The 288,358-nt window shown below is 41.8% G+C and overlaps 1 protein-coding gene and 1 long non-coding RNA gene across 6 annotated transcripts; one reads left to right on the top strand and one right to left on the bottom strand.

Annotated features, from left to right (window-relative positions):
- Nucleotides 1–60,582: 60,582 nt before the first annotated feature.
- mdga2a (MAM domain containing glycosylphosphatidylinositol anchor 2a) lies at nt 60,583–257,393 on the bottom strand. Of its 4 annotated transcripts, none has more exons than XM_072699311.1 (17): nt 256,887–257,393; nt 194,099–194,238; nt 182,039–182,213; nt 164,065–164,261; nt 161,762–161,894; nt 159,752–160,021; nt 146,872–147,201; nt 141,588–141,908; nt 125,808–126,077; nt 117,251–117,399; nt 85,350–85,527; nt 76,978–76,998; nt 75,868–76,023; nt 73,009–73,167; nt 66,223–66,353; nt 64,556–64,655; nt 60,583–64,373 (listed from the first exon to the last, which is right to left on the bottom strand). In XM_072699311.1, the coding sequence occupies exons 1-17, from the start codon at nt 256,957–256,959 to the stop codon at nt 64,285–64,287; spliced, it is 2,892 nt and encodes a 963-aa protein (XP_072555412.1). In that variant the 5' UTR covers nt 256,960–257,393; the 3' UTR covers nt 60,583–64,284. The 4 variants fall into 4 exon arrangements, with proteins under 4 accessions (XP_072555412.1, XP_072555414.1, XP_072555411.1 ...); XM_072699313.1 differs by having other exon boundaries at nt 141,588–141,881; XM_072699310.1 differs by having other exon boundaries at nt 161,762–161,898; nt 164,066–164,261.
- Nucleotides 257,394–257,607: 214 nt separating this feature from the next.
- LOC111852478 (uncharacterized) lies at nt 257,608–266,762 on the top strand. Of its 2 annotated transcripts, none has more exons than XR_002840233.2 (3): nt 257,608–257,745; nt 257,915–258,042; nt 260,170–266,762. It is a non-coding gene; the product is annotated as an uncharacterized lncRNA (long non-coding RNA). The 2 variants fall into 2 exon arrangements; XR_002840232.2 differs by having other exon boundaries at nt 257,915–258,102.
- Nucleotides 266,763–288,358: the final 21,596 nt, after the last annotated feature.

Below are 288,358 nucleotides of genomic sequence, written 5' to 3'. Positions count from 1 at the left end.
AGCGCCGGTAACTGAGTATAATTCATAACCATGGCAATAGGCTGAAGAGCAGGGAACGCCCTGCATATTAAGGGAAATTAGTTATGCGTATCTTGTCCAGATTCCTCTCCAAGCTGATAACCCCTTGTTCCGGTTTCTTATATATCAGTTTAAAATATGCACAGTGCACTCCGGAGCTAAGAATGGGATTCTCGTAGGGTGGAGAAGGGCAAAGACAGGCTGAATCTCTAAATTACTGCCTTCCTTTTCATTAGGCTGTTTAGGAACTGCACAGAATTGCTTTGCCAAATGAGAGACAAATAACAAGTACATTGACGCATAACGATCTGAGTCTGTATCCATAGAAATAACACTTTAAAAAGCACTCACATACTCATATGATTTTTGTGTTATGTTTTTCATGTATCCTGACCCAGAGGCTGCAGCTGATGTGGAAATGAAACCAATGGAAACAACAAAAATGGGGTTTTTAACCCCATAAAGGGGATTTAGTGAACTACAGACTGCGGATAAGAAAAAAATGTTGACATTGAGAAAAATGGAAAACAATATGCTCCCAGATCTATCCTTCACCATCCATCCATTTTCTATACCAGCTTGTCCTATGCAGGGTCACAGGGCCTATCTCGGAGGTTTCGGGTGCAAGAAAGGAATAACCCAGGACAGGATACTAACCCATCGCAGAGTCCTCAACATACACTCAACAAATGAAAATCAAGTTTCTCCTCTGTCCCAAACGACTCATCGGAAACATGTCCAGAGCTAGGACAGAATAATTTGTGTTTAAAAAAATTTGCCGCTGCTCAATGCAACACACTCTGGTGCACAATGCATTCTCTCTCTCTTTCTCTCTCACTAAAGGTCATTTCAAGGGTTAATTTTCCCAGAACTTCAAGATGAACTGATCTATTTTCCAAACACACAATTATACATGGAGCAGAATATGAGAAATATTAAATATGACCTTACTTTATCCTGTAGATAAGATTATCTATTAATGGGTATTTGCTGGTCTGAATAAAACATTTTAAGCCAAAGACAACTGTCTCCTCTTTTTATCAGTTGACTTAGCAAACTAGTGAAAAAATAGGCATACATGCAAATATGAAAATGATGAATTTATATATACTTATTTAGATCTAACATACAGAAATTTGCATTGATTGTTCTGGAAATATTCACAACAATACAGTATCTGACAACTATACCGGATGTTGACCTTTTTTTTTTGGAATTTCACTTTGAAAATTGTCACACACTGTCCCATAAAACAATCCCGCCAGCACTATCTGCAGTTGCATAGATCTAATGACACTCTTGTTTTTGCATGCTGGTTTCTCAAAGTCCTCCCCATCACCTCACATTCCAGACTTTGTGCAGCTCGCCGACAGCCATTGTTCCCAACGTCTGGAAGCACAGTGGGTCCGTTTTCCTTCAAAACCAAAAGGATACGTCCTACTGCAGAGAGCAAAGCAATGATTTCCCAAAATACCAGCACCTGATCTAATTTGGGCAAAGTTTTTTTTGTTCTTTTGAAAGCCTAATCTGCCTTACTTTTTTTATCCATCCTTTTTTTCAGTGCCAGAGAAGGGATTTGTATAATTACTCTACAAGGCAAGGCAAGAGAAGCTTCCCAAAGGAAGGCCATAGTTTAATTTGAGAAGGAATAAATCTAAACTGATCAAATTAAAGAGAAAAGCCCTCGCAGCCCAACAGAGGACGGAGAGGTTGGATGAGCTCTGCTTCTGGTTTAATGCGGCGGGGCCCTTATGGAACCAGAAGAATTACAGGCCATTTCAGACCCATTAACAAAGTTTCTGCACACGCAGTTTTAATCCTGTAACTGATGCTTATCTCCATTTATTCAATAATTAAGGAGAGGAAGAAAGTGTGCGTTTTAATGGAATGTGCTCTGGGTATAGTACCGTAACACATGATAACATACAATCATTTTGCAAATGAAAGTAAGATCATGTATGTATCCCACGAACAAGCTGGGAATAGAGTAGAACAAGATAATTTATCAGTGTGGTATAATTAGACCTGCAAAGTATTCAGTGAAAAGGTATATAAGAGGATGTTATGTAATACCATGCCAAAAAGCCACGAATATAATAATAATAATAATAACAATAATAATAATAATAATTGACACCCAAAGCAACACAGCCATCATTGTTTATGCACATTCTTGGGGGGGGGGGGGGGTTAGGTCACTGGGTTAGGATGTTTTGGGTGTGACTGGAAGGTTGTTAGTTTAAATCCCAGGCCTGGAGCAGCAAGATCTAGGCTCCAGGTTTTGTTTTACATATGGAGAAATTATATGTTAGAACCATCCGAGCTCGATGGGCCGAATGGCCTCCTCTCGTTTGTATAGTTCTTATGTTCTTATGTTCATCCCATTTGGGCACCACCAAGATCAGATGCTTGAATAGCCTTATCACTTTATTTAGTATTTATTTATTTATGAACTTGTTTACATTATTTGGGACACAGATAGTAGTTTATTAAAAAATGGTTTTATTGGAGCCTTACGTTACAATACAATTTCCTTTTCCGAAGCAGAGGGAAAAAAATGGGAGGACATTTTTATGGTACAAATGTTTTACTTATGCAGTGGGCTTTACAGAATCAGTGCTCTACATTAGTAGCCCTGTTACCTACATGCTTTTTGGCTGGAAACAAACCGAGAAGAAGCCAGGCTTATACAGAGGTAAGAATTACAGTAGGTCTCCCTGAGCACCATCTGCCGACATGAAGCTAATACTTCCTGGCAAGCCAATGCTCATCCTGTCTCCCTGGGGGACACATCAGCCCTCAGAGATTCCACTTCACAATTATGCAACTCTCCCCATGTATTTCAATATAATACTACTGGGGGGGCGGGGGGGGCATATGCTTATCTATCGAAGGAGCTACTTTCCCAGACTGCAGTTAGGCGCAGTGAACAGGCTCCTGGTCTCACTGGTTAACACACTGTGGACAACCGAGGGTTAAACCAAGACTGCTAAAGGGCTGAAGCTTCATGTATATGAATGTTTCCCAATCCGGTCCTTGGGGACCCTCAGACAGTCCACGTTTTTGCTCCATTCCAGCTCCAGTTATATGTGACATACTGTAGTGATGCTTTGGCCAAAACATATTTTGTATTAATGGTAAAACCACAGAATATCTACTTGAACTGTAAAGAATCACAAAGGAACAGAGCTCCATGCTCATCTCACCAGGAAGAATAACTGTCGTTTATTCCATTCTTTATTAAATCCCAGCGCTGCAAAGTTTTCATTTACTGTTGTGAGGCAGATGGAATCCACTTATCCATTGTGTTAGGTATAGTCTTTCTTGCTGAAGGTCCTGTCCGTTTTCAAGTGTTCATGACTGAATTACAGGTACCATGGGAAACACACAATGTCGAGCTTTCAAAATCTCTTGTATTCATTCACTGAACCAAAGAGAATATTATGCTTTTTTTCCCATTTCGCATTGTATGCTATGCGTTTCTTTTATACATGGATGAAGCAGGTTACATAAACTATAGGACTATTAAATGTATCAAATGTTCAGCAGAAACAGTAGCTTTGAGTAAGTGCTATGTGGAATAAACCTCTTGTTCTCAGACATTATGATGACACAATTTCTTTTTCAAGATGCTGCTAAAAGCCCCTGAAGTAGTCTCGTTTAAAATGAACTTTGACGTTTGTGAGTATGCACTGATCTTTGCTGTTTCTCTCATAACGTTGACTGGTCCAGATATGTTCACGTTTAGGTAATAAAATATGGAAATGCAATTCAGTCATGATATTATGCTATAAGACGCAAGGGGGGGGGATTTTTTTTCGCAGCACCAAATGCATTACTCTGGAGAAAAGATGAAAACCATAAAGCGCAGAGGAGTTGGGGGAGGGGGTGTTCACGAAGGCCAACCAGTGATCCAGGACACTGAGCAGTAATAGTAGCTGACCTCACTTCCACACCCGATGTTAGCATGACAGTATTACTGAGATTGTGGCAATGACTCATTCATTGGATTCAAGCGGAAGGAATTCAAAGAAGAAAAAAAGCCCCCAGCCCTAAAGAATCGATCACTTTATGTAAATCACCCTGAAAAGTTTAAACAAGGACAAAATGTATGCAGCAGTCTTACATTGAAATACGTGTCCTTTTTCTAAAAAATGTCTTTCAGAATTGTCTGTAGGTGCACATCTTCGTGCAGAGATTTCCAGACAAGAATTGCGGAACAGCACCAGTCACTGGAATAACTTATAATGAGATATGATGTGTTCCGTGGAGCTCTGGTCAAAACGTCAAAGGACTAACTGACTGAATTCATGTCTGCTATAGCAGTGACGCTAATAGGATTGCAAGAAAAGGCTTATTTCAGCAGTTTTTAGGCTATGCTGCGGTCCTGGTTCATTGTTTGTTAGAAATGTCCATTGGATAACATGTTTCTCAGTTTGACTGTTGAACCGTGGTAGTTGGAACTTTTAAAGAAAAAAAAGCTATGTAAGTGAAGTGCATTGGTGAAAGAAACGGCTACAAATGGCAGAGTTTGCTTTGTGTTAAATCTTGGCGGGTCTCATTTGATCTTGTTGTCCTGTTGAGGAACGTGTTCCGGTGAAGCTGGATGGTATTGGTGAGCAGTGTAGCCTGACACCCCTGAGTTCCTGCCCCCCCCCCCCAGCTCTGTGCCTCAGTAGATTGCCTAAATTCCTCCTCTTTCAGGATTGCAGGAACTCTGGTTTCCGCTCACCTTCAAAAAAACATGCGGCCAGGTGACCTTTCCACTTCTCGGTTGCCCATAGCATGCAAGCATGTGCTCTGCTATGGACCAGCATCCCTCCGAGATGTTCCCCTGCCTCATGACCCGTTCTTGGAATATGTTCCAGGTTCACCATAACTAAGTACGTACTAACTGTACTTAATAATGGATGATGTTAAATGGTAGGTGAAGTCAGATCCAATCTGATTTTCCATTTTGATCCGCTTCATGTCATAAATACATACATAGCCAAATCCATATTCCATATTCTCTCCACAGTTGAAGGTGTCCTGCTCTCTGAGGCAGTCCTTCCATTCAGTTTCTTGTTCTTTAATGGATATTAACAAACAATGTTAATACTATTTAGGTGGCTCTCATGCGCTTACACAAGCTACGGTCCTTTCCATTCCAGCAGACTACCTCTCATTGTTCTACCCGGCCATGCATAGGGCTCCAGCCATCTTGCAGTGTCTTGTTGGATTTAGATGGAAAATCCTTCCCTGTGTGGGATTTTAGAGCCCAGTTGACAGCAACCTTTCAGCTAATAGAATCCATTACCCGGTTGTTTGCTGCAAACTGTTTGCTGTAATTCTTTCTTGGCTAAGGGGTGGGACAATCTACAGGCAGTCTGCAGTCTCCATTGTGAGTTTGTTGCCCAACAGCTCAAGTATTATGATGCGTGTGAATACTGCTTTTTCCCTTAATAGTGGCTGCATTTCGTAGGGAGCAGGCTAACCCAGACTTTCCCCACATTGATTGGGCCTGACCCATCTTCAATCTTGAGCGACAATTGAAGTCTAAATGTTACCCCTTTTCCATGAGCACACGAACTCACAAAACAACAGGGCCACACAGACTAGGCCATTCACTAATATGTATGTAGCTCTATCAAGCTGGAGGTGCATTGCAGTCCATAGCACACATATAGTCCCTCAGTATTGCAGCATATTAACCTGTGTTCTGAGCCTGTTGCTTATACTATCTACAGGTTCTACAGACTGATTATCATCCTTTTGAGAAGGTGCTTTACCAACTAATTGAAAACAACAATAAATAACAAGCAGAAACATAGATTCCAATACAACTTAACCCTTTAATCCTTTCCACTTGTCTGCCAAAACTATTGCAGGCTTTTAATTTCAAAAATCTAAATTGCCTGTCATTGAACACGGATTCATTCCAGCTCTGGTTTTCTGGTCCATCTCTTTTGATATTTGACAGGGACAAAAATACAAGTTTTACAAAGCAGTGACCTTATCACCCTCTCCTTATTAATACGCAGAGATTTGTGTGCAAAACATCTAACTGCCTTCTTCTGTGTCATTTTTTAACACCAGCTTGGATGTGATAGTGACCAGCTGTCACTTTTGCACATCTCCACGTAGCTAACAAATCCTCTTTCACTGTCTGTCAAGTGCATAATTGTCAGCATGTCTGTTAGGTGGTAGACGTGTATTCGACAGATGATGACTGCATAACCAGACACCGTATTCACGCTCCCACATCTGAAGCCACCTTGCTCCAAAGGCAGAGACAAAATTATGATTGAAATAAATGTGAGAGAACATTTGTGAGTCATAATCCTCTCCCGGCTTTGACTAATGGTGCGGGTTGAGGGCAGCATGAGTTGTTCACAAAAAGCAGAATTCCAGTGGAATGTATAAATCAGTAGGAGGCTTGTAGTTACACAGATCTGGGAGGTGTGCATGCAGTGGATGCAGAGCAACTCTCATAAGTACAACAAAGACCTTGAAAATGACGGCTGAAACCCCAGAGAAAACAATGCAAATAAACACATCTGTAACTCAAAAAGGTATATGCGTTGTGTCACATGGTCACCTTGACATGAGATTTTAAATTGGTTGCATTCCAACTTCCTTTCAGAAGCTTTCCCCAATTTCTACTAAACCACAAAAAATATGTTACAAGAGGGATCAGACTGCACAATGAGCTGCTGTCCTGATTCCATTTACCAGACCACAAACTGTCTGTACTATCTAATGTCTAAATCTATCTAATGTCTGTCTGTCTGTCTAACTGTCTGCCGGTCTAATATCTAATAAGCTGGGCACAGGTTTCTGGAAAATCTCCCTATTAATCCAAAGCAATTCCTCTTGGCAAAATGAAATGCAGTGGGATTTTTATTACGACATAAAATACTTTTTTCAAAGATATGCAGGAATCATCTACAAACGCATTAACTAGACATGAGTGTTTGCACATACATTGTTTTATGTAGATCAAACTGATCGACATCTGTTGTTATGTAATATCCATATTTTTCTTGGTTTTTGTGTGCTTTCATTTGTTATATAACTATCACATAATACATTTATACAGCGGAATATCTCACAGATGCAGTTTGAGTTTCACTTTAAAACAAGATACACGTCAAAAACCTGAATTTGAATTAGCAACCTTTCAATCATATACTTCCTACAGCCCTTTAACAGGCTCATATTGTACACAGGCTCATATTGAAAACAGGCTTACGTTGTACAAAGGCTCATATTGTACACAGGGTCATATTGTACACAAGTTTATACTGAAAACAGGCTTACATTGTACACAGGCTCATACAGTATTGTACACAGGGCCATATTGTAAACAGGCTCATACTGTACACTGGCTCATATTGTACAGAAGCCCATATTGTAAACAGGGTGATTTTGTACACAGGCTTATATTGTAAATAGTAGGCATGTAACGATGAATCGTGAATCGGTTAAAAATCGATGTAAATGTATGACGATTTAAACCGGCTGATGTGGAAAATGAATCGCTACTTTAGGAGTACTTCACTAGTGTGATATTACATTTGCTTTCACGACGTCAGTTCGACGTCAGATCTCACTGCGTATTCACGTCGATGTCGTACGTTAGTTTTTGGTTTACCGAACGCGAGATGGCGAGCGAATTTGAAATTGAGGATACACCCCCTGATCTTAAATTGGCGGTGTAGCAGCGTTTTAGCTTTCCGATAATCACAAACGAAAACGGTGAGAAAAGCACAGACAAGACAAAAACAGCGTGCAAACATTGTAAAAGGTTGATAACGTATACAAATAGCACAACGAACATGCTTCAACATGTCCACCGGCACCACAGTGAGCTCAATTCACCACCGCCAGAGCGAAGATTATTAAAAGAACAAACCGCGCTAAAAAGCTGCTCATGCAAGCCTTAGTTCATTTGGTAACCATACCTGTCAAGTTTTGGATTTGAAAATAAGGGAAATTTTCCGGCACCCACCGCGAGCCATCCCACCACCCCAACCAAGCTCCAGTATCCCTTACATTTTAAGACAGGTGTACAAGAAATCTAAAATAAGATATCATTTTATTTTCATTACACATTTTCTTTTAATTTCTCATGTTCACTCATGTGGCTCTCTGGCATTCACTGATGACTTATTATACAGATTTGTTGCAGACTTTGTATCCTTCTTGAAGTCGTCACAGAAGGTGAAAGAAACGTACGTTGTTTTTGGCACACAGCATTGCCATTTATGACCTGGTTAATGTTGTAAATGACCTGCAGACTACTGCAGGTGGCAGTTCTCGCGAGGCTACTGGCAGTTCAGTTTGGAGAGGCAGATGATTTTTTTTAAAATGATATTATAATACGGGAAATTTACGGGAAAATACTAATACGGGAGGACGGCGGGAAAGAAGGGTAAAATACGGTAGTTTCCCGGCCAAAACGGGAGACTTGACAGCTATGTTGGTAACGCTTTATATTAAGTGCACCTTCATAATGCATTCATTATGCATTTATAGAACATTCAGTGCACCTTCATAATGCATTCATAGAACATTCATAAGCAGCATGCAAGTACACTTTAACATCCTAACATCCCTTAACAGCTTTACTATACATTAATAACAAACATTATATGATTATATAATTATAATGTTTGTTATTATTATATAACGTTTGTTATTAATGTATATTACAGCTGTTAAGGGATATTAGGATGTAAAGGTATACATGCATGATGTTTATGAATGGTTTCTGAATACATTATGAAGGTGTATATTGTAAACATGCTCATAATGTAAACAGGCTCATATTATAAACAGACTCATATTGGACACAGGCTTACAGTATATTGTAAACAGGCTCATATTGTACTCAGGCTTATACTGTAAACAGGCTCAAATTCTACACAGGCTTATATTGTACACAGGATCATATTGTACATAAGCACATATTGTAAACAGGCTCATATTGTACACAGGCTTTCATTTCTCCAAGCTGCTGCCTGAAGGCCGGGATGACATAACGGATTGCGTGTGTCTGAGGCCTCTCATTTCTCTGGGGAGAGTGATCAATCACTTCTAGCGCCCACATTTTGTATAAATCAATATGCTCCAAGTCTTGCTTTTATTGATGTTTTTTTTAATTAACAGACATAATAAGATGCCGGTTTAGTGAACTCCACCAGTGAGTTGGAGGCCAATTCAAGCGCTTCCGTTTTCCTTTAAGGCTTCTGTCTATCACTACCCGTAAAGAGCTCTCCATGTGACTCAACTGCAAATCTGGCAAACTTATGTTATCTAGCAACTTTTAAATATAAACTACTGAAAACATCCAAATGTGGCAGTAACACACATGCTGTGAATGACTGTAGTGTCATACATGTTAATTCAACTTGTTTACGTGACCCTCCTTGAGCAGCTTTCTGCAGACTGCTCAGCATTGTCTTGGATGAGATTCTGCAGATATCTGGTTGTTTGAGCGAACAGTCACTGGAAAAGGTGCTGGACCTATTTAAGTACTACAATTGTATGAAGACAGATCTCACAGGTACTCAGTGGGAAGAATAACAGAGTGTTAGGGTCAGCACCTGGTTTGTCCCAGTCTTTCCTGTCTTCCCTCGTTGTCCAAGTCTTTAGTGTTTCCCCTGCTCTCTGTCAGCCTCATGTGGCTCCCTGTCTTGTGCTTGAATCCTGCCTCCTCTTTTTTTGTATTTTGTTCCTACTGTTTCATTTATATCAGTTTAGTCCTGTGATTTGTATTCAGATTTGGCTTCTTGCTTTGTACCCTTAGTTGTGTTTTACCGGTCTTTGTTATTCCCAGTGTTAGATTCTGTTTTCCTTGTTTCTTAGTTTTTAGTTTCCCTGTTTAACTCCTTGAGTGTCACCTGTTACCTGTTTTACTAGTCCTTGTGAATTGTTTTCACCTGTCCTGCATTATGCTTGTTAGCCTGTTGTGTTTAAGTTCCTGATGCCGTTCTGTTCCTTCTGGAGTCATTAATGTATGTATGATGTTGTTTGAATGTTCTGTTATTTGTTGCCTGCCCCTTGTTTTTCCTGCCCCATTTGTAGTTAGTCTTTGTTTTTCCCTTTTACTTTTGAGCCCTCATGGTCCTTTTTGTTTTTGTAGTATTCCTAGTGTTTTCAGTTTGTTAATGAACCCCTGTTTCCCTGCAAGCTGCCAGTGGGTCGTCCACATTCCCTTCCTGCCTGCACCATGCCTCATCCTCGCGTCCCGAACCACCCGAGTTTGTGATACAGAGTAACAGGAGAACGCACTGACTAAAAAGATAATTCCCTGTTTAATTGGATAATTCAGTGGGGTAATTCCAGCAATTTCTGTGAAGGTTAGAAGTTTTACACTGGACATTGATTCTTAATATGGACACTTTGACACTTCTGTATGTACTAGAATGTGCTGGGAGCCTCAACCCAACCAACAGGGACTTGTTATGCTGAGAAGGAGGTGGGAATGTGGAAATTATGCAGCAATGAGGAGACCACGAGGCTCCACAAGGTTTCACCTTCAATCAAACAAGCAAATTTCATTTAATGCTGCACATTTGTAGGAACAAATTGTCACAATGTGTGTTACAGCAGATTTTCCAGAGAATAAAAAACGAAAAAACCAAGCTTCCCAGTATGAAGAAAAGTGAAAATCGTTTTTTTCGGCCCTTTGAAGAAAGCAATCAAGTAATATTCCTGGAAGGGGGTGTCTATAAATATACACACCACACACCAGAAATGCAATTACAGGCAACATGTGAGAGTTTCTTGATCATGTCTAACAGAAAATTTATCTCGAAAACCAGTCCTGCCCGATGCCTCCCGCATGCACAGGGATGGGTGATAAACTCCAATTTTGGTTGTAACTTCAATGGAATGTTAAAAAAAAAACATCAATTTGCTTGCTTTTTTAATTTTAAATTTTATGTTTTTAATCTACCCCTCCCCACTTTTTCCTTCCACCAGCTTTTTTTTTCCCACCTGTGTCTGACTGATAAGATCCCCAAAAGTCAAAATATTATGGACGTTGTGAAGTAGAATCAAGAAGCCTGGTTCCTGCATACATAACTTACTGTATATTTATTTAATATCACTGACATTTTAAACCAAATCAGATTATTGTTTTGAGGGCTCCACCTGGCTTTGAATTGCTGGTCAATCACTTCCATCATTAGCGAAGAACTAATGAAAAATAAATAAACGAAATGAGTTCTGATGAACGTAACAGCCAAACAACTTCAAGCCAAGTAGAGCTGCATACCTCACAAAAATTCAACTATAAACTAACAAAAATTTTATTTAAAACTACTGATATCATGTATGCTTACTTGGTTTGATGTCCGTGTGTCTGTTACTGATGCTGGTCATGGTATTTGCTCCTTTGCGTCAAAGGCTTTGAAGGATGCTTTTGCTCTCATTTGAAAAGTACAGAACAGTTGTAAATAATGTAGCTGATGGGAAGCTATAATCACTTACTTCAACATGCCAATCATGAATCACTATTGAATTTTAGGCAATGGAATTACCACATGTCTGATTGATGAAACGCTTTCTTTTATATCAGTATTTCCCAACCAAGTCCTCAGGGACTTCCAGACAGTCCACGTTTTTGTTCTGGAGCTTGGGAGAGAGCAAAAATGTGGACCGTCTGGGGATCCTCAAGAACTGGGTTGGGAAACAGTGCTTTATACCTGTATCGTGTCTTGGGTTGAATGAATTCAAATAACTCAAAGGATAGGTCCAAGAGCCTGTCAGTGCAGTATTTCATTGTTTTATGGTTGCCTTAAATGGTCTGTGGATTTGTTCCATGGTTCCTGTGCTTCCACATAAATTCTGAGCTCTCTACACAATTATATGTGAAGTAGGTAAGACAGATTGTGCTATTTGCCATTTATTTTGCTACGGCATTGCCTTTTGGTGTGGGGAAAAGGTATTCAGTTGACCATATACTTCTCATGTCTGCATGTGTATGTCTGCATTTTGTCAGGATCTGATTGGTCAAGCAGGTTCGCACATGCAGTGATTTTCATGGGATGCACACAAATATACAAATTATTTACAGGAATAAATCACATGGGACTTTAAATGGCTTAGGCTGTGACTTGGTGCTCTGTCAGAAATTGGTACCCTGTCCAACATGACCATTACTTTATGCATGTGTTTCCTGTGATGGGACTATACTTACAATACAACTTGCCAAATGGAATGTCTCGCTGAATGGCAAGTTTAAAAAGGGTATGAATCCACAGTTAAAGTTATAAGTGCTTTTATCATTAAGGTAGCCTAAGAATTTACAAATATTGTTTAACGTTTTTTAAAAACATAGTTGCTCTCCGTTACATTTAGACTGCACCCCACCTCACAAAGCTACTAAGCCCATTTTAGGGAAATAATAAAATACAAGATCCTTAATAAGTCAATAATTTAACATATTTAGAAACGTTTAGACGATTTTGAAAAGTTCCTAAATCAAGGTGGTAATATGCTCTCTGAGAATATGCCAGTTTTCCACAACAAGCAGTCAGAGAGGTCAGCTTGTTGTAAATGCGAAATTGACACATTATTATTTTTGTGATTGTTGTTGGTTCAGAGGCCCATTAGTGCATTGTGACATCATCATTGTGGGATATGCTGTGGTTCTGGATATTAGCACTGGGAGAACATTATGGTACAGTGTGAGTAGCAGTGAGGTATTCTGGTCTTGGTATGATAGATCAGGACCCGTAAAAATCCTACCCCCCACAGCAGAGTTCACTGCAGCATTTTGATATAATCCAGAATAAATAATTATAATGTAAATAAGGTTGTAAACTGTATAGGTAATTGTACATAGCTCTTGCCATGTTATTGTGCTTCCAGGGGTTTCTGTAACTGATCTAATAAAATGTACACAGAGAATATGAGAATCTTTCACACTCCCACAGGAAAAAGATGGCTAAACCTCTAGAGAACCCATTCATTTTACACCATGCTTTTGCATTGGCTTTATGGCTCTTTCTACTCAGCTCCAACATTAAGACTTTTAATGGGATTCCTCTGTAGATTATTGAAGCGCAAGAACCCAGATCAAAAATGAAGTTTTCTGAAGGCAAAAGAAGCCTCTTTCACAGTACATTCTGCTACTGATTTATTAAAGACAGTGAACTTTTATAAAAGTTGTACTTACAGACGCTCCTCTACTTATGAACGAGATACGTTCTGAACGGCCATTTGTAATTTGAAATGTTTGCAAGTTGTAATTCAACAACATTTTAAGGGTATATGCAAGTACAAAGAACTAGGATGCTGGGAGTATGCACGCTACGCTACTGCACGGTGGGAGTAGAGGCCAGAAGTTGTGCTAGGGAGCCCAACAAACATAATTTGGACTTACAGTCCTCTTCGTTCGTTTGTCTGAAAGTTCGTAAGTTGAAAGTTTGTAAGTAGAGGAGCGTCTGTACTGATTCAAGTTAAGCCATAAATAATATTTGAAGATGGCTTTCTACTGTAAACTAATTTATGCTAAAATAAACCCTTGCACATATATATTTTTTTTTTGCAAACATAAACTCTCCAAGTTGTTTTCACGTGTCCTGAAGTAAATAGCTTAGATTCTTCCTTGCCAATCTTGGCACAAGAAAGTATTTATTCATAAATTTGATTTGGCCATGTGTGAATGGCCATGAAATGCCCTTAGAAATAATTAGTATGGTGGTAAAATGAAACTTCAGCAAATGAATTGGATCTGCTTCTGTCTGTGATGAAATAATTATGGTTCTTCACAATCAATTAATCCTGAAAATCGCAAGGCTTTTATGCAATTAATCAACATTTTAAATCCACTTTTGAAGTGGCAATGATGATATTATTCCAACAGACATGCAACAGACAGTGTATTACAGCTACAAAAACATGAAGACAATATTAATCAATAAGCTAGAATTGACCATAGAACCACAGACATTCTGCATGGCTTGAAATGGTAATTTCCATAAAATTTCCACATTTTACCAAAGCTTAAACATATAGTAACTAAGCAGCCAATGTATCATGATGATAATGTTTGCATGTATATGACATCATTATGTGTGTAGAATTTGGCTAAATCCAGAAGCAGTTTGTTGTGGCACTCAGTACAAAACGAAAATCCAGAACTGAAAGGAAGACTTTTGAATTGAATTGAATACAAATTGCTAAAGGAGGCAGATACAGGCAGTTGTAGTGTCTGAATTATAAACCTGGCCTGAGACCAGTTTTGAGTAGCCCTTTCCCCTCAGCTCTGACAGTAGACCTGATGATGGTTTTCAGAGCATGAGACCCGGCACCTCTCCAGAGGGGCGGCGAAGCTCAGCAGACTGGGGACGTCCCTCATGAGCTCTGCTGTCTAAATTTCACTCCTGCTAGCCTGAATAGTCACCCATATGTTCTTCCCCTGCCTTTTGCATACAGTGCCACGCCATGCTTGTAAGGTCCCTGTCTGCAGAATGAAGCTATCAGTTAAAAGAAATGTGTTCCTTGAAATATATTAGTTCTGAAACTAAGTGCAAACTACACCATATGCATAGCTTGAGGAAGCCCTGTCTATTATGTCAATTAGTAATGTAAATGTCTTCTATTTCTACTCCTGAGCTTTGAACCCATAATCTCATGCGCTAATTTGTGAGTGACACATTGTGAACCTTGCAATAAAGTGCTACATTTACTAATTACCTGTGACTTTAATTGATCAACATGCAGTACCCTAACGAGAGGCAGTTCCGCCTCTGACGACTGCAAGCATGAGGTGAAGCTGCTGCTGTAATTGATATCCCTAATGATATATAAATGACATATATGAATGAATAAAATAAATCAGATATGTAACTAGTGCCTTTAAGGATTATTCACTTGCTATATACAGCTCTGGAAAAAATTAAGAGACCAATCTGCATTTTTAAATCCTGGTTTAATCTGGTTCTGCTGGTATTATGCTACACTGTGAGGCAGGCTGCTTCCAGGCTGAAAGTTTCTATGACAGCAGGACACAAGAACAAGGTGAAGCAGGAGCAGGGCTGGATGTGAGGGATGGCCGTGGGTGGCCTTGTTGCCACCCCACATTAAAATAATAAAACTTGTTATTTTCAAGTCGTAATCATAGAATAGACATGGTATGGTGTGACCACCCCAAAAGATATAACAGATCCATGATGGCCACCCCAATCAAAATTTTCTGCGGGCGCCACTGAGCAGGAGACACAGGCAATAACCTAAAGCCAGCCAAATGGAGGGCAGAAGCAACTTTCTAATGCCAGAGATGACTGTCAACTTATCCGGCAGTGCCTCATAAATCAGAGGATGACAACAAATGATCTTCAAAAAGAGTGGTGTGAAGTGCACTCCCAGGACGGACTGTTAGTTCGGACTGTTAGTACTCCTAGAAGCCCTCGAAGACCCATAAAGCAAGGAAGATGCCCTTCATCAGTGAGAAGCAGAGAAGAGTTAGGCTGGAGGTTTCAAATGAAGGTATATTTTATACAGGTGCATGCTTATGCGATTGAGAAATCACTGAAACTGAAAATTCTGCTGTGGCCTCCTAGTTTTTTTCGAGAGCTGTAGTCATAAAGTCATGAGCTGGATGCACGGACGTCATTGGTAGAGGCGACGTCACATGTTGCAGGGTGTGCTGGGCATCTTGATAGATTGAGGGCTCCAGGCAGCACCACCCAGGAGAAGTAGGGGAAATAAAATATGCAATTAGTCAAAGTAGGGGAGACTATAGGCAGTGCTAAAAGTTAGATGAGTGCAATATGAAGTGCAATGTGCAAGCTCCGGCAGATATGGCTATGGCAGCATAAGTAGGAGGGAGAGGCAGGTGGGAATGCAGGCATGGGGAGTCCCTGAAATGTCAGCACTCCAATCCCACAAGCGATTGTGAAGCTAGAGTGACAGCACTGTCAATTCAGTTTATCCAAAGCCAATGGCACCGATCCCCACCCAGCTCTACACCTCACACTATAGGTCTAACTGGGAGTGAGGAGTTAGCTAGAGCTAGAACTAGTGTCCCTATAAGCTAAACTAAACAGGTGTGTTTTTAGTCTAGACTTGAATATTGAGAGTGAGCCTGAAACCCGCACATCCGGTGGAAGACCATTCCACAGCTGAGGAGCTCTATAGGAGAAAGCTCTGCAGCCTGCCGTAGATCTTTCTACCCTAGGTACTAACAGATATCCCGCGCCTTGAGAACGAAGCAATGTGTGTATGTGTGTGTGTGTGTGTGTGTGTGTGTGTGTATACATACATACCGTGATGCCCAGCAGACCCAGGCCCTGGAGAGGCACATCTTCACAGCTGATTTATTTACTCAGCCCTTAAAAAGACTCAAAAACCACAGGTTACAGCCACAGAATGGTTTTGTACATGTACACCAATCTGTTCAGTACTGTGAATGTGACTCTTTATATTGAATTAGTCGGTTTACACGTGTACATACAATTACATTTCATGTCTATAAATCAAAATAAATAAAGCACATTTATGTCACAGTGAGTCCCTGAAATAGGTAACTGTGCACATATTTTAATTGTCTGTTTGTTAGAACTAGATCAGGAAAACTGGACGATGCATTGTTTCAACCATCAGACCAAAATCTAGCTTCTTGGAGTCAATAAATCACCAGACTGTGGGGTTAACTTGGCAGTTAAATATGTTAAATATGGCGGTCATATTTGCGTCATACACATCTCCTTATGCCCTCTATGCCTGATCTATTTTTTACAGTGAATCATTTAATGTTTAAAAGCAATAGTCACGCACAAGTAAGCTTTTACTAAGATATGGAATTAGTTCTGAGAATTATCTCGGAATTAGATTTTTTGTGACAATATGAATGGATACTGATGTCTAGTCAGGTCTCCCTTCTGATATGAACTCATTAGAAAATTCCTCATATTCTTTCAGCGTGGAGAAAAGTCATTTTCATACATGTACACATTTGTGGCAAATTGGTCAGTTCAATTTAATTCCTATAATTAAAGATGAACTCTTTGTAAAACAAGGAATTATCACTCTGAAGGCATTTTCTGTGAAATCAGAGCAGTTTCACAGCTCAAGTGAAATAAGAAATACTTCAGAAGAACTGCAGAAATTCCGGATTTTCTCATTATTTAATAAAAGCGGTCATTGAGGAATGAGGGCAGTGGGCTGTAGGTTACCTCACTGTCTGGCGATAAATGGACTGCAGAATCTCATGTCATTTCAAGAGTAACAAATCATTAAATTGTCTGCAGGTTTCTCTACATCTACATATAACAAATTAGCAACAGCATTTCATATTTTAATAGAATAATATTAAGAAAGTTGGTTGTTTTTATGTTATCGTATGTCATATATGAATTTTAGGAAAAGCCTCTCAGACAAAAATAAATGTACAAATGCAGAAGCAGATGTGAGTTACACCTATAAATCCACAGGCCTGTTAAGCTAAGAATGATGGCTGTATCACAGGTGCACGACACCATAAAGCGTAATATGATTCAGCATTACTACTGAAAAAGTCCCAGAAAAGCACATCACCCAGTGATTTCACCTGCATTCTCACCTAATTTAATTTATAATGGTGAAATACCACCACTCGAGTGATGTTGTTAATTGCATCAATAAGGATATCCCCTTATAGAATATGATTCTTATTAGAAATAAAACCTATTCAATTTTCAATTAACCATGATAAAAGAAGGTTGTCCTGCAGAATACTGCAATCAAAATATCACATTGTAATTTAGTTCAATCATGATACAGGACATGAACAAATTCCTTTTTAATATTTTCTTTTTATTAACAAGCTGACCAATGAGAAATGCAAAGCAACTTTCTTTTGGGTTAGACTCTCCCAATTAAAAACAGAATTCTTCTGCCAACTGATCAAAGAAATCAAATACAAGCAAACAAAGGTCTGTATTGATCACATTGGGTAATTTTAATAACCTAGTCTAGGGTGACCAGGTAATCCATGTCAGGGAGGACACTTTGAGCTACTTCGGGTTTTACAAACTACTTTCAAATTTTAAGGCTCCTGTGCTCGGCTAAATAGTTCAGCTCTTCTTGTGCTTTGACTAGTTTGTTTCCTTAACTGAAAGACTCATCCAGCTGTTTCACATTAGCATTAGTGACACATGCATGATTATAGGAGACTGACCAATCAGCACACAGCAAGAACTCAGTGCTGAAGTGAAATCCAGGTCCGTTTAATTGAAATGGTAATTTACAATTCCTGTCCTAGCTCAGAGTGTCCTCCCTGACATGGATTATCTGGTCACCCTAACCTAGTCATATATGTATTCCATATGCATGGCGTACATTACGTTTATTTTATTGTTACGTTCTGTATCAACTTCGCCTGAGTAATCCAGTACGCCGCTAATTTGGTCAGTTGCCGTGCACTTTTACGGGCTCCCCAAAATGTAACCAAGTGTGTAATATATTCATAGGATCCTGAATAGAGAAAGAGGGAGCCTGTCCTCTCCAAAAGTACCCGTAATGAAACGGTGATTCCAGGTGCCTCAAACTATTTTGCAAATATGATATCACTACATGGAAATCAAATCCTCTTCCAGTGAAACAATCTGTCATGGATTCCTCAGCCCTTCCCTAGCTGCTGTGATAGGAATTCAGTGATTTTAATGTCTGTTCTTACCTTAAAAACTAGTATTAAAACTAATGGAAATGAAGCAGGTTAAAACAAAGGCCATGTGTTGGTTTCTCCGATTGTCAATTACAGTCGTCTCTTTTTGGGGCAGTGCAGAACTGCTAATTCTTTGAGCAGCTGGCTGATTGCACTTCAATGGAGTCTTTGAGCGACCACTGGCTTAAGGTCCAGTATAGCAGGGTATAGGAGTATAGGATATTTAGATGAAATGTACAGATTATACACACCATTTATCATTTGTAGACAGTGTGTATAATCTGTAAACAAGATCTACTCATCCCTTATTGCGTCCTTAGTTGTGTTTTTGCCATTTCTGTTTATTTCATTTACTTGCTTACATTACTAATGATGGGACATGCTGAATCAGATCAGTGCAGGGCTTGGGCGAAACAGCAGGTGTTAGGTTCATACCTTCATTCATCTTTTGTATTATTAGTCCTGTACAGGGTTGTTGCCGTCTTGAGTCTTTCCCAGGAACAATGAGCCCTAAGCAGGCCAACCCAACACAAGGCACACACACCATTCAGCAGCTCCGATTCAGCATGCAGGGTATTGGACTTCAGACAGAGAAACAAGAAGCCGGAGAAAATCCCACAGCAGTGTGGGAAGAATATCCAAACTCCATATATAGAGCTGGGAGTCAAACCTGGGTCCCCAGAGGTGTGACATCACTCTGCTGCTCACAAGGTGCTGCATTATTATTGCACTGTTATTATTAATTAAATGCAAACACAAATACATTTTGTGTTGGAATAATATGTTTCTCGTAAATGTTTCATAAACAATGTGTTATCACTTCTGTTCATTTCGGACATTTGGCTTAGGATATAGAATAGTGGTTATGGGGTTCATTTTGTGCCAAAAGTGTTAAACAAAATGTTGAAAACCACATGCAAATTGTTAAGTATCAGAATTAAATCATACATTACAAATATATATATATATATATATATATATAAATCTTTTTTCTTCTCTTTTTTTTTGCTTCTGACTTTCGGCACGTCTATTGGTCAGCTGGAATATGGAGCGTACACTCCTTTAAGCATCTGAGCACGCCCACTGCACGCCGCTCCAGAGAATCGCAGCATGGCAGAATGGTCTGACGCCAGATTTTAGCCGGTAATGCCGACATGGAATTGCATCCTTGCAGTTCCATAATATTGTAGCCCAGCACTACAATATTGTACTTTTTTTTAGAAATCAGTGAATAAAACACATGTATGCCATTCTATCAATCTGCTGGCCTTAACCAGATTATCAGACAGCCATCTAAATTATTTAACAGGTAACATTATGGCTATAGAAGTCTAATGCTACACAAAATACATGATTCAATTCAAACTTAGGTTTTGGGGTCATGGTTCAGTGTGGTTTTGGTACAGCAGGGAAAACCCAATTTATTTTTAAATTATTATTAAAACTGCTAACGCAAGCACAATTAGGAATTGTTAAAATAGGCAATGCATCAGACTGAATAACAAACCAAAGAGACACTTCTTTGCAAATTTTAAAAATAAATATATAAGATAAATATAAACGTCAAAAATAGAACAATAATAATGCACTAAATCCCTTGTTGTGTAAGTATATTCGCATTTCTGTAGCAATGAGCACCTCTATAGCCCTTGTTATTTTTTAGCCTGGCATAAGCTTCTTAAATGTCACAGGGAGACTAACCTGCAGTTTCGGCCTCGCACCGGTCATGCACACTTGGATGTCGTCTCAAAGTTAGCATGTCGAATGTGTTTCCAGCAACAGTATAACAGAACATGTTCTTATGTAACAGTCTTGGTTGTTCTCTCCATTACTGGTGTCCTTTACTGAGAAACGAAAATGTTCCCAAACCATTGATTATGACTGACTGTAACCAGCATTAGCCATGTCTCAGCTACAATGAGCATAATATTTTTCAAGTTAAACATCTGCTTGGATTCCACATAAATATATTCATTTGTTTCAGTGTGTACACTAACGTATTGATGTACCATACACAATGAGTATCTGCACCGTTGCAGTCCTATAGTCCAAATGAGTCCATATCCATAATTACTATAGAATTTGCTACCTGTGTTGGAGTTCATTGCATTAGTTATGTTGTGTTGGCTACATTAAAGTGTCAGGATTATTATAGAACTGCATCAATGACAGTGGTACCGGCTGAAAACCGGCTCCGGAGCTTTCTGCCATATTGCGGTTCTCTGAAGCATCATGGAGTTGGAGTGCTCAGATGGTTAAAGGAGTTTTCACCCTAAATTCCGGCTGACAAATAGACGGGGAAGGTGTACACCCTCTAACCCCTTCTAAGGCCCGCCCACCTGTTACGAAAGTGCCAAAAGTCAGAAGCGAAAAAACATTCCAGAAGCAAAAAAAAAAATTCTATTTAATAATTCTATTTTTTAAACCGTTGCAATGTATATTTTAATTCTGATGCTTGTTTAATACTTTGGCACAATGTTAACTTCGCAAGTGGCTCAGTCATAGCCCTCTGCCCTTGTACCAGTAGGATATTAGGTTCAGTTCCTGCCCCCAGCTCTGTGCATGTGCCATTTGCATGTCCTGTCACCTTCATATGAGTTACCTTCTGGTAATCTAGATTATTCCTCTAGTCAAAATACTAGTCAGGTAAACTGATGACTTAAATTGCTGATAGCATATGAGAGTACGCTCAGTAATGACTGGGGTCCTTGCATGAAAAGTTTTTGTTGTTGTTGGGGGGGGGGGAAACACTGGGAAAGACTTTGGGAGAGCAGGTGAGACATGCGTGTGGCACAAAAAAAACTTAAGATAGACTGTTACGAAGTTACTGAAAAGGTCAACAACATGATATGCTGGATAATGCCCATTTCGCACGGAGGCTCGACCTTTCCAGGTTGGTTCATCGTTGACCTCCTTCCCCCTCCCCATCAAAAAACATTCAGGAGCATGGGGATGCTGTCCTGAGATTTTGGCTGAATTACCATAATGCCTGATTGAAAGTGCTTGACAAAAGGTTACAAGAGAATGATGCTCCAAAACATTTTGATAGTTGATAGTGTCAGAAAAATAATTTCTAATACTTTCTACAAAAATGCCAAAAGTTGTTTATGATATAGGGTTAGTCATAAAAAAATATATTAATAAAAACTGAAATTGACGCTACATTCCGGAATGTATTTAACTGCTGGATGCGTTGATTTCTTTCATTGTTCATTTAAAAACTCTGGATAAAGACTTTTGATGTTCTTATAACTATATCGCTTGTTTTGTTATTCATTATACTAAATATAAATTTGCATGCTCAGATCGAGACAGTCCCCAAATGTGTGCTGTGGATTTGACCTGAAGAGACGCCACGCAGGAAGGAGTTGCAGAGTTACGTGACGACAGGATAATGATCCCTTCCGTATTTCTTCAGATTGGAAGCGAAACCCTGATTGCAGGTGTCTGTGACTGTAACTGCTTGCATTCTGTATGTTTACTGGATGGTGATGTTTCAGGTGGTGAGATAAGTTCACGGTATTTCCAATTTTAATTGGCACGAGCTTTTGGCAGCGATTACAGTACACAGCACCAGTCTGCTGCATGTTGAAGTTTAAATTGCCAAAGTACCATCACACCACTGACTCCTTTTTACCTTGTTTATCCACAATCTCCATTTTCAAAAGATGATGTCGCTGCTGAGCTGCTCCTTTCTTTGCTGACACACAATTTCCTCTGAGGGGATGCTCATCTCCTGCATGATATTACCAAAACAATCGACAACTGCGGTGTACTTTTAGACTGCCCAATCTTAAAAGACTACAATTTGATAGGTTGGAATTGCGTTTTTGATGTGATAGGCTGATGTGTGCTATCAAGCAATGTTTCTTATCAAAAGTTTATCAAAGTTCATCTTTTTCCCAATATAATTTTTTTCTAAGATGATATGTTGAGATATTGCCCAGCCTGTGGTGGCATGGTGGCGCAGTGATTAGCACTGTTGTCTCACACCTTTGGGACCAGCGTTTGCGTTGCGGCCATGGCTCCAGGCGGCATGCCCTCCCTGTGTCATCGTGGGGATTCCTCTGGGTATTCCCCCACAGTCCAAAAACATGCTAGGCTTAACTAGCGTTACCAAATTGTGATGGGTTGGTGCCCCATCCTGGGTTGTTCCCTGCCTTGGGCCGATAAGGTCCACCACTCTGAAAACGATAAGTGGTCACAAAGAAAGGATGGACTGGCCGACCCTTATTATGGCAAAAAAAAGAGTGGCAGCATTAACGTGAACACATAACCTGTCCAGTAGGTGTTGCTATCGTGCCAAAGTCCTAGCATGCAAATGATTTTCTCAGTGTTTTATGACACTTTTTCACAACTCCTTTAACCCCCCCCCCCCCCCCCCCCCCCCAAGAATTACATTGCGTCCCCCAGGTTAAAGAGCCATGTATTTAACGGAAACCTATCAACCACTAGTCATAGTTGATAAACTGAATGCAGAAGAAATGGGCAGAGATAATGATCTGAGTGATTATGATAAGGGTCGAATCATTACGGTCAGACGACTGCATCACAGCATCTCCGGAACAGCGAGGCTTCTGGGGTGCTCATGGTCAGCTGTGGTGAGCACCTGCGGATACTTAAAAAACCATGAAACACCGTTAAGGTGTTGGGCAGTTGGGTCTCATCGATGCAGGATGTGAAGGAAGGCTAACACGCCTTGAATAAACCAACGGAAGGGTTACTGTGGCACAAATTGCAAATAATTTTGATGATGCTCACAGAAATACTATTTCAGAAGACCAGTGCATTAAGCCCTGCAGCATATGGGCCTGCTCAGCCGCAGGCCAGTCAGAGTGCCCACGCTGACCCCAGTCTACCATTAGCAGCACCTACACTGGGCATGTGAGCATCAGGACTGGACCTTGGAGCAGTGGAAAAGGTCACCAGGTTCTATGAATCCTGTTTTTTATTGCATCATGTGCACAGCTAGGTAAGTATCAAGCATCTGTGGGATGAGTTGGACCAAAAAGTCTGATCTGTGGCTCCAGAGTCCCATATGCAGCAGGGCTTGATGCCCTGTGTATCCTGGCACAGAACTCTGGTAACCATCATTAAATTATCTACAGTTTGTGCCACATTAGCCCTTCTGTCGGTACTTGCCAGACGTCTCACATTGACAAATCTTGGCCGTTTAACAACTTGCCGGTGTTTCATGGTTTTTCACTCTCAGTAGGTGATCACCATAGCTGACCGTGAGCTCCCCGCAGGCCTTGCCGTTTCAGAGATGCTCTCACCCAGTTGTCTCACCATAATGATAAGGACCTGGTCAAAGGCACTCAGATCTTTAGGCCTGTCCTTTTCTTCTACTTTCAACATATTGACTACAAGTACGAGATGTTGACTTACCAGATAATATATCCCAGACCTTGACATGACCATTTTCACTTGATAGTCAGCATTATTCACGTTACCCAGGGGTGGTCATAATGTTTTGGCAGTGTGTATGTAACAACATCAACATCCGTACCACCTTTATATACAGCTTTGTCCTCATTTTGAGTAAAGAAAAAAATCAGGTTAATTACCTGCTACATTTATTTCATTAGAATTGCACAACATTGTAACATCTTCAAAAAACCTGTCAGATCGCCGCTTTTAATTTACCTCCATTTCATAAGCACATGTCATTTTATATGACATGTAACCTTGTTACATCTATAGCCTTTTCATGCTTTGGTTTTTATGTTCAAGGAAGTCAGATGGCAATAAAATGCAAACTGAAAGATACTGCTGCTACTAGCAAGTAAGTACTTTTAATACTATTCTTAAACAGCACATTAGGTTTATTCTATTCTATTAAGTTTTCATTAAAACTGATCACTTACTTCCACATAGACTATGCATGCTGTGGAAGGTGGACATTTTGCATACAGTATTTGTGATGAGCTTCAAAAATGCCCGAAAGGCTTCTTGTGGACCCTTGGCAGGCTTTATGAAGTTGCGCACTGCAGGGGCAGAGGAGGGAGAAATCCTAGCAGATCCTGCCCCCTCCCTGGATGGAATAAAGCCAATTTATTTGGCCTTCACTGGTTCCTGGTAAAGATGACTGAACAGCGCCAAGTTTCCAGTGCTGATCTGGGCTAAAGAGATTCACAGGGAAGAGCCTTAGGCCACGGAACCCAATGGTAACCTCCTCCCTCTATTCTGAGCAAAGTTACAAGATAAAAAAGAAGACAAAGGGAGTGAGGAAAAGCGTTTATCCATACAAACAAAAGCCCCCTTGGTAACAATCAAGTCAGTACAGCACAAGGTGAAAGGTCAAACAATTTTTATAATAAAAGGTCACTCTGCTGCCTTGTGAAATCACTATTCACAACTAACTCTACTTGAATGCAGACGTAAAACACGCACCTCTCTGACGTGTCACCAACAGATGAGGGCATTTCCTTTTACAAGAAAGCAAAACTGAATGTAATTGGTATTTTGAGCTGATCTGGATTTTTGTTACAATGGTGAATGATTTTTTTCATAAAGCCATTAACATGTTTGTTTTTATTTGTCAAGTAATGCATAAAGAAAAGAATTAGGAAATAATATTGTTTCAATACATATTTTATGCTATTTGTGCAAAGATTACATTGTTACTATCAGGCATGTAGGAATTGTGGGTAAAAGGGTTGATGAAGGATTCTCAAGCTCAGTCCCCTAGTTCTTAAATGACTGTTATGCCATCAGCCGTATCTTGTGCCTCCATCTATTGCCAGTAGATGAGACTTGGGTGGTCGCTAAGTTAGACCCAGGAGGAGTGCAGAGATAGAGCTGCGATCAGAGCAGAACACACTGCTGACAGAGAGGATGAGGCGAACAAGCAGCACTGGTGGTCAGGAGAGCAGCGCTGGGTTTGGGAGCAGGCAGATGGGAGGGAGGGCTGGGGTGGAGTTGGAGTGGGTATACAGAGTTTGTAGAACCAGAATTAGTCAAGCAGAAGAATGTGTGTGGCAAAGGCTGGACAGAATTGGTCAGGCAGAGAGTCAAAACCAGCAAGGCAGGAGATCTGATGAGCAAAGCTAAAAACAACAGCCAATAATTGGTACCTGTACAATGTTGTTTGTAGTGTGGATTTCCATCCAACATGTAGGCACATACATCTTCAATTACCACAATGGTTACCCCCAAAACACTGGCAAAATCTAGGGTGAACTGAGGGTCCAGGATTTTGCCAAGAGTACACTGGCCTGTAGCAACTGCAAGGAATCGAGTCCTATATATGGATGTTTTACTTCATTAAACACACACACACACAGACACACATATACATATACATATATATATATATATATATATATATATATATATACATATATATATATATCTCCTATCCAAAGAATCCTTTGTCAGTGTGTCAGTTGTCAGTGTGACCCTGTACTGAGTAAATGGTTAATGGAAGATGGATGTTTTTATGTGTATTTGTTAAATAAAAAAATTTATGTAGCTGAAATGCTCTTCACTATGTAGTTGTATAAATGGCTTTTGGCTTTTGTTGTACAAAAATGGTCCTGGAGATTTCAGAATGACTTAAATCTGCCGCACTTCTGACATTTGAGTCATTGTAATTAAATACTGTCATTTAGACTCCTGCTTCCAGGAATTTCGGATTACAAGCTCGCCGGAGTTTTTTTGGCCAGACTGGACATGGGCCGAGGTTCAGTTAGCAACAAAGACATACCTGTAGCCACAAATTTTATGATTCGATTATTTACGGTATAAACAAGCACATTTTTTTTTTAAAAAAAGCACCTATAGAAGCTGCTCTTCTGACTTGTATGACCGTCACTGATGACTGTTCGTAAGCATCGCTGGAGACAGATTGATAGAACGCCCCGGGATTTATCCTGGAAGTGGTCAGATGCCGTTATCGGTCCTGCTGGCACTGTCGTCTCTCTTCAGCAGTGCTATCTTTAATCCAGCTGGTAGAGCTGATTGGACTACACCCCTTCCTGGACCTCCAGCAGGAAGTCAGCCAGAGCTTGTGTCATTAGGGACCGACTTATTAGGGCTCGTCCAGCATGCGACTGCCAGCGCCATGGATGCGCGCATCTGCTTGCTGCTCTGCAGGATGCGGTATAGACAGATCCTCCCTGGATGGCAGTGGGGGTAGCAGGGATGGGGCGAGGTAAGATCGATCCCCCCGGCATTTGTGCGTGCCTGGCCGAGTTTGGAGGGAAGTATGAAAGGGTGAATCTGTGATTCGTCATGCTTTTCGTTGTTCCTGGCACAAATCTGCTTATCATCGAGGAAAAAGAGAAATCCATTCAACAAAATTTGTCAGTTTTTCCATGTGTCTTTCTTTGCCATCTGCAACATGGAAGAATGAGAAAAAAAAATATTAGATTATTTCTCATATACGGATTCACCACATGGCACCCGTGCAATATTTCACACTTCTTTGCAAGAGGGTGGAGTGCGTTGGGTTACCATTCCCAGAAATTCAGATTGAAAACTTAAATTTATTCTGTTTTATTTGCATTTGGTCCACAGTCTTGTTCCTACAGCAGCTGAACTGGCTGTTATCCTCAAAACAAAGTGGGAACATCAGCACAGACCGAGGCAGCCGAGGGCTGCGGCAAATACAATGTGAGACCGCCGAAAATAGAACCAAGCTGGAGGGCCGATGCGTGCTTCTGAGTACGTGTATGTGTATGCTTCTGAGACCCTGTGATGTTGCTGCCAGCAGTGGTTTGGCTCAGATGAAGATCTGAATGATGTCAGTAGCGGCTTCAAAATCCCAAGCTGGCAAATGACAGGTTGTGAGGACCTGGTGACACAGGCCCTAAATTTCACACCCTCATTGGTCACCTGGGTCCTCCTTCAATGTGACCTGCCGATCACAGACAGATAGATAGATAGATAGATAGATAGATAGATAGATAGATAGATAGATAGATAGATGATAGGCTTTATTCTTTCATTTGCATTTTATGGTTTTTGTTTCAAGCTCATATTCAGACACTCTGGTCTACACCTGGACATCATGCTGTGGGCTTCAGCATATTGTAGTTGCAGTAGATACTGGGGAAAAATAACGGCTACGGACTGATACTGCAGGATTGGGAACCTCTAGGTCAATATTTCTCATGCTGGTTCTTGGGGACCCCCAGACAGTTCACGTTTTTGCTCCCTCCCAGTTCCCCGCCAGACGGCCCACATTTTTGCTCCTTCCCAGCTCCCTACCAATGGGTGAATGTGTGGAAGGTTTGCTGGATGATATGTTGAACATCTTGAAATTTTAGTTGAGGTATTTGTGTGATGGATTCTATTTTTAGTTTGTCAACGTCAGTGTAATATCCAAATGGTGATTTAGGGTCAATAATGACTAGACCGAATACTCAGGATTATAATGTGTTCCTGTATCATTCATTTTCCTTTTCAGACACAACTGACTCAGAAAATGTCTTTTTTTCCCTGTTTTTCAGCGCTCCACAAGCAATTCCAGACCTCGCCTTCAACTGCACATTTCATAAACAGTTGTTTGTGTCAGATCGTGTTCCATCATTAAAATTCAATTTCTCGCCAGAAAATATTCGGCTACAGGCAATCAGAATGCAGCAGAGACGCTTACCGCAATGTAGTGGGAATGAAAGTGATCCCAGGCTCTGGAACAGTGATTTGGGTATCGCGGCTGTTCATGGAGACGGTAATCTGCAGCTATCGAGGTTCCTTGCTTTAGCCCATTGCCTTGTGCCATGCATGTAAAATGTCTCCTTCCTTCTGACGATCACAAGCCCCATGAAGCGTCTGAAGCATCGCCATCATGGGCCGGAGTGTGTTGTGATGCTTGGCGAGTTTCTGTCGGATTAACCTGTCAGGATCGTCTATCCATCCATCTCCTAACCACTTATCCGGCAGTGGAGCATAGGAGTCTAGTGAATTGGCTCGTAGTAAGTAGCAGTAAGCATCTAATAAGAATAATTAACCATTTTCTAAAACACAATATTATTTTTCATATAATAAAATCCACATTCCATTGTATGAGGTATTGATTTCACGAATATTGTTGACACTGCACTCTGTCGAGTAACCAAATCTGCAACATAACTGAAACTGCCAGATCTAATAGGTACAGAAGATGGTCAGGAGTCCACTTGGTCAGGGGGTAACAAGTGAGGTATTGTAGCAGAGAATGAGTTGGTTTCTGCAGGTTTCAGAAGATACACTGCAAGATAAACCATTGAATTTCAGATTATTTCATTTTAAAACTAGTCATTAGACTTAGCCTGACACTTTTTAATTAATAAACTGTAATTGTTAGTTATTTTACCCCTGAGGGGTATCATTTAATGAATAGGTAATGCTTATCTTCCAAATTATTCTTCAGATCAATTAATAACAGCATGTCTCAAAGCATTAAATTCAGCGGAATGACATCTTAAACAGCTGTTTCGGTCTTGCTGCAACATTGCAACATGGTTTAGTTTTAGAACTCTAACATCTACCAAATAAGACAAATTTCGGTTTTGAAGCCCAAAAGTAACCTGTGTGCTGGACACATGCCACGTCCTGAGCCTGGTGCTGGGGAATTGTGGGAAACAAATAAGCAGGCCTAGTGCCCAGGTAGAGGACAAACCATGACAGGAAGAGATTCCAGGGGGACCAATCTGGGAATGCGAAAGGGCCCAGCCTGACCTACAGCAGTGCTTACATTTACATTTTTACCTTACGGTGGGTCACACCCCAGACATCCTTAGCCAGGGTGACACAAAGCACACAGACAGCATGAACCAAAAAAGGGCATAATTTACAGTACATGCAGGAATTGAAATACTACACATTACAGATTCACACCTAAATACATATGCTATAAATTAACAGTTCTTTGTATTTTGGGAATGCTCACATTTCGCTGATTGGGTGTCAATGTCACATGACCCAAAACATTTTAAATTGCTCTGGGAAATGATTAATCATGGTATGTTTTACATAGCAGTTTTAATTGGGATTTAGCCTTTTGAATCCAACATAAATGCAGGGAATGCTTTTCTTCCAGGTCTTAGGTCCTTCATGTCCCTGTATCCCACTCTTTCAGTGTTGTTCAGTTACACTCATGCATCTGAATCTGATTTATATATATTAGCAGTTTGCCTCAAAGGTTCCTCTGCGTCTTATTTAAACGCTTCCTACTGGGTCAATAACAAAGGGTGGCTCAGTGCACCATGTCAGTACTAAGGCTTTCTTCTCAAGGACTAGGAGAAAAGAGCTCGTAACCGTTCTAATGGCTCACAGCTGATCCCAATCCCCCAGCCAGTCAGGCTGAGGGATTTCCAAAAAGAGGAGCTTGGATGGAATACGGCACAAACAAGCACAAACAATGCAGGGTAGTTTGCGTGAAGAGCTCAGAAGGATTTCTGTAACAGTTCAGTGTGCGACTGAAGCCCGGCGTGGAGACTGAGACTGAAAACGGAGGCCCAGGTAACAGAGCTCAGTGTTAAAGCACCTGCAAGGCAGTCTGTTCCATGTGAGCAAGGGGGTCAACCCAAGCGATGACGGCCTTCAGCAAATCAGGGCTAGAGAAGACAGCAGCAGCAGATGTCTGAAATAAGCCGAGACACAACTTGTCAACAATGCCCAACTTACTGCATTAGTTTTGTACTGTGACCTAGTTGTAAATGCTCAGTTTGTAATTCAGATGACTTAAGACTTGATAAATTACATACCTGTACCCCAGTCATTAAATATTAATATCTCTGTTGTTGTGAAACGCGGGCTTCTGCATTTTTCTGTGCTCAGTTTACTTTTCTTTGCATTTGGGAAGCTCAGCATGGTAATTAGTAGACATTTGTAATTGATAGATATTCTGCATGCTGTTGCTGTATGAGTGTTTTAAGATACAAGCGTCTGACCCTCCGCCTGTAATCTTGTAGAAAAGTAGCCATGTGTGACTGCCAACTCTCCATCCATTCTCCAGCCTGGAGGCCGTCCCAGGAAGTAGCGGTCAGGGGGACACCCTGCATGGGATGCCAGTCTATCACAGGGCACACACAGTCACAGACTCAGAGAGAATTAGAGACACCAGTTTCTCTAATCAGGGTGAACATTCAAGATCCACACATGCAAAGCTTGGGATGTGCCTATGGTCATAACCAATAAGCCAATAGCAAACTATGTTGTTTATAACTACCAAAGCAATAAGGAGTATTGTGCTTTAGTACTGATGTTTGAATATTAGAGGTGTCAGAACGTCTGAGGTGGCTTTACAACCAAAACCGCATTATTGCCTTTTTAAAAGGGACTCAACATGAGCTAAATCCTATTTTGCAGAAAAAAATCAGGCCAAGACTTTGGATATTAATTTGTTTTATTGACTACAAAACTACATTCAGCCATTTTCAACAGTCCAGTTTCATAAATATGTAACCTTGCGACTCTGGAGAACTTTTGGCAGTTGTAGAACACAGATTGTTATTTGATGACATTGTTATAAGATGATATAATAAAGGCATAACCTGGATGTAAGCTGACCATTATAAATAATAAACAGGAAGTGTCCAGTTTATAATTGATTACTATCATATTCATACTGCATTAAGGGAACAAAGCTGTGCTCCCTTAATCTTTGACAATGTCCCTTTGCAGCGGTCGTCTGTAATATTGAGTTTATTGTTATTGAACTAGTGAGCCAGCATAGTTCACTGTTATAACTGCTATAAAATATGAACACACAGTATAAAAGATACATGGCACGCAAACTTGGTGTATTATGGGAAATCACTTGGGATGAGCATGTGAAGACCATGTATTCTAAGATAAATAGTCATTAAATGAAAATATCTACTCATTCCACAGTTAGTATGCCTGATCTTTAAATCTCAGAGGCACTTTTTACACGAAGCAATAGAAATGTATGAACATGACACAGATCAAGATGAAGAACAGAATACCATGACACAAAGCTTTTCAGTGAGGGAAATGTTTATTGGCAAAATGTAACACATGCAGGTCACACAGAGATGGGGCAGAGCCTGGGCCAATAGAGCACCAAAGAAGCTAAAGAATTATCAAATTAAACTGGGATCAGAGTTACTGCAGATGAAGGGAGAGCAGATACACATGCTGTTGGAAACAATGCTGATAGCAAACAAAGTCACCCGGTTCTCTCCCTGAGACGACCAGCCTCCTCTCACAAACGCTACTTTGTGATTGGCCCTCCTGCTGTTTTACTCCTCTCCTTTTTTCCGAGGCCTTCAAATAACTCTTTTCTCCAAGTTAATTCCAGTCTCGTTCAGTTCTTCATCCTCTGCCTGTAAATAGTATGTTGAAAACATTGTCTAACATGTTCCTCCATGTAACTACAGTACCACACACAATAGCACAAGTGTAAAGCAGCAAAAGGACCAACTATCCATCACTGTCCCCTCAGAATAAGCCTGTAAATTGATGTCGCTCAGGTTTACTTAATTTTTGGACTTAAATATTAAACCGTTCCATTACCATATGAGAAAACTAGGTGTCCACCAACAAATCAGTATTCAATTTCCACGTTATAGCTTCCAGACTATGGAATCTAATAGCTTTGGCATACAAGTCAAAGTGAAATGCGTGCATTACATTACGGATGATTCTAATTAAAATGGTTTGTAATTGTTGTGTGGGAACAACAATGCTTCTCACGCTGGGGGCCGCAATAATCAATGCATAAAGATTAGAAATTGAGCCGTGGAATGAGCTCAATAATTGCTACTTTTAATTAAACAAATAAAATATGAAATTTAATACATGGGAGTTTTTTTTTAATCAATTAAACCCATGCATGTTAACTCACAGGTTATGAGGATATAATTCATGATTTCAAGATTAAAATGCTCTCTTAAAATGTTTGTATTATCTATCTGAAAAAGTATAATGTAATAGCCATATTCCAAACCTCTCATTATTTATTTGTGTACCATTTTATAATTACCCTGGGAGCCCCGTAGCTGCGGTTTCAGTAACAGTTGGTTCCAGTTATCCACAGCTTACCGCAGTCTGAAAAAAATTGCAAAATTTTAGAAATAAATGATTCAAACCGCACACCAAGCGAGTGCAGGCTGCATCATGGTGAAATCCAGCAGCCCAGTCACGCCAGTGCATGACTCACCTCCCTTTGTCCCCGTACCCGTGCCTCCCCGCAGAACTCTTGTCCAGCCTGCCTCTAGCATTCTCACTGATCGCATGCGTTGCCATGTTATCGCTGTGTGTGTGTTTATAAAATTTATAAAAGCATGATTTTCGTTGCTTGGTCATCCCTTCGTACATAATTTTTTTCATTGCTCTATCGTCTTAGGCTAAAACATCACAATCCCTTTCATTTGAGACAGTACAGTACAATATAATAATGTAGAATGTACTTTATTATTACTGTATTTAATGTTGGTAATGTCTTACTGTGCGTAGTTTACCTTATAACCTTTACCATATATATGTACATGAAAATCACGTTATATACATGTTGGTTGTGGAATATATCATACACGGATACAGGGGGAAGTTCTGTATATAAAACAATTACACTCACCTAAAGGATTATTAGGAACACCATACTAATACGGTGTTTGACCCCCTTTCGCCTTCAGAACTGCCTTAATTCTACGTGGCATTGATTCAACAAGGTGCTGAAAGCATTCTTTAGAAATGTTGGCCCATATTGATAGGATAGCATCTTGCAGTTGATGGAGATTTGTGGGATGCACATCCAGGGCACGAAGCTCCCGTTCCACCACATCCCAAAGATACTCTATTGGGTTGAGATCTGGTGACTGTGGGGGCCATTTTAGTACAGTGAACTCATTGTCATGTTCTAAAAACCAATTTGAAATGATTCGAGCTTTGTGACATGGTGCATTATCCTGCTGGAAGTAGCCATCAGAGGATGGGTACATGGTGGTCATAAAGGGATGGACATGGTCAGAAACAATGCTCAGGTAGGCCGTGGCATTTAACGATGCCCAATTGGCACCAAGGGGCCTAAAGTGTGCCAAGAAAACATCCCCCACACCATTACACCACCACCACCAGCCTGCACAGTGGTAACAAGGCATGATGGAGCCATGTTCTCATTCTGTTTATGCCAAATTCTGACTCTACCATTTGAATGTCTCAACAGAAATTGACTCATCAGACCAGGCAACATTTTTCCAGTCTTCAACTGTCCAATTTTGGTGAGCTCGTGCAAATTGTAGCCTCTTTTTCCTATTTGTAGTGGAGATGAGTGGTACCCGGTGGGGTCTTCTGCTGTTGTAGCCCATCCGCCTCAAGGTTGTGCGTGTTGTGGCTTCACAAATGCTTTGCTGCATACCTCGGTTGTAACGACTGGTTATTTCAGTCAAAGTTGCTCTTCTATCAGCTTGAATCAGTCGGCCCATTCTCCTCTGACCTCTAGTATCAATAAGGCATTTTCGCCCACAGGACTGCCGCATACTGGATGTTTTTCCCTTTGCACACCATTCTTTGTAAACCCTAGAAATGGTTGTGCGTGAAAATCCCAGTAACTGAGCAGATTGTGAAATACTCAGACCGGCCCGTCTGGCACCAACAACCATGCCACGCTCAAAATTGCTTAAATCACCTTTCTTTCCCATTCTGACATTCAGCTTGGAGTTCAGGAGATTGTCTTGACCAGGACCACACCCCTAAATGCATTGAAGCAACTGCCATGTGATTGGTTGATTAGATAATTGCATTAATGAGAAATTGAACAGGTGTTCCTAATAATCCTTTAGGTGAGTGTAAATGTAATACTTGGTGGATAAGAGTCATTGAAATGGGGCGAGCATGTGGAGCCAGGACTTCTACAGGACACCGTAGATTTACATCTTAAAGAGGACGTTCTGATGCCGGTGATTAACACGGTTCAGAGGCCGGGAACCTCCAAGGAGGATGCACCTAAAATTTCTACCATGCGCTGAGTTAACCAGGCTCAAAAGCTAACATTGTCCTCAGATGAGGGCCATGCTTTTGATAAATGATAAGATCTGACACAAGCGATTCAATTGGACTGCAAAGGGGAAGGACAGCAGACTCCGAGAGATCCTGACAGCTCACCCTCACAGGACTCACATTAACTGCCTTCGCCATTGAGGCAAATCGCAGTGGCATGGGTTAACATTATGGAATGCCATTGGACATTTTTACTATGGAAGTATCTCTTGGCCCTGCCAGATTTTCAATTGACTGTATAAAAAGCCTGGTAACCAAATGTTGAATATACCAGGGAACTCAGACTGGGGCTGAATACATATTCAACACCGGGAGAGCAGAAACATTAGTCAAATCAATAATAGGTAAAATCCATCTCGCCCCTTTAAGGGCCTCATGACTCATCCATGTTTATTGGAAAGTCATGTGACCCATCAGCACAAATTTGGAGATTCTGAGAAAATTAATGTCTGGAGAATCTTTGACGCCGATATGAATCCCTTAATGGTATTCACAGGAGTGAAAATTGTGACGAGATTGACAGGAGACATGAGTTTTGGAGAATAAGAGAGGGAAACTTTATTATTATTTTCTTCCCCATAAATTTATTTTCTTGTGTGGACGAATGAGGTATGAGGAGAGACTGATAATGTGACAGCTGATGGTCTGTGATGCCCAGTGGTACTGTAATGCCTATTTTTTATCAATCCCTAGTTCTGAAACATTATGACTGGGAGGAAAACAGACAAAGAGACAGAAAAAGAAGAAAAAATTCAGGTATTTGTTCTGTCCAAAACAAACAGATCCTTTTCTAGCATTATTTTACTGAACCAGGACCAAAGATTCTACAGACCTTAAAGGGAGGTCATTTATTTCAGCATAAATGTGTTTCTTCCTTCAGGAAGAATGTCACTCTGGAGACATATAAAAGACATTGTGTGAGACACTGCTTTGCTCCTGCCTTGTATGCTAAATGCATTTCAACCGTCAGACCCGAAGTGGAAGATGGCAGATGGTAACAGATAATGGTGCAACAGTCTATGCCAGTGACTGGGTGTCATTCACTGCTGTATCAATCATTTGCAACCTGCCTGGACTCTAATTTGGCCCAGTCACTGCCATTATTGCATGTCTACTTCATTGGAAACGAATGCTATAATGGTTGAGGAGATGTCTAGCTAATGAACACATCTGCACAATTCAGAGGTTCAGTCTTACATATATGTAGCCGGGTGAACAATGTGTGCCTTTAAGCTGTTCGGGTGACTTGACATGGTATGTTTTACCATGTAGCTTTCTTCGCTATTGCGTGAGTGTTGGCACTTTAAGATTTGCGACGCGGTACGTACGTATGGCATTGGGAGCCAGGAAGTAGCAGCCTCGTGGAGTGCGGAGAAACGTTGGCTGGAAGACGAGCTAGTTGTGATATCCCCCCCCCCCCCCCCACACCGAGGGCCGTACTGAGCAGCGGAGCGGCATAAGTAACAAAGTGTGCCGGTGGATAGGACCATCCTGTGTTGTAGGCACTAGCTTACGCAAAGCTGTGTATTAATGCGAATGCTTTTGTTCGGTTAAGAGGGGAGATAGGTGACTGTGCGGACTCCAGGTTTCGCGTTCCCTAGTACACAAGCTACGCGACGGAGTCCGATTGTGAGTTAACAGATTTCCTTTTTTTTTTTTTTTTTTTAAAGAAAATGCTTTCTTTTGGAGTTCTTGTGAAATGGTTGTAAAAATGTTCTGTTGGTAGAACTGTATTACCAGGTAAATCACTGTATTTTCTGTTGGGCTAATTGTGTAAGAGAAGTTTTGTGAGATTACTGAGGGCAACACGTTGTAATGGGGCTGCAAAACCTGGGTTTGAGTGTATGGGTTGTGTCTTTATTATAAAGTGTTGCCTTATTTTGGGTTGTATTTTATTTTCTTTATTAGGACCTGGCCACTACTGTTGTCTATAGTCCCTATAGCATGTATTGTCTATGGGTTTTGTCATATATCGTCGTCTGTAAATTGTATTGTCAGTAGGAGGCCCTGAGTAAAGTTTTCCTGTTTTGTAAAATTGGCTTTTCTTTTGTATGGCCATTATTTTAAGGCCTCAAAATTCCAAAAGTTAATGCTGTTCTCTAACGAGTGCAATCGGGGAATAAAGACCCACGAGAGAATTAATCTTTTCTGTGTTTGGTCGTATCCTTTATGATTTGGCCACTTCACTACATATATTTAAAAAATATATGGCAGGGAACATAGTTGGTATGGAGGCTCAGTCGGTAGCACTGACCTCATCCCTCAAGGGTGGGGGGTTTGAACCCTTTCACTGCTGTACATGAGTGCAGTTTGTGTTGCTTCTGTACACCCTAATTCCCTTTGGCGATCCAGAGACATACATTTGTACTGGCCGGTCTAATTTGCCCAGAATGTGTATGTGTTCTGATTATTAAATATGGCAACACTTACAGAACATTCCACTACCTTGTGGAATTAGTGGTCAGAAGATAGATGTATCGATGGATGGAAAGCTACAAAATGAAGGCAAAGTTCACTCATTACCTCACAAATGATATTTATGTTCATGGATAATGAGAAAAAATATCCTAAAACTTCTGAAGGAAGTTCTGGAGGAGTGATGCAGTCCAGAACAATGAACACTGTGGAGATGGAACCAAATAATATAAACACTGCATCTCGCTTAAAGCACTAAACCTCACAGAATCATTATCTACTCACTGCCTGAATATTAATGTGAAAGGGAGCTTTTGGGTGACCTTTCACTATTTCTGTGCTTGAAAAATAAACCCAGACACAAGGTTTCTAGTTTAGACAATGGCAGGTTCGCAATAATTATTTGAAAGAGTGAACAGTGAAGCAGGAGATAAGATGGGTTGGGGGTATGGTAGTTTCAGTGTCATGGGCAGACGAAGAAAGATTATTGTGGGATGAGCAATACAAAAAGAATTACTACCGTGAACCGAAGCTGGTACAGTGATAGGCAAGAACAAGAGCGTGGTCAAAAGATGAGGGTCCACACCAGAAGGAAGATGGGCAAAGGTACCAAAGCACACAGCATATGCATGGTCAAAAACAGGCAATGGTCAAAAATGATCAGGCATAGCAATCAGGGGTAGGCAGTCCCAGGACCTTGAAGTCAAAGCAATGGTCAAATACTGACAACCTCACAAGGATGGGATGGGAGGAACAAGGCTAAATAGGGCAATAGAACAAGACACAGCTGGTCACTATGAAACCATTAAGGTAAAAGGAATGGAAACGGGTGAGTAACAATATGGGAACATGAAGTAGATGCAAGGGATTCTGGGAACTGGAGTCTGCTATACACGTACTGTGATACTCAGGGTGTGACAAAGCGAAATGTTGGGGGCATTTATTCACACATACCTGGAATTTCCTCATCCTTGACCCAACATTCCGTTTTGTCACTTGTGCTAACACTGCAATGGCTCTTCTTTCTTTTCATTCCCCCTCCCATGTTTTTCCTCAACCTGTCTCTAAATGAAGCCCCTATTCCTGCAGCCCCCCAGCCCCATCTCTGACTTGGAGAAAGTGTGGCAGTAACCTTGTTTTTTCCTGATCAAAAATTTCAACAAGTTCCAGCTCCTGTTCCTGTCCTGTTCCTGTCCTTGCCACGTCGCAGATGTTGACATTTGTAACTCTGTTATCATTAATGTTAGAAACCTTCCTGGCAAACACTCACCTCTTTCCACAGGCAAGCGGCTGAAATCTCAACTAAAAAAAAAATGTGGTTGTACAAGACAGTAGAAGCAAATCCCAAAGCCATAAATGACCCTACTCGTTATTTTTGTGTTAATGGATTTCTTAGTTTGGCTTCCGTGGTCCTCTTTGGCCAGCAGGGCGTTTATTAATGAGTACTTCAGTAGGGCATGCTGTCATTGACCCAGCTTACTTTTCCTGGGTTGGGTAGAGATCCAGTTGTCTCTCATCTGGTGGCACGCAAGGAAAGTAGAATTTATCACCCCTCATGAGCGTGCATGTTTCTTTTTTTTCTATGATCTTTAAGTGTAACTGTCAGTCTCTGTGAGAGTAAAATCAATCGCTCCATACATCAATGACAGGAGTGGCCAATCTTATCCAGAAAGGGCCATTTTGTATGTGTGAGTTTTTGCTGCAATTGTCTACTTAGATTACTAATTAGAGGACTGACTGGATGAAGAGTTCTCACACGTGGGTTTGGACAGATGACCTAAAGGTTATCCCAACAACCTGCATACACACTGGCCCTTTGTGGATAAAACAGGTCACCCCTGATCTATCATGATCCAGTCCCAGTATGCTTGAAGCCAGTCACAGGAGGCACAGGGTATGAGGTACAGTAGGAGATACCCTGAACAGGATGCTATTGACAGTAAAGTCTGACGTAAGGCGATGTAAAGCTTACCGTAACCTCATCCTTCATAAGTGATTGTGAAAGAAGGATTGACTAATTCAGCGCAGTAGGTGTATAACGTTACACACATTTCTCACGGTTTAGTGCAATTTCAGTACAGCGAGGACAACCGAATTTTGTTTTGATTTTGTTTATTATTAAAACTGCAAACACAATTATAAACCCAGTAAACCAAAGGCAATGTGTCTTTTGACATTTATAAATAACAAAACACAAAACATGCTTATTTGTGTATAAATTCTTCCTCTCCACAATTGTCATTTCAGATATTCACAACTCCGTTCTTCATGTCTGATCATAACTGCATGTCTTCCGTAATGGTTTGATATGAGCATGCAGCAGTTTTGGTTTTTTTTGGGCTAAGCATCATGCTAATATTCACTCCATACTTAGATCAATATGAGTTGGTATATAACATTCTGGTGGGTGGAAAAAGAATTTGGAAACACTAGTATAGAATTTAATATGACGCTGTTGTCTAAGGGCGTTTGTCAGACCGTAGAATTTCTTCGTGGAGTTATACATTGCTTTCCGTCTTTTCTCTCTACAGCAATCAAATGTGGTGCAGGCTTTCACAGACTGTAAATGAATTACTTAAGGATTTCAGGTTTTATTGTACAGGTTCTTTACAATTTAACATTTACAACCAATTAAAAACAGTTCTTAATGCAAAACTGTGAAACTTTGATATTAAATGTAAATGTATGAGTTCCCGGGACACGGAGCTGTCACTCAAATACCTGCTGGCAAATGAGGCGAAGCCCCGCCCACACGAGAGATCTGCAAACGAATCCTCAGGCAGTGAAAACGTAAAACGGGGCGGAGTGACTGAAAAGCCAGCAGCGAAACTGAAAAACTAGCAGTGAAAACGTAAAACGGGGCGGAGTGACTGAAAAGCCAGCAGAGAAACTGAAAAACTAGCAGTGAACTGTGAAAAACGTAAAACGGAGTGGAGTGACTGAAAAGCCAGCAGCGAAACTGAAAAACTAGCAGTGAAAACGTAAAACAGGGCGGAGTGACTGAAAAGCCAGCAGCGAAACTGAAAAACTAGCAGTGAAAACGTAAAACGGGGCGGAGTGACTGAAAAGCCAGCAGCGAAACTGAAAAACTCACAGGCGGGAATGAATATTGAATGAATTTTGTTTGATATTAGGAAAGTTTTGTTTGAAAATTTTGGCACAAATCTGATTCCATAAACGACTTCCAAGGAAGAAGGGGAAGATGGAAAATATGATTGGCACTCCACCCCCCTGCAAATTCTATCTTGAGGATTGATTGGGCCAGCATCAGTATCTAGACCAGTTTGGTGATACCAACCTTTGCATTACTTGTTATGGATTGAAAAGTGGTATCACCCATTCCTAATATGCAGTGTTAGACACTCTATAGCCTTAGTTATATTTTTTTATTTCAGTCTGAATTTTCTGGCAAAAGCACCTTAAATGCTACAGGGAAACTAACTAGCAGAGGCTGCTTCTGTCTTGCTCTGGTTATATACAGACTCAGGAGATGTCGTCTAAAATGATTTTGGATTCTGGATGAGTTTTAAGCAGCTCTCGTTTCTGCAATATGACTGTCTGTAACCTGCACCAGATCTAACCAAGTTACATCCACAGTAAGCTTAATATTTTACCTGTTAAGGATCTGCTCATGAATTTATGTTCCACCCATGTCAAAACATGTATTCATTTGTTTCATTGTGCATTGAAAACTGAAAATGAGGTACTTGACTGATACACAACAAATAGGCATACCATTACAGCCGTACTGCAGAGTGTTAGGACACTGGAATCTACCCAGTATAACTAGCTTTCATTTATCCTAAATGGAACATGCTCAGTGAGAACACGCAGTCATTTAAGAAGTGAAACTGGCAATATGAACATCACACAGTCCTATACATCCTCAAGTTCTCACCCATTTTCCACCAAGCTCAAAAGAGAGAGTAGTCTTGGGAAAACCTTAGAGACTGAAGTTTCTGCAGGAAAAAAAATGACTGAAAATGTCAGATGGTCTTTCAATGCTACCGTTATTACCTTTCAATCTCCACTAACTCTTTAGAGAAAGGAACCAGAGTCCACAGCAGGCATATAATGGGCTCTTACTACAGCTATACAACAGCCTCATGGCCAACAAATAAAATACCTATCGGCAACCATGTAAAAAAAAAAAAAAGCTTCCTATTCCGGTGTGCTGGTTTCTCTCCCTCACTGACATAAGACAGTTCCATCAGACCATTTCATTAGGATTCTGAACTCTTCCTATTATTCCCCAGGCCAATTCATCAACAACTCCCATGAAGACACAATTAAACTCTCCTGCGCCAGTGGGCAGAGCACCAGCCTCTGCCAACAGGAATTTCGATTCGATAAAGCCGGCTGTAAATATGCCTCTCAGGATAAATTGGTCATCAGGGCAGCATTGCGGGGTAAAACAGCCGTCTGTGATCACCCAAGTCATTAAGTATTGCCTTGAGGAAGTGCTGCTTTGTGGGATCGGATGTGCCAGCCACTGCTTGACACATCTGCTAGGTGAGGGGGACCTTTGCTTTCGTTTTCGTCAGAGTAACCTTTAACAAATGTTTGGGGAAACAGAAGATGCGGCCATCTTTAGTGATGATTCTGTTTATCTGCCATCAACTCCAGTAACTTGATGTCTTCTGTTTGTTTTGGCCCCATCCGCCTCATTAACATGGACAAGATCCTGCGCCTCAAGCCACAAGTCCTCAAGCAGTCAAGGCTCTGCTTTGGGATTATTTTTCTCCACACACACCTTAGATTGTATCTTGTTCCCTGTCTCTTCAAAAAGGACGATTCTTCCCCACAAGATAGCTTGGCTCACTGCCCAATTCCAGCATCTCCTGCCCACTTTTGAGATCCTCTCTTAGGAAGCTTCCTTTGGCTGCTTTACCTGAAGAAATGGATAGCATGTGACCCATGGGGTGGGGGGGGGTGCTGTGTGCATTTGAGAATTTTTTGCTAATCATTTTGACATCTCAAAATGTACATGAGAATTGTGTGCTAACTTCAGAGACCCTGGCAGAGAGGAAGTGAAGGAGCAGGCAGCATCTCCCACTTCCCATCGCTGTTTCCATGAAGCCCAGAGACTGCTTGCTGTGAATGAATTTTAAAATGTTTATTTGGGGTTTACTGGGGAGGAGCTATGGTACTTTATAGTATAGAGGTGCATTTACCCAAATACTGTTGATTCATGACTTCTTAGAGGTCCTTAAAAAATTGCTGAACAGGAACATGCACGTCATGGTTATTAACAATTTATTAGTGCTAATCCCCTCTACAGTCTGACCATTACTTGTGGAATTGACAACGTCAATCATTTTTGCGATTGAGCTACAGCTAATTTTGAGTAACTGTCCTAAGCTGGAAAGTACAGATCTCATCCATAAAGGGAAGATCTTCACACTCATACATAAAGGTAAGTTGACCTCAGCTAAAGTTGTGACATTTCCTATTTATGACCTGAGCCTTTAGTCCTAATTCCCCAGACATGGGTGACCATCCGGTGTGATATAAGTCAATATAAAGTTGTCAAATAAACTTGATTTGCCTTGTAAAAGACATCTGTTTCACACCCAGGAGGATACCTATAAAAATATCCTCTAGACAAACAACACACAACATTCAAAGGGATCACCTAATATGTTACCTGCATCGTTGGGTGAGAAAAAATGCTGATCTACTGAACCTCCCAAGACGAAAGGGAGATTTAAATAGCTAATAAATCTGCTTGCTGACTCAAATAGCCTGCGGCAATAGAACGGCACATTAATAACCTGGTCATCATGCGTGACTGTGCTGTGTGACTGCAGTTGTGCTCGGGATGGGAGGTGGTCTCTGCTTCAGCACTGACCATTTGCTGCACTTCTGCATGCATGTTACCCATCCAGGAAGAGATGCATGTTTGACATGCTGCATCAGTGTGTCTCAACCCGGTCCTTGGGGACCCACTGATGGTCCATGTTTTTACTCCCTCCCAATTCCCTGTCAGACAGTCCACATGTTTTTTGGGAGCTGGGAGGGAGGAGAAACGTGGACCGTCTGCGGCTCCCTGAGGACCAGGTTGGCAAAAACCGTGCTATACGACTGCATGAAAATCATTAACAGCCGTAACTTAGAATCTGGCTCAAAATTCTACTGATACTGCTGGAACACATGACACCATTATGCCTGTTCTTCAGCTTCTGTCCAGATGTGGGAATCACTTAACTAATTGCTGGGCAGGACATCTCGGGGACCTTTAACATTTCCTGTCCTGTGGACATACTTTATATTTAGCAACAGAGATACGACTTGTGACATTTCTATGAAGAGACGAAGGGAAAAAATAAATAAACCAATAGGATTTGGGGGAAAACAAAAAACTTCAAGCTTCTTGTGTGTATATATCTGCCAGAGCCCCAGTGAAACACACACAAGAAGCTCATTAGAGCATGATAAACATGCTATCCATTACGTTACCTTTCAATGTTTTGCTGTTGTTTGATACAGTAAATCAGGAAGAAAGCTTAACAAGATATCTGTGTGGTCACCGTAATTATACCTTACGTTATAGTATTGGAAAAACAAGGCGCGAGACACACTCTACCTCTCCACTTTTAGACATGCGTTTTCTTTGTGGAGTGTCACATGTGATAAATGGGCTTGCTGGTTGGGGCCCTTAGACCATAAATTGCAAATAATTATTCAAGGCACTTACAACGTAACCTAATAAAAAGTCTCACATCATCTCCAACCTCTTCAGCCTAGGCCTGGAGAGGGAGGAAGACAGGGTAAAACTTAAATCACGTTACCAAAGTTTGTAAGTGAGGACCCAGAGGGGAAAGGGGGGGGGGGCGGGGGGGACTACATTGATCTCTTATTGTGGCAGGATAAGAAAAGAAAAAAAATTGAAAAGTCACCTTCGAATGCTAATGATTTTTTATAGAAAAACAATGGGTTTGTTTTCAGCTGTCATTTGATGCCATTTGAAAGAAAGGTCAATAGCTTGTGAGGAATATTGAGAAACTATGAAGACATGATGGATTAAAAACAAATAAGTTCCAAGATTTAGTAAACATGACATTTGAAGTCCCCAGGAGTCACACATGGTGAAATTTGGCTTATAAAGTGTATGTCCTTTATGTGTTTTAGCTTTTCAATTTGGTCCTAAATTTGTTTTGGTCCTCCGTTCATTATATCAAGTAGTGATAAACATAATGGCCTCCTACAACAGATGTCTTGTTCACCTTAAAGAAATGTCTGTCAATCCTTTGCTTGTTTCAGTTCTAGGCACTTGAGTGAAGATCTCAAGTTTTCAGTGGCCAACAAAAAAATGCCTGTTTTCCTGCACAGAGTTCACGAGCCTCAGGGGTACATACAGCTCGGAACACAGAGTGTCTTCTGTTCCTGTCACAAGAAACAATTTCACAAGCGGACGATGGGAAACGCATAAAACTCTTCATGGTTTGCTTGCTGTTCACAACAAACTGATGAGGAATAATAATAATAAAAATGGTGGCTGCATGAAAATATGTGTAGTATCCCACTGAAGAGAGACTTGAAAATTGCATCTCCACCACCTTTTGATGATTACTACAGGGACAGAGATTTTTCACACAGGACATTCTTGGCTGGGTGTTGCATTGACATCTCCACTACCTTCTGAAGTTTATTACTTAACATTCTTCACTCTTCATTTCTCAGTGTGGGTCTGGTGCTGCTTAAGGGAATGTGTTTCAGGTTTGAAAACTCCTGCTGGATACTGAAACTCAGTTTTGCTCAGTAAATATTTTACTATTCTGTTTTTGTACAGAAGTATATTCGCACGCAACCTATAAATATTAATGACATTAATAATAAACAGTGCCATCCATATTTAACACCTTGCTTATACTCTTGTTAAGTGTAAGAAAAACATCATAGACAGAATGTGAATAGAATGTAAGTGATTATGTAAGTTTTACTCAGATTAAGTGACAGTTAGCCTGAGCTGTAATACAACTCAGAAACGCAAGCATACAATGTTTCCCAATTTGTGTGGTTTTTAAAAATCAAAGCTAGCAGCTATTGGCAGCCCACAATAAAAATGAACTATAAATAAACTATAAATAAATTATTATACTGTACCCTTCTGTCGTGTATTGATTTGTACACAGCTTCTAGAACTTTCTAATCCATGTACCTTTGAAATATATACAGCTTATAACAGAGTAGCATCCAAATCCTTCATCATTGTCAGTATAATAGTAAATTCTAGGATTACTTGCAAAAGCAAAGCTTTTGAAAGATTCCTAAAAAAAAACAAATCTTGGGTGTAGCAGTCGCCATGCTGTCCGTCGTAAGGAAGTTCAAAGCCATGGAGACAGTTGCTACCTCAGCGGGGAGAGGACAACACGAGAATATTGCCAGCCCACGCTGTGAGAAAAACGGTTCATGAGGCAGCCTCAAACCCAAAGTTAAATGTGTGAGATTTCCGTGGCAGGATTCAGCATCTCAAAGGCAAACTTCAGCATTGCCAGTATGAATTATTCTTTGGTGGCCGTACAAAAACATAAGGGTGTAAATTCGTAAATTCCTATGGACTGTGTCTTATGCTCTGATGAAACAAATTTGAGCTTTATGGAATTGCTATATATTGTTATGTTTGCAGAAAATGTAACATATGTTACAGTAGCGTTCTGCTATGGCGTAAAACTAATTTTAATCATTATATGTTATAGGAGCAGGAGCGTGATGTAAATATGAAATGGTGTAATCTGCTTATCAATTTATAGATACAATACATAGAGACAATATATATCAAATTGTTATTGAAAGCAGAATTTAAGAATTTAATTAAGGGTATGAATACTGCATGCTTGGTATTTGAAATATGACAACATCATGTAGTAAACAAAATATGTCATATTGTTTTTAATGATGTCATATTGCGTGCGTGTGGCTCGTTGTAAGTGTGAGAAAAAAACAAAATGTATTATCATTTTCTTTTTGTTTTTCCTGTTTTGGTTACAAGGATATGAATAAAAATGGAGGGTAATGCTTAGGTGTGTGTCTGTGTCTCTGTGATTTATGTACCACACATTGCACCAGACAAGGTCTTCTGGGTAAATAAATAATGTAGGATAGTTTAAAAAGTACAGGATTCTGGGAAGGGAATACATTAAGGAATTGACCCTATGGTTCATTTTTCATAAGTCATCACTTTGTAGTTTGCAGATACTGTATAACTTTCATTTCTGATGTGTATTTCCAAAGGGATTTCATAGAGGTAGCTGTGAATGTTGTTCAGATGTGCATGGTGCTATTATGAAACAAATGCTGTAATATTTCTGCTCAACAAGAACCGATAAAATACACATTTATCATAGATTCTTAAAATACAACCCAGAATATCTATTTTCAAACACTTGAAAAGTTTATTAGACTAGGGTTTGAAGGTACTGTATATCAAAAGACAGATTTCTTTTCCTGCTTGCATACCTGTGATAGAAAGAAAATGTAATTTGTCGTGAAAATGGAGAACTTTCAGATGTAGGAAACAGGTGCAAATGTATGATTTCTGTTGGGAAAACCAGGGAAATCATGTAAACAACGACAAAAAACAATATAACATGACCGTACTACGGTGGCCCCTAGAGACAAAACACACACAAAAGAAAAAGCAGAAACAAAATGAAAATGCGCAGCAAATTAAAAAAACACACGCAAAAGAAAAAGCAGAAACAAAATGAAAATGCGCTGCAAATTAAAAAACACACACAAAAGAAAAAGCAGAAACAAAATGAAAATGCGCAGCAAATTAAAAAACACACGCAAAAGAAAAAGCAGAAACAAAATGAAAATGCGCAGCAAGTTAAAAAAACACACGCAAAAGAAAAAGCAGAAACAAAATGAAAATGCGCAGCAAGTTAAAAAAACACACGCAAAAGAAAAAGCAGAAACAAAATGAAAATGCGCTGCAAATTAAAAAACACACACAAAAGAAAAAGCAGAAACAAAATGAAAATGCGCAGCAAATTAAAAAACACACGCAAAAGAAAAAGCAGAAACAAAATGAAAATGCGCAGCAAGTTAAAAAAACACACGCAAAAGAAAAAGCAGAAACAAAATGAAAATGCGCAGCAAGTTAAAAAAACACACGCAAAAGAAAAAGCAGAAACAAAATGAAAATGCGCAGCAAGTTAAAAAAACACACGCAAAAGAAAAAGCAGAAACAAAATGAAAATGCGCAGCAAGTTAAAAAAACACACGCAAAAGAAAAAGCAGAAACAAAATGAAAATGCGCAGCAAGTTAAAAAAACACACGCAAAAGAAAAAGCAGAAACAAAATGAAAATGCGCAGCAAGTTAAAAAAACACACGCAAAAGAAAAAGCAGAAACAAAATGAAAATGCGCAGCAAGTTAAAAAAACACACGCAAAAGAAAAAGCAGAAACAAAATGAAAATGCGCAGCAAGTTAAAAAAACACACGCAAAAGAAAAAGCAGAAACAAAATGAAAATGCGCAGCAAGTAGACAATCCCAAACCGGAAGTGCTCCACCACGCTAGGGGGCGCGGTGAGCTCATGTGGCACAGTCGCTACACAGTAGTGATGGGAAGTTCGACTGAATTAACTGATTTGATTCTTTCGAGCTGTCCGTTGTAATGAATCGATTCTAAAATCGATTCTGTGATTCACTTTTTTTTCCGTCTTTTTTGCGCCTGACCGTATGAGTCAACGAATCATGGGATCGGATAATAAATCAAACGGTGTCTCAAGGTTACGTTATTTGACTGAAAGATGGGGCTGGTGTTAAACAAAAATGTTCAGCTTGACTATTCACAATAAAAAAAACAATATATAAAAAGCAGAAAGGGTGTCGATGCTGAATAAACACGCGTGTATATATAGTTCTTATTTTCTTGACTTTAGCCAAATTCATGTGCATGAGTATCAAGGACTACATCACAGTTAACAACTGCAATATTACCAATACAATCACACACACATACAATGAGCATGAGTAAACTTGCATACGTTGTTGTGTAAACGTCAAAGTTAATAAATATCTTTGGTTTTTGATGAAAGACATATGGTTTTATTATGCAGAAATGCAATAATTTACTGTTGTGATAAATGAACACAGGGCTGCCAACTCTCACGCATCTGGCGTGACACTCACGCTTTCGGATTCTCACGCTCGTGCAAGAAATCTTACTGCAAATTTATATTATTACATTATAAACCTAAAATTAGCTGCAGCAAAAGCGTTGGGGTAGTTTGCAAACCCTACAGACCATTTACAAGGGAATAAAACTGTCACAAAGGTGTAAATGCGTGTGCGGACTTGTCTGAAATGGAAAATCTCTGGCCAACCGGCTGACCAAAGTTGACAGCCCTGTGAACAGCTGCGTTAATTTTATTCCTTTCAACAGCGTAACTGCATTTCCGCAGCAAATGCCGCGAGGCGGCGAGGGCTCTTGGGATCGGTTCGCAAACCATTCGTTTTAGTCACCGACCGAGTGTCCGAAAACCGTAAGTTCGATTTGTTCATCGAACGGACTCTCGGACACTCCGTCGGCGACTCAAACGGATGGTTTGCGAGCCGATCCCAAGAGCCATTGCGGCGTTCACAACAGTAAATTATTGCATTTCTGCATAATAAAACCATATGTCTTTCATCAAAAACCAAAGATATTTATTAACTTTGACGTTTACACAACAACGTATGCAAGTTTACTCATGCTCATTGTATGTGTGTGTGATTGTATTGGTAATATTGCAGTTGTTAACTGTGATGTAGTCCTTGATACTCATGCACATGAATTTGGCTAAAGTCAAGAAAATAAGAACTATATATACACGCGTGTTTATTCAGCATCGACACCCTTTCTGCTTTTTATATATTGTTTTTTTTATTGTGAATAGTCAAGCTGAACATTTTTGTTTAACACCAGCCCCATCTTTCAGTCAAATAACGTAACCTTGAGACACCGTTTGATTTATTATCCGATCCCATGATTCGTTGACTCATACGGTCAGGCGCAAAAAAGACGGAAAAAAAAGTGAATCACAGAATCGATTTTAGAATCGATTCATTACAACGGACAGCTCGAAAGAATCAAATCAGTTAATTCAGTCGAACTTCCCATCACTACTGTGTAGCGACTGTGCCACATGAGCTCACCGCGCCCCCTAGCGTGGTGGAGCACTTCCGGTTTGGGATTGTCTACTTGCTGCGCATTTTCATTTTATTTCTGCTTTTTCTTTTGCGTGTGTTTTTTTAACTTGCTGCGCATTTTCATTTTGTTTCTGCTTTTTCTTTTGCGTGTGTTTTTTTAATTTGCTGCGCATTTTCATTTTGTTTCTGCTTTTTCTTTTGTGTGTGTTTTTTAATTTGCAGCGCATTTTCATTTTGTTTCTGCTTTTTCTTTTGCGTGTGTTTTTTTAACTTGCAGCGCATTTTCATTTTGTTTCTGCTTTTTCTTTTGCGTGTGTTTTTTTAACTTGCTGCGCATTTTCATTTTGTTTCTGCTTTTTCTTTTGCGTGTGTTTTTTTAACTTGCTGCGCATTTTCATTTTGTTTCTGCTTTTTCTTTTGCGTGTGTTTTTTAATTTGCTGCGCATTTTCATTTTGTTTCTGCTTTTTCTTTTGTGTGTGTTTTTTAATTTGCTGCGCATTTTCATTTTGTTTCTGCTTTTTCTTTTGCGTGTGTTTTTTTAATTTGCTGCGCATTTTCATTTTGTTTCTGCTTTTTCTTTTGTGTGTTTTTTTAATTTGCTGCGCATTTTCATTTTGTTTCTGCTTTTTCTTTTGTGTGTGTTTTGTCTCTAGGGGCCACCGTACTCTACAGCACACAAAGCATATGACCTGTGGAGGTAAGCTAAGATAAGAAATGTCAGAAAAGTACTTCAGTTTCTGTAAAGAAAAAAATCTAAATGATATTAATTCAATTAGACGAGCCAGAACACATTATGATATAGTCCATGAGCAAAACTGAAAATCGCTTAACTGATGAATACCAGTTATGAACAATAACTGCACTCCTTACCAATGACGTTTATGATTACTTTTTGTTACTCTTCAGGGTGATAGAGTATAAAAATATACAGTTAAATAATTTATTTTGCTACAGGCGTTTTTAGAAAGTTTGTTTTTGTCGGTAGCGATCCTCAAACAATATAAATTAAAAGTTTTGATTTATTCCTTATTATTATCCTCTGTTTTAACATGCAAACACATGTTACGAGCTTCGTGACTGAATGACCATGGCTGGTCTGTAGTCAGATTAATAAGGTTTTAGTGTTGGGACTGTGACATAAGTACTTTGGCTCTTGGGGGTGGGGAATAGGGGGTATTTTAGAACCCTGAACCCCTAAAAGCCTCATAGGTGAATTGTAGTTGTGGAGGTTGGAGGATCGCTTCAGGAGATGAAGTTTGGGGATTCGAATATGCATTTGATGAGCCCCAATCTTTGAAGATGTGCTCTGTGAAGACCCCAAGGCTTTAGATGCAGGGGGGTGACTCTTTGTAGTAATCTTGGGGGACTTGGACATGAAACCCCATCTTCTTCTACTCATCTCATTGCAGGTTATTCGCCATGATATGCAGGCTAAGCCGTCAACCGGAGGCTAAAGGGATCATGGTAAATGAAATGGGCACTTTCTAAAAAGATGTCACGCCGTCAATACTGACCAGGACAGAAACGATCTAAAGAGAGTCCCACTGAAGATATTTCTACTACAGATTCAAACTTCAACAAAGGAGTCCTAAATAACTGTGAGCATAAGTGGGCAGGAACAATGAAATGCCATCATTTTAGCAAAAGTACTTAAACCAGCACTAAGGGGTGGCAGCTATTATAAGAAAGGATAATGCTTCTCCTCCTGACCGTAGTCTAACTTTGTGGTCTGTTTAGTAAAATATGAATAGGGTAGAGCTGCTCTCTGTCACAAAATAAAAAAAAAACCTGCACACTGATTTGCTGTGGGATAATGGCCATGCCATATTACCTCAATATTAGAATAATGTGGTGTTTGAGCATCTCAGAGAACATTTCATCACCTGCTTCCATCAGAAACTGAACTGCATTATTTCAGTGTCAGACTTCACTTACAAGTATTTTTTCTTAATCCCTGGCATAGGAGAGGGTTTTAGATTAGGGGACACCATTTAGCTACAAAGATCTGCATTCTGCATATGAATGAAGCAGAATTAAATATTTGGGGGAGGGGGGGGGGATGCCCCCCTGTACCACTTGCTTCCTACACCCCTGTTCTTAATCTACATTTGAGATTATGATGCCATTGTTACCATTATGATAAGACATTTCAGATACTAACCCACACCATTTAAGATGCTGACCTGCTTTATGTGGAAACCCAATAAAGAAATAAAGTTACTGAATTAATGAATCAGAAATATGTTGTTCAGAAGAGCACTGTCAAAGCTGGTGATAAATAACACAAACACTGATTCACCTGCAATACTTTGCATAAATGTTTTCCAAAGCCACTCTTCTAAGTGCAAATTGCTGTTATTTTACTTTACATCACAATGCAAAACAAATATTCCCAACTTCATTCATTGCATGCCAACGTGTCGGGGTGCGTTACCGTTTCCGGGACACAAAACCCCAGGAGAATTCTAGTCAATCGTGAGACTGTTACCCATCAGTCTTCCTGAATGTGGAGTGACAAACAAATAGACAACCTCAGAATCAGTATATGCAGAAGCCATTATGATTTTTCTTTCGATGTTTACATCCAGGTCGTAGGAACAGTTTATAAAAACAAAGTGCCAGGGAATTTGAATAGCAATATGCAACTTGGCCAAAAACTATAAGCCTGTGTGCTAATGTTTCTTTGGTTGTATAGCTATACTTTTCCCCTAATGAGTCAAGGGGTTGGGTCTAACATCCTGAGCTTCTGAGCAGCAGGATGAAAGTTCTCCTTATATGTTCTCCTTCACAGCTATAACCCTGAGATCCCAGCCTAATGGGCAAACCGCAGTTTTTTCATTCTTACCTTCCAAGCAAGACTGTAGTTCTATCATTCCTGTCAAGATCATTGCTTTTCTAATGGCTATTTGTTGCTAACCCTTCAAAGAGCTCATTCGTCACAATGGGAAACGGGGGTATTACAATAAAAGGGTCATTTAAGCAAATTGCTTTTTTAAGACTCTGTAAAGATACCAGTGTATAAATGGAAGGCATTGGCACTGTCATTAGCAACATGTTTTTTTTTTTAAGATCTGATAATCTGAGGATTGACAGGTTGTGCGTGGATGGCACTGGGCTATCCATCCTTTGTGAGATTTCACTAAAACTACTCATTAGACCTTGTTAACTTCACATTGTAAATTTCAAATAACCAGTCTACCAGTTTCCTGTTAACCAGGAAAAAATGCCTTTCAAGCAGGATTGTGTATATAACATAATATAAAAGGGAATCACAATGATAATAATATTAGTTTATATTAGGGCTGTCAATAGAGTTAATCATGATTAATCGCACAACTGTCCATAGTAAATCACAAATTAATCGCAAATTAAATCATGAATTTATTCAACATTCAACATTTACCATTAAGGGATTTTTTCAGGTGCTAATATTCTTATCAATAATAGCATTGGCAAGGCATGATTGCTTTTTGCAAATGTATGCATTTATTATTGGAAATCAATTAGCAACAATAAACAATAACAAAGATTGTCCAAAGGTCATCAGAAAGCCTTCATCACTTAAGAAAAACTCAAGCCCAACAACAGATCAGCACGTTGACCTGCTAAATATCACATAGGCCTATTACTGCATAAAACTAAGTAGAGATCAGAGGTCGGCAACCTTTTTAAAGCAAAAAGCCATTTTTATCCTAAATGTCTGACTGGAGATTTACAAAGAGCCCTAATGGACAGAGAAGTGTGACATGCAGAGAGCAGGGAGGAGGCGGACCCCAAAATGCGGGAGATCACAGGTTTATTAATAAAGCCAAAAGTGAACAAATCCAGAGGGGGAATCCAAAAGAGAAGTCGGGTCACAAGCGCAGGTTCAGTAGCCGGGGATGTCAGTCCTACATGAAGTGACAGAACGAGGCGACGATGGGTGGGAACGAACGAGGAAGCCGGGTCGAGGTTGTAGGACCGGGCAGGCGGGCAGGGCAGACGGGATCGGACAGGTGGTCAGGACAGGCGAGAAACCGTGGACAGGGCAGGCGGGGAAGACACAAGACAGAAAAACGCTCAGCATTGCTCCAGATTATGTCAACAATTCTTCGCAATACTAGCATGGTTACTTCCGTCTTAAGTAGCGGAGCGAGTACTAAATCATTGGTTGCTGCCGTCGCATCCTGCCCGTGTGGGCGTGACAAGAAGAGGGTTTGAGATATGATTTTTAATGCAATATTGGTATATATGCATTTAACACAAAAACAAATCTTCAAGTGCTTACAAAAAATAAAGAAGTACAATTTCGGGTCTCAGTTTTAAATCACTCGGAAGTGTAACAGCGCAAAGGTGACTAATATATCACTATATTGTTCAGTTCTGTAGCGATAGTCGTCACCCTCACCCAAATTAGGAATCCCAAAAAACTTAATAAGCCTACATCCAGTCTCGGACACTGAAGACAACTCCGGAAAGCATATATATCATTTGACCGGAGACATACTCTCGTAGAGAATGACTTTGAGGAAGATGTACAGTAAATTATGCAGTTAAGATATCACAGACAGCCCTAGTTTATGTTAATAATTGTTTTGTTTGTTTTGAGGCTTTCTCATACTCTCAAAGGCAAGTTAGTTAGTTTCCATATTTCTCTGAAATTCTGGGAATGAATTGTAATAGTTGTGTATTGTATTGTAATCGGAAGCTAATAATCTGAATGGCATCATAAAGAGGAAGGGACATTATATGACCTGCATGCAGGGAGCCAAGTTTTAAACTGTCAGTTTGGGCACATGTATGATTTTTCATAGAGAATATTGTTATGCTTCTCTTTGTCATTCATAACCTTGGGTAAGTGGCAACCTTTGGGTAAGTGATTAAATCAATGATGTCTGTTGCCCTTTATGACGCATATGCAATGAGAATATGAAGGAATATATTAAATCAGAGGGCATGCAGCCACACTTGGGTGGGGGATAATATTGTGGTTAAACATCTGACTGTGGTCAAAAATTTGTTTCAAATCTTATGGCTCTCTTCCATTAAAATTTATACCATAAATTGTCCATGTTTAACAAATCTGCACTGCATTGCTACAAAATGAAATCAACTGACTGTTGAGTCTTAAACAGACTAAGTACCACACGCTGGAACCAAGACGACAACGCGAGTCCTGCACGGTCATTGTTCTCCGTCCAGACCAGTGAACTTAACTACAGGGGAAATCCACACTAAGAAGGCTGGATACCTTTCCCAAATTTCACTGTTGCTGTACATACAGCCATTTTTCTCTCTCCCCTTTCCCACTACACTGATAGACTATTAATTGAGCCCATTTGGATGACAGGAAATGGCCCAAGGACAACCGGGGAAAGAATGTGGCCGAGCCGTGACAGATTGATTTATCTATCACTCTCTCGCTTTCTCAATAGACATGTCAAATGTTAGATTAATGGAGAGCAGAGCCTCTTGTAAGTTTTTCTTTTTAAGGCTCGAGTTACCATCAATAATCCTAGTATGATCCCTCTTGCTATTATGCCAGTTGCTTCTAAGCTCCTGATTTATACATGAACGTGTAATAAAAATGCTCTCCGAGCTCCGTGGGTACAAACCGATCCGTGTTACAGTCATTCCCAGTCAAGCGGGGTTAAAAGCCACGTCTTATGTGCCGCACTGAAGCATCGCCTGGCGGCCTGTTTCCCTCCGTAGCGCACAGCAAATCCGCTTTGTGAAAACAAAGGCCATCACCCTGCTCCTCAGTTAGATGACACCCTTCAGTTGCACAAAACAGAAATGTCAGCTCCCAGCAGAACACCGCTGCAGGTGACATTTCGGCAAACAGCGAAATCACGACTAATTTCTCTCGGCGTAAAAGCCTGTTCCCATTACCTCTGGTATTATTCACTTTCTTTTCCCTGTAGTTTAAGTGCAGTACAGTGCAAAAGTGTCAGGCAGTCAAAGAAAATGACGTTTAAAGGGTTTTCATGTCGGTGTAAAGCTATCATGGCTAATTGCGTTAGCTTCGCCGTTACAAAACCTCTGCTGATGTCACCCCAGGATTTCCAGTAATTCCAATATAACAATATATTTGCTGACTCAACCACCAGCATGCTCTGTTTGGCTCCGCAATATCTCATCAAATCATTTTAAGCAATTAAGTATATTAATTAAAGAAAGCTGGTGGTGAAATTGAATGAATAGGTGGAATAGCTGGGGTGCCCCTGAGGAGAGGGTTGGCAGCCGAAATGACGTTTTATCCATCGACCATGATTTCAGTGGCTTTTTGGAGAAGAGAAAAAATTCTTTTTGCTCTTTGTGTCACTGTTCATTTGCATGTGTAACAAATATACACTTACTACTCAAATAAATAGCTTTATAATGTTTCTTTCACTGCCTAAGACAATACTGTAGTTGCAGTTCTGCTATTTATTATGAACAACAAATAAACAACAAGGTTTAAATGAAAAATTTGGGAAAATTTGAGCAATTAGAAAAAATGAAAAGAAACAATGAAAAAATGATTTCTTTCTGATGATTCACACCATGAGGACTCCCTCTCTAGAGTGTTTTCGGGTTGTTGAATTATTATTGCAAAAATACTAATTCCAAGCATGACTGCAGATGTGAAGAAGCACAACCTCAGTGTTTGCCCATGTTCTCTGTGTGCACATCACAGTGACCCCCAGCAGAAATGTGCTGTAAAGTAAACTACAAGAATTCATACCTGTGGCCTTCAACTGGAGTGTAAATATTATTATCTACATATGCATGTCGGGTTAGTTTACTTTATCACTAGTCTAATAAGAAATTATTACAGCTCTTTATATGACAATTCCATTCATATATTAATGGTCAAAATACTCATAAATCAGTGTGCATTTACTGTTCATGTCTGCAACAAGGAGTTTGCTAATCAGAGCATTTCTAAAGCTGATTGTCCAGCATCATGTTATACAAAGAGAAGTGGATCGGGTGCCTGTCCGTTCAGCACCAAGGACAGCGACTGATTCCTCTCTCAGTTGTGCAGAGGAGAGTGGAGTAAATAGCAGGTTTGTGCTGAGATAAGACTGCTGGTTCCCCATCTGTTTCACTGATCCAGTTTTAGGGAGAGATAGGGGATAAGGGCATCATGACCATGAGGAAACGCCAGGGGACAGAACGCCTCCAGAATGTGTCTTTATCCAGTGAAAAAGGTTTCAGCCTCTCACTAGTGCCTCAGCATTTTTATTTCACTGCATATTTTCTGTAAGCTCAGCCATCACCAGCATCCGCCACTCCGTCATGCAAACGTTAGGCCTAACTACAGAAACTGTCCCCTACCATCAACATGATGGGTGTGCGTGAATAAAAGTGCACGTGAGGCAAGGATAGAGAGACAGAACATGGCTGGTATACAGGGGCTGAGCGAAACATGAAAGAAAGCAGTGACTGATCAGCATCAGTGAATCTGCACTGCAGAAAGGAAAACAGGCTTCTGTTCCTTATAAGGAGCAGGTGAACTGTCCTTTGGCACTTGTCACATAACTATGCCCTGTCCTTGGGTGTCCTGGGCCATCTTCTGTTTCATGTACCTCATATGTGACACAGTGCATGTGACCTCCATACTGCTGTTACCACCCCCCCCCCCAGGTTGGTATGATCGTGCACATAATTCCTCAGATCTTTTTCTTTGTTGAAGTAGGTGTCACTTTAAATACGACAGGAGACCCCTTGTCTACAGGCTGTGAAGATTCTATTTGAGATTAAGTTCCTTTTTCTAAAAAAAGGCTGATTGAAGTATCTAAATAATGGTTAAATCCACAGAAAATGTTCATTTGAATTTCTCCTTTTCCTCAGTCCAGGTGAATCAGGCATTTCTCCTGTTCTGTTCAGAGAAATGACCCCCCCTTGCTGCCGCCCCCACCCGTCAGCTCTGGGCATTCACGCTGGTCTTCAGTGGCATTCATTCTCTGTGAGTAATGTCTTCCATAAGATGTTTTATTAGCCCCGTCTGGCACTCGATCATGCAGAGTTCCGTCTGGGTTTAGGAGACTTGCGAAGGTCTTACTTTGATTGGACTGATCTCAACCTGTTGCATGGACGGCAACGATTTTACTTTTTAAAACATCATTCTAATGCAAATAGCTAGCAGGTGAATGATGAAGTTTATCAAATCATAAAACTATTATTCAAACGAGTAACTGATACTCATGATTATGTTGTACATAGTAAAATTTATTACATTTTATTACTGTAAGTTGAGTGTGAATTTCTGTAACATCACACCAGCCAAAGGACAACATTGATTTTGATGTGTCAGCATGAAAAATATGCATTTGATAGCATACATATGTCTGCATTTCATATACAACTTAAGTGAAACAACATAATGCAAAATATAATTTAGAACTGAACTAATGCAAAGTTTCTCTTCTCACAAATGGAATTAATACCTTAGCCAAGGTCTGATATCTGGCACAGGGGGGCTAAGTTTGATGGCTACGTAACATCTAAAATGGATTTACATAGACTGATGCAAAAAGGGGCTTAGCATTAGCATTCTGTGACATTTCCCAGAACACCCTGCAACACGAGCAATCAGGAGAAGCCGACGAGTAGGAGAATGAGGAAGGCGGTTTAATGTGATGTAAAATTGCATTTTACACCAGGTGGCACTAGGTATCAGACACACATTTTAACGTCAAACAATACGACACAGTGAGAAAATTGGCAGATATGATGTGGAAGATGGCGTAAGCTGTAATGTAGGAAATTAAAGGGTAACTGCATGGACATGCTACCACTCAAGTAAGATGATCCGCTAATTACTTTTAATGTTAAACTAAATAACCACTGTGACATTTTTATTCAGAAAAAGCTCTGCTCAAGTATCTGCCGCGGATTAGCTGCTGACGATATATTGTAGAGTCCCTGGTTGGATGAAACACCTGACAGTCGATACATTTCATATAAATACTATAATCTTAACATTATTTGAGAATTGCACCACAAACTCTGAAAAATGCTATTTCCTTGGGAAATAAAGGAAAAGAAAAGGAATAAAAAGGATAATGGTTGTGGAAAAATATGAGTCTGTCACCACATGGAATGGAGGTTCTATTGCCTTGGGGGGGTTCAGTTCCCCTCCAGATAGCAGAGCTTCTAACACACACGTGTTTCCATGTATCAAAAGGGCACTTTCACTTTGGGAGGCCTCGTGGCATGATTTATTTGTCTGGCTAGACAATAAATCAGTGAATATGGAACAAAAAAAAGTTTAAAAGCCATAAAGATGCATAAAGGGAAAATTCAGAGCTATAAATTTTAGGCATAGAACAGAAAAAAATAGGGGCTTGTGAACATTCCATATAGTACTGTTATCAGAAGGAACCAGAAGCAATGAGTGGACAAACCTTAACTCGACTTACAAGTGATTTTATTGCACAAGCATAATAAGAGTCATGTTTTCAAATAAGTGGGGGATTGGGCAAGCCAGGATTCATTTAGTTATCCCTTCAGATTACTTAGGCTGAGAAATGCTGAGCTCCCCTTGCCTCTTATGAATCAGTTCAGGTTCTCTGCCTTTTGGCAGACAGAGGAGTCTGTGCTAAGTTTCACACCCACTCTATGCATTTCTGCTGCAGTGTTAATTGGTGTTAATTGTTCTGCTTTTGGAAAGATAATAGCTCTGACAAATGAAAACATTGCTACAAGTGAAACATTCTGCCATTTTGTCAGGTGGTTCTGCTTGAAATTGACATGAAGCCATTACTATATACACATAATTGTGTAATTATAAGTTTGAAATACATAATAACATAATTACAACTTTCGAGTATAATGCTGTAATTACCTTTTTGCATGTTTTCTGTCACCACGTTCCACTGATCCTCTACCTAGAGTGTCCTCTTGTGTTGTGACCCTTTAGTCCATTTGATGCAACGTGATTGGCTGTTAATGCTCGTCTGCACTCCCTTCGTTTCAGCAATTGAACTCAATCGTAATAGCAAGTAGATTTTTGAAAAGCCTTTTTCAGTTGGTGTGTTTGATATTTCCTCATGTGTCTTATTGCATTGGATGATAGGGTCATTTTTAACCTTCATACTGTATGTAGCAAAAGTAATATTCTAATGTAGGAATAATGAATAAAGTTAATAAATTATAAACATCTTTGACAGAGGTAGAAATGTCCACTGCATCATTACATAAATGGTTTTCTCTCAAATGCCTGTCTGCCTCATCAAGTTTGAGAAGGAGATCTTTCCTATTCACACAAGGGCAGGAACCTAGCTGTTCTAAAATAAGTTGCATGGTATCTTCATAATTTCTGTGACTCATAAATCTGCCACCAGAAGACTAATTTTATTAAGTAATTAAACAGTTGTTATGCTGGAAAGGTCATACGTCAGTTGTATTGCTTAAGCCAATCAATTTATTTACTATTTAATTAAGCCTTTTGGTTAGCAGTAAAACAGCAAATGCCTAAATCTCACATAATCCCTCTGTGTACTAACTGCAGTCTTATGGGGGTGGGGGGTTTACTAGATCAGAAAACCATATGCTAAATGGACACGCTGCGCAGTAGGGTGGGGGCTGATGCAGATGTGCTGTAGCAGATGGGAGTCCAGAGGTCCATTTGTGCAATTCAGCCCCCCCCCCCCCCAACAACACCCAGTATTCCACACCCCAGGAGTCATTTTGGCTGGTTTGTGGGCACAAATGAAGCTGAGCAGCAAACAGATGCACAGCACAGTCTCTCTTTCAGGCAAAAGGAAAAAGCAATTAACATAGAGAAAATGATACATACCCATGTGGAAGGGTAACATTCTATTCGAAAAATAAGTGGAATTAAGGCGTCTCATTGATTTGAGAAGTCACTAATTTTTGTAAATTTTTTGCTACAACAGAAAGGATGTTCATCCTCTGTAATGCACCAAAAAAAAACAAAAACTAAGACAAGAAACAGAAGGCAATTTTATAAAATGCTGTCATCATTGCTAAATATATTACTTCTACAGTATTGTCGTAGTATTCTTGGAAGACAGAATTATGATAATTTCGCATTGACTTTGTTCCCAGTGTCAAGGTAACATTAGGTCTGGTTTGATTGTTTCCTTCTGTGTTTGACAAGCATATAATAGATGTATTTCTGTTTAATTCCTTGTATGGCTCCAATCTGCCTTCACATAATTTTTTTTACTGTTGCCATGACTGATTTGCTATCAGTGCTGATTCCCCCCCTAATATGCACACAGGCATCATGTGTGAAATGTCGTCACCTGTCCTCACAACGAAAGTAGGAAATACTGTTTGATTTCTCATTTTACTTCTGCCTGCTACTTGAGCACCTGGGTCTCTTGAGCCATCAAACACTTCCTAAGCTTGCATAATATTTTACATTTCTAATTGCAAAAATAATATTTCTAATATGTTGGAAATGGGAACAAAAATCATTTCAGAAGGTAATTATTTATTTAAAAACCGATCTGGAAGGACATCTCCACAGTATTTGATGAGCTGCCCAAAAATTTTATATTTTACAGTCCATTAATTGCAGTGTAAGTTAATATATGCAAAAATGTCCTTCAACATGATGGAGTGACACCAATATAGGCTTGGGGCACAATAAAACCAACAATAAATGCTCAAACTCATGGACAGACATCGGTCCTTCATACAAGTGTGACAAAAACAACCACCCATTATCCATCAATTTAGCATGTATCCATATGAAATGTGTCCAACTGCATGAAAAGTATAGATGACTAAATCATCGCACGTTTCAGCACAAATAAATTCCAGGGTTCTTCATCCATTTTCTTTTTTATACAAGGAAGTAGAAAACAACAGCACTTTGTTGTCCTGACCTCCACGGAGGAGCGAAAATATGGTACAAAAATACCTCTGGATCATTCTGTTCATAGAGGGCAGATCTAAAGTAGCACTGAACATATTTTCCCAAGATTTCCATATAAATACAAGTCAACCCATCTTATGGGTTTGCAGCTTTGCAGCGACGAGTTCCGTGACTACGATGTTTGAAAGCCTGTTTATCAATTTATTTATTATCTTAAGAAACATAATCATGTGTTTTACAATTTATACGTGAACATTTTAACATGTATTTAACAGATAGAAATGGCTGAGCATGGTAAGACAGTAGAGTTACAATGAAAGAACAATAAATGAGATCCGTATTCTTACAAACTTGTTAAATAAACTATTAAGCACACATAATGGAAAGTAAGCATCTTAGATGTTTTTATTTTTAATTATACTCTATAATCATAAAGGGAAAAAGAGAAAAAAATCACATATATATGTCTATATTGGACTTATATATGACATACATATGAATGGATTTAGAGGATAATTATAGCCACAAAGAATTCATTCTGGAAAACGTAATTGGAATTGAAGCATGTGGGCTTAATTTTCCTTTTTTTGGAAAAGATGACAGTTAATGTCAAATTCCACGTATATGAATTTAATTGTAAGCAGTAAAGACTTGAATTGTATATTGATATCAGTAAAAGCTTTACGGCTGTGTCAAATGGGTTGGGGGGGGGGGGACTTTTTGTCGACCCTTTGACATCAGCTCTGATTTACACTGAATAAGCACCATATGGTAAAAAGCAAGAGAGGATGCTTTCACAATCAATTCGCTGGTGGTAGCTATGTGCGATCAAACAAGGAGGAAGGGGTCTGCTCTCATCCAGTGTCAGCACACTAAAAGCTTTAAAAAAATAAATATACAAAAATAATTCAAATAAGAATCAATTTGCAAGACACGGCGTACGGATTTGTCCTTTTTTCCATCCGTTTCGAACTTGAGACAAGCGTTCACGAGGGATCTTTTAATGCTGACATAACACAAGAATAAACAAAGCTATCAAACACTGAGCTGTGATGGTTTACGGCATGGGAGTCAAATGCCTAATTGTAACATGAGCTTTTGTTATATTTTTGATATTATAAAACAGCAAACACACATGCAATAAGTCACACCTTACCCGAAAAAAGCTTTATTGAACACAGATGTAAAATTTTTTTCTTTTCTCTTCTTGTCATAAGATGTAGGGATATCACTTTAAATTTGGGTGAGAAAATCTACGGAATAATAAGCGATAAATGAGGCCTTGTATTGAATGTTTATTGTTACATCTTGTGCTTTTTGTATGAATACTCACAAATGTTACCTAATAGAACTCTCGTTTAAATAATTTATTCACCAAATTTATTTGCATATTGTTTTCTGATCTTTCCAATATTCTCGTAACGCGAGGGTCTCAAGAAACAAGGGGTTATGTTCCCAAGAAAAACGAAAAGAGTTAATTAACTTTTGTTATATGAAGTTAAAACGTCAGATCATCAACAGAACAAAAAAAAGAGGAGGAAAAAAAACAAGTCTTTGAATGTCATCATAACCAATGATATGAGGGTTGATCTTACAATACGTCTTCAAAAACCAGCTGGTTAAGGTAATGAATGGTCTCAGGTAGTTCCAAAGTCATACAGTTTGTGTAAAAGCAGAGTCACACTCTCGCTTGAGTAATAAAATAATTTTGTCAGAATCCACACAGCTGGATAGAAATGGCAGAGGCGGGGGAGGGCGCAGGTGCCCCGATTTCACCGTGGTGTAAAGCGAGCTCTTCGAGACTGCCGATCCATAAGGTCCCGATGGCGGGTAGTTCCTCGCATCGTGGTCCTAGGGTGTGACAGAGCTGCCCCTTCTTAGCACGCTGAGGGCCCTCAAGTCGTGGGTGGGGTTTCTCTCGAAAAGTAGGGCCATCACTTTTACAAGGGACTGTTTGTTTGTTTATTTATTTTCTTCCAGTTTTCTCCCATAATTGAGCTCCAGGTTTCCAGACCCCAGCCCATTGATCTACATTCATAGTTCACCAAAAATTGAGTCCTGCTTGGGTGTCGTTGTCTGTTACAAGCTCACAGGCCATGGCTGTCGTATGGAAATTGCCTACGATTGAACCAAGGAAGTTTGGTCGCGTTTTCCATTGTCTGAAGTTGGGCTGTTGGCATACGTTCTTTATCCATGCATTTATCACAGCATCGACCATCCATCGCAGTCCCATTCTTCGCCTAAACGCAGTGGCAGCAGGGCCAGGGATTTCGTAGCCCACTGGTAGCACTGCAACCTTCAGTGGATGAGGCTTACTAGATCTTCCAGGGTCACGTTTTTACTTTAAATCTGAAGGCACTTGGTTTCATGGCAGACAACGGCTCCTGTTCCTTGGACGGGCCAGTCGCGACAGACGGATGTTAGAGAGAACAACCACCTTCCCGCAACCCCCAAGCAACCTTCTTACAAACGGACTAGGGCGCGTGGGCCGCGGCGTCATTGGATGATGGCCGGCAAGCCGTATGGGGGCGTTGGAGCATAGTGTTTTCATAGGGCCATCGTGTAAACAAAACGTTACCTTTTTTGGCCTGCAGGGGGAGTAAACGCTGCCGGCTGAAAGCAAACGGAGGCAGAAGGAAACTATGAGAAAGTTTAACAAGAGATTTGGAAATTACTAGAAAGGAAAAATCACAGCCGAAGGCGTAAGAACATAGCTAGGTGGTTTGTGATGATACTTCCAGTGATCACAAGAGGACTGGGCCAATTAATACTCATAAAGCATTCAATAGTAATAGATCAGGCTTTTTTTAAGACCCTGATTATAATTCCTTAGGCCATCAAAGCAGGAAAAAGCCTCACTAAAAAAAAGAAAGAAAAAAAACACAACTAATTTCATATAATAACACCCAGCCATGTCCTTGTGCTTTACAGACTTCTCCTCTTCTTCTTCACAAGCAGACCTCTACCATTCTGATGGAATCCACTGCTCTGGGAGCGATCCCAGCTCCAGAACAAAGAGTCAATGATGCACTTCCAGATCTCAGCCTCGGGGACGCACTATGCATATATTTCATTAAAAAATAGTAGAATCTTCATTATTATTGTGTTGTTTATCTTGATGTTTTTCTCCCTTTCGCTTGTGTTTTCGCTGCTCCTTGTACCCTCGATGTGCTGCGTGCCTCCTCAGCAATCCCACTGGATGAATCTTTGGTAATTATAAATTGAAGGTCCAAGTATGGAGACTCCTTCTTGGTGCCAGTGCCGGGTTGATCCTTCTGTAGCCTCTGCCAGAGGAAGGTCACCTTCGAAGGCCAAACAGGGCCAGGAGAAGGGTGACGCATAGCTGCCATATATGGGTGGCCGAAGGAGGGGCCAAATTCCGCAGATCTGGTGTGGGGCAGATGAAAATTTAATGATTAGAACATACAATAAAATGTTTCTTTTGTTTTTTCATGCTTCTAATGCGATAACCACTTTTGTATCACATAAATAACACTATGATGATCCAGTTTCTAACCCAGAAAGCTGAATCACCTTGAAGACAAGTTTCCCTAAAAAATCTTACTTACTATTCGGTGGAGGGTCACCACACTCCCCTTCTTCAATGGTGACGTCATCTATGGCAATATCGCCCTCGATGCCTGGACCTCGAATGCCTTCCAGAACCATCTGTGGGGGCACAGAGTTCAGTAGATGTGTCTTCATACAGTATGTTACATAACATGGGGTGAAAATCAAACCCCACCAGGCATGTATGTTAGGAGTTAGATAAAATAGAAATTTCCCTCAGATCTTCTGGCCATTGCCAAAGAGCACACAGAGGCAACTCCTCCTACAAGCATAACAGAGTCATTTAAACTGATCGTTTTAGGACCCCTTAGCTGACCTACATGCCTAGATACCTACATACAGCAGCAACAATGACAGGAGAGGGCTAAAAAAGAACTCTTAAATAAAATACAGCAGAATAAAAAAACATAAACCAGCGCAGTGAGCTACCTAAAAACAATTAAATAAAGATTTAAATTTAAGATTTAAAAAATTGTCGATGGAGGAGGGATCAGTCCAGAGGCAAAAAAATGCATCAAATCACATTTCATTTTTCAATATGGGAAGATACTGTAAAATACTGGGTTTAAAATGCCGGGCTTATATTTTTTTAAAAGGTTAGTTGAGGCCCCTCTTTAGTGGGGGTCCCTGGGCATGCCCCTGGATCTCCCAATCACAGCTTTCCATCTTGTCCATTGTAAGCAGCATGCAACACACTCCTGAATAATGAGTCCAGTGAGATTTATGAACCACATGGAGTACATCCTAATTAATGGCTCGCCAGTGTTGTATATATTAAGATGCAGGTGCGTGCAATCTAAATTCAAGATGTTGGACATCCCACCTTTGCTGCTGAATTAGCTTTGGGCCCCCAGCTTGAGACCTCCAGTAATTACCAAACTTGGCATTTAGCTTTTAAAGGCTGAGGTGCATGCTGGGAATGGAAAAGCATCAGCAATCAAGGCACCCGTGGTCCCATGTGACCAATCACACAATATTGCAGGGGACCAACGCACTGCAGCAATTTTCCCTGTGCTCCCTTGCTGAGATGGTGACCATCAACTCATTTACCATGGGAAGCCAAGATTGCTGGTTCTCTTGTCTTTCTAGAACTTTACATCACTTGCATAAATTTGGAGTAAACTGAAATCAAATACTTTCCAAAGGAAGACTGAAAAAAAACTGAAGAAGACTGTTACTTTTAAATGTACACAGAGTGTCTTTGTGAATGGGTCCCAGATGATGGAGCTAATTAAACTTCAATTTCAGCATGGTATTCAATTTTTATGTAGCTGTGCAATGAGAAATTCCCCAGACTAACACAAATGTCTATCGCAACACTCAGCAGGACGAATAAAAGAAATCAATATCTCTCCATAGGAATTTGCCCCTGGGAATCTTCACATTTGCATTCATTTAGTTAACTGATTCTCACTTGTCCACCTTGACACTTTCAAGACTTGGGAGTTCATAGATCCGCCAGCCAATAAAACCAACTGCAGCGGCTGAATGAGCTTATTTAACAGAACTCCAAGGCAGAGAGAAGTTGGAGAAGAGGTTAGGACTAAGGGTGAGGATATACAGCCCTGGAGGAACCAGCTTCCGTAAATATCCTGCAGCATAAACAGCAAGTCCAACAGGTAACGAGGGGAGCAAGATGCCAGCGGCTTGGGGAGAGGCTGCTTACCTGGAAGGATGAGGTGGGGTGGATGTTCACTTTTGCCTGCCTCCACCGGTCCCCTTGGTTACCACTTAGAGTCCAAATGGGGCTGTCGGACGCCGCCTGGCCCTTCTGCCGCAAGTAGGCATTCAAGGTCCCTACATAGGAAAGGAAACACGCCTTAGTGGGCTTTGTGGGCCAGAAGACCTGCTTGTCAGACTGAAGCTCCTGGTGAGATATATTCTGGTCATAGTGTTGATGGAAGGCGTAAGGTGGTTAGTGCAGCCATCCAACTGCAGCTAACTAATTGAAGATGTTAAAATAAAACGTTTCTGAGTCAGGCTGACGGCTCAAGGAAAACGCATCTAAGACATAATGAAGTGTGTAAGTAATGGCAGTCATAATATGTAGTTCTCTTGGTTTTCTTTGAATTTTTCCAAGGAAAGAAAAATATACTATTCTGACGGTGAAAGCAGCTAAGTTACAAGATGCATTAGGGCTTTAAATAGGGAACACCTACTGTGAGGGATTTAGATTTAAATTAGATATAGAATACATAAAATATAATCCCTTTTATGACACAAAATCTTTCTTCAAAGTAAGTCCAGTGATTTATTTGAGTAAAATCACAAAACTTCATGGCGTAAGGAGCCCGGAGGGGATCTAAGACTCTAACTGAGATTATGCGCCTGCGATGCACAGAATTCGATCTCATGCTCTCACATGTGAAAAACGATAAAGTGGAGTCAACAGGACTTGGATTACAGCTCAGCAAACATCGAGTCTTGCAACACTAGCGCTGCGGTGAGCCGATAACTCGCGAGCGGCGTAAGGAAAATCCAATTATCATACCACCCGTAGGTGCCGAGCAGTAAGGTGGGAAGAGACCCTGACAAGACAAAGTCAAAACCCAAGCAGAGGGTTGCTGATCCCCGGATACAGGGTCCCCCCGATCGGCCAAGGCTGCTTTCAGGATGGCCTCTTTTTCAGCTGGAAGCCAGGTGTTTCCTCACTGCTAGCGTGTGGGATGGCGAGTGCCATATACACCCCGAGGTGCGATAACAGGCTTTCGGCAAGCAGCAGGAGCCAATGGAAACAGGTGTTTCGACCCCATCCACAGGCCTTCCAATGAACTCATTCTAGTGTCACATGACCAAAAATTACAGCACTAGTAAATTTAAAAAATTATCATTCAATTATAGACAACTGCCATTAATGTCCTACCTCCTTAGAAGTCTTTCAGATTTTGTGGTCAAATGCCACACAGTTGCCTTGGATTAACATTAATATCCTCATCCTAAACATTGGGCGGTTTGAGTTGAATTAGGCCCCAAACACAGCTGAGAAATCAGCAGGTTTCAGTTTGCAGATGCAGCCCCTCCGCTGGGATACTGTCATCTGAGGAAGTGTACCCCCCCCCCCCCCCCCCGTCAGCACACACCACATGCCAGTGGCTTGTGGCTTTACCCACAGCGAGAGGGACTAATGCCTCGCTCAGGACACAATGGCGCCTATTTCGCCTGTTTGTCTCCACCAGCAAAGCGAGGTTCCCAAAGCAAATGCTGGAGTCACGCTGGAGTAGGTCTCCTGGGATAGCATCAGGCTGTACAGGTGGTTGGTCATGTGACCACAGAATTTTTTTTTGTGAACAGAATGTACCTTTATCAAGTGTGTGTGTGTGTGTGTGTGTGGGGGGGGGGGGGGGGCTTGGTCTCTGCAGTTGATCTGTAATGTTTCTACTTTAGTTGCCAAGATTTTTGACAGTAATGCAAAAGCAAAACAAATGTTGCAGGCCATAAAATCCAGAGAATTTATGGCTGCAGGAGAGTAATGAATTTTCCAGTCCTCAGCAGGAGTGTAATCAATGTGACACAAGCTGTGTTGTTTATGCTTTATGCCTGTAAACATATACAATTGGCCTGAATATAAGTCTATCTTCATGGCTAAGTAAGAGGCTGGTCAGTACAGGAAGTGTCACCCTCAGTTTCTTGCCGACAGTCAACCATGAGTTATCAGAATGGAAATTCGGCAGAAGTATGGTGGAGCCTAAGAGCCTCGTGCTGACCACTGACCACCCCCCCCTCCCCCAACTGGACTTGTCGCTGAACACTGAACACGCACGGCAGCGGGGGAGCAGAGCCGAACATCGAGTCCGTCCCCAGTTAGGTCGACGCTCTTTATTCAGCCAACATCAGACAGATATGTGAGGCAGAAAATTACCGTCGCACACTTTGTCACTTTGGCGGTGGCGGGGTCAGCCGCTGCTCAAGTACTACTGTCTGTCAGGTGCAGATACCGTACAGCCAAGAGCAGCTCAGCAGGGCAAGCAGGTCCCTGGGCTTTAGGAGCGCTCAAATTGTTTTCCCAGAGTAGGCAATTTATTGCGGATGACTTCCAACCTCGCAAAATGAAAAAATGTTTGCAACACTTGCTTTAGGTCCACTGTGCAGTAAGGCACGCGGAAAAAAAATCCTGCTCTGCCAACAGACACACACTCTCTTCTGCTGTTTTCATATGCTGTGTTTTCAAGAAACAAAATAGCGTGATCTGCTTCAAAGTGATAGTAAAAATGCAACATTAAAACAATGATAGTTTCTATTCTAAATACTAAAGAAATGTGATGCTTGTTAATATTTAATGAATGACTGATGAACTGCACGTGCGTGTTTTGCTTGGGAGCTTCTGCTGAAGCCCAGGATTAGTGTTTGAATCTTGGCTACAGTACATGTCCTGAAGTGAGATATTCTGGCTTCATACACACTATAAAGACACACTGTTCAGGTTTAACCTGTGCGTGTGTATCTGCATGTGTGTGTGCGTGTGTGTGTGTTCTACAGGAGATTGCCAATGCTTTCAGTCACTCAGCTGGGCTACTGTGACATCATAACGGATGGGTAAAACTCTTCTGATGAAAGCACTAACCACTGAATCCACAAAATACCTTCTTAAACTACCCATAATGCAGTTGGTGCAACATGATTTTTTTCCCCCTAAAATAAAACACAGCCAGTTTAATTGCTCAAAATATGTAACAAATAATTACTCAACATGCAGGCATAGTAACTGAAAACATAACTAATGAACTGCAAATGAACCTGCTGCCTACCCTTCTGGGAGCCTCCTCAGTCTCCCTGTTGGGCCAACAAATGGCTGTGAGGTTCTGCTCCTTCAGGAATGAAAGCTGCCTGTGTGACAAGGGCTTGTCCCGGTGGGTAAGGCCCAGAAACACCCCATCCTGCCTGCCTCCACTAGAATACACAGCTGATGTAAATACTCCCCACACAAAAATGGTATTTACCTGCCTCAGAACCATGAAGGGTCTTAAGCCCAAATCAGGATCAATGCTATAGATCCAGACCACTCCATGCAAGACTGTAAGTGCACGTCAAAATTGTGATAGATTTGGAGAACACAGTCATAAGTCCATAGTTAAGTAGACAAATCTGTCAGATCTGATTTGCCACACTTAAGTCTTAATCCGGGAATAGCTGTTGGACCAAGGTGATGTATAAGAAACCACAATATTTTATGTATAATTTTATGTATAGGTGATGTATAATGAAAACCACAATATTTTTATAATCGTTGATGGCACAGAATGCAGGTCCAGCTGGAGGTACCTGAATTAGGCAAATTTTCTCTCCCTTGTACAGAAGTAAGTTTACCTAAGAAGTAAGATGGTGTGACAGTTTGCCAAACTAGGGCTTATGAAGCCAACAGGTGATTTTATACTATAGACAATAACCCAGAATGCCTCAACAATTTGGTCATTTTTTGTGGTATATGCTGCATGTATGTCTACTGTGTCCAGCAGCTCCAGCCCTAGTTATCCAGCCCCCTGGCAAAATTACGACTGACTGCAATCTAGGGGTGCAACGGTACGCAAAAATCACGGTTTGGTAAGTACCTCGGTTTTGAAGTCACGGTTCGGTACGTTTTCGGTACATCGGGGGTAAAAGAAACAAAACATAGATTGCTTCTTTTTCTGTTTACTGAACAGTGGTTCACAAAGTATGACTGTCTTTCTTAAATGAAAAGTCTCTCTCAATACTGCTGCAACCTACTAATAAAAAACTAACATACTTAAAAGTAAGTCAAAATAAATATTCTCTCAAATAAATAAAAATGAAATAAATATCCATTAAGGTGCACATTTAGAAAATTTACTGCACCTGATCTGTACTGTATTCACATTAGCAGCTTTCAGCTTCATATTAGAACTGTGCAACACACAAATATTGTCTCAAAAAATACAACGCATAACAAAATAAATATCCATTATGGTGCAGCATTAAAAAATACCTGTACTGTACTTTTATTCATATTAACAACTTCCAGCATCACATTAGGACGTATGCTTGCATGCATAGTGGTGGGGCCTCATCCACCCCTTCCTGAATGTTGTTCGGGGGAAACACACAAACACACAAAGGTTCTGCTTTTGCTGCATTCATTGGGTACATATGCGTACTGAACCGAAAGACCTGTACTGAAAATTTTTGGTACGAGTATGTGTACCGTTACACTCCTATTGCAAACATATTTTTACTAGCAACATGACCAGTATCGCGAGAGTATCAAATACAGGTTAGACAAGTAAGCAGAATGAGGCAGCAGGCCGAACATTTCCAGGGAGAACATCAACAAATACGTTTTTGTTTTTGATTATTGATTTTATGTTTCTTACTGTTGCACAAATCAACTTTTTATTTGTGACAGTTCAAACAATACAGCAAAAACCACTAATCTATGGACCCACGGTGGGTTTTCCTCCAAAGATCTTGAAAAGCAGAGAAATATCAATGTGGCTGTTTGAAAAAAGACAGAACAGTGTTGTTTGAGCATGTCCAGCGGTTACTCTTTTTTATCATTAGTGTATTCTTTAAGAAAATTCACTAAAACACATACAACTGCCACACACACAAGAAAAAGCTTTCAAGAACTAAGCAGTAGTATGCAGGACATTACAAAGTTAAGCTAAAAAAGCCCAAAAGACAAAGCTCATTTTCTATATTTCTTTTTTTTCTGTTATACATTTTCTGGTAACGGTTTACCTCACAGGGGCACAGATACTTCGTAATAACTCAGTTACTACTGAAGTACAAATCATGAACAAATATAATATGTTTTACTTGAGATAAAAGATGCGTCATGATTCATTAATGATGAACAAACATGAGATCAGTATTTCACTTGTGTTATTCATTACTTGTTCCTTCAGCTGTTCCTTAGTAGTTCCTTCAGTAGTTCACAAAGGTTTACAGAATTAACAGATATAGTAACAAATATAGTAATTGCTTGGGATAAAAGTTGCATCACGATTCATTAATGATAAATAAATATGAGATCAGTATGTAATTAAGAGTTTGTGGTTAATTGATACATACGTAATAGCATAATACCATGTTATTTGTGTCCCGTCAAGTAAAGTGCTACCCATATTTTTGCTGTATTCTGCGAACCTCTATGAATTTATCTAACTTGTGACTTCATTCATTCTTTAAGGGTGGATCTATAATTAACAACAAAGAACATTCCGCTCTTTTGGCACAATGCTGCATTCAGTACTTTGAAATATGAAGAGACTTAATAGCTGCGATGGTACGGAGGAGCATCATTATTATAAATGCGGTGCAGGAGCCTCATAAAAAAATAAACACTCGCCATTATAAATATAAAAATGTCTTTTGATGAACCGACGGAATAATGACTGTTTAACCCCATTCACAAAATCCGAACAAAAATTTTTTAAAGTACATGAAGTCTTAAGGAATATCTCAAACATTGCAAATATTTGTCTCCGCCAATGTGGCCAAACCCATCTTATACCTGCCATAAATATATATTAAAGTATCCATTTTTCCTCATATGCATACACAGACCATTAACTACGACATTGTAATTAAGTGTCATAAAGTTAATGACAATAATAAATAAATACACTGCCTTTCATATAACACCATTAAAGCCTTTATAATAGTAAATATTTAAGAGGCTTTTAGCTTGACTCATCCATTAATTTTACAGAATAATACAGTTATTGAATAGGAAATAAACTGATGTTACTTTTATGGTATGTTTTAAATTTTAGCATTAAGACAGTGGAGTCAGAAATCACCGACCACAAATGTAATAAGTAAAATATTCTGCATGACTGTATTCAGTGCCTATGTTTATATGAAAACACAGGAATCTGAGTATAACAGGGCTGAGATTTGTCACCTGTTTAAGGGGAAAACAAATTATTTGAGAAAGCCACTTTCTGTCAGTGTTGAGGTAGTGTCTGCCAAGACCATTCTACTAATTCCCTTCATAGTGTGAATTGCAAAAATAATCACATTCATGTTTCGGAAACGACCTGGTTTATTTCATACATTCATGTCACAATCGATTGCAATGTTCCATTTGTTCAAGGAAAATATGTGCACACAGTGTTATGCAGGACACAGCTGATCCTAAGTATGGAATTATAAGGGGAGGCGTCACTTTCAGGAGACTCACTCTGAAAATGCTTCTATAGGTGTGACAGTAAGGTTCATGCAATTAGACAAAGCAAATTATATCCATCCTGTGCAGCTGACAGCTGGCTATCTACTGCAGGGTCACAAGACCTCTGGAGCTTATCCTAACTCCACACACACATACACACACACACGCACGCACGCATGCACACGCACATTATATCTTTGTGGGGACTCTCCATTCACTCCTATGGGGAAAACTCTAATCCCAACATTATGCCCTTAACCTCTACCCAGCTCTAACCTTAACCATAAGTAAGGAGTAAGATTTTATCGCATAACACAGACTTACCTATATGCTTCCCATACATGTGGTAGTAGAAGCTGAAGCAGTAGGCAGAGTTGGTGGCTCCGTATGGGCTTTTAGGGGCTACGTTGAAGGTGGGGCTCAGTAGACGTGCCTTTTCCCCTTCCAGGCGAGGTCGAGACGTCTCAATGTACATGTAGAAGCCTGTGAGGTGGAACAAAAAAAAGAAGAAATATATTATTCAGTACCAACAAACTATGCCAGATGCATAGAAAGCAATAGAAAGTCATCAGTCTGGTAGAAAACAACAGATTATCTCAATGCTGACCCTACAGATTGAGTGGTGATCAAACCCACATCCTCAGGGACAATGACAACCTTCTGGCAGACAACGGAATTAACAAGAGAAATTAGTTGAATGCTTGCCTTGACTCCAAAAGCAGAGGAGCCTGTTTTCAGTGAAGCTGAGCCTGTACAGGGTGGTACACTAGGTAATATCCTTGTTAAACTTCAATGTCAGTGAGTCGTTCATCTGTATCCTCAGAGAGGAGGAACCCGCTCAGTACCTAACGAGGACCATATCGTTCTTAAGACAGAGTTTCTGTACCATTTGTGTCGAACTGCCCTTGCAATTCCCAGCTCATTTTCCAACATTTTCCCCAAAGGCCATGCTTTCGGCCTAGACGCATTTCAGCCGCTACGCATTCTAGGCTTCCCACGCAATGCATTATGGGCTCAATGCACCAACCCCTGAAAAATGACCCTCCATACTTTTTAGAGCTCAATGTCACCACTATAATAGTCTGCTGTGATTTTAGGTCAACCCAATTGAATACTCCTGTTTTCACATTTAGTAATGCTTTAGATAGAGTTGAACATAGGGCAATATGAGAAACCATGTTAGTTTGTATAAATAAGATTTTTTTTTTTATGTTGGAGTGTGTATTGATGCAGGGTGTGTGCCAAGCAATGTGGGGAGCTAGAGCTCATCATTTTCTCAAACATTTCTCAAGGACCTCAAAAGAACACATTTCAGAAATCAAATTATTATCATTAGCAAACACTTTCATCTAAAGTAGTTGACACAGAGATCAATTTAAGACTTTAGCTAATGATGCAGCTTGATTTGAAGATGTAATCTAGGCAAAGTAGCCTTTCCAAAAGCAGATCCCCCCCTGGGAATTGAGCCAGGCACCTATGGACTACAGATCGACCTCAGGCAGCATGCAGCCAACTGTCCCGCATGCTACAGTACATCCTCAGCACAGGCCACCAGAAGGCTGTCATGTGATAACCTGACATTGGTCTGACAAGCTGAAAACTCCACCAATGAAAGCCCTCCTACGTAATGACAATCTTCTATGAAATCTAGTAAAAGATAATTACAAAGTCACATTAGACATTAGACATAGTAATAAAAGCCTGGACAATGCGATTGAATTTCTAAAGCCATGAGTCTTTAGAGCTATGCATTATTTACTGCACAAACGATGGGCATGACCCCAAAATTGAGAGGAAAGCTTCAGCTAATGTCTTCGTCAAGAATCATGTTAGTTACATTAGATGATTTTGAGGGAATTGTCTTAAAATTGTAATGAATGGAGGCAACATGAAACTGCTATAGGTCTTTGCAGATTAATGCCTGACATTCCTATGCTCCTTCGAGTGGACATCAACAGCCCAGTGGCATCAGGCACTTATATTTCATTACACCTGCCCTTTACTAATTGAAGGTTGAGGCGTTCCCACAGAGACATGGAAGTCTGCAAATGTGAAACATTTCTCACTGCACCATGGAGACGAGGCAGGCAGGGCAATGACAAGTGAAATGTAGCAGAAGGAGCATAACACAGTTACAGAATGAACAATGGTAACCATTCTGGAATAATAATGAAGGGTTTAATAGCAAACAAGAGAAATACATGACTAGGCGGATGAAAGAAAAATCATTCCCACTGAGCACAGAAGGGAATCAACAGAATCATACTGGCAGATCAATCACGAACATGTTAGCAGCAAACATGCATGTTTATAAGTCTTAAGTAAGGGCAGTTATAGGACTAATGACTGCCTTTACCTGCCTTCAAATAGCCCCTGCTTAACTAACTAAACATCCCCAGAAGAAAAAATGTCATATACATGTACACAATCCAATAGTCACCACACGTGGTCAATTTTTGATTTTTAAATTTACTGCCTTCTTTCTCATAGAGTGCTTTTTGCAGGGGAGAGGTGGACATGACGGTAAATGATGACATCCCTGAGGAATCCTGCCTGCTTGCTATGAAAGACAAACATGCGCATTAGCGTAATAACCTTGCTGTTCTTGCATGGCTCCTGAAAACCCAGGTTTATCAAAGCTGAAAGTCAGGGCAGGAGAATGTGTTTGCACATCACACCCTTAAACCTTCAAACGCGTTACAGAGCGCCCACACAACGCGAGGGTTTGCTTTGCAACTCCTGAGCAAGGTGGGTGACTGCAGAGTGCCAGTGTTGAGCCTCCCAGCTCAGGCAAGGTGGAAAAAGCCGATCCACTGAATCTGTGTATGAAATTGTATCGTACGACAAAATTCCTCTGCGGCAACAGATAGCATCGGCCCCAATGGGGAGCTGATTTGTATTCATGGTTTCACTTGCCCCGGCTCCTTGCTGCCGGGAGAACGACAAATTGGAGGAAGATAATAAGGCAACATCTGTTCTATTGGGCGGGGGGGTACAAACGGTAATGTCAATGGTATGAAGTATGTAGGCAAGTTATAAACCCTGTTCAGGCTGCATGCTGGTGAATAGCTTGACCTCAAGGCTTCTCGTCAACACATTGTCTTCAAATATAGCCTATATATTTGGTAGCTACCCGCTTAATTATGAGAAAGCTGCCGTCCGCCCTCTTAGTGACCTGCTCACCCTGCTTGGATCCGCTTCGATCGCTGCTCGGCCCGGTGTTGGGGGTATACTTGGTGTCCCGGGTGGCTGCACTATGCCTGGTCCAGTCGAAATCGTCGCCCTTCTCCTGGGTGAACATGCAGATGGGCTCCTCCTCGAAACTGCAGTGGAACTCTCCTGTTTTGGAGAAGGGGATACCTGCTTGCATGAATCCCAGTAGACAGTACAAAGAGGACCCAAGAACTGATACAAATCTGTTTAAGGATCCTAATGATGTTTTCAGAAGAATTGCTTGAAAAATGGGGCCTGTGCTCTTTATGCTGAGAATTTCGGCTCATTTTTGGTCACCTCAACACAGGAGACCATAACTTATAGCCAGTAACATGGACTAAATGTAGCGGAAAACAAACTCATAGGTTCCTATCAGAATCAAACACTAGGTTGGACATGTGACTATGTAAGGCAAAATATCCAATGTTACTACATGTAACACCTGGCCTTTTTTTCAGGATAATAACAACAAAAACATTTCAGAAATTGCTCTTCTTATCACATGCTCTCATTACAAACAAAGATAGCCAAGTACTGTAAGTTGTCTATGACTTTGAAAATCTAACTGGAAGTATATGTAGAGTGGTAACAATTGATGTAGGTGTCCTAAAATTTTAGTGGTTGCCATTGGAAGGGGGGGGGGGGTGTTTTATTTTGCTTTACAGCTTAAAAAACTGTGCATCCTGAGCATAGCCTTAAAAGCCATCTGGCCATCCAGCTACGTCTGGGCCACCTGGGTGAATCAGTGCTTCAGTAATAAACGGCACTGGCTGAGTGGTGCTGTCATTTTCACTGACCCCCTCCCCCCGCCCCTGCATTTTTTTTCAGGTTCTCAACATGCTTCCATTAATGATTTGACATTCACTCCACAGCAGAAAGTCAAAGCATTCAACTGTCTGTGATGACTTCCAGGCAAACTCAAAAGAGATACATATAGTTATGTGCTGACTTTTGTTTCCCAATTAAATGAAAACAAAACAGGGCATAAATAAATAAATTACATTCCAGTTACACAAATATCAGAAGTTATACAGCTTACAGAACTGTCTTACACTAAAACTTTAAAAGAGGAATACTTACGAAGATGGGGGTTGATTGGAGCTGTAAAACAAACAAAACCATTTTATTACAAAAAGGTAAAGCTGTTTAAACATTGAGAAAGAATGACAGCACTTCAGAGTGTTGATGTATAAGTAGATTAAATGCCGTTTGTTTGTCCCTGACATATACTATGACTTTTAAGCTATGAAATATTTATTAGTGCAAAGTTATTGCAGTAATGTCTACATTTTGCCAAGTAGGGGATTATAAGAGGTTAGTACTAAGGCTGAACAATGTATGGAGGTCAATTACGCACACATATACCTTCCTTTACTGCAATTCATAATGGCCTTAGCAGAAACAGCAGATGTACCTCCTATAAACTCGAAGAGCTCAATGCATGATGGGAAAGAATTGAAAGGCACTTGAAACAAATGAAGATGGCACAACTGAAGGTACTTATAGTTCGATCCGTCAAGCCCTAATACTTTGCTGACTTCATACAACACAGAAGGACGCAGATAAAGCTTCCACTGACTTTCCACTGTCTTCCACGCCCCCTGCCCTGATCTTTGGGTGGTTAGATTGCTCACACAAGGACCCACACTTACAGAACACGGCTCTCTGAACATAACCACAAGAATGAGCGAGAGAGAGTGGTCAGCCACTCATGCCTCCCAATCTGATGGGAGCACCCAGCAGCCAATCAGAGCAAGGCAGAGAGAATCAAAGTGAGGAGATTCACACACTGAGCTTGCAAGCACACGCGCATACACTCACACATAAATGCTCACACAATATATAGTATGAATCAATATAATAATGACAGGACCATGGAACCATATGTTTTTGAGTGGTTCCGTGGGGAAAATCAAAGCACAACAAGTAAAACAGTTCATGCTAAATTACCAGAGAAACACATGAAAGCTATATGCATTAAGCACAAGCGTGAAAAAAATTAGATGATTAAAAAGTTATGGCATATTAACTAGGCAATGAGGCAAAACCAGAAAAGTGCTTTATTCTGGGCGTTTTCAAGGCATAAAAAGGGCCACCATTAAAAAAGTCCTTTGATATAACGGCTGGAAATGACTTTGTTGCCTAAACAGATTTAACACGTCGCAAAACACTGACACGATCGTTTTGGGGATGCTATCACTGGCACTGTGCAAGCAGACAACGATCAATCATCTCCATTAGCAATTGTCTTGGAGACTTAATGTGCTTTTTAACACAGCCCCACGGGACAGAAGCAGGCAGCTTTCATTCAGGAAGACACAGAGAACAAGACGGACTTTGGGGATGTAATGACAGAAAATCACATATTTGTTGTTACTGTACCTAACTGCATGTACAGCACCCGTTTGAGGGGAAGAAAAAAAAAGGCGATCACTGTCAACCTGGTCACGATGGTGCAGATCGGACAGACGTGGCAACAGATTGAGCGCTTAGCAAACGTAGCTTCACGATGCCGCGGTCTCTCCCTAGCGTGCGCTCACGTATGCGGGCATTTTTCTTTTTTTTCCCCCGCCATCCCGCCCAGATGCTACCCGATTGAGGAAAAGGAGGATGGGAGCGATTCTGTACTGATCAACAGCTGTTGCCTATTTGGAAATATGCGGCATATTTGCACAAGCTCTAATTAATAGTCTCTTGTTATGCTTTGGGCTCACTTGCTGGGAATTAGTGCAATTAAATGTAGAGGCCACAGAAATATCTGTTTACTGGTTTAGAGGTACACAAGCCATTCAGTACATAAGTGATTTATTTATAAGAAATGAGTATGTGTAGGAGTGTGCCCTGCAATTGACTGACTTCTTGTGTCCCCAGCCTTGGGCCTTGGATTAGCCCTCAGCCACAGCTCTGGGTAAGTGGTTAGGGATGAAGGATGGAGAAATGGATGGAGGGAATGAATGAGTTTGGTGCACAGGAAAGGGTTTGATCTGTGAAAATCCATTTGATGCTGATTTGTTGCTCAATTCTCTTCTCTTGCTTGGGAATGACAGACGTTCAACAGACAGGTGGCCATGACATTTCCCACAGTTTCCAGACCAGCCCCCGTGGCTTGCAGATTTTATCACTGCTGGTGCAAAATGTCCCAAAGCGTGAAAAGGAGTTTGGGTGCCACCTGAGATGCCGTGGCACTCCACCAAGCGCAACGCAGCTGTTTTAGCAACATGCACTGCCTCTGTGGTGGCATGTAGAACTGGCCCTGGCAAGAAACTCAAGATGGTAGCAAAGATCCTTAAGAGAAGCAAGAGAGTCACTAAGGACAGATCTGTGCAATATCCTAAGCGGCAGTATCCTGCAACGGCAGGCAGCAAGAGCCACTGAGGATGAAAGGCAAATGGAGCTCCGACCAGTTTCCAGTGAACGTCGGATGAGGAGCTGCGGTCTCTGATCCCGCCTCCCTGCCGCACATGCGGGCTCCTGGGAGCCAGCGTGCTTTAGAGAGTAGGGGCCCGCATGTCATCTAGCAGCCTCAGGACAAACACAAGACCCCTTCCTTTATTTTACCTTTCAGTTTTGCTTTGAAACAGCACAGCAGGAGGTCAAGGGGCCATGTTGAAGGAAGCACCAGCCTGACAAAAGCAGACTCTCAGTCACTGACCTTCCAATTACTACACTGTCGAGGGGGATGTTATTAAAGGCGACGGATGCCGGCTTCTCAGACATGTCTCTCCTCCTCTGTCCTGCCCTCCTCCCACTCTTCCGCTCTACTGCTGTCCTTCCAGCTTGTCTCGCCGTGTCCTTCGCCAAGAGACGTTTAATTCCGGCCCGTAATTACTGCCATTCCACTTCGGTCCATTCTCATTTAATCAAAATAAAATGTAATCTCTCCCAGTAACAGAATCATACCACGTCCCTGTCATTTCTGTCAAATGTAATTATCACTGTGTCTAAATAATGCAACACATGGAAAAGGTAGATACTGTATGAGCTGGTGAGAGAGAAGAGGAAAAACCATAGATATGTTTTTTTAATGTTTTGGGTCTTTTATAACGGTGTGTAATGAACAATTATGCACATAATGACAACTGGATTAAGATGAGAATATTATCATTAGGAACTTGCAAAGATAGTAAGATCAAAGTGCTATAAAGATATGAAAAGTAATTGTTCTGAGGAAATACCCTACAAAGGACATTAGATGACCAAGACGAAGAAATTGACTAATTCACTATTTAATTAACTAATCTTTACTATAAATAAATATCAAAATTTTTGCTCTGCCATTTCTTGGCACATCAGGCACATTGGGGATGAAGTTTTATTCATAAAAGTTGCTGGTCATAGAAATGGGGCTCTGTAGACCGCAAATAGGTGACACCTTGATCATTCGTGCAAAATGGCCAGGTGCTGGGCTGGGGCTCGAGTCCTACATCCCCCCCCACCCCCACCGCACGTACCTGCAAACGTTCAATCCCGTCAGTTGATGTTTACACTGGATTATTTTACATTAAAAAAAATAACTCGCCTAGCATGTCTCTATCCCAAAAGCAAGGTCAAGTACAAGATAGCAAATAGTAATTTCATCTTGACAGTTCTCCCAAGCGATTCAACAAAATTTAATATGTGCTAAATGATCTGCTATAAGTGAATTAAAGGAAAGACCTATTTAATCTCAAAATACACTGGCATTTTGATAAACATCACATAAATGCTGGGTGTTGGAGGCAACATTAAACACAGGGAAAGAAAGCTACCACAATTAGGATGAGACTTATTATAGGATACATTTGGTCACGAACAAGACCTGCTGGTGCTTACAGTGTGAATCGAATGCAGCGTACATGATAATCCTGGAAGGATTAACGCGTATCACTGGGATAGACAGCTAGTCCTGTTTGTCACTGCTATACCGAAGCTGTTTTTGATTGTTAGGGCAGTACTCTAGTCATGAAAAAGACCGAGTTTCACAAAACCCACCTGTATGATAACCAACATCTGATATCTTGCATTAGCTGCCAACAACGATCCTTCGACACAAGACGTCCTCATCTGCTGAGGTGACGCCTGCTGCGTCTTATCTGAGAGCTTCGGTGAGCTGTGCCAAAAACCTCTTTGATTGAAAAAAGGTGTCTTCAAATTGTACTGCAAGTACTATTTCTTTTTCCTTTTTTTCAGGTTTCTGTGTGGAAATCTGAGCTCAAAAACAAAAAAACGGACGTGTGTCCTCAAAATCGAGCACCCATAAAACACGGCTGATACTACGAGAAGATTAATACAATAAGAGGACCCGCTTCTGGGGAAAATGACTTGGAAGATGGAGGTATTGATGTATAAATCCAATTTTAGTTTCTAAACCAAAGCTTTCCCCTAATTTAACATTTATTTATCAGCTAAATGCATCTATGAAAATGAGAGTGGAAGGGTATTCCAATGTCACATGCTAGTAGGACTATTCCACGTGTTTTATACACTTGTGATGGCTTATCAACCTTAAAATGGCCCTGGGAAAATACCACCATTGAGTTACCACCCACTTGGACGTGTTTAAAAGAGCACTGGTAGAAAAGTGGCATTGCCCCGACTCTCATAGCTTAAAGGAGAACTCCATTAGCGTTTGCTAATACTATAATGGAGTGCCTCTCTGGCCCCCGCTGGAAATAAGGGCTTTTAATGCATCGCTTAATTAATTGTGTGAAATGCATTGACTGGAAACACACTACAGGCCCAAAGACGAACATCTAAATGCCTGCATTTGTGAAAAAATCCCAAGACTCTAAATGATCCTGGATGGAGTTCTAAGGAGTCACTTCCTTAGGCAATTGACAAACCATGAGTAAAAGAAGAATCGAAGAGGAGAGCCAGCTCAATGGGAAAGATCTACACGAAAGGTCAGTGACTGGCCCTAACTGTCTAGTCATGTCCGGATATCTGTGAATTAAAGAAATCCTCCACAGAGTACAGACTGGAATCTCCTTGAGCAGAGGTCACATTGGGTGGACAGGGGGAGGGGGAATACTGGGACAGATGTTTTCAGGTGCGGTCACCAGCCCATGATTTCCATTAGTGACTGATCACAGAAGGTAACAAGGTGACATTATGGGTGTAAGACCAGCCAATTTGAAAAGCAAAACTAATGCATATTTTTGGCTAAGGACTCTGGGAATTGTAATTCATCAGTGCCTTAGTGTTTCTAGAGGCACTGATATGGCCTGTTTGAATGCCGTGAATGACATTGCCATACATGTGTCATAAAGGCATGCAGGTCATGTCAGCTTATGGCAACTGTTTTTAGTTGTCATGAAGCATGAGAAAACATTGTGAGAGTATGACATTTCTGATTTTCTGGGAGTGTCTATCACATTCTTTAAGATGCTAATAGAGCAGATGAGTCTCTCCCGGATCTGTCACTATGTGTTTCTGACAATATTATGTAGGTGTTTGCAAATGGAGTCAAAATGTCTATTTTCAAGCACACTGCTCATATTCTGGGTAAATGTGGTGCTAGTTGCTAGAAATACCACTACTCTGTGTGTGTGTACAATTGTTTTGTTTCACTCATTTCTTCATTTATGGGTGTGCATCCATGAATAATATATATTTTATTGCAGCCTGGCTCTTCACTGTTTCTCATTAATGAAGAGCTTCTTCCTTGCTTTATGGGACTTCAGTCCTGCTTCTAGGAGCCTGATATGAACTGTCCAAGCAGTGTACTTCACACCAGCAGAACCAGGATTAAACCAGGATTTTAAATGCAGATTTTTTTTAAATATAGAGTGGTGTCTCTACTTTGTCCAGAGCTGTGTGTGTATAAACATTTGGGAAAAAAAACACATCAGGATGATTTATAAATGGCGTTCTCTCCTTTTTAAAAGGGATGTGAGTCTAAATCACTGGCAGATGGAAACTGAAGACCGAGGCAGCATCAAAGATGAAATAGCGTTCCTTTAGCATCAGTATGAATCGAGTGTTAAAATCATACCTACAGTCACAGCCAAAATTAATAAGGTCTCACAGCAATGGCATGACTGAGAATCAGTTAATAAAAGACCCATGGCATAAGCGCAAAAAACAAAACATGGTATTTAGGTCTACATTTTAAGCACATAAAAAAATAAAATAAATCTATGCGGTCCGCTGTACGTAGTTGATGTACGCTATTTTATGTTTTCAAAACACCAATAAAATCACGCTGAACCCTAAAACAGATATTGATGTTTTGCACTCAGCTTGTGCTGACACCCACGCTGACTTTCTGAGATATTGACCTGCTTCACTGAACTCACTGTTCCCTTCACTGAGCTACTCTTGGTTCTCCTTGCCATCGGGTCGACTGGGGCAGTGATTCAGTATCTATTGATACCACCAGTGGGATTGCCATTCATCGCTCTGCTCATTCCTTCTTCCTGAGTACTTATGGAGCCGACGATAACCCCAGTCCTGCAGAAGGCCTGCATGTTTCTCGGAAGTGTTGCCAGTAGAAAAAGAAATCCTTTAACGGGCTACTTTTGCAGGTCAATTTGCTGTCTGTTCAAATCTTCTGGGAGCTTCCATTCACCCAAATTTTAGGATTATATATATTTTATACAACCAGCAGATGTCCCTGTTACATTATAAATATCTATTTGATGTAGCAGGTTGTTCTTCTACTTAAGCAGTGTGTTGCAAAGCAGCCTCAGAACCAAACTGAAGTCACTACGGTGTTTCTTGAAAGAAGAAATCAGTTCCTCTCAGACTTTCCAAGAGAAGCAAAACCACCCTTGAATTAATCATGTGACAATAGGCGTTCAATCTAAAGTATGAATTCTTCTTGTCAGAAATTGAATTTTATGTTGAGGAAGAATACCATAATTAAGGATTATTGGAAAACAAAGAACAAAACTTTGAAAACTGCTTAAGGTGGAAGCCTATGTATTCCAAAATAAGTAGCATGCTATATAATGACCTCCCATGCCTATCATACCAGGGATGTGGACAACAAACAAACTGAAAAGAAGGAAAGTGAAAAGACGTGTTGAAGGTAGCAGCCTATCTATTCTAAAATGACTGGCTGGATACATCACCCTCAAATTGACCTTTTTCCATTCAGACCATGCCAGGGATGTGGACATAGACTTTGGATGCTTACAGTACTTTGAGAAATTTTCTCCTCATTCCTTAGAATTTCTGAGCTTTTCAAAGCTTCACGTATCCGTGCAGTTGCTCAATGACTCATCCAGCTGTTTCCACATGCAGCAAACTCTTCTTGCTTTTTTCCTGACAGAAGTACTCTCTGAACATCCGTTCATTCATGTCAAGAAACCGGAGAAGCCCTAAGCTCACTAGCATACATTCATCTAAAATAATACATACATACATACATGAGTGCACTGTGCTCACATAAAAAAGTAGTGGAAATGCTTCAATGAACATTTGCAAATGTATGTTTCTGCGATTTTAAAAAAATAAATCTATTGGAAATATGGGCCTTTTTCGATACAACAGGCCAGCAACACAACATTGGCCTGTATGTGTCCTTCAATATCCATAAGGATTTCTGATAGAGACAATTAACCTGAGACATAACTGCGGGTCTGTAGTCAATCCATCACAGCTATCATTGCTGAGAAACTATAACATTACAGATTTATTCCACAGAGAAAAGACAACAAAAATGCATAAATCAGGTTTTGACAATGTAACACAGATCAGGCAAGGTCTATTGAATGGGAAACATTTTGATGATGTTGAAGGATGTGTTGGTTTGTGAACAGTTTTTTTCGCATGTATATTTCAATATGTTCAATTACCAATGAAAGAACCAGCTGCAGGAGAAATATTATTTCTGATTATTGCTGGTTAAAAACACAAGACCGTCTGTTCACTAAGCACCACAGGACTCTCATTTTAATAAACCAGTTCTGAGGACTCACTGGCAACAAGGGCTGAGGGAGAATATTTTTGAAAAATTTTGCCACATTCCCTAGCTTTATTTTTCTTACATAAACAGAGACTTAAAGTAGAGTTTCTTACATTTAAGAGATACATGAAAAAACAGTATAGTTTTGGTGTCAACCATGGGTTATTAAAAACAACAAATCCAACCACGGCCCTCATCAGGAGAAGTGCTTTGGAGAGTGATGGATGGCTTGAAAGATGGATGAATATTAAAGCAAGTGGAAAAGGGGCTTGAACAGGACCTGTTTCCATACACAAAGGATGCCTTCACTTGCTGGCATTTGCATTGACACCAAACTCATTCTCGACCCCTCCCCCGCCGCGCCATCACTAACGATAGCTTCACAAATGCACATTCAGTCTGACTGGCTTTCAAGTCTCTCTTCCACTCATCACACATGTTTTCTGCTCCATTTTATTCTTTAACATAATGGCGCACTCTCTGACCTCTAATGATGCTTTCTCCATCCATGAGGAGACAGTAGTGTTAACTTGAGAGATGGCGGGAATTTGCTGGAGCTTACCGCTGTACTTGACGATCCTGATGGTGGGATCGCCCTCTCCAAATCGAGTGATGGGGGTGAGGCGAACCTCGTAGGCCTCAGGCTTGATGAGCTCAGTGAGGTTATAGGTGATTAGCTCCCCTTTCTGAATCACCCCTTCTATGGGGATCTCCTGCTCCCACCATCTCTGCTGCCCCGTCTGGTGAAGAGGACAAACAGCATCTCTTGTTAATCATCCTAATTAGGGAAAACAATCCAAGAATAGTACAAATGACATGGCGACAGAACAAAACAATTAAGGTACTGTACTGTTAGGGAAGGAGTGTTGTGACCAAAAGTCATTATGTAAAATCTTTTCAACTAACTCCTTACTTTACCAATAGCTGGTACAGTAAGCCACACAGAGATGCATAATATAAATAGAATCTTACGACAGTTTGTACAAAACATTTGTGTGTTTGCCTCCATCTGAATTTGGCCTGGCTGGGAATCAAACCCATAGGGCAGCAAACACCACGCAGGCTTCTGGCATGGGAGTTAGCGTGCCGAGTTAAAAACACAAGGCCCAGGCTACAGATAGCTGAACAGACTCTTGCCTTGACCTCAGGGGGTGACGTCACCGTTACCGTCGGCCTCGTGCCATATTAGGAGGAGGTGGCACTACAAATGACCATGAAATCAGGCCTCGAAGAGAGGTACGTCATCCCCCCCTACTGGTGGGGGTGTCGCTCACCTTCTGTTCAAGGGCCAGGTTTGCCCCCCCTGCCCACGTGGGGGAGTGAGGCAGCCACTTGGCAGAGAACCGTACTTTCTCCAGCATGTGCCGACAACTGCCCCTAGCTGCACAACCCCCCCAGACATACGCTTTCCTCTGAGGCCCATATGGTCAGCCATTCCCCTGCTGATGCCATGGCTTATGGGAGGTAGACGAAACCGTGGGGCCACAACACAATGCACGGCAGACACTCGAAAAGTGGGCAATGGAATAATTACCCCAATTAACACAGGAGCAGGCCATGAGTGCAATTAGGAAATTGCAGTCATTTGAAAAGGTAGGGTCACAGAAAAGCACCAGGAGTTTGCTAATTGTGCTTGACATGAATTGATAATTGCTTGTGGGATTTTCTGTCTGCTCTGCCCTTTTAACTTTCCGCCATCACCTCACAGCATCGGCATTATCCCCTGCAACCCGCATACCTTCAAGACTGTGCCAAAATGAGCCTAGACACTTCTTCTGTATGACTGATTCTAAAAAACGAAGAGACCATTTCACACACCTTGCAGACCCATTCGATTTTGGCCAATGTTTCCACTCCCTGGCTTACCGATACACATGACCTTGTCACACCCGATACTCATGATGCACACGGAGCTCTTTCAGATTTTTTTTCCATGTTCGTGAGCTTCTAGGGTAGATCAGGGAATGCGTGACAAGAGACAAGAACAGGGCCGAGTGCTCAATCTGACTCTGGGTCTGCCGCATTGATCGTGTTCCTGGTGGTCAACGATGAACCCAAACAGATTGACAAATCAATCGTTTGTGGAGGCAGGGAACCAGTGTATGACAGGGGCAGGCTGCGTGGGTGTGAGAACGACAAAAGACCACATTACAACTCCCTGATCCTCCTCACTAGAAGCCTACAGAATAAAAGAATTCTAGAGTATTGCAGCAAAAATAGGTCTTTTGGAAGTCAGTTGGCTGGAAGAAGCAGTGAGCTGGCATGAGAAGTAGAGGTCATCTCTATTGCACTTATAACCATACTAGTACCATGTTCAACTAAATATAGCCCTTGTTTTGTCAATTTACCCCCGCCCCCCACAAGAGACCCTCAAATAAGGGAACAGAACTGGTGCGGTATGCGAGTTAAGCGGGTTAAGACAGCACAGAACACACATGGCAAACCTATCCACCGATTGGGAGTAATTGTATGAGAACATTTTCCAGGCAAAGACTGTGTATCAAAACAAACCAGAACGAAGGGAACCTTAGGAGTCAGTCAGCCTAATTACTGGGGCAGAATCTAACCTTGCTTGCAAGCAGAAAGTCCAGTCTTCAGTAGCTGCCTTCCTAAGTACGGCTCAAGACATTAGAGGGGCCGGAAAATGTAAAAGGAAAAAACACATTGAGACAGCGGCCAACACTTTCATCACTATGAGGTGATTCGCAAAGGTAAATAAACTCATTTTTGTGCAAGTCAGAGAAATTCATTTTTTAAAGGGTCTCAATGCTTAGAAAATACCATAAGATGATGCTTATGTTGGTGGAAAATTCAGTAAACAGCATGAGTAATATAGACCAAAGGAAAAGTTCATTCTCTGAATCTCCTAAAAGAAATGTTCAAACACATTGTATTCTCTAATAGAGCAAAAGATGGTCTTGCTTACTTCAGAGCTAAGAACAGTCAAGTAAAAGGCAACATCCTAGAATGCACCATGAGTCTATAATCTTCTGTCCAAAAGGCAGGAGAAAAAAACACCAAAATAAATCATAAGGGGGAAATAGATTCACCAATAAAAGTAAAAAACAAAGAAGAAGCCTTAATCAAGACTGAAACAGAGGTGGCAACAAATTGTCTGGTAAAGTACTGCAAACCTCCAATTAACCTGTTCAATTGTGTAGAAGCAAGCTGAACAGCTTGAACGGGAAGAGAAGTGAATTAGTCTTTCTGGCCAGGCCCCGAAACAGAGCGCTTTTAAACTAAAATGGGTTTCGGTGATGCATTTGAGAGCCACCTTAACAGTGCAAGTGAGAGCTGTGCTAATTAAATACGATACTGCTGATTCTGACCCCCGAGCCCCAGGGGAGTTTCAGGCATAAAAACCACGGCTGTAAACAAAGCAAAGCGAGTGGTTTATATTCGCAGGCTGAAAGTCTGTAGGAGGTCCGGCCCTGTGAGGGACACAGACAAACGCATTACATGGTATGGACTGTCTGGCAGGGAGCTGGGAGGGAGCAAAGATGTGGACTGTCTGGCAGGGAGCAAAAACATGAACTGGCAGTGGGAAAGACTGTCTTATAGCATTCGCAATTACTGCCTAATACAGGGGTGGGCAATCTTATCCGCAAAGGGCTGGTGTGTATGCAGGTTTTTGGGGTAAGCTGTTCAAACCCAGGTGAACCCAAACAGACTCTTCAACCAATCAGTCTATGTATATACAAAATAAATGTTCCATTTACTGTACATATTCACGTAGATTAATGTTCAAAATGAAATTTATATACATTTGATACATCCAGTCCCTAACTACTGATTGAGTACAGGGTCATGAAGAGGTCATCCTGCGAAGCAGTGTGATGGGATTTCAGTTATTTGTGATAAATCGTAATAGCTCACTCAGAAAACAAATGCTCAGTGATAAACGTGCCACTCCTGCTCGTGTTCAGCTCGTATTCGGGCACTGGATATGGGTTTAAAACCCCAACAGTTTTTATTGATGTCCCAGTTCTTTGGCACTTACTTTTACAGTCAATATCACTACATTATGATGCCTAAAAGTCTGTAGCTGAAGCCCTCAAAATATTCTGACCTTAGACCTGCCCCTGGGACTTGGGGCCTCTTCGTATTATAGCCTGATTCAAATAGCTTAGAGTAACAAACAAGCTATACAGCACTCGGAGCTGAAGTGCCTGTCAAAAAATAAATAAAAGGGTATGACAGAAGTAGATAATGTGACCGGCAAAGGAACCCTGTATTTAGATTAAATATAAAATATACATATATAAATATACATATATAATCATGCTGCATAATTAAGAGCAATTTGAATTTCTCTCTATCACCGGGCAAAATGTTCAAAATGTTACAGGTGTGCAGAATTTTATGTTTGGTAATGAATATTCATTTAGTCTCATTTGCCAGTGTTATAAAGTAAATATCCCTGCTTGGACTAACAAAAAAAAACAAATTGTACAATAACTGCCAAAATTTCTCGGAACGACCAACACTCAGAACACATACACACACAGCACAATATAATTTATTTGTCGAATTTACATTGGAGATTAGCAAATTTCCCAACAAATCATTTTTAGTTATTTGTTATTTTATGTGTAGTATAAAACACGAAATTGACACTGGCTTCTGTACAACTTAAAAACAAAATCAAATATGACACATTACAAACATAAAACACTGACTGATTGTCTGTTATTTATGAAAATACGATTTCCTGAATTATTGCCAATTTTTGATGATTATCTTTGAACTAAAGGTCCAATGTAATAATTACAAAAGTGTATGCGCTCACACACACACACACACACACACACACTCACAGGTTTGTGATTATATCTTAGTGGTAATACTCCATTCATTTCTAGGGGAAAATTCTAATCCCAACATGAAGACCTTAACCCCTACCCAGCCCTAACCTTAACCATAAGTAACCAGACAAAATATGAGACTTTTAGTATTCTTAGTTTTTGGGGACCTGAAAATTTGTCCCCACAACGTCAAAATAAAAGATTTTTATCTCATTATGGGTGACATTTGGTCCCCACAATGTAATATAAACCTAATCCACACATACACACACACACACACACATTAACATCATAGGCTGTTACTGGAGTCAGCAATTCTGAAAACACTTTTTTTGCAAGAATTTCTAGAGTAGCCAGAGGCATTGGTGGAAGACCTGAAGCCCCAAACTCATGTAGGGCTGAATTCCCCATTTTAACAGTTTCCACTGGTTATTCTATTATTTTATTATTGGTTATTTATGACTGACAGCAGACAGCTCAGTCAGTGTGGGAATTAAAGCTGCTTTTATCACTAGTCAGAAGGAGTAGGTGCTGGAATCATACAACCCACAATTAAACCATGATCACTCTCCAAAGGTCATATCTGCTGGTTTAGGAGGAGCGAGATGGCAGCAGATTGGTAGAACTGGCTGATATAATATGCACTTATAGTGTAATATTCTTGTCTTGGAAATTTTTGTGCTTCTATGGGACTTGACAAGATAAATATACAGTTCACAGTGTCAGAAGCACTGGCCCATCTAATTAAAACCATACACTCCACCCAATTAAATGACAGTCAGACAGAAATAGCTATCGGTCCCCTGTGATAAGTAAACAAGTCTCACACGTTCCCTGGTTCAGAGTGACACACACACCAGTGCATGCTGGGACAGCATGGCCACTATAACACACATAAACAGCTTACCGAAGAACCAGTCAAGATGGACTCAGGCAGCTCCCAAGGTGGAGGGTAACAGTTATGGTGAAGGAAGAGCTCCTGATTGATAAAACCAAGTGTGGAAAACATTTAGTGGCAGGAGGACAGCAGAAGGCGGATGCAATCTGTGAATGTGGCCCCCGAAAACTGATAGTCATTGGTTTAGCCGCAAGAGGGAGAAAGCAGGGCCAGGTTTTATCTGCCAACTGGTCCTACCTGGTTCAGAAATTCTGCAGTGAAGACAGAGGTGGAATCACAGGACTCACTGAGCCGATTTCAGTCTTCCAATCTGGCCCCTTGAAAGCTGATCGGCTAGACTGATCAGCTAAACCAAGTGATGAGAACAACCAGGGTAGATTCAGCAGAACCAGTGAGCCGCTGTTTGTCACAACAGGGGCCCTCTCAAGCCTGAAATCTTCCCATCCTCGGATTCAATTACTGTTTATTGTTTCTGAAAATTTTGTAATTTCACACACTGTGAATCCATATTAGGTGAGGAGTGTCGCTCTGCTCTCTCTCCCACAGAGCAGGTCCCGTCAAAGATACGGAAATCTGAGGAAGTGCTCACTGTATCTTAAACTGCCAAAAAGGAGCCCCTCATGTCTTCATTGGCAAAAAAGGCCATGTCTGCTCTTGGGGTAAAAGTGGTACAGGTGACAGAATGAGCCAGAGGCAAAACCCCAGAGTGCTTCCTCTAGCATTTAACTGCTATTAAAACCAAACTAACATCTGGTCTTGTGCAAAATGTCAGGCTCTGATTCCATATATCAGTTTTTCCCAACCTGGTCTTCAGGGACCCCCAGCCGGTCCACATTTTTGCTCCCTCCCGGCTCCCTGCTAGACAGTCCACATTTTTGCTCCCTCCTGGCTCCCTAGCAATAACATGGAGAATCTGGGAGTCCCCCGAGGACAAGGTTTGGAAACACTGCCATACATCATCCACAAAATATCAATATATGGTTTGTTTTGATGTCACAAATATCGAATGCAATTAATTTGTACTGAAGAGGAGATGTGTAAGAGATATAACAATGATTCAGATTTAAGTCTTTGATCTGCATTTATCAAGCGTAGCTTGCATTGAAGTTTACGCTCATATTCTGGTGAATATTAATGCTGATAAGCAACCCTTCTCAATGCAACTAATATACTAGTAAATGGTTTTTTTTTTATGTAATGTACTGTATTATCCATTAATTTGAAATGGAAACCAGTACAAAAGTGTAACTTTTCTCACTGGTGTTCTGCCATTCAGTACAATAACATACTCATGACTTCCCTCTGGTAGGTGGGTATAATTACAGTCACTTGCCATTACTGGCTGTGTAGGTTCACTACTGCCATGTATCACCAGTTAATACCTGCCCCAGGCTGAGGGCAAGTAAATACCTTTGTTCACTGTAAGCAAATTCTTATCAAATCACAAAAAAAAACACTTATCAAATTAATTACTTCTGCGTAGACCGAGTCAGATGCACGGAGGGGGGAGGGAAGAGAATTGGGCCACATTGAAGTTTCAAACATCCTCCATAGCATAGGAGATCTCCACACACTTCTAACACTCGCTGGAGAACATCATGAGGTGATTGAGAAGATGAGATGCTTTTAAGGAGGGCTCTGGGGTGCTGGCTGCCTTCTCCTTGCACATCTCGGAGGACCTTCCCATAATAAGCTTCTGGAGTTGTTACTGTCGTTGTGTCTCTCCTACAGTCTGTACTGCCTGCATGCTGGTTTCCCTTCAAACACATCATACTGGACAGATACCATTTGGATGAAAGGTCATTTCTCAGAATAAGACTCATTGCTTTCCCACAAATTCCCACTGTTTAAATCCAGAATCACCTTTCCTTAAGCTTCTTCTTTTTTTCCCCAAATTTATTCTGTCAAATGATCTCACTTGACAGCAAATATTGTTATTATTGCAAACACTTATTCATGCCCATGTTAGTTTGACTATGAGCAAGCAGCTTGTTGTTTTTGACCTTCTGTCTGGCTTTATTTTCCTCCCAATGACTGCTCACTGTTTAATGAGAAATCAGGCTGGGGGGATTACTAAGACATTACTGGTCACCAGGGACAGAAGTATCTTGAGGGTGGTGAGAATTGAGCATAAGGAATGACTGGGACTGAAGCTACTTCAAACATCAAGCTTATCTATTCATAAATGCAAGATACATATAATTGCTGAATTAATCTGATGTCTCCATTCAGTTTTTTTGACAGCTTTATCTGTGCTGCTGGGAAAAAGTTGCAACAATGTTGTGGAGGGAAATCTGCTGTTATTACAGCAGTTCGTTAAGTAAGATTAAAAGACTAGCTTAACTTTCAAAGAAGGGCAATTTCGGAGAACTGCACAGAATAAAGGGCAAGACCTTTTTTTAGTACCCTTCTGATGATTGGCTAAAATGCTTGATAAAATCTTTTACCTGCTCTCTAATTAAACCTGTTAATGTGGTGACATTGAAGTCATTTGTAAAATTGCTCAATAGAATCATGTACTGGATAAGCAGTATGTGACCCATTAAAATGCACTGTAAAGCTCACACTTCTAGCCATTATGTAGTTCATTAAACGTGTAGGAATGCTGACTAATGCCTATTGCATTTGGATTAATACAATATAAGGAAATTTGAATGGGAGTGCCAAATTACATTTAAGACCAGATAGTCCCCACCTCTAGAACGGTGAGGTAATAAATTAGTGAAGTTTTGTTGTCCCTGTCCTGATGGGCAGGAAGTGGGGCCCTTTCTGATGAGACAGCTCTTGGAGACAGGCATCCATGAATGCCAGCTGAAGCATGGGAGCTGATGCAGGAGGGCAGCTGCTAGTTCAGGGTTACAGGTAGGATCAATGGCCGACTTGGCCAGGCAGAGATTGCCAATGACCCTGTAACACCCCTCTCGGTCAATGCCTCAGAGGCCTCCTGCAGTTTGAAGTCCGGAGCTTTCTGCCCAGTAAAAAATGAAAAAAAAAAGAAAAAAAAAATGAACAGTGGAGAAAAAGTGAAAAAATGCGTGAAATACCTGCAATCTCAGTGAAATTTTCCCTGCAGCAAGGACTGAGCTGTTACAAGCATTAAAAAAAAAAAAAGACGTCAAAGCTCCAGTAGGTATATGCTAACGGATCAGAGCTGGAAATGCACAACTGCATCCCTCCCGGACCCCTTAGATGCTAATGGAACTTTTCCCCAGTTGTGGGCACTCAGGGATACATGCAAATTGTAGACTAACCATGGAAAAAACATATAAAAATACACAAAAGCAATTTATTTTACATTACGACAGAATAGACAGAATGCATGTAGGAAGAGGGATCATGTATGTATAATTGAACAAAAAATCACTCTGTGTTTCCCCTACCATTATATTAGGGGGGCGCCACACCCCCCCAAAAGCACCTCCCGTCCCCCCTTGAAGGTCAAGCTAATTTTATTCACAACAGATGGCATTTAAGGCTACATTTCCTATTGAACAGGTCTATACATTGTCCTTATATAAGCAAACTAAACAGCCTTACGTTATTGCTCTTATTTACACAACAGGTTGTCATTTTTCTCTCTACACGGTCGCATGTTTACAATTCTCCTCTGCTCTCTGTATCGTGCATGGCGGAGTTCCGCTCCGATGCACGCGCACAGACACGTGTGCACACACAGGTGAGCACACTCCCACCAGCGGACAGAGAGCGCGTCGGAAAATATGTCGCATCAACCACATGAAAAGCAGACAAAAATATCTGCATTGTTATATTGACTGCTGTCATTAAAAGAAACACATGAAGACCATGAATCCTGTCGGTGTCCGTCTGCCCCGCCCCCCAAAGCTGTAAACCTAGAGGAAACACTGTCACTGAATCTCATTGATGGACACTCATACATGGGGGGGGGTTCACCAAAATGGTAGTGGAGCAGCTCTGTAATAAATCTCCTTGCAGCCGAGATAAGGCCAGTAAGTAACAGGAAATAGCATGGCAAGGTAAATTCAAGATGAATGAGTGGGGTTACTGCTCAAAAGAGCCCCTGCATTCATTTTTCTTTTGCTCTCATGTCACGTCTGTATAGCCATGGAAACATTCGAAAAACAGGAAACGTGTCTGACCTATCAGAGCCTGACTCTGCTAACATTAGTCAGCATCGTACAGCCTCTTAAAAAGCAAAGTCAAACTGTAAATATGGAATTAATACAATGAGAAAATCACTTTGCCAGTGTAGCAATCTGTGTATTTAAGCTCTATTGATGTACCTCCTGAAATATACATACATCAGTATCTGTCTTTCTGTCTGTCTGTCTGTCCAGGTGTAGCATAAGCAATTTCCCTATGGGATCAATAAAGTTTTTCCTGATTCTGATTAAGATCCCCCTAATCTAAAACTCTGAAAATACCTAAACCATAAATGAAATGTGCTGTCCAATATATCCATCTATCTAATTTGCCAACTATCTAATTCAGGGTCATAATGAGCCTAGAGTTTATCCCAAGAAGCACGTGCCACAAGACAGGTCACTGTTTGTCACTGTTGTCCAACAGAACATTGTAAATTGGACAACTCCCCTATATAGTTCAGAAACACTGTCTAATCTAGCCTGTCCAGCTTTATGCTTATGACAAGTGACTGAGGTGCACAGAAGACAAGAATGAGTTTCAGGGAGTACAGAAGTTACTGGACTGAGCAACTGTTATCAATTTGTTTTATGAATGATCAGAAGCAGATTCATCCAGGGCTGATCAGTTTTCCATAGCGCAGGAGTGTTATGAAAGTTGGGCTCTCTGCATTTGCCAAGACCTCGTAAGAATACATTACCAATCAAAAATATTTGCACACACTGAGATTTTCTACATTTGCGACTTACTGACTTAACATTTACTAAAAATATGCTCAACATTCTTTGCTAACAAATATATTTACAATACAGAAAATGTCATATCATTTATTCATCAAAGTAACCACTAGCAGTTATAACAGCAGAGAAAATTTGAGGCATTCTTTTTACAAGGGACATTAAATACTGCTCTGTTTCATGGGATGAAACAGTTAACTAGTGCATTTACAGTAAACAGACAGTCGAGAATTTAATGATGCCATCGCCACATAACCAGTTAAAAGGATGTCAGACATACACTAGTGCATACTCTTTCCATGTTATCAAGAACACTTGTTTTATTTTTCTTTGCAAAAACGTTTGACTGGTAGTGTACTTATCTGACAAATTCCAGCGAAATCAATGATGGTAGGACAGGAAACCGATCAAAATCAAAGTATTACGTTTTAGCCAGCTCAGGATATCTACTATATTCAGTTGCTCTTTGTTACAACAATTAAAAGATCTCATGATTCTACAGGGAAAGACAAGGACAATTTAGAGGTGTCCTGTCCTAGTATTTAACAGATGCTAAAATACTAACTAGGCAGATGGGATTGAGCAACTATTAAATGATGTGTAAGTAATGAATTAGCAAGATGATATTAGTTTGCTGTGATTGTTTTACTCCATGCCTCAAAAGTATTAAATGTTCTCAACCAGGAAAAAAAGGGAAAAAAAATCTACTGACAAATGAAATGAGGACATCAGTCAACTGACCTAAAACTCAAAGCATTCCTGAAGGGTTATGTGAATGCAAATTCTCCATGGCAGTACTGCGGGGCCTGTGGCCTCATGTCCACAAACCAAGGGGGCAGGTTGGGGGCTTTTTTATTCCTAAAGTGTGGCAATTTTCTACTTGGTTTCTACATTCATGCCATTCGGCATCAGCGGTGCTCCAGCCTCGATGGCTGAGGGGTCGGGGGGGGGAACAGCTTCTTTCCTGTGACCCATACTTCACTGTCATTAGCTCATCCTCCCGCCGGGGGGGTTCGGGTCCAATCCCAAAGGCGTGGTCCTTTAAAGCATACCCTGTGCACCTCTACTGTCAAAAAGAAAGCATTTGATGGTTTGGGCACAGCCAAACCAGTCTCCCGCTCTGGGAAGAGGTGGGATTCAGTCAGCCGGCCTTTCCTCCCTCGCTGGACCAGGGGTGAGACTAACGTAGTCCATCATCTTGCCGTGGGACAACCAAAGTGCTTTATCTTCTAAAAGAATGGGGGTTGTCACCATGAATCAACATGGCATGCAGCAGATTTCTAATTAACACTGCCTGGCCCCAAAGCAATCCCTTTTCGTTCACACTCCTTGTTCCTTCCTGGCAAGAGTATCCGAGTGGAGCCTATCAGCCCAGCCTCTCTCGCACTGACAGACCTCGGGGACACGTTCTGACCAAATGCCTTCAGAGCTGTGAAAACTGTAGGGAAAAATGTCCTATTCCTCTAGTACCACCTACTACAATTGTCTTGAAGATTAATGTAAGTTTGCAACAGTATTAATACTAATGATAATAATGAACAGAAATCTACTGTGATCCACTCTGTCACACAAGTTTCGTTTGGGCAGAGTTTGCATGCTCTCCTTGAATTGATGTGTGTCACATACAGGTATTTCAGTTTCCTCTCATAGTCCAAAACTATGGTACGGAGAAGTGGTATATCTAAATAACTGTGCTGAGTGTATACCCTATGACATCCAATTCAGCAGTGTTTCTCAATCCAGTCCCCAGGTACTGGCAGACGGTCCACGTTTTGCCCCCTCCCAGCTCTCTGCCTGACAGCTCTAAACTGGGAGGGAGCAAAAACCTGGAGTGTCGGGGGGGGGATTGAGACACACTGTAATACAGAATGGATTGCAAACCCTGCTATACTCTGAAGTTAAAACAAAGAGGAGAGTAACTTTTGTTATTTAACTAAAAAAACTATGTAATATTTTGCAGTTATAAACTGTATAGGTTTGTTTACCATGCTAACCCAATACATCATGAAAGCTGACACTCAGAACTGAATCGATTTAGCGATATTTGCATACAGGATGATTAGCGTAAATGTTTAAACACGTCCACAGGAGCCGAAAGCATGACCTCCCATCCTGATTATTCCCCACTCCACACTCTTAGCAACACTCAACTCAGACGGCTTGACAGTCTTGCTAGGAGGATTTGATTGTGAATCCTATTGGCTGAGATGATAATCACTCTGTGCTTCAAAGATGACCCCCCCCCCCCACACACACACACACACACACACACGCAACCGTCCTGTGCCCACACAGCTGCCTCAATGCTGCTCGCCAGCACGTTGACATTTCATATCACTCCAAGCAGGGATGGACTCGCTATTGGGACTGTCTGGGCTCCGGATCCCTGGGTTTAGAGTGAAAAACATTCCCACCAGAATGAAAAATATTCAAGATTAGCAGCGTAAAATGTTCAAGGGGGATGTAATTTCCTCGGGCTGATTTTTGTTCCCAGTCCATCCCTAGTGGAAGGTATACATGAGTCTAAATAACCATGAAACTCCACTGTGGAGGCTGGAATGGATTAAGTGGAAAAAAAAGCTTGTCATGTTAGCATTGCTCGACAACTGAGAGAGCCCCGCGCTGGATATCGTCTTAGGAAGCGCAGCTACAGGCGACTTCCAAACTGAAAATTCAGGAACAAGCATTCGAATATCCTTTCTGTTACTGTATTCATTTATGATATTTAAAAAAGCACAACTACCAGACAAAGAAACATCATTCGCATCTGGACTGGGGATGTAAGTGAGACATTACACGTGCTTTCATTTCCATATGTATGCATGAATGATTGCCACACGAGGCAACATTAAGACAAGCACAGGAAATGAAAGGCATCGGTGTCGATGCAATGTCACAACTTTTCAAAGCCACCTGACCCCCCCCCATCCCCAAATTTTGTTCTGCCATTTCTTTTCAAAGTCTATATGTGATGTCAGTCGACTGTAAATGCCTTGTTTGTTGCTATGGCAACAAGTCAACGGGTGTTGTCGGAATGAGAAAGAGGCATCACTGCTCATGTTAAACCACCCCCCCCCACACACACACACACGCACACACACACACACACACTCCCTTACTCTCACAGCATGTTAAACCACCGCAGGCTGTATAACACTCCTCCCTCCTCTACTGGGTTTCATGTGGGAGACGGACGTTTTGCACATCGGGGGTTATTGATGTCCCGCATTAATTAAAAATGGCAGAAATAACTGCCATAACTCTCTCTGAAATCTGACACACAATCAAGAAACTGAAGATTTTCCAGATGATGTATGCCTTGTGGAAGTATTGTTTGTTTGTAGACTGTAGCTAGCACATATTTCGGATTTCAACACAAGAAAATCCATTATTAAACTCCGATATCCACAGTAACAACTATAACTGCCTGGAAGCTTCTACAGAAAGGTCCATTCTCCCTGAATCCCTCGGTCAAGTTGCATCTCACTCCTTGGCATGCAGGCTACCTTCTACAACAACCTGAAGACACATCATAAGTCCCTGGGAGATGTTCTGACAATATCTATCTATGGTACCCTGCCCAGCTTCATGAGACACTCAACATAAACCAAATGATTTATGTAATATTTTCCTATTTTATGTAGTATGAAGTATGGCAGATATTGCTTATATCATAATATGGAATTAAATATTATTTGTCTTGTTTCATTTCCTAGGTGCAGAAGAAAGTCCATTTCCCAGAATTTAAGTATATTTTGTTAGTACCCAGAATTGAAATAAAATGTGAAAAAAATCTTACAATGATGATGGACACTCATGGACAACCATTCAATGTTTCGGTTCGAATAGAGAAATGTTTTTAAAACACAGACAGAAGAAAAATCGGAAATGCATCTAATGAATGATCGCCAGCAAAATCAGCAGAAAACTGACAACTTGAATCAAACATAAATATTGCTCCCTCTGGATTCCCATTGCAAATTGCTGCACAAACATCTCCTTGTTTTGTCAGTAGGTGTTAGATAAACAAAGGACTGGCTCTCTCTTCAAGGGGAATATGATGACAAAATGAACACAGTAGCTTAGGAGCCTGCGATGTGCGCTGGGTTTGAATACTGCCCACTGTATGTGTGGAGTCTGCATGATTTCCCTGCGTTTCCTTCAAACGCCCTCATTTCTACATATAGTCCAGAGACATAGACAAATAGCATCTCAAACCTGTGTGACCCTATGACAGACTGGCATCCTATCCACTATGCCCCATGCCTTGCGGCCCGTGCTCCCTGGGATGGGATCCAACGCCCCTGTGAATTTGCACTGGATAACTGGTTGGAAAATGAATGGACAGATTTTTTTGGAGGGCCGCAAATTATTGACACATTATCACCAGTTCTCCACCCCAGCCCACTTGTGGTTTGTCGATTTCCTCGCCAGACCCCCGTCACGAAATCGGTCGCAATTTATAGAGCAGATAACCATTCAGCTCTTAAGTGCAAGTTGAAGAATCGCAACCACTCCTGATGATTTGTGAAAGACATAAAAGAGGCCATTATGTTTACCCAAGTAGGCCGATAACTTATTCCTGAAAAGTTACAATCCCTTTCCGCAGTGTTATTGGCCAATTAGCATCTCACACGGACGTCCTGAGAGAAGTGGAAAGCACAGGAATGGAAAGTCAAGCTGCGGGCTGGCCAGATCCCCTTCTGTCCAGCCTACAGCTGCACTGCTTGCTGACGTCCACCTTCACACCTTCTGGCTGACGTGAGATGGCATCAACCATGGATTGGCGCTTATTAGTACACATCATTAGATATCCATGAATGAGATACATCATCCCAATACTTAGGGCAGGGGATCACATTCAAAAGAAAACAGTGCTTTTCCTCCTCCGAAAGTCCCCTGTTCCCTGGTAAATGAACTCTTTTCTTCCCACAACCCTCACCTTGCAACTGCCTTTTGTGATTTCAGGGAGCAACTGAGCTTTAGTAGCCACTCATGGTGTAGAATAATCAATGAAGGCAGCCATTTTGAATTCCCAGCAAATAAACAACATGTTCAATGTCCTTTGTATGTTAATGCTGTTTAGAGGCAGAAAGTGGTAGGGCTGGACTACAGTGGTTTAAAAGAAACTACAGAGCCCATTTATTTTTAAAAGATAAGGGAGATGTAATTGTTGAGCAGGTTAATTATACATATCTAATCTCCACAGCTTCCGGATTGGACCAAAAAAAAAAAAACTCTACAACACCTTGACTTTAGCTAAAAAGTAAGGCTGCTCCTTTGAGAACAAAGTGGGTTACTATTTGAACAGTCCGCTATACATGCTAGACTGTCTGGGGGTTCCGGAGTTATGACAGGTTTTATGGCCATAACGGCAATCATGCACACAATTGACAGGTTACTAAGTGATATTACACACACAACTACACCCATATTAATACAGCATATGTCTGTAAGGACCAAAAAAAAAAGGAACTGCAAGACTGGCAAACCAGACTCATTTCAAAACTGGCACCCACTGTGCTGAAATATTATCACTGATCACTTTAATTAGTAAATTAAATTCCCATCCTGATGACTATTCTGGAACACCATGGTTACCATATGTGATTCCCTTTCGATTTGTCGAAGGTTTGTAAACACACACAAAACAACTCATTAGCACAATAACTTGAGTTTATAATAAACAAGGAACGTGGTTTGACCCTGAATTCCAACAAGGCGTGTGTTTTTTATGGCATAACCTGCTCACCAACCCCTGTGACCGTGCATAATTCTAGCAGGTATAGAAAATGGTATAGAAAATGGATGGATGGAACTTGTTTTGCTGCCATTCTGGTAGTAGAATCCACGGAGGCAAAGAAATATGAAGAGATTGAACTAGTCTAAAAAGCAAAGAAAAAAGTCAACAATAAAAAGAAGCTCAGCTTATTCCCCCACCCAAACTGAAAACTGATTCACACTTTTAATTGGATTGAGAAGATGAGGCAAGAGAATGAAGAAACAACAATATTCTGATTTGGATTGCTCTCATTTTTGATTAGATTTACTTTATCATTTCCAAAGGCATCTTTTCATTATTTAGCTGTTCCGTTTGGATTTTGGGGCGACTGACGAATCCTTGACTTGCATCTTTATTAAACTCTGCCTAATAGTCCAACACCGTGATTGCAAATGATACGAAGTTTCAGTTGAGTCTCGTTGCCAAAATAGGCAGTTCCTGAAGATGGCTGCTGCTGCTGTATGCCTGACAGAGCAGCGAAGACAATAATATTAAACATTTATCGCCATTATATCATTCTTAAAATGTTATTTTATTGCAATATTGTCAAAATGCAATATTAAACAGCTATTATCTATAAAATTTTAAAGCTTCATAATCACAACCTATAAATACTGCCCATGTTGTGAATAAAAACTTAATTGCATTGCCTAGATCAATGAAGCAGGCCATTCCGTGCCATACGCTGGTGCCCAAGATAGGGAGCTACCATGTGAGCTAGGCAGGGATCCCGAGCTCAGCAGTGATTTAAGCTCGAATCACCGGCCTGTGATCTATCCCTTTCGAATTACTGAAAATCCCACTGAACCCAGCAGTAATTTGCCGCGACTTATCAGGTGTCTTATAACAGACTAAGGGTTAGGGGTGCGATTCTCTGGGGAACCAAGTATTTTGTCCCCTGAGATGCCCAGGCCCAGGCTGCCCCATCTGACACAAATATATAAAAAATCCATCCATCCATGTCCATTGTCTTATGCAGCGTCCTGCAGGATTGGGGCCATTCAGGAATGCATTCAACAAATCCAATCCAAATCAGGAAATGGAACTGGAGTTGGCATTGGAAAAAACTATGAGGAACAGAATTGGAATTCAATTCGAATTTCAGGGAGATGTAAATTTCAACTCCATTTCCATTTCCTGACTTGGACTAGAGCTGATGAATGTTCCGGAATGACCCCAATTCTGGTGTCCTGGCAATGACGATCCTATGAAAAATATGTTACAAAGAATATTTAAAAGTGAAATGCCAAGCCATGGTAAGCATATACAACAAATATGCAGTGAAAAACATACATTATTTCTCTGATAATGTGGAAAAAAACAACAGCATTTGCAAGACTAAAAGTCTGTATGAGCAGGTCTTCCGGCTAAATCAGCAGCCCTGCTGGGGGGGCGGGGGCCGTGCCCTGGAAATGTCAGGGATATGGTGAGAGGAGGGGGGCAGCTCTTCGCCGCAGAGCGACAGAGGGACGCGTTTCAAGGCCGCTGGGACATCAGAGGCCTGCTTTCGGGCACCGCGGATCACACTCCCAAGCTGTCAGTCATGGGGGGGGTCTGCCAGGGCCCTGCCCTAATGAGACTCTGGCAGTTAAGTGGCTCTCACACTCATAATCACCGCCGCCTGCTATTCTTCCCGCGGCCCTCACCTTACATGCACAACGCTTGACCGCAAGGCTGCAGATTAACTTTCTGTGCTCCCTCTACTTCTCCTTCATTGTAGCCCATAAGCTTGGCCAGACGAGCTCGGTTCTGCTAGCTGAGAAACCAAACCTCCTGGATGTGTCTGCCACCACTCCGGGCCGCTTTGGCACCTCACTTGTTAAAATGCCACATAATGCCATGACTTACACCTGCCGTGAATTTAGAAAGAAAAATGCGACAAGGAAAACTGACAGGGTATAAGGCAAAGCTTCGGCTTTATTCAATGCCCAGGAAAACATACAGTAAATAAATTGTCATGAAGATACTACAGAAGCTTATTAACTCCACTAAGGCTGCAGTATTCAACTGTATTCAATAGTTGTCAGGAACTACTACTAAAGAACATTATGCTCAGTATCACTGTTCTGTTTTGATTTTACACCATGAACTTGTCTAAATACCTCATTTAGATGATGGATTACTATGTTGTTCATAAGCAGGTGCTTTTATTTATTTCAACCACCAGATTTGAGTCTAATTTATGGCAGGTGGCAAAATGAACATAACCTGTACTTCCTGCCGGGGGGGCAGATGCAAACTAGGAATGGTTGATTAAGGCAAAAAACACAATTTTGGTCAATACTGAGATCATGATTATTTGGCATGATCACTCATTGACTACAGAAAAATCATGCATTTATTGACGTTTGAGAAAACTTGTCTTTTTAACAGCGGATTTCCTTGAACTCTAAATATGATTCATCTGAGGAAAAAATAAAAAGGGGCTGGAAAGGGGTTTGCTGGATTTATAACGAAAGACAAAATGGGAGCATCTCTGTGATATGAAATGCGGCACAATAATCATTTTATCTTAATAATTTTGTTTTGAAAATCGTTGGTAGCCAAAATTATAAATGAAATTAAAATTGGATTAACGTCCCAGCCCTAGCACTTACATACGGAATTTCCTACTGATCTTCTTTTCTAACAGACCCACTAGTAGAAACTGAGATTGTATTTGGATGGATATCTAACTTTTTCCATAGCTGCTTACACATTTATACAGGTACATACTGTATATGCAGCATTTCTACAGCAAGCATTTCAGGTTGAGCACCTCGTTCAAGAGACCAACAGCACTGCCCCTCCTCTGCTTTGGCCATGCTGCTGCTGATGTCGCTGAGAGGGAACACACTGTATCTGCCTTTAACCTCAACCTCAGCTAATCAGTACATAAAACACCGTAGTTTTCCATTATCCATCATACGTGATTGCAGTGAGCTTACAGGTATCCTCAGGAAGCAGAGTGAAGGACCCAAGGGACACCCAAGACAGGATGTCAGTCCATCTCAGAGATTTCTTTATACAGCTTTAGAAAAACACCATGTATCCCCATTACAAGAATGTAAAACTGCTCAATAGTCACTTCAATAGACATCTTCCATGTTGGCCTTCATCACTACACTACAGTTCACTACAGCCAACCAGCCTGTCAATGTAGCTTTCTTTTTTTAATTTACCATTAACTTACGATTATTAAATTTCTATTGATTTCCATATTATGTCTTGTAACTTTTAATGTGCTGCTAGCCCTTTAAGAAACCACAGACACAACTCAGTCTTTCAAATAAGTTCTTGTTCATTCAAACCACTGATAAAGTAAATTTGGTGAGTGGTCTGTGGATAATTTTAAATCCTGGATTTGTCAAAATTTCACCACAGCCACTGGATTCAAACCATTTTTTCCCCAGGGCAACACTAGTGGGCCAGTGATTGCTGCAAACCCTGAATATCCACCTGGTTTCCCCTTTAAAGTGTGAAATAGAGGGAAGTAAAATAACATATAAACATACAGTATAACAAATAAACCAAGAAAGCAGGAAGCATGACTGCACCATTTGGCAGCATGAGAAATAATCCTCACGCAACAGGAATGGCTGCTTGTAAAATTATAATAATTACATTTCAGATTAGTCTAAAGGAAATTTAGATTTTTTTTTTCTTTTCGACGTCTGGAACCTAAAATTATAACATATAAGCAATGAAGCAGGATCTTACTTAGCCCAAAGCAACATACATTCTTGCCTTAAACACTTTCTTCAAATAAAAGAACATAATGGAGATTGAGCTATTCTTTATCTAAGCGATAATAATAAAGACAATCTGACACACTAAACATCAACAATCTATATGTTACCTTTATTTAATAAATGGCTTAAAATATAAGCCATTCATGAGAATATGTGAATCTCTAGAATAATCACCTTTTAAAAGCGGGCAATTGGACTCTTTGGTGTTCAAATCAGGTCTGCGGCTTTGTCTGCTTTGAACTACTTGCATGGTGGTTGACTTCACAGTGACTTCACACAGGTATTTAGCATTGTCGCTACTTTTCCTAGGAGTGGGTGTCCTGTGCAGATCATGTCAAGGGCACAAATAAGTGTCAGAAACTGAAGGCTGACTGCTAAAAGGTTCTACTAACATTTGATTTGACACTTGATAACATCTGTCTCCATGACTCTACCAAGATTGGTCTTCATGGTATGCTAATATAAAGGGGACCACTGATCTCCAATAAACATCCTTTCTGCTATATACCACCTATTTCATTTTTTGAGGAAACAAAATCCTAAACACATCAACACTAAAGCCTCTTGTAAAAGTGTACAGCCTGGTAGAGAGAAAGTATGATGGTTTGGGGATATTTTTCTGTCTCAGGGTCTGGGTGGCTTTCAATCATTGAGGGACCAATGAAATCCAATAACAGAATGTCAGGGGGTTGTGATCCATGAACCAGGTGGAACCCACTTCCAGGCCTGGACACTGCAGGAGGCAACACTAAAACTATGACACCATGAAGCAGCAGCAGCAAAAGCTAACAGCATCTAGTGGCTATATAAACAGTCAATGACTAGAGCTTGCTGCTCATTCCTGTTTATGCCTATGTCTGGGATTTAGCCCAATTTCTACTTAGCTCACCTGGGGGTGTTTCACAAAGCAAGAGTTCTCAGTTATTTGGGTTAACATAAGCTAGAAGTAATGATTGTCCAATAGGAACACTCCTTACTTAAACTCCTATTGGACAATCATGATTCCTGCCTGTTCATGTCCTGTCATCACAGAGTACCCTTTGCTGTATATCCATTAAAAATCCTCACTGCTCTAACTGATGTGGCATTAATACAGTACTTTGATTTGTTGTTCAGTTCCATACCTAAATGTGTGACTTGGTGTAACATTTCAATGCTCTATAATACAGCAGCAAGTCAACTGGTTCAAACAAAAAAAAATCCCATATATTGCAATGGTCATTCAGAGCCTGGACCTCATTCTCATTTACTGTGATCAGATGCAAGGCATTCAAGCAAAGTATGACAGAAAAATACATTAAATATACATGGTTTTGTACAGAGGAATGGGCCAAAAATATCTTCTACAGTAACTGCTGTGAAGGTCTGATCAGCTGCTACAGAAAGCATTTTGTTGAGATTATTGCAGACAGTTTATAGGGCTTCATATTATTTTAAAAGATTAAATAGGCAGAAGAATAATGATATTATAAGAGAAGGGCAAGAGGACTCATTTTCCCGTTACGGATGTTTTTACGCATGTTATCTGCAGCATTAGATCCCCTGTAGGCCTTGAACATGGAGCAGCTTTGGTAGATCACTAATAATCCTTTTTCACTAACTGTAAACAAAAAATACTCCATAAAGTTTAAAACTGTTTCTCATCACCTGTGGTGGCAGCTAGCGGCACACCAGATAAGCATATATTTTTGACAGATTGGGTGGGGGCGGGGGGGGGGGGGGGAGACGGGGGATAATGGGAGAGAGGGAGTACTTGAGTACTTAGTGTTGACTTTCAGCGCTGGTGGGTGGCCAGTGCCAATGACAAATGTGACAGGGGATAAATCAAGCAGCGTGACGCCGTTATGAATGGGTGAGGACTGAGCTGCACCAGCTGAGTGAGGAAGGTGTGAAGGTAACGCCAAGCATGTGGGAAAGTGCTCAACAACACACACAGCCCACAGACGACTTACACGCAGACAGCATGCCAAGCCCCTCAGACTCTGTCCTCTTTTTTGTTGTTCCCCCCACAGCATGTGAAATTATTTTAACAGTGTGGTATTTTGTAAAGTAACCCTGGATGCTTGTAATTAGATTTCTATTTCCATGTAACCGGGCCTGCTCTCCTCCCTGCTCTGCCCAGAAGCCTGAAGAAGGCAATAATTATATTTAAATTTTACTTGTTTAGCAGACACTTTTATCCAAAGTGCCATTTTTTTATTTCTTTGAGAAAGCAGGGTCATACAGTGCCCACAGCGATTGCAGGTTAAGGGCCTTGATTAAGGGCCTAGCGGTTGAGTTTTGGCTGTTACAGATGCAAGTTTTGAGTCCTCTTCTCCCAACAGAAGCTCCCAGGAACACCGAAGAATCGCCAGCCGGAACCTTCATTTCAAAAACCAGGACATAGGCACATGACCCTCTTTAGAGCCGACCGTACCCTAATCTTCTGTGCCGCATCCATAGGCCAGGGTTTGGGCCATTCCGGAATGCATTCACCAACTGCAATCCAAATCAGGAAATGCAACTGGAGTTGGGATTGGAAAAAAAAAAAAAACTGTGGGGAACAGAATTGGAAACAAATTCGAATTTCAGGGAGATTTAAATTCTAACTCCAGTTCCATTTCCTGATTTGGATTGGAATTGATGAATGCATTCCTGAATAGCCCATGCCATAGGCACAGTCCCAAATAAGACCCCAGCAAATGATGGTGCGCTCCTCTCACGGGCCATGAGTGTGGCTCTCTCCACAGTGGCATATGGCTGCTCTTTTCACGCATCACAGTCGCACGTCCCCTCCTCTCGTAGGCACAGGGTTATGGCATTAACCACTGACTCATCTAGCCATCAACCATCATTGCAACCCACAGGTCTAAACATTAGGGCTAGGAGGCCATTCCAAAAAGTAACTTTTGAATCGACTACAGTTCAATAAGAATTTTCACTTTAAAGTTTTCTGAGTAGCTGTCAAAAAAATTAATTCTGTGGACTCGAGCAGAGGGTGCTGTGAACGCTGCATGTCAATGACTGCCTTGATTGGTGCCAATGGTGCTGTCACGGTGACAGTTGACACTCTCAGTGGATTGGATTATTGCCATCCAATCAGAGCAATCAGTTCTTGGTTGTTGTTTACCTCTCTATTTCAAAAGTAGAAATGAATGAAAAATTCTGATTATGTGATTATAAACTTAATAAACATCAATGCAGTATTTCTAATAAAATGCTGGCATTTAATTAAACAACATCACCTATGATGCATGGATATTTCAATTAAATTAACATTTAAAAAATAATTTTGAGACCTGATTTATAATTTTAGTATCAATGGTCATTTTCATTCAAACACAGATTTTAATATAAAGGAAGTATTTTGTGTGTGTGTGTGTGTGTCAACATGTATCTATTTAGTTATGGCACTCAAATTTATCATTAACATTGGTATTTTGATAGATTACTATGTTATAATAAAACTTGGGGGCCTTCTGGGAGTTGGGCATTATAACAGAATACAAGTATACTAATTGTAATATATCAGTGAGAGAATAAACCCTATTAATGAAATAGCTGTCCTATCATTCTATTTCTGCAAGGCGAAACAAGACATAAATGATGAAGTATACTGTTACATATATCATTTTAAAAGGTATTCTTGCCAGCAAAAGATTAAGTTAAAAGTATTGAGATCCCTTGTCATTCATACTAATCTGTCTTGTTCTTTTTACAAGACCTTTTTCCTCTCATATTTTTAAGTTTTTGGAAAAACTGCTGTCTGGACCAAAATCCATTGATTCCCAATTCTTGGATTTGGAATCAACTCCAAAATTTTTAGGAACAGAACAGCCCTACTAAACACATATACCATGAGGTAAGGAGTGTGTGTTGCTGCACCCACCACATGAGGAACCACCTCAGGGATGAGACCTGAGTGCAGCAATGCAGCAGGTGATACCTCAGCACCACACTAGTTTGAATAAAACAGTGTGTAGTTTCTTTTGGTGGCTGGAGTGCCAATCCTGCCACCAACCCCCAAATCTTCCCTGAAAGTTGGAGAACCTACTTGCAGGGCTAGATGCAGGTTAATATTATTCCCAGGACAAAGCAATTGCAGGTTAAGGGCCTTGCTGAACGGCTCAAGAGAGTACAGTAGAATCACTCCTCACATTCAGAGGATTTCAACTATAGCAACCTTCTGACTGCCCACACAGATCTCTAACCTCAGAGCCACCACTCCGCCCACAACTGCATAACACACGCTACATGACATACTTACGTATGTCATACGTATATGTATAAATGTGTAAGCATATATACGTATATATATGACAATATATACAATACGATACTTTATACGAAAATGCAGTAAAAAATTTTATATGTGAATGGTACATGGTAAACATAACGACACAAATTTTCTAGCTTTTATAACATTTACTGAATATTATAGTCTGGAAAAAAGTATAGCATACATTTATTTGGCAGAAAAAAATGGAAGAACATAAGAACAGCCTCAGACACTGAGTCTGAATTTTGCATAATTCTTGCATGTTGGTTTTTACATGGTTCACTCTCACTTCCAATACAGGAAGACCCTCAGCGGACAGAGTCCTCCTCAATATCCGATCATGACTGCAAAATAAAAAAATAAAAAATAGAGGAAAAGGATGGCAAGGAGGATGAATTATGGGAAAAAAGCCACACTTTTCACATAGCAACAGGAGAAGTCATCAGGCTGTATCTGCTACTGTGCCAAAGCCTATATTCAGGAAGGCTTTTAAAAAACTGTTTGGCAATCAACAAAACTTTTATTATCCCTGAGGAATCTGGAGGAGAGACATCAAGGTTGAGATGCTGTTTAAGAGCACAGCCTTAGATAATTCGACACAAATTTGTGGTGGACCGCCGTGCGACAATGGTACTCCTAAAGCTATCAGTGCACTCTTACTAAAAGAGGCAGAGGGGGACAGGGAGGGTTTTTGTCCGGACTTATCAAGGTGAGAGAATAAGGAGGTGGAAGTGTGGTAAAAGATACTCAAGACAAAGTAGGGCTTAATCTCAAAGAGGGGGTGGGGTGGGGGGGGAGTAGGCTGATGACATTAAAGTAATGTTAGCCAGGAAGAAGGGGGTGTCGTAGTGTTTGAGGTGCTGTTCAGTCCAGATATCAGAGCGTTCTATAATATAAAGCATTGTACAGTCTCTGATTCACCTGCTATTTCTTCCAGGGGCCAGTATTCGTCTTTCCATCCTCGACCACTTGAAGAAGGTTTGATTTGCTTTCTATTCAGCATACTTTTTTACAGTTTACTTATAATAAACTGTATGAATTGACCTGCATCTAACAGAAAATTATCAAGAACTAAATCGGCCAGATTATGTTAATTCTGTAGTTATTATGCAAATTCTGTAGCTATTAGTTAACATGGCTTGATACTTAAATTCTTTAAACTCACGCTCTGTTCAGCTTGTGAAATGTTTTACAAACATAAGGGTTTGGGTGGCACAGTGGGTGGCCTTCAGTAGAGCTCCATGTGCGTGGCGTTTGCGTGTTATCATGGGGCTTCATCTGGGCACTCTGATATCCCCCCACAGTCCAAAAAACAAGCCAAGGTTAAATGGAATTACCAAATTACCTCTAGAGGCGAGTAAATGGTGTGTGTGAGTGTGCCCTGCAATGGGTTGGTGCCCCATCCTGGGTTGTTCCCTGCCTTGCGTCCATAAGCTCTGGACCCGCTGTGACCCTGAATAAGACAAGTGATTTCAGGAAATGGATGGATGGAAAAACAAAGCATGTAACAGAAAGAACATCAGCAAATCAAAAAAGCACTAAAACATCAACTGAAAGTAGAAACAGGTATGCACTTATTTGAATCTCATGGCCTTGCCACTGATTGGTAGGGATGGGTGATACCACTGATTTTTATTTGCCCCAACAGTGGAGAGGTGGCTCTGAGGCTAGGAATCTGTGCCGGTAATCGGAAGGTTGCTGGTTTGAAACCAGTGAACTCCAGGAGTGATCCTTCTCCATAAGGCTCTTAACCTGCAATTGCTGGTGTTAATTTACATCTAAACCTTGGGATTGGTGGCAGGATTGGCATTTGAGCCACTGGAAAAAAAAACTCACACTGTTCCATTTGGACTAGTGTGGTGCTGCATGTCTGTACTTGGGTTATCATCCCTAGGGTGGTTTGTCATGTTGTGGCAATGTGCTGTAATCAGCACATGCTCCTTACCTCTCTCTTAGTATCTAAGTGGGTTTGAATGCCATCTCTGTCTTATGTGTGTGTGGAGTTCGCATGTTCTCCCCATGCCATCTGGTTTTCCCCCAGCTACTCTGCTTTTCTCCTGCAGTGCAAAAACATGCAGTTTAGCTGAGTGGCATCATTCATATGCCTATAGTGTACGACTGGGTGCATGAATCCCCCTGGAATGGCCTGGCCGTCTCATCCAGTGTTAGGGCTGGGACAGAGCCTTGTGCCCTGTGCTGTGCAGGATAGGTTCCAGGCTCACCCGACCAGAATAGGCTGATAAAAAATGGGTTTTTCCAGAAGAGCTACTACTCATTTTTTACTATACAACTTCTTTGGTGATTCAGTTCATTCTGGAAAATCAGCTGTAATTCATGCTGTAGTATCTTTCTTCAACTCCTGCTGAATGACTGCTCTTTGCCCAATTTTTATTATTTTTTAAATTTAAATTTAAATAATGGAAGAGGTCAGTTTACCATTTACAATTAATATTTCTATTAGCTTTGTAACTTGCTGCGTTAAAATATCCATCAAATATATCACAGAACAGGGATTAGTGCAAATGAGATTAACAGTCATCAGCCGTAATTTTCATTCACGTTTCCTAAACGCGTGTCTCAGACTACAGCTGAACAGGCAGCTGCGTGGAAGCGGCAGAGATCCCGGAAGGACAACACAATCCGCAACACAGCAGTTCTCCCCAAAGTTCATCCACTGCCCCCTAAATCCCCCATAGACCAAGCGGTGAGGATCCACGGGCACAGCATGGAAGAGTATCGGGAGATTTAATGCCGTCTTGTGGAGCCCAAGCTGCTCTATCCTTCTGGCCGGGTCGGCCCCACTCCCTCGATTTGGGGCCTAGGATTAAGCAGCGTCTGTGGGTGCCCTAAAATGATGTAATTGGTGGGACCCAAAAAAGTGATTGAAATAGTGGAGACCTTTGCCACCCCAGGGCTGAAGAGCTACACCGCACTAATCAAGGTGGACGTCTGGGACGAGCCCCCAGCCAAAGAGCCTTCCTCGGCAGAGGGCCAGAAATTAGTCCCCGCTGTGTAAATAGTTTATATATTTAATTAATTTAATTTGCGATTACCGGTGCGGTCGGAAATTAATAAGCCACGGGTGGATCGCAGTTCTACACTTATTTTAAAAATACCTTTAAGAAAGTATTTCTTTAACAACCAGGTTTGTTCATACGTTGAATGTATTAAACATGTAAATAAATATATGTATATACTGTATTTTTTAATTAACTTGGTGTGCCTCAATCTGTGTTCATATGTATAAGACTGGAGTTTGAAATTATGAGCTCATGTCAGTTATTCCCGCACGGTTATCAGTAAATGCTACCGCTACTCCTTGACAAATTTGTAAAATATCACATTTTACAGATGCAGCCTTTTTGGGATCAGCATTATCCATGCTTGGGCGAAGTTGAGGCAAAACACACTTCTCGGCTAAATGGACAAGCACCGCCAAATAATCTATATTGAAATAGTTTTCTTATCCCGCTAAAAATCTCACCAGGAAAATAACTTGTGTTCCTTAATTGGTCCATTAATAACAAACAACATTAATTTCCTGACATTTTTTGGACCTTAAACTATCTTTACAGTAAAACGTACATTTTGAACAACCCGCACAGATTAGCGTTACTTAAAATGAAGACATTTTTATTCATCGATATTGCTTTAATATATACTGTATTAATAATGTTTAAAACCCAATGGGTAACCATCCAGCTATGTCATACCAGGTAAAACTCTACTGGGGTTTAACCCACTACTGAAGGGAGGCGGGTTTTTTTTTTTTTTAAAAAAAAAACAGATAGTTCTGGACTTTACGAGCTAATTCGATCCAAATTATTGCTCCTTAGTGGAGAACTGGTAACGCGGGAGTTATTTTCCCATAGAAATGTTATAAAAATTGAGTTTGGTTCCAGCAAATGTTTTTACCGTCCTCAGTACTTGTATTAGCATTCTAACTGGGTCTTCGGCAACGGAAGATTACGTAAAATGGGTACATGATAACAGAAGTACGCATACTGAAATTCAGCCCAGGCTGGGGTATGGTACAAATCGGCCACCATCATAAAATATGCCGTAAGGTGTAATGCTGCGCATGCGTAAGTGTGCAAGGTACAAACCGGACGTGCAGTCAGATCTTTCACAAAGCAAGCTTAGTTTATCTGAAAACTTTGTTGGGCGACAGACCTTGTTTTTAAGCAGTGCATGTTGAGTTATTTGCAATTAAAAAAAAAAAAAATGCCACAGAAAATTAACATATAAACATATAAACTTGTAAACCAGAAACTCAGAAAGCGAGAACTACCTAGCCAGAGGCACTGCTAAAGTTTGGAATAGCTTCAAAACCATTACCACAGTAAGGGCAAATAAATATCCCAATATCAGATTTGGTGTGTGGTTTACTATAAGATTAGAGGAGTAATGAATTCAAATACTTCGTAAATGTAGTTAAGTAGGTTTTACATGAGTAGTTTAAGTTGTTGCAATTTTTACTTTCACTTCGCTGCATTTCTGAGCCACTGCTTGAAACCATCGTCACTCGCCTAATTAAATAAAAATAGACCTACTATTTAGCGCGCCTACGGAGCCTTCGAAGTCCCATAGAGTGATTTTTTTTAATCTTGTGCGCACAAGTTACGCATCTTGTGCGCACAAGTTAATATTTGTAAAGAACAGGTTAGCTGCATATAGCTGCCGTACTACGTTTGCTAGACCTCTAGGTTAAGCTGCATTTGCAATTTTCAAGAGTTTACTGATTTCTCAAAAATGATTCCATTGACATAATTAGATAGACGAATTGCTGTGTGTTTGATGTTACTCGCTTGTTTAATGGAATCATTCTCCTAACAAAAACATTGCTGGCATCAAGGTACAATATAATAAGATACAGTAGCCTTGCAAAGAATATTACTCGAAGGAGTAAATGCAACGCTGCTGCGCACTACTTTGGCATTAAGACTGAGTTATACAGTCCATGTGAATGGTCACGACAGAGGTGAAGTGCCATGAACAATACTTTTTTCTTTCACTATCGGTAATTATAGTAAAACAGGTACTGTATAAACAGTTCAGTAAACACGATAAACAGGTGGCAGTAATGATGTATTTTTCTGTACCTGTTTAACGATTATCGTTAAGGACCGAAAAAAAAGTATTGTTCACCCCAATGCACAAGTTATGCATCTTGGGACTTCGGGGGCTCCATACGCACCTGAGTATAGGGCTGCACAATTTTGGGTAAAACATGATTCATGAATCAAGATGGTGATTTTTCTCGCATAATTCTTGAGCGGTAGGCCTCTATCACTTGCCTTATTATTGTTTTGCATTACATATAGTTTATAATAAGTTTGAACAAACAACAAGCAGAAATGCACAATATATCACTTAACATACCGATATTGCTGGCTGATATTTAAACTTTATCAATATTCAAAGTTAGCAGCACCAGAGATAAAGACACAACTATTGAAATACTGGAGATGATGACATTGGAAGATCAGCCATTTCCCATAATGGAGGCCAAGGGATTTTGCTGGCTCATTCTGAAGTACTACCTCGCAGCATCTTCATAATTCATTATTAAATCTGACCTGTAGATCGACCTTTCCTTTTCCACAGAAAAAAAACAGGAAAACATCATTCCTCTAATTTGTGCCAGCAAAAGTTTCACTATTTTTTCTAAATAAAAAGAAAACATCCACTTAGTCAGTTGCACCTCAGTTTTCCTTATAGTGATGCACTGTAACTTACAATGGTATATTCAAACTTGAATGCTAAATTCAGATTTGAATGTGTAATACTTCTTTACTCTTGGTACTTAAGTATTTTAAAACCAGGTATTCTTTAATTTTACATGAGTTGTATTTTACAGCGTGGCTTTTACTTGAGTAACACTTTGGTGTGGTATCTGTGTCTGTAATTTTATGAAAATTGAGAACTTTTTCTACCAGTGACTATATTTAACTAGTCCACTTTATGATTGATACACTCAATATCAACCAGTGACAAGGACATGATATTAGTACCTTTTCCAGTTTCAGTTAATGTTTTCTGAATTGTCATTGTTTTCTCATTTGTTAATTTGTTTTGAACTTCAGGGCTTCCATATACTGTATAGGTCATCAATACCCAATACACCTCTCTGATAACATTACAAAATTTCTTAACGTGTACTTGATGTGTTTACTTGATTGTGGAGATCAGAAGTATCTATTGGTCTTTACTAAATGGTTAATGTGTAAATATGAACATACATGTCACTTCAGCGACAGATGGGACTACCAACGTCCTGCAGGAATGAACATGCCAAATGTCCATTTCCCCTTGGTTAATCTTTACCGTGGGGTATCTTGATAGCTACGGCATGCAATGAAGAAAGGAAAGCCATCCAGAAACAGCATTTTATTCCCAGGTCTCAGTGTGAGCGAAACATGAACATACTGGGAGACTATGGTGTTTGTACACTATGTCAAGAACAGTGACAGCATCTTGAAAGGCAGAATGCTGCCCTGGGATCTAAGCAGTGCTGTTCAGGTCTCACAGATGTGCTGTTCATCTTCATTTATCTCACATGTAGCTAGATGCTCTCATTTTAATTGCAAATGAATTCACAGTATAATATATTCAGAATTCCGTTATAGCAAATGGCAAAATTAGTGAATGCATTAAGGTATATGGGTGACATATGTTATGCAGCAGAAAACAAATTTTGCTGCCAGTCAGTCATGGCAAATAGGACCAGTTGGAATCAAAAAGGGCATCAGGTCACGAAAAGCAGTGTGAGATCACATATTCGGGCCTCGACCTGTCTTTTTGGGGTCAAAGAAAATCAAAACTGGTGATAAGGTGCAGGAGAATTGAGTGAATGTGTTCGTCACCTGTCCTTGCCCCACCCCAGGGAATGAACCACCAGGAAGACACTGAAACATTATCAATCTTGAGAGAAACATATATCTCAATGTTGACAAGCACATAAGCTTGATGAGTCAGAGCAGTGGAAAGACCAGAAATCGAGTGTGTCACAAGTTCTCCATCATTTTATGTCCTCCAGCAACACAGCTCCAGTGTGTGTTCGAGATTTTTGTTCTTCGTCTCCATCAGAAATGTTATCAAGGAGATATCAAGTAGATTATTTGTCAAGCACTTCAATGAGTGCATCAAAGCTCTCATGAAATGCTACAAGATATCGGAAGGAGGGAAAACATTAATCAAAGATACCAAGAGACCTGGCCCATCCTCAGACATGGGCTTCACTTGGCCATGATGTCACACCATGCAACATTTAATGACGCAGGCAAAGCGTTTTCCTGGTCAAGACTTCAGAGAGACGCTGCATTTAGAAAATGTTGGCCCCCCTGCCCCTGGTTGAGCCCAGGCAGGGAGAGTGTGGTGATGATTCAGTGAAATGTCTCATTTCATCAGTATTTTCAGGAGTCGTCCATCCTGCTCTTACATGCTTTTAAGCATTGGACTGCTACACAGGGCACCCAGTGGGCCTAATTAAACCTACTGTACCCAAATCTGTATGTGCTGCCAGTCACCAAAACGGTACATTTAATTGAACACATTTAATATTTGAACGGTCTGAATTCACCAGTTCTGAGTGATTTTATGAGCATACAGTAAATTCTATTCAGCATAATAAAGCAAGACTTTCTGAACAACTCCAGTTGTTTCCATCACTGGTTTTCATCCTGTTGACTAGCCACATCTGCGCTATTTTTGGAATGTTCCAGTTATTAGATTTTTATTTTAAGACTATTAATTTATCTTGATATGTAAGGAAATTTGTCTTTTCTAGATATGTTCCCTATGTCACAGTATAAGGTGGTATAATTAAACATAATTTAATTGAAAAAATCTGTATTAATCTTACTGCAGGATTTAAAAAGAAGCACACTTAGATTTTTAAATAAAGAATAACTGATAGTTTAACCAATGGCAGCAAATATTTTGACCCCAAGACTCCAATCTCTCAGAAGTAAAAGACAAGAGTGTGACATCTCTACATATCAGCAGGCTCAGTTCATTCCGTACCTTTAAGACTTGGGTTTAAAGGCAATGATCCATAATTAACAATGCAGGGAGGAAGAGTAATGATGGGAGAGAAGCAGAGGGTGGGTGGGGCTGGTTCTTTCTTACCTGGCGGATTCCCAAGCGGTAGGCCATGATGCGGTCAACGGCGTTGGGGTTCATCTGGGTCCACTGTAGCTTGAAGGCATAAACACGAGGCCTGTTCTGCCACAGGGGGCTGTAGGTGTCATAGTAGAATTCTGGGGCATAGGCCTTCCCTGGAAGACAGAGCACAGCACCTCACACTGGGTTCTCTCTCTCTCTCTCTCTCAGACAGACTTCTGTCTGTATATCTGTTTACATAATTCGGGTTCAATAGGGCCAACAGAATGTACTCTCTTCACATCTTTAAGCATTCTCCAAGGTTGTTTTTGCTGATGTGTATTTTTGGTATAACCCTGCTAGTACAGAAGGTGATTCAGAAACGCAGTCACATCTAACACCCAAGACCCCACCAAATCCATGCATTTCTGTATATTGTTGAATTTTGTATTCCTCTCACGGCATGGGGCCTGATGTATGGTCACCCCCCCCCCCCCCCAACCAGGCAGCACCATGACTGGTAATGCGAACATGGTTAGCAATGGTGAACTGGGTGTCTGCTGCTGCATTATACTGAAAGGCAGGGATGTGGGGGGGGGGCTTTGTTCTCAAGGCCCAAGGAGCATCGTGCTGCAGAGATGTGATTAATTAGGGAACTGCCTGCGATGGAATCCGATGGTTCAAAGGAACAGGCTCACAGCCAGATGCAAGGGTGATTTATTTGTATGTTTCTCTCTGCCGCCTTTTTTGTTTTCCAGATGATGGTACAGAGGACAGTGTGGCCAAGAAGGCTCATCTGTGCCCCCCCCCCAAATATGGCAGCAAGACAACAGGGAAAACAGGAGCCACCACAAATTACTGTTAAGAGGAAGATGGAGAATTAGATGTTAGCTTCAAGAGCCTCCACAATGAGCCATGGGCAGTTGGGTTATCTCCGATGGAAACGGCGAATGGAGGACATTCCATGGAGAATCGAGATAGGAAGTTGCTGATCTCCACAAGCTGAGGTCATAAAGTCTTCAGCCAGAGAAGTGTTTATTTTCTGACATTGTGTGGGATTAAATTTACAGTCACTGCTAGTGGCTCAGCAGAATTGACTCTGCGGATCTCAATCAGGAATATCTCGATCCAACTTCCCGCTCTTGGAACCACAGTTCCCAACATGAAATCCAGACTGACCAGTTTGTTAGTCTACTCACATAAGGTACTGGCCCACACAGAGCTGGGAAAAGTTAACCTTAATTGGCACTATGAATCATATTAATGCTGGAAAAAAATCAGAAGAACATACATGAATTTACATAACAGCATGAAATTGAAACTTAGATAAATCAAAATGCAATTTTGACGTTTTTGCTGTAGAAAAAAGCTGTTCAAAAGAATGAAACAATGTTGCTGTTTTAATTAAAATTGCACTCCCCTCCCTCCATCCAAAAACAACAGCAGGTATTTAAAATAAATCAGACGACAAAAGTGCATTCAGTGGGTGCAATTTACAGATCTACACATTATAATCTGGTACAGATAGTGATGAAACCTCCCCTTTTTTTCCATGAGAGATTTGTCTGCATATTTTCTGAGCTCCGGCACAACACACCAAACAATTTTTGACCGATTTCTAATGATGTCTTGTGTAATGTTTCAACTCCTTGTTTGGTGGCATCATGCCCACGAAGGAGTTTTGTGCTCAGCTTGCCTGCGCTGGTGCTTTCACCACAGCTTTTAGCAGCGGGTTGAGATCACTGACCGCATTCGGCAGACGCCTGAGCGAAACAGAATGCTCTTTTTGTTTTACTCCACATTCCTCTCCCCTCATTTGTTCCTTGTGGACAAATGGGCAGCATATTAATGGCTTTCAATCAACATTGTGCTAATGCCCTGATGAATCAAGCAAAGATGCTTTGTAAAATCAGAGACTAAGCTATTTCAGTCACTTCATTGATAGGATATACACAAGCTGTCAGGGTCTGCACCTGGTTTGTCCCAGTCTTTCCTGTCTTCCCCGATTGTCCAAGTCTTTAGCATTTCCCCTGCTCTCTGTCAGCTGCATGACTCAACATGTTGAGCATGCGGCTGCCTGTGAACCTCTCTGTCTTGTGTTCGAATCCCACCTCCTCTGTCTTTGTATTTTGTTCCTAGTGTTTCATTTCTATCAGATTAGTCCTGTGATTTGTATTCAGTTTTGGTTTCTTGCTTTGTTCCTTAGTTGTGTTTTACCGGTCTTTGTTATTCCCAGTGTTAGATTCTGTTTTCCTTATTTCTTAGTTTCCCTGTTTAGTTCCTTGAGTTAATTATAAGTGTCACCTGTTACCTGTTTTACTAGTCCTTGCGAATTGTTTTCACCTGTCCTGCATTATGCTTGTTAGCCTGTTGTGTTTAAGTTCCTGATGCCGTTCTGTTCCTTCTGGAGTCAATAATGTATGTATGATGTTGTTTGAATGCTCTGTTATTTGTTGCCTGCCCCTTGTTTTCCCTGCCCCATTTGTAGTCAGTCTTTGTTTTTCCCCTTTTACTTTTGAGCCCTCATGGTCCTTTTTGTTTTTGTAGTATTCCTAGTGTTTTCAGTATAATGAACCCCTGTTTCCCTGCAAGCTGCCAGTGGGTCGTCCACATTCCCTTCCTGCCTGCACCATGCCTCATCCTCGCGCCCGAACCACCCGAGTTCGTGACACAAGCAGTCCGCGTAGCACCCATTTAATTCTGTAACTTTTAATTACACTCGTACCCTGAACTATACGAACACCATTTAGGTTAATTCAGAGGCCTTTGATGTTAAAGGTAATAGATTTTTATATAATTTACTATAGGTTCTCTTGGCAGAACGCAGCTGCTCCTCCTATGTTTAATTAAATTGCAATGAAATAATGTTTGCAGTGACTTAGTTTAATTTAATCTCCGCCGGATCTCCAGATCTTATTACCTCACTGTTTGCTTTCTGTAATACAGGTAATACGGACCCATGGATGCACAATGAGGTCGTCAGTCATTTGTATTGCTGCGATGTTTTGAAGCCTAATAACCATGAATATCAAAAGCTAATAAATGTAAATGGATTACAAAGACAAGTGTCTAGTTATTAAAACCCAGTAATTAATATTTGACTATTTTTGGGAAAAGTAATGGTGTAATTTGAACATTTTAAGGGCTGAGATTATTAAATACAAAAAATGTTTTCTGTTTATCACCTATATCAAAAATATTGTGACTGGTGTGCCAGAACTGACCAAATAGACATATTTATATGCATGTGGTTCTATGCTCTGGATGACACAATGCCACACTTGCTTTGAGAGATATCATGTCACTGTAACCATTAAAATGAGGGTAATATTTCTGGACATTTACAGGGAGCAGTAAAAGGGGAATATATTTCCATGGCATTTTCCTGACATGATCTCCAATAGGGTTTGCCTCTGTTTGCACCCATCCCAGTAACGTTGATCCGGAGGATTTAACATCCGGAGTAGGTCAGCATGATCAAACTTGAATGAAAAAGCTTAAAAAGAAGCAGGCATTAATGCAGACATGACAGATAGATTCAAAAGTAACCGATTCACTTTTCATAATGGCAAGAGCCAAAAAAATCAAAACAACAGACTCCCAGGGTGGAGTTTGGGTACTTTTGGAAGTACAAGACTAATCAGCCGCCCATTTGCAACCATGGAAGAAAACCAGGAGAATTGATCAGTGGACCTGCAATTGACTGGTAGTCAATGATGTATTTGTATCTCTGACCTTGATAAGGTCAGTTCAGAAGCCTTGCTGGCTCAGCTGCGGCAGAAGATTACAGATGACTGATTAACATTCCAGGAGTTATAGGAGTTTATATTTAAAGTAACTTGAGAGAAAAACTGAAATATTATGTAATTCTTCATGTCCAAGCAATTATGGAAAATGGATGTTATGGATGGATGGATGGATATTACAGTGAATTAACAAAAATGTTGAGTGTGAAAGATCTGCCCAGAGTAGATGTTAGTTGTATCTGTATGCATGCGAGTGTGCGTATGCAGGAGTTTGTGTGTGTGCGTGTGTGTGCATTAGGGTTATGTTACATTGTGGGGGCCAGATGTCCCCCACAATGTGATAAAAACCTGTTCTTTGATGTTGGGAGACCATTTCTCAGGTCCCCACAAAGATCTGTGAATGCAATCAAACAACTAAAAATGCCGGAAGTCTTGTATTTAGTTTGGTTAATTATGGTTAAGATTAGGGCTGGGTAGAAGTTAAGGTCATCATACTGGGATTAGAGTTTTCCCCATAGAAATGAACAGAGAGTACCCACAAAGACAAAATTACAAATCCCTCCCTCTCTCTCTCTCTCTCTGTATGTGTGTGTGTGTGGGTTTGCATAGATCACATTTGAGGACCAAATTGTCCCCAAAGTGTAGTAAAACCTGAAATTTCCCTACTTTTGGGGACATCTTTTGAGGTCCCCATTTGGATAACCTCAGTTTTATAAAAATCTGTGAATGCAATCAAAAAAGCAAAAATGCCAAAAGTCTTGTATTTGGGTTGGTTACTTATGGTTAAGGTTAGGGATGGGTAGGGGTTAAGGGTGTCGTGATTGGATTATGGTTTTTCCCATAGAAATGAATGGACGGTCCCCATTTAGATAGGAAGACCAACTTGTGTGTGTGTGTGTGTTGTGTGTGTGGATGACTGTTTCAGTCCCCAGAAGGGGAAACTCAATTTTATAAAAATCTCTGACCACAATCACAAAACTCAAAAGTCTTGCATTTTGTTTGATCACTTACATATAAGGTGAGGGCTGGGTAGGGGTTAAGGTTGTCATAGTCACAGAGTCAACTGCTTGGTTGAAATAAAATCTTGGTCAAGATTTTTGCTTTCTGCACTTAAAATATCATCAAACATACAGAACGGAGCACAAGGTAAATACTCGCCATTCTTCCTCCTACAACTATTGTTTTTTTTAGGGAGATAGTGAAGAACTCTTATATGCGATTGATAACCTCACTGCAAAGCTGAACCTTCAACGAGATGCTGAATGGCAAAGACCTTTTTCTATTGTTCCAGAGTATGAATAGTATTGTTTTATGATATTAAAACACATGACCCCTCCCCCACCCATCCACAGTGTGGAAATCTTGCACTATTCCTGAGTCAGTTTTCCCCCATTGCATCTACTTTGCAAGAATGTCTACTGTAACCTCCTATTTTGATATCTGAGTTTCCACTTGAAGATGATGTTGCTGTTATTATAGCAGAGTGCAAGGTACTTAATTTTCATTATTCATCCAATCATCCATCCATCTTCCATACTGTAGCTGTTTATCCAATGCAAGGTCGCCATGAGCCCATACTAAGGTCACCTGTCCAATAGCACGTACATCACTTCAGTAAATGCTATATTGAACAATTACATATTTCTCATTTTTAAGCTGTTAAATTTCGGGTTGTGTTTGCAGGCTGGGATACAATTATAGAGGGTTTGATTGTCATATGGACAGAAAACAAGCAAGTTTGCTGTACAATGAAATTCAGACTTTGGACATCCTCCCTTCACCACAGAAAATAGAATAAGAATATAAATTGACATAAATATGTGACAATGGATGGGGCACTAGTGAGAGCAGGTATGGATGTCCAAATGGGCCCAGTCAATAGCCTTTACAACCGGGAACGGTGCCCAAGCACAGCTACCCCATAGCTCTCCCTACTTCAAATATAAAATGCACCTCCCTACCTCTGGAATGACACAGTTGTAAATGCGCAGCATTTCAATCAAATTAGACCATGAAACACTAGTGATGTGTACATATCTCCTAGTAACTGACATGATGATCCAGTCAATGAATGGCATTGGCACCTGATGGAAAAGCAGAGTATGGTTTGGCATGCCAGAGAAGAAAAGCCACGTCTGAACTCGTTAGCAGTGGAGGGTAGAGCTGCGATTGCTGAGCTCCTCGCTGACGCCTCATTTAGCTGCCCTTGGACTGACGCGAATGTGGCAGACAGGATCCTCTATCTGCAAGCCCCTGGAGCTCAAAGACGACTTCAGGGGTGTCATGTTCAAGCAGTCGCACCCGTTTCCTTTCATCGGTTGTCGAAGCAGACTCCGTAACCAGACAGAGACATGCACACATTCCTGCTGTTCTGGGCACTTTCCATTCAATTCAATGCGCATAACCCTAATCCCAACTATGACAACTTTAACCCCTACCCAGCCCTAAACTTAATCATAAATACCCAATTTATTTGTCATAAACCAAAGATTATATTGTGGGTACCTGAAAAATGTCCAGACGAGCCAAAAACAGGTTTTAACGCATTGTGGGGACATTTGGTCCCCACAATGTCATAAATACAAACACACATAGACACACTCATACGTGGTTTTCATATCTTTGTGGGGACTTTGTGATCATTTCTGTGGGTATAAGCCTAATCCCACCAATGACAACCTTAACCCCTACCATAAAAACCACAAACAGTTCTTTGATTGCATTCACATATTTTCATATAAAATTGAGTTTCCGCTTGTAAGCACTGAAAAAATAGTCCCCACATTAAAATAACAGGTTTTTATACATAATTCACAAACACACACACACACACACACACACGCCAAAGGCAGAGAAGTATAAAGGAAAATAATACTGAAAAAATTGTCAGCCATAAGGTGGCAGAACTGAGTTCAGAAATATCCCCACCACCATACTGGATGGAACTTCATTGTGAGAACTGAAAACTGCAGCCAACCACGAGCTCAGGAAGCGGACGTCTCCCCCCCCCCCCACATAATGTCCGGGGTCCCTTTCGCTCATCTGACGATGTTGTGCCTACGTACACGAGAGAGCTCCCCGTCAGAAGCCCGTGTGTCACTCCTCCAGGACACTCCAGAATGTCTTGCTTGGCATTGGAGAAACACCTGCCCGTTTTTCTTGACTTCTCGTGGAAAATTTGTTTTAATTGTAAGGACAAAACACTTGCCATCTTCATGCCGAGCAAAAGGCGTGTGGGTGTGCAGGAGCAGCATCCTCACCTTCTCCTGCATTAATCACTCACTCTAATGTGCTTCTGTGTCATGCTCCTCATCCCTGAAGCAGCCAGCCCTCTACACCTTTGGCAGTTGCCCTGTCCAGATGGCTTAAACCTGGCCTGTACGGAGGGGAGGGCTGTTAGTGATATAATCCTTTCAGAGGCCTGCTGTGCATGGTGGGAAATTACTGATGCAAAGTAAATGACTGGAGGGAAGGAAATCTCCAGAAGCCACCAAAATCGGGTACCAGCCTCCCGCCTTCATCTACTACCTCTGGTGCCCTGAAAATGCCTCACGGACCATCTGGGATTCTTTATTATGAATATTAAATGGCGGCCAAACATTTTGGTATCCTGGAAGGGGAAAAAAAAGGGTGTACCAGGAGAGGAGCCAGGCCACTTACGAAGCGGCACGAAATCAAAGCGGCAAAACGGGCCGCCAATCTTAGCTAAATGCTCAGGGTCGCGTGTCAGGAAAACTCACTACCGCCAATTAGCAGGAAGCGCCGCGAGTCCCTAGACTTTGAGAAAAAAGAGGAATGGTACAGAAGTGGGATCCAGTGATGCCTTTTTCATTCTTCAAATAGCACTAATGGGAGTGACGCGCTTTCCTGTCACGTGTGCATACTGTACCAAGAATGCAAAAATACTCTTTAATCTTTCAATGTCTGTCTATCAATCCCACATCACCCCCCCCCCCACCCACCATATTATTTATCAACCTCTTGAAAAAAACAGTCTGTTGTATTTTTGCTTCTTATATAATTCATAAGCAACAAACTGCGCCATGTCTTTTGTTAAATGATAAGGAGCTTATTGTGTTTACGAACGCTTCAGTCTATAGGCACTGATGTGAATCCCACAGTAAATGCATTTTATTAAAGCGGCCAGCCTGAGCTTTACCTTTTCTCCTCACGCTTTTCAGATAACTATAGGCCTATACCTTGAATAAACAAAAAAGAGTGGAATAGCTCAATGATAATATCGGAATTCAGAATAAAAAGCGTTGCCTATAGAACAAGCTGAGTTTCCTGTTTAGCTATTGACACGTTTGCCAAATGTAAGACAAGGGGGGTTGTGGGAGTTCTGGGTTTCCAGAACCGTTTGTAAGACTTGCGCCCAATTGGATGGTGAGCAGAAGCATGTGACATGCGAGTGAGATGTGTAATGGTGACCATATTAGATGTATAAGAGCGGAGATGGGCTTTGAATATCAGTGAAAAGGAACGAAAGAAAGGGCGGTTTTAGCTTTAGTATAACATAACAGAAGAGCATTGGCCTTAGGGTGGGACTTCTCTGCGTGGGGAACCCACCATCTGGTTCAGGGGGCATATTCTTGGGGTCATCGCTTAATTTTATTTTTTTTGCCTTGCCCTAGCCTGCCCCAGGACATCTGCATTCCACCTTCCCAGCCTCACCATAACTAAAGCATATGTGTACAACTTATGGTGTACGGAGAGTAAAATAACATGGCAGTTTAGGTGTCAAAATTCCTGGATAATTAACCTCTCTAAAGAGCAGAAGATTTGTTGAGTAGGTGCTGCAGTTTGTGGCTGAACGCTAGTCGGATTGCGGCTCTTACCTGTGACCAGGAAGCTGCAGCGGCCGGCTCCGGCCTCGTTGCTGATGTCGCAGGTGTACTCCCCATAACCTTCGCGATTCAGGCTCCTCACATTGTACTCAGTCTCGTCGCGGGAGTCCACCAGGCCGGTGCTCAGAACGCGGTTCCCCAGCCTCCACTCGTACTTGAGCACCTTGTGGGGGTGTGCCCGCAGAACTCTGCAGTTCATGGAAAAGGTGCGGCTGATTCCCTGACGGATTTCAGTGAAAACCGGCTCCACGGTGGGTGGATCTGCAGCAGAAGGGGCAGAAAGACGAAGTCATCAAGATGAGTGCATATTGAGTTTATTTACTACTACTTATCTCTATGCGGGTGCCCACAACTCAACACTTCTCAACTCAGCAGACATTATTGAGCTCAGAACACTGTTATATAATAGAGTTGAGACTTCTCAACTCAACTGTCAGACCCACAAAACCTCTGTACTTCATATTGAAACAGCCAGATACAAGTAATTTTTAATGAGCATGCCTATAAAAATTCATCTATTCAGATCACCAAAAATATACATTACAACTGTAGGCACTTTTGCACCATACTTACTCCTATCTTGGTATTAATTACTCCAGACCACTTCATAGATGCTTCTTACTGCTTTATCAATTAAAGGAAAATATACGCACAGAACAGGATATGCATAGTAATGAATTTCTAGCACTTGTACAGTTCATTCCATTCATCTGGCCAAAGAAATTTGATACAGTTGCTGTGGGAATCTGGGAAACATCAGGGTTGTACCAGCCAAATAAATTCTTTAGTAAAACATTACTTATTGTACCGTAGCACTTGTATTTCAGTGAACTACTGTCCAATGTTTTAAAATAACACAACACAGACAGGCTGGATCTGCAGAACTTTACAAAGCAATGCCTCACTGAGCAAAGTGGGGCTCATCAATGTCTATGTGGGCAAAAATACTGAAGAGCCAACACTAATAGACATACAAGGCTACGAGCGATTTACCAGCATCTATTTACAAGTGGAAAAATAGGAAGAAGAAAACAACGTCCCACCAACTTAAATTCTGATTAATAAAAATAGTCATATGTTAATGAAAGGCCATACAAACAAAGAACAATCACAGCATAACACCAGATTGCAGATCATCTTTTCTGATGGTTGCAAGATCCCTGGGGAATCTTTTCACCACCAAGCTACAGACTACCTAGTGGAAAATAGGGGGGGGGGGGCACTGGTGCTTGAAGCAGCAGCAGCCCCCCCACCCGTTCCCAGCATTTCCCTTCAGCACCACCCTGGATGGTGTTAAATGAAGCTCCACCGTACGGAGGAAAAAGAGGGAAAAATAGCCACCTCGAGGGGCAGTGGTGGAGAGGTGTTATGTAAGGAAACGCTAATGAGGTTTTGCATTTTCACCATAATCTGGAGGAATGTGTTTGTGATAAATGACTCTCGGTAGAAGACGCCTGGCTTGGGGCTGCCCTTAGGTCTTCGCCGTGGCCTCCCAAGCATGTCGGCCTCTTCGGCTGGGAGGCCAGGTGTCACATCGATCTTTCAGGCTTCACCACTCCAGGCGTGAAACATACCAGTGACTACAGCTGATTCCCACAGGCAATGGGCGGATATATTACACAAGGCAGCCCCCCAGGGCTCGTGGTGTGACTTCTTCAACCTCGTTCGACACCCATTAGGTGGCACGTTATGCATTTTCGGTGGCCTGTCCCCCCCTTGGGAAGCATGATATGAGGAGTGACTATCACTTGGCTGACACCTGTCAGAATCTTCAATTGCTGCTGTCATGACGACCTCATACTGTGCATCTGAGCTACAGAACAATAGGAAGTTCTGTTTATTTTATTTATTTATTGCCAGTAAAAGCCACAGTAGTTTATAGGTTAACACTATAGCGTCACTCCTGCAGGCTTGAGGGATCTGACCCCCCCGTGTGCCGTTAACATGCTCTTCCTGTCATTATATGGGCTACCTCCTTCCACCACAATCCAAAAATGGCTGGTGATAGGTGTCTGTAAATTTCCCAGCGTGTGATCGACTGCCATCCCACCCAGGGTGTCTCATTTCCTGTATTTCCTAGAATCCCCTACATGCTCACGAAGGCCCTGCTGTGAAAATCTCATTAGATGAGATGTATGGATTAAAACCCCCATTTGGGAAAAATTTACAGTAGTCTCTGAGAGGAGCTATACTCCATTGGCACCGGTGGTTCAGCAATAATAATGTGACACCAAAATTAACTGCACTACTGTGTTCTTCTTTTTCGCAGGGATCAATAAATTTGAGCGCAATTAGGACTAATGAAAAGACACTCCCCGCTACCCATAATTATTTTGGAAGGTGGATTGATGTGGAGAACCACTTGAAGCTTGTCTGTGAGTATGATCCCCATGAACACATGGACCATGTGCTCTCTCATGTGTTATGCTGAATGTCATGACCTGTCACAGGATAATCATACTACAAGATCGCCAATAATCATAGTACAAGATTGCCATTTTAACCTTTTTCCAAGTGACCAAGGCCAATCATTCAATGCACCATCCATCCATCTATCCTCAATACCTGTCTGTCTAGCATATTGTCATGGTGAGCCTGGAACCTATCCCATAATGCACAGGGACACCCTGGGTAGTATTAACCTGAGTTATAACAGTGAAATGTTTGGCTGTCTGAATGAGTAAATCTGTCAGCTGCTTGGATTTATGCACAAACTTAAGCAATGGAGTAACAACAACAATACAAGGATGATTCCGGCACAAAGGTCGATTAATGCCGTCTTTTTATGCCAGGATACTGTTCTGTGGCACTGGCTTTCACTAATTCCATATAACTCTTCTGATGGGTAGAATAAATGAATAAATAAATGAATAAAAGGCATGGGAGGGGATTGTAAACAAAAAAAAAAAGACAAATGAAGCCTTTTCTGGGCAAACGGAGCGAGGACGGTGCTGACGGCTAAACTCACGCCTCACTGGGCTACTTTCATTTTGAATTTCACGGAAGGACACATACCCCATTCCTCTAATTCCGAGGAAAAATTCGGCTTTAAGCATGGCCTTTTGTGCCGTCCCAAATCGGGCCTCCGTCCCCTTCAGAGCAGGCATTAGCCGGATCTGGTCCATTAGTAGCTGTCTCCAGATCTTGGTGTATGACCGGTAACTAATATGGAGGAGACCAAGTAGGTCAAAGCTGATGGGGGGGGGGTGCATAACTACAACCCAGGCTTTCACCTCTCAGGTGCATTTTGCTTTAAATAAACACACCTATGCTTCCTGATTGAGCTATTTAAAGCGGCTTCCTTCCCAAAGAGCTGGAGCCCTAGACAAGCTGGGGGAGGGAGTGTGAGCCCTGGATGACTGACAGACAAGCACGATAAACAGAGCTGAGACTGCGAGCGCATGCTGAGATACTTTCCCCTATCAGCCACCCATCTGACTTTAAACAGTCTTTCCCTGATTTCTGTGAACTTCTAAAAGGACTTGAGCCATCTAGCTAGCAAGTCCCTTTGTAAAACCCCTTGGCATTTCTTTAATTCAGAGACAATAAGAGGTAACGGCAAAGCCCAAAACGGATCCGGGAGTCGGCGATGATGTGTTGCGCATCACTCCCACCCCGGTCTCCCGCGAAACAGATTAACCGCGGCTCCCTTTGACTAACGAGACATCTGGCTTGATGAATGGTAATAACTTCTTAACAGGAGATGCTTTAAACATTGATCCGCCGGAGCGAGGAAAGGCCGCCGTCAGGTTCATACATCAGCTTAGACGTGTAATAAAATGGCCAGGAAGTTACAGGACTTAATGCCCAGCAAATGAAGGTGGGCGCTGAGGATTTCTCATGAATCGGGGCAAATACCGACTCCAGCACGCAGGCCCTGAATGTGATTTCAAATAGCAGCCGCTTTTCTGCACGCTAGAGATTTGAATTTTTAAAGGCAGATACGGGATGCATAACAAAAGGGTCCCTTTGGCGATCAAATAAAGTTTAGTTTCATGACCTGTTGTTTCTGGTGGGATGTTAGATTTGGGTGATATCGATATTCTCATTAGGCAGGGGGAGCTTCATCTTTCCATGAATTTATGACCTCATCTATGAGGAGCTTTCAGGTTTCTCCTGGGGATATGCATCGGTGTCTCTAAAATCGTGTCTGTATATGTGCGTGCGCATATATTCCATGCTCAGATCTTCTGATCTTCCTGGGACAGACTTTGGGTTCTCCCCCCACCCAACACTGGATGATCGTTACTGGGAATGGATGGATGGATTATTCCGTCGGCTCAGCCATATTAAGGATGATCCGCTGGCTTATTTGGGGCTTATTTTAACCAAAGGACTGTTTTTCTAAAACAGCACAGATATAATGTGAGGCATTATTCAGCTACCACACCAACAAGCTGGTTTCATCTGGATGTTAGGAAAACATGAGAGTATTTCCAACCCTGGTTCTCTGCACTTATTAAGCAAAACTGGAATTAGTTCCTAGAATAAAGCGGCGCGTATTTCGGGGGAAGAGAGCAGCCCATTAGCGCAGGAACCAATCTGGTCTCAGAGAGCACCAATGCTAACAGGACGCCCCCTCAGGGCATGGAGCGCTGCTGCGTTTCCGCACCTTAAGCCCCAATCTATTCCGACACCAGTCTTGGGGCGATTTAAAGATGTAAGGGGCTTTGTAACACATGACCACCCCCCTCAAACACACGCATGTAGTGCCATGCTTATTTGCAGTGAAATCACAGATTTTTAATAAGAATTAAGCTGTATTTTTACAAACAAAGAATTTGGAATGTCACTGATTAATGCGGTCCCCATGGAATCTCCAATAGAGCAAAGGGGTCACAGGACAGCAGCGTGTGTTCACGGGTTTGGTGACGCCGTGCAGAGGTGTCGTGACCATGAGAACAGTCATGCTGGGATGGAATTCTTTTTTTTAAAGCACTAGACTGATCTTCACAGTGCTCTTTGTTAGAGAAACTCCATTTCCATCTAGGTGATCTGTCCCAGAAGGTAACCTCCAGGATTAGAGGTCTGAATGTCAACCCCACTCTGTGTGTGGAGTTTGCATGGTCTCCTCATGTTTCTGTGGGCATTCTGGATTCCTCCCACAGCCCAAAAACACTAACACTCTCTAACACTGATTTTTGTTTGTGTGGCTTGTTAAGTGCGTACCCTGCTCACGCCCGGAGCTACCTGGCATGGCTTCCCAATCTCCGTAACACTCCACTCAATAAGCAGCTGGCACATAGTTAGTGAGGACTGTGGTGTAGCTAGAATTCCTGCCCCCCACCTTGGAGACCCGACAGGGTCCCCCTGGGTAGATTTTTTTCAGTGGGGTCCCCAACGTTAGATATCGGGGCCCCTATAAAGTACTGGCCCCCCTGAAAGTGCCCTGTACAGCTTCGGGAGCTTTTTTTAGCTATGGCACTTCTGACCTGAGCGTCTTCCCTGCTGGCCACTCAGCGGTTCACCTCTCCTGCCAAGAGCACCTTCTCCAGGAAAATGCCATCTACACCTTCCATTTCTCTCCACCCCCGCAGGTCATAATAGAGGCTGGGGTGGCGACTTTGTAGTGTTTTCAGTCCCCCCCCTCCCCCCCCACATACACTCCACAAGATGAAAAAGGCCCACCTTTCCACGGCATACACCAAAGTCATCATTAGGCTCCACGTCAAAAACACACAAGGAGAATATTTTAAACTGGTAATTTAGTCTATTGGCTTGAAGGTGGTATTGAAATTCACCCCACTTGCCCCACACTGCCCCCCATCTCACTAAACAAAAAATCAAACAAAGCACACATCGACAGATAACAGCCTCGGTGAACCACCCCCCCCCCCCCCCCCCCCCACCCCCCATCCTCTGCTATCTCAGGGCTTCAGTTTGTCCCGGAACCAGATGGCAGAATACTAGGAGCCAAAAGATTAATAATTAGCCCTTCAGTGGTCTGAGGCTAAACTGCGCTATTTCAAATTTGCACTTGTCAGGAGAGGCAGGAGCTGGAGCCAGGCTGGAGTCAGAGTGTGGATATTGCAGAAAATTACATACATGCATTCAGACAGGGCACATCCTCCTCTGGGACCACCATAAAAACCTCCGTAGTCCTTGTGCAACACTGCCAAGGCCAACATCAACCTAGACCACAAGGATTTAGCATTTTTTTTCCCGCCCGTGTCTTGGAGTGGGGATTGGCTGCTTAAGCCACTGGGAATCATAGAAGGGATAAGTGACGGGGTATGAAAATGAGTACCGCGTCTTTGGCCAAGGTGGCAGAACCCAAAGTGTTCCTGGGAGTGACGAGGACCAACCGGCAACCAGGAAGAGGGCCGGCGTGCCATTTCCACACAGTTACCCAGTGCCTCCATTCTGCCAACACCAACACTGCCTCCAGACCTTCCTTCAAAGGGTCACTGGTTGCCTAGCAGCCAGGCCTAACAGACAGCAATGTCCTGTCTAGTGCCCAGACACCCACCCACCGCTAAAACAACATGAGAAGATAATGCCTTCGAAAGATGCAAACGCCGTCCACGCCTCCGCTGACATGATGTCAGCTGAAATAAAAAAAAAAAAAAACAGGACCTCAGCGTGACCTGTGCGGAGGTTAAAAATAGCTACCATCGGAAGCCGGCTGACACAGGAGGGCGGACGTTGATTATTGACAGCGTGGCTCACCCTAGGGGCATTCCGCTTAGATTCCGGAGCTGCCTGGAGCGGACGTGCTCCAAGGGTGAGCTGTAGTGAGTCGGCTAATTAAGGTGTGTTTACATGGGGCGGCTGTCTTCGGCAAACGCTAACGAGAGGAAGCAGAAGGAAGCATTGATGTGCCCAAAATCACAAATCCTGCAGGCGAATGTCCACAAAGGTGAGGCCGCATTGGTGGAATGGATGTATAGAAGGAGCTGCAGGCGATTTGATCAGGGCAGCAGGGAGCTCGTGTCAATCCCTGCCGTGATACTGGCCCTGCTGGACCTGAGGGCTACTACCTTTAATGAGGAGAGAGTGTCTATAGCCAACTGCACAGGCCCCTCGTGTGAGAGCCACACTGCTCCTGAGGCTGTCCCTACACACCTACATATTCCATTAGTCACAAGAAAATGCTAATTTGTTGTTGATATTGTGGAAATAATACACATGAGAGATAGTACATTACCCCTAACTCCAGGCTTAAATTGTTATGTAACAGCAGGAGATATCAAGCACAGTGTACTTATACTTTAAGCAAAAACACTCACAACGACCCACTGTGATCACATGGGTGGAGCAAATGCTTTACATAAAATCGTCGGAAAACAAAACCAAAAAAAACAGTTTGGCATGAATTAGCATTAGCAGTGTTAATTAGACTATTACTAGTGCTGTTCAAATGTTATCCCTCCTTTCGCTAATTACGGAGTTTTAAGTTTAGCAGTCTAACCCCAGATGAGAGGAATATTGCGTCACTGTTAATTACTATAAACATCATTGGCTGACCTCAGTCGTCAGTGGTCTTTAGCTATGGAATATGACGTAAATGGCTACACAGGAACACAAGAACGGTCAAGTCCGGATATTGAGACACACCCTCAGCATAGATAATGGAGGCCATGTTAACTGCTTGCTTCGTCGCATGTAATTCCTTCCCCAGCTAAAACTTGTCTGCAGTCACCCCACCATTTGCAGCTCTAGTATCTTGGTACAGGATGAAAAAACAACAGGACGGAAACATTTGCGGAAAGGCACGATCGCCCATCCCCACACAGGCTGTCTATAATCCCTGCCTCTCATGGGGAAGTGAACATGCATGTTTTTCAGACAGGGTAGAAGGACCTTTTTACCTTCAATGACTGTATTCGGGGACAACTGATTGCTGCTTAGAGTGAGCAAGGACCCAGCCTCAAAACATCGCAAATAAACATCAAGGCCTTGAAGACAACCAGACAGGATCAATTTATCTATTCATCCATCATCTAATCATGGTCAGGGTCTTGGGGAGCAGCAAGCTATCCTAGGCAGCAAAGGGCACAAGGCTGGGGTACACCCTCAATGAGAGGCCTGTCCCTGGGGGGGCAAATACACACACATCCAATCATACTCTATGGGCAATTCAGAGATACCATTTTGCCTAACTGCATGTCTTTGGACTGCAGGAGGAAACATGAGCACCTACAGGAAACTTGTGTGACCCAGGGAGAACACTGAGAAGCTCCCTCAGGAGAAACTCAGGAGATACTAAATGTACTGCATATCCATCCATCCATCCATCCATACATACATGTTCTGTAGCCATTTGTCCTATTCAGGATCATTGGGAGTCAGGAGCCTATCCAGGAAGCTTCAGGCATAAGGCACTTCATCGCAGGGCACACTCACACACCATTCACTCACACACCATACACTCACACACCATTCACTCACACACCATACACTCACACACGATTCACTCACACACCATACACTCACACACCATTCACTCACACACCATACACTCACACACCATTCACTCACACACCATTCACTCACACACCATACACTCACACACCATTCACTCACACACCATTCACTCACACACCATACACTCACACACCATTCACTCACACACCATACACTCACACACCATTCACTCACACACCATTCACTCACACACCATACTGTACACTCACACACCATTCACTCACACACCATACACTCACACACCATACACTCACACACCATTCACTCACACACCATTCACTCACACACCATACACTCACACACCATACACTCACACACCATTCACTCACACACCATACACTCACACACCATTCACTCACACACCATACACTCACACACCATACACTCACACACCATTCACTCACACACCATACACTCACACACCATACACTCACACACCATTCACTCACACACCATACACTCACACACCATACACTCACACACCATTCACTCACACACCATACACTCACACACCATACACTCACACACCATTCACTCACAACTACATATACAACAATTGAAAATTTGCGTGAACATATTACGACTAAGAACTCTACTGTATAGTTATGTGGGTGTACACCATTTGCTACTACTGTCACTGTTACATCCTGATCCTCTTAAAATCTGTCTTTGGCTTTTAATCCCCTTTATTCTTAAGGAAGCATTTTCTCCAAATCTGCATAAGGAAACACTGCTGGGGATAAATTAGCTCACTGCTAATTAGGTGGAGAGCTAGCCTGGACTGCCAGCTTAGCAAATTGCAGGGCTTTGACACAGGGTCTATGACAGCCTACTCTCAGCTGAGTGTAAAACTAGCACTGAACCGGACACTCGTTTCACCTCCGGATGACAGATTTTGGACCCAATCCTTTTTCTTCCCGACAGGACATGTTTTTTTCAGCAGCCGTACATAAATATTTGCTGTGTTGGAGCCTTCTCCTCTCACAGCGAGCGCTGTGTTCTGAACACTCATTAAAGGCCTCAGTGACAGCGCTAAGCCGCTCTCATCAGGACGCCTCGGAACACTTTTAATTATTTATTAATGTCAGGGGAAAAAAACATGCTCCCCCCCCCCCCCATACAATTTCCGGTGTTCAAAGCTGAGTGGTCAATGTGAGTTGGCCAAGGTCCTCACTCATCACTGGCATAAAAAGCATTTCTAGCAACAAAAAAAAAAAAGAAGAAACTGATCAAGCGGCAGTACTAAATACTACTAACATAATACTAACACTGAAAGCAAATCAGCATACACACACACACACACATGAAATCCATCCATCTACTAATTGCTTATCCTACGCAAGGTCATGTGGTCATGTAGATGTGCATGAAATGTTACAGCACAATGTCTCTTCATCTTCCATGGACACTTATCTAGTACAGCATTACAGCCTGGGGCCTGGAGCGTATCCCATAAAGCCAAGGGAGCAATGCATCCCTAGGAAGGACGCCAGTCCATACTCTATGGTCAGCAGATAATCCATGTCAGGGAGGACACTTTGAGCTAGGGCATGATTTGTTAACTACCATGTTAATTGAAGAAAGATTCATCCACCTGTTTAATTAACATTAGTGACACAGGCATGATGATTATAGGACACTGGCCAATCAGCACACAGCAATCCAGAATACAGGTCCTCTTTAATTGAAATGGTAGTTTACAAATCCTGTTCTCCCTGAGGTGTCCTCCTTGTTGTGGACTATCTGGTCATCCTAACATACTCAAACATGGTGAAGAACATACTCAGTCACATGTGAAGAACAATATTGAGACAGCTGTTCCCCTAACCATGTTTTTGGATGCTAGGAGGAACCTGGAGTACCCAGAAGACCTCCACACACAGAGTTCCAGGGGCGGAACTTGAACCTACAACGCTGGAGATGTGAGGCCATGCTGTTACCCGTCGAGACACTGTACTATAGTAAGCTGTAAAATGTCAAGTAATAACAGAATACTAATCAAAAGCTACATACCACATTGCTTTGGCTAAACTTGAGTTTAATGATACCTTACTCCTCTTCCTATTGGGCAAGTTTGCAACCCGGTAGTTGCCCTAATACACTGCAGCGAAACAGCTGGGTATAGAAGTGTAAATTGATTTAGTGACACTGAATTATTTCGCCTGAAATCAATACAGATTTCATAATGCAAACTCATGGGCATCACCTATGCCCACTATTCAACGAAAAGTGTAAAGCTGATATATTACCCATTAGGATTGGGTGATATATCGATAAAATATCATATCGTGGTTATGAATATGCATATCATCATCCATTTGAATATCGTGAGTGTCATGATATAGCCGGAATACTTGTTTTCTTGCATAATTAACAGTTATAATGCACTATTTTTAAACTAATTCCATCAAGGTATGAGTCTGTTGTTGGCCTCATTTATCATTATACCTGTCATATACTCCACAACTATTAGTAAAACAATTTGGTCATCATAATTAGAAAAACTCAAAACCAGCTGTCATATTTTACTGTTTTCTGTATATGAATTTTAGAACACCACGATAAATATTGAAAATCGTGAAAATCTCTGAAAATAGGACATATCACCCAGCCCTACGGCCCATTTCTGAGAACTTCACCCGATCAGCATGTAAATTCTAAATCAGAAAGATGATCCCTGATTTAATTTCATCTGATCATAGTGCTTACTCATTGTGATGACTCTGATCATTAAAATAAAAAAACAAGAAAACAGATGGTTCTGTTGACAAAACCATCCATGCACCCTTGAAAAAAAAACTTATTTGCATTGCAAAAAGTACACTAATCCAAATTACATTGATTTTTGAAATCTGTATTTTTAAATAATTGCTCAAAATGATTTTGCTGTGAACAGATTATAGAAGGTTTGCAGAAGGTTTATAAAAGAGTACTGAAGGTTTCGTTTCCAAATTCAAAATTTTATGTATAGCGTTATTTTGCCCTGTGAATGCCATATAATGTCGTATTATGCAAACTATGTTAAGCCCCTTCCCCATGATTGGCCCTTATTGGACACTGTGCCTGATGATGTCACAACGAACCACAGCTGTGGCTTCCTGTAATCCCTTTTCAGTTCCTGGAGCCGAGGATTTATCCTGTCCAAGTAGCTACCCATGCAACTGCCTTTGGTGGCATTTCCCCAAAATGCGACCAGCCAATAAACGTGATGAATACCTCTACAGAGGGTTTTCAGCAGTGTCAGCTGCAGGATCACCTGCACAGAACCTGGTACAATTTTATATTTTCATTTGAAAGCACTATTGTTTTTCACTTCTTTAATGCTTAATTCGTCATTAAAAATTACCTTTACTTTAATTTCCAGACTAAATCTTGAATATATATTCCATTTCTTTTGCTTTTTTTGCAATGGTAAATTTACCTAAACAAATTACAGGAATTCTTTACAGAGATCTCTGCAGCAAACACCCATCCTGACCCTTCCATCATTTTACCGGAGGGTCCATTGGGGCGTTGGTATTATTTTCTGTGCCCCATTTCAGCAATTTCCTGTTAACCTGGGCCCTGCGGAAAACTGGCTTGACTCCAATGCAATGTGACCCCACCCCCATATTCACCACCCAACCGTGCCCTTTGACCAAGCAATTAGCTCTATCACTCTGTCAATCCCACCCTCGATGTATCTGGGGGACTATATTGCCTCCATGTCTTCTCGACCGTGTTATGTCAAACACTGAGCTCTACACAGCCCCCGGGCACGTAAAAACGGTCACAACATTTGCAGTGATTTCTTACATTCTGAATTGCGAATGACTGTCTCCCAACAGAAATGGTGACTGGTGCATAATGACAATTTATAGAGTACGCAGTCCATAGCATGGTTACAACTGAACCAGCAATAAAGAGAATAAATTAGCCAGTAAAGGGCTATACTAGCTGATAGGGGTATAACAGTACACAAAATGAACTTAATGGTTCGTACAAACCTCAGTTTTAGGCTCATCTTTCAGTGCAATTTTCGGTACAGCAGGGAAAACACAGTTGTTTAGAAATTACGTATTATTAAAACTACAAACACAATTAGGATTAGTTGCATCTGTTGATGTGTCTGAATCACAAAACCTAAGAGACGCTTATTTACGCATTTTAAAAAGAAATAAATGCAAAATATAACATCATAATCATAATGAACTAAATCCCATGTTCTTATTACCAAGGGCGTAACTTTAGCTGGAACATTGGGGGGGTTGAGGTCTCCACCCATTAAGGGGGAAACATGATTATTCGGGGGGGGGTTGTATTAGCTGGTTTTGGTTTATTGGGGGGGCTGCAACCCCCGTAATTTATGCCCATGCTTATTACTGAGTATGGTCACAAATCTGTAGTGATAAACACCCTTACAGCTGTAATGATATTTTTAGGCCAGTCTGAATTTCCTGGCAAAAGTTCCTTAGATGCCATAGGGATGCTAACTTGCAGAGGCAGTTCCTGCTGTGCACAGGTCATACGTAAAGTCAGATCATGTTGCATCAAATAAGTTAGCGTGTTGGATTCGGTTACAGCGACATGTTATACTTCGATATAACAGAGCCAACGGCAGCGTTTGTCGTATCAACAGCTCTCAACAGCATTAGTGAGATTTATTGGGTAAACAAAATGTTCCCAAACCGCCAATTATGACTGATTGTAACAAGCATTAGCAATAACCAACTCATACCTACAAATAGCATAATGCTTTTTATGTGAATTTAGGTTCCACCCATGTCAATAAATGTATCCATTCATTTCATTGTGTGTAGCATAAAATTAAAATTTTGTACTGAACGTTACATTACATACATTACAACCCTGCGAGCTAGCTAAGCAAAATGGCAATCAGTGACTTCAGTGTGTTTAATTCAGATAGTTGCTTGGCATTAAGATCCACTGGCATTAAGCATGGTGAGGCAGGAAAGATATCTCATCTCTCTATCAGATACAGCCATTCACAGGCCTTTAATGTGGAAATTCACAAGGCAGAAGGTTACGTAACAGTCTTTGAACCTTTTGGGGGAAGTGGGGGGTTACATGGGAGAATTAATTTTGTACACATCAAAGTGGCCCGGAGACTTATCGCGTTTCTCAGCCTAATTTCGAAAAGGTGGCTGCACCAGATTAATTTAACGGGTTCTCTACTTTTGCTATAATCGCATGTGGACCGGAAATCTGCCAATCACTGCAAATGTTCAGCAAAGGGGCCGGCTGCTGATTGGTGCCCATTTTGAGTGGCATGCATCAAATTGCATTTAGAGTAAAATACACTCCACTCCCTACACTCACCTGGGTCCAGTTCCTATGCTATAAACCCCATCTTCCACGAAAGAGGGGGAGCGATTTTTAAGGATTTTTTATTTTCCCAACACCCACTGACCAAAACAGGTGGGAGGGGTTGGGTTAACAGATGGTACTTAGGCATCAGCACTGTGACTATGCTGAAAGGAGAAGAGAGATTTTTAATTTCATCACCATTATAACTCTAAGATGTCAATCTGGGGTTTAATATTGCACAGAATTCACAGGCAATCCTTCCCCTTTCCCCCTGGAGAGCCCCCATCCCTCTTTTTCACTGTCTCCCCCTCTCTCCTTCCTCCTTCTCTCTCTCCCCCTCTCTTTTCCTCTCTCTCTCTCTCTCTCTGCTACACGTCCCATAGGATGACATATGTGAGAAGACCTTCCGCAATTAGTGATTTTTTGAGTAAGGATCACAGCCAATTCTCCAGCCAAGGCTAACAAGAGGGGATTGTCTAATGAGGAACAGAGAGGCACATGCAACAAAACATGGATGGGTTCTCCAAGTGCAGACTTCTGCATGATGGAGAGGCTGAAAGACACATCCTTTAAAGCCCCTCTGATGGGAAAATGCCTTACACCCCTCTGGAAACTGGTGAAATACTGCCACAGTATGACATAAGAGGTGGCATAGAAATAAATCATGGGGAAAAATGGGGAGTTGTTGGAAATATTTTGCTTCAAAAAACATGCCAGAGCCGATTTAGTGGAAACACAAAAAAAAACATAATCTTTATAAAAAAAGAGGAAGGTTTAATCAGTTATTGATCTGGTCAATATGATTGTATTCTCATTCTTACATATATGGTGCTTTTGTAAATTTGGTGATGAGCCCCAAAATCTAAACCCGTTTTGTAGGATGAGTGACCAACTGACAGGACACAGTCGGCGTACACAACAAAGCTTTTCTGAAGCGTGACACCCCAAGGGAGCAAACTTCCGCTTTGAGGCGTCTGCCTCCCACCCTGACACCACTGTGGCGATCTGCACGCGCTCCACCCGCCAGCCCCCAGATGGAGCCGCTCTCCTCAGCCCCCGAGACGAGCGTCATGTCTCTCATCCGTCTCCACGTTACGCGGTATGGCGCAGGGGTGGGTGGGGGGGTTGGGGGGCGGATAGATACGGAAGCTGCATTTCAATGCCACTGCTTTGTATTCCTGTCGGATTCTGGAAAGCAAAGCCGCATGTCAATCTCTCCCCTAACTGCCCCCCCTCCCCATAGATGGGATGGGCGGGGGGGGGGGGGCTTCATGCCTCTGTGCCACAGCGTCTGTGTATGGATGTGTGCAGGTGCTCCCCCAGGATCCTCGATTTTTTCTGAAGCATCCCTCTTTGCCTTTACTGGACAGTATTACTACACCATTTCAGGAGTGGGTGGGTATGTGGGGGGGGGGGGGGGGATCTCTGGGAGAGGCTATAAACATGGTTTCAGGCTCTCAAAGCTTGATCAGTACCTGTTGTATATTTTAACGGGTGAGTGCAGAAGACAGAACCGACGACCAGTGTAAATTCCAGGTAACACAACTAGTTCATCCTATTGAGATGTATGACAGCCATGTTCACGCACACATACATGCATGATCAGATATGCCACATGATCCAGTGGATTTCATGCACCAGTCACATTTTTACGTTTATAGATTATCAACTATCAACTCTTTTAGGTCCATGCATTTTAGGTTTATCAACTTGCCATTGCAAATAAACTGACAAAACCTCTTTGCAAACCATAAAACACTTATTAAATTATTATTATTTAACGTGAATCATATTATTTATGATTTTGCTTTATAGATACCTTTACCCAAAGCTACTTACATAAGTTAAGCGACTAACCTGTCCACAGTGGTCATGCCAAAGCCATTAATCATCATCATGAACCATTGCATATTGAACGAAACAATTCAAGCTGTGCTCTTTGCTTGACGCACTCCTCTCCTTCACATGCCTGCAATCTGTCCGGATGTGGGAAGAGCGCCGCCCTTGTGACCGTGTCCACCAAAGTGCGTTACTCACATTGCACGATGAGCTCCACGACAGCTTCCCGGGGCTTGACATTGAAGCCGTTGTACTGGCTGGTCTGGCAGCGGTAGGAGCCCGTCATTTCCCGGGAGACGTTGACGATCCTCAGGACACCGTCGTAGCTCTCCGACTGCATGTTCCCATCCGGCATAGGCGCCTCCTTGTCGGCCCTGGACCACAGGATGATGGGCTTGGGCTTTCCTGAAACAAGGCACTGCAGCTCCACCGTGTCGCCCTCCTGGGTCACCAGGGGGGACTTCCCACGCGGGACTGTCAGGTTCGGGGGAACTAAGAAAGAAAAAAACAGAGGAGGAACTGATATGGGGCTCTAGCAAGTGAAATGGCGGAGTCTCCACAATGGCCAAGCTCATTGTCTGCCCCGGGCCCTGTAGGTAGGGGGCGATTGGACAGTTAGTATGGCTCTTTCAGTCTTAACAATGCAGTACATTATGAGCAACCCACATCAATGTCTCCACATGGTCAATGTTGAATAATTGGCACTTAGGATTAGAAGGCCTTGAATTGTTGCATTGAACTCCAAAGGAACACTGAAAAACCTGTAATTTAAAAATGTGTTTCACTGGCTCATATTCGCAACTGAAACAAACTGTGAACAACGTGTGCAGAATATCCTCACAGAATAGGACAAAAAAACAAGGAGCTAGGGATCTAATCATTTCCATGCTTTCTGATCACGATGAAAGTATGGCTGCTTTATTAGAACGCAGGCGTGGCCTCTTGGATGACGTCCTCCATGGCTGTTTACCTTCAGGTAGAGCAGCAGGAAGTGAGATGTGTCTCTGGGAGCAGAGAGCCACCCACAGGGCGTGAACGCGGCTCGGCGTCGAGGTTCAGTTGTCACCGCTCACCTCCACATCGTGTGAGGGAGTCTCTAGGCGCTCATGCCTGCTGCTGGCCTATGCATCTTCCTCAGCTTCCCTCACTCTTCGCTTCATTGGGGATAGTTTGAAAAAACAATAGCGAGGGGACATGCAGATGGCGAAACAAACCTGTCTTTTGTGGCAGGGGATCTGAACCTAAGAAGGGTGTACTTAGAGGCCCCTGGGTCTGCCTGTGTTTGCCACGGCAGATTCCCTGTTTAGTGCCGGCAGCGTGGACACCTCCGGGGCCTGCATGTTCCGCCAGACTTTTCTAGACTGCAGGGCAGGCCGCTGGTGGCGCAGCTCCTGATTTACAGGACGTGAACCTTGGATACTCACCTTCTCAATTGATATCACATAACACACATACTGAAAAAAAGTTCCGCTCTGATAGTCATGTGCGGTAACCATGGTGACTCAATCGCTCAGAAATTCAGCAGTCGTTACTCATAATTTAGGTGGCCCATTATCCATTAATGATAATGGAATCCATAATTAAGACACTGGTGCTCGTTGCCTTTTCTCTGATATTGAGATATTTTTGATTTTTCTTCATAACAGAGCATTTATAGCTTACAGTACCTAAAATGTTACTGTATGTACGATACAAAAACAACACTTATCCCCATCCAGCTCAGCTTCTACATGAACAAAAGGGTCCTTCCTTTCATTCCTAGATAGCACTGCTCCCATTGGGTAGCAAATCACCAGTAGGAGGGTACTCACACCCTCCTTCCAATGGGGATGGGGGTCAGTGGCCAGGTTCTGGGCATGTCACATGGCGCGTGACATGTCAAGCAAGGTCGGCATGTTGGGAGCCGGGAGAAGGTCCATCCCAATCCGTCCAGCACATCGTCTGCCTTATGGCAGCCAGGGAGGAGCTAAGGCCTGTTAAGATCTCATTCCCAGACTGTTAGAGGCGGATACCTTCCTGCCAGCCTGATGCAATCATGTCTCAATTCTTTTCAAGGGAGAAACATCCGATCCCTGCCTCGCAGAAGGGAAAGGGATTGACGGCAAACGTCGCCAAAGGCTTGGCAATAATAAAAAACTCAGAAGGTACTCAGTACTTTGGAATTATGTGTTTGGAATTATGTATTTTGTGCTCAGCTCTGCACATTGATGTAATTTCTTAAAAGTAACAGTTAATACAGATCAATATAAATTAAGCATAGAAAGCTCTGATTAGCTTTTTTCCTAAAAGAAAGAATATGAACCATAAGCAAAAAATAATAATTTCCATATTATAACTTACTCTTTCTCTGAATTGAGAGTAAAATAGGTCTTCTGTGTTTGGATCCAAGACCACAGCCGGTCTATAAATAACTTTCGATGCATACAGTACATACTACATGAATCGAAGTATAGTTTTACAGTAGTTCCTCTTTGCATAAGTGAAAAGTAAATTTTCTAAATGAATCAGATGGAGAATATGCAGGATGGTGAGCTGATAATAAATGCAGGGTGAGCGGCGCCCTAAACTCCGGTGGAGTTCCTGTCCTTTCCCAGCGGAGCCCCTCAGCGAGTCTATAAGCAAGCGGCGATTTAATCAGGCCCAATGGCAGTCAGCTTGGCTTATTACCATGAGAGGAATTTCTGAACAGCAAATTGCACGGCAGTATTATAATGGGCAAGTGTGGTGGAAATGGCAAAGTGATTATCCAGATTACGACCGTGCCCCCGGAGATGCGCGGGAAGGAGCCAAGACAGAACGCGGTATGGAAGGTAGCAGAATCCGACCAGCTGATTACAGGATAATGAATATTCTGGGGTGGCTGTTATTCAATTACAGAAGCCCGGGAATTATGGCAATTACAATGTCACACGATGTAACCATTTTTTGAGGGCGTCAAAGTGCAGAGCTTTAAAATATACATCAAAGCCTGCGTGTTTCTAGATAACTTAAAGGCAATTCAGGCAGCGGCCATAGCGATAACTTGAAAGAGCACAATTTTGGGTTGAAGTTTGATGTGTGGAAAAGGGCAAAACACATTATTTAGATATGGCCATACGTGTAAGTGGAAGTAAGCTGAAGGCAATAAGCAATATAAGCGAGCACAATAAGTTCAAAGTATATGTTCAACTTGGAAAAATCAGACTACAGAAAATGTATGAGAAATGAACGAAAATCCTGCACCTCCTGGTTTAGAAAATGTGCAGCTACGTCTGAGCCCTTTGATAAATGATACCTTGTAATGTAATAATTAAACGCTGCCATTGATGAAGTAGCTATCTCTTACAAAACCCCTGCTTTTGTGTGATCAGCCATTTGGATATATTAGCTCTCAGGCTAATATGAAGATTTATTGCATTTTTTCCCGTTAAGAAAAGGTGAAGCTTTGCATTATATTTAGGCCAAATCTGTAGGACGGTGAAACAAGTGTTCATGGTCCTTTGACCCATATTATGACTGAAACAATCGAGTGGTTAATAAATTGGGTGAAACGTGTGGACAACCTTCAAAATTTCTGTAATTTCTAAATCAAATATACAACGGTAATTATAGGCTGCTGAAATCTGATTGGCTGCTTGGCCATGTTTAATGAGTATACAAACTTATATTATACAGTATGACCTGTTGGAACATCTAACTAGGAACACACATAGAAAATTCCCCCTATTGGGTAAATTTTAAGAAATTTGGAGAGTCGCCTCGGAATATCATACCAATTACTTGAGTGAAATGAAGCTCAGAGGCCAATATGATTATTACAACAGCTAATGAAACACCTCGAAACTTGAAGATATTCTCCTGTGAAAACAGCTTCTCTAGTGCTAACACTTGGTTACTTACCAAGACAAAGAAAGCACACGCATTCAAAGAAAAGCCAATATTACCTAAAGGTAAACACCAAAAAACAAATGCAGGTGTGACAAGCCTTCTTAAAGTAACCTCTTGCTAATTGTGCGTACATACAAACACTGGGAATGGCTGTCCTGCTGTGAACGCCAAGCACGGCGTTTCCACGGTACGCGACGCCACTTTGACTGCCATTTGCACAGCAGCAGTATGACTCGGAAAAAAAAAAACCAACAGAGAATCCTGGGCCAGTTCACTCCTGTGGTGACTCAGTGCTCAGCACCTACATACGCAGATTTTGGCTTTCTGGAATAGGAGAGGTTGTAATAAAGGGTGAACCTTCCGTGAGATGAGCTGTCAGCATTTGCATGTAGAACATGTGCTAACTGATTAACCAGATCATCCGTTATAATTCAGGCGAGGCTCCCTCAATCCTGTCTCCTACCTCTACCTTCCAGAGTTCCCTTATTCCACAGACGTTCTATCCTGCTCATGGGGCAGCCCAGGTTTCCATGGCAATATGCCGGTTGTATGTTATGATGCTCAATTGCAGTGGGGCTTTCAAAGATGTCTGGTATGGGTACACCCCACATACAAACTGGAAAGCACATATCGACCTTGTCCTGCATGGGTAATCTGGCCACGCATCAGGTATTTGTGCTTCAGTCCTTCAATAAGAACCTCGACAGCTAAAGCACAGCAGATAGGATTGAGCTGGTCTCCAGGGCGGAGTCTATTATTCACAATCAGAATTAGCTTTGTATGTCTGTATCAGCCATACTGTGCATTTTAAAGGGGGAATCTTGCTGCGGCAATTTTTAAAGAAAGAGAGAAAGCATTCAGAGGGCTAGTGTATCGTTATGTATTCCAAGAAAGGAACTGGGTTAGGTAAGCTGGCATACCTGAAAATTGGCTGGCCTGTAATCAAAATATAATCACGGATGGCTTAAGGTCAGCTTCTCCACAAATCGCCCCTGCGTTTCTCTATTTCCATGAGCAGCCACTGACCTTTTCATTAATTCACTACCCACCTCTCACCCAACCCATGTCTGTTCTAACCGCAAAAGAGTACCGGAGGAAAACGTATCCTGAAATCCTATATTTGATTTAACATCACAAAACATTTTCCTGTAGTCTTCAAAAATCCGGTTAAAATTTTCAAGCATTACGAGAAAAAAAAAAAGAATAAAATGAAAAAACAGCAGCAATTACGTATGGAATAATTTTTGCAGCAGCGATGCTCAGAGGCATAGAAAGTACTGATCATAGAATACAACACAGAAGTATTACAGGAGTCAAATAGTGATTAATCGTACACTTTCAAAGCTCTGCGAGTATAACATGCATTAAAACATCCACCTCGATTAAACCCCACTTAGTACTGAATGCATGGTTGGATCCCAATTAATAGTGTTTTGCATAAAAGCACTCCTGTCGAAATCTGATTTACTGAGTGACGGCTCCTCACTGCTTGCTGTGTGGAGTACAGATCAGAATTGACCAGGCGTGTTACATTCGGAAAGCAGAGGAAAAATAAAAATGGGTTTGAGGATCGGGGGGTTGGGTTACCCAGGGCTGAGGGTTAACTGGTACTCACCAGTGGTGGAGGAAATGTTGACATCGATGCTGATTTCTGGGATGCCCCCTCCCTTGAGCGAGGCCATACAGGTGTAGGTGCCAAAGTCTGTGAACTTGAGGTCGATGATGTCTAAGTTGGTTGTTCCCGGTGAGACGTCCGGGTCAGTCTGGGTGATGACCATCCGCTCGGAGCTGCGAAGCGCTCGCCCATTCTTCAGCCAGCTGAACATCAGCTCCTCTGGAGGAGTGGCCTCCACCTGGCAGGAGATCTTCACCTCACGGCCGATCTGGATGTTGTCATCATTGTGGTAGGGGTCCGGGGTGATCCAGAAACGACCTTTCTTCAGTGCTGTAGGGACAAAGAGAATTGTACTCCATTATTAATGAAATTGCAGAATTATCTTGGAATTCAGATTTCAATGGTTCCACACACATCTCTCCCGGGACAGATTCAATTAACGTGAAGAACCAGCACCACTGCATAAAAGACCCTTTTATCAACAGCCATACAATAAAATTAGAAGAAAATGTTCCCTCACATTATAGGGTTTTCTTGAAGTTCCTCATAGCTGCATTATAATAAGTTTATTTGGCATTAAGTGACAGAAATCAAAACGACAGGAGACGAGCGACATTGTGGCCATGTGTGGCTTGCGGCAGATGTTCTGGAAGGAGTGAATACAGGCTCGTATCATACTTTAGGGAATCAGTCTTGTTGTCACCTGTCGTGGTAAATTTCTTCTTGATGGTTCTTAGAGATAAAAAAGTGATTAATCAATTAAAGTAAGGGGGTCATGCCTTCAGTTCACTGCTGTCACTTCTCCTTCTTAAATTTCTTGGCACACAGCAAGTCCGTGCTGGGTGATTTTTCAATGCACAGACTGGCTGGGCACTTCTGGTTCCTCCAAAGTTGTCAGAAAGATAAACGGACAGAGCCTGAAGCACTCAGGCTAAGATTAAAGCAAACACAAGGGATGTGTTAATGTGTATTTCCAGGGCTCCTACACATAAGTACACAGCGAGTGTCCGTCTCAGGAGGTGAGTCAGGTGTTTGCTATGAGGCATCGCACCTGTTTGTTATTCCAGGACGTAAGTTTGTGTGGCTGCGGATGATGCTTGGCCACAAGCCCATTCATTCACATCACCTAAATTTTATTACCTGTCCTATAAGAGTCAGCATTGTTATTCTCTCGGCCCTAGAAAACAAAACCGAACCCTGATGCCTGATCCCACTACCTCATGTGGAAACTCAAATGAATGTCTTTTGAATAAATGGCTTTTCCTTTATGTTCATCATCTGATTCCTTGATGATTTGTGGATCAGATACCTGGACAAAATTCCCAATTCCGGGCCCTATGCTACATGCTTCAATTCGCAATCTCAAACTTTTGCTTCTGTACTTTTGTTCTCTAAGTAAATGCTGAGCACGGTCCCATTTTATCGATCTATCCGTCCGTCCAACCTTCTGTCGGTCCTATCTATCTATCTATCTATCTATCTATCTATCTATCTATCTATCTATCTATCTATCTATCTGTTTGTCCAGCCATCCGTCCATCCATCCATCTGTCCATCCATCCCTGTCTGTCCTATCTATCTATCTATCTATCTATCTATCTATCTATCTATCTATCCATCTGTCCTTTCTATCTATCTATCTATCTATCTATCTATCTATCTATCTATCTGTTTGTCCAGCCATCCATCCATCTCTGTCTGTCCTATCATCTATCTATCTATCTATCTATCTATCTATCTATCTATTTATCTATCTATCTATATCTATCTATCTGTTTGTCCAGCCATCCATCCATCTCTGTCTGTCCTATCATCCATCCATCTATCCATCTATCCATCCATCCATCCATCCATCTATCTATCTATCTATCTATCTATCTATCTATCTATCTATTTGTACATCCGTCCATTCGACCGTCCATCCATCTGTCTGTCTATCCATCCCCAAATGAAGGGGACACTTGACTCGTTCAGACCCCCCCACTCGCATCACATGACTCCAGCCCCGCGTTTCCCACATACATCTTCTATAACCCTGAGTAATTCCTTTCTGCCCAAAGATGGTGAATTTTGAATGAGATGCCAAATAGCAGCTGTAGGTGTACTAAGCCCCAACATAGTCGTTATTGATTCTTATACCAGGACGGCAGATTGTTCAGAGTTGAACACCGACCATCAATCTATATCTCCCTCTCTGCATGGATGGTTTGATAAGTTGCAATGGAAAGAGAGCAACTGCCAAGTAAATAAATAATAGAATGGCACTGTTATCATTAGCATCAGGGAAACTCTACTCTTCGGTGTGCATGACTTCTCAAAGGCTGCACTCTCCCCTAGTGATGCATCAAACAATATCCATCCTTCCATCCTTAGGGATACAGAACAATTCTTATATGTATCTATCTATCCCTCTGTCCATCCGTCAGTCCATCCATATATATATATATATATATATATATATATATATATATATATGTATGTATGTGTGTGTGTATAATGCATGTTTGTTAGTTAACTTCTTTTCTATTCAGTAATTCAGCCTCTCTCCTACCCCCTTGGTGATTAGATCTAAATGAAAAAGCACATTGGCTATTTTTGGTAGTCAGGAAGGTGATGCTGAAAGGAGCAGGCAAGAAATAGCTAAGAGTCAGCCAGCGATTAAAAATCACAGTTAATATCACAGTTTATGAAGTATAACTCATTATCATAATCAATAGGCATTAAACATGAACAGTATAATTAAGTTTAATTCAGCAGAGCAACTTAAATTATGTTGTTCGTTTTTAGTTAAAAAAAACTCGCATTACATATTCAAAATGATTAACAAATGATTACCAAATTAAAATGAATAACAAACACAATTAATCAAAAGATGTTTGGTCTAAGTTGATGCAGTTCTGTTGAAGCCAAATATGATATTAGTTTGCTTTTGCAAAAACCATTTGTTTCTCCATGGCCAATAAAATTGCATTAATCCGTTAATTCATTTCCTATTAAAGGCTCTACTAATAATGTTCATAGTTTCCCATTTTGACCACAAATTTTGTTTTATGTAAGCATGTTTGTGGGAGAGGCTTGGCGTGAGGAGGGGAGGAGACACTTAGTGAAAGGGGGGCCCATCTACGTCCTGTTAGCCGTGAGTATGCTTGGTCTCCCAGATTTATTTTGTGTAGTCCTTGTTCTGCAACCCTGAACGTTTCTGTCTTTGTTAATTCTTTTGCTCGGGATGAACCAGCCTTTCTTTGCCTCGTCGCTCCTGTTAACCCTGTTTCTAGACAAATCCCTGTAAATCCAAAAACCACAAGCGCATGTCCTAAAAAACAGTGTCCCCATCTCCTATCCTTGTCACTGGGCTCCCTTCACTGCCATCTCCTATTCATATTTTAAGCCTTCAACGTTCGTACACTTCTTTTACATGTCAATCCGAAAGGTATTCACGGCTCTTTCTGATGAACAGAAACACCTAGATTATGTTTGTGACTTTCTGCTGGTTCATTCAGAGGCATGACAATTACATTCATTGAAATATTCACAGCTGATAATCACTATTAGCTCCTTTTCATTCACCCATCATTGAGAGCTGCTTGTCTCAATCTTGATTGACTAGTAACAAAAAACAGGGTGTCAGAGCTACTTGAACTCCTGACCTGTATCACTGCGAGCTCCCGCTTAAGCTGTCATTCACAGAGGAGGCTGGGATGTGCTTTACTTTCAGCTGTTTTAAAAGACCCCAAACAGCATCTAAACCCAGAAACCTTCATCTCTTAACGCCCCCGCCTCCGAAAAGCTGGTTGAAGCCAGAACTGGGTTACCTATGGAAACATTTGTCAAAGCATATGCCTTGTCATACTGTAAACAAATAATAGAAATCATACTCCACTCCCCTACCATCTCAGCTACTGGCTAGGCTCTGCACAGTGGGCAACATGTCACCAGAAAAAAGGTCCCCCCCCATTTTCACATTTGCACTTAGGGAGCTTAGAAATGTGTGGACCCGCCGTGCCAAAAAAGGCACTCGCTTTTAAAACTGTCAACAACGCTCAGACAGAAAGCTGGATACACACATCACAGACAAATAATTCAAAGCAATCAGCATGAATTTTTCATTATCCAGTTCAGCAAACATGTTTCCCTGTAAAACGGAAGAGAAAAAAAAAACAAACGCAAAAAGAAACTAATTCAGCAGGATCATTAAAAACCTATGGGACATTATTTATTCCCAGCGAGACAGAAACATTTACGGCTTATGCACATTAGAATTACCAGGGTTATTGGTTAAGTTTACTAATAGAACACAGGAACACATAATATAAGAACATAAAATATAGGTCAGGCTACTGTTCCCTTTCACACTTATGAATGATACCGTGCGTGAAACGGCAAACAAGCTGCGCTCTCTTTACTCGTCTTGTCAGTTACGATAGCTGAGTAAGTGTACAACTTTAACGTAACTTGCTTAGCTAATCTGAAAGCGAATCTTTTTGTTCTGAAAGCAAACAATCCTGGCATAATAATAATAGCAACAATAATAATTATTATTATTGTTGTTGTTGTTGTTGTTGTTATAGAGAACTGCGATTCCTTTCTGTGCTAAGCAGACACTTGGCGCATGGTTCTAGATACCCTCACTGTAATAACAGCACTATGACTAAAGCTCCAGATAAGCACATGAAACTGTATCTTTAGTACACCGTGGAACCACTTTGGTGAACAGCGGAAAACCCTGTTAATTAAGCTGTGTTACTCTAAATAAAAATGGTGAGATTTATATACTGTAGATTAATATATTCTACACTACAGCTGAGTAAAAAAACAGGGCTACCCAAACACACTACATTCTTTCTATACACATATTTATAACCTCTCTAATAAAAATAATTCCTGTTAATGGCAAAACAGACATTGTAAAATAACTCTCCTATTTAAATTTGTGTTCCAGATCATTTTTTCAATTTAATAAAACTGAAGAGACAGCATATTTATTCAGCAGGCACAGGTATGCCAGGTTTTGAAAGCAAACTTTAAATTGCATTTGACAAGCTACTTGTCAGGTTCATATTATTGCCAGGCACTATATAAAATGATAAAGAAAATACAATATTTCAGCGCCTTAAGACCCAGATGTTTTAGACACGTAGGAGGACGTAATCGTCATTTCCTCTGCAGATGCTTGGCAGGCTTACTACGGTCCGTCTAAAAATAGGCAGCAGCTTACGGAAGCAACTGAAGCTTATTCTATAGCAATAATGAATGCAGAAAGATTGGGCAGACCTCGCATTAAATTCAGCAAACCTTTAATGCATCATGAACAGTGGAAATGACTGGTTCTGTTCAGTATGTGCACATAATGTATAATCCATCATCCATCCATTTTCTGTAACTGCTTGTCCTATTCAGGGATGCGGGGGGGGGGGGGGGGGTCCAAAGCCTATGAGCATACAGCCCAGGATGGGGTGCCAACCCATCGCAGGGCACACACACATATCAGTCACTCATACATGCAATTTGGTAATTCCAGTTCACCTCAGCATAGTTTTTGGACTGTGGGGGGAAGTTGGGATACATGGAGGAAACCCCACGATGGCACGGGGAGAACATGCAAACTCCACACACATGGAGCCATGGTGGAGACTGAAACCCGGGTCTCAGAGGTGTGAGGCAACAGTGCTGACCACTGAACCACCCCCATTATGGTTAAAAAAGTCAGATCCTCAAATGTCTACTGTCACTAGATGGAATAATAATTGTAATAATGGTGGAGGACATCACCATAATGCCCTTAATATTGGAAAAAGGTTCCCATTATGGGGGAACAAAGCATTAATACAGTATTCTGCCTGCTATAGTACAGTAATGTGTTCAACAGACACCCCTGCCTTCCTGTTTCATTATGGGTGTTAATTAAATTTGGGGAGTTCCCAATGGTGGAAGGACCCGCTTCTCTCCAGTGACACCCTGGCAGCTGACCTGTCAGTCTCTGTCATCGCCTGGGCTCCACTTTTCTTTCCTCGTTCTTCCGGCAAGGGTCTTTGGAGACCCCGAAGCCAGCCAGTGGGCCACATCTTGCCTCTGCTGGTAACCCGCCGAGCTCATTAGCCATTCATTCATGGAAATAGGATGCACTGCTGGCCCATAAATTATTCAGAAACAAATTTGATAAGAGTCGATTTACATGTTGATTTACATGCGGCCAGCGAGTTTTTACAAGTCACATTTCAGAGAGCGTTCTTTTTTTTTTCAAGAGAAAAATAACAGGATATGTAAGATAAATGAGATTTACCTTGAACTGAAACTGCTAGAAAATACTTGGTATGCTTGTCATGGAAGGGGTGGCACTAACTGATGCCAACTAGCCTGGACTGCTACCTAACCTTACTAAGAATTCCATCCATATTCCATAAGTACTCAAAGCAATACTAGGTCGTTGTTAGCCTGGAGCCAATCGCAGGCAGTACAGGGTACAAGACAGGGGACAGCCCAGGTGGGATGGCATTCACATTCACATCACAGGGCAATGTTTCCAAACCCGGTTCTTGGGGACCCCCAAATGGTCCACATTTTTGCTCCCTCCCAGCTTTCAGTAGCAAAAACATGGACTGTCTGCAGACCTCATTGAGAAATACTGCTATAGGGGACACAAGGTCACCAGCTCACCACAAGATTTTGGGCTGTGGGAGGAAATTGTTCCGCACAAACATGCAGAGAACGAGCAAATTCCACACCCATTTAAACCCCCCAACCTTGGACGTGTGAGGCTACAGTACTACTAACTAAGCCAACCGAAAAGAATCCTTGCAGTTATTAGTCATTATATTTAGGGACATGAAGAGTTGTAAGTTTTAGTATAAATATTGAAGCAGTATCATAAGGAAGCTCACAGGCTGTTGGTGAAGTGACATCTTTCTAGAAAGGAAGCAGTATGATTCTGTTCCTTGAAAGTTTAAAAAATCTACATTTCAGGGACCCCAGGAGAAGCTGCCACCCCAGCGTTTCCTGACCTTCATGACAGACCAGACGACAGCTGTCATTCATTGACTCAGCCTTCTGAGAACAGCGAGGAACATTTGCTCATCGGCGTCATGTTGAAACAGACGCAGAGCTACTCGAAAGCCACAGCAGAAACCAATGCTGATACTTCACTTGTCCCTCTTTAACAAGCTGCCTCTACAAACTCACCATGGAAAAAGGACAAAACATTGCAAATACTTTTTTTTTCTGAAGAGGCGGGAAGTAAAGACTGTAATGTGCTTCTTTCTGGTGTAATTAACTAGCATTGCCTCCTGAAATCCTCTTTCCAACAACCTTGATGCACCTAGACCACGCTAAAAGACAGACTGGCAAACAGTGTGGTAGACACTTGCACTGCATCTGGAAAAGAAAAGCAGGAGGCCAAGTTTCTTATAAAAAAATGAGTCAACACCAACCACAGGATCATGATAGCGGCCTCAGCGTGCCAAGCGCCTGTTGGCGTCTTGGAACGGCAGGCTGAGCTGAAAGACACCCCAGCCCGTGGGAGGCATGGCCAGAAGATCCACCATCTGCTCGGAGAGGATCCGTAGAAACACAGACAGCCCCTCGGCAAAACAATCCTGAAAGGGCTTTTCAAGGACTGGGCCTGATATGTGTACGAGACTGAAACTTCGGGGCCCAAATATTCAATTGTCGGATTAGCGTAGATGCTCTGGGGTTATGGGTTTTGTCCTGTTGTAAGGGGTTACTGTACATATCTCCTTCCAAGATTACTTCGGTTCTGATAAATGGGTAAGACCTAAATTTCCAGTAGGTAGATATGCTGCTGGTAGTTAAGTAAGCCAAGGATTTTTAATAAAACGAGACTGTCCCTTGCAGGAAATGATCTGCAGCTATTATCTTATAAATGCAGGTTAAAGATGTCGAATTACGAAACCTCGGACCACTAAACTTTATGAAGTTAGTCTCTCCAACAGTTCACTAATCAATTCCTTGTGCTAACGGGCCAAAGACCGCTGACAACATGCTTTTTCGCTGACCCACACAGAAAATTTGCGCTACGTCCAGAAATCCCATTTTAATAACGTCGCTCTGTTGCAATATCCTGTTTACGGCTGCCATAAGATAGAGGACTCATCACTGCTGCCTATGCAGTGTTTGCCACACGGAATTTACAGCAATTCTAGGGCAACGTCTGTAAATAAATAAAAGGTTGAGTCTTGTGGCAGCCTGCATGCTCAGCAACGGGGCCTGACTTGTAGATATTGCACATTTTAGTAATGGTCAACAAAGCAAAGCTTTAACTCTAACAGAGTGCAGAAAGTCAAGGGGTTCATTAGATCAATGACAATGCCGTAAAGAAACACATTATCACAAGGTGAGGGAGTGTGGAAAGACAATAGCTAAAGTGAGATTTATAGAAATACAAGAATGAGTGTAGCAGGAGGCTAATCAAGAATCAAGGTTTGTGCTACAGTATATGAAGAACTACAGTACAGCTGATATCATCAAGGGACATTAGTAGCGGCTCATCAAAGCCCCACAACTTCCAATCAACCCAACTTTTACCAACGCTAACAGTATATTTTATGAAAACCCCATTAACTTTATTTTTCCTCTATAATTTCATTTTTTTCATCAGGGGAGTCAATGCACTGGTAAAACGGCTTTCAAAGCCATAAAGCCTGCAACCAGAGGAAACCATTCTAAAGATGCCCTGCACATGTCATAAGCTCCACGTATTTCTGGTCATACCTACAATAACAATAATAATAATGATTACCTTGCGATAAACTGACACCCCGTCTAGGGTGAACCCCTCCCCCATGCTGCCTGGGGTGACTCCTGGAACATCCAAGAACATTTCCAGGATAAGTGGTCATCAGATGGATGATTAAAGACATTATTTTCTCAAGGCCAAGGGGAAACGAGTGTTTATACCAAATATGCCTCTGCTGGTCTGTGGTCTTGGCAAAACCAGTTTTGCTATCTTTTCTCCACAGAATGAACTTGGGGCACAGTGAATCATGGGATTGGTCTCAGTTGGCAAAGATGCAACTGATGCGTCTTTGACATTTGGGGCGGAGTAAGAACAACATCCGGAGATACTTACCGTTCTCTGTACTTAGGTACTTGAAATTGGTCATTCGTAATGGAAGATTACGAAAAACAGGAACACGAGATCACAAGTACAGTGAAGTATGTATATTGAGGAATACCCTAAGACATCAATACCTTGGTTATGGCCCATTTAACCTAATTACGGTCACATGGAATACCTAGTTATGATCATAGGTATGGGTAGTAGGGGCATAAGGGCTGGACTATCTGCCAACAAGACTCCATTTGGCAGGAGTTGACCTAGACCCTCTATAGATATTCAGAAAATGTCCTATAAACTAGCTCACCCTTCCTTTTATCAAAACTATATCAAGAATGATATTTCCTATCTTGATTTTATCTAAGGTATTCAGCAACTAGAATTAAGTGCAAGAGATACAGTAGTTTTGTAGTTTTACTTCACTTTTTACTCTCGTGCCTCAAAACTGATTACGCATACCATGGGATCTCATTTCCGATTGTCAGCTTCAGACTTCTGAAGAAGAACTCAAGGAGTAATCTATAATGCAGCCTAATTATGGAGTACAGGATTAGATGAGTCACTGCAAGGGTGCCGACTTGCTGTAGACAGCTGGGGAATTCTTCCGAGTGTCGGAAGTCACCTTTCCAAAATTTCTTTTTTTTTCACTGGCAAATCTTTTTTGAATCACTGTACATCCTTAACTTGGAAGACTATTTGATTAAGGCAGCGGGGGATGGGGGGGGATTGAACAGGGAGTAATCCCACCATGTCACAAACCAATAACATGAAAATGAAAAAGAATAATAATAAAAGACAATGTAAATAACTACAGACCATATGAATCATGTAATTACATTGTGACAGCGAGATGGGAAAAGCCTGGATAGAAAGATGATTCAATTTTACTTGACCATAGTCTCAATAGGGGCCATAATACTACAAAATGCCAGTAAGGACATGTATGTATCTTATTAGAAGCTCTTCAGAAGCATCCTGGTGATAATGAATAAACTGCCATTAGGTCCGTAATCTGCAGTGAACATCAGAAACTTAAAGGTATACACAAATCCTGAGTAACTGGCTCACTTAAAAAAGGTGATTTTGCATAATTGTCTACCCTAAATAGTAATGCATCATCTGAAAGAAACGCAGTGTTAAGCTGACCTAGTTTTCCTTCGCAGCACCGATCGCCTGACCCGGCTCCATCTGGGACGGGCGGAGAACGCTGACAGCCCTTCTAAAGAAAACACCGCCTGTAGCAGCATAAACGTTCATAATTTAACTGAAATATTTACAGTCGTTTTGGGGCTATTTACCAGACAAATATCTCCTGCTATGGACACGACTGTCATAAGGGTATGTCGCTTTGCCGAAAACGGCCTTGGCGAGCATCTTGCTGCCTGTTTTCCGGGGGGTGATGCATCCAAACTGTGTGGAACACTAATCCCAGCCCCTGCACCCCCAAAAGACAATCTTTTGTACGTTATTCTGACCTCCTAATCAAATGCATCACAAGGCAAATGAACAAATGCATGTGTATTAAGTATACTTTGATAAGCCTCCAGCTGGTGTGTATTTTCTGGTTACTTTCACAGCAGGTGGTTAATGGTCCTTAACATTGCACTCTACCCCTACCTCTGCTTCTAGGCAGGGTAAGTTAGGCTAGTCAGTGAAATCAGAAGTGGAAAAGATAGAAGAGTTCAATCGGACACTTCAATAAAGCTGTAGCGTACACCCCAGAGATTTGCAGTGATGAATATTTATAGAAACGTCAATATTAAATAGAGTTGCTTTTCTAAAGATCTAAGTGGGAATGTATTCCAACATCCATTCGTTTTCGCTAATTACTTGCAGTGGGGCCAGACCCGGGACACATACAGCGGGGCATCGCCTGGAGGGCAAAAGAGCGTTTGAGGGTGCCCTCGAACATGCGTGCCTTTATTTACAGAGTCTTATTGTAAGGGCAGCTAATTACATGAGAAGCATGTCTGTGGAAGGTCGTGTTGGAGGCACAGACACTGGGACAGCGTGCAAACTGCAGACGGAAGAGCATTGAGGCCAATCAGGCCATTCATTCTGAAGCCAAGGGGATATGACGCTACCCAACCGAGCCAACACCTCAGCTAGCTGTCCAGAGTGTTGGTGCAAATAGCTAAACGTGCTAGCGCTCACTTCCGCAGGGCGATAACGGCGCAAGCCCGTTTCAGGCCGTGTGCTTTTCCGTACGGGTCAGCGATTCCTGGCCGAGATTCCCGGCAGAGCCGCTTTCCGTGGTGCGGGCAGCTCATCCAACCTGGGCTAGCGTCTGGCCCTCCCTCTGCTGCCCGTCCCCCCAGCTGAAACCTGGCCATGCAAATCTGCTTTCCCTGTGTTATCGGACTCTCTACTGTCAGGCCTACAGACCCGGCAGGAATAAAAGGATTCCCAGAGAAGCTCAGGCTAACCCCCCAGATGTGCTAAACATCTTTATTTGCACATTAGAGGTTTGCTTTGAAAGCCTTCCTGAGGTGGGGAGTGGGGGGGGAGCCGGTATAGCCGGACTGTGAAATAAGACGTGACGTTTTGGCCTCCCCCAGCACGGAGATTATGCTGGAGAGATTCATCCGGGAGAAGAGCACGGCGTAGCTCCTACCTTAAACCAGCATTTCCGCGCTCCTTGGAAACAGTATCCGTCGGAAACAGAGAGAAACACGGCAATTTGAGGCAAACCTGCCATGCAGCCATTATATCACCAGGGAGGCGCTCAATCCTCTGTGAGACTGAGTGCTACATCGTCGCGGAGGCTACGGTTGGACCTGTCGCCCTGATCCTTCGGAAAAAGTGTCCCGCTCGAGCTTGTCGTACAGTAGTTAATTTCTACTGGCAGATGCCAGGGGGCCGCCACCCCACAGCGAAGTTTCATGCCTCGCTGACGCATCCTGCTTTTATCCTGTTGATCTTTATTGTCTGTCCCAGGAGCATTGTCAAATCATCGCGCAGTTGCCCTAATGATCGTTTACTAATTGCATATTTCCTCCCAACAGATGCTGCGGAAAGTTCTGCCAGCGAGGTTCGGGAGCGACCGGCGGAGGCCTTGCCAGGCTTCCTCGGGGCACCTTCGCGGCGTGGGGGTTGGGCCTTAACGATCCTCACGCTGCTTGCCATTCTTTCAGTTTGAAATAGGTAAAACAAATGACACCGACTGAATACAACACTTCTACAGTATACACTGCAGGGCATAATATGTTCCTATTCGCAAATAAATTAAACCACTGGACCAGATAGAAGAATACTGTAAGAATTTACAAACAGATAGAAAACCTTAATCTGGTTGATCTGCATTTGACTAATGAATAATTATACCAGCCTTGAAACTGCATTTCCATATTTGGTGTAAGCTGGCTTTAAATAACTAGTACCCTGTGGTTTAATATTCAGCCCATCTGAATCAATGTTGCATAACGTGGCCTCTTCATGTCACACCAACAAAATGCACCTTACTAGGCAAGCCCTTCAGGGTGTTTCTACTGTCTCATTCCTGCTATTTCCTGGGACGCCACTGACAGTAACCCTGTACTAGATAAGCACTTATGGAAATGGATGTAACTAGCAGACAGCGAAAAAACAGCATTCATTTTCTGCACACCATGATTCCATGAATCTTGATGAAAGTCACCTTTTGAGAAATGACGCGTGCGCGACTGTGTGGAATATGTCAAGAGTCAGCTCAATCAAGGCCGCAGCTGTGGGAATTAATGGATGGATATATTGCTTATGCCCTTCACTTTAGAAGAAAACAGCCCTTGGGCACTATCTGCATGAAGTGGGATACAACCCAAGGAATCCTACCTCTGATGATGATGGTGGTGGACTTTTTGGCGGGGTTGCCCACGTTGTTGTTGGCCACGCAGCTGTAGACGCCCGCCTCCTCTGAGGTGATGGCCGGTAGGGTCAGTGTTCCTCCGTTGAGCACACTTTTCTCTGGGAGTGGCTCTGAGTTGCGCACCCATGCCAACGTGGGCGTGGGTTCTCCCCCGGAGGTGATGCACACCAGGGTTACCGTCTGCCCAGGGTTCACCACAATGGGATCCTCCACCAAGAGCTTAATGGTGGGCGATGCTACAGTGCACACAGAAAAACCATGATCTTAAATTATTATTATTACTCTTATTACTGTATAGCAGCTCATACCATAGACATATAATGACACAACACCCCAAAGTCAAGCTAACTGCTAGGAGCTCCCCTGTGGACAAAGCTTCAGCTTTGGCTTTGCGAACTTAACTCAAAATGATTTGCTCCCATATTTCAAGGGCATTACGCAATGCAGGCTTGAGTAGATATAATGACGAGTGCCCAATGAAAAGCCAGAAGCACAAACACAAGCAATGCAGCACAGCTCCCCAGACCCTGACATTTAAGCTAGTAGGAGGTTGTGTTGTGAGTAAACAGCTGGACTTCTGACAGCTGTGCCCTATTTGGAGCCCTTGCTGTTAGAGGATGGTGAAAAACACATAAATTGATTTAATACAACAAAATAAATGTGTACCTTTTAGGTAAGGTAAGTGGCATTAGCTACAAATAAGAAAATTAAGAAATTTACAGGCAAAAAGAACTGGATTTTCTTTACTTTTTCCTATCTTCCTGAAATTCAATATCTGAAAATGTCTTGTTTATGAAAAAAAAAGAAGCAATTTCAATAATAAGCAAAGATACCCGAGTCAACAATGGAAGGAACAAAAATAATCAAAGATGATGGCTTCCTGTGAGGATGAGCTTTGCATGGAGAACAGCATATAACGTACACAAAGACAAAAGAACAATGTTCCTACAGAAATTACACTCAGCGTCATGTGGTTTGTTCTGGCCAATGACCATACAAGAGAATGGTGGGGCCAATGTTGGGCCAGAGGGGCTAACAGCTTGCCTAGCGATGAATCCAGCACATGCTGAGGTACAAATTGTTTTAGTGCTGGTCCGGGGAAGGGCAGAGCAGACAATCTCCAGGGTGCTCAGGACCGGCCTGGCATTCCCTTCTATCATTATGTGCTTTTGGTGTAGCCAAGCTGTCACCCAGGAGAATTTTTGGGGGCTTCGGTAAAACCAGCCGGACCTGTCTCTCCTTAATGGGACGTTGGTTGCTCTTTTATTGTGGAAAAACGGGAACCCCCACAGGAGCAGATAAGGGAACGTCTTGGGCCACAGACCGTTTGCTCAAGACAAGTTTGACTTAGAAGGGTAAAGTGGAGTTGGAGGCCAGCTACATCTGAACCTCGCCCCGCTAATTAATCTGTGCCAGAAAGGAATTGAAATAGTACGAGTGCCAGTGGGGATCAAAAAAAAAGCAAAGGTTTACTCAGTGCTAAAACTAACACACTCCCTTACACCAAGCACTCTACCCTCACAGGTCGCAAAGTTTAGTGGTCGGAGACTATCCTGGTGATGATCGATTGCAGGGCAAAACCAGACCATGGTCTGTCCATCACATCACATGGCAAACGCCCACAGGTTCCCTTGGGGGTAATTCTGAGGCAACAGGAGATGGAGACAGCCTGTCTTTGGACTGGGGGAGGAAGCTCACATATCTGGAGAAAACCCACGCTGGTACTAGGGGGCATAAAAACAGGATAGGGATATATTTGATCCCAGGACACAGGAGATGTAAGAGAACAGCAATACGTGCTGAGACACTGTGGCCCCTGGAGCAGAAGCTGCCAGCAAGTTTCTGAATGGGAAATGTTCCCTGCTATTGCATGATCCAGCCGGTAGGATTTTTTTTCAAGCTGTAAAACCCAGCTTTTCCTGCGAGTCCTTTGACAAAGGGTCCAGGAACACACATGTTCCCCCAGTTGACTTTACCTGTTTTATTTGTGAGCCTGAACAGGATGTTTTTGTCCGGGATGCCGCACACGTTGCGGACGGAGGCGATGCAGCTGTAGTTGGCGTAATCCTGCGGCCGCAGGTTCTTCAGCTTCAGGATCTTCGTCTCCCCCTGCAACTCAGACCAACAGCCACGGTGTACAGCAGACACGTCACGCTGCCTCACGCCGCCTCACGCTGCCCCACGCCGCCTCACACTGCCTCACGCTGCCTCACGCCACCCCCGTGACGCTCCTTGGTGCCTACAACCATGCCTGGCTTATCAGTCGCTAAAGTTTCATTGAAGACATCCAGTAATCAGTACAATTTTCATTTTTAATGAATGAATAATTTGGTATTTTTTGTGAACACTAAAGTTAAAAGCCTTCCAAGGTCTTTGTAGTCTGTCACCTTCCCCAGAACATTAATAAGCAGTTCAGTCCTCAAGGGTCACAAGTTTTTACCTTAGCACTCCATGGCGCGATTGAAAACTGCAATCTGGAGAAGAGGTCTTCTCACTTGGTGTTTTAGATTTATATTAGAAAATCCTGCACTAATTGAATGGTAACTCTACCATGCGCACACCACCAGCCCACAGCAGGGACACTGGAAATTGCACACCCCTAAAACAGACCATTTACCTCAGTCCACTTACTTTGATTGACAACATCCAGACTGATTATTCTAGGGTTTTGCCCTATGAAGGTCATAACCAGCATATTTCCTATTGTTGTTTTTTTTTTTAACTTGAAAAATTATGACGTTATAGTGCAGAATGCAAGGTTGTGTGGGTGGGTGAACCATCTCCAGCCAGACCAAACATACTTCTATTCAATGCTGGAATAGAAGCGGAAGATTGCCATATATTTCTATGTGTGGAGTGAAAGGACACGGCAAACAAAGGCGTTGATCTTGATTTTATGTCGAATGAGGAAGCGTGCTGATATTTTTCTAACAGCTTTTTAATACTCTTATGCAAACTGATTGGTCTCAGACAGATCACTTTTTGCTAACTCCAATGGACACTTTATTCCTTACTGGGGTACCAGTTGCAGACTACTGAAGGAGGATGGCTTTAATTTATGTATCAGAGTTCTGCGTAACCAGAGGTGGACAGTTCAAGTCCAGAAAGCAAAAATCCAGACCAAGATTTTGTTTCAACCAACCAGCTGAGTACTCTGTGACTGTGACTCTTTGTAGTGAATTAGTTGGTTGAAACAAAATCTTGGTCTGGATTTTTGTTTTCTGGACATGAACTTTCCACCTCTGCAAGGAATCATGGGATGGGGAGCTCATAGTCGGTATAGCCTGCTAAAGGGCTGTAAGTAGGCTTGTAGGGAAAAGCCTCATTTTCACAAGGTTCAAAGCGACATCAAACATGCTTCAGAACAAGCCAGAACGTCCACCGTGTGGCCAGATCTCCTGCATGTTGGTGCTCCCCACTGAGGAATGGAGTCGGAAATAAAAGATTGCGGAAAGTTCCCATGTGACCTGTCAGCCTTTGCTAATTACCAGTGCGGCCCCCTTATGGGATTTGAACTTCTCCGTCTCTGCATTTTATCTGCCTCTGTGACACGGCTTTGTGAGCGACACGGTGCTGCCGATGAGCTCCCCGACTCGTCTGCCGGGGAGCCAGACAGCGTCTCTCCTTCCGGATTGTTCCCATCAATCTCCTGTCCACTCAGTGTGGACCACCACTGCCGGAATTGGCTCCAAGGCTATGTGATAAATGTCCCCGAAATTATGCTCTCACTACTTTTCAAACTGAGATTCTGAAGAAAAAAAATCCTATTTTCAAGGAAGATGGACTCCTTATATTAAACAAGTAGTCAATAGTAAAACAGAAGTTCCTTGAAGTGAAAGCTATGAAAAGCAAATAACTAAATAAAAAACAAGCCACTACAGATCTTGAAGAACAATATCTCTGTTCTACTTTGTAAATGTAAACTTCTATATATTTTATAACTTTTTCTAAAGTAGCTTTACCCTCTTTCTCTGGCTAATTGAAGTTTATCTACACGTGCTTTCATAGGGCCACTAACTCAGTGTTAGTTGGGTTCAGCAAAGGGATTGGTTAGTGCAACAAAGAGATTACCTAGTGTGTACACTTATTGACTGTCTGAGGTCAGACTAAGTATCATAATACCATCAATTTTGGCCAGAGATGTTGCTTAAGGATTTGGGAGCAAGGTGTCAGATTTTTTCAATGTCTATAAGACGGACTGAAGTTAGATCCTTATGCAGTGCAATATGAAGTGTAATAGGACTCCTGTGGTCCAATCAGCCGCAGGCCTCTGGCCTACCTGTGTGAAGAAGGGCTCGTAGATCTCCACCCCCTTGTCGGAGCCCTGGGAGAGCACCTCACGTCCACGCCGCCAGCTGTAGCGTACAGGGGGGTTGGAGTTGGCGACGCAGCGCAGGAACACCGTCCTCTCATAATAGAACTGCTCCTTGGCCTCGCCAATGCTCTGGTGCACAGTCACTATGGGGTCGTCCAGATCTGTGGGCACGGTGGACACAACAGAGAGTAGTCAGGCTAAGGGGGGGAGGGGGGGGGTTGGGGCTCTCTGTTTCTGCTTTACACTGGCTCTTTATTCGTTGAGTAGCTGAGCGCTGGTTTCCAGGGCAACGCAAAGGGTGTTTGACTCCATGGATCACTGCCGGCCTTAAGCCTGAGCGTGTCTCTTGCCGTGTGCCGCCTTGCACGCCTACCCACCCCAGGCAAAGTCTAAGCCCCCCTGGATCCTGCTTAGGGGCAGTTTGGATGAAACCTGCAGACTGGATGGCAGGTCAAGTGCACTCTGGGATTCCCGCGTGCCTGCGGACGTGGCCTACATAACCAATGAAAGAAAGTTTCAGCTAAAGCTACTTTAGTTCCCGTGCAGGTACCACAGCCCTGGAAGCCAGGGTGAGGCACTGAGGGAACAGTAGATTCGATGACGAAGCATTACTGTAACTGGGGGACGACATCATTAGGAGGCGGAGCACGCGAGCTGGCTTTACGACAACTTAGAACCTGTCCTCCTTTCCTGCCAACATCGCACTCCTGCCGCTCCTGCCTGAACCGTCCTCGCTCACACCAGAACCTTCCCCGCCTGCATGCACCCCGAACGCTCAGCCCTGGTGCGTTGCCGTGGCAACAGGTAGAGCCCTAATTAAAATGAATACAAACTGACACACAGAAGATGAGCAGCAATCAACGGTCTATGAAAGCTACACGACCATGATGTTTAACAATTAGAAAGGGCAATGGGAGACAGCAAACACACGACAGACAAACAATCAACTATTAGCTGCTCACACAAGCGTATCTATGGCTAGTTATGTTGCCAAAACCAGCAGCCATAATGCCAAATTCATGCGTATCGTTTGATGAGAAGATACACTTTCCTTAGCCACAAATGTAATACAGGGTAGTAATGAGCAAGGAACTTCTTCCACAATAGCCACTGTTGAGATTTCAGTCTATCGCAGGGGGAGACCTAAACCTCTGATTCTCAGACTGGAGAGAGTGCTATCAGGAAGAGACAGCTAGAAACAAAACAAGGCTCGTGCAATTATTACTAATGCAGGTACAATGAGCCCTAATAAACTAATAGTCAAAAAGCCACAATTCTGTGTTATTATTATTATTAAGAAAGCTCATTCATTAATAATTCTGATCCAGTAAATTATTATATTAACTTGATCATGTTTGTTTGTAGGAAATTGCTTATTTACAGTAACCTGAAATACTAAAAAACTGTGGAGCAGAGCACGAGTAACAGAGAATTGATGGAAGTTCACAGGTAAAATGGCTGCTATATGCCCCTAATGATGAAGAACTACTCTGTATCTCTAGAGCAGGTGCTTGAAATGATCTATATTGATTTACATCATATAGATACATATTTCTTTTCTTTTGTCTAGTTAGCAGTTTGGATTTTCAATAGGATCAAAGGGCATCAATCAAAAGCACCATAGCCTCACTGGACCTGGGCCACTTGCATAAGCTTAATGTATCATCTAAACATCAGCAGAACGTGCTCCTGAATCTACAGTGAGGAAAGCATAAGACTGAACTGAATGCAAAGAACAAGGACTCTGTCGTCTTTGATAGCGTGCCCTTCTGTGCAACACCAGGAGGAGAAGTCTGCTCAGCGACCTGGCTGGCTGCTGTGAAGGGCGACGCGCTGGCGTCTCACGGGAGCTCGACATGCATCGCTGTGGACTTCGAGCACCTCCAGTTTGAGGTCAGGCCGTGACAGTCATTAAGCAGACACGTTTCTCCTGTAATGACTGATTCCCCTTATGAGAAAATGATGAAGTGCTTTTACAATGTGTTTGATTATTAACTTTGAAACTAAATGCATATCACATTCTACCAATTTATGTTAGGAGCTCAATATCACAAACACACCTACATAAATATACAATCACATACATAAACATAAATTGATTTGTATGATAATTCATTATAAATGAATGCAAAACTGTCATTCAAGTCTGGACATCTAAACAGTAGGTTTGGTCTTAAAAGTTTTCCAGACCACTAGCCCCCATATACCAAAGTTACTCTTACTCACACCTTGAAACAGATACACTGAGTGTGGTGTGCAATCGCCTGCACTGCTGCCCTCTAGCATCAAGGTGGAAGCTTATAATGACATAGATATCACCATAAAAAATGAGACAAGGGGAAAAAAAGTTATGTGTCTCAATTAAAAAAATGGATTCCTGTTCAATAAATCCTGGTAAGAGCAACTGTACTCCAGGTAAGAACCCCATAGAAGCATCCCATATAGTGTGTTACCCTGCCTTGTGCCATGTGCTTTCTGGAATAGACTCTAGCTTTACAGTGACTCTGTACTGGACAGGTGGTTATGAAAGATGGATGGATGGATGGAACCATACAGTTGACGATTTAAGTGCTAAACTGCACAATCCAGACGGCCTGCACACGTGGGAGGTAAAGCCTTATGTTTAAAAAGCAGGCGGATTTCAGCCAGAAACTCTTAATCTGTAATGATTCATGTTTGGAAGGAAGCAACTCTGGCCAAATTCTGATATCAAAATACAATGGATTTGTTTATTTGTTATGAGTCTCGGGTTCGACTGGCCAATTCAATATGGGTGTTGCTACAGCAGTCATTGTGCAAGACAAATTGAAGCTGGCGCCCCGACACATTGTAGCTGCCCTGTGTGGAAGCTGCAGAGAAGACAGTATTTCTAGGGGCCCCTGCATTGCATTGCGTTGCTGTTCTGTCCTGACACCACAGAGGGCGTTAGTCCTTCTAAGAGCCCTACATCGTGTAGCTCTTCTGTGTTGGCTCTGCAGAAGGTGCAAGTACTTATACGGGCCCCTACACTGTATAGTTGTTCTATGCTGGCTCTGTAGAGGGTACAAGTACTTCTAGGGGTCCCTACATCATGTTGCTGTTCTATGCTGGCTCTGCAGACGGTGCATGTACTTCCAGGGGCCCCTATATCATGTAGCTGTTCTGTGCCGGCTCTGTATAGGGTGCAAGTACTTCTAGAGGCCCCTACATCGTGTAGCTGTTCTATGCTGGCTCTGCAGACGGTGTGAGTAATTCTAGCGGCCCCTACGTTGTGTAGCTGTTCTATGGCGGCTCTGCAGAGGGTGTGAGTAATTATAGCGGCCCCTACGTTGTGTAGCTGTTTTGTACCGGCTCTGCAGAGGGTGTGAGTACATCCAGGGGCCCCTATATCACGTAGCTGTTCTATGCTGGCTCTGCAGAGGGTGTGAATACTTCCAGGGGCCCCTACAGTATATCATGTAGCTGTTCTATGCTGGCTCTGCAGAGGGTGTGAGTAATTATAGCGGCCCCTACGTCGTGTAGCTGTTTTGTACCGGCTCTGCAGAGGGTGTGAATACTTCCAGGGGCCCCAAAATCATGTAGCTGTTCTATGCTGGCTCTGTAGAGGGTGTGAATACTTCCAGGGGCCCCAAAATCATGTAGCTGTTCTATGCTGGCTCTGCAGAGGGTGTGAATACTTCCAGGGGCCCCTATATCATGTAGCTGTTCTATGCTGGCTCTGCAGAGGGTGTGAGTAATTCTAGCGGCCCCTACGTTGTGTAGCTGTTCTATGCCGGCACTACACTGGGTACGAGTTCAGACACTCCTCACTTAATGACCGAGTTCTGTTCCTAAGATTAAGTCGTTAAGCAAATTGGTGTTATGTGAAGACTCGCCCCTTAACGATATTTCAATCACACTGTACTGGTATTGTTAGTATATTTATAAATGTTTATACAGTAGCGAATTGCATTCTGTAATAAACAGTGTACTGTTCCCACTATGTGTTTTCTCTGTATGTGACAAGTGAAAATCTATGAGTGAAACTGATAAACCAAACACAGAAAGGACTTGGGAGATCTCTAGCATAGCAAGGTTACAACAAGCTGGTCGATAAGTGCTAACATTAATCATCAACGGAATTACAAAGAAATGATACGCTGACATATGCAGGCATGTATCACAAAAGCTTCACTGCAATCCAATGAATCACTGTTAGCACATGTTTTGCACATTACCAAACTAAAACAGCATATAGTAAATAAGTCACTTGTATATATTAACTAAGATATGAAACAAGTAAACAACTTACAGCTATTGCTTTCAAAGATGTAAAAAAAATCATAAGGCACAAGAAAACCTCAAACTTGCATAGCTTCATGGTTTACAGGAGGTTCCCGATGTGCAAAGCATATGCATCAAACTAAAGGCAACACATTGAAATCACCCTTCAGAAGTTGACACCTTAGGCCATCGTCTATAGGACTGTTCAATATATAGCCACATAAATTAAGGTATTCGTTGTGTTACTCAAGTGATTACTGACATATTTGTCTTTTTTCCAAATAAGAAGATGTTTGATATCAACTATTATACATTATATATCTGGCAAGTGGTGTGTATTTTTTGCTATTTCTTCCAAACATTTGATAGACAGAAATGACTCTACATCATCTTCTCTCAAAGATGGTCACAGGGGACTGAGCAAAAGGAGGGATGCCGGCTCGGCTCGTCTCTTATGAGGCTAGTCCTGAGTGCACTTACACATTTAATCAATCTGATTACTTAACCACTTTTCAAACAAGTCAGCAAGGCATTTAGGCACTGCGAAAAGAAATGAATAACCCACATCTCTGATAACACCTAAAAAGTGGCCTTCATTTTCAAAATATTATTGTCATTTGCTCGATTCATGATTTAGTTTGCAAGTTCCGTTGAGGTCTTTCTCCATTTTTTGTCTGCTACTGTATTTAGAAACTGCTTTTTATAAACCTATGGTAAATAACCGTTGTACTATTGTGCTTTAAAAAGACCAGTGATATTACTGTAATAGGACCACACACAAGCAGTCACTCGACTGTGTGTTATTGTGTGTGTGTGTGGGGGGGGGGTCCTAATGTGCAGCTTTCACCTCGGAGAGTTATTTGTGAGGAAAAAAAATACATACATCAGGCTGGCGAAGCCATGAGAGCTCGGCCATGGACAGGTTGAAATTGCCACAGTCGCACTGGGCTAATAATTATCTCAGCTTGATTACATGTAATGCCAGAGACCTCTCTGACACTTGTGGTTCGGCTTTCAGCGTTAAAAAGGGAAGCTCGTTATGTCCGAGATGAGCGGCCCGCTCGTGTTTCCTGTTGCCAAACCAACAGCGTGAGAGAGCGGAAGAGCGAGAGAGAGCAAGCGTGAGCGAGAACGAATTGGACCCCACATGCTGGGATTAGCTGCCTTGTATGAATCCCACAGAGGGAAACAGAACAGCCACAGCATAGCTTTCTTTATTTGTTTAGTTTCTTGCTATTTATTAAATATTTTGTATCTGAGCTGTTAGCAAACATCATTTTACAGCGACAGTTGTACGTGTTAGGAACGTGGTCTTCAGTGTTTGAAGGTTTTAATATAAAACTTTTCAGAACTGATTTGTTATGTTTACCTGCTTCCTGTAAGTCTACAGGGAAAAAAATGTGTGTGAATATAAAAGATTTCAATATGCTATACAGTACTTGCAATCACTACAAAATTCAAATTGTAAACCAGCAATGCAACAGTGATGCAATATTTAATCAAAGATTAGTGAATGACTCTTACAGTATAATGCAGCATGACTGAGGTACAGGCTGAGCTGAAGGGTGCCATTACATAGATACCAGTGATTGTCTGCTAATTGTTTACATTTGCTTAATGTATCATGGGAATAATTCATATAGCTTTTAATAACCCGTGCAGATTAACTGTGTGTCTCTCATACGGCCCCAGTTATTCCCTCCAGACATTAAAAGGACGTCTGTCAGCAAGCAGTCATGGTAACACAGATTTTGAGATGCACAAAAATAAATTGAACACGGCAACAATAACTCATCCTCAAAAACAAACTCTCAAAACAGTGGGTTTCCCTTTAGCTAGGATGAAGTTGTAAATTACGTACAGCGACATAAATTGATTCTCTGAACCCAGAGTGTGGTACAGATATTTTTAGCAGAGCTATGCCCCAGACCTACCTAAAAATAGGCACACGTTGCAAGCAGGAAGGATTTTAACTTGTGAACGTTTGATTCTCCTGCTCGACATGGCTGTGATTTCTGGCCGAAGGCCCTGGAGTCGCCTAAGGACCTTGAGAGGCACAATGTCAGCTGGATAAGCGGAATTTTTTTGGCTGTGGAAGTCATAAGTGCTTTTTAACATGCTAGCATTGAAGTATGATCCGTAGCCTGAAGCAGGGCTTTTTTATGGCAGCTTTGGTCAGCTACCTCTTGCTGCAAAAAACAGCTGAAAAACTAGCCCTTTGGGATGGTGTGACACCAGTGGATCGATGGGGGAGACGGCCTCCTGGTCCACTGCTTCGGAGAGGATCAGGGCAGCGCTCCGGCTATGGTGCTTGTCACAGGTTCGTGATGGAGGTGGCTGTTCGATGTCACAGGCCAGTACTACAATCCCTTTTGCTTTTGTTTTGTTCCCTGAATTAAGAAAGCCTTCAGCTTCAAACGCACAGCTCAGTTGAAGGAGAGCATTACAAAACGCTACATACTGAAAGAATTAATCAATACTCACAAAATTAACTTGCCTTTATAGCTTTAGATGTTTAAATCTCAAACACCATCCCTAATGCAGACCTTAGATACGCCATAGGAGATCTGCCACGCAGCTGTGGCTAAGTCAGGCCACAAACTAAGCATGGGAAGGTAACATTTTAATCAGTCTTGCCTATTAGATCTAATGATCAATAGCACAAACCATGCTTATAAACCATCTCAACTGAGGTAATTTACTCCTATAAAAAGAGGGACAGAGTAGCAGGAACTGTTGTTTGCTCCTGTCTCTGTGTAGCTCCACACTTTAGACGTTTTTCCAGCATTTCACATTTGCACTAGTACAGTATTTTAAGCTATTGTATCAGTTTTTAAGTTGCATTATTGAAAAAGGAATACAGTTCTGATGAGTATAAAACATTCAACCAGTTGAGTATAAGGAGTCACAGTCACAGAGTACTCAACTGCTTGGTTGAAAGAAAATCTTGGCCAGGATTTTTGGCACTCCTGGAGCTAATTGTTTGTTTGTTTGTTTGTTTGTTTGTTTGTTTGGCGGTTTAAGGGCCTTGCTGAAGAGCGCTGCAGTGATATGATCACTCTGCCCAACATAGTATTCAAACCAACAACCTTCAACAGACAGGCACACGGGTGCTTATTGATAAAAAATACAATAAAATTAGTATATTCTCGTGGCCGACGAAATGTTCATACGAAAAGCAAAAAATGTCAAACATATAAACACACGTTTTATGTTTCTAACACCTATTCAGAGACAATGGAACCACAAACAAGAGGGGAAAAAGGAAATTTTTAAGTGCAGACTTAGTGTCTGAGGTAGAGGAACGCCAAACCAATTATCTGGTAGTACATTTAACAGTGTGGTGTAAAATATAAAGCCGGATGGTGGCAAGTGCCCGTTGCTGTTAATGCGGTCAGTTCAACAGGCCAGACAAAGATAGAGATAGAAAAAATGGCCAGATTTAAAATCCACTGAACACCGGCGTTCCTCTCTTCTATGTAATTGGTGAAATGGCAACAAGTTCACATTTGCAGTTGCAGATATTTGCTCTGAGTTGGCTGTGATCAATTAAACGGGAATATATTTGGGGCTTCCCAAAAGATCGCAGAAACTCACAGACGCGTAAGCCAAAAAACAAATCTGAAATGATTTGGATCATATAAAATCATATATTAGTGATACATATTTGTTAGTGTAAGTGCATGCTATATCTTTAATATTTCAGGTCTTGCCATTGGATGCACGTCTTTGTCTTGGTAACCAGCCCCACTCACATGTTAATTGTATTTGTGACTGTAAGTTTTACACTATCACTGCCGTTAATTGTGTATTTTTAGTAATGGGTCAATAATGTAGTGCTTCCAGTGCATGCAGTAGTAACATTGTACATAATTTATCATAATTTTTTTGGTTTGTATATTATATAAAAATCTAGAGAGAAAATTACAGTACCGCTTTACAATAAGGCTCCCTTTTGCCACTTATAAATGGTAGTAACTCATTAATAAAACGAAAACTGTTATAACTTGTTTAAAATTGTCTATTAATAATTTACAAAGTGTTACAACCTAATTATTAATCAGATTATTCATATTTTCAATAGGCTACATTCAAATCTAACTTAGATTCCATGCAATAAATATATTGCTGCTTATATAAATTCATTCGTTGAAAAAATTTAGGAAATGCTGAATGTTACTTGTATATCAGATACAGCGGTACCTCAGTTCTCGAACTCATTAGAACTCGAATTTCTTACAAGTCGAACCAACCAGTTCGAAAAAAAATTACCTAGAACTCGATCTGAATCTCAGAAGTCAAACCGTGAACGCCGACCTAAGATAACTTGTATGCGTCACGTGGCATGTCTCTCAGCGGAAACACAGGGTAAAGCTTCAGTCTCAGCCTTGCATTCGCTGCGATAGCATCTTGCATGTTTACACTAGCTTAATACATATTTATATTATTTAGACAGTAAAAATACATTTAGACAATGATAGACACTAAGAGTAATTATTATATATATAAAAAATACATTTTAAAATAAAGATTTCTTATTAATTATTTTAATATTAATAATAAACCATTAATACATTTCATTATAATAATATTGTCATGCCCAGCAGGGACGAAACGGAGACAAAGGCGCAGACGTCATGGTTTTAGGGAATACGGGTTTAATTACAGTGGTACCTCGGTTCTCGAACCTAATCCGTTCTGGACTCCGGATCGAATCCTAAAATGTTCGAATTCTTAATTTTCCCAATTAATTGGTTCCCGGCCCCCCAAAATTACACCTAAATATGTTTTTTTTTTTTTTTTAGCATTTAAACACAAAATGAACAGGATAAAACAAGAAGAGCATTTTTTTCTTAATGGCTTCCAAAACGATAAAGATCTTATCCCAACATTACCCCTGTCCTGCTCCATCGTCCGCTCCTTCCGTATGCCACGCCTCCTCGTTAATCTCATGTGGGATCCCCATGTGATCAGCTGTTTCTGGTTGTTGTCATTAGTCCTCTGTATTAAGTCCGTGTTTCAGTTTGTTTCCCCAGTCCGGTCATTGGGTGCGTTCAACTTCCTTACAGCGCTGGCTTAAAGCAACGCATTCTGATCCTGACGTAATGCATTAAGGTTAGATGTATTGCGACCTCTCACCCGGCTGCACAAACTGGAACCGCCTCCGTGACGACACACCTTTGCCCTTATTAGCTGAAGTGTTTAGTTACATGCATGACGTTTGTATCCCAATCTGCTATTTTTCCCGAATATCACGTAAAGCAGTGAGAACTGGTTTTCAGTTTTTTACCTGGTAAAATAAAGTTTCAATAAATGACATAAATGCTCTAATAGTACACGTAAGTTAGTGGTTTATTTATTGTTAGTTACTGTAATGTTACGCTGCTTTATTTAGTTAATCGTCCAGTCTGTGAAGAAGGCATTCAAGTAAGAATTGCATTGTAGTATGACTCATTTCCTGGCACGTACAATTTTTATTAGGTCGGCGTTCACGGTTCGACTTCTGATATTCAGATCGAGTTCTAGGTCAAATTGGTTTGTTCGACTTTCAAGAAATTCGAGTTCTAGTGAGTTCGAGTACCACTGTACAGGTAAGGCAGGCAAAACACAGACTGACAATACAATGACCGGACTGGGGAAACAAACTGAAACGCGGACTAAATACAGAGGACTAATGACAACAACCAGAAACAGCTATGACACGGGGATTCCACACGGGGTTAACGAGGGGGTGTGGCACACGGAAGGAGCGGATGATCGGGGCATGACACGTTTCTTTTTTTTTTTACTTTACAAATTGTTTCGATACATTTATTTTCTTACTTTAAAAATTACTGTTTTGATAAATGTGCTTAGATGTGTTTAGTACAGTATATGCTTTTCTTGTTTTGTCCAGTTCATTTTGTGTTTAAATGCTAAAAAAACATATTTCATTGTAATTTTTTGGGGCCGGGAACCAATTAATTGGTTTTACATTATTTCTTTTGGGGGAAATTTGATCAGAACTCGAACTTTTTAAGATTCGGTCCAGAGTTCTGAACGGATTAATTTCGAGTTCTGAGGTACCACTGTATAATGAAAATGTTGCCATATTTAATGTGCATTTCACCAAGCGCCAAAACGAGCTGTAAATGCAACTTAGATGCTCAACTCCATCTTAAATCTGCATTTCTGCTGCATTTCTGTTTCCTCCAAAATGTGCATATGACTGCTTTGTAAATATATTTAAAAATATTTGGCTATAAATGTGCGTACAAATGTTTCGCGGTTATTTCACTCACACAAAGCCCTTATAAATGCGGGTCCTTCCCCACAGAGCCAGACACACTGCTCCAGTGTGGCCATACGTGTACTCAAGGCCACCATCACTGCATGGAGTCCTCTCAAACCCGATCTTTTAACGATGGACGGATAATTGTTTAGCTGCTCTCCGCAGAACAGCCGAGTGCCGTCCTAGCTGGGATCTTAGGGTACATGTGATGGCTGTCAACCTGTGGATTGACCATTTACATTTGCAATTATTTACTGAGCATAAGAACATAAGAACACAAGAAATTTACAAACGAGAGGAGGCCATTCGGCCCATCGAGCTCGCTCGGGGAGAACTTAACTAATAGCTCAGAGTTGTTAAAATCTTATCTTGCTCTGATTTAAAGAACCCGAGGTTTTAGCTACACTAACAGGAAGACTATTCCATACTCTAACTACACGCTGTGTAAAGAAGTGGTTTCTCTAATCCAATTTAAAATGTTCTCCCGCTAATTTCCACCTATGGTCACAAGTTCTTGTGTTTGAACTAATATTGAAGTAAGTATTTGGCTGAACAGCATCCAGACCTGTCAGAATCTTATAGACCTGGATCATGTCCCCCCTTATTCTCCTTTGCTCGAGGCTGAACAGACTCAGCTCAGCTAACCTCTCCTCGTAAGACATTCCTCTAAGACCAGGAATCATTCTTGTAGCCCGATGTTGAACCCATTCTAAGGCAGCAATGTCCTTTTTAAGGTATGGTGACCAAACCTGCACACAATATTCTAGGTGCGGTCTTACCAAAGAATTATATAATCTTAGTATCGCCTCCATTGACTTAACCTCCACTCACCTACAGATGTAACCCAACATCCTATTGGCCTTTTTAATTGCTTCTCCACACTGCAGATGCTTTTGTCCATAGCAACGTGCAAGCAAGGCTGGTAATGCACTGCAAGCATAGTTAAAATGTACGTGTGCCCATAAGAGACAGAGTATTCTGAAGAATGGCCCTTTTGGGTAGATCAGCAGACCTCTTGTGGTGTCAGTAGGATGGCTCTGGAAGTCCGGCTCTTGGTCTTACCAGTATCACCGCTGCCATACATGAGTCAGGGTTCCATCGGGGTTAAAGCTTAAATGACCAAAGCACTTCGCCCCCGGCTACCTGCAGTGTTTCTGCCTGGCTACTCCACGGGATCTGGCCTTGAGCACCAGCTTACCAGCTGCTGAGTGGGAATGCAGGTTTAAAGTATCCCGGTGATTAATAAGGCATGTTTAAGACCCGGAATGATGCCACAATTAGCTAGCACATCAATATCAACAGAAAGGTTCCACTGCTCACTTTATTTTCATCTCTTCTTTTAATTGTATATTGAAGGATTCATAAGTTCGTGTTCATTGTAAAGAAATGTGTGCGACGTTGCTAGGCGCTGGGTCTCCCTCAAGCCGTACATATCGCTTTTTCTGCTGCGACCCAGGGGCGCATGACGAGGTCTTCCCTGCCTCCCGGCCCAATCTGTGAACCACTGACTGGCTGTCGTCTGCCAGAGTCCATCATCACTCCGATTTGTCTGGAGCCTGAGCAGCTAACTGAACAAAAACTTCCCCTTCACTGAGAAAGCTGTTTATTAATATATGTTTTTGAGCTAGTAACTGTTAGCCAATCAGAGTATCAGACAATCGGCTGCTGTCACTGTCCCCAGTTCGTCATTCGACTTCTACTAGACTGTGGTTGTTTGCTCTTGTTCACCTTTTCTTGTACAGCTACAGTATGCCTCCATGTCTTGGCCTGAGGTTCCAACTAACAGATCCAGCCATGGCAGCCCAGAGGAGGTTCTCTACAGGGCTATTTAGCAAATCCTCATTTAGTAAGAGTACAGGACTTTACTAGTATTTAATTCTACGATCAACTTTATGCTAAAAGAATGACATTTACACTTTTCCATTTGGTCAACCATCTGAAGCTACTTTTCGACTCTCCTGAATGTGAAGAAATGTTTAGTAGTTGTGATGGCAGAATGATATTTTAACATAAATGTTTATTAATGCGCACTGATAAAGGCTATGCTGAACCTTTAAAGGATGTCCTTGTAAGAATAATGAGAGGCTACAATCTTGCCATTAATTACAAATTCCCATTAATTACAGAAGCATAAGTTTGCATAATTTATACAAATACTAAGCATTTGTTCCATTCTTAAGAAAATGGGTCAAATATAAGACATTAGTTACAGCAAGTAATTTATAAAAAGAATATATGTTATAGTGGGAGTGAGACGTGGATGGGGGCAGATCTCCTGGGGTGCATGTCCTGAAAGCGCAGTTACTAACAGCGTTAGCAATACATAGTTGGAACCAATCAACTGAAGAGTTCCAACTGTGCAAGATTGTGGGAAATGTAGCCCTGGACTGGAGAGTCAGGTGGCTGGGGTTGCCAGTTTAGATGGATGAGTCTTGTTCTTCCCTACGCCCTGCAAACCTATCCAAACCCCGAGGTTTACCTTGACTCGTTTCATGTTTTTCTTTCTTTCTCTAGGGCCAATTATGATGGCTGTGTGCTAAAAATATTTTTCATTTGGATTTATTGTGTACATATACATTTTCTACCGAGTGACCCTTAAAGTAAAATTGAATGGGAGGTCATAATTGATTGTTGATTTGTAATTAATTGATTATAACCAGTTCTTAAATAAATCTCCATTACTTACAGTACATGGGGGTGAAAGGCCATTGCAGTTGCCGTCATATTAGATATAAACAATTAACATAATTTAAAGCAATAATATGTATGTGTTAAAACCCGAATAGTGGCACGAATGCATTTAAGGAGCCATTTTGAGAACACAGTGGCCCTGAAGTCAGAAATCCCTTTAGCATTATCATCTCATCTCAGTCAATAAGTCCAGTAATGTGGTTGCAGGGTTCTATGTACAATGTATTCTGTTCACAGAAGCCATCTACAATATACATTCTCCTTGGCCTTGATTTATTCAGTCCCTTTCAAACTGTCAACCTTCAGGTTCTCCCTGACACCAATAATTCACCTGATCAAGTCAGTGTTTCTGCCACCAGTATACATAATGCATACCTACATACACTCATTATATACAAACGCTGCCCTTTGCGTATATTGAAGTTGACCAGCCCTCAATGGGTGGACTGTATTAAAAAAAAAACCCAATATGCAAGAGATCCAGAAACCAGCAGTATCTGCATAATGTCTCATTCGGGTGCCTACTTCAGTGGCCTGGGTCTCACTGAATCGGCCGTGCTGACTGATTGCAACTGCCTCTGTATCTCCATGAGGCTCTGGCCTCTTCTTAATGCCTCTATTAATATTGAGAGGATGCTGTCCCCGTGAGTGACAGAGGCCTTCTTCCTCAATGGTTCGGGACACATAAGCCCCTGCTGGTCTCTGTGCTGTGATATCCAAACCTGCACATTACTCTCACTCTTTACTGCAACCAACTGTGCACTTGGTCGATTTTGTCTTATCATTGATGTTCGCAGGTTCCTTGAGATGAAAATGATTTTTTATTGGTTTCATAAATATAAAGCATCCATTTTTATGGAAGAAGGAATAATAATCGGCCTTTGATGAATACGGTATAAATGTCTCCATTTCAGATGAATGACTCCAGATACTTTAATAAACTTCAAAGTTCTCTCCTCATGTCTAACTGTTGTGGGGGCCTCTTGAAACAGCTCATATTGTGACACGCCGATTTTAATATGCCCCAGCGTCACGTTGGCTACACAGCTGGTCTCTTTTCTCACGCAGGCGTGCCGAAGATGGGGTTTAATCAGCAGCAAGTCAGCATGTAGGATCCCCAGCCATTCAGCACTGTGGCAATCACAGTCTCTGTCTACTGGAAAGCTGCTTTGGCTACAGATGCACTTAATCTCGTTTTGCAGTTTCCCACGGTCAAGATCAAAAGGGAAAATCCGAGGCGCAGAGACAATGCAAGGACAAAAGGAGTAATCCCACAGCTGCAGAGAAAGCATCGATGTCACGTTCCCGTCCACGTTGGGCCGCAGATAGGAGCGATGACGTGGGCGCTAACGCTGACAGCTAGCAGCTGGGTCCATCCACTCTACAAAATGAAATCGTAATTGCTGGTTTCAAAGTTGGGGGGAGGCTGATGAGTGGTGAGCTGAAAGTACAGGCCATTCGGTGGTGCTCCTCGATTTGGGCAGAGGGACCATGTGTGTGCAACTCCGCTAACGGGCTGACAGAGCAGAGGCTAAGATCACTGCCGCTTCACGTGCACTGTGAAAATGATCAGCACCCTGCGAACACTGAGGTGACCTGGAAGAGCTGTGCTACCCCGGGGGTGGGTGGGCATGTACTGCAAGAATGTGCTACAGGTGTCTAAATCTACTTAGGGAACACCTTCATTTTCCCGGCACTAATTTATTCATATCAGGCATAGCAATGGCATCTATGCAGAGCAACTTGGTTGGATGGCAATTAACCCATTTACAATGCTAAACAATTTACAGGGCCCATTGAATACGCAACAATTTAATTTATGCTAACGCACTCATTTCAAATTTGAATTATAATGGAGGGAGCAAAGCAGATAAAAAAATAAACATCCACCCACAGTCTCATCTTAAACTTCATGATGGCCGGAAAACAAGCACAGCGGAGCAGCCCCCTGAAACGGGTGGATCTCAGGTGCGGCATCACTTCTTGCCTGCTTCGTCAAAGAAAGACAGTGTTTTGTTAACTGTCTTACAATGGCTCAGAGGCGACTTTATGATCATTTTTCCAGGAAGACTACTGCTGTTAACTATTAACAGGCACCCATGATGCAAAAGAACTTCAGTAAAGTCTACTGATGGATCCGACTTTCTACGTGCTGAGCCTGTGTTCCCGTTCCTATGCTCAGGTGGGAAGAACCGCAGTCTACCTGCAATGCAAGGTGTGGACTGATCCTACCACTAATTAGCTTAAAAAACATGCATTTTACATAAATATTAACCTAAAAACAGACTAACTGCAAAAAAGCATTTGTCGTCAGCAAGTGTAGATATAAATATGACTACAGCAAAGGGTTACAGATGCCTTTTTTAATGAGTTACATGCGGTACATATAATTCCCCACGCTTCCACGCTGGAGAACCATAGCATCATTATAAAATGCTGTGACTTGCCCCAAATTTTTCCCCTCGCCTTCCATGAATCCTGGGACTTGTAAGTTCCATCATACCTCACACTCATACATACCTTAAATTATCTCTTTAAAGGCCTCTGAACCGAAAAAAGCTCAGGCAGTACAACTGAACATCCCAAACAGAGCTTTCAAAATATCTTGTATGCGTATATCATGTCCTACTGTATATGACGTCCAGTCTTAAACATCAGACCTGAATTGCTTGCTGAGGAATTGAGATTCGCCCAAGGGTCTTCAGCCTTTACCACTAAGATTTTTACAACAATGGGCTCACTCACTGCACACACACTGCACTAAGCTTGCCACTGGCTTACCAAATCACCTTACGGAAAATTCTTGCACATGTTCATTCTGAAGTTACCCCCTCCCGCTCTCTTCCCCCTCTTGTGAATAATGCTGCTGAACTGTGTTTGATAGCCAACCCTCTTTGAGGAGAGCATAGGGTTTGCCAAACCACACTTTACCCAGGGGACAACTGAAGCAGCAATTCGCTGAGGTCATAAATGAGAAATGCGTCAGAATTGAATTCCACGCCAAATTTCAAAACAATGAACGAATGAATGAATAAATGATGAATGAATGAATGAGGTCTCAAAATCCAAAAAATAGCCAGGATGCTATAATAGGAGTCAATCATCAATCACCGCTTCCCACAGAGGCAACAGCTAAAGTCACACCTTGGGGGGAAGGGGGGGGGGGGGTTGCAGAGTCACAGAAAAGGATGAGCCTCTTGGCGTACATGAAATAAAATCAATGGCAGACCTAGTGTTCCCTGGTAAGCCACTTCCATCTTGGCCCCCTGTCAGTATCGCTTTCCCATATGGTCTATCTTGTCTTTCCTCTGCAGCTGGTGAAACTTCCACGGAAGGTCAAAAAAAGATAAAGGCACACTGAGAGGGTGAAGAAACACAGCCAACTTCTGTGGGACTCCACTCCATGCTCCATATTTTACTCCCGATGGACCAACATTTGATTTGACAGCATGATGTGCTAATGGCCAGTGCAAACCGGACTTAGTGGTTTGGCTATGCTTATGAATAATCTGGAAAAAACTTTCAGATGAATGATGCGACACAGCAAACATCCAGACTGTCTCTTTTTTTCTTCCAGGCTTGGGTCACGTTTCCTTTCTTAAATGATCTGATAACTTTTAAAGAAACAGTTTTTCTGTCACATTTATGCTGTTTTTATCAAGATGTGGCCTACAGATGATTTGTTAGAACAAATTATTTAAACATCTTGGTTTATCATGTTTAAAAGCATTTAATCCCTTTCAAAAATCTGATTTGATGTTTGACAGAAGATGAAACACAGTTGACTGAATGTATAAAATTTAAGTCTGAGAAATGTTGAGTTGAAGTGTTGTTTCTGGTTCCTGGAATTGGTTAGAAATGCACTGGAAAGAATTGACTGTTTTTACTACTCATATACTCAATGGCCAGTCCATAAATTCAAAAATTTGAACCAATTTGTTGGTGAATCACACCTTCAATGAATAGGTCTAACAATAGCCTTCACATAATTAGAGTTCACATCTTTGTTAACTCTCACTCTCTTCCATTTCCATGTTTTGGTTTGAGTGCCACAAACATCACTACTAGTAAAGGGGTATATGTGTGAGGTCCAAATGAAGATAGTAAAGATCTGTATGCAAGCTCACGTTCCTACAGATAGACACAAGCTGTCAAACCACGTATAACGTGCAACAGCACATTAGCTCTCAACGGCTAATGTGAGCTGATGAGCTCATCACCTAGACACTGACAGGAGGAGACATAATCTGCAACCGCCGATCTGAAGTCCAAGTTTTTGTGATTGAATGGGGAACTATAAATATTAACACGTCGCAGCCTGCAATATGGGAAAAAAAAATTTCCCCCATAATGACAGCTGACTAAGGATTGAGAGGCAGCATAGTTGAGTAGCAATTTCCTAGTGAGATAACATAAGATTGCACCTGCTTAAAACCAGCAGAACAAAATGGCAAGCAGGCAGAATAGTAAATCAGCCCTTGGGAGGCAGTACACCATCCGGCATGCACTCCGACGGTTAGGGATGTAAAATATAAACTGGAAAGGGTTCCGAGTTCACATGGCAATCCTCCAGCAACCTCCTCAAGGATAGCACAAGGATAGATGCATTTAAATGAACTGCACAGTAAAAAATCTAACGATGAAAAACAGAATCAAAAAAGCACGGTGAGCTGCCCCAGATGGTTAACCCGGAAAGATGAACCGGCGGCCACGTCTTAGCCCATGCCCACTCACAGTAGACGTCAACGCGAATGGACTTGATGGCGGGCGAGCCCAGGCCGTTCTCAGCCTTGCAGTAGTAGCGCCCCCCTTGGTGCCTCTGGATCTTGGCAATACGCAGCGTCTCGTTGAATACGCTGGAGTCCTGGAAGCGGTCTGAGGCGCTGCCCGCTGTCTTGGTCCATCGTATCTAAGCGACAACAAGGATAAGGAGGTGGAGTTAATGTAGCAGGATGTGTCACTACAAAGAGCTGGGAACTTGCAGATTAGATTCTTGGTTCAAGTGTCTGCTGTGGTACCCTTTATGTACAGTACTTACCCTACAAGTTGGACCCTTTGACAGACCTGCCCTAATAGCTGTACCCATCAAGTACTTGCCCTAACAGTTTTATGCTTGATGCACTTACTCAACAAGTTGACCACTTCAAGTACTTCTATAATAGTTGTAACCTTCAAGAATTTGCCCTAAAAGTTTTATGCTTGACGTACTTACCCTACAAGCAGGCCTCTTCAAGTACTCGCCCTAATAGTTGTACTCTTCATTTGCTTGCCCAACAATCTGTTCATTGTCATTAACTACTCATTTATTTTGAGTGGTGATCTGGAACCTATCCTGGCAAGCACAATCGAGGGGATGCAAATGAACCACAGGACTCTCACATATAAGGATCTTAACACACATGACCACAAACCAAGGGCAAGCTGGGGCATTGGCCGAAACTGCGGTGGAGAAGATGTGAAAAAGTATAACATCTCCTGTATGTAACCAGAACTGAAGAACAAACTTAGCAATTGGCTACATACACGTAACACAACCCAACCCTGACAAACAACATCCATTGCTAAGAAGGATTCCCATCGATATTCATGTATGTAGGGTTGTATGCAAAACCATATTCAGTTTTATACGCTTCAAATGAATATGTAACTCATGCTACGGGTTCAAGGAAAACGTTACACCTATTCCTTCTTCTTCCAACTGCAGCTTTATCACCAGCCAGGTCAACTCTCCACAAACAAGTGGCACTTATTCAGCTCCTCTTAGAAGCAGCAGTAGGGGATTCTCTGAATGTCTCTGTAAGGTGCAGGAGAGTGGAGCTCTGTCTCTGGCAGCACCTTTTGTAAACTTAATTGCAAGCCATGAGAATTATTCTCGACGAGCTGCATGGAGGCAGCCAGGATTTCAGGGGACTTACCAAAAGAGGGTAACAGCAGGCAAAAACAATCGATAAGTCACAAATGAAACATAATCCTCAGTTATATAAGATTAGCTCAAGCCTCAGTGCTTTTTAGCAGCCTGAAATGACGGCTCACTGCCACCTACTGTAACTCTGGCATATTGCATCACATAGCTGAAGAGGCAACGATGTAGTTTTCATCAATTCGTGGGGTGACTGAGCTGAGAGCCCCTTATTGTAATCCGACCAGTAAGGCAGCCCCATCCCGCCCAAAGTATGTTAATGCTGCTTTTTGCCACTGATGTTTCCTTTAGTATAAATATATAAAATAACGGTACTGTATATGTTTTGCACTCTGGAACCTCATCCGACAAGGCTTCTGACTTCTGTGAAACAGATCTGATGAACTACCACAATGGCTACTTTGGAAGTATTTAATTCAGTTCAGAAGGCATTTTATGTAATCTGAGTTTGTGCGTTTCCCATTCATTTGGAAAGACCTCTGGTTATTGTAGTCCGCAGTTTACAAATATGTTTTAATAACACAGCTCAAACCCTGAGCAATGTGCAAGACTACCGCAGCCAATTAAGTTCCATGCAGGGCAAATTATACTTCAAATAGTCAGATGAATGTTGTATAAATGCTTGCGCTCACTCAGATCATTTGAGATCACATTCCCACCTGGTCGGCCGCTAGACAGCCAGGTGGCTAACGTTCAGAGCCACGGTACTCGATGTGAATATTTCCTTCACTTTTCACACTAGAGACACAACATGTTACACATGGCAAACAAATAAGTAAGGTAATTCTGTAGGGGGGAGAGGGGGGGGGTTACATTACATACTTCAAAAGAGCAGGGGACTAGCAATTACTTGGGGCCAAACATATACCGGTTGAAACCAGTTCTGTAGGACATCCAGAACCATTAGAAGAAGAGTAAGCATTTTTTTCCTATTAGCACACGCCACTGCTAACCTTTACATTTGTATGTGATTGATCATGGGTGGAGCAGAGCAGCGGCACTGCTGAGGGCTGTCGCTGTCCCCCTGGGGCACACGGAGTGCGCCAGCCCAGCCGCTGAGCGGAGCTAATCGCCCATTCAGGCCTGGCAAAGCCCCGCCGGGCTCGTCTGAGGCCTCCTGTGTGGGGTGACCTACATTGCAACAACACTCCCGTTCATCCGCACAGCTCTTGTGCAAACAAGGGAGGGGGCAGTGGTGTCTGGAGTCACTCCAAACCTGTAGGGTTCGATTCAGAAGGGGGGACCAGGAACTACCAACTTCACTGACAGCATCCCCCCCCCCCCCACCCTACAAATTACTCCCTGGAATCTGCCAGTCGTGCCAGAGCTGCACCTACCCGTTCTCCACAGGCACTGAGCGATTCCTCGCGGCATCAAACTCGTACGGGGAACATGGGGGGGGGGGGGGGGCGCCGTGCGCAGTGGGCCGAGGGAAAGCGGGGGCCGGGCCCTCTGGTGCGGCTCCGAGGCCAAGCCGGGGAATCCATTTCATGCTTTACTGAAGATCGAGGGAAGAGAGGCTTTGTTTACAAGGCTATCGCTGCTGGTTAGGGATAACGCCGCCTCAGACTTATCAGAGGCTGCTCTCCATAGACTCAGGGGCTCAGTCAACCCTCCTCCATGGCAGTTTAACTCTTCGATTTACAGATATTCCTGCAAACGGGAGGCTCACCACTGCAATTCAAATGGCGGGAACATGAACCTGTGGCTTGTGGCTCCCATGATGCCACAAACACTGGAAATAACACAGCAAATGAAATGACTCAAAATTAACTGAGAAATATACATAAGAGAAATATACATTCCCTTACAGGGAGATAGGGGGGTGGTATACGATGAATTTATTTAGCCTGAATTGCATAAAGCACAGCACTGACAGAAGCCTGTAAATACTGAGAATATTACAATAAAGCAACACAGAAAAAATATAGTTTTAATTTGTTCCAAGGTTTTTTAAATATGTTGTGCAATTGTCTATATATTTACCTGCAAAAGCATTAAGATGTCAGTGGAGCTCAATGGGGAAGCCTTAAGAATCCTTGACAGCTTACTTCAAAAGTGATGGATAATAGAACTTTATAATGAAACTAGTCAAATAAGTTACTCTAATTTTTTCCATACTGCTAATCCCATGCAAGTTAGCAGATGTGCCCAGTAATCTGTGCAGATGGTGTATGTGTCTGCTGGGCTGCCCAGTGTGACTGGCCGCCCTTCCATATTGGCCAGAGAGAACCACACAGGATGTACTGTGTCTAGTAGCCCATGCAAGTTGGCCCCTGAGCTGAGCAAACAACACAAGCCTGTGTTTCTAGCAGCCTGAGTTGGTTGGCGAGTTATTCTAGTAGCCTATGCCAGGTAACCCAGTCCTGCTTAAGTCACCCTTCTTTATTCTTGCAGTCTGTCTCTAAATGCAACATTTAAGAATCAGTGAGAACAGCAAAACATGGCCGACCATTTTCATGTACAATTTACAACTATTAAAACAGAAAACAGATGGACCCATTTTATACTTGGACTTAAGAGTTAAAATAGAACCAAAAAAATTGGACAAACAGTTCCAATGGGCCAGGCATGAATGAAAAGACTACATTGTGATTCTTCAGCTCTACGTTAACCCCAACTACACCCGCGGCAAATAAAATGGAAAATACAGAATAACTGGTAGTGCTAACTACAGTATTTACAGGCTGCCACATGTCAAGGCACATGCCCACAAAAGGTAAAGATGAGGAACCAGTGAAATCCTGCTTCTTGTTTCCATCAGTGCTGATAATTCAGGGCGCTTCTCTCCAGCCAATTAAAGCACTGAGTATCATTCGGTGCTCGGCTTTGCTGTACGATCCTATGGTATATCCTCCACATACATGATCATCTCGTAGCAACATCATCAACAACAGGACGTTTAAAATATGTATATATATATATATTTATATAAAATAAATAAAGAAATAAATCTTCCTTCCATGTAATGAATTATTATTTGAAATTTCATGAAAGGGTGATTTATAACTGGTATTCATGGCAAGATTACTCAAGTGCTTAAGGGATTTTTCAGGAGAATTATTCTGCTTATTTTTGGAGGCTTGCCCAGGCATCTCATTTGTAAAATTAAATATTGTTTTTTTTTTTTAATTTTGGTGGAAAAGGTTAGCTTTTGGGAGGGCAGTGGGGGAGGGGCAAGCAGCGGGAGCAGCGAGGCGGCTCGGTTGGTACGGAAGTCACGCTCTACAGGTTTCACCCAGCGCTTCATGACGGATGCCCCCTCGCCCAATGCCCACGGCAATGAAGAGAAGCTCGCAGGCATTCACGGCCTCACTCGCCAGAACGGATCCTCTCTCCCCGACTGATCCGCCCCTCTGTCTGTCCCCAAACCACTTGGCTGGAACGCAAACCCCCGCTCTACACTTCCCGACAGACAGACGAGGGCTCCCAACGACCAGCAGGGTCTTCAGCTGGGCTGAACAGCACAGACGATTACAAAATGTAAGCACTGCAAATCCCTCTGGATGAGGGCATTAACAAATCGACAGAAAAGAATAAATCACCATAAAAATGCTATTAAGACCTTAGCAGCTGACAGCCACTCCATAATAGCCGTGCATCTGAAGTCTGTGTACATACATAGAAACAATACCATTACCACATTGCGTTCTGAAACGTGTCACAGGCCAGGCACTGGGACGGATGACAGGAAACAAGATGTTCTCAAAGGCTCCCTCTATAGGCTAAGTGTAGAGGAGCAGCAGGATGCTGGCATCTGGCCGTAGTAAACTTTGAGGATCCACTTTAGATATACCCCGCTGTACCATTCAGATATCGTGGTATCGTTAAAATAGCTCGCTGCCTCCATCTACGGAAAAATATGGCACCACCATTGACATGACCTTTCTGTGAACTGCTCTGAACTCTGCTGTGATTTCTTGTAGCCTTTTCTCATCTGGTAACGGTGCTTCATCAACCGAGGCCTGTCACATGTAGGGCCACAGAAAGACATGGTTGGACCTCTGAAGAACTCTATTGACCACCTCCCCCAAACCAAAGTTCTATTATCCATGCTGACACACTCATGGGTTCCCCCTAGTGTCTGTACCCCTGAACATCTTCCCCATTCTCTCGCCTTATGGGCAGCCCTGGCTATACATCAGCAGTATGCAACCCATGTGAGAGGAGCCCATCTAGCAATGTACCCATGTACCTGTTTCTTTTGCTGTTTTCAATACCCGCTTTGCAAACCAGGCCACGGTGCTTTGGAGAAAACACTGACATGTGCCGCCCGGGCGGGGAGCCCCCCTGGGCGTGTCACCGGCCCACGGCTCTCTACACACACGCTTATCTTTGCACGGGCACAGGTGGCATCCAAAAGCCATCCAGGTTATATAGTGGGCGAACACACACGTGTAGAGGTCTCTCTTTTTTTAACCCAATGGAAAAAACCAGCTGTCACCAGCAACCCTCACCTACAGCGGCATGATGGAATCCATCCTCAGCACCACACAGCACCGCCGAGTCTGCAGATGGCTGCTCTGACCATCACCCGCACACATCTGTCTTTACTTCAGGACATTTTCTCCACACGATGCCGCAGAAAAGCAGGCAACATCATCAGGGCCTCCAGCCACTGTGCCCCCTGCCATCTTCTACCAGAAACATCAGCACTTACCATGAGGCTGTTCAACGGCAGCTGATCACTTACACATTCCATCATCACTGCTCTCATCTCTGCTTTGTTGATTCAGTTTTCATTTATTTCATGATTTTGCCTTATTTGTTAATTTTTTTGCGTTATTTGCTGCTCCTGTAGTCTGCAATACTTACTGTTGCTGTTGTCATTATTGTCCGACACTGCTAGTCTTTATGAGCTTATTATTTATTATATTATAATGTGCTATTAATCAACAGCCTGCAGGAGGCTTGGAAGTAAGCATCTCATTGTATGAAGGACATAGGAGAGTAATTGTGAACTTATTATATTCACGTGGCAGCTTTCTGTATGTATTCCAGAACGTTCCCTGGAGGGCACGCGAAGGCGATCCGCGAGATGCTGCCCGCAGACGCCCGTCGCCACGGACACCGCGTCCAGAAAGCGTAGGCCTCGTGGAGCCTGCCGCCCACCCGCTCTATAAACGGACGGCCGCCTCCGCAGTCTGCCACCTGCCACCCTGCATCCGCAGCCTGCCGGCCTCCGCGGGGAAGGCTGGCATTCCGCCGCCGAGCCGCCACCATGCCAGCATAGACGGCAACCACACGGCACCCCCCCCCCCTCCCCTCCCCTCCCCTCCATCCCTGAAGGGCAATTCCCACAGGTAAGCCCTTCAGCTATAATTTTTCCCTAGTGGGGTGGGATGGCCTGATTCAGGCCCCCGCTGATGGCTGACTGAAAGAGAAGAGTAAAAGCAGGCCCCCAGACCTGTCCTCCATCACTGCCGTGGTTTGGACCTGCAGGCATCAGGCCATGGTCACAGGAGCTACCACTGTAATTGAACCAGTGCAGTGACATACCAGCGCAGTGACATACCAGTGCAGTGACATACCAGCGCAGTGACATACCAGTGCCCACCTCCTAGTTCTAACCTAGTTCAGGCTAACCAAATTAGCATAAAGCAATCACCCTGAGTGTCTTCTTTGAAAAACCCAAAAGGCACAAAATGCTGCACAGGTGACAGAACAAAGAGCAAATTTCTCACTCAGTATAACTCAGAACAGTGTCCGTAACAGAATCCAGGAGATTAAAGAAGTGTTGCGTTGCGAGTCCTTGTTCCTCCCCTTGTAAGTTCCTAAAGCGCAAGGCAGCATCCTACACAGTCTCTCTCTCATCTTTCTGCATGCATCTCATTACACAAATTATTCCCTTGTGGAGCACTGTGGTGGAGGCCAAAAAAGAAACGGAAGGGCGTGATACCCAAAAACGAGGTGTCCCCGGTCATTAGATCCGTAATGGAAGAATAAGAATGTTGGCCAAATGCTGCGATGTGTGTGTGGTCAGAGCAGGGAAACAGTCCACATCTCACAAACCTAAGTGCAGCATTACCAAGGCCTCTGGAAGCCCGTCGGCATATTTTGCAGCTTAAATAAACAGGATAAATAAACTGAACACAACAGTACTCACTACACATGCTACACATGAATTTGATTTTTAATTTCATTTTTATATTCTAAAGCATAGCTCCTACGTGCTAATTACGTTTTCATTGTTTTACCTTTACTGCAGTGGGAGGAAAAGGTGATTTCAGTCATCAAGTGTGTGCTTGACAAGGCCCTAAAAATTGTAAGATTATGAAAATAAGGTGATATTCAGAAATGTGCCTTTTGAATTGAAAGTGCTGGTAAGTATTCAGGAAAGGAGCTGTACAGCCCGGCTGTCTGGATTCAAAGCACGTAATACACAAAGACTGAAGGGTAATTCATGTTAATATGCCGCTATCTTTGTTTATCTCTCTGCTGCACCATCTCAAGAGAAGCTCAGCCTTGCTGAGGTCCTTGAGCACCATCACCTTGGGGCTAACAGTCCAAATCGGCGCCGTGCTCGCCCTTGTGCTCTGCTTCGCGGCCAAAACCTGTGCAGACTGCTGCGACATGAAGAGTGATGTTTGCTTTGTGATTACTGACACAGCGAGTCCGTGTTCTCAAACAATGTATCCCTGACTGGCTTGGCCAGGGGTCAACAAAATGGGAACATCTGTGTTAGGAAAGGCAGGTTTGCTGGTCCGTCTGTGGACATCCACCAACCACTGTAAGAAATACTGCACAGGCGGCTGCTGACTCATACGTATGCGTGCTGGAGAAGAATCTATCGCAATGTATATTGGGGAAGAACCTATCAATCACTATTGATTTGGGAGGTCTGTCATGGAGTGAAGGTTCATTTTTCAAGGGACTCAGATGATGTGAGGTACAGAACTGCATACTGTCACACACCAGGACCTGCAGCCTAGAGAATAAGCGCTTAACAACCGTTGATTGGCATGTCTTTTAGTACTGAGGGGGGATACTGTCAGACACTGTAATATTTCTCCTCTCCAAGGTTGAGAGAGGCCACATGTTGCTGGCAGATGGCCAAGGTCTAGTCCAAATGAGGTCTAACAGCTCAGAGAAAGGGAAGTCCCAGATTTAAGCAAATTAGGACAGAAAGGATAAAAACAGAGGTGAAAGAACCGATTGGTTCCCTGTTTAGAACTCTTACAGTGATGCAATGCTCCGCAGAGGAACCTTGCGTAATGGACTCATCCAAAACGACATGCTCACTGATCATCGGTTAAGGGTCCCATGTGCTTTGCGGCCTTTGAACCGATCGACAGAGGATCCCATTTCCCAGTGCTATTCATTATGACAGCTATAGGTGTCTTGGGACACTTTTAGAGTGTCTGTTGGTGTTTGGTACGTAAACAGGGGTTAAAGGTTAAACGCTTTCCCTTGGGGGGGGGGGGGGGGGGGGGGACTTCATGTCTTTTGAAGACAGAACCCTTAGCTTTACTCATGAAGCAGCATCCAACATTTCCCCTCACCAATCACAGACCAAAAAAAAAAGACAGATAAAAGTCTTCAAAAAATAATCTCGAACCAATGAAAAATTCATGCCATGCTACATTCGCTATGTTCATATGGAGATTTAATATAGAAACAAATGCCGTTGGTTTTGTTTTCTGTCTTTCTGCGTAATAAATAAAAAAAAAAAAACGTAAAAAATAAAATGCACTTAAATGTCTCAGCTTGATGCACTGGTGTATATTAAAGAAATTTTCATTACACCAAGTAATCCAAAGAGACTAAGAAAGCATGTTTTACTCTAACCTTTGGCATTAACCGTACTGACAAATGTTAACTCTTTGATTCACTCATGATTTTAGTTAAGGTTTCAGTTATTGAATTTCAAAGGAGCTTCATCTGTCACTGGAGAACAAGACCTTTGATCCTTCTATTACATTTGCTTAAGGAGACACGCCATTGATGACACAGCCTGCAGTGGCAGAGGCAGCATAGGTCTTTTGTACCCGAATGTGTTAGCTTATTCAAGGCAGCTTGACCTTTTTCATTTTAAATATCAATATGAATTCTAAAACATGATCTGAGGATTTTCTGGCTGCACATTGATGGGAGAAGATATAAAGTGTTTCTCCATGATGAGTTGCTGGTCAGCGATAATCCCATTTTGGCCAGTCCACTTAATTATGCCCATCCTTTTTGAAGTAGTGAGAAAGACCAGTGTTACGGCACCAGAAAGTGGACTGGCAGCCCATGGGTTTGATGATCTGAGCCGTTCATAACGTATGAATCCCTTAACGTAAAAACTGTTAGCATTAGAGAGCCTCACTTTTATGAAATACTTCCAAATAGTTATCACTATATGAAAACAAATGGAGTCCGACCCCTATCTTAATGCTGAGTTCCAGATGAGTCAGAGGTTGTGGTTTCCAAGTTGAAAAAACCCGGGTTTCAAGATCGAAAAAACCAGAGTTTCAAGATTGAGCCGTTTCACAATCCAAATGCAAACAATCAACATGGCTGACGGTCAGAATATAATTATATGGCACATTTTACTGTATAAAATAATAATATAAAAAAATTAATTTTGTACGTTTACGAATTGTAAACCACGAATAGTATGCAATAGTATGCATGTGATAACCCTAAAGCAGGGGTCACCAACATGGTGCCCGTGGGCACCGGGATGCCCCCAAGGACCACATGAGTCACCCAAGGACCAGCTCTATAAATAACACAACTCACCAGTTAGCATAGTCTAAAATTTAATTTTATCCTGTTGCTATTCTTATTTAATCACATTTGCATTTATATAGATTTGAAAATGACAATATCTAAAAAAAAAAAAAACATTTAAAATATGTTTATTATACATGAAGTTTAGATAAGTTTAGGGCCTAAACCTAAACTGGTAGCCCTTCGTATGGCTCAGTACCCGTGAAGTAGCTCTCAGTTTCAAAAAGGTTGCTGACCCCTGCCCTAAAGGTTGATTAATTAAAAAACACACATTCTGTTGATTTCACAGTTGGTTGCCTATAAAACATTTGTTCGGTACGCTATAGACCAGAACGAGCTATAGACTGCTACAGCTACCCGTATAGCTAAACGTTTAGCAATATTTGAGATTCATCTTGACATCAATCTACATATATAATAGATTTCGTTTTACTCGTAGGGTTTTCTATTTCAATGTAAGGCAGGAAGAATCTATCTTCATGGCATTCAAAGGGTGACTGTCCCTGTGGAGGCTGCCATATTGTCTGACATCACAACATCTGCTTCTCAGTGAAGTCGGAGTATGTGAAATTGGCCTGAGTTTCCCAGTGTGAGCTCTGACGTTGACAGTCAATTCATTGTACTATTTCAAGTAGGAGGTAAGATAATTTCGATAATTTCTAAGTTGCCTGGAATGCAGCATATGAGTGTGTCGATGTGGTGTGGTGGGGCACTATGATTTTCGGGAAATTTAGCTACTGCTTTCCAAAGCCACATTAGAACATACGCAGATAGCGCTGTGCTACTCTCACTGGTTGCTTAGCATAAAACCTGATAACACCCCGTCTCATTCACGCTCTCACTGGAGGCCGCATTTGATTGCAAAGTTTTGGGCACAGAATCTAATAAAGGCAGAAGATTGCTGCAAATGTAACACATGCGCAGAGAGGAGGCAGCCAGCGTGAGACACACAGGGGATGAAACAAATGAAGCCCACCCCAACGATTAATTATGCTACACTTCATGCATCAAATAACTGAAAGCTATCGGCGAGATTGTAACAGGTCGTTCTTATTGTGAGGAAAAACAGCCCTGCTTCATTTCTAAGTACAAATGCAGTGTTTAATTCTTGCTCTATAGTTCGACATTTTTACGTTTTTTTTCTTTCGTTTGTTTCCCTTGTGCAGTTTGACGTTTAAGCTGTTTTTGCAAAATTTCTATAGCTGTTACAACACAGTGATATTCAATTAAGGGACAGAAAATTGTTTATTGATCTGCTCAGGGTTTACATATAATATCCTGTATCATTTTGGGGGATGCATTCAATCCAATTTAATATTTTCAGGGAGGGGGGTCCGACAGTGGTTGGCTGCCATGTCTGTGTGACCGTGGTATCACCCTCCCGGAATGTAATCCGGGGGGGCGGGGGTAGGACGGCAAACGTAATCTGGAGATCGGTATTTCAGGGAGGCTTGGGGAAACGGTTGATTAGTGTCATACTGGAGGGCGAGGATAGGGGGTGGGTTTTCAATCTGCCCTGTGACCAACACAAAATTCCTTCAGACTTTGAAGGGGAGTGTCTAGATAAGTGTCCCTTTCTCTCACTCCATTGTCTGCCCAATGACAAGTAATGGCTAATTGTTGATAGTATAGGCTGTCCTGGACGAGTCAGTGGGCTTACCGACATTCCACACTGCCTGCTCTGATCTCCACTCTGTGATCCCAGCCAATGAGAATGAACATGAACAGAAGGAATTCGTGGGGTGTATGTGTGTGGGGGGGGGGGGGGGGATTTGACAGGATTTCGGACTTCAGGCAAACTTAGCCGATCCGATGGATTCCAAGAAAGCCAACAACTGACGGTATTAAGAACCGGCTAAGCAATACTGAGCCGCGGCACAGAACAAAAGTGGCACGATGTCCCAAAGCAAAACATTCCCTCTTAAAGCTGTGTTGAACTTGATTTATTTTCTTCTCTTTTCTTTTATTTAATTTTATCTTAGTCCAGGCATGTGGCCTGCTGTTTTTTTCAGGATGATAAGGGAATTCAAGTCACAAAAATTCCATCCTACTATATAATTCTACCATCATTTAAGCATCCGTCCTATATTTCAGCATCCGTGTGAAATAGCCATGTTTATATGCGACGGACGGGTGCTTCCGCAAACAGTGTGCCTCACCTGTGGTCGAGGGTGCCCGGTGACCAAACAGGTCAGTTCGAGGGTCTCTCCTTCACGGATGGTGTACACCCTCTCCGTGTAGCGCTCCTCCTCGATATTGCACGCGTGGCCGGAGTGCACAATGCGGACAGTAGGGGGAGCTGTGGAGGCACAAAAAGAAAACCGTGGGGGTCAGAAACATGTCCGTCAAAGTGGGGCATGCGGCATTATGGAAGAGTGCAGACTGGGTCCGAGTAAGTCCAGTCCGTGTAATTGATTAGAGCCTTAAGATCAACGGACACCCATCGGCCTCTGCACTGCAGATAAATTGCAACCATGTAAGAATGATCAAAAGCACCAAATTCCACATTCCCACTTTTTCCATGCAAAACAGCACAACATTCCTTTTCATACAGTACATAACAAACGTCCTGGTTATTTCCCTTCCAGCTTGGTGTCTTCATGTTTAGTGTCTGCACACAAAACCAGGGACATCTTTCATCTCTCTTTTTGACATAACTTGTGAAGAGCTACTTTAAAAAAATATAATAACTTTTTTGTTAAAAAGGAAAGCGGAACATAATTTCATTAAATTCTCTCTGGGAGGGAACAATGCTTCACTCCAAACTTTTATCTTCTCTGCAGGTTTGAATTGAAGTAGATTCAGACAAAGTGCTGGAAAATAAATAAATAACAGATTACAGGTTTCTGAGTGCAGGAATTTCACAAATAAGAAAGCTCTATGGAACAGTGTTTCCCTGCCATTGATTTTATTTTATTTTATTTTTTGGTCCAGCATCACAAATCCACCAAAATGTGGGATCCTTCCTATATCTCTTTATAAATGGCTCTACACATACAGTATTACAGTACTGGTTATCCCGTCCAAGGTGGCCCCCTCCTTGTGCCTTGTGCTTCTTGGAATATGTTCCAGGTTCACTGAGATCCAACAGTTATGGAAAATGGATGGATGGATGGATGGATGTATGGATGGATGGAACACAATTGGGCAGTGCTTAACATTCACTTTTAGCTGGGCATACTGAGCTTTATACACATTTTAAAACCATCATCTCCTCCTATGTGACCCTGTATTGAGTAGGTAGCTAGAAGATGGATTTTTAGATAGAAAAAACTTTTCAGGAAGGAGCAAGTAAATCCCTCTGTGCTCGGCTGGTTTGGTCAGAGCCACCCGGCGTGCTTACAGGCCCTGGGGTGACAGCAGACCATGGACACCTGTCACCTTAGCTTTGCCTCTATCAGAGGTTCAGGCAGCCCCGTGGAGCCCCCAAGGAGGCCCGTGATGCTAATGGGGATGGACCGAGACTGGGCTCCACCGCTGGGGCTACAGCAAAAGAACCGTTCTGGCCGGGAAGGAAAACAAGCAACATCATGCTCCAAGATCCAGATTTTATTATTGTGCTGTTTTGTTCTTATGCAATATTGAAACGCTAAAGTCACACAGTGATGGCATCTACTATTTGACAAATAGCTACCTCATAAAACAGAAAAGAATTCACATACTGTGATATTAAACAAGCCTGGTTTTCATTAGTTTATCATATTCTTAAGATGCTAAGCTACTACATTAAACCATTATTAACTATTTTACACTATTATTAGCTATTTTTTCCAAGATATTAAATCATTTTTAGACAAAATCTTTAAGAATATGATTACAGTAGTTGTATGTACAATAGCATTGTGAGGCGTGCCTTTCAAAAGGCAAACGTAGCTGTTTCTCAGGGTAAATTGATTCTCCTGATAAAAATAAAAAATTTGCCACCATATAAGCAGCACAGGATTACTTTGCGACCACCCCCCCCCCCCCCACCACCAAAACATATACAGGGGGAAGACGAAGAGTGACAGCAGCACCGTTCCCTGAGGGCTGTGAGCGCAGGGGTAACGGGACGTGATGCGAGGGCCCGATGGTGGCCAGGTGACCCGCAGGCCCTGTTTCAGCCCGGCGGCAGTGAGACGGAAATAAATGGGTTTTGTTTTTCCTGCAACGCATCCCGGCCTACTTTCCTGTCGCTTTTTTAGAAAAACCGCCGCTCCCCCCATGCCCCCCCCCAAATCCACAACTCAAACAAATTGCCCTGACCGGGTGTCACTCTTTAGCTTGGGAATGGAACAACATAACCCCCATTAGACGCCCTTGCCGGGGTGGGGGTGGCAGACGCGGACCGGCACGTGGAGTTGGATAAATGGCTGGGACAACGGCAGCGATGGGAGCCGCCCTGGATGCCTCAGATTCGGTGTCTGCTTAATGAAGCGTTCCTATGAAGTATCACACTAACGAAATGACATGAAATTAGGGTGGGTGGGGTGCTAGCAGATCAATGCCAAAATGATGTGGAACCACCCCCCAGCACCACCATTGTGCATTTGCACTCTGATTTAGCTTGTATGGTTTGTTATTTGTTTGTTTATTTGTTTTTTTTTTTAGGGGGGGGGGGGGTGTTGGGTGGTATGAACAGCATTAGAGGTGGAAAGTCCAAGTCCAAAAAGTGAAAATCCAGAGCAAGATTTATTTCAACTAACAATGCAATGAGTCACAACCACAGAGTTACTCAACTCGTTGGTAGAAACAAAATCTTGGTCTGGATTTGTACTTTCTGGACCTGAACTTTCCACGTCTGAACAGCTGATTAAGACTTGATGTAGACAACTGAATTAATTGTGAGTTCATGTTCACTGGGATCACAGAGCGGAGATCAGAGCAGGCGTGGGGGAAGGGGGGCAGTAAAAGAAAAGAGCGGCTCTGATGGCCCCCCCAGCAGTTGGAGCATCCCTGAGCTCCTGTCAGAAATGGTGGGCGGGGGGGGGTTATATGAAGGGGGCAGAAGCAAGGTTCACTGATTTCTCCCCCTAATGAGACGTGAGTGTGCTTCTGTGCACCTGAGAGAGACCGGGCCGCCTTCATGATAAAACCATTTGCCAGGTCATCCTCCTTCTGTACTTTGGCTGATTATACATCCTTAATGTGCGGCAGCTAATGGGACGGTGCCAGGAAATCCCACTCTGATCATGTGACCAGAGCCCTCTCTAACTGGGCATGATGGGCAGGGAAACATAGGCGACTCCAGTTCGCCTCTATCAAAAACATATTTCCTGAAACAATAGTTTCCATACGTCTTCCAAGCACTTTTTAAGTACAGAGTCACAGGGACTTGGAGCCCCTCCCAGGCAGCATGGCACACACACACACACACACACACACACACGCCGGGAAACACCCAGGGTGCCACAGGGCAAACACGCATCATGGGCAGTTCATCTGGCATAGAGAAAAGCTTCCAGCAAGACAGGCAACCTCCACGCGCACAGAGTGTGGACAGAGACGCCACAGCGGAGGTGCGAGGCCACGGTGCTTCCCACCAGGCCGCCGTAAATAGCTTCTCGGGCCTCCCAGATAGTCTGCCACCACGTCCTTCCCTGCAGGCTAATGGCTGCCACGTGCCACTTTATCTCGACCAGAAAGACCTCCTGCTTGGCGGGGAGCAGAGGTGCGACTCGGATTGTGCCCAGAAATTCATCCTTCATAGGAGGCACCCCCCTGCATAAGGAGAACACCTACTCTCTGTCCCTCAAGTCAAACTTGAATAAATATCACACTGGCAGAAGGTCCTGAAATGGCTCTAGATGTCCGTATTGCACTCAAGAAAGGCCAGCAGTCTCATGGGGCTTGATGCCTCTCTTCACCCCCTGATATAGGTTCAGGGCAGTTGCCACTTTCACGGTTCTGTAACCCCCCCTGACCCCCACAACTCCCCAAAGTCCTTTTAAGGCTGTGTGTCAATGAAAGCAAACAACGCATGACCTGGGGTGGGAACACTGGCTTCCGCCGTCCACAGGGACTAACCTTCTCTCCCCCCTCCAATTCTCTCCACAACTGCAGAGGAATCAATAACCAGCCCTCCCCAGGGGTGGTGGACAGACGGCCCCACAGATGTGTTTGAAGGACAGTGATGCTTTTCTATCCACAGCTCCAGGACATGAAAAAAACCTGCACTTGTAGCAAGGGCTAAGGCAGGGTGGACAGAAAAGCATTAGGGTTCCCACAGTGCATTATGGGAAAAGCAGCCTCTCTTCCTGCAGGAGTGCCAATTCGAAACAGAATTGGATTTGGTTGGTCTCCTAATAACACTGCAAGCAACACAGAGGTTCAGCTATTTTCCACTCACATTTTTGTAACCCCCTCTCCTCCGGATGAGCATAAATTTAAGGCACATATGCACTGGAATGCGCGCCACCTGCCCTCTGATCTGACCAGTGTTACAGCACCAGGACAAATTTTAACAGGTTAGAAATTTTATAGCCACATTTTACTACCAGCTGTAAAACTGTCAATAAGGAGAAACAAATGGGTCGGAAACAGAGTTTCATTTTTGTATCGTTGTTAATAAAATATGTCGTGGCATCACCCCAGAACGTGCAACGACTCCGCTGGCTGCTGGTGGCTTTCGTGTTGAATGCAGGCTCCCCAGGTGACCTTCCCAAACCTCAGTGTCTGGTGAAGGTAGGGACCTTCAGAGGTCCTTCAAACAAATTTTCCTGAGAAAAATGCTTGTACACCTTTGTGAGGTAGAATCTCCCCATTGAGTCTCATTCCGGCTCGGTCAAAACAATTCTGCCATAAAATTAAACACATGACCAATGAATAATGTCAAGCTAGATATGGCTTTTCTCATTTGATACCACATTTTTCTTGAACATCTTGTCTTTAATTGTATTATGCTCTGCTAGCTATCAATCAGGTGTGCAGAGGCTTTTTAGGCCAACGCATGGCTGTTTTTTATGCCCAAAGTCTTCATTAATGACTATTGCCATTATCACAGCTTTTCAGCAAAAAAAACACATACCACTGAACCATAAGTCCGCAAAATATTAAACGACACAGCAGACGAACAAGCGCCTTCCGCATTTTCATCACGGGCGACCCTTCAACAGTGCAACAAACTTATTAAAAAGTGAGTCTTGAAGGCGTTAATTTAATTTCATGGTACATAAAATCTAATTGATGTTCTTCGTCAGCGGAATTGTGATTCTGTTGAACCTGTCCATTTACATTTCAAATACAGTTTCAGAACCGATCCCACACACGCACACACACACAAACACACACACACACGCAGAATCACAGACACAGGCATTTGCATGTCATTTCTAAAATTAACCATAGCAGACATCTGAAGATATTAAAAATGTGTGTCTGGGAGGGGGAGAGGGGGGGCAAGTCTGATGCTAGTCAGTTGAATGGAAAATCTAATTGCTTTTGCTACAGAAGCTTCCTGAAGCTTCTCTAACAGTGTGCGTTAGCGGTTCACAGTGTGGGTTAAAGGTCCCACTCCCAGACCTGACTGGCAACTCCACTAACCGCCTGGCTCTATGAAGATCAGACTGAATAGCTGCTTAAGTTAATGACACAATGAAATGACGGCATACAGCCAATAGTTCATGTGTAGCCTTACAAAATTTTAATTATAGGTTCTCTGTTCACAGGCCCAGTAGGTCAAAGTTCGTTAGCGGTTGCTCTTCCCATATAGCTTTTGAACTGGACCTCGTTCTGGAAAAATGCCTCTAAGCACCAGAACGAAAGGAACATGCGGTCAGTGGCTGCTACTTGAAATAGCAAGTAATAAGCCACATGTCACATGTACACGGAGCCGGTCCAAGGCAGGGAACACATTCACCAGGAAATTTATAGACACTGATTCACCAAAACATGGATCTGACCCATGGAAGAGAACTTGAGCACCTGGATGAAAGGAAGACCAGCAACCCTGAAAGTACAGGCAACAGCCCTTCCCACTGAGCTGCCATATATCCCAGGCATATGCATGAATGTGGAGCATCCAATTTCAGAGGAGGCAAAGTGTTACACGAAATTGTAACTATAATACCGTAATATCACAGTGACAGTGCACCAAGCGGCACAGGCAAGCTGTGAGTGTAACGGTGAAAGCTTCAATGCATTCCAAACAACGGCGTCGTTAAACGCTTCATCTCCGATTACCATCAATCTCGCGGTTGCCGGCGACCACAGGAAGGTAAATTATTCATCAGCTCACAGCCTTGCACAGGAGTGTAAGGGGATGCCACAGCAGCGGCTAAGGAGCAGGCTGTTGTCACATTTATATAAAAAAAAAAGGAAAAAAAAAAAAAAAGCATGTCTGGTCCTTGTGTGGATGCGATATTCTTGCAGTATTTATTTGAGCCAGTTCTTTGACTTTCTGAGAGCAGGATCTCAGGAGACCAGAGCCCACTAAGCAACAGCTGATGAGTAACTTATATGCCAAAGTAGCTCCATCGCTAAAATAAGCACCGGGTGGAGGTCTCGTTCAGCCTGCACTCCGTAAGGTTACATCAGCTGAAATCCGCCGGGTGACAGGAAACGTGCCCTAACTCCAGCTCCTTCGATACACACGGGCATCACCCAAATGGAACGGAATACATTCAAGGACAGTTACAACAGACAGGAAATTGCAGACGATAAAAATGGAAGGCTTCCACTGAGGCTGGTCGCAGTTTTGTCTCTTATTCGCACTGTGTCTGCTCCTGTTACACTGACCCTCCCGCCCCCCTCCCACCCCCACCCCCCAACCACCTCAATCACTGTAATCGGGCATCTCAGGGGAGGGGGAATAATAACCTCCTTTGGCCAAGGCTAGTCACCGGGGCCCTGAGAATCATTTCAGAATACATGGCACCAGGCGACCCAGATGGGGGCATGTTTGGGGTGCAGTGTGTGGGGGGGGGGGGGGGGTGGTGGTGGTTTGCCAGCTCAGGTCCTCGAAAGCTGCAGGAGAGCCTCTGCCAGCATGACTGCAGTGTCCCCTGACCCCAAACACAAAGGTATTATATTGGCACATGGACCTATATTGGACACCCCCACCCCCCCCTCCATTTAATTTGCTAAGCTCCCTGTGTCCAAAGAGTTACCATGCGCGCCAATGCTAAACGAGAAACGAACGGGACCAGAGTGGCATGGAATTTTAGAAGCAGGGGGGCTGCGCCAGACAGGATTTCACAGTCCCCCTACCCCCATTCACATTGCTCCAATTGAATTACAACAGTGAAATTAGCCATTACTTTTCATTACTCTGGCACATAATGCCGGTAGGACTTAGAGCATGTGAAGCCTTGCTGTCGCTTTTTCAAACATCCCCTAATTTTTAGAAGTCAATATCAATTATGGCTGATAACCTCCTTACTGTCAAGTGATGACTGCATTGTCCCCATCTGCACTAACCCTCCAGTCTTCTGACATAAGCTTTGAGCCTAATAACACTCATACCTGAGCTCTGGGCCCTAGGATCTAAAAACAATAGCAGGGTGGACTTTTCCAGAAAGGTCTGCAGGAGGCCTTGTTGCCTTCAGCCTGTTGTTTGTCACTAATGGCCTGACGCTGAGACAGCACTGCCTCACTTTGGCCTGGGCGCTGCTGTTTGGATGTCATGTCAAAACATACTGTAACAAAAGACCCCTCCAAAAAAGCAGACAAAAAATTTAAGACCCACCATCTTGTAGCTTGATCCCCCCCCCTGAGATCTCATCACATTCTGCTGCTTAGAATATCTCCTTTCTTGAGGGTTTCATACTCATAACCCATGAATGTTTACCAAGCCACCATGTGGAATAATTTAATGAGGGTTGTGTGTGGGTGTGTGTATGTTATTATAATACTAAACGTCCCCAGAATATGATTAAAACCTGTTATTTTGATCTTTTTAGGCATTTTTCCAGTCCCCACAAGGGGAAACTCAATTTTATAAAAGTCTGTGACTGCAATAAAAAAAAAAACTAAGAAATAATGTATTTTGTTTGGTTACTTATGGTTAAGGGTAGGGCTGGGTAGGGGGTAGGGAGTAAGGTTATCATTGTTGGCATTGGGGTGTTTCCCATAAAAATGCATAGGCGATCCCACTGAGATATGAATGCACTTGTGTGTGCATGTATGTGTGTGTGTGTGTGTGGATTATATTTATTTTACATTGTGGGGACAAAATGTTCCCCATAATGTTAAAAAACCTGTTATTTTGACATTGTGGGGACCATTTTTCAGGTCCCCATAAAAATCTGTGAATGCAATCAAAAAACTAAAAATGCCAAAAGTCTCATATTTTGTTTGGTTACTTATGGTTAAGGTTAGAGCTGGGTAGGGGTTAAGGGTGTCATGTTGGGATTAGAGTTAAACCCCATAGAAATGAATGGGGAGTCCTCACAAGATATAATTACAAATGTGTGTGTGTGTGTGCGCGCACTCCGATGGAGTGACATTCCATCCATGGTATCCCTTGTAGTTCCTAGAATAGCTTTTGCAATGTACTGAATAAGCAGTTATAGAGGGAGGATGGATGGATGGATGGATCAATCGATGGATGGATGGATTGATGGATGGATGGATAGTTCAAAAACACTATTACTATTATTTGTGAAATTCTCCAGTTACTGTCTCAGAACCACTAACATCCAGCCCTGTTTGATCATATCCCATGGCTGGTGTCTCCTGTCATGAGCCAATGGGAGGCTGGAGAGGCTCCAGCTCCCTGCTGAAATTGACCAGCCCCGCATTTTCATTGGCTCTGGGTCATGTCAATCACAGAATGCTGAGCATAGTTTTCCCATACATGTGACAACTATAAAATGTCAGTAGTTCCCAGAATTTCATGAGTATTGTGCGCCTATGGGAGCACGGTAGGTTTTACAAGAGCAGCATGAAAACTACTAAGCAACAAACAGACCTCCAGCGTTAAACCTTTTTTAATTAGCTAAAGTACACTCTTAATGGGCTGCAGCCCCACTGCTGTTCTTATCATTTCTAAACAGAATTATCATCAAAGAGGTTGCAACCCTCACAGAGCAAACTACACAGCATCAGATGTTTCTAGTAATTATAAAGCTTGCTAACAAGTTTAAGGTAATTTTAGTAATAATTTATTGTGGGTTTTATTTCCGGGCACAGTTTAGATTCTAGATGCATAGATATTTTAGTTGCTATGTCCATTTGTTCTCAGTCTCAGTCTATACTGAGTTTGATGGCCATTAACAATCAAATTTTATCCTACCCTGTGGTAAATCAGCATGGTGATTCTTGATAAAGTTTCCTGTGATGTTGGTTATTTTCTGTATGTTCGGTTTTTGCACCTTTTCAGGCAGAAAGAGAAAATTTTGTGGCTATCCTTACAGGAAAAATGTCACCGAATTCTTTCCCTTACAACCTTTAAAGCAAAGCAATGCAAAGCAAAGCAAAACAAAACATATTCTCTTAAACTGCACAATAACTATGATTCTAGAATGTTTATGAAATTCTGAGAACTGCTGAAATTGTACTTGTCACATGTATAGGAAAACTACATTCAGCATTCTATGCTTAGCATTACTCAGGGCCAATGAAAATGGAGGGGGAGGGGGGGGGGTGATCAATTTCATCAGGGGACTGGAGCTGGCTCAGCCTACCATTGGCTCTGCCACTCCCTATTCAGTTTGCTTTACAATTTTATCCAGTTTCCAGAAAACAAGAATCAGATAGCAATCAATACTGAATATTAAATAATATTCTCTCACTTTTGTCTTAATTCGCACCACACTATTGTGCTCTGCTTATGGTAATCATCTGCTATATAATTGTATTGGCTGACATTTTGAATTTTTAATGTTTAATTAGCTATGTATAATTAAATGTGAAACAGATCGAATTGATGTTATTCCTTTTGTGAGCTGTAGGGGGTGGCGGGCGGGGATTTCAGCGGGGCTGTACCTACATTTGCTTCCTGACAGCTGTATGCTTACGGTGCATCATCGGTCTCATTTGCATGTTGGTTTAGACAAAAGCATCTGCTAAACAAATGAATATAAATGGGTTAATGATAACATTAGGATACCACTGCTCCTGCAGCCCCTGAGCGTCACAGCTAGCTAGTACCTCGTACACGGATTTCCATGAACTCGCTGTGCGAACAGCTTCAGTGTTTCAGATTTCTTTTGAGCACAGCGGTATCAGAATAACAGGCAGCCGGCATGCGACAGCTGGTGACCTGGTGGTGACAGCCACCACTCCAGGGAACAGAGGAAATCAAAAGCGAGCCAGGTAACGAGAAGGCCAGTAAGCCCTCGCAGAGCCGGCCGAGATAGTCGCACTGAAATCTATTTTCTTTTCAATCGGTTTTGAAAAGCTGCATCGCGACATTGCTGAATGCAGAGAGAGGCCCTCGTGGGGCTTGGATGCATGGGTGGATCAGCAGGTAGCCCCGCTGCCTCGCACCTTCAGGTTTACAAGGTGTGTGTGCGGAGTTTGCATGTCCTCCGCCTGATGCTACGGGGATGCGGTGGGCACTCCGGTTTTTAGGCTCCACAGACATACAGCTAAGTGAAAAGTATGTGAGTGTGTGCGTGTGTCCTGTGATGGGCTGGCATCAGAGGTGGACATCCCAGCTCCAGAAAATACAAAATCCAGTCCAAGATTTTGTTTCGGCCAACCAGTTGAGTATGAAGACTCACAGTCACAGGGCACTCAACTGGTTGGTGGAAACAAAATCCTGGTCTGGACCTAAAACGTCAATCTCTGGCTGGCACCCCTGCCAGGCTGCACCCCTCCTCTGCGCCCTGTGCTGCCTGGGATGAGCTCCAAGCTACTATATAAGCGGCTCAAATATGTTTGGATGGAGGCTGTGGCTTGGAACCTAAACATATATAAATAGTAAATGCACATCATGACCTGACTGACTCTGCTTCTAACAACCACAGTCCTCTAGATCCCTCAACACTGAATCATTAATCCTTCTCTCACATCTTGCATTTTAATTTAATTAACCAGAATAACAAATCAAATAAAACAATTAAGATGCTGGGTCAAAACTGAAAATGGCAGGCCCCTTGATTAATTATGTAATTGTCTGGTACAGGTTTATTTTAGTCTTGCCACATATTCAAGGTGGACTAACATCACTAAGCATCATTATGTTTACGTAAGCAGACAGGAAACTTTGAGACACAATATAGCATATTATAGTCAGCCAAGGGTGTCCAAAATAGAGAACCAATCAGACTGGACGCAGCTACAGTAAGACTGAAAGAAATTAGATATATCATCATAAGGCAGATAAATTTCCTCTTGGACTGCGTGTGTAATCAAACATATAAATCATGTAGTATGTGGTGCAGGACTCATTTGCATGTCAGTCTTCGGCAGGGCATGTAATTCATTCTTGAAAAAATATTCTGAAATTGGATTAGTCGGAGCCTTAAGCAGCAACTCATGTTTTCTGATTTACACGTCAATACGCAGGTAATGATGAAAAATCGGGCGAGAATAAAAAATGCTGAAATCATATTAAAACTTCCTAAGAAGCTATTGATCACAATATTTTTTTGCTGCGTTTTTATTCTGCAAGATGGATTTTTCTTTTGATCTGCACGGGCAGCGGAAACTATGGCCAGGTACAGAGTGTGTTACGCAAAGAAAGAAATAACTGGAATTAAAAGAAGCATTTCCACTTTAATTCACTTTAAACGTCTGTCATTTAAAAATTTAACAAGGTAAATGGACTCACTGAACACACAGGTATGGCTGCTCGGTGGGTAATATCCAAATCATGTTAATCTCCGCTGATGTGGATGTTTGACATTTCACTTGCAGGTTACAATCAATGACCAGGATGACGGTTTTAATCCGCTGTTCACCGACAAAATGAGATCAGATGGACTGCAGGATAATCGGGATGGATGGAGGGAACGATGGATAGAAGGGAGCGATACCCCCGGTTAGTCTGGCATAGTCACGCCTACTATTAACCATGCCCCCGAGAGGCACACTGCACACCGGGATGAGGGCAGCTGCTGTAAATAAGCCCGGAGGAGGGTCTCATTCCCTCCCAGCCCTCCCTGATGTGTGGCTGCCCACCAGCAACATGATCAGCTACCCGCACAGCAAGCGGCCAGCAGTGAAGAGCACTGAATCCCTCAAGCGGTCCCACCTGCAGTGAAGTATGTGTCTCACACAAGCTTAATGCATTTCCAGAGCAACAATTGGAGGGGGTGTTTAATCTGGTCCCTCAAAGGTCCATTTTTTCGCAGCATTTAATTTATTTGCTTTTTTCTCTGTTTACATTATAAGCAGCACAATATTTTTTTCTAAGGCTGTTCAGACTACAATCCCCGTCTGGGACTTAAACTGGCCGCCTTGTGGTTTCACATAAGCTGGTCACCTGTGTTTATGTTTATGGAGGTCATGTTAAGTGAAAGAGCAAAACAACACAGCTCTGTATAACTTATGACATGTGGAGAACATGCAAAGGACCCATACAGAGTTGGGCAGGGATTTAAACCGTCCTGTCGCACTTGAGTTTCGCTCTATCCGTACAATGACAATAAAGATATTCTATTCTATTCCATGAGGTAGGACATCAATCAAACAACGTTTGGAACCTCAACAAAAATGCACTCTGTGTTTCTTCATGTTAGAAGAAAATAAGGTATTTAACTCTCTGTGCAACCTGCTGTGAATCTATATGCTCGTTGCTGAATCCTTTCCTTTGTTGGGAACAAAAAAGGAACCTTTTTCAGCCACCTAACCCAGGGGATGAAGTTGTTCTTTTGCTTAGCTTAGAGTTTCCTCTCCATCTATGTGTTTTTCGAGTATCGACTTGTGGTTTTAGCATTTCTATTACTCTGCCAGTGCAGTACAGTGTCACTGTGAGTCCTTGCCCAAGCCACACCAAGCCAAGAAGTGACCCACAGGCTCATGTCACAGGCAAAGTGAGCAGGAATAAAGCCGACAACATGGACACCTGACCCCAGAACAGAGTCTGAGATTTGCCCTTTGCCATAAATGGGAGCAGATTAAAGCCGGGTGAGAGTGACATTTTTAAGGCTTGAAAGCTGAAAGGATAGAATGTGCGGGGAGATCTGGGAGAGCAGCTATAGTTATACAGTGACTGTATGAATGTTACATGAAATCCGCCATTTCCCATTCAGATCACGCATGCTCCGTGGGGTTCTAAGAAATGCACGCGGGCTACCGCCTAGTCCTGGATTCTTAAAAAAAAATTATGAAAGAACTGGCAGACGAAAAACGTTTGTTTGCCTGCCCGTCTACTGCACCTGAGGTCAAGAAAGGACAGACACCACGAGCTGGGTGGCCGTGTGTGGTGCAGAGGACGACCTGTTGCTTTGAGGAAGCTGAAGAGCTCTCAGCAACCTCGTGATGTTACGGCTCATCACGCCGAAAAACACCTCGACGCAAAAACAAAAGGAACACAGTTTGGAAAGTTATGTACCACATGACTGAAAGATGATTTATCGTGAAAAAGTCTTAATTGAAACCCAAATATATACCCTCTGTGCCAGATGTTTGCAAGTCAAGCTTCACTGGTGAACAGCGTTACTCTTTAGTCTCACCTTCCCTGTTATATGGGACTCTGGGGCTGCGTGCAAGCCAAACAGCCACGCACAAAACTGACAAATACCCACGTGCAAACCGTGGAGAGCAGAATACATTAAATAGGCAGCATGGATAACACATATCCGTGAAACTCAATGAATAATAAATTAGTCCTTGACTTAAAAGCAAGAGTTGCTAGTACTTTAGTTTTTTATCACAAAAACACTGCCACGATGACTTACAAATAATAGGACAACAAAGCATCACAGTCTCAAAATGTTTTACTTGCTTTAAGTCTGTCATAAAGCGATAACAATAACATTTTATCCAAAATCAATAAATTATTCATTCTCCATGCATATTTATTGTTTATTGAAAATCCTTCCCAGCAAATGTCTAATGCGCTCCTTTCAGATTGCTTATAATTTCCACCTTTTTGTCTCCTTGCACTTGCAAATAAGAAGTATCATGCCTGTAAACACATGCATATGTCGTAAGGTGCGATCAGTCATTTTTAACCACCCAGAAAGAGATCTGAAAAGGAGGGGCAGGCTATTGTTAAAAGACACCAACAGTGTCGATGTCCAGGGGAAGAACGAAAGAAGAGGAACGTTCAGGAGCGCCAGTGGGGAGTAGAGGGGTTGTCACAGATCATAGCCCCCCCTCCCCACCTCATGCAATCAGCCTCTCTGGTCCCATCTTTAGGTATAGTGAACTGGGAGCCGAGGCAGTGGCGGGTTGACAGTGACTCATCCCCACAGTGGAGCAGAAGACAGCTTGTCTGCCAGAACCCTCCCCAGCTGAATCCCCCCCCCCTCAACCCACAAGCATACAAATACCAATCAGATCAAAGCCGTTTCATGATATCATTTGTGTGTCGCCTCATGCCAAAATTAATGGCTGCCAAGTTCTGACACAATATAGCATAAAAGACCCCGATCAACAAATAACCTTCACCCACACCAGGGAATTAAAATTAGCTGGTTTTTTTTATACTTGTTGAAATCGCAAATGCCATGCATCAGACCAACATCTTATGGCATTTAGCTGTAGTACCAACACATAAAACACAGAAGATGGACTTGTAGAAATACTAAATAATAAAAATAATAACATTCATATATCTTTGATTATGGCTTATAGAGAGGTGGAGGTGTGACCAGTACCAGACGAGAGACATGGCAATACTTTAGACGGGATGTCAATCACACACATAAACTCACACTTCTGACCATTTATTGATGAGTACAGTATAAGCAATTAATGCCCATGAATTAAAAACCAAATACCAACATCAGTCAATTGAACAAACATTTTCTACTGCAAACAGGAAAACAATGTAAATTCATAGACCTCAGATATTTATGACATGTAATGGGGTCATTTTTTAATATGGGTTACAAACATCTCAACGGAAGAGCGTGAGTGAATGTCAGAAACTGCTCATGTGCTGCATTATTGTTTTGTGATGGAACAGAGAGCATCTACGCTCTCAACTCAGCCTGCACCACCAGCAACATGTTAGAGTCCATTTTCCGCTTCAGATTGTCCACATGCGGCTTCTTTTATAGTTTGCCAATCCTGTGTATAAGACACCTTGGAGAGACAGAGACAGACATGCGTTTTTATTAAAACACCCAATCGTGAACAATAAAATAATGAAATCTGGAAAAAGCTACTTAGAACTTAGCGAACTTAATCCTTTAATGCAGCACGCCGTCCGAAAGAAAGGTGGTGATTAGATTAGCGATCCGATTCACCAGCACTCTCTGCCGCATTAATTTGATTCGCGGGGGGAAGGCTTAAGCGACAGAATGCCCGCCTCTCAGCATCACCCGCTGCCGCCGCTGGCTTCCGTCGCGGGACTCATTTATACCGCTTCTCACGATCAATTAACAGGCAGTTGGGAGAAATGGCAAGATTTCACATCATTAATTTATGACAGTTGGCTTAACGCCGGACTAATAAAAAGTCTAAATAAGGATCAGATTCCTGCCTAATAGGGATAAATTGTTACTTTCATCTATTACTTTCAGCTGAAATTGAGTGTCTGCCAAGAGGTGTAAAAGAATCACATGTATGATTCGAAACAAGCATTTCAGAGACACGGCTTTAGCGAACACTGCCTCTCTCCATTTGTCTTTGGTTACGAAAGCCAGTATTTAGCGTTACTTATCTATCCAGGATTAAGACTGGAGATAAACCTGCAAGGTAACGTGCATCTTTGGTGCTGTTCTCGCGGGCACCCTCGCAAAGACAGCTGGCCAGACCGGCCAAACCAGCCCTACATGGGGATAACAGAAAAGAGCCCTTAAAGATGCAGTGTCGAGCCCGTAGTGCTACCCTAGTTTCATAACTCACTTTAAAACTTCTGACATCATTGATCTTTGTAACATCAAACAAGTACATGCATTAATCATTGCTTTTTCGAAAGATGAGCCCATTTCTCTCTAAAAGAATAATTCAGGGTGATACGAACAGTATAGCCTGGGATTCCCCAGTACGTATTTTGGGTACCCTGCTTGGAAAGGGCCACACAGATAACCAACTCTGACTGCCTACTCTCTCCCAGTCAGCGCCCTCACATACATGATCGAGCGTCTCCTCGCTTCCACTCTGCTGGCATGTAGAAGCAGCTGGAGTGAAATCGCACCTCTTACGCAGAAGCAGGAAAGTGTCACAGCTGCAAGACCAGGGGCAGGCGTCCAGGGGCAGGCACCACTTTCAGCATCGTCGCTTATTAATTATTTATTTTTCCTTCGTCCTTATTGTTTATATATCTTCATATGTCCATTTATATTCTGGTTGCACGGCAGATAATTCAAGAGACTCATTTATCTCACTGTAAATTTGGATGATTTTGGTTTCTGCACCTAGCTGATGTGTGCTAGAGCAGGGCACCTAGGGGTTACTACTCTGTATCCCAAAATACCTGCTACGCCTCCCGAAACAGAGAGCCTCCTGAAATACCTACGGTACCCCCCTGAAATACCTGCGACACATCTTAAAAATACCTGCGGCACCTGTTGAAATACAAACTCCAGATCCTGAAATACTTGCTGTACCCCCTGAACAACACAAAATACTATCGGTGTCTCCTAAAACACCCGCTCATGGGAGTTTTACTTATGAAAATATGTTCTGAGGGCAGAACGAAAAATGATTGGTTCAGAGAAATAACCAATCAGATTGTACAGGAGGTGGGTCCAAGCAATTAGATGAGGTAGGACCAGCCAAACAGATGTCTTGGCCCTGCCTCCTCTAGTTGCTAGGCCCAACGCATTCTACAATCTGATTGGGTATCTCTCTGAACCAATCATTTTTTGTTCTGTTATCTGCCTATTAGCTTTGCAAGTTGCAATAAATTACTGCTGACACTGGGGCCTGGAGATGTTTTACATATTAGCTATGCTGGTAATGATCATTTTCTGAATTCCGTGCGATTAATTTCATTTTATGGAAAAAGATCAGAAAAGCACAGGTTTAACCTCAGCTCTTATGTGAGCAACACAAATCATTTAATTTATAAAAGGCTTGAAAACGATCAAAACAGGTTAAAACTGGATCTGGATTGTGATTCATCTTAAAATTTAAAAATACTATGTAGAAACCAACCGCCAGCCAAAAGTACTATAGTCCTTTATTGTTAACCTATCAATTTTTCGTAACTGTTTGTACGTTTTAGGGTCATGGTGGGGGGGGGGGGGGCTCTGGAGCCTATGGGCACAAGGCAGGAAACAACCCAAGATGGGGTAGCAACATGTGACAGTGCAGACTAACACCTATGGGCAATTTGGTAACTCTAATTCACCTTAGGATGCTTTTCAACTATGGGAGGGAGGTGGGGAGAAGAGACTGGAGAACCTGGAAGAAGCCCAACAATAACATGGGGAGAACATTCCACACGAGACCAGGGCAAAGACTTCAACCCTGGTCCCAGAGACGTGAAGCGACAGTGCTAAAAACTACACCATCCAGCCACACACGAATTTAACCCTTTATCTCTATATTTTCATACTATATTCATAACCTACTAAATAGACTATAATCTACTAATTTAGTATTCTCGGCATAATCATACTATATATAGCATAAATTGATTGCTGTGAATTAGGGGTGTGTGATGTGACGATATTAGATCGTAAACGATTAAAATGTCTCAATGATCTGACTTTATAGAGAGATGATTAGTATCGTTCTACAGCGCACATTCTATCAGTTGCAGTTCTATGGCTCATACACACATCTAAAGCTGTTTTGTCAGCCAAATCCATTTCGACATGCCAATAAACCACTAATAGCAAACAGTAGGCAGTGCCTTGGATTTATTTCTCTCTCCCTTTTGCACCCTTGTCTCAACACGCAATGCGCAACATGCAACATATTCCCTATTGAGCGACGTAGCGTCATGGACGACATGGAGGAATCGGTCGCAGAAAAGAATTTGACATCGGTAATATGGAACTTTGGATTTTCCAAAACCAACATGCCGCAAACAACACTTGTTTTCACAATTTGCAAAAGGTAACGTTCACATGTCGAATGGCAGCACGAGGAACCTTTTTCACCACCTCGAAAGAAAACCCCCGACAGAGTCTGCTGACGGTCAGACTGCAAGAGCATCATCTGCTGCATCAATGCAGGAACGTGCAATAAGTAATAAAAACTAAAATGAAAAAGAATCATGAAAAGATTGTGGATCATGATCCTGCCTAAAAATATAGTGCTATGATATTTTTGCTATATTGCCCATCCCTATTGTGAATGATGCAAATTAATACTGCAACCTACTGTACAGCAGCTCCTAGTCTATTTCATAAACACCATACAGCAATCAGATAATGAAACTCCACATTGTTTCAGTGACAGTCCTTTGAGGTGCAAATTCTATAGCATATTTTTCTACTGTACATTTATTATTTTTATCTGTTTTTTTTATTCTATGCAGCACCGTTTTGACAGGATTGCACATACTGTACTACAATTGAGCACTAACATCTTCAATGTTCTTCAAAGAGCACCTATCTCATCCAAAGTTTGAATTATACTTTAAAACAAACAAAGTAACTGTATCATAAAATTAGATATGGTTCATAAAATTTAGATTTTTTTTAACATTCAACAAGAAAGATTTGCAATAGTTTGCAGACCCGATAATAATGTGGATTAACACATACCACAGTCCAAAGGCAGGAAAAAAACATAATTTGCAGCAGGAAGATAGATTATGCAAAAAGTACAGACTTCACAAGAAAGTGCTGGAATTTTAAGACACCAGACTCACAACCTCAAACCACCAGCACATCCTGCACTGGGGCCACGTTCATAAATAAAGATTCGCTTGAAAAGACTCTGCAGGATTATGTCATTAATCTTCCATGACAAAATGCCACAGGAAAGTACGAGGAATCGGAACGCCCCCCCCAAACAGACCAGCGTGGGGGTGGGGAGAGCACCATCTTGGGTGGGGGACATATATAGAATCACGCTCAAGGTGGTAGCCCAGAAGGTCCACGGCCTCGTCCTTCATGCCGTTCTGGGGGGACCTTGTGTCCGACAAGGCTGATGGAGCTCTGACCCAAAAAGCAGGGAGTGTGTTAGCGAGTGGCACCACCGGATCAGGAACAAACGCGCCTCTGTGGGAGTTCACATCTTACAGTCTCTGGTCCCCGAGCGTTAGCCGGTGCAATAATAAGTCATGGGTTAGTTAAAGATAGCTAAGATGGTTTCACATCAGTGGTCAGATATATGATTACTACAGAACTAACAAAATCAAAACTTATTATGAACCTGAGAAAAGATTATTTATGATTATTATGTGTTGCCCTTTCACTTTAAGAGCTAAGGCTCTTTTTTTTTAATCTGCACGCCACGCTACTCAGAGACAAATAAGTTTCCAAAAGTTCCACTGGCTCCGTGATTAGAAGTTTCTAATGATTTATCTTTCATAACAACTTTTTTTTAGACGTTACCAAGAGTGGCTGAATGTAAATGGAAATGGATGTGAACAACAAAAGTATTAATCATGGTTGAGCGGTGGGAGGAATAACAAAAAAAGCTCATTATTGTTCCAGGGTCCTTATTGGCAATTAATGTCAAAAGATGACAAACTTTGTTGACAGTAGGCGACTTGCACCTTGCACTCCCCTCGCTGTGTTCCTTCTATTGTTTGCTGAAAAGAGGAGACATAAAAGCCAATGGGAGCAAGTGGTAGCGGCGGGTGAACCAGGGTTAAACAAATGAACACCACCAGTGGCCGGGGGAGGGTTTCACAGTTTTCATGCTTGACCCTCTGTGACTGTATATTATAATATATTATTATTCTATGTTAGACTCTAGAGGTCAAATACATCAAGAAATATTTGTTTACTGTATAATTTGCAAAACAAATGTAAGTACATGTTTGTTTTATTACGAATTAAAGATGAAATTCATCCTTATTGAGGTTTCATATTTATCCTAATGAAATTTCCCACAATGCTCAAAGGAATGTCTCCCAGGTAAGACAGACCCAGTCTGCTGATCTAGTCATCACCAACAAACCTGTCAGTGACACGTATGGGAAATAGATCACCTGACTGATCGCAAACCACGCCCCCAAGTCTCTTTAGCCATCTGCACCTTAGAACATGTTTGTCATTTAAATACTTTTTGTTCTGTAGAAGTATCCAGGGAATGGGCCCACAGCATTTTCACAGGGTTGTTCTGCTTTCCATTACCCCCAGAATACTACTGGAGTGCTCTCTTGCTTTTGGCACCATGCTGAAATAATCAAATTTTGTTATAACTTATCAAATTAATTATGAACATTTTAGCACTTTGGAAGTAAAGGAATATACGCATAATCATATCAATTAACACAAATAGACAGGAAGTTGCATAGGAGTGCAAATTATCTAAAACTTTACTCATTTATGCTCATTCACATTAAACTAGGGTCTTTTAAGAGCCTTGACCTCACACCCTTATGTTCTAAAATGTTCTAAAAAACTACCCACTACTGTACTCAACAATGTGTCTCCGGAGATTTATATGTTTGCAAACCTGTCCTTATCGATGATCGTCATTCAATTATCCAATTGCTTTTTTTCTCCCTAAGGATGCATGCAGACCTTGGTCTGATCTCTGTCATTTCCTGAACCCAGCCAGACTTAAGAAAGGAGACCCTTTCCTCAACGAGGAGATGGGGAAGGTCATGGGGAGCTGCCTGGGTCAAACACTCGGTATTGACGCGTTCAGCAGGTCGGCTGGGGTCATCATTAGCTTGGCCGTCACGCGTGACCCATTAAGGAAAGGGCCGAGAAATGCATCACAAAGCAGTGTCCCATTTCCATGGCGTCCCTTGTGGTTTGCACAGCTCACAATGTTCAGTCGCATGGCCTTTCTATTTTATTCCACATCTTAAAAAGGGACGAGATCCAGTTTGATTTATAGAAAAGAGGTGGCACTTACAAATAGTTAGAACAACGGGCTGTCTAAGATATATATAGTCAATACACTCTGTGGGTGAGGGACCTTCATTCTGGCAGTGTGGCAGGAGAACATCTGAAGGTTGTGAGGTTCTAATGCTGAATGCTGACTTCACCAACTGAACGGCCACTGCATCTGTGGACCATGAGTCAATACCGTTAGAAATGTAATTTGTAACAACGCTGAAAAGCTCTGTTTGCCTAATTTGACTTTTACGAGCCATAAGATGACCATCCCACCCACTACACCCAACCCCCAACTACAATCTTCAGATCCAGTGGTTTCCTGGTAACGAGGCAGGCAGCAGAAACAGGAAGGCAGAGTTTGATGGCCCTTCCAGCATCCACGTCCGGCTTCAACAGGATCACTCGTTGGACTCACCCCTCCTCCGGCATCCCAGCACAACCCGAGCGAAAGCGAGCAAAGAGGCAGAGATCGATAGGAATCGACTGTGAAGTCAAGGCCATGTGGCACCTGTCAATATCCAGTCACCATGTGAACGTGCCTGCACTTCTCGGGCTCCAAGACAGACCGTGGATCATTCCTCCGTGGCCAACGCTTAGCAACCTATAGCAGTTGCAATGCGTCCGGTGGAAGAGCTCGGTAGGGAGCATCGTAGCCTTTTCCCATCCCCTGGCTTGTCCTCCCTGTTTTTCAGTGCCGGTTTCATATGGGTACAAAAACATGCATTCGGGAATTTTGTGTTCTGCAAATTGCCCACAAAGTGAGCCCTGTGATGGGCTAGCATCCTGTTCCGGTTGTTACCTGAGCTCACTGCGGTGCTGTACTGGCCTAGCAGCTAGGGCTGAAGCAGAAGATACAATAATATCATGAGAGATGGCTCCAGCGACCCTCACCAGAAAAAAAAACTGTTGGAAAATGGTGGGGTAAGAAATGGCGCAGGCACATGGCGCTATTAGGTGATGGAAATTGGCCCTATTAAGGGGTACATCTGACAAACCTGAAATTGCTCCATAAGCAAATAGAAAAAAAAAAAAACATGTTTTAGCAACAAGGAGAAATGCCTGGCACTGCACAGCTTGCACTCCCCGGTGCTCTCTATAGCTCCAGCTGCGCAGAAGCAGCCGGCTGCTGGCTCAGCTGCTGTTTGCCGTGAGGAGGCCCTTCAGCAGTGGCCGCAGCTATGCGCAGCTAAACCGCAGAATTTTCTCACTGGCTTCGGGAACCTGGCGGCCACGGCGTTAAAAAAGATGCAGCGGTCTGCCGCATTGATACCTCAGAATGTCCTTCCCCTGGTGACGTCGCCACCTTGGCAGCGTATTCAGACACCTCTGCCGACACAGAAGTGGCTCCTCATCTTAAGCTCCCGTTGGAGCTCCAGGTGTAAAGCATAGGAGTTGCACTGAATACTGCACATTTAGGAACGATGTGGGTGGGAGGGTGATGAACACATTATTTGTCAACTGGAAAAATAATTAGTTGACGATGTGCCACTATCCCCAAATACCAAAAGAACTGGGACCCTGTTAGCTTCATTGATATTAGTACCTTTAAAAGTAACACACATATCTTGCAAGAAAATTTGATTTACTGGTTTTTGAACTTGAAAACTGTAGAAAGTCTCCCAGGAGAGACACTCGCTGGGCAGTTTATTAGGAACACCTGTACACATGCTTATTCATGCAATTAACTAATCAGCCAATCGTGTGGCAGCACCACAATGCATAAAATCATGAAGATACAGGTCAGGAGCTTCAATTACCGTTCAAATACCAGAATGAAGGAAAAATGAGATTCAAGTGATTTTCATCATGGCATGATTATTGGTGCCAGATCGCCTGGTTTAAGTATTTCTATAAGTAGTGATCTCCTGGGATTTTCACGACAAACAATGTCTCTAGAGGTTACTTAGAATGGTGCAAAAAACAAAAAACATCCCTTGTTGATGAGAGGAGGTTCAAGATCACAGAACAGCAAACATTATATAGAACTGTGGTGAGCGGAAAAGTATCTTAAAATGCACAACACATCAAATGTTGAGGCAAATGGCCTACAACAGCAGAAGACCATGGTAGGTTCCTCGCCTGTCAGCGAAAAACAGAAAGCTGAGGCTGCATTGGGCACAGGCTCACCAAAACTGGACAGCTGAAGACTGGATTCATGAACATGACGATGAGTTTGGTGATTTTCAATGGCCTTCCGAGTCATCAGATCTGAATTGGGATGTGGTAGAATGGGAGATTCATAGCATGGATGTGCAGCTGACAAATCTGCAGAAATTGCACGATACAATCATGACAACATGGACCAGAATCTCAAAGGAATGTCAATATGGCCTCTAAATCATGACTTTTAAGTCTTACCAACTTCTAATGAACAAAGGAGGCAAAAAGAATGCATATGCTTTTAATATTAATTTCCAGTATTCCTCAACAAGCCACCCGCCAAAAACGGTTTATCTCTGCATCCTATTCCTTTGCATTCACTTAAATTAGAACATTTTCCTTTATTCTGTTGAGAGCTGGAAATTAGCTGACAAGGACGACAGGTGTTCATAGCATTGACTGCCTAATTCAGTAGCATGGTAATCATTCTCAGCCTTGCAGGGCCGGGCGGATTGAAGAAAACATCTGGGCAGGCTTCACTACCCCCAAAGGTCAGTGTCCTTGTAGAATAGTTTGCCAGTCTGGTGCAATTACATATATGCCTTTACTCTTTGGCCGAAGACTGCTTTAAATTAACAACAAGCAAAATAAAAAAGAAAACGAGTGATTCAGCCTCTTTATTGAGATATGACTCCTACGCACACTAACCCCTGCTCTCTAAAGTGCAGTAAAACACTTGCTCTGCAGCGGCCCTCTGGAACATTGGTCTTTATTTATTTGCAAAAGGGCATCTTGATCACTGACAGAGGAGAACTCTTCTTCCCGGTTAGAATCTCATATGGTCTATTGGGTGACATGCAACTGGATTAAAAAAAACAGTAGTTAAGCAAAGCTGGACACAATCCAAACAGACAATACAACAATAAAACACAGGCTTTCTTTAACTCTGCCATCACTTTCATGTAAAAGCATGATTCTTAAATATGTATAATGAATACTCTGATACTATCAGTCCATCCATGTTTCAATGTTCCAACCATTTATTCGAGGCAAGATCACAAGGTGGCCTGGAGCCTATTCCAGGAAGTATAGGGCACATAGCTGGCATACAATAATAATAATAATAATAATAATCTTAACAATAAAATAAGAAGAAGAAGAATTGCCTTGCTCCTGTAGCTTCTGGGATAGGCTCCAGACCTGAATAGGACAAGCTTTACAGAAAGTTGATGGATGGACGGATGGATGGAGGGATGGATGGATGGATGGAGGGATGGAATAATAATAGTATTAATAATCGTATTATTATAAAAACATAATTTGATTACTTTGAATGGTTATTAAATGCGCCTCTATATTTGTGTATATACTGTATATATATATATATATATATATATATATATATATATATATATACATATACTGTGTATATATATATATATATATATATATATATATATATATACAGGTATATATATATATATACACACAAATATACTGTGTGTATATATACAAACCTATATACTGTATATATATATATATTTTTTTTTTTTTCCCCAGCTGTCATGTTTTCTGCATGTAGTCAAGGCATTTCAATTGGTCAAGTTTTGACTGAGCAACTGGTTTTGCCATCATTATTAGTCATATCATATACATGTGACTTTCAGTTAGCAGCTGCACAGTTCAGTGTTTTGGAATAATTCTGTATTTTTTCTAGACACACCATGTCTTCCGGTCACTAGCATGTGAAAAAAACATACTTCACAACATTTTCCATCGCAGGATTTCAGTCCGAGCAGACGGGCTCAAGACTATTTATAGAGCAGAACTCGACAAGACACAGATACACAGATGTGAGGCCAGTTAACTCATGGACAGGAAAATAGGATCCTTTGATGGGAGGGGGTGCTGGGCCAGTAGTGAGGCTCCTTCTGGTCCTCCTGAGATTAGTGATGAGAGATATGAAGCTTAACAATCCACGGTGGCTGACATTAATGGTGTGCTGTCAATCACTGCCTGGTTTAACCCAGTGGGAACCAATTAAGTAACCAATGGAAATCGGTTGAACCAGTCAGTGCCTGAACGCACTGTGCATTTAGTTGATTAGTGGACACTTTTACCCAAAGTGACACAGGATTTTTAAAACATTTATACAGTCGTATATTTTAATGAAGCAAATTAGGTTATGTTGTGATGACTTCCTTGTGCCCTGTGCTTCCTGGTATAGGCTCCAGCCACTCCCCAACACTTAATACTAGATAAACAGTTAGGGGAAATGAATGGATGTGAGTCAGGTTATGTACTCTGTGACACTAGAGCTGTAGCGCTTGTGAGACCAGGTCCTTAAACACCTCACCACCTGCTGCCCTATAATATCAAAGCCTACTGTGACTTTGACGCCCCTTGTGTGAAACATGGGGAGGAGGTGGATGGTTAGGGGGTGGTAGGGGGACAAGCCCCCCTATACTCCTGTCACTAAATGTTTTTAAAAAGTGTGGTAAGAGAGTGTGTCAGTAAACAATGGTTAAGATCTCAGGGGTCTACAAGATATTTGTTTAAGTTGAAGAGCAAAGCAGTATTTACTTGGGCCACCTGCCCGTCCATCCCCGAGTGAGCTGATAGAGTGCCTGCTCCACACTCCAGTCCCTGGGTCTGGTCATCGTCCAGAAGAACCAGATTGTCACAATTCATTTCCCCCTTAGTCAGTACCCTGGACTGCAGGGAGGGTGACTGGTGTGAAAGGCTGAAAGCTCTGAAAACGAGTTTATTCCTCAAGAATGACCCAGAACCACTTCTACAAAGGGGGACAGTGGTCTTTGCCAAAAGGCACACAGTGAGCGGACTTTCACAGACTCCTCTGGGGGTGTTACGCTTCTCACCTTCATTTGCTCGTTCAACTGAAGTATCACTAGTTGAGTCATGGTAAGTTTTCATATGCCGAGAAGGACCCTGCATCCTTGTTTGAAGTCTGACACGTATGAAGCTGAGTGTGATTCACATCTGTCATATGTCCACCTTGTTTGATGTCATGATGGTGGAGTAGCCATCCTCATCCCTGCCGTAGCATTCAAGTTAAATGGCACCTTTAATTTATAAATTGTCGTTCAAATTGCCTGACAGATCTTGTTCTGAGGATCCCCCAATTAAAGTTAAAAAAAAGCTGATTTTTCTAGTGGAAGCAAAAACAGTTATGCTGCCTCGCTGTAAGAAATATGTCTTTAATGAACAAATAAATTGACTAAGCCTGGATGAAAAAACCTCTCCAGGCTTAAAAAGTCTCCAGGCTAGCATGAAACTGGACATGCTTTCCCTGAAAACTAAATGCCCTCAAAATGATTAAAGTAAAATAAGAGTTTCTCCACAGACCAAGGAAAACAACGAGCATGATCTTCCAAACATGACCTTACACAGAAGATTTATTGTTTACTTCAAGCCTAATAACTCTGCATCTGAAATGAATGGAAACTGGAAGACGTTTGACCCAATGCATTAAAAGAGTGGGAGGGAAAAAGCTGCTACATTCATCTGAATAAGCAGACTCCATGCCACTGACTTTATGCCAAAACACCAATACCTCCACTGACTCACGCCTACAAAGGAAAGGAAGTCAGGAGAACTCATTTGTGAAATGTAAGAGCATTGACTGACTAACACACGCACGGCATACACAGATGTTAACATGGCATTGGGCTTAGGGTTAAGACTGGAGATAGGTCAACTGGATTAATTCTGAAAGACATGTTTTTAGATCCTTTGACACAATCTTCAGATTTTTATCAAGAGTATTACAGATGCAATGTGTGATTCATAATGATTCAAGGATGAGCGAAATCAAAATTAAACAAAATGAAAACCATTTCCAGATTTCCAGAGCTAATATCGTGCCGAGCGGGGACGGAGCGGGAACAGAGGAGCAACAGTCCAGGGAGTCGGGGAAACGAGGGCTTTATTGCCGGAGAATACATCCACGCACAACCACTAAACAAAGGACTGACATCAATGACCGAACTTGGGAAAGCATACCTAACGCATACTTAAATACATAGGACTAATGATAGCAACAAGAAACAGCTGGTAAACACGGGGAATCCACATGAGGTTAACGAGAGGGTGTGGCACACAGAAGGAGCAGACGGTTGGGGCAGGACAGCTAAGCTTAACACAATTAAAGCAAATTGGTTTAGGGTAAAAGGCCTCAGTCCTCAGAAACTGGTGACTGTGATTGGATGTGAGATTTGCAGAAGAACCGCCTCAAGGACACTGATGACACAGCAGTCCTCTCCTCTTTCAACTCAATTTGTCCTAACTAGGGCCATTCCCCTTTTTCTCCTCTTTCTAATGAACTGTTTGAGATGGAGGGAATGTCTGCAGACAACAGCATAATGATCCCTCCCCCCCCCCACACACACACACACGCGCACACACATTTTCGGATCTTGTCTCTGACCTTGGCTTTTGTTTTCCCTCAGGCCCAATGGGCATTTCCAGCGCAGGATTACTAATGGGCTTTGGTGCCTCAATTTGTTTGCCAGTCCCGCAAACCACACCGCAGTTTAGATCTTCAATTACAAGCAATAGGGTCACAGAACACTTAAAAGAAAAAAAAAACTCGTCGTACGTCCAAATTGGACATTAGCAAAGTAAGCGGGTTCATTCAGTGAGCTCAGGTGCTGAAGAATATATCACAGTGCTGCCCGTCTCCCAGGGAGGCCTGCTGATCAGAGCAAGTTCTCGAAACGCGCATCGCACAGTCCGGATCTGTGATCATTCCGGATCTGTGATCAGTCCAGATCGGTACATTTGAGTTATATTTAAATCGGACGAGACGTTCACTTTCTGAGGCACAGCTGATTCTGCTGGGAATCTTGTAGCTCCTCAAAAACCCTGTGGCCGTGCCCTTTTGAAATTATCTGAATAGGTTCATTGACACTCTACAAACACTTTGTGGGCTGTCGCTATAGCCCATGAAAGACCTTTTTTACGTCCATGTGCCTCATGTCTATCTTTTTTTTCCTTTAAGCAAGACATATTTCTCTCTACGCAGAATTTAAGGAAGTGGAATGATGGCAGTGTGAAGCACTTCCTCGTGGTCTATCGAAGACAGGGTCTAGACTGTATTTTCAATTATAATTTATCTATAAAGTGTTTATTTTTGGCTTGAGCAATGGGGTGGCGGGGTGTCAGGAGGGAGAGCCGGTGTCAGAGACGACAAAATCTCGAAATGTCAGGCGGCTCTGGAGGGAAATTAGGAATTTAGGTTGCGCTGCTGGAAAGGACGGTGTTTCTTTTCCGAAAGCGACGTCAAAAATTGAGAAAATAAAACATGATCCGCCTCACCGGCTTTGGCGATGTTGCACACAGATGACGAGGAAGACATCCCTCATTTAAAACTGGCTGCACACCTGTGAGCCTTTTAATTAAAGAGAACCAGATCAAAAGAAAGAATAATATTAATAATAATAATGTAACATTTACCTGAATAGAAATCAGTTGGAAGAAAAGCATAAAAGAAGCAGGTTGTCTTGATGACAAGACGGTGATACACATAGATGTCCATCGCCGTGCATGCATACTTCAAAGTGGAATGCAGAAATTGACAATTTCATTTTAGAAAAAGGATGATTATCTGGCAATTGGCCTAATTTGCCTTGTCGGTTGTTCATGTGTGTGATTTGGGGATTGGTCTTAACCCAGCTACAACGCGTCTCTTTGCTGAGCTGATTTTATAAGCTGTTGCTGTCAGTCGGCTTTTCAGTGAAAAGGTCAGCGTTTGGTACAGAAATGATGCAACTCCTACTGCAACATAAACGCACTGGTTTTTCTTGTTTGGGAAACAGGCCTGGGCACTGGGATTGGTAGACGTACCGACTGACTCTGAAAACCATGAATATTGAAGGAACTGGAGAGTGGTGTCAGAATGAGGCAGGGGTCCCGTCTTTAGATGCCAGGGATGTGAACACATGTCCTCTGGGTAGCTAATGTCTCCAACAATCAGGCCCCAAAAGATGAGGCAGCGTGTCTCGATTCGCCTGCCTGGCAGCCACCACAGAGATAGAGTAATGCCACAGGAATATGAAACTGTCACATCAACAAATACCGTACTTATTTTGTCGTACATCGAAATTAACGACAAATAAGTGTTTTTGATTCTATCAATCAAAACATTCTTTGTGGGATTATATGTGACATTGAGGCTTTCAAGGGATTTAAATGTGGGGGGGGGGTTCCCCATAATATCCTGATCTCTGACATTTCCCTTAGAAAAAGCTAAGCTAAACCATTACATGTGTTTGGGTGGAGGGGGCTATTTTTCAAGCTCTTGCACTTTGAGCTGGGTTGGTAAATGTGTCTTTGTATGTGAATCAGGGCGCGAGTGTGCGACTGTATCGCAGGTTTCCATTAGTGAAAGATACGCTTTTGTGTGAAAGGACAAATTATCGGGAAAACAAACACAACATGTTAATGTGAGTCAGCACAGTGCCGTAAACAAGCTATTCTTTAACAAGCATTTTCGCACTGCTGTTCAAACTGCCACTGAGCCCATGACATGTCTCCAGAGTATCCCTGGATGCAAATGCCTTCTATCTGGATGAGTGGCTTCGCGGCTTCGGAATCCTGACCAGACTCTCAAGCCCAGCGCCCGCTCTCCAGTGCCGAAGGTTGAAAACGCGCCAGCAGGCCGGAGGATCCCAGCACGCCCACAGAAGCGAAATTTAGCTGGGGAATATGGCTATGGTGCGATTCCCGTTTCCTGGCCCTGTAGCTAAGTGCATTCCTTCCATTTATCTGATGCCCGGTATCGGCATCAGAAGGCACCTTTCTTTAACACGTCGCGGGCTTAATTTCCCGATTGAGCTGACGCTGCGTGTGGCTTGAAAGTGCGCTCAGATGCCCGCTGATCCATCCTCGTGAGCGGTAATGTGACACCCCTAGATCGAGCTCACCTATTAATCCGACGGCTTTCATTGGCTGTGGGGCTGTTTCGCACCTTGATTCAATTCCGATTGGACGAGAGTGCCTGGGCAGGCATCCAATAGAGAGCAAGAGAGAGAGAGAGGGAGCTCAACAGCTGCAAGGTACCAGCCAGAAATGAGGAAAATGTAAATCAGCCTTCTCTCTATGCTGTTTCCCCTCACTATTAATTCAGACTGGCATTATTCAAAATAACCGAGCACCAGCCGGGTAGTTCTCTCCTTAATTCACACTTTACCTACAAATACATGGTGCCTTGACTTCGGGATGAGGGTCAAATATCCCTCTTGCCCTTCAAAAAATAGACTGTGCCATAGTTTAATCTCCTTTTCATTCTTTTTCCTTGGCTTTAGCATTGTTGTGCAGCCTTGGACACCACAAGGAGAGGGATAGAAAGCAAGGATTACATTGTAATTCTCGTCTCATCCATAATGTTCTATTTAATTTGATATCCAGCCCCTGTGTGGCTTCCCCTCTGAGCCTTTGATCTTGTCCCGTTCAGTAAATTCATGGAGTCAAGGAGAGGAGGGTGGGGTGGGGTGGGGGGGTAGTGGAGATATCGAAATGGCGAAGGAGCACCTTGCTGCGGAGGAACGCTCTGCTCTCATTTTTCATGCTAATGTTCTGTGCTGGACAGTAAAAACGAAGTGTCCAATAACATCACTGTACTACGCAATTCCTCTTTGCCCCCACCCCCACCGTCTAGCTATAAGCCTATCTCTTCTTTTATCTTCTTTTGAGAGCAGTCCCCTAAAATGGGAACTCCCAGGGCTTCGATCTTCCACACCCATTTAATAATCACGACTTCCCGACGGATCCGTATCGATCGCTCACGGTCGCTGAGGCAAAAGGAGTCAATAATCTCGCGAGACGTTGGATGGCGAGCACGGATAACGAAGCGTGCCGCGATTAAATCTTAGTCATGCATGCGAAGTAAATGCTCTGTTTCTCTGCTGTGCAGGCGGGGTGCGGGTGCGGTGGGGGGTGGGGGGGGGGGGGAGGGGTGGGGGCGGGAATCTCAGAGATATCTGAGCCCTGACCTGCCACAAGCCACGTCAGAAAAATAAGCACCACTGTTAGGATTTATCGACCACAAGTGCATTCAGTCGTATGTGGGGGGGGGGCGATGTGAAAAAGCTGAGGCAGGGGCTTTGAAATCCTGTAGGAGCCGTATTTGTGGAGCATTCAATGCTAAAGCGTTTCATTGGCTTTGTGGACTGCGGGCATAGTTATTAGCTCTTTATATACACTGTTTATGGAGATTAAGCCATTCACAAACGCCTTTAAAGATTACATAAACTTAAAGGCATACTATTTAATCAGGTCTGCTTTATCCTCTGAAGATGTGTCAAATAAATCACTTTCGACATGAAGCCAAAAGAGACTATGGGGGGGGGGAAAAATCATATAATCATGTTTCTGCTGGTTGAAACACAGGTTTACAAGTGACACCCATCTTCTGTCTGGTCCAAAAATAGGGATTCATGATCCTGATCCTGAGACATCTTACATAAAAGAAATATAAAAATATCTTTATAGCTGCTGAGAGCCATGCAAAAATGTTAAACATACTGCAAATGCTGCAGAAAAAGATTAACAAAATGTCAACAGGGTTTTCAGTATACAGGAGGCTTGTTGTCTCATCTCGCCGCAGGGGATGCCAGAGGCAGAGACCTCCAGGTGAGCACACACGACCCTCCCTGGAATGTAAATTGACCCAAGACAACCTCTACTTTAAATCCCCCATTCTAATTGGAAAGCTCTCATTTGAATTTCATTCAGGAAACCTGCTGAGAAGGGTCCAGCTGTGCTGGAACAAAGTTACGCGCGGAACATGCAGAAATCTGTCGCTCTGGCAACAAAGGCGCTAGGAGAGAACCCAGGATGGAAACAGCGGTACTGGGGTTGGGAATGTCCTTCAGCTGGTGTCCACACAAGCACAGTCTGATGTGCATGACATTCTAGTGCTTTTTGGGTGACATAATATTGAATTATCCTCTTCAGATGTTCAAATCAAAACCTCAAATAGTTCCCCACTGTGTCCTTATTTGGCAATTATGCAATGCCTTGTCTCTGGGCCTGCTGCAGGGGTGGGCAGTCTTATTCAGAAAGGGCTGTTATGTGTGTAGGTTTTTGCTGCAACTCCCTAATTAGTTTACTAATTAGAGGTCTGATTGGCTGAAGAGTTCTCACACCTGGGTTTGAACAGCTGACCTAAAGGTTATTGCAAAAACCTGCATACGCACTGGTATTTTGTGGAAAAGATGTTACATCACCCCTGGCCTATTCAAAGGCAAATCAAATAGAATGGTTGGCCAGTAATTGCAGTTCTGTGGTTATATATAGCTTGTTTTTTGTTTTCTATTAACTATGATTTTTTTACTTTAAAAAAAGTTACTTAACGCATGACAGAGTGTGGTATATTAGGCTGAGTTATTACTGTCAACTTTAATTGTTCATGTAGCATTTTTATATTAAAACTGCACTTGTCACACTGTGAAGCACTAAGTATTACAGTGTAATTGGCTATCAAAATGACACAAATTACAAACACAGCTGCGATCAAGCCCAAGTCCCAGAGCTCTCCGGAGTTTGCTCCCAAACACCAAACCCCCCCAGCCCCCCAAACCTACGCAGAAGCGTCTCTTGGGCCTTGGAAGTAACTGCCTGGGTACGCAGAGCCACATCTGTGTTGCAGACCAACATGGCTGGATGTTCACGCTTTTAGCACAGATGGTTAGATGGCCATTGGTACGTGGTAGAGAAGCCAGGCGTAAGGGCACCCAGAGCATAAAAACTGCAGGCTTGCCAACTCTCATGCATCTGGCGTGACACTCGTGCTTTCAGACTCTTATGGCAAATCTATATTATTCCATTATAAACCTAAAATTAGCAACATCAAAAGCATTGTGGTAGTTTGCAAACCCTACAGACTATTTACAAGGTAATAAAACTGTCACATACATGTAAATGTGTGTGCAGACTCGTCTCGAATTGAAAATCTCACTCCAGCCAGCTGACCAAAGTTGGCAGCCCTGTCTACAGAAAGACAAAGAATGTGATCTTCTCGGGCTTAAGAGCAATTGAGCCCAGAGTAGGCCTCATCGTGTTGATTTTACATTAAGGGTTTTGCTGGTTTGGAATAAGCTTTTGGCCAACTCAGACTTCAGCCTCATCATTACTGCTCAGCTGTGTAATTATGCATGGAGGAAGCTGACGCCCAACATTTGGCTCGTTGGCCTGATGTTCCTAGATCATTAATAACGCTATTCTTTATTCTAATTGGGGCAGCCCACAATTTGACCAAGTGTCAAGCCAAAGACTGACCACATCTGTAGTGAACGTCCATCCTGAGGTTGCGCTTTGACCAAGTTAATCCATCAACCCATTACTTATTCAGAACCTTGCAGGAGTCATGCTGCTTCCAAATGGGTTTACATCCTGTTCTCTGCAGGTGTTCACTCTCTCCTCTGATGAGGTCCCTCAGCAATGTCATTATAATTGAGTCCAACTCAGGACTAAGTCTGCGAATGTCTAACCAATAAAAGTATAGAGAACACTAATTTTGCATCAACCCTAAGTACAGTACAGCTGTGACGAGCTGTGAAACTCTCGGAATGATTGGGTGACTGCAAAAACAATGAACACAGGCAAATAACTGAGCTCTAGCATGATCTTCAGGAGATGGAACCTTTGTGCAAACATAGCACCACTAAACTAATAGGGTGGTACTTAGCTCATCTATCTATGTGTGATTAATTCATGAGATCTCCTGCACCGGAGAAGATTAAATGTAATCAGAAAAAGCATAAATAACAAAAAAGTGCCATTGAGGAACACAGCCTTCCCTAAAGTGCAACATTTATTCTAAGTAAATGCAAAGCATTAAGAAGGAATCCAACATGATGGTACCCTTTAGGACATCGTGCATGAAGAATAATTGCATCCCTTCGATTTAATTGTTTGTTTACTTAGAACACAACGCCTCTGGTAGAAAAAGATAATGTGAAACTCTCAGTTGGGAGATTTGTGTATAAGATCATAACATTAATAGACTGGGCCCAAGAAGTGAGACAGAAACATTAACAGATGCATATGGCAAAGAAGACAAATGATCTTCTAAAGAAAGGTTATGGTTCACTTGGAAATTTGAGCAATCTGTTTAAGCTAGTGCCTCTATTATATATAGTCAAAAAGAATCATGCAGTACATATATATCCATTAGCAGAGCCAAACAATGCTGTGCATTACAGCGAGCCAAACATTAAATAATGCCAGTTTTCTAGTTGTCGGGATATACACATCTGTTTTATGCAAGAAGCACGCGTGCGAATATGTTTTCATGCAGGGTCTTTTGAAGACCATCGACTGCCATGAGCCAGGTTTTGTTATTAGAAAATTCGTTCTGTGCAGAGGATAGGAAATCAAGGTGCGATATCAAGCAGTCTGCAACATCCCCACAGAACACTGTAACCAAGGCATCCATCTATCTATCCATTTTCTGTACCCGCTCATCCTCTTCAGGGTCACAGGGGACCCGAGCCTATCCTGGAAGCTACGGGCACAAGTAACTAAGATCGCATTCTTCAATTAATGAAAGTTATATCCATAATAATCTTGCTTATCAGTTATGGGGCAGTATGTGGCTCTAGGGCTTTCCTCATGCCAACATGGCGACATCAGGGCTAGGGCTACTGCCAGACTCCAGCAGACATTCAACAGTCATGTAGCCCACTTTGTACTCAACCAGAACATCTACGGTTCACAGCTCTCAAAGCCCAGACAATTTAAATCTGGCTCTGATGCATTCCAGTATCGTCGAGGTGTCGAACATATTTCCACTGAGACAGCAAAGGACTTGCCTTAGCAGAGACAGCCCATTTCATCAGGACTCCCGATAACAATGAAAATTTACTTTCCTTCAGGGTTAGTAGGGCTTGCTTAAAATGCAATGCTGCATGTTGCCAGATCTTAACCCCTGAAAAAAGACTATATGCTGCCAAGACTACTGAAGAGATCATTGCCCTATCAAACATATCTGTCATTGCTGATGATATTGAGAGGATTAAATGAACCAAATGAAAACTTGGGGGCCATTAAGTTGTGTGTTGATCGGGAAGTAAATTGGGCATGTCACCAGTTTGATTTAAGAGCCAGAGTGCCTTACAGACATGAAAATGAACCCATTGCAGAGGACTGGTGGAAGTTCTGCTGTCCAGTGGAAGACAGAGGGATAATTCATGTTTTGCTTCAACCTCGATTACTTTTGGGTTTCAAACATATTCAACTTAATCACACTAAAAAACTGCTCATTCCAATAAATGTGGCTAAACAACATTCATGGGGGGCATTTGTCCTATGCAGAAATGGCATGTACCCTGAATATTATGGAGCATCATAACATCGTTTATGCTAATCACTCTCAGTATGCACAAGTTTCATGTTGGTTTCTTAAATAGTACCAGATGTAGGTTTTCAGGACTTTTTGCTACTGCACCTCATACATAGAATGGAAACTGTAAAATACATAGCACACTAACGCTTAACGCTCCCGTATATCAGCGTTTCCTAATCCGGTCCTCAGGGACCCACAGACAGTCCAGGTTTTTGCAAAAAAACAAAAATGTGGGCTGAGTGGCAGGGAGCTCAGTGGGAGCAAAAATTTGGACCAGCTGTGGGTCCCTGAGGACTAGATTGGGAAACACTGCGGTATAAAAATTAGATTTATTTTATATTTGTATTGCATTCAGCTTATCCATCCATCCATCCATCTCCCAACCCGCTTATCCTACTGGGTCACGGGGGGTCCGGATCCTATGGGCACAAGGCAGGGAACAACCCTGGATGGGGGGCCAGCCCATCGCAGGCATCCAGCTTATCCGACCACTTATCCAGTGTATATGGAGCAAAGCAGCACCCGCCCACTATGGGCAATTTAAAGATGGCCGTTCGCCTAACTGCATGCCTTTGGATTATAAGAGGAAACCCAACTGGCATGTGAAGAACATGCAAACTCCACACATCCTTAGTGGAGGTGGGATTGAACCCCACATAGCATCGTGTCACATTATCCAGCTAGTGTTAGCTACGTGTCTATCCAGATTCCTGCTTTTTTTGTCCTTAAGAATCAGTTGAACAAGGGGGTTGACCTCCATCAAAAGCAGTGACGACAGATTCGTGAAACACCTACAATGAGTTTAGCTTTTCCTTCATCTTGTAGAACTGAATTTAAAAATGTCTTTTTTTTTTTACTTTATAAATATGCATAAATATCTCTGCCAACATAGCAGAGAACTATTTATCTCTTCAGGTGTTTAAGCTTGTCTGTCTGACAGTGACACGTCTAATTAAAACTTTGGAATAATCACGTAATGCAAACTGAAAACTTGAACCTAAAAGCCATTTTTCCGTGCTTAAACGTTCACTGTTTCCAAAATTGTGCCAGCTACGATTAGTCAATGACCTGGTATTTTATTTTATCAAGAATTTTTTTTGAGAAAATATAGAAGATGGCAGCCAGGGCTTTTAATGTCTTTATCAACAAATTTTATTACAGCACACACAGCCAAAAATGTTACATTCAATCATTTAGACCTTCAGTTCATTGTCTCTAAATATTATCATTGGCAGATGACATTGGATACAGGCAGCTTTACATCGATCAGTGCGGCCAGACTGATGACTTCATTTTGGACGCTGTACTTACTGACCTTTTTGGTAGGTATTTCCCTAACCCCTCTTAATCCTCTTTCCCCCTTCAGAAAAAGAAGACACAATCTTGTCCTTTTTATGATTTGAAGTGTAAAGCTTATTTTGTTGACCAGTAATTTAATTTTCTCTCCTTAACTGTAATACTGTTTTTTTTTCCCATGTAAGAGGAAAAAGCTCTGATATAGGGACAAATCACTCTGCAGATTTCAGAAGTTTTGGGACAGACGGATTCATATTGTTCTTTATGTGTGTGTGTGTGTGTGTGTGTGTGTGTGTGTGTGTATATATATATTTATTTATTTTTTATTCTTAGTTGGGAAAAGAGCCATAACAGGCATTGGGAACCAATGCGTGACCAACATTATTACCGTCTCACGCTGCGCTCTCAATACCTGTCCCCAGCTGTGTTCTTGTGCTTAATAAGACTGTGGTCTTCCTCAGTTACACCTCCAATAGTGTAAATGGTCTGCTTTGGTCTTTCCCACATCCGGACAGCTATGAATAATATTGTAATGATGGAGAGTAGGGTCCAGTCGCAGAAGAATCCATCACTGTTTATTGGCAAAAATACCAAAACCATAATCTTAATAAACCGAAGAATAGGGTAAAGGGCTGAGAACACACTGAAGCGAAGTCCAAGTCACCATACAAGAGAAGGGTCAGGGTCAGACAAAGGGTCAATAACAGACTGGGGCAGCCCAAATCGAAGCGGTCATCATGCAGTGGATCGTAAACACGAGTAAATGGTACACAGTAATCACATGGATGAACGCTCAGCACGGAGTAAACTCACAATAGCATAGGATAGGAACCAGGTAAGAGGATCAGGGCAGCGTCGTTGGTCTGGGCTGGATCCCACATCTGGAATTGGCCTGGTTAGGGCGCGTGACAGATATCGCCTGTACTAACTATTAAATCCTAAAGAATCACAATGAGCTTTTTACTAATACAGATAACCAATATATTTTTGTGTAATATCATTGATGTCGACACTAATAGCAGGCTGACCTCTCAGCCACTTGTCAAGTTAGTATTAAAGAAAAGATCGATCTGCTGGCCAGATATAATGAAAATTATAAACTTGTTGCAGGGACCCTGAGATCTCCTCTAAGTAACGTCTCATTCATTATTTTACAGGATCGTCTCGTATTGTAAAATGAAATGCTATGTCCCTTACTGAATCGATACAAGAGTAACTTGCAAAACTTTTGTATTGTTATGTTTATTTAATATTTATTATAATTGCACTGTGTCCAATGAAAGTACAAAGGGTAGAATAGTATAGGCCTAGCTGACTATAAAAATGTCTGCCGAGCCAGGAGGGTGGTGTGGCGGCGGATCGATCATCCCATTTCCCTAGTGTACAGGCCCCTCCCCTCAGAAACGGGCCTGCCTGCTTGTAGTTTATGTCCTGCTACCTATAATATAAACATTTAAATTACCAGGTAAGAAATCGATATTTTGACATTAGAATCGAGTTTCAAAATGAAAACATTTGGATCAAAAGAACCAATATTTCAGTATTCAATCTGCACATCCCGAATCCATATACTTCTTCAAGGATGAATACCAGGAAGGTCTTCCAGCATGCGGCTTCAGGTTTAAGCCACCAAAACTCCAACACCGTGGAAAGTTAAATTAATGTACAAAATTCAGTCTTCCAGCTACAATATTCATATATATTCCATAATATTTCATCAATAGCAGATTTCTTTACAGGTGAATTTTAATTAATGTTTGTATGTTCACATATGCACTTCATAGTCAACAGCTGTTGTGCAGTCACTGGTGGTGAATGAACACAGTGCATTCACAGTCTCCTGTAGTCTAATGCTTAAAGTCCACTTTATTGGACAAGTCTATGTCATTTATGTTCACTGCTATTATTCCATTAATTCTACCCTTTATACTTTGAACGGAAACAGTGCGTTTATTAATAGTAACGCAAAAGTATCACGAGTTCTTGCAAAAGGACTAATTATCTTTTCCTTCCATTATTTTTTTCGCATCTAAAAAATAGAAATGGCTAAATTAATTAAGAGTTGCGACTACTGACAGTGTATGCTTCTGAGGTTGTGTGAGGGAAAGGGGGATGGATATTATTATTGATCCCGATATTTTTAAATGAACATATTGCATATTATTTTTTTAGATATCACCCAGCCCTAGGATATACACACTGATGCTTCCCCAGACTCCTACATCCCTAGATGCAGTACAATTTCTTTATGGAAGGAAATCACAGCACTCAGAAGAGACCTCCGGAATTCCACGCCAAGAACCAAAAGTGATAAGGCAACATACTGCCAATCCATTAGTATTCTTGAAAATATTTAGGAACTCCTAAGTCTTGTTTATCTGGAACGAGGGCCGGTCCATATCCAGATTTGTAAAACAGCATAAATCCTCAGCTCCACTATCTTAATTTACTTATCTGACTGTGGCTGCCTTTGTGAAACATCTTGACTCCTCTCTAAATATAAAAAGCTCCTCTTAGGAGATAACTTGCAGCTGTAGACTGGTCTTGTGCACTTTTATTCTGTTTACTATCAGACTCACTAAAACCCTTGAAGCAAATACTGAATACAGAGGTCCATAGTTCAGGTCCCTGAAATACTAAAAATTATCATGTAAATATAAGAACTCTGGAACAAAAACTCATATCCAATCAGTGGTGAATAGTTCAGGTCCAGAAAAGAAAAATCCAGACCAAGGTTCTGTTTCAACCAACCAGTTGAGTATAAAGAGTTACAATACATGAGATTCACCACTGACTGGATAAGAGTTTCAGTTCAAGAGTTCTTATATTTACATGATAATTTTAGTATTTCAGGGAGGATTGTGAACTGCTATTGTCATCCATCCATTCATTCATCTCCCAGGATTGTGGAGGGTGGAGCCTATCCCAGGTAACAGAGAGCCAATGGAGCAGCAACCCTGATCCTGGAATGCTGGTATCCAGCAGGTTTTCCATCCTACCTGGTCTCTGATGAAGCACACCTGGTCTGAGACAGATAGTAACCCATCATGTAGGATGAACTCCAGGACCAGGGTAGCCCACCCCTGACACAGTGACACACAGTCAGAATCTGGGGGGGGGGGCGTTGGTTAGACACACCAATTAGCCTAGATGCATGTGTTTGGACTGTGGGTGGAAACTGAAGCACCGAGAGAAGACCCACATGACAAGGAGAACCAACAACCTCCATGCAAATAGAGGGAAGGGGGTTCAAACCACCCTCTGTACTACCATGCCAGTAGACATAACATATGTTTATACTGGGTTAAATACTGTAAAATCATACACATTACAATGTGCTGTGGACATGTGGCCATTTTTATTTTTTTCTTCTCACAATGAAAAGAAAATGTAACATATACAATATTTATACAATAGTCAGTGTTAAAAAGCAGCCATATGCTTTCATTATTTGACTTTCTACAGATTAATTTATTATAACCAGCAACACACCTGTGTTTGCTTATCTCCTTGTTTTTACCTCAAAAACAGGAAGCAATTAAGTCATATGTGTGATTAATGAACCAGATTAATTTAATTTAATCTACAGTTTTAATTTACATATGTGCATCTGTCATTATCAGCTCATTAGAAAGGAACTGAAAGTGAATTTGTTAAAGCTAAAAGATGCCAAGGGTGTATCTGTGTTGATTAAAATTAATCTAAATCCATGTTATATGGTTATTGTTGCATTATCCTTTATCGGTACATTCTGAAATGTCTGTCAAAGCCAAAGGCCAAATAAAAAGCCCTCCATCCATCCATCCATTCATCACCGTAACCGCTCAGTCCCAACAGGGGACGCAGGTTTTGGGGGCGGACTGAAGCCTATCCTGGGAACAAGGAGCGCAGGCGGGAACCAACCCTGGGCAGTCGCCAACACACCGCAGGGCGGCAGAACACTTCAAACAGCCAATTAGCAGCTGGGAGTCGTCCTAATTTAAATTTTCACTCTTTTGTGTTTAAATAGAGAATTCTCCATTCACTCCACTATACCTTTATTGAATTATCTGTGAAGATATATTCAACAGGAACTTTAGCACTCCTTGTAACTCAAATGTCCGATTACAAAAGGATCTGACATACTAAAATCAGCTAAACAAATCTTGCCATATAGAATGGAAGCTGCATTGTATCTCGCCATTTAATATTATTTTATAATTGCTAAAAGTCAGCCTTCTTTGCTAGCTAAGTTAGTTACTAATATGACTGAATAATGAAATTAAATGCTGGTCTTTGGTTCTAAATGATTCAAGTTGATGCTAACATCCTGTCCTTAAATTGTATGTTAAAAAGGAACACTTGCTTAATATTAATATTAGTATTAATATATTGCTTTTTATAAATCCTCAATGAATTGCAATTTTGAACACCCTAATAAACTGCATAAATGCATAAAAAGTCAAATCAATTTTAAAAATTGCTTCCCAAAGACACCTGCTTTCCAAGGCCCAACAAAGCGTAGATCGGCTGCCGGAAACGTTTCACTTCAGGGCATCCAAGGAAATGACTGTGTACAAATCGCTGAGTTTCCTGCCCAGAATATTCCTCTGATAGATCTGAAGCCAATGAAATTCCGCTTCCCCTTTCGTGATCTCTATTTCATAGCTTGCTGTGTAGGTCTACAGTAATATTACTATGGCGCTTGCAATATTTTAAATCTTATATATATATATATATATATATATATATATATATATATATATACACACACACACACACACACACACACACACACACACACACACACACAGAGCAATTTTATATAAAAAAAAAACTTGTTACGTAGGACTTACAGTTTACAATAGATTGCATTACTCACACATAGCTTAGACACAGAACTGGTATACTTTTTGATAAAAAAAAACCTTCAGGTAAAATGTAGCAAAAACCAACGAGCAAAAGTTAATTCTACATATATACTTTCTACACATTCAAAAATAAGTATATAAATCCATATTCCATAATCACTTATCCAATGCAAGACCAAGGGAGATTGGAGTCATTGCCATGAAGCAAAGGTCACCAGGCAGGAGACATGATGGTGAGGATGCTGGTCAGTCCCAGGGTGGACACACAAACATGACCCCATATTCACAGAAACTCTGTGAAGCACATAGTCCTAGGTGATGCCCAGGTAATCATGCTTTATTATCGGGAAAAAACAGACCTCTAAACTGACAAAGATTAAGAAATATGAGAAGGAATCAACATGTTTTGTTTCCCAAGAGATCCTCGCTGGTGTGATTATACTGAGCATTGGCGTCTGTGCTGTCTCACGGTCCAGGCCATTCACAGCCAGCAATTTTTAACTGATCAAGACTGTGAGGGCAGACAGGGGTTGCCAATAACAGGCCACTACTTAGCAGACAATAAGTCACAAGACATTATAAGATCTGGCACAGCGCGACACTGCACTTTCCAGATTCGTGACGGTTTTCACAATGTCCGTTCCAAGGCATCATTAACACCAGGTCACACCAGCCTATACGACAAGCGAGAACCATAGGCTGTTATGGCTTTGCCACAGGTCAAGCAGACTGAGTGTCTAAGACACATATGACCAATTAAAAAGTCCAAATTCCACAAGAAAACCTGCCAAACTCATAGAGGTCATGAGTTATACATTCTGCTAATCTAAAACTTTCATAACCCTTTCAGCAACCCTGTAATAGATCTATGTCCAGCACACCTGGTTCAACTAAGCCTGTTCACTAAAATGTTACTGCTACAAGAGACATTTCTCCATTGTTAACTTGTCTCGAAAGATGGCACTTATTTAAAGTCAATTTCAAGTCTTGCTTAGGCTGTGGATTGCAATACAACCATGCAGTAAGAGCATGCATCAAAACCAGACCCTCTATCCAATGTTCTGATTTATCATTCAGTTGGAGACATTATCTCTAATGGCTTCCACAGATATTAGACCATTAACACAAACACTATGCGGGATACTCAAAATATGGAAGAGCAACACTACAGTATAAAACAACACACCACATCAAAAGATTGTCCTTGCTTGGATTGTCCTTGGAATTTAAGCCATACAAATAAATACACAAATCACTTGACAATATACCAAGCACTACAGATACAAATGCATCTATACAAAAAAATGCTTCATGAATTCAATCAGAGCACAATCAGGAATTTGGAGCTGACGGGCTGGCCAAAGAGATGAGTTTTGTGATCTTGAAAATCGGAAGGGATTTTGCTATCTCAGGGGAAAATCATTCAAGCACACAGAGGGCAAGGTCAAAAATGGATGGAATTTTGATTTCCGAGTTTTCGGAACTATAAATGCCAACTGACCCAAAGTAAAGGGACAGAGTAACCTAGAAGGGGTATGACGCTTGATGGAATCTTGTAGGTCAATACTATCTTTCATACTAGTACCCAGGTCCAGCAAAGAAGTCAAACCAGAAGAGGAGACACGTATGTACATTTGGGTGAGTCAAATGCATTGGTAAAGCATGGAAGTTCAACCATCATTATTACAACTGCAGTTCTTAAATCCCGAGATAAGGCTTTGCTTTAAGATGGGTAAATTATTTGATTGGACATCGGCATTTGTGGTAACAAGTTTAATGTTTTAACTACAGGGTGTGACAAAATTAGGTATATAGTATTTTAAAAAGTAGAGGTTCTGTTTTACAAAGTAATGAATTTCTTTTACAAAGTTATTTTTAAAGTAGGTATGCAGTTCTTATTTTACAGGACTGATTGGGTCACATTTAGTCTCTTAGGTGTTTGAAATGTCCTCCGTCGACGTTGGCATATTAGCACGCAAATCCCAGTTAGCATCAATGTCCACAAATGCTTGCAAGATGGACTCATTCAATTCATCCACTGTGTGGGGCTTCCTCTCAAAAACCTTCTCCTTTACCACACCCCAAAGAAAAAATCCATGGGTGTCTGGTCAGGTGAATGTGATGGGCAGTCAGTGCTGCCACCTCTCTTGATCCAATGCCTAATCTGAACCTTTACTTTGAATAATAAAAACTGTATACCTCCTTTTGGCCCACCCTGCATAATAAGTATTCCTTGCTTTCAGAACCATGGACAGTTCCATATACATATTAAGAGGCTTTCTGAGCACCATTGATGACCAACCTGAATCAGGTGTGTTTGTCATTTATGAAGATACCGGGCCCAAGAAGTAGCTATTGATGGCAAGTGTCAGTTTGGAGATGATTGGTCTGTGTAAAGGAGTGTAGCTGGGTAGAGTGAACAAGGCCATAAATCAGTGCCAGCACCTCTGTCCACTACAGCTTTGATTGATCATCCAGCATGCAGTTTTAATTCAAAGCCAATGGCATAATTTTCTATGGCTTCTATAAATACCTGGCACAAAGGAACTGTGTGAACTGAAAATGTATTTTTGCTACTTAAATACATCTTTTAATCTCTTTGAGGACAACAGCACTAACATCAAAATGAATCCCAAGTCACGTAAATGATGAAAACTCTGTTATCCGAAAGGTTTCTTTCAAATTACGAATATGTATTTTATTAATATAGGGCATCTCTGATGTTATATGCTATTGAAAAATCTTAAAGGGTATAAGCTTTAACTGCCAAAAGTGATAATGTTAAGGGGGCAATGAGAGTTAAGCAACACAAAGAAAAGCGCAGAAATCATTTTAAAAATTAAAATTAGATATGTTCATGCTCTACTGCTAAAGGACTTAGGACATTTACATAAAAAGCTCAGAGTAAATGAAGGCACTTTAATTACTGTAAATTGCTTGTGACACTGAACTTGATCACTTTTGAGGTATGGCTCAAAGGGCTGAAGGCTGCTTCCTATACTTCTTCCTGCTTCGGCCACAGCCTGGATGCTGATCTTTGTCCCAACCTTAATGACAGGGCTTTGCTACTGAGTACAGGCTGCCCATGAACCACAGACAGAACAAGAGGTCAAGTGACAACATGTTCTAATGAGGCACAACAGGGGAGTGTGGGCGCAGAGTTACATAATCAAGACACCCGAGGACAGACGAGGCCCAGCCTGAATCATAGCCATGCGTCTTGGCTGACGGGTCTCGCAAATCTCATTAATGTGCAACTGAAACCATCACACCCAGGGCCAAAGGTCTGCATGCCAGAAGTAAAACGCAATTCCACATGATAAACCCTGTCCAGCTTCTCTCACCTCTAGCTTCCTATACATCATACAACATGGCCAGAAACTCCTACCAAAGGATTGGTACCGTGCAGCTCTCTGAGCACCAAGCACTTTTTGGCACATGCATCTCTTGGTTCAGCACCACATACACCCAGGTCATTTCTATAGCGTTCTGTAAGAAGTGTGAAAACACAGCAGGAGCTTTCAGGTGAGCAAACAGTCATGGTGTTCAGTGAGCAAAGCATCGCAGTGTTCAGTGATTTAGGAGTCTACTGAAGAACCCCTTTGTTTACTGATGCTATTAGGGCAGAAGCAATGTGGTTTTCACCAGAGGAGATGTCAAGGAGAAAAGGATCCTACTTCATTAACCGACTGGAAATTGCCAGGCCCAGATAATCGCCAATCATCTTGTTTTATTTGCTGGAGTGGCACAGATGATAGACACAAGAAGATTATTTTGTGGAATATTATTATTACGCACTTGTGGGCAGAATTCACCCACAATTTTGTAACTTCAGTTTACATTTGGACAGTGAAAAGCACTTATTGTACAGGGAAGTAAGCATCCATCTCATCCCCCATTCTGTAGAAACTAAAGGGTGAGATTGAAGAACCTACCGTAATCTTGGTGCAGTCAGATAATGCTATTTCATTATCCTTCATTATTCCACCAGTACATAACATTAAACATAAAAACTATGAAGTTGTGTGGAACTCTCAAAAGGACATGATTCATTTAAGCACGACATTCACGTGCTTTACGATACTCTTCTGTCAAAATGCATCCCTTTTTAAGATGCATCCCTCTGTTTGCATGGCAACCCAGCAGCAGAGAGCCAGTGATGATGAGTTGCATAGAGCAGATTGTATAAGCATGCATTAAGTGTAGTAACGCCAACTCTCATCACAGATCAAACATGGGTCTAATGTGCTTCTAGGCATTATGTTAGCTTGTTTAGATCAATAATAATTTTAGTATTTTATGCATTTTATGCTTTTACAACATTTATTTAAATGGATGCCGGGTGTGAAAATGAGCTACCCATATGCACAATCAATTTAGAAGTCAATAACTGACTCCGCAGCTTTTATATGGAGAGCAAAATTTGTCTATTTAGAAAACATACTTTCAGGGAGCGTGACAACATGACTTACACTGTCCCAAGCTACACAAGACTAATGTGATTTTCAAAGTGCTTTCTTAGCGGGTCGTCCACTAGATTTGCTAAAATATGAGCGATGTGAACAAAGGTTCTCTCCATCAAATATGCCAAGCATGCTCCTTATTATATAAGAGAAATGGGAGAGATTAATATCATAAATAAAACCCACTTAAAACGATAACTTGATGACCTGTCAAAACAGGGCCCTTTTCCTCAGTTTTCCCCGAGTTTCTCCCGTACCAGATGCATCAATAACCCTAATGGATTACAGTATTACAGGAAGTACTGGCTTGCGACCGGTTCACTCCATTACAGTGACAGAGCAGAGATGCTTCACTGGTAGGCTGTAAAGTTTTACACTGATTACAGTTTATATTTATTGACAAATAATTTTCATAGTACCAAAAACAAATTAATTCTTTGTCTCAATTAAGAGATACAATTACCAAAAATTGTTATAATAATTTAAATAGGAGGCCTCATCTTACTGAATAATAAAGTGTAATTAGATTATATTTGGTGCAATTTATTTTAATGAGCTTTTTCAATTTCAGTTGAACTCTTGAGATGTCTCATCATTGTGGGAATGGGACATTTACTTCAGTGGACTGCACTGAGAATTTATGTCTCTTGCATGGTGATAAAAATAGAAAGCATTATAATATCCAGCATAGTCCATCTCATAAAACAGTAATTTGATGCATTTATGAGCATGCAGCATGCTGATTGCTGTACAAGCAAAGTGCCGATGCTGTCAGATAGGGAGACAGCGTGCCATTGCGCCGAGGCAGTCAAATAGGAAGACAGTGTGCCTTTGCACCGAGGCAGTCAAATAGGTCGACAGTGTGCCTTTGCACCAAGGCAGTCAAATAGGGAGACAGCGTGACTTTGCACCGAGGCAGTCTTATAGGGAGACAGTGTGCCTTTGCACCGAGGCAGTCAAATAGGGAGACAGCGTGCCTTTGCGCCGAGGCAATCAGAAAGGAAGACAGTGTGCCTTTGCGCCGAGGCAGTCAGATAGGGAGAGAGCTTGCCTTTGCACCGAGGCAGTCAGAAAATGTGAAGGAAACTGCAAAGCAGGTAAGAAAAAGACTTGTCTCTAGTTTTATATTATTTTTTGTTAGATTTCCACACCCATGCACAGGATAGGCAGTCAGGAGATGGACGCATCGGGCAGGCCCATAGCCAGAAATATATTTCAAGGGAGGTCCAAGTACCATACCGATAGCTAGTCGTCGGCGGACATTGCTGATGAGGTGTTTGAGAAAAACAAATATTTAGGGAGTTTAAACAGTTAGTGAGTAGCATAACAAATGGCTTCTGGTTAACTGACAGGAAGCAGTGAGTAGTTATTAGAGGCACAATGTCACAGTGGGCCTGCGTTCATAGTGGGGTACCGCAGGGTTCAATTTTAGGACCACTATTGTTCCTAATTTAATTAATGATATTGACAATAATACATACAGTAAACTGGTTAAATTTGCAGACACCAAAGTGGGTGTTGTAGCAGATACTGATCTAGCAACAGAAAGGCTACAACGGGATCTGGATTTAATTAGTGACTGGGTTGATACCTGGCAGATGAAATTTAACATAGATAAATGTAAAGTAATCCAAGCAGGGAGCAGAAATATAAAGTACAGATATTTTATGGGTTCCACTGAAATAAAGGTGGCTGATTACGAGAAAGATCTCGGTGTGTATGTTGATGCTTCCATGTCCCACTCTCGCCAGTGTGGGGAAGCAATAAAAAAGGCCAATAGAATGTTGGGTTACATCTCTAGGTGTGTGGAGTTTAAGTCAAGAGAGGTGATCCTACGATTATATAATTCCACCTAGAATATTGTGTACAGATTTGGTCATCATACCTTAAGAAGGACATTGCTGTCTTAGAAAAGGTGCAACGGAGGGCTACGAGAATGATTCCTGGTCTTAGAGGAATGTCTTATGAGGAGAAGTTAGCTGAGCTGAATCTGTTTAGCCTCGAGCAAAGGAGACTAAGGGGGGACATGATCCAGGTATATAAGATTCTAACAGGTCTGGATGCTGTTCAGCCAAATGGCTATTTCAATATTACTTTAAATACTAGAACTTGTGGCCATAAGTGGAAATTAGCGGGAGAACATTTTAAAACAAATTTCAGGAAGCACTTCTTTACACAGCGTGTAGTGAGAGTATGGAATAGTCTTCCTGCTAGTGTAGCGCAAGCTAAAACCCTGGGTTCCTTTAAATCAGAGCTAGGATCTCTATTTAACAATGAGCTGAGTTCTCCCAAAACGAGTTTCAATGGGCCAAATGGCCTCCTCTCGTTTGTAAATTTCTTATATTCTTATGTTCTGTATACCTATTCACAGGACAGAAAATCAAATATCTGATTTAGACAGTGAAACATTATTTCAACGTCATTTCAATCACATTTGCCATTATGTATCTTGACCAGGGTAATATCTTCAGCAATGTTTATTTGTGCACATGGCAAATTAGAGAGATCATTTTCGCTGCATTGTTTTTGGTAGTTTCACTGCCTTTAAAATCACAGTTACACCCCTACAAATGTACCTAGTCATGTCACTGATAATGAATAGTTTTGCAGGCATGATGCTGATGCCATTGTATTTACACACCTCTCTGTCCTCTCCCCCTAGGTCTTTATAACTATGCTACTCAAAGAGGACCCTTTAACAAATGATACCTTCCACATATTACCCACTTTTAATGCGATAGTGCCGCTTGGATCTCTTTGTATCCCAGGCCAAGCCATAAATAAACCCCATAAAATGACCTTGCACAGGTGCTGTCACCCTGATTGCACTGGGTAGATACATGGATCCTGCAGCGGGGGCCATAAAAGTGTCTCCCCTTTGGTGGACCAGATCCGAAATAATATAATGTGATTCTGGGGGGAAGATGCAATCAGTGTTGCAATAACCTCCACCGATATACGCTCTGTGTGGTCAGCCAATGAAACATGCAAGATCCTCGTCTTTGTCTTATCCATATTTAATTGACAGTAAATATTTTCTATAGCCTATGTCTGTACTATTACCAGCCTTCTATGCTTTCAAAAGGGGCATAAAACAACATTTTATTTCATGTGCATTAACGTTGGGGGCATTTTGCACAGCTACATGATTGATGATTGTGATCTAATCTAGTGGAAACTGCAAAGGTGGCAAAGCAACAATGGTCTTTCTTTATGTGACAGACAGTCAGAGGGAGTGAGGGTGACTCAGCCAGGTTGTGAATAATTAAATGGGCAAAATGAATCATACTCCTGAGACCGTAGTGAAAACCCGAAGGTTTTTGCATTGCGAGAATTAGTCATGCAAGTGTTGTGGGTACTGTGACATTATACCTTTGTTCCCTCCACTCATCCAACAAGCTAATCAATAAAAAGATCTGAGCGAAAACATGGAATTATCTAATATGTGGCTGACTGGATGCACCATGCATGTTCTGGCAAATCCATAAATCCTTTGATTTACACATCACCAGTGCTCACAGCATCAGGGACGTCTAACATGCTGGGGCTAATGAAGGGACCTCAGAATCCAAATATTTGAAGCCACAAACTCAAATTGAGTAATTAACTGCAGAAGAATCGCTATCCTGATCTAACACAAACATCTTCTCAGTAAGGTGGGGCTAATGACTCCACCACCGGCATTCTCATTAACACTCATTCCTACCAGATCTGCAGTTAATTGCCTAATAAAAGTTAGAACATTGCACATGTTAATTGATAAACAGACAGCAGTGCCATTATTCTTTTGTTTCCCTCCATTCTTCTCTTTCATTCCTCCTCCACTCCATTGCCCATTTGTATTCAACACAGCCTACCTGAAATCCTTTATTTTTTTCCCCCGTAAAATGTGCCCATTACATTTCCTAGGAATATGGAATGTGGAATAATTGTGAAGACTCAATCTACTCCTTTGAGTACGTTAGCCAGCATGTGGTCTACAAAGCCTAGGATACCAAAGATCATCATTGAATTTAATAGTGCTTTTGTCTATAAAAGAGTATTGTTAATCAGCAGCCTCTTTGATTAAACCTTGATGTGTTCACCCATAGTAACAGCAGAAGGAAAAGCCTCCTATTACCATAAGCACATGTCTGTTGTACATACATTACAGTAACGTGAAGAATTCTTTAGGGATGGTGACCAGAGGTCAGCGAGAGCTGGGTTCTGTGCTGTCTGGTAATTCAGACGGTTGAATATCAAGGTAGGGGTGCCTTTGCATTTCCTAATTGACAGGTTAGTTTACACAAGGCACACGAATGAAGGACCACCAGCCAACCTGGTTAACATTTTCCATTTTTATTAGGAGTTGAGGTTGTTTAGCTTGTTAACAATATTCCCGGAAGCAGAAGAATATTTTAGAATGATTTGGTCATGTAGCCAGATACACATTCAAAGCTAGGTGTATTCAACAATACTAGTAACAGATTTCATGCTATACATTTGATGTATGACTGTGTCATGTTCTTGGGGATCTTTATTTAAAGATTTAAGAAGTGGGTGAGAAGTGTTACGCAAAACAACACTGAAGCCCAAATTTGGATGCGGACCTACAACCAAACCATTAAAATTGCTTCTTCTCTCGTTCATACGCTTCAGTATGTGAAAGCAATCAATTTGTGCAAAACCAATGAACCAGTTTCCTTAGAAACATGGCTGGTCCTTGCTATCGATCACTGCTAGCCAATGAATGTCTCACTTCCATCATTTTTTTAAAGGAAATCAGTGGCGTTCAAGGCTCCAGGTCATTCCAATCGTGCTTAATGGACTGAAACCCTGAGTTGATGGTCAACATCTTGCACCCCTGTGCATCTTTAGTTTTTTTTTTTTACAAATGCATATTCCACATATAGAATTATTAGAATAAATTGCTATACAAACAACTGCCAAAAAAACAGTTCTGACAAAAAAATATGAAGATACAAGAGATATTCAAGTAAATTTACAAATCCATGGTAATCCTCAGATTTTTGACACAAGAACAGAATTAGCTTCCAGTTTAACAGAATCAACTATCTCAGCCATGCTGATAACAAACAAGACCATAGTTTTTCTACACATGTAACTCAGTAAAGTGCTTATTTAATTTATTTGTTATAAAATGGTACACTTTTGAAAATGTATCCTTTTTCTTAAAAAACAGCTGCTTTTATACTTTTTTGCAGCTCTTCTAACTCTGGTGGCACCAGTTGTAGTTGGACGATTTAGAAATTCTTGGTTTTAGAACCTAATAATAATACAGTGTTAACTCAAAATGTCTGTCTAGACTGTCCGAGATCAAAGCGTGTTTCATATTGCAGTCTCCAACAGCTGCTTAAAATAAGCATAGTACCTAGAGCAAATGTATACAGACATACAGAGAGACATTCTGAGAGAAACACAGAGAGGAACAGGTATACCTCCAATGGCGTAACACTTTAAAAAATGGTATGGTTTCTGACTAGTTGAGACGCTTCTACCTGATAGAAAAAAAGCCAGTTCTTTAAACATTAAGGGGAGCAGGGAAGTCACTGACTAGGCCTTATTAAGCAATATTGATTGGATAATGATGAAAGGGTGTCTTGGAAAGATCTCAGCTCTGGATGTGATCCAACCCTGCCTTTGGATACTGCATAGCGGCTCTCACCAGACCCTCATTACTATTAGTAGACTACAAACTCTCTTTTGTAGATTTACAAGAGCACTACCTTACATTTAAACAAGGCCGCTCTTCAGGTATTCAGAGGAACACCACAAAGAAATACAGCAACTAACAGCACTACTACATCTTCAAAGAATTCATGTCATTACTGGATTTCAGGGTGCATTACATTATACGAACAAACATGAGACGGTGGTGCTTCCTGCCAAGACTGTTACTAGATTAGATGCCAAATAATCTCATTTATTATAGAGCTAATTCATTTTTAAACACGTCAACGCTCTCTGGAGACCCCCAGCCTACTGTAATTCCAACGAGGAGCATGATGCTCCACACCAAGTCAAGCGGACATGACACGGGAAAAGCTGTTCGCCGCTGTGTCCCTTTAAAGAAACACCTTGGCAAATGAAAATGAGAAGGTCACCGTTCTCCATGAAACCTTGTTCTTCACACTCTTTCCTCCTATGAAAAAATGCTGCATGATATGAATCCCTTAGATATTCATCCAAATGCCTGATCAGGAACAGCAGAAAAACATAGGTGCTTGTTTCACATACGTTTCAGTCCGACTATATCACGACGTGAGTCTTGTTTTTAGGCCGAGGCTTGAGATTTACAGCTCGGAAGAAAAAAAAACTCTGCTAACTCACTCCAGCTTTACCTGTCGGCCACCTATTACTTATGTTTCCGACACAGTCTCTAAATTTTGTTTTTACTGCAGGCAGGATATCCTGGATAATGAAAGTAATCACCAAACCCGATAATGATATTTTGGAGAGGCAGCGGCAGGAGGCCGGGCTCACGGCCAGAGGTTTGTAAACTTGCCGTAAGCAAAGGAATGCCGGGCTACTTCACAGGGATGAGCTTTCAAGAAAGGCAATAAAATTCCATTACGGCCACCTCCTCCTTCTCCTTCTGAGGCTTGGACTCATCCGTAAGCCTTAATAAAGTCAGCATGCAGACCCAGCAGAAACAAGCGCTCTGTGCAAGCCTGGGTTTTCGGGGGGGTGGGTGGTGTTTAGGTGTGTGGGGGTGCAGTCAGACTCCAGATAGGCCAAGAGAAACGTCTCGCGCATCTGTCGAGTACCGTCGCGTACAGCCGTCCGCAGTCACCATCTGGGCTCTGGCCTTTGTACCGCTAGCCTCTCGTAGCCACTTCCTGTCAGAAGAGGTCCATTCTTGGGGCACACTTCTCAACAGGCCCAGTTAATTGCTAAGACTCTCCTCGCTGGCTCAAGGTGTGAACATCCTCAGAATTGACAATTGGTTGGGACTAGGCACAATAGGCTGTGGCAGGTGGTTCTGTCAGGCCTGGTACAAGGAACGAAATATATCAGTGTTTTTTACAAGGACAAATTCAGCCTACAATGTAAGTGCAGAGCTGCTAAAATCTTTCCTCCCCATTTTCGAGACAGCAGAAGCAATTAGAACACAATTACTGGATGTGGATCGCATGTTCAGAAAAATGAGAGCTGAGCAGACATCCTTGTTGTCCTGGGAAAACTTATGAGAAGAAGTGCACTAGGATGTTAGCCATACAAGTCAACACCATAGGGAAGTCTGAGGTGGGGGGCATATTGAGAGTTCAACCAATCAGCAGATCAATAGTGCTATCCTAATACATTATTCATAAGGAGTTAATCTAAGTTGAGTTGTGCAAGGAATAAAAACACTGTTTGCATACCCACAATCCACTCCTCCATGTCTGCTCCAGGTGTGATCTCAGACTAATATAATTTCAGACTGTGCAAATATTAACTTCAAATGCAATCTACATATGTCTGATGGAAACTTATCGGTCTATATACAGTAAAGGTACAAGATGCCCTTAGGTAAATCTTGGGGGATATTCATCGATGTATAATAAGTGTGGAAATGTATTCCATCTGAAAAGTCCCACCTGAGTACATGACATTCCTGTGAGGTACAAAAAGGATCACACTCGGAAAAATGATGTGTAAATCAAATACCTGAAGCTACAATAGATTTAGCCTAACCGAGATTACGTTATGAAGCTAAAACCAGCCGGGCGACCAGAGAAACATCTGCCGTAATTTCTCATTTGTATCAGGTGAGAAAGTGTCTTATTGAGGTCAAAGTCATTTAATCTGAGTCTGAGTCACAACACGGGCATGATAAGCATGACTTATTAAGGGCGAAAATGCAGAAAGACATAAAAGTATGAAAGGAAGGCAGGAAAGCTGCACAGGGAGATGCCATTTAGAACTGACGCCTCCTGAAAGAAATGCTGCTGACAAAATTTTGTCCAAGTGGAAGAATATGTTCATTAAATGTGAAAAGCTAATCAGCAGCGCCTTGCTGTCACCATGCCTGACTGTACAAAACTTAATATAGCAACACAAATGACTTGAGGACAATCATGCCATACTCATCATTCGTGAGGATGATGCAAAAAATAAATAAATAAATAAAAAAATTCTTATTTATCTTCTAGCAATGCATCACTTCCCAGGCTGTTTTTTAAGACTCATTGCTTTTGCGGAAAGTGCTAATTGGCAAACGGTTTTTAGTTCCTGCTGTGACAGTAAATGAATTTGAAATAAAGATAAATAGCTCAAGAGTGAATTAGCTTTTCATCGTTGTATACTCACCCATCGCAGTATTTTCACAGGTAAATACGGCACCAATTTTAATTATTTTTCCCCCTACTGGCAAACTTGGGCCATCCGCTCGTTGGGTCTACGGAATGACTGCGAAGAATCCGCCTCTCGCGGCTGGCGTTCGGGTGTGCGTGCGGGACCCAGCGAAAGCTGTTTAGCATTCGACTTTAAAGCCTCGACACTTCTGAAGGCATCACTGTCACGCCGGCACCCCGGTCCTGCTCCCGCTTGTCAACACTACTTAAACACTACTTGCTACAGAGATAAGTAGCCGTCGCAAGTTGCTCTGGGAATAAAATGGCTGCGGTTTGGCACTTCCTGTTTTTTTTTTTGTTTTCTGCCTCTTCGGTCCTGCTGGTGTTGAGTGGCTTTGGTACACATGTCATACCGGGGCTTTGGAGAGACTCAACCAGGACATCAATTGCAGGGGATGGAAAGTGGCCGCATCATCTTTCGAAAAGGTGTCTGCCGTGTAACAAGTCTGAAGAGCTCTGCCTAATCCTCAGGCAAGTCACACAGTTTTTTGGAAATTGACCAGCCTTATGGAACTCTTATGCTGCCCTTAAACATAACAAATTCCACAAAGAGCTTCTTGCTGCTCTGGAAACATCGTGGCTTCACAATTATTAGAAAGTACAGTATTATTCCATGTAATCAATAAATAGTACATGCAAGAAGCAGCAGAAGAAAAAATAAGGAATCAGCCTTGATGACATTGTTTCCTAGCCGCAGAAGCACGTGCTCAGCTCCCAAACCCGCAAGTCCCTTCCTGGCCACTCCACTTGTGCACCTCCCCTGCAAGCTGTGCGAGCTGCAGATGACACGCAAGCCAAGGCCAGGGGGGGATAATGCTGGCAGACCCACAGCCCTCGCGCTACGCCGGTCTCTCTGAAGGGCCTTGTCAGCCTCTCCTCACCCCCGTAAGCCAAGGTCACGGACGGCTGAGGTGGGTATAAATCGACAATTAAAGGTAAAAGAGAAATATGTGTCGGGCGTCTGTCATTGCTGGTTAAGAAGCCCTTTCACTTCGGTACATCTGGTCCAGCATCACTGCCATGGGAATAAATCCCCTGACCCCATGTAATGAAACCGAAAATGCATATGGACCTTGTCCCACATGATGTACGCCTGTGGTCCACCTACAGTACCCCTGGAACAGGGATGTGGGGTATGAGGTGTCTGGAGATGTCATCAACTATAAGGATCCCAAGCTGATCATCTGGTTCATTACATAAAACCCACGGGAAGCAAAACTGAAGCTAGGGGGAGAAGATCAGCTGCTCTTTGTCACTGTCATGGACGTCCTTCACCGCCCATAGCTAATGGAAGGGGACAACCTAAGTCGAATGTGGAGGGGGTGTGCGGGTAATCCAGCACTACGTACTTACAACTTACCACAGCGGTCACAGGAAAAGGACTGGAAATGTATCCGTGTGCCAAAATGAGGCTGAATATATTTCTTTGTCTATGCTGAAGTCAGGTCTAACCAAGGGTGCCAACCCTTCCTTCCAAAGTGGATTGTGAAAAGGGGAGGCAGGTGTGTGAGATGAGAGGCAAATTCTAATATACTTCTTCGTGGCGGCTGGTTCGGATCGAGGCGTCTTCATGCAGGGGGATTGATGAGGCCGCCCACGGAGGAGGTGCTGAGCGCCAACAAAGGAGACTTCAGTTTTCGCCGGCGGAATGAATTTGAATGGCTCAGAAGTCGAACGTCTGAACTAGCCATGAAAAAGACCCTTGAGAACTGCCATGACTTTTTGTAGAGATTTCAGCGAGCAACAGGAGAGAGGGAGAGATACAAGACAAACTGTGTTCCCATGCATGGTTTCAGGCAAAAGAAACACTGGTCTGAAAAAAAATGAACAGGAATTAAATTTCAGATTATTATAAAGGCTCTTTAAGCAAAAATTCTAAAATTAGTAGGGCTTCTAGAAATATATTATGTCGCTGTTAGTTCCTCATAAATACATAATTAAATTGATATAACATCCTGATTGTATTAATAAAACATTCTATTCATAGCTTGTAGCTATACTTCACTACAGTAAAAATAAAAATAAATTCTGTGCTCATTTTGTGTACTGTTTATTGAAAATGTAAAATTTGTCCGCATAGCCTATTTTCAGTTTTGTTTTTTTCAATGCTGCATGCCATCACACACATGTGTTTTGCAAATATTTCTCCTTAAAGCAAATCATTTAACAGAAACAAAATAACCTTGTTAAAAATGTCACCTTTGTGTCCATGTCATTTATTTCCATTTACAACTGCCATGTTTGAGGATGCCTGGAAGAGGCAGTGAAGGCCTCCTCACTTACCCCTCTGTGGGATTTGCTGGCTAACCTTCAGAAACTCTGAGACACAGGGTTTATCTCATGCAACAGAGCTGCTTCAAAACTCACCCATCCAGGGAACTACACAGATCCCTATAGGCCTATAGACATTCTTACAGACCTAGAGAGATTTCTAGATGCTTATAGATATTCCTACAGACCCAGAAATATTTCTATATGCCTAGAAATATTCTTTTAGACCTAGAAAAATTTCTACATACCTACAGATATTCTTATAGACCTAGATATTCCTACATGTCTGTAGATATTCTTACAGATCTAGATATATTCTCACAGAACTAGAAAGATTCCTTTAAACCTATAGATATTGCTACAGACCTAGAGAGATCCCCACAACCATAAATATTTTTTAAATCTTAAAATGAACAACAAAAAACCTTATTTTTGCAATTTACCTGTAGAATCTTTGACCATCACATAGATCTGCCGGACACAGATATTGTGCTTACATAAGAAAAATACTACAGGGACAACATCAGTACTTTCCAGGTGAAGACAAATGATTTCCTGTACAGGGTAATGTCAAAGATGTCCTTTATGACAAAAAAAAAAATCACTATCTTGATCCATCCAAACCACAGCAAAATGCATGGCGTGTAGCACAATTCAGCGATTTACATTTATCAGCTTCTGTTCAAAAGAAGGCATTTCATTCTATAATAATGCACTGTTTAATGTGCAAGATAAAAAGGTCTAATCATTACGACTTCTCATGGTTATTTATTATGTCAAAATGAACTTCTCACAAATGAATGCATGCTATATATAGTGAGCAAGCAAGATTTACAGATATGACCAGAATATAAATTGCGATTCTGAATTTCAAAATGAACCGGCTACAGAAATGGTTTAGAGCTACAGGCCAACTGGGAAAAAAAACTGACTTCATTTTTACTAATTATTAATCTTGTTTAATATACCACAAATCATCTTCTCACTTTAAAGAAACTACAATATAGGCACGACTCAAGACCATATAATGCCACTGTGATCCTATAGGTCTGCAAGTATGATGGTATATTTATATCCATGAAAACTAAGATAAGAAAAGATCAATGACAGAAAAAATTACTACACAGACCCATTTGCACAGAGAAGAGGCCCAATACTAACTGTTAAATGATTATTCATTGTACACAACACAATACAAGTCAATTTCTTGACAAGTACGATTAGCACAGCCAAGCAGGGAACAGAAACATAGTATAAAACCACAAAAACTGAACAAAACCATGCTGAGCTTCAAATTCTAAACATTACATGATACAATGTCAACATCTACAGATTTTTTTTCATTTAAAAATATTACTAATAGCAAAGGATCTATTGTTTTGGTTTTTCTTTCAGAGATGATAATGGGGATTGGATGAGCTTTTGAGAATCATCTTTGGTTTTTAAAGTCTGTATATTGCAGCTCCTTTAGGTAAAAGATGTAGCCGCTTCAGAATTTGACATGTAACAATCCTCAATGTATAACGTTTGCTAAAAACGTGATCATTTGTAATCCAAAATCAGCAGTCACAGGAGCCACACTTCGCAGGGAAGACAAAGATAATACAGAAGGAAAAACGCAGAGATTGACTTGAAGATTAACAGAGGCCTAATATACCTAACCAGAGGAAGTTGATTAGCTGCAGATGCGGTTATAATCTGTAGGAGGAGGAGCCTGGTCAAACTGGGTGCGGCTAACTCAAACTTGACTAGAAACACCTGTGAATTAAAGTAAATTAAATATAACTGTAATGTTAAGCTTTATTACCATCAGAATTAAAGTGATCATGTATATCTATGTTATATGCATTCATGTTGCAATCTTCAAAGGAACAAGTCCTGTAATTGATTCACGATGAATGATTAAAGAGACAGTGGTTTGATTAAAAAACTTGATATTAGCAGACAAGAATTAAAGAGAGAAGCTCATCTGTTTGCTACCCACCACATCACATGATGAGGAAAAGCAAATCAGAATGACGTCATCTAGAACTAAAAAACACAGGCCCGTTAATCCAACTCTTTGCAGGCAAATGCTACAAATCAGCCTTCAACATTAATAACATAGAGTCAAATGCTTCCAATCAGCTATGTCAAATGAAATGTAATTAACCAATATGCCCTGTAGCATGTGAAGAACAGAATACATATTTTACAGATTCCTGACTACTTCATGAATGGGAATATGAATCCCAGATATTTTCATTCAGTGTCTCATATGTCAAGATAATGCAGGCAAAGGTGCGTAATTATTGATAAGTCAACATTTTTCTATACGATCCTGTCATGAGATAATGCTAGGAAGCAGAGCATCACCGTCATGAAATATGATAGACATCATGATCAAATGTAGCCTACATTTTTTTTCTCAATCAAAACATTGTAGCACAAACAGAGATGTGTTTTACAGACAGGCTGACCGGACCATGTTGAGTACACAAGTGATTAGCCCAAGCAGCCCAAAATATAGGCCTGCAGGACTTTTTAAGCTACTGCTGTGCATGAAAACATGAAATGAAGGCCCACTGCAGAAAGCAGATGACCCAGACTTGTATTTTTCTCCTGCTTCTTTAATGAATTTCCAGCGACAGGATAGCTATAAAGTTGAATTGTTGAATGTCATGATGCAATATAATCAAACTTAAGGGAAAATAAAATAAAATATAAAAAAGGTCAATGGGACAATTGAAGGAAAAAAATGATGGAGCAGAATGTTACTCCTGATAAAACTCACAGTTAAGCAATTAAAATGTCAATGAAGTTAATTAGACCAGGTGTTAGACCATGCAAGGGACTTCTGCTCATAAATGAATATTACAAGTAAAGCTTTTTGAAAACCATTTAAGGAATTAATATGGATGAAACTTCAGGTGCACACTTTATATTGATAAGAATATCATTACTTCAATGGGTAGCTATACCGAAGCCGGTTTGAAGTTCATTTTCATATGGTTATGATATACCTAATTCTGCATGAACAGTTTGGGTTGAATACTTCACTCAGTGGTACAACAGAAAAGTCCATCCTGGAGTTAAGTAGTTGGATCCTAGGTACAAGACTGTGTCCAATACCTACTGAAACAACTACTCTCCATTCCATTCCTACAGTCCAAAAATACTCACTTAATCAGAGACAGGAATACAGAATTTCCATCCATCCATCCATTTTCTGTAACCGTTTGTGCTATTCAGGGGAATAGCCTGTCCCAGAGGCTAAGTGTGCAAGGCAGGGAACAACCCAGGATGGGGCACCAACACATCACAGGGCACACTCGCTCACCATTCGATGGCACATCATTCACACTTACGGACAGTTTAACTCCAGTTAGCCTCAGAATGTTTCTGGACTATGGGGGGAAACCGGAGTAACCAGATAAAATCCCATGATGACACAGCGAGAACATACAAACTCCACACACATGGAACCTGGGTGGACACTTAAACCCAGATCCCAGAGGTGTGATACAGACTTTATTACTCTAATTAGTATAATATATCACCTAACTCGGTATTCAAAACCCTACCTGCATATCGGTGCATATCGGTCTTCTTTGAATGAAATACTTTAAGCAGATGTTTCACAGACATGACTATAATTTATGAAATATCCATTTTGTGCCACTGAATGCACCCTACAATGAGCTGGCATCCCATCCAGGGTGCACACTTGTGCTTGCCTTGTGCTCTAAGCAGCCTGGGATAGGCTCTACCAACCCTGCGCGACCCTGAGATGGACAACATGCTGGATGAATATACAGAACCTGGTGCTGACATTAAAACCATTTTACATCAAACTCAACATCAAGATGGCAGACAACATCTTGCCAAATACCGTAATATCTCCTGATATGAGGGGACGCATCAGAAATTGCCTTTTTATTACAGCCATAATTCTGGAAAGTCAAATAAGTTGACTGCATCCATTGAGAAATCACCATCATTTTCCTACTCAGATAGCTTCTGTCACCACTGTGCTGTCTTAAATGCAGGGTAACATACTTAATTTTGTTTACTTAATTTGGATATGATACCTGTAAACAGTTAAAGGTAAAGTACTTTATATTAACCATAGAGTAACCTGCACAGAAGTAGTGGAGCTAATCCGAGCATCTCATGCAGGTGTTGCTTAATATTTTCCACAGGAAAATCTAAGTATGAACAACAGACAATAAGAAATGTGCGCACACATAAACTTTGGAACACACACACACTCACACACACATATATATGTATGTATGAGAGAGAGAGAGAGAGAGAGAGACAGAGAGAGAGAGAGAGAGAACTGCGCATTACGCTGAAGGTCACGTGATAAAAAATCCTCACATCTGTCAAACAGCAGCTGCTTCAAATTTAAACTTAAAATCTTGAAATCATTTCAAATGCTTACGATCGTATTCCACTTGGAAATATTAGAAATGAGGGCGTTCTTACAGAATACACCTGATTTTCACTTGATGTAAGAGACATATTGAGGACATTTATCCAGGTGCCGTCCTAGTGCCGGTGATTGCTATCTCTATTCGCTGGATGTATTGTAATTACTATCGGAGGCATCTTCCGTACTAAGGTCACGCTTACCATGGTGCGCCGCTAATGGCATTGAGCATCGGATCAGCCAATCAGGCAACATCCATCAATGAAATACCGAAAATTTATGAATGATTGTGTTATAAATGTTTAACGTAAAGAAAAGCAATTCATTCAAATAAGCTTTTTTATTGTTAGTTTTAATAAGTCTATTATTTTCTGTAGCGTTCTGCAGAGACAAGTACAAAATATTGGCCACGCTGCATTATTGTCCTGAGCCTGGCGACTTGTACCAAAGTTACGAATGTTACAACAGTGAGACATTTGTAAAACAGGGAGAAATAAGCAGGATATTAATGTCACAATATATATATTATGCGTAGACCGAAGCAGAAAAACGTGAAAAAAACGCATAAGTTCCGTCTTCAAACGAATGGCAGTCGTTTGTAGCCTACATTTGTCCGTTTAACATTATTTATTATTATTTAGTTATATAATCGGCATATTTAAACAATCCCATTGACACCCTCTTATTCACTCATTTGCACACTCTCCCAAATTACAATCATTCTTCCAATGCAGCTGACGTCAATAGGATAATTCTACAGATAACCAGTCTTGGGCGCTATACAATAAATCTCCGTTTTATTCGCGCTAAGTGATGCCAACTGCTCTGTCTGCGTCACTGAACTTGATTTCCCCCCCTTGCCTACAAACGAATATAAAGAGTGTGATAGAATTAAATCCAGGTGTGTGTGTGTGTGTGTCAATTATTAGTCCAAGCACATAAGTGTCACAAAAAACCCACTCAGTTTAACCCTTGCGCCAGGGAACCTTAACGCACTTTGACACACGCTCCCAAGTCACCGTTCACTCCGCTGTAATCTCACATCTATGCTCCAATTCCTCACATCGCGACGATTAATAATCAGCTCCCTGATCGGCAACGCGACCCGGGTTCCTATATCAGATTTGCGATGTCATAGCATCGGAGCATCAGTATGCCACCGGTTGCACTTCAGCGTTTGGCTTCTACAGCCCAGGGCCGGATTTCCGATTACATTTTATCCTGTTATATGCGACTTCTTATAAAAGCTGCCTCTTTCATACACGAATATGCACATATAACATATATAAAACATAAATGGACATATATGTAATATATGTAGGCTATATGTGTCTACAAACACGCGCGCGCACACGCACACACACACACACACACACATTTAATCTAACATACATATCTTTACTTTGCTCCACTATGGCAGTAGATTACATCTCACGACAGTGACTATGTGCGATCCGTGTCTCTCTAAAGAAATTAATAGCCAGAGAGGCAAAATAAATTAATTAATTGATTGATAGACGTGAAAACAAATAAATAAATAAGAGACATACTTAGCGACATCAGTGATCGTAATCTGCCCCAACGCAATACGCACATCGTTCGGCGGAGGCGGCTCCGAATACTGTCCGCTACCTCGCCAGTGATCCGTGGCAGCATGGCTGAGAATCATATGCATTCATGGCCACTACATGTCACCTGTGGTTTACAGAAATGCCCGATGTCTTGTAAAATGATGGATATTGTGGATAAACAAAACATAAAACCACGAACAGTAAAATATGAAGAAGTCTCCATGTTGGGAGGCGGAAAGTATTAAATCTCTGGAAGAGAATTTTTCACAAGGTCATGATCGTATTTATTAAAATCTACTATCATATGTATCCACTTACCGTAGACTCCTTGGCAATAAATGTCTTCCAGAAACACAGTGAGAAACCACAAGAGACCGAAAACTAAATCCATCTTTACGTTGATGTCAACATATCCAGCTCGATGGTGACAGGTCCTTCCTGAGGCGAGAGAGGCTGCGAGACAGAACTCGATTCCCGGGTAAAAATCACACGGTGTCCGCGAAGATAAATCAGGCTTCGGAGTGCAGTTTGAGAAATAAAAGCGTCATTTAAATGAAGGCGACACAAATTATCATCAACTTCTCATTCCGGCGAGTGTTATTATGTGTCGGGTTATTTTAAGATTTTATATGGTGACGAGGTGTGCACATAAGCAATTGATTCACAGTGATGGAGGAAAAGAATGAGGAATACGCTACGGATAGCAAACCAATTAGAAACTGAGTGGGCTGTGTAACAGCCTACAGATCGAGACCAAAAAGAGGGGGAAAAAAAGGAAAAAAGGACCTCTTCAGTTATGACGCGTTAAAAGTAACCGAGGAGGCTCCCCGCTGTATAATTACACAAACACGCTTGATTGCAGTCCTGTAATATCCAGTAGCATGCCTGCTCACCAGTTCCAGCGGCTCCCATCGCTACCGCAAGAAAAAACGCATCCGGCAAGCCATAGTCCATCTGGAGATCTGACGAGATGTCATGCAATACGGATCGGCTCTTCCCCCCTCCCTCGTTACTTTTAATATGCACAGCAGCCCGGCGGACGCGAACGGAAAAGGGAGTTCCGAAATGCTACGGCGAGAGCAGGCAGCGCGCTCCCCGTGCCGCCGCCACCGCATCCAGAGACCGCGAACGAATCATCTCCGGCGGATGAGGACGACTCCACTAATACAGAAACGGGGTATGCACTTGATTCCGTGTTAGCTCAGCCCCCCCCCCCCCCCCCCCACAACCCACCCCACCCCCATGCTTCGGCGACGATGGGAAGGAGGTGCTGAATTTTGTGGACGCGAGTATTTTTCCCCCGACACGGGATATATATATATATATTTTTTTTTTTTTCTTTAAAGGATGGACTGGCTGAGTGAGGATCGGTCACGTTGCGCAATACGTGCCGTGCGGGAGCGCAGGAGCCGCAGCCAGCCGACGACGTCAAGGGGCGCGTGTGACTCGGCGCATCTCATCTGTATTGGAGACAGTGAGCATCGCCGGGCAAACATGTGAATGTGATGCTCCTGCAGGGAGAGAGCTGGCAAAAGTAACTATTGTTTCGAGAAACAGTTAAGATCACAAAATAGATAAATGGGTGGAAAAAGAAACACGTTTCGCCATTTAAATTTCCAATTCATTCTAGTGGAATCCTTGTTTTGCGATCAATGAGTCCGAGAAGCATTTGAATCATTAAAATATGCGATTCACGAATCCTATTCACAGACCTTGTACACCCTCGCAGTTAACAAACACGGATATTTATTTATTGGTAAATGTGCAATGCGCGCAACCTCAACAGATGCACGAACGTGTGTCCTGTACATATTCACGAAATAATGAATATGTCCGGCTTTGGGGCCGTATCCAGGATACTAAAGAGATGCGATCACATGTTGCTTGAATGGGATCCTTGTTTATGCATTTCCTGGCCAGTTATCACGTCTTATTGGGAGTTGCGCACTATTACTTATACGGGGAACAGAAAAGTAGTAAAACGTCCATCAACAGCAGCTGTAAAATCTTCCTGCGGTGCTTGTGCTTCCGGGATTGAGCAAATCGGGTTGGTAGGTGGTCCGAACTAGTAATCATCATGCTGGCGTTCAGTGAATTGTTTAAAAAGATATAATAATAATAATAATAATAATAATAATAATAATAAAACACATAACTTATTTCTAATTTAAATTGTACTAGATTCGAACAGTAAGACAATGGGTTTAAGTTCAGCAAAGCAAGTCGACATACCGTTTATAACATAAGTGATTAGATTAAGAATGCACTTGAAGCCATTTTACATGGATTGTGCTACAGATTGTCATAAATACTATTGCATGTAACCATGTTCCGTTATATTTTAATTGGCATCCAAATGATTCGAATCCTGTTAAGTGTATTTAAATGCATTTACCTAAAATAAAATTAGAGGACGGTGGCAGGTTTTCTTACTGTGCCAGTTTCTGTTCGCGTCATGGATTGACCAGGCTGCCGGAATATAATTAGTTTTGTACTGCAGCCTGAAATAAGCGGACTTTTAGCTGGCTGGAAATTTACCTTCCAGAAAAACGCACAGCAAAAGAATAAACACTCTCGCGCTCGACATAAAATTGGCGATAGTGTGATAAATGCAGTAGCTTGCTTCTGAAGGACGCATGCACAATTGCCAGTCGGGCTGGATTTTTGGCCAGTAAGGCAATCGCACTGATGATATTTCTTTGACCAAATAAAGTCCATATCTATATAATCACAGAGAAACAATTACATTCTGCACGCTTTCTGGTAACAAACGCGCTTCCCTCGGCCGATCCAAATGGAATTGTCGCTATATAACCGAATTTCAGCCTGAAGGAATTGTGTATGGGCCGCCCTCTACTGGCAAATAGGTGGTATCAACACAATTTGTGCCGATACGAAAGCAGCACATCTGGGGAGAGGGGCTGACATGACCGCGTTCTAAGTGCGGACTAAATTGGCCACCTGCAAAGGTCTTATTATGCATAACTAAAAATAAAATAGAATGTTGCTTCACGCAGTTAGATACTAAATACTGCTGATACCACGGCTGTTAACCTACCGAGGATTATTTAAGCACCCTTTTGATGGTACCGTTTTTACAAAAAACAAAACAAACAAACAAACAAAAAAACCGTTCGTTTGAGTACCTGTAATTCTATTTCCACTATCCATCTCCATTAAATCGCACAGGCTTGCGACTAAATAAAGGAGGGGTTTGTTTCGCAAATGATTGAAGGGACAGGGTCTTGTCAGAATGATTAATCCACAGCCTCAAAATTCAGCTTACGTATACCCAATTTCTAATTATTGACTGTGCCGCATAAATTAAATTTATCGCTTCTGTTACTCCTGCAACAGAATTTTACGTACAGTCGGATTCGATTTCTGTTCTCATTCCTGCTTTTGCGTTTCAGGTGATGTTATTTTCAAGTTTCAGTTACGTGTGATTCCCCCCTGTTATGGAAGGAGTCTACTTTGAGGACATAGCCGCAATTCCCCTTGTGTTCTGCTTGAACAGATCCAAGTTTACAGCAAAGGCAATCTGAACTGTAACTGAATTTTCCTTTTTCTGTTTTTCTGTTTTTGTTATTGCATGCTCCAGAGCAGAGCAGAAGAAAACATGGCACGCTAGCAACATTTTGTTCTGGGGGGAAAAAAAATCAAAAAGATAAAATAAAATTCTGAACACCTGAGACCAAAGAGTATGTTCCAGCAGCCTGCTGTGTCCCAGAATGCGAGATCAGATGTAAGCAGCGACATTTATCATGATGAAGGTTTGGGAAATTTCAGAAACACATATCTGACACTGTCTGTCTCAGCCTTTCCCAGGTGGAGAATCCAAGTTGGAGAAATGCCAGTCCGTGTAATCCATGTGTGTCCCCGTCTCAAGACAGATTCCCTCAGTATCTCAAGGCACACTCTATGATGTGTAGCTGAGATGCAGATCCCACATGGAGCCATCAGACTGGAGCAGGACAGACCATCGTAGTTGGGAGGGGGTGTAAAAATATGGTTCTTCTTTTAATAATCCCCCAAGTAACAACCATCCCCATTACATGACTTCTTAGCCAATACTGTACAAGTGGTGATTGGTCGAGTTGGCTAAGGGTCTGCGTCTGTGAGTGGAAGGTTGCTGGCTCAGGTCCCAGTCTCGGTGGGACAGTTGCGTGTCTGCGAGCCCTTGAGGAAGGCCCTTAACTACAAGCCCCAGGGGTGCTGAACACTGGCTGCCCCTCTGCTGTGACCCCCGAGATTGCTCTCAACTGCATATGTGGCTCATGGACAGCAAGACAGGGTAAAACAAAAAATAAACCCTATGAAAGTGAAGGCACCTCATCTGTAGACATACAGTACATGCATGCACTGTTTTGTAAAAGTATGTAACTGTCTAAGTTTGGAAGTTTGGAAAAAGTTCAATAGAACCAGTAGAAATTGACTTCCCCAGACAATAATTACTAAGCAATGCTGTGCTGTATTTATTTTCTCTCACATTGAAGCTTGTGAGGATTTGAAATTATTTTAATGAGCATCCCCAGTGAAGTGCTTCCTTCACTGTATATTGCTGTCTGCATAATGTACTCTACATAGTTACAGTGTTGTTCATTCTGCTGCTGATGTGGAAAATGATTTGCTGGCCTTACAGGGAAAAACTAATCACTGAAGTGAACTCTTTGACCTTTGATCAGTTTTAGTTCAACTCAGTGTGCTTGAGTACTTTCCCCAAATACAAAGACAAAAAGTGGAATCAGGAAACCTCAAATCTGCAACCTGCCAACCCATGAAGACACATCAGATAGAGAACAGATGCACTAGGTAGCCGATTGCTGCTATGAAGAAGGATAAAATTCAAAGTCTAAAGATAGATACAGACGTTTCAGTCTTAGAGTATGCAATGTTTAATGGGAAAGATTATTTAGGAACTGAACGTTTTTAATGTCGCATTTAGAGTAAACAGAAGCTTGTGCACATCTCGCTTTCATTAAATGAGCTAAGAGTGTTTGAGGAAATATAATTTACATTTATTAATTGGACGAGTGCTTTACTTGAAAGAGGCCAACAGGTCAGTGTAAACAATAAGTGCAGCTAGATGACAGATCATCTCACAAATGCCCTTTATGGGCGCTCTCTCACCGCTAAGTCCTGATGCCTTTTTAGCAGCTCGCCGATGCTGACGTGGGATGGCCGCGAGCCTGCAGGTTAATGACAGCCACGTACTGACCAGCTTCCCATCCATCTGGAGTCATCATGGTGCTCAGCCGTTTCCTGCTGCCCTGCCTTCTCTGCAGCCTGGATCAGAGGGATCAGGCCTGACTACGAAAGGTCGGGCTATCTGAGGAAATCGGCAGACCTCACGAAAAACCGGCCTCCTGCCATCAGCCCCCCCCCCGCACACCACCTTGTTCGGCAGCTGTAAGTCAGCACCTTTCCGGACAGCGCCGTGCTGAAAGAGGTCTCCGTCCCTTTAATGCCATTCACCTTTATCCCTTGGGTTGTGTCTTGGCTGCTATTCGCCTGCTATTCTTAGGTTCATTTCATACTGCTGGATATGGATTGGTGCCCCGAGGGCACAGGGAACACTTGCTTCTGTCATGTAGCCTTGCAATCCTCGGGGTATTTCCAATCCTTCTGGGACAGACATGGAAGGTGGGGAAATTCGTTTGTGATTGGTCAGATTCTGCACCTATTCTTAACTCTTCTGCAATAGTTAACAAAATTTATAGTATAATTGAAAAGTTTACTGTTTTTTTCTACTGATAAACTTTCATATTGTTAGGATATTGCTTTTTGTAGTTTTTTTCCTTTAAAGGAAGTTATGTGAGAATAAATTGAATTTAATTGATATTGCATTGAAGAGCAAACAATCCAAAAGCAGAACAAGGTGCGTTTAATGATACAATCCATCCAGGAAGCAGCAGAAATGGAGCTGAAATCCAAATTCAGAGATGAGAACAGAAAGTGGTCAGAGGACAGACAAGGGAAGCATGTTCCTACAAAATGAGGAATCAGAATCTGTTAAACAGAAAGAGGTCAGACAACAGGCAGAGCAGCAAAGCCAGACGGAACAAAATATATCAAATATTGAAAGAAATATTTAGCATAAGCATATGCATAAGCCTCGGCTTATTAAAAGAACTAGTCAACAAGTCTCCCATTACCAGTTCTGTTCTATGAAAAAAATCATTTTGCTTCCATTTTAAAATGTGATCATGAGGTGTGACGTCACATCCAGTCTGGAATCCAGTTCACTGGCCACCTGCCCCTGACGCGGTCACCCCCCCGTCCCCCTCCCGGCAGACATTGTGCCACTGTGTGGCTGGTCTGAAATCCCTGAAGTCAGACTGACTCCATATTGTGTTTGTGGGCAGCACTTACATCAGTTATTCTTTTATTATTATATATAAGCGCAAGGAGAGACCAGCATGCCTACAATACTTCCTGCCACACAGATGGACATTGAGACATTGATTTTCAATATAATAGTGTTATTTTTGCAATTAAATTTTTTCTATTTTGCTCTTGCTGTGGGGGAAACTGGACATTTGGACTGATTGTAGGGATTTCTGAAAATTTCTTCCTGGATTTCTTCATATTTGCTCCATATGAAGCAGAATTTGTTCCAGATGGGATTCCCACGTTTTTTAACATTGTGTTGTTTTCTTGCTACTGTAAGTGTGATAGGACATCGGTCATATACAAAGAACTGAATGGTGTGATGTCAGCTGGGTGGCAGCCAATTGGGTGATTTCTAAGAATCCATAATATTCAGCAATGGGACTACCAATTAGACACTGCAAGCTGAGGTGCTGTTTTAAAATACGTTTTAATACATATCATCACCATCATTATTATTAATTACAGTAGCAACAACAACAAAAACAACAATAATAATAATGATTTACCATCTGTTTTGGCCTAAGTTGCCTTTTTAATTTCAATAAGAATTTGAATCACCGGACTCACAGCTCTTTGTGTATCTTCCTATCATTGGTTTTAGCGCTGGGATCCCATTGGGGCTTCACAGTAGTATAACTATTTCAGACAGAATAATTATACAGAATAAATGTATATTTATTTTATACTCAGAGCAGCATTAATGCCACCCAAATTATATGAGAATCAGACTTGCTGCAGTATAACAGATTTTAGAATATATTTTGAAAATGAACACTGCAACATTTTTTTTTCTTCACCAAATACTGAATTCTGCCGGCCCAACTCTTTTGCAGAGTCACGTCCAAAAAGTTTATAACTCATAAAAGCGGCAGGTCATTTTTGGATGCTGTGAACTCTATGGCAGTCAATATAGTTTAGGAAGAGATATGAATCTGATTATGCAGACATGTTCCAGTACTGTGCAATCATTGCTCATTTTTTGGCTAAAGTAAAACCAGGAAAAAAGGTCAGACCTTGATCTTTTCTTTGACTTAGCCCAGCCGCTCCTGTTCTAAAGCTTTTGGATTTACAATGTAAATGGAGACCTTTTGAATCTATGGAATTCTGGGTCAGAACAAGTTTTTATTTTGGCTCGGCAGAAATGTCCCATCCACCTCCGGGGTCCGTGTGCTGGACTCTGGCTTGGTTCCTCCATGCACCTCCCTGGTACCACATTAGTATGCTAAATGAGTTTAGCAGAATCAAGTTTACCTCCATTTAAAGATGTGTGTTCAGGGTGAGTATAGGGGTTGTTCTTATCAGAGCTGAGTAAATTAAGGTTAGGAATACTATAAACATGGTCAGAGAAAAGTACACAATGGCCATGGCAAGTTTCAGATTCCAAATCATAAAAAGGATGACATCAGTGATATTTCAATCAGAAAGGGTGTTATCCTTTTGTATAGAATGGTGAAATAGTTATAAATGTATAGGCCCTTTGAGATTATACTCAAATTCATACTTTTTCATTCCTCTTAGGGTCACAATGAAGTGAAACATTGTAAACCAAAAATTTAAATATGCATTGTGGGATTTGTTTACTTGCTGCAAATCCCTTCACAACATAACACCAAATAATACCAAAATAACTTTTAATACTTGAATTATCAGTGTTCCAAAAGATGATGTTTTGTGAGTGTATTAATCATTTGAATGCTATTTTTCTTTGATTTGTCCTCAGTCTTAAAACATCAATTAAAACCTGAGAGGTAAAAGTATCAAAAATACTTAATAAAAGGCCTTCATGGTTCCTATTTAATTGGCTAAAGGGCACCTCAAACCCCACAATGAGTGGGACTCAATGCCGGAGTGGCTAATCGGGACAATCAGGAGAATTCCCTGCCGGCCACACAGGGTGTCCGTTACTGCTTACTCAGCTTTTCTCAAACTGGATGGTGTGCGCTACCGGGAGGGCACATGTGATTCGGGCTGGGTGTGGAATGAATATGCCCCCTCCTCCTCAATTTCACCGATCTGGGTTGTGACATTGCTGACCTGAAGAGTCTCACTTTGATCCTGGCTGTACTTGACCTGACTGTTTGTCCAGCACCAAGAGAGAAAACTAAGATACCCTATCGCCTTAAACTGAAGACAGGAAGACATTTTACACTCTTTGGGACAGATTTTAAGCTGTAATTACTTAATGGTTTTTAAAAATTGTTATATATTATGCACATTGCATAATATACATACTGCATAATATTTTTTCATTTGTTATATATTGTTATATAACCCTAACATTGCTGTATATTGTGCGTATTGCACAATATGCATATAATTATATATTTGATTACTGTATGTTGCCTTGAATTGTGGTTCTTATGTTGAACAGGACCGATTATACCAAGGAATATTCACTGTACATGATAGTACCATCCAGATTCTGATTTGAACAAGCCAGCAAAGAGGATTAAAAGAAACCATGTGCTGGTGTGCAGTGAGGGGAGAAACTCTCTGAATGCAGTGTAGATCAGGTGCTCCCAAAGTCTAGCCAGTAAAGAAAGGTGGACGTGGAATTCTAAAATGAGAGATTTCAAGTACTGGAAAAATTGTGGAAATACAGGTTAAAATGGGTGCAGATGACTAGAGGCAATCCTTGTGGGAAAATCAACTCAGTCTGCAGAAGACAGAAATGGAGACCCAACTTTCCGCAGGACAGCGACCCAAAATATAGAGTCAAAGAAACCTTAGTATGCCCTACAGCAGCACAATCAAGACATGGACCTGTCATAGACTGAGACCTGGGGGTATGACCCTACGACTGATACTGTACCCCTCACTGATCTCCTTCCAGGTGCAGATTTCCAGAGAAAGGATGGGTGAATTCTGAACTGTTAGAGACTTAACCTCACTGTAATTGTAGCTAGTAGCATGTCTATGGGAATCAGTACATTTAATAATTAATTTAATAACTGCATTTAAAAGTTTGTTTGTTTGTTTGTTTGTTTGTTTGTTTGTTTGGAATCAAACGTCCCTTATCTTAATTTTCCTTATCACAATGATGAGTATGTTTTGTAACCACTTGGGGAGAACAAATTAAAAGCATAACAGGATTTTTTTTTTCTTCAGATTTCAATGCAACATTATTTTAATTAATGTTCCTATTTAATTAATGTTTAATTAATTATCCCTGTAGGCACTGTAGGATATCTGGAAAAAGAGGAGAGAAAAATGTTACACTTGTTTGGTCAGTAAAGAGCAAAAATGGAAATGTTTGAAAATATTTCTCCATGAAGGAGATCAGTATTACAGCAAAATAGAGCAAAGCCAGATACATGTTTATGGAAAACTTGGTCTCATTGCAAATTCAGTTTTGCAAATTTAATTACACTTTATGTAATTTGCATCTATTTACATCTTCTGCGTCATTTGACTGTGAATGCCCTAGAAGTTGCAAATTTACATAGGACACTTGCAAGCAAAATCAGTCCTTTAGGGATAATGTGATTCTTGGTTATGTATGTGTTCAAAAACAAAACTAAATTATATCTAAATGTACAGCTATAAAACAAATCACTGGCTGAAATCTGGATAGCTATTTCTGTGATCTTATTTCATTTAGATGCTCTCTAATTGCCATTATTTCATTACACTGTTCCTCCAGATCTTCTGAGTCTCCCAGACCACAATGCAGGCTTTTGAAGTGGGGGCACTTTTTGAGCTCAAGATGTGTGCAAAGTCTGCTTTTTACATGCTGGTTAAAATAATAGTCCCAGACCACCTTTGTGTTAATGTCCAATAAAAATCAACCTAGAGCAGAAACGATGTATCTTGTTTTTCAGAATAGGAATTCTGCATGACACTTTTGTTCTATTTCCTCTGTGCCCTTCACTTAAAATGCAGTTTTGAAGGCATCAGTGCTTGAAGAAGATACTTAGGAGCAAAGCTAACGTGAAGCATTATGCTTTGTAATATTATTACTATAATTGCCATAATGAGGATGACTATAATGATACTAAATAAGGCTCCAAATATCTCTTCAGTTTCTAATTTGTCTTCGTTTCTTTGCATATTGTTTTATGGTGGTTCACAATTTACTGCATACACTGAAATGCCTTTTTAATCTCAATCTATTGATGTTGGGACTTAAGGGAATTAGCATAAGTTACTGGTTTAAATCTTGTGTTTTACCTTCAAATTCCTTACTAATGTTTGTTGTGGTCCTGTAAGGAATTCATGTAGGTGAGACATTCCTAGTTAGTGCTGCAGGAATAGAAAAAGACCACCACCAACATGACCTCAGACTCTCAAGGCCGTCCTTTTCACTGATGGCTTAGACCCAGTTAAAGGAGTTCTCCTCACCTTTCTAATAGAAACTTCACACACAAAGACGAAACAGGAATTGTAAGTAACATGCTGCAAGATTAGACATTTTCTTTGAATGTTGAAAAAAAAACTAAGAAAAGCAAAGTGGTAGTCTACCTTTTACACATAATACTGTAAAACAGAATATCTTTGGTTACGGTTATGTTTATGTGTTTTTTATTTTATTACTCATTGTACTTATTCTAACACATAGTGTATAGTCTTCAAGTTACTTTGGAAGAAATTGTTTGTTAAATGAATCCACATAAATGTAAATAATTGACCCAGCACCTTCTTGCCCTTCAGGAAGTCCCACTAGGCCGATCTGTTGACATAGAGGACCCTCTGACAGGCATTACAGCATAACGATAAATTACGAAACCACCTATAGCAGCTTATAATAACTCATTGATTAGCTACAATACATATTACTCATGTGCCACCTGTTGCCTTTTAGTCTGGATACAACTTGCCACTGAGAGCCTATTTTTCATCTCCATTAGTTAATGGACTAATTTGCCCTTAATAGTCACTTTTCTCCAATCCCCTTTTCCTTTACTTTCAAAAATATTCAATTATCAGTTATTATACGTGCGTTCCAAAGAATGGAAATCTTTGGTAAAGAAGGTACTAATTAAATTAAATGCTGATTTTATAAACATAATGCATAAAAAATAACGCAAGAGACATTACTTCTTTTATAATGTATGCTTTTTCATGTCAATCACTGACTTTTTAAAAGAATGGGGACTGCAGAAAATGCCATGACAACCTTTCATTTGCCTTTCCTGAAAATGTAACAAATGAATAATAATAAAAAAAAGCAACTGGGACTAATAAAAAGGAAAAAGTGGTACAGTATTTTTGTAAATGTGACTCATTTGATAACTTTTAGCAAAACCACTTTGGTTTCTTAGGAGATATTTTGAGCAGTTCTAATATACATACCTTCGGGAGTTAATTGGATTGAGACTTAATTAATGTAATTGACCGAGAGAGAACAACAATGCAATGTATATCGAACCTGATTAGAATAAGTACATAACAAGTAGTGCCCTTGTCACTAATGAGCATTCATAATCTGACATGTTAAGGCACAGCGTGACATTTTGCAGGCCTTAGTCAGGGCACATTGGAAACATTGCAAAGCAGAATGTGCAGAGGGCGTCTCCCTACAGGCCATATTGACCACATACACCCATTACATCAAGACAGATGTGTTTACTGTTGCTAGTCACAGCAGTTCCACCCTCTTCTGACAAGAATAATGGCAATGAAAGTCGACAAATAATCCTCCCTGCTTTATAAGTTCCCTTCATCAGGTATTTCTGTTCTGCTTTTCACAGTCATTCATTAAATGACTTCAGGTTAGCATTTAGCTCATTATTAAAATATAATGAAAAGTAACTGTCAGTCATTAAGATTTACACTGGCATTTCACTACCTGCTCAAGAGAACTGCTAAAGAATGCAGCCGAATGACTTGGCCAGCTTTCACGCAAAGCCATTGAAATCTCCCATTTTTAATAATGGAGTAACACCGGCATGCATTAAAATTACATTTGTGTCACAATCAGATGCAGGCAGTAGAGAGCAATCAAAAGGCTTTGGGGTTCAACTGGTGCCATGTTTTAGAAGATGAGATATTCTAGGCATCCTGTTTCTATTATACCTTCAGTGCTAATGTCTCAGGCACAATGGATTTGGGGAAAGAGACAAAGGCTAAGATTATGGATTAGGACAGAGCTATGGCCATTTATTATTTACAATGTTTTATTTGCAAAAAATTGCTTGGGAATAAGCACGCAAATCCTATAATCTCATAAAACCTGGACATCAGTACTTACCCAGAAAAAATAGACAGACAGACTATGACATCTATAGTCAGTGAACTTGTAGATTAACTGCTTTGACATTATATGGAAATTGTAAAAAATTCTAAAAATAAAAAAATGATTGTTGCTTGGGAAAGGTTTTGAAAAAGTCTTTGCCTAGACTTGAAGTATGTCAAGATGTCTTGAAATGAAGATGACAGAAGATTTTTGTTGCCTTGGTTAATCTATACAGTATTTAAATCTGAAACAAGCACACATTATATAACTCATTAGTGTCTCGCTTTTTAATTGCCTTTTTGGTGATTTTGAGAAAAAAAAAAAATTCTTTTCAGTTCTTTTCAGACAAATTGTCACACCCCACATTCCTGCCGCCTCATTCTCTCCCTAGTGTGGCTCTAACAAGCTGAAGCTGTTAATCATTTGTCTGACCTCTCGTTTCAGCCCTCGTGTGGATCACTCCAGCTGCCTCTTGTCTGCTCCCTTGTTAGTCCAGTATAAGAGTGCCTCCCAATACTGCCCTCCCCAGTCTGGTCATTGATGTTGCCCCAGTGTGTGCTACTGTGCCTTTTGCTGTTGTTAGCCCTGTTAATTAATAACAATTAATAACCTTAATAAACCTCTTACTGTTTTCCCTCTTACTCCTGCCTCTGTCGTGTTTTGGACTGTGAAAAAAATCATAAATAATACTTTGAATAGTGACACTTTCTAACTACAAAACTTATTTAAATTCTACTTTTTATTTTCATTATTATTTTTTCTTTAATTCATATTCTTTGTTGTTTGTGTATGTATGCAGCAGTACAGCCAAGACAAATTCCTAGTACACGCAGGCGTATCTGGCCAATAAAATGATTTTGATTTCAATCTTTATACGTTTGATGTGCTACAGTAAAACTGTAGTATCTGTACTAAGACTGCTCACCCACCCATATCATAATTTCTCTCTTATAACTGGGTCTCCTGAACACAGTTTAAGATTTGAAGACTCCACAATGCTGATTATAATGTACTATGATAAAAGACTTAGCATGATCATACACTAGCACAGAGATATAGGTCTTACAGCTCTATAAGAGGAAATAAAGGATGTGGGCGTGTGATGAAACCCTAAGAGAAACAGACTCAGATCTGATTACACGCAGGAAGAACCTTCTAAAGAGAAGATAGCAAATCCAACTGAAGTTTACATCCTTTATGGGCAGAAGAGTATGATTTTCATACTCACATTACTCCACATCTTGCTGGCAGCTGTCTTCTAAAATACACTATTGTACGAACTATTTTTCTTATGAAATATATAAACATCTATCAGATGCATTCTTTTTACAGCCAACGTACATTATAATGTGGCTGATGCCTGAAAAGATGCTTTCATTGCTGACTTTTGGGCCTTGGGTTTCCGGTGTTATAAAAGCAAAATTGTTTTCATGCATAATTCTAAGCATAGCATCAAAATGCACAAATTTCAACTACAAGCAAGGGAGGGAGGTTGTCTTGAATGAATATTTCATTAATTCATACATCCATCCTTCCATCCATTAATTCATTGATCATCCAGCCACTTATCCTGGTCCAGGCCTGGTGCATACACTGGGCATACACTTTGGATGGCATATCAATTCATTACAGGGCACATACAATTAGGCTGGTAGCTTGTTTTTGGACTACAGGAGGATACTCATGCAAAACACATGCCCACACTCCGAGCAGAGGCACGATCCAAACCCATCACCCTTCAAGGTATCACGGATCAGTGCTGCCCATACTTAGGTTTTAAATATTTGATATATCGAGCGGCTGCTAGCAGGCAGAGGAAAGAGCAGGGGTGTCAGGCAGCCTGATCATTCAGTCACATGCAACACAAATGATTCAATCACTGAACTTAGAAAAAGAAATCGATCCCGGGACACTGATGGAAGCGTGAACCTTTCATGATTTTTAACCACAGGCTAACTGGACACGTGACTCAGCCCTCCTGTGGCCATTTGGGAGGTCAGATTCTCCACAGATCTACCCCTCACCCCAGAACTATAAATAGATACCGTGTGAAGATTAAAGAGCAGGTATGATTAAAGCTGTCTTAGAGTGAATGACTGAACTGCAGTCAGTTTTTCCACTGCAGATACCAGTGAACTGCATGATTCCCTGGCTGAATTGCAATCATTTGCACAGTAGCACTGCACACATTAGTATTATGCATTTATGACAGTGTTAGCATAAGCAGACCGTTAGTAAAATGTTAGCACATGGCCTTGAGTCCCTATTCATTATTCTGATCATTTGAGCTAAAGGAAAATTAAGCTCACTTACTGGTAAAATGGGCTCCGAACCAATGAGGCTGATGGTAATCACAGTGCCCAGGACACCACATTACCGACAGTCGCGTATTCCGAAGTGGGCGGCATGGCGGCCTAATAGGACCGGGGTTGTGGCTTTGATTCCTGCCCCCGGCTCTGTGTGAGAGGGTCTATGTTCTCACCGGTCCTCCTGGGCTCCATCTGGCTCTTCCAGGTTTCTCCTCTGATCGTGTCAGTCAGTGCTTTAAAGTCACCCTTAGTGTGTGATTGTGTGTGTGAGTGTGTGTGTGAGTGTGTACCCTACAATGGTCCAGCATCCCATCCAGGGTGTTCTCTACTAAGGGTTTTCTGATATGTGCCCTCAGCTTCCTGACATATTCTCCAGGATCGCTGCCATCCTGTTCTGCGTAAGCAGCATTGCGATGGATGAATGGATGGATGGATGGATGTGTACTAGTACAGAGTCAAATCCTGCTAGCCCACTACCTCTAAACTTCACCAATGTAAGTGAGCTGTGAGTTCCGCCATTGTTTCCCTTCGAAGCGCATTTTTTCATCATGTTTCACTCCATACAAGGCAAGCGTAAGAGGATCCACTAAACTCCACCGGATCCATTCATTTCAACTTAGCAGCAATGTAGGCACTATAGCCAGCGTCCCTTCTACTCTTTACATCTACATTTATATTTTACGAGTTAAAACAAGTCACAAGCACACTGACAGTAAAGAGAAAGTTTAACCTAAACTGCAGGTTTCACCAATCCACACACTTCAAAATGAGAGGCTTAAAGCGGAGGAAATGTTCTACTTACGGCCACAGATTAGGAAAAAAAGAGAGAAGCAAAACTACGCAGTAGGGCTTTGCAGACACAATTACTGAGGTGGTAATCTGCTTTTCTTTGAGCATGTAGAAGACTGGGACCAGTGAAGTGATGGGCCATATAATACATCTGAGCGTTAAAACCCCTGATTCGATCTCAGCCTGCTGAGATGCTGCTCTACTGAGGCAAGGGGAATAGGCTTAATTCTCAATACCGCCATCTCTTATTCAGCACACAGCACACGGAGACGGGAGCCCATCGCCTGTGAAACTCCGCAGAGCCGCAGAGCCCTGCCTTCCTGCAGCTGCTTGTTTTCTCAGACGCGGCTGCGGGGAGCGACCGCCTCGGCCGCGCTGGAGCCGAGCCGAATGGCAGCGCTCTCGGATGATTATTCCCGCGAAACGCCTCGCACTCCCGTGGTACAGGATGGCCTGGGCTTCGTCTCTGATGTGTTTTTGCGTCTAAAAAAAATAAATAGTCGCACAGAAGATGACATTTATTTGTTTGTTTGTTTATTGATTATTTATTTAGATGCTGTTTTAATCAGTTAACTTAATTTGCATTTTAATTGGTTTTAAAACTATTGTGACTCTGGAAAGTTGCATTGAAAGACAGCAACAATAACAATCTTAGATTCTGGGGTCTCCTGGAGGGAGGTGCAGCGTAGCTTACAGTAGCTTGACACAATGCCCTGCGGACCTTGACAGGGTAGGAAACCATTTCCGTTAGGTGGGCAGATCAGTGAACCTGAGTCATTCAGTGGCCTTGAAGCTGGAAAAAGTCACACTGTCATTTTGGAAAGAAGTATTTAACAGAGGATGGGTAGGACAGGGAACCTCACTGGGAAACTGGGACGCAGGTAGCATAGTGGTGAACAAAATGGCCTATAGATATGAATCTATAGGCTGGTACTTAAAGACAAAGAAGGAGCTCAGCTATTGTACCCCTGAATAGCTCTGATAAAAATAATAAGCTCTATAAATGGGCAAAAACTGTATGCTTCTTTAAATTGCTAACTAAGCTATTAAATATCACATTATATAAATTGGATTGGCATCTATAGTGATGGAAGGAGGCAAGAATACCTTCAAGAGGAAGTGACATCAGTGATCAAACATCTAAACCAATATGTAACCAAAAGTGCCCAAAACTCTGAAAAAGTTTTGATTATCGGTGTATAGGATGGACTGCTACCTGTGGTCAGGATGAGGAATATGATCTAATAGTATGTTTCTGCACACAAATAAATGGTTTCAACTGATGGACCTTATAAGGGATGTATGTAATGGGAGATCCGCTGATCTGGCGTAAAAAGTTGGACTTAAATCTTTAAGGCAGATTCACCATCCATCCAACATTTAAGCCAGTATATATATATAGGATATGAGTTTGAACTTGAACTGATTCTGAAGGTCCATCTACTTGAAACGTGTAATATATTCATCAAATTTCTAGCTAAACGGCCATCGGTGTCATGGTCACCAACGGCCACTTATTCACACCTCTGGCTGCCTTTCTTTTGTATGCTAAATAAAAATTCTGAAAAAAAAGGAAATTCAGCAATGTTCTGATGGTTAAAACCCCATTTAATTTTTGGTGACGGAGGTGATCAAGCAAAACTGAGCCTGAAATTCTATTCTGCAAGTTAACTAAGCTTTGCAGTCGCCTTCAAAGTCTTTATATTGCTGAGATGAATTCTTTTAAAGGCACTGATGGAGTGAATTAAATGTCACTATATCTCTCTTATCCAGGCAGAAATAATAAGAAGAAGCTCACAGGTAGTCTGCTTAACAGCCACTGTATAAGCACTATAACAGCAATGACCCATCCACTTGCTTACTTAGAGGAGACCTTATTGCAATTAGATTTCTGAAAGGTTTTGTTATTTTCTTAATTATTTTCTGTATAGTTCTTAATAAAAGGAGGGTCACTATGGAAACACATTGTTCTTAGCTTTACTGCAGGACAACAGATTCCTGTTACTAACTGGGATTTCATGCAGTTGATTCATTTCTCTTTGACCTGTTTGCATTTTCTGTTAAGTCAATACATGCTTTAAGTGCTGATTCATTCTAATAAAGAAATGGATCTCTTTCCAAACTAAACACTGACATATTTTCATTCCAAACGTGCATATATAGGCCACCTGATATGTCAAAAAGAATTTAAAGAAAAGTGCATCATGTGATTATGCACACTCATATATAAAGTTGCACACTATGGGCAATTTAAAGACATCAACAAACTAACTGTATATCTTTGGATTGCAGAAGTTAGCTAGGCTAGCTGTGAAAATACACATGGAGACAGGAGAATGTGCAAATTCCACAAACAGAGCAGGAGGGGAGTTCAAACCCCTAATCTTGGCAGTGGTGCCTTCCAGTGCATGAAATCCAAATTCATTAAAAAATATAGGTGCTCTTCGACTTATACATTTGAAGTGGAAAATATCGTAAATTAAATTTGATATGATATGAATATGATATTGTCACGCCCACGGGGGCGGGGACAGACAGGTGCAACAACTTACCTGCTGATTAATCCTCCTCTAAAGGAAGAACATAACCACATGTCAAACTGCGAAGTGTTGAGCTGATGCAAAGAAGCCATACTGATCTTCCGTCTACCTGCTCTCCCACACCTTGCCCGTTTGCCTTGTGTGGAATCCTTACCCTTTGTGCCTTCCCTCCGCAGTCCAGCTCCCATTCCTGAATTACCTGCCCTGCTGAGTCCGGCGTCTCCTGTCTTCCTCCCCGCATGTCCTCCCGTCCTGTGTTTCTCTGTTGGACGGACCTTCCGGCTTACGACCGACGCTCCGGAACTACGACCACGCCCCTTGCCTGCCGATTCCAAACCTGTCAGCCAGATCACCATCCATAGAGAAGCATACTTACCTCACACAACCGCTTCGATCCTCCGAGCGGTTGTGCCCTTATCTCCATTGCTCTGTGGGATTGCGGCCTGCCTGTACTCACCTGTTGTCAGCTCCATTAAAGCTTTGCTTTCCCCGCATTTCTGGGTCCGAGTTTCCCTTGATCGCCCAGTGTGACAGATATGATAACTACTACTTTCACAGAATAAATCAATAAATGATTCCTGTAACTAACTAAATACCAGTAACTGAAACTAAATCAATGAACTGATGTAGGATTGTTTGGTTAAACCCATAAAAAAACACTGAGCTATACGTTATTAGACACTCTGTCAGATGTTTACGCTCACTATAGCTACAAAGGCTGGGAGCGCGGCTGGCTGGGTGCTGCCATCGCCCTGCATCAGCAGGAAGTACAGTACAGTACCACCTACTGCTAGCCCAGGAACAGATCAGAATATTCACAGTTTGCTACTGAATGTGCATCGCTGTCGCAACATCATAAAGTTGAAATATTGTAAGTCGAACCATCAGACAGCAGGGAGTGTCTGTATATCCTGAGTACCACCATATTTTTTCCTCACAGACCTGGACGCAGCCAGACACCCGACTGATGTCTGCATCTCAGTCTAATGCCAAACGCAGGTCTAGCTCAGCCGTAATGAGAAGAAAATAAGGTGGGGAAGTAAAAATTCATAAAACTAAATAATGAAGCACGTATCTGCAGAAGAGCATCAATAGAGAGACGGTAATTAAATTTCAACACAGTGGTGATTATGGTAAAAGTAAAGAATTACAATGGTGGGATGCAATTCAATTACAATTACAATTCAGATGCAATTCAAGAGCATGCAGTTGCCTGGGAGGTGATCAGAATACAAAGCTGACTTCTGAATGTGCATTGCTATCGCACCATTGTCGAAATATAGCAAGTCGAACCATTGCAAAGCGAAGAGCACCTGTATTTCCTCTTTATTTCCAAAATTACAAATGATGAAAAAACTGAACCAGAGGGCAGGTGGAATTTTAAGAAAGAAAGAAAGTAATAAATGCACTTCATTGTTGGAAAAAGCATGCCATTTTAGCCCATGACTTACTATTTTGAGTAGTGCAAAGCAGGGTAATGAGGGTGATGGTTAATCACGCCATATTAACATACCCCCACTCAAGCCTCTATTAACTGAACTACGCAGTGTTTTAGTACCTACTGTATTATAGACTGTTACAGACGTTTTCCTTAGTCTCGTGATGAGCTTGTGGAAAAGTAAGCAGTTACAAAACACATACTTGCAGAATATATTTCACAGCATGAAGAACCCTGGAGAAAAAACCATTCGGGCCAGAGTTGGGCCACTGTGCATCCTGCGGTTCTACAGGTTGCCTTTTACTCGGTGTGACACGTAAATTTCTGAACGGCCGTCCCGTGTCAACACGCTGCGGTGGAGTTCGCTTTGTTTGTCTGCGACACGGAACCCGGGAGAGCAGCAACGACAGCAAGAGAGACGTCAGATGACCTGCAGACCGGAGAAATGCCATCAATCACAGAAGAGTTCAGCTCTCACGTCCAGGATTCTCCATTTATTCTTCCCAGGGATTGCTAGAAAGATCCATGTACTTAAAAATACTAAAGCTGGGGTCTTTAACCCTGGTCCTGTGAGATGCCCTGTGTACGCTGGGTCATCCAGCAGTTGAACTTATAATTAAGCCCAATTAAACTGTGCATTGATTTCAAGCCAGCCTTGACCTTTTAAAAATTCTTTTAGACAGTGCTTATGGGTAAGCTATATTTCTGACTCTGTTAAAAAAGGTAGAAGCAAAGGTATTGTATTTATTCAATCTATATTATTCATTTACATTATATAAAAATTTAAAACCCCTGCAGGAACAGGCGACTGAATGATAGATTGATTTTAATTAAGTTGAAAACTCATTTTTATTGTTTGAGGTGCCCAAATGAATGTATCTGTGATACTTTTATAACTTTGAAACATTATTGTGTGAGAAAGCCAAAAAGAGCTCATTAATTTCGAATGTTTAACAGAAACCGGCATGAATCAAACTTAAAATTAAGTTACTAAAGGAACATGAAAGCAGTATGCAAGTTAGCAGAATACATTTTGCGTGTTTTTGCTTTTGTACGATTTTTTTATATTGTAAGGTATTACTCTTATTATTTGTGGACCAGAATTACATTTGTAACCTCACTTGTGCCTCTACAAACTACAATAATATTGTATATAAGTTGTGGCTATAAAATCTACTTAAAACAAACACAGCTAGTCAATTGCTTCCATTTTTGTCCCCCAAAAAAACAAGCCATACATCCATCCATAACTGTTTATCCAGTACAAGGTTACAACAAGTCAGCAGCTTATCAAATGACGCACAGAGCAAGAGGCCTCACGATACACTGGGGAGTAAACCTCAAGTGACACCTACCTACAAATTTGGAACATGCCGAATAATGATTATTTTTAAATGCGATTATTTTTAAATGCGAGATTAGCCCTGGTGTCCTGCTGTGAAGCACAATTGAGAATGTTATTAAGAGCAGATACAAACACTTAGGTTAATCACTGGCATGAAAGCCGAATGGCCAGTCAGGGTTAGCCACACCGCACTCCCCAGCCGCATCACGAGACGCTGTGTCCTCCCGTATCTTAATCTTCTAATAATCTATTTGAGACAGAATATGGCTTTGTTATGCATTAATTACCGTTGTTCTTACCAAATCTTCTGCTAGCTTTGTTACTGTAACACTGATTACAGCCCCAGCTGGCGTGGGTGTGCGTCTTTACAATAGCCGCAGAGCTAGAAGTGGTTAGTGCACCTGTAATGGTACTGCTGAGGTGTGTGTGTGTGTGTGTGTGTGTGTGTGGCCGGTGACTGGCAAATACTGACCTTGCAAGCCGTGGAGACAGCCCACTTTAGCTTGGCAGCAAAAAGTAGCGCTGGGTGAAAATCAATTCCTAATTGATTCATAAACTAAAACGAAGCACGAGGTTAATTACGAGTTACACGTTAAAGGAACGGTAATGGTCTTTGTTTATTAATGATTGTGGTGAAAAGCCGTGCCGTTAAATAACTTATGCAAATGTGGCAGGGGGCCATTAAGGATTCCTTCACAATGCAGAGGGTGTGAGTTACTCAAGTGTTACCTCATTAGGGAGTGTGCAATTACTGATTCTGTACTTTTTAAAGCAAGCAGATATTACTTCATATTTTCTCTATGAAAAATTTATACCTGAAGGTATTTCCTCTGGTTTCTAGCAAAGTGAGCACTGTGTTTGCAGCCTGCATTTCATCCTTTGTCCTCAGTCCTCAACAGCCAACGTGAACTTTTGTGCCAGTTGTGTTATAAACAGTTAGAAACACGGGTAAAATCGTAGCAAACAGGCAGAAGAGGCCTGGAACCTTGGTGGAAATGTAAAGACATCTCCCACTTCTAACGTCAACAGAGGTGAAAATGCAGCTTTGAAGGATGCTAAAGTTCTCTGCCTGTCCACTGATCAAGAAACTGCAGGGTCAGAAGACAGCCAATCTTACCTCATACTATAAAGTTACTAAACAAATACATTTCTCCAGCAAGCCACTCTCAGCCTGGAAGCTGCAAACCTGGTTGAACCTTTGCCTAAAACTTTACCATGGCCAAAATATGACTGGTACTTCAACTCAAATCAAGGAATTCAGGAGCAGGGATTAAAGTACATTCCCTAATCAAATCTTAAATATTTTGGTTTTTTGGCTGTCATCATAGCTTTGTTTACAACCTGGCTCCATGGAAGAGTCTGATTTCTTTTATTGATGGGCCATGCCTTTACACCACTATATCTTCAAATACTTCCCTTTCATTTTGTTTCCAGATCGTCACATATAAACATAAATTTCCACTTATAAATACATAACACCACCCTGCCGGCTTTCCTGAATAAATACACTTTTTCTGGCCTGCTGCACTTTCGTGTGTCATTTGCCTTTATCTGGCCCTAATATGATTTGTGCCATCGATTTGTCGTTGATCTCTATTGGCAGAGCTGGTTTTTTAATGAGAAACATCTGCTTACAGCTGAATGCCTGCAGTCCCCTCTTAGAATCACTCTTATTCTGGTAGAAAGAATGCTGTCAAGCATAACAGGAATAAAAAAGTACAGTGGGTGATATAGAACAAGCTAAACTTTCTGAATATACCATTCTTCTTTTGCAATTTATGTTTGGAAATTAAGCTCAAGGTCTGTTTACCATGTTGGTTGGGTAACAGACATTCATGATTGTATTGCAGTAGCACTGACTGAATAAATTAGTGGAGAATGTTAATGAAATGAATGAAGGGGAAAATATTATGGTTTTTTAAAGTATGTATTCCACACAGTGGCTCCAACATATTTGGACACTTAAGCCTGTCATATCCATGCCCATCTCCTCCCTGTCATGGCCCTAACAAGCCACACCTGTTGTCCATTTACCCCCCCTTGCCTCTTGTTCTTAACCCTTGTGTGGAAATCACTCCCAGCTGTCTCTCGTTAGCCCCTCGTTAGTCTTTTGTACTTAAGTACTTGTTTGTCTCAATATCCACAGTCTGCTCATTAATGCCTGCCCTCCTGGTCCCTGTGCCTTTCCCTGTGCCTTTCCCTGTGCCTTTCCCTGTGCCTTTCCCTGTGCCTTTCCCTGTGCCTTTCCCTGTGCCTTTCCCTGTGCCGACTTCCCATTTTGATCCTTCATGGTCCTGTTTTGTTTCACTGCTTTTGTATTATTCACTAAAGCCTCTTTTTTTCCTGATGCCAGCCCTCAAGTCCTTTGGCCTCTGAATATGGCAAAGCCATGCTTAAAAATGTCAGAATTTTATTGCGTTGCATAACTTAATGTCAAACAAAATTGTAATTATGTTGAACATAGATACCTTAAGCACACGAGGTGCAACTGAGAACGGTCAAAAACTCAAAAAGAAAAAAAAAAAAAAACATAGCCCCAGGCAGCGATTAATGTTCAGGAGCCAAGCACTATAGCCTGAATGGAAGCTTTGGCCACATTTAACATCGAATGTTCCATTAGAATGTCTGTAAATTAATGTGTATTAAGTATGGAAGCATGTTTGTGTTTGTATGACTTTATAATATGTACATTACTGTATAAGGGTCTATGGAGTATGGGAACTATAGCGTCACCATAAGCCCAACCAACGTAAGGAATATTGCACCATCACAACAAATTTCATGATTCTGAGTCATATACAATGTTATAGACGAATTTCAGCAGGCGATAATTAACCTTGTACATGACTGGGAATCATGAAATTTGTGCAATATTGGTGCAATATTCCTTCCACTGGTTGGGCTTATGGTGGCACTATAGTTCCCATAGTCCATAGTCCCTTATACAATAATGTAGATATCATAAAGCCATTCAAACATATACATGCTTCCATACTTAATCTTGTGTTTTTTATTTGTTTGTTTGTTTGTGAGTTTTCAGCCGTTCTCAGTTGCACCTCGAGGTGGGCTACTTCTGCAATGGGAGATTAACCTTTTTCCATATCTGTGGAGCAGAATTGCCTTCTTTATGCAAATTAATGATGCTAGACATCTTCTCAGAACTAACTCCACTCTTCTTAACCATTGTTACAATTCCAGTTCATCATCGCGTTATACATGAACATGTTCCCCTAACTCTGAGACCCAGTATAGATGTAAGTGTTCAATTCTTTTTTGTATTAATTTTGAATATGTCTATTGTTTTATAATTTGCAACCTAACTAATATCGTTTTGTTAAATTTTTTGCTTGAAAAGTGTACTTAAGGTATCTATCTTAATTTAGTTTGACATTTAGTTATGCAACTCAATAAAATTCTGAAATTTCTAGACATGGCTTAAATATCCAAATATTTTGGAGCCACTGTGTGGAACACATACTTTTTTTAAGCCATACATCTTTTTCCTTCATTAATTTTATTTAAATTCTGACATTTTTAAGCTGTCATGTCCCGTGTGCACATGTAGCCCTAATTAGTGACATCACCTGTCCTTGACTACCTCACCTCACCAGCCCAGGCACTCAGTGTGAGGTATTGCCTTCTGAGAGGCAGCATGTTGAGCACCTTCTCTCCATCATGCGCCCTGCCTTTACTTACCTTTCTTCCTTAGCTCCCAGACTCCCTCCCTCTGATCTCCTCGGTGATATTACCTCCAGTCCTCCATGTGCCTGTAGGACCGATACCCCCATTGCCCACTTCTCTGCCATTTTGACCCTAACAAAGAGCCTTGGTACCGATTCTCTGTCTGTTAGCTGGTTCCCTGAAATAAAACCCTCTTAACCTCATTGGGTCCCCAAGTTTCTGTCGTGTTATAAGCACAGCTTATGTATCGAAGTATTGATGGTACCGCTGTCTCTTTGTAACTGAACCCTGATCCAATCTAAAATAAGGCAAATGTTTTGCATCGAATTAGAATCAGAATCAGGTTTATTAGCAAAGTATGTTGTTGTCAATGACTCCCATACGTGCAGTAGAAACATAAAAAAGAATCTGATCACATACAGCTGTATGCACGTGTGTGGCTGTTAAATGTAAAAAGTGCAAGAAAAAGCGATTCAGAATGGAATCAGAATAAAGTTACTGAGGTTTTTCACCTCCATGTTTGATATTATATCAGGAAAACCAGGCTGTTACAATGTGCTGGGAACTCGCTCTGCCACGCTTGCAGGAAAACGGCCACGCAGACATTTTCACAGAATTACAATCTCAGCTCAAAGATGCAGAGAATCAAAAATTCCTTTACTGTTTCCTCTGATTCAGCTAGAAGACAAAGGGGTCTCCAAAACAGTGAGAAGCTTGCTCCTTTGGTGCAGGGCGAGGTTGGGAGCACACACACGTACCACTATAATCAGATTGATTATTCTGGCAGGCTGCTTTCTGTTGGATTTGGAAAATGAATCAGACGTCTCATTACCACGTCTCAATAATGAACTTGCCTCACTCTCTTACTTTATCATTTTATTCCTTGTCTTAAAATCTAGTGAAAAAACACACTTGAAAGGCAATAATTCCACTTCATTCTACGCTGCAGCACATTCTGGAGGTAGAAGAGGAAAATAAAGATGTCTAGTGCTTGTTTTTCATGGGAAGGGTGATTTTTCTTATTTATTTTAAGGGAAATAAAAATGTTATTACATCATCTAGTCGAAACGCTCTCTCAACCAGGCAAAAGATTATGTATAGCTATCGAGTCAGATCTTCAGTTCTGCCTGGAACACAAACAGTTATTGATAATAGTTAAAATAAAATCTGTTTATTTCAGCAGGAATGGGAACGGCAGCTATGTGAGTCGATAAAACTCTAACAGCTCAATTTCATACCACGGTTTAATGAAAGAAGTATATTTTCACATGGGGTTTATTTACCCCGTCCCATGCCGCCGTAGTTCGGCCCCACATCAAGCAACAAAAGTGAACGCTGAAGTGGATCGTGCCTCTGGTGGCCATGCCGGATGATGTGGCATTTAAGGGAGGTCAGATGCTGATAGAAGAGAGCAGTATGTACCTGCTCGCCATCTGCCCTACAGCAAGGTATTTTTAGCTAATGGGTACACATGCGAATCTCTGTGTAAAGGGAAGTGGGTTAAAGGAAGATGGGAAGTGGGATAAAATACTCATGCTGCTGATCATAGGGAATCAATAATTGTAATTCAGCACAATGTCTTAGAAATTGTGGAATAATTGTATTATTCTCCATATACAGTATACATGATCAAAACGTAATTTCACAATGGGGTTCTCTATTCATCTCTTCCTTTAATGCACCCATGACATTCTTCCTTATTAGTTCCAGTTTGGTTTTTCTGTTGATGGAGGTTCTGTGTATCTGAGGCCTGCCTGTTGAGACAATTGGCTCAAATGTGCGTGATGGAAGTTGCAATTGGAAGGGAAATTTTTCGGCCAGGACCCCGAAACCACACACGGGGAACGTGATTGGCTGTTCCGGGCCTAAAGCCGAGCAGCGGCTCTGTTGCAATGCAACAGTGTGTCTGATGGCGATAAGTAAATCGCACCGCTTTGAAACCCGTGAATATGAACAAGGTTTGCCCTGTTTGTTGCTGCACAGCGGCACGAGGCAGCCTTGACACAGCTACAATCCCCATTTCTCATTTACTTACTACGCTCATGCTTTCATCCAGTCCAAGGAACGTGGATAATAATTCTAAACTATTGTCTGTATTTGTGCAATGGAATTTCTGTAGTAGTAACTTAATTGTCTCATTGAATGGTGAAAAAGTATCTGGTCTTACAGCTATGCCACTTCCTAGGAAGTCAACCTCAGTCACATGTCATAAACCGTCCATGATGGGCACCAACTCTGGGCATCTCCAAAGGCATCAGGGGAAGTACCCACGAGGCCAGGCATTGTAAACCTACAGTTTCATTTTCCCAGGAACATTTCTCTGGGTTTTGTTTCCCTAAAATGTATCTATGCTGTTGTCTTACACATTTTAGGTGAGCAAAATAATAGGGGGCCAGAATCACATTCGTGGGACACTTTTCTTTTTCTATTTTACAGATGACATTGCATGTTTCACCAACATGAATAAAAAATTGCTTTGACCATTTTGGTTGCATCTGAATTTACCCTTTTGAACATTTTTATTTAAAAAAAAAAAACTTTTTGAAAAAGACAAGGCGACTTCAAGGCAACATGCAGAAAATCACGAAAAAGCAGTCATGTTTACCTACTGTATGTTTTCTGGGAGGGATGCTGCTTGCTTTATTATCTGAAAGAACATATTCTGAAATATATCAAATTCTAATAAGAAGAATAAATAAGAATTTTATATATGTAAAACAAGCAGCATGTGCCGTTGTATCACAACATTGTGCGATACAAAGTATCACAAGGTACTGAAATTACAATACTGTATCACACAGCTGTTCACTCACCTATTAGGGCCCTTTGCTCAGTAAGTCAAAAACAAGCCACGATAATCCACAGAAAGAAACCTAACTCACACTTTCTGAATTTTGTGTTTTTCTGCCAGAAAAGAAAGTATCTGGCAGTTAGTACTGCTCTGTGCCGGTTCTGCAGGGAGTGCAAGTACTTCTAGGGGCTCCTACACAGTGTAGCTGTTCTATGCTGGTTCTGCAGGGGGTGCAAGTATTTCTAGGGGCTCCTACATCATGTAGCTGTTCTATACTGGCTCTGCAAAGGGTGTAAGTACTTCTAGGGGCCCCTATATCGTGTGGCTGTTCTATGCTGGCTCTGCAGGGGGTGCGAGTACTCCTAGGGCCCCCAACATCGTGTTGCTGTTCTGTGCTTGTTCTGCAAAGAGTACAAATACTTCTAGTGTTGTGAGTAAGCCAATCACATGGTGCATGCCACGTTCAAGAGAATTAAGCCAGTTAAATCGCCATCCCGTCAGGGGTTGGTGCTCTAGGCAGCCTGTATTACCTAAATTAGCGGTTCCCAACCATTTTGTATATATGGGGGCCAAAACCAGGATTTGGGAGCACCAAACCTATGTGATTGACCAGCCCTGGTAGCAGGGTTTGTCTAACACAGACCATTTATCAGTTAATTTAGGAGGCATTTTCAAAATAAAAGTCTCTTCGGAGGTGGGCATGACACAGTTTCAAAATGTTTCTCAGCACAGCTGCTACATCAGTGTCCCTATTGTAAATGCTGCGGTAACCATGACAACGCAATTGAATATGATCTGTAAATTGTGAACAAATGGAGAAAGGCTTAAAGGGAGCCTTGCAAGTTCCATAGAAAAAAAAACAGTCCACGCCAACTCACAGTTCAAAATGGCTCATATTGTTGTCATTGTGTTTCCTGGGCAAGTCCAGCTGAACATTCAGACTTGGCCACTGCAGCCATCACAAACCCCAAAACCAATGGAGTCCCTTCAGCTAGTGTTAAATTTAAGGTTAATATGTCTGTCACTTTACACAGCTGGGACTTCCAGAGGTTGACATCGGGGGGAAACAAAGCTCCTGGGGACCATTTGGTGTAGATCTGGGGTTCATGAAAATCCTTTTTGTGATGAGACTCATTACTGTTTCACATCACAGACCTTTTCTACTTCTTCATGGTGTAGAGAGATGAATGCTAAGCAGGGAGCATCTTCCTGAGATAGACCCAAACCATTTTCACATGTCTGTGGGCCCTTCAGCAAGGCCCTTGACCTCCAGCTCCATGGGTGCCGCTGCAGGTGGCTGCCCCTCACTGCCAAGCTCGCTCTCTCCTACTTCTATGTCTTGGAGAGCAAGATGGGGCAGGAGAAAGGAGAATTTCCCCATGGGGGATCAATAAAGTGTCAAAAAAAAAAATGGTGGTTCATTCTCTGTAATATGCTACCCATGCCTTATATGGTCAGAGGAACCATGTGCTCTGTTAGGAAAAGGTCTTCAATGGATATAGTTCTTTGCAGCAACTAATGGACCACTCCAAAAATTATTCTCTATGGTAGGATGCTAAATATTAATAAATAACTCAAATATAATGCATATAGTAGTACTAAGTATCAAGCAGAAGGTATGTATGAGGTATGCAGGAATTTGTGGTGAAGACACTGGTTTCTGCTTGAAAAATAGCATAGGCAGGTCAGGGGTGGTTGAGTTGGTCAGAGTAGAGAGGAAAACTAGGTAAAAATCTGGTGCACATCTGCGATGGGTTGGTGCCCCATCCTGAGTGGCTTGAATGTTTCTCTGCCTTGCACCTGTAGCCTCCGGGATAGGATCTGGACCTCAGGTGGCCCTGAATAGGACAAGCGGTTTCAGATGATGGATGGATGGACATGGTAGATATGGGATGCCCTCAACAGCACCATGAGGTTTAAAAACATTATTGAATATTTAAGTTTTTAGTTGCACTGACTGGCTGAAAATTGCCAAACTTGAAAATTGGGCAAACTTCAGTTCCTAACAAGCTACCTGCCAGTTACACATGTGACTGCACTGTACCGTGGGAATGTCTTTAATGGTGTGTGCCAGACTCACACTCTGTAATTAACCTTGTTTATTTTATAATGAACTGATGTATCTACACTTTGTCTGCTTCCACATAATGGCTTGAATCAATAATGTCATTTTACTGTGTGTGGTAATGTGACAGTCTGTCCCAAGACTCCACGTGACGTTTTCTAAATAGCAGAGTAAGTTCAATACAATTCAGTTGGTAGTACAGTAATTAGAAAACACAACATTACTGAACAGGAAATAACACCATGAAGAGAGACGGGCTTAAACATAGCTTGACCTTTTGCCGGATCTCCATTTCAGACCTTATGCCCCCCCCCATTAAGGTATTAAAATTATAAATAATTACTCTTAAACGTAACCTTTACAAAGCAGAAGATTTCCTTCTCTAAACACACTTTAGCAACACACTTAACTTTTATGAGACTTTGGTTGGTTACGGTAAATTGATTTGCACAGTCCAGTTGAATCGGCCCTACTGCCATATGCTGAGTCTCTTTAAATTACCCAGCTGTTTGCTTGAAAACATAATCCAGTGATCCTCATAACCGACTCATGCAACTCACTAATTATTGGCCTTGTCTAATTTGCGTGTGGTGAGCATGGACATGCATATGGGGTATGAACACATTTTTGCAGACTGAACTTAATTAATATATGATGTATCCAAGCATGTTTATTTCTATATCATTAAGTTCATATTTGTTTATCTTTGTATGTGTGTGTGTGTGTGTGTGTGTGTGTGTGTGTAGGGGCGGGGGGGCGGGGGGGCTACACGACATAAACCAAGCAGCTCCCTTTTCACCACCCCCACCCTCTGTCCCCTCATGTGTAGCGTTATGTGTTCAGCAGGAGCAGAGCCGCGCAAAGCTTAAATCCCAAGAGATCCAAATCCAGAGAATGAGGCCTAATTATCGTTTAAGTATAGTAAAGAAAAAAAAACCTCAGCTTCCCTCAGCAATGCTGTCTGTTATTCTGTTACTGCTGATCTTGCTGACGACAGGTTAATGAATAAACAAAGGGGGGGGGGGGGGGATCTGCGAGTTGATGAGGTCATCAGACGCCTGGCTCCCCAGGCTTCGTTTAATTGATCCGTTCCACAAGAGGCGCCAATGGAATTTTTAATGCCAGGCAGAAGATGGGGAAGCCCACCGTCACATTCCAGGCGGCTCAGCCGTTTTCTGTGGCCCACCAGGGGAAGTTTCGCCCGCTTGGATCAGCCTTACAGACTCTGCGAGTTTCAGGGACAGTGAGAAAGGATCTATTTTTATCACCTGCATTCATGATCTAAAAAAATTGGTTCAAAGGCTGATGCCAGGAATACGCACGTCAGTGACGCAAGAAAACACGCATTCCGTTACACATACTAGTGCAAAATGAAATGCAGCCCCTGGAAAGTTATAGAAAAGATGGAAAGTGTGTGTCACTTCAAAAGAATTGGATTTAAAGAGAGGGTGCAAAATAGCTGCAGACGTGCTCAGAACATGGTAAAACAAAAATGCACCGACATCGAGCTGCAATGTTAGCAAGCAATGCCATGAAGGCAAAGATGTACATGATACAATTTACTGACAGGTTGATCATTTAAAAAGCTCTCTTTTAACATTGTTTTTATACTTAGCCATAGGTAATTCACTTGATAAAGACGCCCTGTCTTTCCCTGTCTTTCCGTCCTGTGGGCATTTTCCTTATTGGAGGATGAAGGACTTCGTCAGCTAATTCACCACGTAGAAGAGGTCTCAAAGTCCCAGCTCGTAACATCTTTATAATTCATTATTAGACCTGACCCACAGATCAATATTTTGTTTTCCACAGTATTGAAGAAACATGATGTCATTACGCTAATCTGAGCCGGAAGCTCGGTAAGTTTCACCATCAGCACACCCCCCAATCCGGTAGCACTTCCTGTTTTGTTTTCTGCGCATTTCAGCAGCTGGCCTTTTGACGTCTCATACTGGCTTTTTCTCCCTGTTGAATAATAACGATAAAGATTAATGTTTGGATTAATGTTTGGAGTTTCTACTTACTGCAATGAAGTTCCCATGGCCATTTTTGTGTTGAGTTTTATTGAGGGAAGTTTAAAAAATGGTTTGAATTTAGTTTATCAAAACAATCAATTAATGAAATCGTGATAAAAATTGCACAGTGCATGGATTCGTTGCCTTGGTAATTGTAATAAAATCGAATCACGTTGCGGACAACACTTTACACCTTTAATATTTACTATTGATGTGATTGGCAAATGGAGGATGAGGAGAGTTCATCCACAT

The sequence above is a fragment of the Paramormyrops kingsleyae genome, chromosome 14 (assembly GCF_048594095.1).
Source record: "Paramormyrops kingsleyae isolate MSU_618 chromosome 14, PKINGS_0.4, whole genome shotgun sequence".
NCBI lineage: Eukaryota > Metazoa > Chordata > Actinopteri > Osteoglossiformes > Mormyridae > Paramormyrops > Paramormyrops kingsleyae.
Note: the sequence above shows the minus strand (reverse complement) of the source record. Positions and strands in the feature narration are given on the sequence as shown.

Bases quoted from the DNA above. Each gene is read 5' to 3' on its own strand.
- mdga2a (XM_072699310.1), bottom strand. From the start codon at position 256,959: ATGGATTTAGTTTTCGGTCTCTTGTGGTTTCTCACTGTGTTTCTGGAA. The intron at 76,024-76,977 runs GTAAGTATTCCT...TCTCCAAAACAG, and splicing joins TCCAATCAACCCCCATCTTC to GAGAGTTCCACTGCAGTTTC. The intron at 66,354-73,008 runs GTAAGTCTGTGT...TTTCCTATGTAG, and splicing joins CATGTATGGGAAGCATATAG to GGACCTTGAATGCCTACTTG.